The sequence below is a fragment of the Pseudophryne corroboree genome, chromosome 1, assembly GCF_028390025.1.
Source record: "Pseudophryne corroboree isolate aPseCor3 chromosome 1, aPseCor3.hap2, whole genome shotgun sequence".
Classification (NCBI taxonomy): domain Eukaryota; kingdom Metazoa; phylum Chordata; class Amphibia; order Anura; family Myobatrachidae; genus Pseudophryne; species Pseudophryne corroboree.
The window spans coordinates 403,067,542-403,355,899 of record NC_086444.1 but is presented as its reverse complement, the minus strand read 5'-3'; the positions used below and the strand labels follow the sequence as shown (position 1 = coordinate 403,355,899).

General features: G+C 46.3%; 1 protein-coding gene across 1 annotated transcript; it reads right to left on the bottom strand.

The window, feature by feature from the left end:
• Nucleotides 1-68,682: 68,682 nt before the first annotated feature.
• TRPV4 (transient receptor potential cation channel subfamily V member 4) lies at nt 68,683-214,136 on the bottom strand. The gene is made up of 15 exons (XM_063913232.1): nt 213,739-214,136; nt 183,798-183,970; nt 182,864-183,016; nt 175,624-175,764; nt 121,830-122,128; nt 119,068-119,247; nt 116,608-116,766; nt 114,630-114,722; nt 114,161-114,234; nt 113,847-114,012; nt 96,184-96,250; nt 93,938-94,254; nt 92,447-92,574; nt 74,482-74,603; nt 68,683-70,415 (listed from the first exon to the last, which is right to left on the bottom strand). The coding sequence occupies exons 1-15, from the start codon at nt 214,119-214,121 to the stop codon at nt 70,255-70,257; spliced, it is 2,616 nt and encodes an 871-aa protein (XP_063769302.1). The 5' UTR covers nt 214,122-214,136; the 3' UTR covers nt 68,683-70,254.
• Between the last annotated feature and the right edge of the window lie 74,222 nt (nt 214,137-288,358).

The window sequence follows — 288,358 nt, the reverse complement described above, 5'->3', positions numbered from 1 at the left end:
AAAAGGTTTGAATAGTAACCATTGTCCAGCATGTGAGGTGGTACTGGCACCACCTCAGCCTCTACCAGCTTTTGGACAGTGTCTTGTAGTACAGTGTTGTCCTCCAACAGAGTTGGCAAGCCTGACTTGAAAAAGCGATGAGGAGGAAGACTTTGAAATTCCTGCCTGTATCCCTGAGAAACAACAACTACCACCCAGGGATCCAGGCCGGACGATACCCAGACATGACTGAAGTGTCTGAGTCTCGCTCCCACTGGCCCCATCACCAGGGCGTGCAGTCCACCGTCATGCGGAGGACTTTGGCGTGCCCGAAGCAGGCTTTTGTTCCTGGGAACCTGCAGCGGCAGGTTTCTTGGACTTAACCCGACCTCCCCTAAAGAAGGTATTGGAAGTTCTGGCCTTTCTAGACTTGTTAGGCCGAAAGGACTGCGTTGCAGATGAAGAGAAGGATTTCTTTGGAGCAGGTGTTGCTGAAGGAAGAAACGGAGACTTACCCACTGTAACGGTGGATATCCACGCATCTAGAGCTTCCCCAAAGAGAGCCTGACCTGTACAGGGTAGGGACTCCACACTTCTTCTGGATTCCGCGTCGGCCGACCACTGGCGCAGCCACAGTCCCCGCCGAGCTGAAACAGACATCATCCCTATCCATCGTATCCAAATCCTCAAGTAAGGTAGCTGACCACTTTACTATTGCCTTTGCAATCCATGCAGTAGCAATAGTGGGACGTAATATGGCCCCTGAAGCAGTATACATTGATTTAAGCGTGTTATCAATTTTCCTATCAGCCAGCTCCTTCAAGGCGGTAGATCCTGGAACAGGTAAAACCACCTTCTTTGAGAGTCTGGACACAGAGGCGTCAACAATCGTTGGTTTTCCCATTTTTTCCTATCCTTCTCAGGGAAAGGAAATGTCACCTGGACCCTTTTAGGGATCTGGAATTTTTTCTCAGGGTTTACCCATGCTTTTTCAATTATAGCATTTAATTCCTTTGACGCAGGGAAGGTTAGCGAGGCTTTTTTAGTTTCAGTGAAAAAAGCCTCCTCAACCTGCTCAGGTGGTATCATTAACATTTAACACATCCCTGATAGCCTCTATCAACAATTGCACCCCCTTTGCAAGAGATGCGGTCCCCCGCAACACATCCCCATCACCATCTGTAGTGTCAGAATCGGTATTCGTGTCGTCTTGTGTGACATGCACAAGCGCACGTTTGTGGGGGTATATAACGGGGCGTCCTGAGGTACCAGAACCAGGCCATACTGCCATAGAGCTCTGTAATACCTGGGTTGCAGATTCATTACTTGCAACCCTGTCAGAAATCTGAGAAATCCAAGATTTGATAGAGGAAAACCACTCTGGTTGCCTTTATGGTATCTGTGCTAAACCAGTGCTATCCTGATTACATGGAATGGAATCATCCTGGGAGGATAAATCCTCTGCAGCATATGACACAGTGTCCCTGGACATAGCTAAAGGAGACCATCAAACACTCCACACACACACAGGTGGGAGCAGACAGAGTTTCCCCCCCAAGAACGGCAAAAGAGACACAGAGATCGAAGCCAACCCGCACACAGCGCTTTCAGCAAAGAGGGAGACCCCTTGTCAGCACAGACTGTGTCTCTTAATAGGAGACACAGTCGGTTTACAGCCTCCCCTCCCCCTTCTACTGCCCCTGGTACCGTGAGCTGACAGTTGGAGCTGACAGTTGGAGCTGCTGTGGAGGGACCTGTTCTTCCATCCAGTGCTGTGCAGGCAGGAAAATGGCGCTGGAACGCTGCTGGGTCCGCTCTGAGGAGAAGCGCCACCCCCTTAATGGTGCTGTCTTCCTGCTCTTTATAGATATACTGGCCTGAGGTAAAACTTGCTGGCTGAGATCCGTGGACCCCGACAGACTTGTGGACCAGTGTGGGGGTAAGCGCTGGCTCAGGACGCACCTCACAGCGCCGCACCATGTGCCTCTGAACCTTCACAGGAGCGCAGTTAATACTGCTCTCCCTCCCCGTTGCCACCATCTTCACACCGGCCCCCCACTTGCTAGGGGGGTCGGTTCTCACTCACCACTCTTCAGCACTGTAAGGGGTTGGCGGCATGCTGCTGGGGCGAGCGGTCCCCTGTGGCGGAGAACGATCCAACCCCTCTGGAGCTCAGTGTCCAGTCAGCGGAGACAGTGGCTTAGACCCCGCAGGGCGGACACTGCTCCCCCCCTTAGTCCCTCGTTGCAGGCAGGCTGTTGCCAACAGCCTCCTGTAAAAAAATAAACTCTAAAAATAACTTTAACTAGAAAAGCTCTAGAGAGCTCCTCTAGCTGTGACCGGCTCCTCTGGGCACATTTTCTAAACTGAGTCTGTTGGGCGGGGCATAGAGGGAAGAGCCAGCCCACACTCTCAAGCTCTTAAAGTGCCAATGGTTCCTGGTGGACCCGTCTATAACCCATGGTACTAATGTGGACTCCAGCATCCTTCAGGACGTAAGAGAAAGAATGTTTTTGGAGGCAGACATTAAGCCCCTTAATACCAATAGAGTATTGCCTTAATTTAACAGCCTACAAGCATGTTGTTCCAACTAGGTCAGTAACTAGGGCCGTGACCAGGGCCAACAGAGTCTTCTACCCTGCAGGCACGAGTGTGCCACCGCACATTGTGCTGCAGGGTAGGGGGTGGTGTTGGCAGCACTTGTAAATTATCTGTTTTAATTAATTTCACTTGCAGCTTCCCCCCATTGCAGCTGGACACATCTACATAGCGTGTGGCTGCAAAGGATTGGATGTGTGCTGCACACTACATAGATCTGCTCAGTTGCAATGCTGATAAATTTTTTTACAAAGTACAAGTAGCTTCATATAGTTCTCATAGTTTTTAAGTAGGATCAAATAGCTCAGTGAGTAAGGTGTTTGACTGGAATGCAACAGGTTATAGGTTTTAATCCTGCATATGGCAGTATATTGAAATGTGTTATTCAATAAAGGATATTGGGGGTAATTCTGAGTTGATCGCAGCAGTAAGTTTGTTAGCAATTGGGCAAAACCATGTGCACTGCAGGTGTGACAGATATAACATGTGCAGAGAGAGTTAGATTTGGGTGGGTTATTTTGTTTCTGTGCAGGGTAAATAATACTGGCTGCTTTATTTTTACACTGAAATTTAGATTTCAGTTTGAATGCACCCCACCCAAATCTAACTCTCTCTGCACATGTTATATCTGCCTCCCCTGCAGTGCACATGGTTTTGCCCAACTGCTAAAAAAAATTCCTGCTGCAATCAACTTGGAATTACCCCCTTTGTAATTGAATAACAATGAGCTCTCAAATTAAGTGCATGAATGTGGTATAAAGCGGATTTGTGTCCAACTCCGTTTTCTTGCAATGTTCTATAGATGTGATATTAAATGTGGGCAGGGGTATCATAGCAATGGCTTTCTGTTGGATCAAGCCCCTTCCTGACGAGCAGTGTCGGACTGGGGCATGAAGAGCCCACCGGGGGAATGCAGTTATAGGGGACCATACTTAGGGGTGTGTCCAGCCTACAGAGGGGGTGTGGTCAGCTCCACAGAGGCTTGAAATACATAATAGTTCAGTGCAGTGTAATGCAACATATCTACAATGTATAATACAAGTGCACAGTTTGGAACCTAATCCCTAGAGGAAGGAGTGGGGCCTACCGGTGGTTTCCCTGGTACCCCTGTGGGCCAGTCCGATCCTGCTCACGAGACATGCGCCTTATGTCCCTATAAAAATTCTCTCTGTCACAGGGCACCAAAAAGTCTAGTTAAGGCTCTGGTTCTGACCACTTGCATTCATTAATGGCCACAGTCTGCTCAGCTTCTAATATCTACTTCCAGCAGTATAACTTGTAACATCACAAAAAAGCACATCATCTCAAGTTGGTTCCATGAACTTTATAATGACTTCAGTGTATTCCAGTGACCTCCACAGTCACCAGTTCTCAATCTATTTCATCATATTTGGCAAGAATGTGCAGCCAACTGATAAAGCTAAATATTTATCTTATATAATACCCTTTATGAGGTCTAAGAACACTGTACGCTATCTACGTATGAAGTACCGTAAGGGTACGCACGTTGCGTAACAATCGCTTAGCCGTAGTCGAGACGCTCAAGCGTCACGTTCGCTCACGGCCAAGAGATCACAGGCAGGCACGCTATTGGCTGCTGACTAACGTAATGATTCGCTATAGCGTAGCGGACGCTCGGGACCACGAGGAGATCACCAGCGGCGCTGACGCTCGCAATGTTAAACCTTTGTATCTAAACCATAAACAGTGTATTGTGCAGTAAAACCTTAGTGTAATGATAGAGTGTAAATGCAACACAGTATAACCTTATTACCTTTAAAGCTGTTCTAGCGTCACCGACGCTCTGAGAATACTTAACACTATAAGAAATACACAGATACCGTGCTCAGGGTCCAACGCCTAATATATATATTATGAATGATATACTTGCAAAAGAATTAATACAAATACAAATCATACACTACAATATAACATAGACTACCTAACCAGATAACTACACAGGAAATACAATACAATTACTATTTAAGGGAAAATAAGAGAGAAAGAGGAGAAGAGAGAGAGAGAGAGAAATTGGCCCACAATAACAAGAAGATCAATATAGTTGCGGAGAAACACTTACGCACAAGGGGAAACGATCGCATGCGCCTCGATATCCAGCTCCCGATTATCAGCAATGAGAACCGTTGAAGAGAGTGAACTGGATATGGTCGGCCTGCCTATTTATGCCCCACACACAATACAATTCAATGGTCCCTACAATCTCATTGTTCATTGGACACAGGAATTCGGCTTCGCATTATAACAAAAGGTCATAGGTTGATTCATACAGGTGGGCTGTGACTGCTTCCAACTGTTCAGGTGGGTGGGATACTGGGTTTCCCGCCGCATGACTAAATAAGAACAAATAATAGTAAATGGACATAAACTTCTTATGTCCATAACTATTCGCACGAGCGATTAATCCGCTCCAAACCAACACCGGAATATTGCTATTTAAATACTCTTCCGATGGGTACCAAACACCACTGTATGACCCCTGTTAGACCCTTCGTACAATACAAAGAGGGATCTCTCTGTTCAGGAACATGCTATGTTAACTAAACTTTCAGAATCTATCAAAGGGACCATGATCTACAAAATACATTATATAGTGAAAATATGTAATGATTGAGTCGCACGCTACGATCACATAAACTCTACCGTAAATACACATACCGTGCGCCTGCGGGTGCCCGCGACTGTGAGTATGCGCACGTACGGGAGAGCGTACGCATGCGCAGCACGGACCTGTGTGAGGTGCAAATATGGTAGTGTGCATAGAGATATTTTTCTGACTTTGACAGTCCACCCTTTGGCAGTCAACAATAACTGCCACCTTCTAAAACATTTCAAAAAAGAGAAAAATATATGTCAGGGGTTAATACATTTACATGGTTGGGTAGGGGAGGAGAGGAGAAGGTAGGAAAAGGGTATGACCTAGTGAGATAGCAGAAGCATGTGTGTATGAGTCCATGTTTGGGGGGTCATGTATCATCGTGCCGTACGTGTTTTAAATCAAGCTTCGAGGTATTGCGAAGTATACATTTGAATTCCTTCTTATCCCGTGGTACGGGTCTGTGGATGGGCTGTCAAACTTTACCGAGCTCTTTTCGGCTTTGGTTGTAACAAAATGGGGGAGCACATTTTAGTTGATGATACATGAATGGGGGAGATATGTGATTGCTGATATCTGTGCCTGTATTCCCTATCGACTATGTGTGTCATTACCTGAGGGTTGTAGAAATGAAGAAAAGACATAATTACGGTAAATGCTGTGGTATTCTATGTCAGGTAAATGTACATTCGTCGATTGAGGTCTTGTTTGGTGTCTGTTGAATGCAGTCTTCTTTGTGCTTTTGCCCATAAGGTGCGAGCAAAAGCTGTCAATGTCCATAGATTTACAAAAGTGTTGGGCTAGCGTAATTTTAAAATTTCTAGGGAAACTGGGGATCCATGACATAGTTCATCAAAAATCTGTGTATCAGGTTGTCAAAACTTCTTCTTTAATCCCTCTGTTGTCTGTATATCGGCTCATCAAATTCCTCGTCCAAGTGGGTCTTTTTACCTTGGAGGAAACGGAAAAACAGGTGAAAGAAACGGACCGTAGAAATCGCATTTTCATCACATCATTGTTTCTACATTTGGGTCATAAATCAAGTCCATTGGAATTACAGTTTCCTCACTCCTTAAACTCATTACCCTAGTACGACGATTGCACCTCATTAAAGCCTGACCGCATCTAAATATCAAACCTATCGTTATGATAACACCTAAGATACATAGGAGAAACTTCCCAACATCCATTATGACTCCTTGAGCCCAGTCTCCTAAACCAGAGAACCAATTTCGCGGGTTCAACCATGACACCCAACCAGTCAGCTCATTACCTACAGCAGCAAGAGTGAGATTGTGTCTCCTGCGAAATTCCCACTTCAGTTGGAGAATATCGTCCATCTTTTGGTCTATGACCTCGACCGGGTCCTCGGTGCTATTCGTAATATATGTGCAACATTTCACGCCGTATTGTGTTGCCAGTGTGACACAATATCCGCCTGTCACTGCTGTGAGGTAATTAAGAACCATTCTATGCTGTACCAGTTCTGTTTTATAAGCCTGAAGTTCTCTTCCAGTATACCTAAACGTGTCATCATACATTTCAGTGATATTATCTAACAAATTGGCGAGCGCAGATATGTATTTATAATTCAACACTCCTCTAGCGGTGCGAGTGATATCTAACGTGATTAGAAACTGAATCCCGGTGGATTCATGGATCATGTCAGAGGCCGGATGCTCTGTTCTTTCTATCAGGTGCCGTTTAACTACGTGCTCGTAATGGGTGTGAGTATAAGGAGTTTGGGCAACACGGTGTATGTCTTTCATTTTGTCATGTGATACAGTCATTACTTCAGGCAGTACTTTTCCAATATAACACAATCCTTCAGAGTTTGGGGCAAGCCACTTATACGCCTTTCTCCCGCATATGAAATATGCATCATCGGGGAGAACATATGGGACGGAGTAGGACATAACCATATTACACACCTTCCATGTGAAATCTCCTAACCCTAATTCTTCCATCTGCTTAGTACACGTATCAGGTTGTACGATATGTGCACAGTATCCTGGTGATACCTCTCCAACTCTCGTAATCCTATTTCCTAAGGTATACCTATACCGGAAAGATTTTCCTCTACTGGCTATGTGGCGTATAAGCTCTGTATCTGTAGGCATTCTATCTGCTCTATGCGAAAAGGTCATGGTTTGATTACTCCATGACACTTCCCAATTTCCCGGCTTTCGGGGATTGGAGATGTTAAAACATAATAGGGACCTATCCACATGGTATTGGTGGAGCTTCAAACTAGGAGGGCTGGAGATATTAAACCTCCTGTCCACCGGTCTCCCACCACTTAACTCAAGTACCTCCCCTAACGTTAAAGGAAATGGTACTAGCCCTGATTTGCTATGACCTTGAGGTACTTGAGAGCATACCCAACAATCTGTTTTATTTAACACACTACCCACTAAGGAGTGATAGTCACTCAATGGATGCCGGTCCATATGGATATTAAAACTGGATTGGCATTTCTTTATGCACCCATCCTCAATGACATTGTTACAGAGCCGACAGATACAGTTTTCTTCAGCTAACAATCCTTCACAATTCCTTCTATGGTCAATGCTATCGGATCGTTTTCTGATACTCGCCTTTGCTTGTTGATTATGTTGTTCTTGGAAAACTACGCCTCCATCTCTGTCATCAGAACCCAGTCCAGAACCTCTCTCGACCTCCATGGTACTCTCGCCGGAACAGACTGCTCTGGTCAACATCATGGTCAACAGGAAAATCCGGATCACAGTCTCTTGGGGCAAGTCCATCTTGTAGGAGGAAACGGAGAAGAATGAGAAGGGGGAAAAACTAATTTGAGGGAGAGGAGATGGGAAGTTGGAGAAAAACAATAAAAGGGAACAGGGGATCGACAACTGCTTTTGGTCTTGTGATTTTCAATGCTCAGGTGCCGCCTCAGTCCTCCTGGAACAGACACTCCAGTGATACAACCTCTACCGTCTGTTCCTTATCACGGGGCCTCTCTGGATCAGCAACCTTTTTACAGTGGGACGAATGAACCCAAGTCTCTCTCTCAGCAACCTTCAATGCTGTAGTGCTAGTCAATAAGACCTGGTATGGTCCTTCCCATCTGTCAATAAGGCAACCTGAGCGTAGAAAATTCCGTATCATTACATAATCCCCAGGTTCAATGTCATGACAATTACTATCTGGTAAATCAGGAATCACTAACTTCAGATTATCATTTTGATTCCTTAACTGTTTACTCATGTTAATCAAGTATTTTACAGTCACTTCATTGTTACACTTCAAATCATCCTGAGGGCTAATCATAACATGCGGTTGTCGACCAAACAAGATTTCAAAGGGAGACAGATTAAGAGGGGACCTGGGAGTGGTTCTGATGCTGTACAGTACAATGGGTAAAGCTTCTGGCCATGTCAATCCTGTCTCTGCCATCACTTTACTCAGTTTATTTTTAATAGTGCTGTTCACTCTTTCCACTTTCGCACTCGCCTGTGGACGGTATGGAGTGTGCAGCTTGCTATCAATTCCCATCAATTTACACATTCCTTGAAAGACATCACCTGTAAAATGGGTACCCCTATCACTTTCGATAATTCTAGGGATACCATATCTACATACAAATTCCTGCACAATTTTCTTAGCAGTAAACATAGCGGTATTTGTGGCCGCTGGAAATGCTTCGACCCAATTTGAGAAAACATCTATACAAACAAGTACATATTTCAAATTTCGACAAGGGGGTAATTGAATAAAGTCAATCTGTATTACCTGGAAAGGGCCGCCAGCAGGTGGGATATGAGATGGTTCTGTAGGTATTGCCTTTCCGATGTTCTTTCTCAGACAGGTAAGGCATGACATTGCCCTTTTACTCGCATGAGATGAAAATCCTGGGGCACACCAATATGCTCTTACCAACTTGCACATCCCTTCCTTGCCCAGATGAGTCAGCCCGTGAGCTGCCTCAGCTAAACATGGAAGGTATGCTTTGGGGGCCACTGGTTTACCGTGTCCATCCGTCCAGAGTCCTGAGGACTCCTGACCATATCCTTTTGCCTTCCAGACTGCCTTTTCCTGTGTGGAACACAAATTTTGCATCTCACACAACTTCTGTGTGTTGATGGTATTAAATACCATCAGTTGTGTGGTGTCTGTCTGTCTGGGGGTAGCAGCTGCTAACTTAGCAGCTTCGTCTGCTCGGCTGTTACCAAGTGATACTGGGTCTTGGCTATATGTGTGTGCTTTACATTTGATAACAGCCACTCTGTCGGGTTCCTGTATCGCTGTTAGAAGCCTTTTTATGTGAGCTGCATGCGCTACCGGTGTACCAGCTGCCGTCATGAAATTTCTGAGGCGCCATAGGGCTCCGAAATCATGGACTACTCCGAATGCGTATCTAGAATCGGTGTAGATATTGGCTGATTTGCCCTTAGCCAATTCACATGCTCTGGTTAGGGCAACCAGTTCAGCAACCTGGGCTGAGTGAGGTGGGCCTAGCGGTTCCGCTTCTATGGTGCCTTGGTCATCTACGACTGCGTATCCAGTACACAAGTCTCCCGAGTCTGACTGTCTATGACAACTACCGTCCGTGTAGAACGTAAGTTCTACATCTTCCAGTGGGTTGTCACTGATGTCAGGCCTTGCGGTAAAATTTTGGGTCAAATATTCCATACAATCATGTGTGTCTTCCTTTGTATTAAATTCTCCTTCCCCACCACTCTCATCCTCCACACTTTGTGCCTGTCCAGGCACACCTGGGAGATATGTTGCAGGATTTAATGCACTGCATCTCCTTATGGTGATGTTTACGGGGGCCATTAGTGCCAATTCCCATCTTGTAAACCGCGCTGATGAGACGTGTCTGGTTTGGGCAGAATTTAACAAGGCTGACACTGCATGTGGTGTATGAATTGTGAGGTTGTGACCTAGCACGACGTCTTCGCTTTTCGTTACTAGCAATGCTATCGCAGCAACGCTTCGCAAGCATGTGGGGAGGGATCGCGCTACCGTATCTAGCTGAGCGCTGTAATATGCTACCGGCCTGCTGGCATCACCGTGCTTTTGGGTTAGTACGCCTGCCGCGCAACCAGCACTTTCTGTTCCGTATAGTTCAAAGGGTTTCCCATAGTCTGGCATACCTAATGCTGGTGCCTGCGTTAGGCACTGTTTAAGTCTCTCGAATGCTGTCTCGGACTCGCCTGTATGCGAAATCCGATCAGGTTTGTTTGAGGAGACCATCTCCTGCAAGGGTAACGCTAGAATGGAAAACCCTGGGATCCAGTTACGGCAATACCCACACATTCCTAAAAATGTTCTGATCTGTTGCTGGGTTTGTGGCAGAGTCATGTCTCTAATTGCTTGGATTCTATCAGCGGTCAGGTGTCTCAGTCCTTGTGTTAGACAGTGTCCCAAATATTTTACCTTAGTTTGGCATAATTGCAACTTGTCTTTGGAAACCTTGTGTCCTGTGTCTGAAAGATGAAACAGGAGCTGTTTCGTATCCTTCAGGGATGCTTCCAATGAATCAGAACACAGTAGTAGATCATCCACGTACTGTATTAATACTGATCCACTCACTGGTTGGAAAGACTGTAAACAATCATGCAAAGCCTGGGAAAATATACTTGGGCTATCTATGAATCCTTGTGGTAATCGAGTCCATGTGTATTGGACTCCTCTGTATGTAAATGCAAACAAATATTGACTGTCAGGGTGCAGAGGTACCGAAAAGAAAGCGGAGCAGAGGTCAATAACAGTGAAAAATTTCGCAGTGGGAGGGATTTGCTGGATTTGGCACTACGGGGAACTGACTCTCAACTATTTTGTTAATCCCCCTTAGATCCTGCACTAGCCGGTAACCCCTCCCCCCACTCTTTTTAACAGGGAAGATGGGACTATTGGCAGTGCTGGACGTTCTTACCAGAATGCCCTGTTGTAGCAAGCGCTCTATTACGGGATACACTCCTAACTCCACCTCTGGCTTCAGAGGGTACTGTGGGATTTGTGGAGCTATCCTACCATCTTTTACTTGTACAACTACCGGAGCTACGTTTGCCATTAATCCAGTGTCCTGTCCATCTTTAGTCCAAAGTGACTCTGGTATCTGAGATGTCATTTCTTCTACTTGGGAGGGAGTCCTATTTGTCATAATGGTATGTGACATTAATTTTGACGGGGAGTCTAACATGTCTCGCACTTCCTGAGCGTGATTCTCAGGTATGTCCAAGAATACACCTTCAGGAGTACAATAAATGACGCACCCCATTTTACACAGTAAGTCTCTTCCCAGGAGATTAGTCGGTGCCGATGCAGCCAGCAAAAAGGAATGCTTGGTATGTAAAGGCCCTATTGTAATCTCGGCTGGTTTGCTAACAGGGTAGTGCTGGACTACTCCCATTACCCCTATGGCTGGGATTGTCTTACCAGTGGTTCTCATGCCCACTGTCGAATTTATCACTGATTTGGCCGCCCCTGTGTCTACAAGAAAGTTTAATGATTTACCAGCTACATTGATTGCAATTTCTGGTTCACTTCCAAGGCTTGCAATCAATTTTACTGGCTGCAGATTACAGGTATGGCCACACCCCTATTGGGTATGGTGACCTCCCTGAATCCCGCTGGCAGCAACTACTTGTGATGGAGTTAATTGGGAGCTACCAGAGGCTTGCCAGTCTCTGTTCGGGGGGTATCTTTTTGTTTCCCCTGCATGTGGCTCATAACTCCGTTTCTGCGGACCCTGCTCCCAATGTCGTGTGTCGTGTCGTTGTCTAGGGGGTTGGTAGGAGTTTCGTGAATTCTTCACTCTACAATCTCGTGCCATGTGTCCCTGTTTATGACAAGAATAACAAGTAACCACATTTGACTTACCCACAGGGTTTGGTGATATAAACAAAGGCTGCCTTGTGGTCAGGGCCTGTATACTTACTGCCATTAACTTATCACCTTGTTGTTCCCTGTGTCTGGTGATGTTCCTATCGTGATCAATAGCAGCCTCTCTCAAAGTAGCCACAGACAGACCTCGCCAACATGGTTGTGTGGTCTGTACCCTAGTCTTCAATGACTCTTTTAAACCATCCATCAGTACCGATACTGCTACTTCTCGATGGTTTATGTTTGTTTTAATGTCCTCTATGCCTGTGTATTTTGCCATTTCTGATAATGCTCTGTGAAAATACTCTGCAGCTGTTTCTGACTCCTTCTGTTTAATGGAGAATATTTTGTTCCATTTAACTACGGCTGGGAAATACTCCTTTAACTGTAAACTTATTCTTTTTACATTGTCTTTGTTGTACACTTCTGTAAGAGGTACATCCTGATCTAATCCACAGTCAGCTAAAAATTGAGCTGCGTCGACATTGGAGGGTAAACATGCTCTCAGCAATATCTGCCAGTCTTTATTGTTGGGCTCTACCGTGTTACCTAGGTCTCTGATGTATTTTTGGCTGGCAACTAAGTCTTTTCTAGGGTCAGGGAATTCCGACACTATGGTCCTTAATTCCATTCGGGAAAATGGGCTGTACATGGCAATGTTCCTAACAGGAGTGACTCCTGAAGTGTCTGTTTTCCCATTTGGAACTACTATTACCTTAACAGGATTAACTCTAACAACCTCATTCTGTGTAGATTCTACAGGCTGTGGTGAAATAGTTTCAGCATAGTGTATGGTGCCGTACTTACCCGTTGATACGACCTCACCTATCCCTCCGCTAGGGGCCTTTGTTACTAATCTCGGGGGTGGAGCTGTGCCTACTGTGGTCTCTGCTATGGTGGCTGCTAGAGAGAGCGCTGAAATTGTTGCCGATTCGTCCTCTTGATCACACTCCTGAGGAAAGTTCAAAACAGGGTACAACTTGCACGGGTTAATACTTGCATTGGTTAATTGGTTAACATTATCTTTAACATTTACACAGTTGCTAAGTGTTTGTTTGTTACACCTTAGTGCGTCATTCTCCGCAACCAATTTCTCTCCTGATATGTATGGTGGCGGTGGGGCCGTGGCTATCAGTTTTCTGATCGAGCCAGATCCCGCCGCCTGAGCCAATCCTCTCTGTATGTCACCCTCCTGTTGCCACAACTGTAAATAATCATAATGCTTGATTCGTCTCTTGGCTGATTTAATGAGACATATCCTTCTCCTTAAATTCGTTAACACTTCTGTGCTGAAGCTACCTACTCTTGGGAATTTCTCCCCGTCATGTATTGTCATTCTCTCCCATTCACCACATAAAGCTTCTGTGTGACTTCCGTATTTCTCACACATTACGTACCTTGCCGACCCGACTGGTCGGTTCACTGAATCAACCCGAACCGAGGTTGATCGCCCCCTACCTGAACAAGTGGCCCCCATAGTTCGAAGGTGTTGCTTTATTCAGCCAACCCTTACGCAAACCAAAATGTTCAAAATAGGCTGACGGTGGCGGTTTACCGAGTACCCCACTCACTCGCCCACGCCGACCAATACGACCTGATCACACCGATATGGTGCTGGCGTACTCGACCCAGGGCCCCTGCGACCTGAACCTCTATTTACTGGAACCTGTGAGGGTGATCCGAAGAACACTTACTCTTTCCAGTAACTATTGGTTGTTGGATAGTTCCTGAGTGAGCAGCGAACCTCCCTTAAAATAAAAAAAATTACACAAATCACGTTAGAATGTACAAATAGCGTTTATGACCTTCGTACACAAATAGTACCGGTCAGGTTTACTAATGCACACAATTACGTGCGGTACAATCGTTCAGCACATAAGCAACTAATCTTATGTATGGAGCGACCAGTGGAATCGAAAATTACGGCTGCGAATTCCTTCAGCCAGAGCTTGTATGGCCTATATGGGTGTTGCACCAACCCTTTCTTGGTGTTGTGCCTGTGGACTGTATAGCGGACTTCCTTGTCTGCTGTACCTGAACCTGCTGGTCTGCTATGACCTCCTGGTCTGTTACAGTATGACCTCCTGGTCTGCTACACTCTAATGCTCAAATTGTATGTTTTAACCAGGGATGCCTCCCTAGCCACCATGTACGTCACTTACACGCATGTACCTCACGAGAACTCGACTTTTCTTGTGGTTCAACCTCAAAAATTGTAAAAACAAACACTCACTCACCACATATACACTTTTGTTTCTATTTCTATTTCTGCGCAGAAATTTTCTTTAGACCAGATGTGTTACCAATTAGGAGAAGGATCTGTTAATTTAAATTTCAAATGTTAAAATAGATTTGCGCGATTTATCGCCTTGCGTTATTTACCGCGTAGCGCTATTTATCGCGTTGAGAAAAGAAAAAAAAATTTAACACTTGTGATTTGAGTTACGTGGGCGTACCCGTACGCTCCGTTGCGTAATATACGCTGCGTGCGTCGGCCCTTGGATTGCGTACGCAAGTCTCAGTCCTTTGTTAGAGACACGTGTACGCAAAGCAAAGATCCACCGTAACACAATTTATACGTTTATCAATGTAGATGATCCTTTATCATCTACCGCGCACCACACTGACTTCGCCTTGTCTCTCAGGCACAGCTGTGTGTTTGTCTATACTTTAACTATATTACCTTTTTACTCTTAAACTATGAAATAGCGGCAAATCTCTCTTAGCACGTTTATCAACTATACAATGGCAAACAGGAGAGTGATATATGAAAATACACGAATGAAAAGAAATGCAGATATGCGTGCGTGTGTACGCAAGACAGAAAAATAAACAGTTTTAAAAGAGACTAGCGTGTTGTTCTTACCTCCGGTTCCCGGATTCCTTCAGCACCCTTTACTAAGAGAAGCAGACGCTTATCCAAACAGCACTACGAGGAATATGATCTCCCGCCCTTTGCTGCTGGATAATGTCTGCTGAAATTACCTAGTGCAGATATGTGAAGGACAGGACGAGCCCGCAATTGATAAAGCTAAATATTTATCTTATATAATACCCTTTATGAGGTCTAAGAACACTGTACGCTATCTACGTATGAAGTACCGTAAGGGTACGCACGTTGCGTAACAATCGCTTAGCCGTAGTCGAGACGCTCATGCGTCACGTTAGCTCACGGCCAAGAGATCACAGGCAGGCACGCTCTTGGCTGCTGACTAACGTAATGATTCGCTATAGCGTAGCGGACGCTCGGGACCACGAGGAGATCACCAGCGGCGCTGACGCTCGCAATGTTAAACCTTTGTATCTAAACCATAAACAGTGTATTGTGCAGTAAAACCTTAGTGTAATGATAGAGTGTAAATGCAACACAGTATAACCTTATTACCTTTAAAGCTGTTCTAGCGTCACCGACGCTCTGAGAATACTTAACACTATAAGAAATACACAGATACCGTGCTCAGGGTCCAACGCCTAATATATATATTATGAATGATATACTTGCAAAAGAATTAATACAAATACAAATCATACACTACAATATAACATAGACTACCTAACCAGATAACTACACAGGAAATACAATACAATTACTATTTAAGGGAAAATAAGAGAGAAAGAGGAGAAGAGAGAGAGAGAGAGAAATTGGCCCACAATAACAAGAAGATCAATATAGTTGCGGAGAAACACTTACGCACAAGGGGAAACGATCGCATGCGCCTCGATATCCAGCTCCCGATTATCAGCAATGAGAACCGTTGAAGAGAGTGAACTGGATATGGTCGGCCTGCCTATTTATGCCCCACACACAATACAATTCAATGGTCCCTACAATCTCATTGTTCATTGGACACAGGAATTCGGCTTCGCATTATAACAAAAGGTCATAGGTTGATTCATACAGGTGGGCTGTGACTGCTTCCAACTGTTCAGGTGGGTGGGATACTGGGTTTCCCGCCGCATGACTAAATAAGAACAAATAATAGTAAATGGACATAAACTTCTTATGTCCATAACTATTCGCACGAGCGATTAATCCGCTCCAAACCAACACCGGAATATTGCTATTTAAATACTCTTCCGATGGGTACCAAACACCACTGTATGACCCCTGTTAGACCCTTCGTACAATACAAAGAGGGATCTCTCTGTTCAGGAACATGCTATGTTAACTAAACTTTCAGAATCTATCAAAGGGACCATGATCTACAAAATACATTATATAGTGAAAATATGTAATGATTGAGTCGCACGCTACGATCACATAAACTCTACCGTAAATACACATACCGTGCGCCTGCGGGTGCCCGCGACTGTGAGTATGCGCACGTACGGGAGAGCGTACGCATGCGCAGCACGGACCTGTGTGAGGTGCAAATATGGTAGTGTGCATAGAGATATTTTTCTGACTTTGACACAACAAATCTAATACTCCTGCGTGATATCATGTTAATGTGGACCAGCACAGCAACAGCAATAATTCTAAAAAACAGTCCTCGGGAAATAGTGCATGTTTTCCAGGTCTCACAGAATGTCAGATCTGTAACTGTGTCTGTTCCCGGAGGGGGCACTAGTGGGCCAGTGGTGGTGCGGTGGAGAAAACGAGGAGGCTGTAGAAAAATCCTACGCATGTGCGCAATGATATTTATTTAGCACACAGAGGTATGACAGTCACTGAAGCACAATAATAACACTGATGGTTTGAGCGAGGAAGCTGACAGAGGTATAACAACAGTCACAGGTGATGATCTGTAAACCAGTGAGATTAACAACAGTGATGACTGGCCTGGAGGCCGATGGCAAACATCGATGGTCAACTTGGAAGTCGATGGTAACAGGATCAAATATGCAGATGATGGTAATGCAACTGATGACAGTGAACACAGGCAATAGTAACTCCGGAGATTGGTCTGGAAACCAACAGCAAGATTCACACAGTCTGTATATACGCACAAGTCCACAAAGCCAAGCAAGGCCAAAGCAGGAGACAGTTTGTAAATTGCAAGCTGGTTGTTTTAAGTGCCAGATGGAATAGCACAGTGCTGAACGCAGATAAACAACCCACAGGTGAGAATGGTAAGTAGCACCTGGAGAGAGTCTCTTACTGCATGCAGAGATGGAAGCTGACTGTGGAAGGAGTTATAGCAGAGCTGGATGGCTGGAGCCTGTAGTTCCACGGAGACACTGGAGCAAGGAAATAACTGGAGATAGAAGTCTGGAGCCAGGAGACACTGTACAGTGGATGTGACGCGTTGTTCAAGGCGATGACACTGATTGGGTGTTTACTGGTCAGCTGACCGCAAGTGTCAGCTCGGCGCCCATGCTGCACAGATGGTGGGAACACACTAGATGGACTTCAGGGGTACACAATGACAATGGGCACCGCGCCTGCGGACAGAGCATTCATGCAGCCGCAAACTGGGGCCGTGACCTCCGGAGGCCTGCACACCAGTGCGCTGGTAAGTGAGATGCCACTGAACGCCGATTCCTGACACAGAATCCGAGGTGAAATAATTAAAACCACTTGTGGATCTTTTCAAACATGTCATTGAGTAGTGAATACACCTGTGCTCCAGCAAGGAACTCTGGAAAACATGCACTGTTATGCTGGGTACACACTAGTAGATTTATCTGCAGATCAATTGATCTGCAAATATATCTATGGACGGACCGGGCAGTGCAGGGCCGTAACTATGTGTGTGCCAAGTGGGCTTGGCACACAGCGCAGTTGCCCTGAGGGCGCACGGCCAGCGGCATGTAATGAGTCAAATGGACTCATTACATGCCGCCTGTTCTGTGCTGTGCGCCGCCGCGCTGTGGAGGGAGAAGAGAGCAGCGCCGGGCAGGGGAGAAGGAGGAGGAGGGATGGGGACTGAAGCCGCAGCAGCGCTATTTCATTGGTAGTAAGCGCCGCTGCAGCAGCCCCCTCTCCTTCCGTATTGGCTGCCTGACGCTGCTGTGGATGCTGGGATGTGGTTCCCCCATCCCAGCATCCACAGCAGCGCCAGGCAGCCAATACGGAAGAAGAGGGGACTGCTGCAGCGGTGCTTGCTACCAATTAAATAGCGCTGCTGCGGCTCCAGTCCTTCTCCTTCTCACCTGCCTGCACCGAGGAAGCTGCATGAGGAGCCTGTCAGTGGGGAGATGGTAAGTATCTCTCTCTCGGACACCGTCTGCCATAATGTGTAAAAAGGGGGCCTGGCTGCCGCAATGTGCAAAAAGGGGGCCTGGCTGCCGCATTGTGTAAAAAGGGGGACTGGCTGCCGCAATGTGTAAAAAGGGGAACTGGCTGCCGCAATGTGTAAAAAGGAGGACCGGCTGCCGCAATGTGTAAAAAGGGGGACTGGCTGCCATAATGTGTAAAAAGGGGACTGGCTGCCGCAATGTGTAAAAAGGGGGACTGGTTGCCGCAATGTGTAAAAAGGGGACTGGCTGCCGCAATGTGTAAAAAGGGGGACTGGCTGCCGCAATGTTTAAAAAGGGGACTGGCTGCCGCAATGTGTAAAAAGGGGGACTGGCTGCCGCAATGTGTAAAAAGGGGGATTGGCAGCCGCAATGTGTAAAAAGGGGGACGCTGGCTGCTGCAATGTGTATAAAGGGGGACACCATCTGCCGTAATGTGTAAAAAGGGGGACTGTCTACTGTAATGTGTAAAAAGGGGGACGCTGTCTGCTGTAATGTATAAAAGGGTCTCTACCTGGTGTAGTGGCGCTACTGTGCAGCGTAATTTGAATAATGGAGACTACTGTGCACCGTAGTATGAATTGCTATTATTTTGTGGCCACGCCCCTTCCCCATAAAGCCACGCCCCTATATATTTTTCCACGTGCCTACGGCGCGCACTGCCCCTATCTTACATGGGGGGGGGGGGCGCCAATGTCGTTTCTTGCACACAGTGCTAAAATGCCTAGTTACGGCACTGGGGCAGTGTGTTGAGCATACACACTGCCTGATCCGTTGGGAATGACGTCACAAACTGGGCGGGCGTTTACATGCGTTTTACACACACAGCGATACACCAGTATATCGGTAGATATATTGGACATCTTTTACTATTCTATTTTGTCAATTCTATCTTTTGATAATGCTTTTGCCCTAGCTGATTTTAGAAGTTTAGCCGGGTAGCCTCTCTGCATGAATTTAGCTTCCATTATATCCAACTGTCTAACCCTCTCACTTCTGTCACTATTAACCCTGCATACTCTTAAAAATTGTGAGTAGGGTAGCCCCTTTATTGTGGGGGCAGGATGAAAGCTATCATGGTGAAGGAGGGTATTACGGTCAGTGGGTTTGGTGTATAAATTGGTAATAATCTGACCTGCTTGTAATCGGATATACTGTATATATCCAAGCAACAAATTTCTTGTTTCTTGGGGCTGGAAGACATGTTATATGTTAAAATTTAACTCTTCAAGCTGTTTTTCTATACCCTGCCACATAAGTATCAGATCGTCAATGTATCAAAAATACAAAAACAACAACTGCGCAACATCCTGCTTTTCAAAGAACAGAGTGCATTCAATGTCCTACATATATGTGTTGGCGAATGATGGGGCCACAGAGGACCCCATTGCACAACCTGTCAGTTGTCTATAGTATTTACCATCGAACATAAAATAATTGTGACTCAGAGTGAAAGTAAGCAATGATAGAATAAATTCAACATCTGGCCCCACATAATGCATATTACCAACTAGTAACCTTTTCCCCGCCTGTAACCCTGCCTCATGGGGTATACAGGTGTACAAACTGGCCACATCAAGTGTGGCCAGAATGGTGCTCTCTGGAACTGTTTCAATCAACAAAAATGTGTTTAACAGCATATTTGAATCTTTAAGATGCAAAAATGTATACTGTATACATGGCTGCAGGTAAGAGTCTAAATAAAATCGCTAAAGGTTCAAAAAGAGACCCCCGGGCAGACACAATGGGTCTGCCCGGAGGCCTCTGTGCATTTTTATGCACCTTTGGAATAATGTAAAAAATAGGGGTAACAGGGTACTCAGTGAACAATTTGTCATATATCACAGAGGAAATGATGTCATTATTTTTTGCCTTATCAAGCAACTGGATGAGTTCCTATTTATAAGCCTGTATAGGATCTCTTTCAAGTTGGCAATAGGTGTCATCATCATGCAATTGTCTCAGACATTCATCCCTGTAATCCTGTATACCCTGGACCACAATGGCCCCCCTTTGTCCGCATTGCGGATAACAATATCTTGTCTTTGTCCTAATCCCTTTAAGGCTTGGCGTTCATCCCATGACAAATTATGGCAGTCCTTACCAGCATTACATAAAAAAAGACTTATGCCCAGTTATACTAGAGGTCGCAACATCCGTGATACAGTGGTTAGAACGGACATCACAAACTTTAAAACGGCACCCACACATTTTCTGACGAGAAATAATGGTTGTCACAAATGTCTGGGATGTACCACATGTACTTACATGTCTCCAGGAGATTCCATCACACATCCATTTTTGGGCAAAAAATTCCCCATTAAATGGCCGGTAACTGGTAGCACCAAATTTGTTGTCTATGTGATAATGTGCCCATGTGGCACATATTACATAGGGAAGACCAAGTGCTAATTTAAAATACGTATGAAACAGGATAGACAAGCCTGATGACAGGTGTTGCAGAACAACCTGTGGCACAAAATTTTTTAGAGCAGAAACACAACATGGCTATGTTAAGGTATAGATTAATTGATCACGTCCCTGAATCCATCAGAGGGGGCAATAGAGGAAAGAAGCTCTTACAGTTAGAATCGCAATTGATATTGAGATTACAAACGTTACGACCTAGGGGCCTTAATGACTCATTGGGGTTGATCCATTTTCTTTGATTCCCTTCCCTATATAAAATACTTTGTATGTGCTAAGTGCCCCAGGTACATGAATGGATGTGGCTTGTTCTATAATGTATAATTTTTACTGGACATTTTTTTTTTTTTAAGCACAATTTTATTGGGTGGATCACAGATTTGCTACAGAAAACAAAACATACCAGGCAAGTTAGGTAGGCAGAGTACAGATATAACTGCAATGAATTGTGACATCAACAAGGTGGATCCAATTTTGGTAATTTAAAGTAACTTGAGGGCTTACTCTCGGCAACGGATGGGTAGTCCGTCAAAGAGAGCTGGTAGTAGAGATTAGAAGAAAGAACAGCAGTCAAAGAGAGAATAGAAAGAAGCAAGAAAACAGAGGAGAAAGAACAAGTCAAGTCAGCATAAGAGGAAAGGGAGAGAGAGAGAAGCGGAGGGGTGGCCTCCAGAGGCAAGAAGTTGGAAGGACATCAATGTAGGGTATCAGGTTACAAATGGGGAGGGAGCTTGTTGTGAGGTTAGCCAGGGAGACCATATTTTATCAAATTGTTTAGAGGAGTTACGAATAACAGCAGTCATGTATTCCATTTTATGTACATACCAAATTCGGGAGAGTATCACCGGCATGGGAGTGGAGGTCGGGCTTTTCCAGTCCAATGCTATTTGGCATGTCATAGCCAAAACTATATGCCGAAACAACTTATTTTGGTGTCGATTAAGAGTAGGGAAAGTCATGGGGAGCAGAAAGTATTGGGGGACAGGAGAAACAGAGGTTTCGAATAGATGCGCGAGTAGGACAATAAGCTCACTCCAGATTTTAAAAAGTTTTGGGCAGGTCCACCAGATGTACATAAACGAGCCTACATCTGTACAAACCCTCCAGCATCTATTTGAGGTGTCAGGGAACATAGTATGTAAGCGGGAAGGGACATAGTACCAGCGGTAGAGCAATTTATAAATATTTTCCTTAATTTTGACACAAATGGAACTGGAAGTTGCGTTATCGTAACATAGTAACTAAGGTTGAAAAAAAAACAATTGTCCATCGAGTTCAACATATTTTTGGTCTCCTATGCAGTCTTATTATAGGACTAGTTATTTTTATGTTAGGACTAGTTATATTGGGTTCACTACGGCTGGCCGGCGGTCGGGCTCCCGGCGACCAGCATCCCGGCGCCGGGAGCCCGACCGCCGGCTTACCGACAGCTTGTCGAGCGCAAATGAGCCCCTTGCGGGCTCGCTGCGCTCGCCACGCTACGGGCACGGTGGCGCGCTACGCGCGCCACACCATTTTATTCTCCCTCTATGGGGGTCGTGGACCCCCACGAGGGAAAATAATTGTCGGTATGCCGGCTGTCGGGCTCCCGGCGCCGGTATACTGAGCGCCGGGAGCCCGACCGCCGGCAAACAGAAGACCACCCGTTATATTAACTATAATGCGTGCCTACGCACCATAACCCTGAATATCTTTATCCAATAGGAATTTTTCTGCTGCGGGGTACACTGGGCTCCACAAGGATTGGACAGTGGGGCGTAGAGTAGGATCTTGGCACCAACAGGCTCAAAGCTTTGACTGTTCCCAGAATGCACAGTGCCGCCTCCTATATCACCCCGCCTCCCAGCACAGGAGCTCAGTTTTGTAAGTTGGTGCTGCAGTAAGCAGGCACTTAACAGAGGGGCTGCTCCAAGCAGCCCTAAGAAAAGCTTTTTATGAGGTAAAAAGTAAAGACTTCAAGGGCAGCAGCTGTGGTAAATGTCTTGTGACATTCACTGCTGCAGCTCCAGCTCTCCCCAGCGGCGCTGTACACTCCCGAGCCCTTGTTGCCGGGTACCTACAGCGGAGGCTCCGGTTTTCTTCACGTTAGACACACACGGCTGGGGCTCTCCAGGATCGCGTGGCCGCACTTCGGGAGGTGGTAAGTGGGTCCCGCTTGCGGGACCCGGTCTTTATCGCGATCCGGCGCGGTCAGTGGGAGGCGGGCCGCGCGTGCTGGCGGTGGACACTGTGGCAGTACAGGCGATCCCACTAGATCACCAGGGCATGGGCGCAGGTCAGGTTTTCTGTCTAAACCAATTCTTATATCGCCCACAGTACCCGGTGGTTTTGCCAGCAGAGGGAATAAGGCTTAGACCTGAAGCCTCTCCCCCAGCCCCAGGACGCCATTTCTAGCAAGTGTTCCCGCCCTAGAGCTGCATATCTGTCTTTTCCTCCCTCCCTGTCAGTGTCTGCGGCGCCATTATCCCTCAGCTCACTGTTCCTGGGACTGCTTGGGCAAATCCTCCTTTGTAAAGCCGCCTGGTTGTCAGCGATGTGCCTTTACATGACACTAAAGTATTCTACCTGCCTTTTTAGACAGTGATGGTTAAGAAAGAGTGCACTTAGTCAGGGTTTTATAGTACAATTACCCTGTGATATACATCCAGTTCTTACTGTGTACTGTTATATCTATTGTTATATAGCTGTGTAAGCTAGTCCAGTGCAGTATTATTGTCAGTAATAACAGGGCCGAAACTAGGGTTACTCTCACCCGGGGCAAGATAGTAAATTATATATATAAAATCCCACACGTTACACCACAGAGGAGCCTCTTGTACACGTTACACCACACTACAGCCGCTTATGCATGTTACACCACAGAGGAGCTGCGTATACACATTTTATAGATTATATAGGGGGCACACTATCACACATATGGTGCAGGTCCCAGGGGAACTCTGACACCCACACACAGACCAGGGGCACACTGACACAAAAACAGATTGTATATGACCACATTGACACACACACACACACACACACACACACACACACACACACACACGTGGTATAGGGACCAGCTGCACACTGACACACACACAAAATATATAGGGACCAGATGTACAGGCACACACACACACACACACACACACACACACACACACACACACACACTGTATAGGGACCAGGTGCACACTGACACACTGTATAGGGACCAGATGCACACTGACACACTGTATAGGGACAAGATGCACACTGACACACACACGCACTGTATAGGGACCAGATGCACACACACACTGTATAGGGATCAGATGCACACTGACACACACACACACACACACACACACACACACACACACACACACACTGTATAGGGACCACAGGAACACTGACACACACAAACACACACACACACACACACACACACACACACACACACACACACTGTATAGGGACCAGATGCACACACACACTGTATAGGGATCAGATGCACACTGACACACACACACACTGTATAGGGACCAGATGCACACACACACTGTATAGGGATCAGATGCACACTGACACACACACACACACACACACACACACACACACTGTATAGGGACCACAGGAACACTGACACACACAAACACACACACACACACACACACACACACTGTATAGGGACCAGAGGAACAATGACACACACACACACACACACACACACACACACACACACACACACATTGTAGAGGGGGAGCTGTCTGCCAGGTAGAGAAACATACCTCACAATAAATCTCTCTCTGTCACAGCTCCCCCTCGTTCAGATTCCACGCTGCTGCGTTGTGTCCCTCCCCCTGTTCCCAGGCATGGGGGAGGGCTGTGGGCTCAGGGCTGCTGGAGACATGCTGTCTCCGTGAAAGCTCCCCTGTTAGAGGAGCCTGCAGAGTCCAGTGCGGAATGCTGCAGCATCAGTGACAGTGACTCATTCAGTGTGAGTGACTGACTGCAGCCAGTGTGCTCTCATCAGTCCCAGGCTCGGCTCTGTTCAACCTCTCCAGCCAGACTACTGTACTCTCTCCCTCCCCTCCAGGCTCCCTCTACGCGGCAACCAGAGATTTTGGCTGCTGAAGTAGCCTCCCTAGCGCCCCCACATTCCAGCGCCCGTGGCGCGTGACCCCCTAGCCCCCCCTTAGTTACGGCCATGGTAATAACCTCTGCATTGTACAAACTGTGACTTTCTGTGTGTGCATTTGATAGCTGAGTGGTGTCCATTTCGTGTCTTTCACTCAACCTGCTATCCCTATATTCCATAACCTGAGGGGGCTTGGTGCGTCAGGTGTTATCTAATATAAGATTTTCACAAAGATATACTGTATTACGTATTTTTCTCTGTGATTTAGTCACCATATCTCTCCTTTATCTCTGCTAGTGCTGACTACACTGCGCAGGGGTTTGGGTTTAGAGGTATAGTGCTGCTGATAATTGTACTGTTTAAACCTCATACTGCAAGTTATATCATGTCTGCTTCTGAGGGTAACGGTTCTGGGGCTGAACACACTGCCGGTGTTGCTGACGCCACGGGGCCATATGAGGAGAATATAGCAGCTGTGGGCTCTGGTTCTGGGGGCTCCTTGCCCCCCAGTGGGACTGTGGCAACGGAGGCACATACTGACCCACCGTGGGCTGCTTTTTCCACGCTTCTGCATACGCTAGTTCATAAACTAACTCCCCCTATGGGACCCCCAATGCCGGTACAACCGTATGTGGTCCCTGCAGCTAACCCGCCATGGGCGGACGATTTATCTGCTCAATTAAAGAAGTTGAACCAGTCCTTGACTACTAAAAAGTCTGACCAACGCTCGCTTAAGTCCAAGGGGTCCTCTAAGCGAGCGCTTATCTCCTCACAATCCACTGCTGTCATTGACACCTCATCTGATGAAGACGGCACACATACTGACCCCTCAGGTTCTGACTGAGATATGGCTGATGGGGAGGGTAGTTCACATGCGGATGTTCCTGATCTTTTGAAGGCTATTAAGTTAATTCTGCAGATTACGGATGATCCCGCGCCATCCGTCCCTCCTAAGAAACCAGATAGGTTCAAGCGTCAGAAGGTGGTTAAGCAAGATTTACCTCACTCTGACCACCTAGTGGATAATATGTCAGGAACCCTGGAAAAACCCGGGTACGAAGTTTGTGCCTCAAAAGAAGATGCTGGCCCGCTATCCCCTCGCGCCAGAGCTGTATAAAAATTGGGAAACGCCTCCTCCAGTAGACTCACATGTGGCTAGGATGGTGGTTTCCTCAGCTCTACCTGTCACTACCGTCACGTCTCTAAAAGAGCCTACGGATAAACGTGTGGAGGGTTGTCTAAAAGTGATTTACACCCTCACGGGTGCTGCACAAAGGCCCACTATTGCAGCTACATGGGCTTCAGAGGCTATTGAAGCATGGGCCTTGGAGTTAGAAGCTGAAATCTCTTCTGACCATGCTAGACAATGCTTGTCATATATTGTCACAGCTTCTCGATATATTAAAGAGGCGGCTTCTGATGTCGGTGTCCTAGCAGCCAAGGCCTCTACTACGTCAGTCCTGGCTCGCCGGATATTGTGGCTGAGATCCTTGTCTGTGGATCTGGACTCTAGAAAAACCCTGGAGGTACTCCCTTTCAAGGGAGATATTCTGTTCGGGAAGGACTTAAATAAGATTGTGGCTGACTTGGCTACTGCCAAAACTGCCTGTCTGCCTAATACCGCTTCTTCTGTGTCGAAGGCTAAAGGTATGTCCTTTCGCCCCTTTCGTCCTTCAGGTAAAGCAAAAGGTCAGGCGAACCATAAGCAGGCCCGCACTTCCAAACCTGGTAAGCCGAAGCCCAAAAGAGCCTGGGCTGCCCGTCAGCCAGCTGCCAAGACCGATAAGCCTGCCGCATGATGGGGCGGGCCTCCCCCTGGGGGATCCCAGGGTGGGGGGCCGGCTTCTAGGGTATACCCAGGAATGGTGGAAGACCACTTCAGATGCCTGGGTACGGGAAGTCGTCACTCGAGGTTACGCCATAGCCTTCAAATACTGATCCCCTCATCAATTTTGCCAGACAGACGTCCCGTTGGACCTGACAAAGGCAAAAACTCTACACTCGGTGGTACAGACCCTCCTGGATACAGGAGTCGTAGTACAGGTGCCTCTTGCGCAGAGGGGCCGGGGGTACTATTCTCCGCTGTTTCTAGTCCCGAAACCGAATGGGTCCTCCCGGCCCATTCTGAACCTCAAGGCATTGAACGGGTTTGTGAAGGTTTCCAAGTTCCGTATGGAAACCCTTCACTCTATAGTTCTGGTCTTGGAACCTGGGGACTACATGGTCTCCCTGGACATACAGGATGATTACCTGCATATTCCTATAGCAGTGTCACATCAACAATACCTGAGGTTCGCTATTGGCAACCTACATTACCAGTTTCGGGCGTTACCTTTTGGTTTAACAACGGCTCTGCGAGTCTTCACCAAAGTTATGGCGGTGATGACGGTGGTACTCCGCCGTCAAGGGGTCAGCATACTGCCGTATCTGGACGACTTGTTAATCCTGGCACATTCCCCAGATCTTCTCCTGCGTCATCTGGATATGACGTTCCGGTTTCTACAAGCCCACGGGTGGCTCATCAACTGGAAGAAATCCTCCCTGGTCCCTGCTCAGAGCATGGTGCACCTGGGAGCGTTGTTGGACACTCACAACCAGAGGTTGTTCTTGTCTCAGGAGAAAGTCCTGAAGATTCAGGACAGGATTCTTTGCTTCCTTTCTCGTCCGCAAGTGTCGATACATTCGGCAATGCAGGTGCTGGGCCTAATGGTATCAGCATTCGACATGGTGGAGTATGCTCAATTCCATTCTCGCCCCCTCCAGAGGCTGATTCTAGCCAAGTGGGACGGCCTGCCTCAAGGGATCAGATCTCAAATTATCTTCTTGACTCCGGAGGTCCATCTGTCGCTACACTGGTGGCTCCGGGATCAACAATTGTGCAGGGGTCGTCCCTTCTGGATATCCAACTGGGTCCTGTTGACAGCAGATGCCAGTCTAAGAGGTTGGGGCGCAGTGCTGGAGCAACACTCCCTTCTGGGTCGGTGGACCAAGGAGGAATCTCTCCTCTCGATCAACATTCTGGAATTGCGGGCGGTCTTCAGTGCATTGAACCTGGCCCAGCATTTAATTCAGAACCATCCTGTTCAAGTACAGTCGGACAACACCACCACAGTGGCTTACATAAATCATCAAGGTAGCACTCGAAGCCGTTTGGCAATGAAGGAAGTCTCACGGATTCTACGTTGGGCAGAACGCCATCTACCGGCCATATCGGCAATATTCTTTCCGGGGAGTCCTGTATTTGGGAAGCGGACTTTCTCAGTCGTCAGGACGTGCATGCCGGCGAGTGGGGCCTCCATCCAGAAGTGTTTCAACTCCTCGTGGAAAAGTGGGGTCTTCCAGACGTGGATCTGATGGCGTCTCGACACAATCACAAGGTTCCGGTCTTCGGAGCAAGGACAAGGGATCCTCAAGCAGCATTCGTGGATGCGCTGGCGGTGCCGTGGAGGTTTCGGCTGCCGTATGTGTTCCCTCCGGTGTCACTCCTGCCCAGGGTAATTCGGAAGTTCAAGCAAGAAAAAGGAAATCTGCTTCTCATAGCTCCAGCGTGGCCCAGACGGCACTGGTTCTCAGACCTGCAGGGCCTATCATCAGAGCGTCCAATTCTACTTCCACAACTCCCAGACCTCCTCGTTCAGGGCCCCTGTGTCTACCAGGACCTAGCCCAGCTGTCTTTGACGGCGTGGCTCTTGAAGCTTCCGTCTAGAGGGCTAAAGGGTTTTCTGAAGGGGTCATTAAAACTATGGCCCTCATTCCGAGTCGTTCGCTCGGTAATTTTCTTCGCATTGCAGCGTTTTTCTGCTTAGTACGCATGCGCAATGTTCGCACTGCGACTGCGCCAAGTAATTTTGCTATGAAGATAGTTTGTTTACTCACGGCTTTTTCTTCGCTCCGGCGATCGTAGTGTGATTGACAGGAAATGGGTGTTACTGGGCGGAAACACGGCGTTTTATGGGCGTGTGGATAAAAACGCTACCGTTTCCGGAAAAAACGCGGGAGTGGCTGGAGAAACGGAGGAGTGTCTGGGTGAACGCTGGGTGTGTTTATGACGTCAAACCAGGAACGACAAGCAGTAAACTGATCGCAGATGCCGAGTAAGTCTGAAGCTACTCTGAAACTGCTAAGTAGTTTGTAATCGCAATATTGCGAATACATCGTTCGCAATTTTAAGAAGCTAAGATTCACTCCCAGTAGGCGGCGGCTTAGCGTGTGTAACTCTGCTAAAATCGCCTTGCGAGCGAACAACTCGGAATGAGGGCCCATGTTGTGGGCCCGGAAACCGGCTTCTGCTTGGATTTATCATAGGGTCTGGCATTCCTACTTTGTTTGGTGCGCATCTAACAATTATGACGCTTCCAAGTTTAGTACAGCCAAACTTTTGGCTTTTCTGCAGCAAGGCCTAGATTTAGGCCTGCGTCTGGCCTCCCTCAAGGTTCATATTCCTGCCTTGTCGGTGTGGTTACAGAGAAAAATTGCAACTTTACCTGATGTTCATACTTTCACTCAGGGTGTGTTGCGTATCCAACCTCCCTATGTCCCGCATGTGGCTCCTTGGGACTTGTCGGTGGTTTTGGAGGCGTTGCAGGAGCCTCCATTTGAACATCTTGGTTCAGCTGACCTTAAGTGGCTTTCCCTTAAGGTGGTGTTCTTGCTGGCTATTGCCTCTGCTAGAAGAGTGTCGGATCTGGGTGCCTTGTCTTGTAGTTCCCCATATCTGATTTTTCACCGTGACAGGGCGGTTCTTAGGACTCGTGTCGGATATTTACCTAAGGTGGTTTCTTCATTCCACCTTAATCAGGAGATTGTGGTTCCGCCCTTTGTCTCTCCTGATTTGTCTCCCAAAGAGCGGTCTTTGGATGTGGTATGGGCTCTCTGTATCTATGTGAAGAGAACTGCTTCTATTCGAAAATCTGTTTCTCTCTTTGTTTTGTTTGGATTTCACAAACGTGGCTGGACTGCTCACAAGCAAACTCTGGCCAGATGGATAAGAATGGTGATTGCACCTGCTTATGTGAAGGCTGGTCTCTCTGCTCCTGATCACATTAAGGCCCATTCTACTCGGTCTGTTGGACCTTCTTGGGCGGCCCAATGTGGTGCGACCCTTGATCAGTTGTGCAAGGCGGCTACGTGGTCCTCAGGGAACACGTTCATTAGGTTCTATGCCTTCAATACTGCCGCTTCCCAGGATGCTTCCTTTGGACGCCGGGTTCTTGTGCCCGCTACAGTGCGTCCCCTCCCATAAGGAACTGCTTTAGGACATCCCCATTGTCCAATCCTTGTGGAGCCCAGTGTACCCCACAGCAGAAAACGAGTTTTATGGTAAGAACTTACCTTTGTTAAAACTGTTTCTGCGAGGTACACTGGGCTCCACAAGGCGCCCACCCTGACGCATTTAGCTTCTTTGGGTTGGTATGGCATTAGCCGCTGACACTTCTGTCGGGAGAGTGTGGTGTATGTGGCTACTAACCGTTGTCGTCTCTTTTCCTGCTACTGCATTGGGCTGGTTAACTAAAGACTGAACTTCTGTGCTGGGAGGCGGGGTGATATAGGAGGCGGACCTGTGCATTCTGGGAACAGTCAAAACTTTGAGCCTGTTGGTGCCTCGGAACAAGATCCTACTCTACACCCCATTGTCCAATCCTTGTGGAGCCCAGTGTACCTCGCAGAAAAAGTTTTAACAAAGGTAAGTTCTTACCATAAAACTCGTTATCTAACCCATTCTTAAAGGTGTTGACTGAGTCCGCCATTACTACTCTCTCAGGCAGGGAATTCCAAACACGTTATCCCAGATATCTACCCAATCTTCATTGCCTATTATGAATCCCAGATCCTTTTCCCACGCCAGTTCGTGAGGAGCCCGGGATGGGGCAGAGTTTTCGTTAAGTAAAGCATAGATATCGGAAATGAGGCCTATAGTGTTGGTGCGTTTCCAGCTAATGTATTTGAAGGAGGATAGTTTTCTGTTGAGAAGAGTGGTGGTGATTGTGGAGTCTAATTTGTAGATAGCGAAAGAAGTCCGAAGCAGGAATTACTGTTCCATCCCGGATATCTGCAAATTGAGGGAAGGAAGCGTCAAGAGTAATGTCGTTAATATACAATATGTTGCTCAAGCGCCAGGTTGCGTAAGAGGATCTACACATACATGGGGGGAAGGTTGGATTATGGAACAATGGAATCAGAGGAGACGGGTGTGGGGCCAAAGTAAAGTCTGTTTGCCAAGTCCCACGTTGCTAGTGAACGAGAGACTACGGATGTGAAAGGACCGCAGGGGGAAGCTGGCTCCTACGCAGCCATAGTAGGGAGGATAGTGTGGCCAAACCCATCTCCTCTGCATCGATCCTCACCCAAATCTTCCCCGCTCCGCCCTCATTGCACCATTGTGCACATTGAGAGAGCTGCGCAGCATAAAAGTATTTTCTAAAGTCTGGAATACCCAGTCCTCCCCCTCTGGAGGGGCACTGGAGTAGTTTAAGTCTGATGCGAGGGCGTTTACGGTTCCAGATAAAAAAGGACGTTTGGCGTTGCAAGGTTTTAAAAACATAGGGGGGAATATAAATCGGGAGAGTCTGAAATAAATATAAAAGTCGGGTGAGCACACTGATCTTGACAGAGTTTATTCTGCCTATCCAGGAGATGAAATAGTTAGACCATTCCAATAAGTCATCTTTGATTTTCTTCAGTAAGCGGGGATAATTTGCCTGGAACAGTTGGTGGTGATGGTGGGTCAAGTATATACCGAGGTACTTGATATTCTTTTTATGCCAGTTACAGGGCAGCATAGTTTTCAAATCATGTTTGAGCATTGCCGGGATGTGAAAATCTAGGACCTCTGCCTTGTCAACATTAATTTTATAACCGGAGATTTGAGAATACGAACGGATCTCGGATAAAGAAAGGGGAGGGATCGGGCTGGATCCGTAGGAGAAATCAGGACATCATCAGCATATAACGCAATCTTGTGCTCAGATAAGCCCATAGACACGCCGCGAATAGCTGTGTTACAGCGAATTTTTGCCGCCAGAGGTTCCATTACTAGTACAAACATTAAAGCAGAGAGTGGGCAACCCTGCCTGGTGCCATTGGCAATCCCAAAACTAGCGGAAGAATCACCATTAAACCAAAACCTGGGCTGACGGGGAGCGGTAAAGTGCTTTGATCCCCTCTAAAAAGTACCAGCGAATCCCATTTTACCAAGGACTGCGAAGGCAAATGACCACGAAATGTGGTTGAAGGCCTTCTCAGCATCAAGAGCCAGAATAAGAGAAGGAGACTTCCTCTTTTGGATGGAGTAGATTAGGTCTATGGCTCTCCTAGTGTTATCTGACGCCTAGCGTCCAGGGATAACCCCGACCTGATCTGGGTGGACCAGACCCGGCAACAAAGGAGCCAGACTGTTGGCTAATATGTTCGCGTATATCAACATTCAGTAGCGAAATTGGTCTATAATTTGAGCATCTAGTTGGGTCTTATCAGGTTTTGGAATTGCCACGATATCGGCTCGGGTCGTCTCCGGCAGAAAGGAGGCTCCCTCAAGAATGTAATTGAATAAAGAGGAGAGATGCGGGGCCAGAATGGGGATGTTGGGGTCGCTAAGTATCACAGAGGCCATGGCGTTTTAAGGAAGCAGTGAGAGTACGGGAGGGTCGTCATGGAAGCGTGAGGAGGAGGGCCGGTTCTATCCAACAGCAGGTCGGTGATGGCATTAAAATCGCTGAACATAATAATGCATAATAATGCTACCCTGCGCTTCTTTTGATAGGCGTTTAGACAGAGACTCAAAGAACAGAGAATGGTCATGGTTGGGAGTATAAATGGAGACCAAAGTGAGAGTCAGAGAGTGGAGGGTACCCATTACCATAAGAAACCGTCTGTCTGGGTCCATCACAGTTCTGGAGTGGATAAAAGGGACATTACGGTGGAATAAAATGGCCACACCGCGTTTTTTACAGTCCGCCGAGGCAAAGTAAGACTGGGAAAACCATTTACCCCTAAGCCGGGTATGGGAACCAGTGAGATGTGTTTCTTGGAGAAAGGCTATATCGGCTTTTTCTCGCCTGCAGGCACTTGGAAACACAGTACGCTTCCTAGGAGAGTTCAAGCCATTAACAGTGATCGAAAATATTTTAAGGGACATGGCTATTCATAAAAGGGAGTGCTACATATTGCAGATATTGACCGAGTGAGGTACAGTATGAGCCCGTCGGGGGCCACCCCTTGAAAAGGAAAGAAGAAGAGAGCGAGAGGATCAGAAAGAAGCCACAAGAAAGAAGAGAAAGAGAAAAACATAAGAGAAGAAAGAACCCAAACGGGAAAAATTCCTGGAGTTGTGGGTCCCATTCAAGGACCGCAGGAGAAGAGAACTGCATAAACAACAATGTATACAACAAAAAGGGAGTATTGGGGGGTAACTGGGGTACCATGCAACATCTGGTGTAGTATGCCACGGTTATTCACAAATAATTTCCATCACCACGATGTCACACCCTAAGTAATGAAGGTGTACCATATATGGTGGTATAGAACCACTGAATGAATCACACGTATTGCATATTCCTTACTGCAATCTCCTACGCATAAGCTTCCACCGTCCTTCTTCCACAACAATGCCCTGGTATTCTCTCACATCTGAATATATGAGGAGATACAAGAAGTAGGCACAATAGTGTAATACAGTTTATACACATATTAACATAATAAGAATGCCCGTACATAAAAAAAAAGATAAAAATAGGCTTATCTGAAGAATCTTTCTGTCCAAGAGATATAGGCTAGAGGCCTCAGTCTATGTACCCTCAATGCATTCCGTCCCTTGTGCTTATAGCTGAATTTCCTCAGGAGTGTAAGCTCTGGCTCCTTCTATGCTGTAGCAGAATTCATAGAGGAATTAAGACCTACACTCGTTCGGGCACTCCATAATGCAATAATCAATAAAGATGAGTACCAGTTTTTAAATAAAAACAATCCCATTATCCCTGTTTTTTACTTCCTTCCAAAGATACATAAACGGTTGGCGGACGCACCCGGAAGACCTATCATAGCGGGAATAGATTCCCTGATGGCTAGCCTTTCAGAATATGTTCCTACGCTCACATCATATGTAAAAGATACGACTGCCATTCTCCAAATTTTGAAAGAAACAGAATGGAGAGAGGATCATTTCTGGGCAACTATTGATGTACAATCTTTGTACACATCCATTAATCACAAGAAAGGAGATTCTCCAGATAAGCCAATTTTTATCTTTGTTATGTACGGGCATTCTTATTATGCAATATCATCAGGGAGGCGCAGCCACGGACTGAGGCCTTGATTTGGCCCTGGCATTTGTGAACGGGGGGGGGGGGGGGGAGGGGGCGCGCACGTATGGGGGCGTGCCACGAGTCGTGGGGCATGGACTCGTGGAACGCCCCCATTACCATGGCGATGGTTGCTGGGGGGGCAGGACGCGCCACGAGTCCGGGGGAGTGGACTCGAGGCACACCCCCATTTCCATGGAGACCATGGAACCAGAGAGCCAACTCTCTGAGCGACCGGTTCGGCCCACCTGCCCATCGGCCCTTCTGGCATGTGCCAGAGGTGCCAGATGGCCAGTCCGGCCATGGGGAGGCGTCTGATTGGCTCCAAATTTATTCTGCAGCAGGAGAACAACCACAAACATCAGGGACGTAAATACGTGTGTGCCAGCGGTGCCTGGCACTCAGCGCATTCGCCCTGAGGGCACAACTGCCCGCTTCTGCGTTCAGGGGGCCCAATGTCTGCGGCATTGTAATGAGTCAGACCGGAGCGAACATTCGAAGGGGAGGTGATGTTTGCCGGCAGTGTGCCCCCTTCCTGCCCGGCTCCCGCTACCACACTCAGGCTGCCAGCTCCCGTATCTTGACCCCCTGCTGCCCGGAACCCCGTCCTAACACTTCGGCTGCCCGGCTCCCGCTTTATAACCCCCGGGTGCACGGATCCTGCACCCACTCTCTGGCTGCCCAGCTCCCGCCTTCTGACACGCTGGCTGCCCGGCTCCCACTTTATGACCCCTTGGGTGCACGGATTCTGCACCCACACTCCGGCACCCGCCTCCTGACACACCGATTGTCGCACGCAGGGGCAGGTCCAGCAGCGGCAACTGCATGAGGAGCAACTGGTGAGAAGAGACGGGACTGACAGGGGAGAGTGCCGGTGTGGGGATAAAGAGAGAGAGTATATATGTGGCTGATATACTGTATATCTACCTATTAGCGATGACTACTGACTCTCTGTCTCAACATAGTGTAGAGGCGTATCTAGGGTAGGGCTAGTGGGGCACGTGCCCCGGGCGCCTTTGCAGGCCCAGGAGAGGGGGGCGCCGCCGCCGGCCAGGGAATCATGCCCCACTCGCCCCCGTTAACCCTAAATGTGAGGGGAGGAGAGCGCACCGTCTCTCCCTCCGTCACCGCCGCTGAAGCCCTAGCAGCGCTGCTGTGTTCGGTCTCCGGCGTTAGCCAATCGGAGCTTGCGGACCGGCTCCTGATTGGCTGCCGGTCCGCAAGCTCTGATTGGCTAGCGAACCTGGAGCGGTGAGGGGACGGAGAGGCGCTGCGCTCTCCTCCCCTCAGATATCAACAACAAGGCGGCCGGTGAGTGATCGGGGGGGGGGGAGAGGGAGTCGTCGGCGGCGGCACAGTGGGGCATGTAACTGGCACTGAGTAGGGCCTGGCACTGTGGGGCATGTAACTGGCACTGTGGGGCATGTATCTGGCACTGTGGGGCATGTATCTGGCACTGTGGGGCAATGTAACTGGCACAGTGGGGCAATGTAACTGGCACTGTGGGGCAATGTAACTGGCACTGAGTGGGGCATGCATCTGGCACTGAGTGGGGCATGTATCTGGCACTGTGGGGCAATGTATCTGGCACTGTGGGGCAATGTAACTGGCACAGTGGGGCAATGTAACTGGCACTGTGGGGCAATGTAACTGGCACTGTGGGGCATGTATCTGGCACTGAGTGGGGCATGTATCTGGCACTGTGGGGCAATGTATCTGGCACTGTGGGGCAATGTAACTGGCACTGTGGGGCAATGTTACTGGCACTGTGGGGCATGTATCTGGCACTGAGTGGGGCATGTATCTGGCACTGTGGGGCAATGTAACTGGCACTGTGGGGCAATGTTACTGGCACTGTGGGGCATGTATCTGGCACTGAGTGGGGCATGTATCTGGCACTGTGGGGCAATGTATCTGGCACTGTGGGGCAATGTTACTGGCACTGTGGGGCATGTATACGGCACTGTGGGGCAATGTAACTGGCACTGTGGGGCAATGTATCTGGCACTGTGGGGCAATGTATCTGGCACTGTGGGGCATGTATACGGCACTGTGGGGCATGTATACGGCACTGTGGGGCAATGTAACTGGTACTGTGGGGCATGTATCCGGCACTGTGGGGCATTGTATGTGGCACTGTGGGGCAATGTAACTGGCACCGTGGGCCATTTTTAGTGGCCACACCCCTTCTGGAGCATGGCCACGCCCATTTTTTTTCAGCGCGCGCACATCCTTCTTTTTGTGTTTTTATTTTTGTTTCATTTTATTTTATTTTTATTTTTATTTATTTTTTTAAATTATTTTTTTTTGGGGGGGGGGGGGGGGGCGCCATTTTCCATCTTGCCCTGGGCTCTGAAAACCCCAGCTACGCCTCTGACATAGTGACTCGAATCATCAGGAAGTATGAATGATTCAAGTCACTCACAGTTTAGTGAGTCGAGACAGCTGCAGCAGTAGCCTCTCAGCCAGCGGGAGGAAACTCAGTGTGTCGTTGTGATTGGCCAGCGGCAATACCAGGTGACAAACAGTGGGAGGGGGGAGGGAGCAGTCACGACACACCAGTCAGTGAGTTCTGTGGTGCTGTGCCTGATTCATTCATCCTGATTCCTGAGTCTGCCTGTGAGTCGAGACAGTTGTACAAGGTAGACTCAAGTGTATGGATCTGATTCATGCAGCATTAGCCTGCAGGAGGTGGAGCCCCTGCGGTACAGTGCTCTCAGCTCAGTGCTCACTGTTCCTGCTCAATGTGATTGTGACTGAATGATATGAGTTTCATGGCTGTTAAGCTTTCTCTCCTCAGCCAGAAGTAATGTGCATATTCAGTAACTAGTGTGCAATAATTGGTTATTAATAATTAGAGATGAGCGGGTTCGGTTTCTTTGAATCCGAACCCGCACGAACTTCACTTTTTTTTCCACGGGTCCGAGCGACTCGGATCTTCCCGCCTTGCTCGGTTAACCCGAGCGCGCCCGAACGTCATCATGACGCTGTCGGATTCTCGCGAGGCTCGGATTCTATCGCGAGACTCGGATTCTATATAAGGAGCCGCGCGTCGCCGCCATTTTCACTCGTGCATTGAGATTGATAGGGAGAGGACGTGTCTGGCGTCCTCTCCATTAGAATAGAGATAGATAGATTAGATAGAGAGAGATTGTGCAGAGTCGCAGACAGAGTTAGTTTACCACAGTCAGTGACCAGTGCAGCAGCTAGTTAACTTTTATTTAATATAATATATCCGTTCACTTCTCTCTGCTATATCCGTTCTCTGCCTGAAAAAAAAAACGATACACAGCACAGTCAGTCACACAGTGTGACTCAGTCTGTGTGCACTCAGCTCAGCCCAGTGTGCTGCACAGTCATCAATGTATAAATTAAAAGCTTATAATTAATTGTGGGGGAGACTGGGGAGCACTGCAGGTTGTTAGCAGGAGCCAGGAGTACAATTATATTAATTAACAGTGCACACTTTTGCTGCAGGAGTGGTGACCAGTGCCTGACCACCAGTATAGTATTGTTGTATACTACTAATATCTCTTTAAATATCAACCAGTCTATATTAGCAGCAGACACAGTACAGTGCGGTAGTTCACGGCTGTGGCTACCTCTGTGTCGGCACACGGCAGGCAGTCCGTCCGACCAGAATTGTATTATTTATTATTATATACCTACCACCTAACCGTGGTTTTTTTTTCATTCTTTATACCGTCATAGTGTCATCCTAATTGTTACGAGTATACTACTATCTCTTTATCAACCAGTGTACAGTGCGGTAGTTCACGGCTGTGGCTACCTCTGTGTCGGCACACGGCAGGCAGTCCGTCCGACCAGAATTGTATTATTTATTATTATATACCTACCACCTAACCGTGGTTTTTTTTTCATTCTTTATACCGTCATAGTGTCATCCTAATTGTTACGAGTATACTACTATCTCTTTATCAACCAGTGTACAGTGCGGTAGTTCACGGCTGTGGCTACCTCTGTGTCGGCACACGGCAGGCAGTCCGTCCGACCAGAATTGTATTATTTATTATTATATACCTACCACCTAACCGTGGTTTTTTTTTCATTCTTTATACCGTCATAGTGTCATCCTAATTGTTACGAGTATACTACTATCTCTTTATCAACCAGTGTACAGTGCGGTAGTTCACGGCTGTGGCTACCTCTGTGTCGGCACACGGCAGGCAGTCCGTCCGACCAGAATTGTATTATTTATTATTATATACCTACCACCTAACCGTGGTTTTTTTTTCATTCTTTATACCGTCATAGTGTCATCCTAATTGTTACGAGTATACTACTATCTCTTTATCAACCAGTGTACAGTGCGGTAGTTCACGGCTGTGGCTACCTCTGTGTCGGCACACGGCAGGCAGTCCGTCCGACCAGAATTGTATTATTTATTATTATATACCTACCACCTAACCGTGGTTTTTTTTTCATTCTTTATACCGTCATAGTGTCATCCTAATTGTTACGAGTATACTACTATCTCTTTATCAACCAGTGTACAGTGCGGTAGTTCACGGCTGTGGCTACCTCTGTGTCGGCAGTCGGCAGGCAGTCCGTCCATCCATAATTGTATTATTATTATAATATATACCACCTAACCGTGGTTTTTTTTTCATTCTTTATACCGTCGTCATAGTGTCATACTAGTTGTTACGAGTATACTACTATCTCTTTATCAACCAGTGTACAGTGCGGTAGTTCACGGCTGTGGCTACCTCTGTGTCGGCAGTCGGCAGGCAGTCCGTCCATCCATAATTGTATTATTATTATAATATATACCACCTAACCGTGGTTTTTTTTTCATTCTTTATACCGTCGTCATAGTGTCATACTAGTTGTTACGAGTATACTACTATCTCTTTATCAACCAGTGTACAGTGCGGTAGTTCACGGCTGTGGCTACCTCTGTGTCGGCAGTCGGCAGGCAGTCCGTCCATCCATAATTGTATTATTATTATAATATATACCACCTAACCGTGGTTTTTTTTTCATTCTTTATACCGTCGTCATAGTGTCATACTAGTTGTTACGAGTATACTACTATCTCTTTATCAACCAGTGTACAGTGCGGTAGTTCACGGCTGTGGCTACCTCTGTGTCGGCAGTCGGCAGGCAGTCCGTCCATCCATAATTGTATTATTATTATAATATATACCACCTAACCGTGGTTTTTTTTTCATTCTTTATACCGTCGTCATAGTGTCATACTAGTTGTTACGAGTATACTACTATCTCTTTATCAACCAGTGTACAGTGCGGTAGTTCACGGCTGTGGCTACCTCTGTGTCGGCAGTCGGCAGGCAGTCCGTCCATCCATAATTGTATTATTATTATAATATATACCACCTAACCGTGGTTTTTTTTTCATTCTTTATACCGTCGTCATAGTGTCATACTAGTTGTTACGAGTATACTACTATCTCTTTATCAACCAGTGTACAGTGCGGTAGTTCACGGCTGTGGCTACCTCTGTGTCGGCAGTCGGCAGGCAGTCCGTCCATCCATAATTGTATTATTATTATAATATATACCACCTAACCGTGGTTTTTTTTTCATTCTTTATACCGTCGTCATAGTGTCATACTAGTTGTTACGAGTATACTACTATCTCTTTATCAACCAGTGTACAGTGCGGTAGTTCACGGCTGTGGCTACCTCTGTGTCGGCAGTCGGCAGGCAGTCCGTCCATCCATAATTGTATTATTATTATAATATATACCACCTAACCGTGGTTTTTTTATACCACCTAACCGTGGCAGTCCGTCCATAATTGTATACTAGTATCCAATCCATCCATCTCCATTGTTTACCTGAGGTGCCTTTTAGTTCTGCCTATAAAATATGGAGAACAAAAAAGTTGAGGTTCCAAAATTAGGGAAAGATCAAGATCCACTTCCACCTCGTGCTGAAGCTGCTGCCACTAGTCATGGCCGAGACGATGAAATGCCAGCAACGTCGTCTGCCAAGGCCGATGCCCAATGTCATAGTACAGAGCATGTCAAATCCAAAACACCAAATATCAGAAAAAAAAGGACTCCAAAACCTAAAATAAAATTGTCGGAGGAGAAGCGTAAACTTGCCAATATGCCATTTACCACACGGAGTGGCAAGGAACGGCTGAGGCCCTGGCCTATGTTCATGGCTAGTGGTTCAGCTTCACATGAGGATGGAAGCACTCAGCCTCTCGCTAGAAAACTGAAAAGACTCAAGCTGGCAAAAGCACCGCAAAGAACTGTGCGTTCTTTGAAATCCCAAATCCACAAGGAGAGTCCAATTGTGTCGTTTGCGATGCCTGACCTTCCCAACACTGGACGTGAAGAGCATGCGCCTTCCACTATTTGCATGCCCCCTGCAAGTGCTGGAAGGAGCACCCGCAGTCCAGTTCCTGATAGTCAGATTGAAGATGTCAGTGTTGAAGTACACCAGGATGAGGAGGATATGGGTGTTGCTGGCGCTGGGGAGGAAATTGACCAGGAGGATTCTGATGGTGAGGTGGTTTGTTTAAGTCAGGCACCCGGGGAGACACCTGTTGTCCGTGGGAGGAATATGGCCGTTGACATGCCAGGTGAAAATACCAAAAAAATCAGCTCTTCGGTGTGGAGGTATTTCACCAGAAATGCGGACAACAGGTGTCAAGCCGTGTGTTCCCTTTGTCAAGCTGTAATAAGTAGGGGTAAGGACGTTAACCACCTCGGAACATCCTCCCTTATACGTCACCTGCAGCGCATTCATAATAAGTCAGTGACAAGTTCAAAAACTTTGGGTGACAGCGGAAGCAGTCCACTGACCAGTAAATCCCTTCCTCTTGTAACCAAGCTCACGCAAACCACCCCACCAACTCCCTCAGTGTCAATTTCCTCCTTCCCCAGGAATGCCAATAGTCCTGCAGGCCATGTCACTGGCAAGTCTGACGAGTCCTCTCCTGCCTGGGATTCCTCCGATGCATCCTTGCGTGTAACGCCTACTGCTGCTGGCGCTGCTGTTGTTGCCGCTGGGAGTCGATGGTCATCCCAGAGGGGAAGTCGTAAGCCCACTTGTACTACTTCCAGTAAGCAATTGACTGTTCAACAGTCCTTTGCGAGGAAGATGAAATATCACAGCAGTCATCCTACTGCAAAGCGGATAACTGAGGCCTTGGCATCCTGGGTGGTGAGAAACGTGGTTCCGGTATCCATCATTACTGCAGAGCCAACTAGAGACTTGTTGGAGGTACTGTGTCCCCGGTACCAAATACCATCTAGGTTCCATTTCTCTAGGCAGGCGATACCGAAAATGTACACAGACCTCAGAAAAAGAGTCACCAGTGTCCTAAAAAATGCAGCTGTACCCAATGTCCACTTAACCACGGACATGTGGACAAGTGGAGCAGGGCAGGGTCAGGACTATATGACTGTGACAGCCCACTGGGTAGATGTATGGACTCCCGCCGCAAGAACAGCAGCGGCGGCACCAGTAGCAGCATCTCGCAAACGCCAACTCTTTCCTAGGCAGGCTACGCTTTGTATCACCGCTTTCCAGAATACGCACACAGCTGAAAACCTCTTACGGCAACTGAGGAAGATCATCGCGGAATGGCTTACCCCAATTGGACTCTCCTGTGGATTTGTGGCATCGGACAACGCCAGCAATATTGTGTGTGCATTAAATCTGGGCCAATTCCAGCACGTCCCATGTTTTGCACATACCTTGAATTTGGTGGTGCAGAATTTTTAAAAAAACGACAGGGGCGTGCAAGAGATGCTGTCGGTGGCCAGAAGAATTGCGGGACACTTTCGGCGTACAGGCACCACGTACAGAAAACTGGAGCACCACCAAAAACTACTGAACCTGCCCTGCCATCATCTGAAGCAAGAAGTGGTAACGAGGTGGAATTCAACCCTCTATATGCTTCAGAGGTTGGAGGAGCAGCAAAAGGCCATTCAAGCCTATACAATTGAGCACGATATAGTAGGTGGAATGCACCTGTCTCAAGTGCAGTGGAGAATGATTTCAACGTTGTGCAAGGTTCTGATGCCCTTTGAACTTGCCACACGTGAAGTCAGTTCAGACACTGCCAGCCTGAGTCAGGTCATTCCCCTCATCAGGCTTTTGCAGAAGAAGCTGGAGGCATTGAAGAAGGAGCTAACACGGAGCGATTCCGCTAGGCATGTGGGACTTGTGGATGCAGCCCTTAATTCGCTTAACAAGGATTCACGGGTGGTCAATCTGTTGAAATCAGAGCACTACATTTTGGCCACCGTGCTCGATCCTAGATTTAAAGCCTACCTTGGATCTCTCTTTCCGGCAGACACAGGTCTGCTGGGGTTGAAAGACCTGCTGGTGACAAAATTGTCAAGTCAAGCGGAACGCGACCTGTCAACATCTCCTCCTTCACATTCTCCCGCAACTGGGGGTGCGAGGAAAAGGCTCAGAATTCCGAGCCCACCCGCTGGCGGTGATGCAGGGCAGTCTGGAGCGACTGCTGATGCTGACATCTGGTCCGGACTGAAGGACCTGACAACGATTACGGACATGTCGTCTACTGTCACTGCATATGATTCTCTCAACATTGATAGAATGGTGGAGGATTATATGAGTGACCGCATCCAAGTAGGCACGTCACACAGTCCGTACTTATACTGGCAGGAAAAAGAGGCAATTTGGAGGCCCTTGCACAAACTGGCTTTATTCTACCTAAGTTGCCCTCCCACAAGTGTGTACTCCGAAAGAGTGTTTAGTGCCGCCGCTCACCTTGTCAGCAATCGGCGTACGAGGTTACATCCAGAAAATGTGGAGAAGATGATGTTCATTAAAATGAATTATAATCAATTCCTCCGCGGAGACATTGACCAGCAGCAATTGCCTCCACAAAGTACACAGGGAGCTGAGATGGTGGATTCCAGTGGGGACGAATTGATAATCTGTGAGGAGGGGGATGTACACGGTGATATATCGGAGGGTGAAGATGAGGTGGACATCTTGCCTCTGTAGAGCCAGTTTGTGCAAGGAGAGATTAATTGCTTCTTTTTTGGGGGGGGTCCAAACCAACCCGTCATATCAGTCACAGTCGTGTGGCAGACCCTGTCACTGAAATGATGGGTTGGTTAAAGTGTGCATGTCCTGTTTTGTTTATACAACATAAGGGTGGGTGGGAGGGCCCAAGGATAATTCCATCTTGCACCTCTTTTTTCTTTTCTTTTTCTTTGCATCATGTGCTGATTGGGGAGGGTTTTTTGGAAGGGACATCCTGCGTGACACTGCAGTGCCACTCCTAGATGGGCCCGGTGTTTGTGTCGGCCACTAGGGTCGCTAATCTTACTCACACAGCTACCTCATTGCGCCTCTTTTTTTCTTTGCGTCATGTGCTGTTTGGGGAGGGTTTTTTGGAAGGGACATCCTGCGTGACACTGCAGTGCCACTCCTAGATGTGCCCGGTGTTTGTGTCGGCCACTAGGGTCGCTAATCTTACTCACACAGTCAGCTACCTCATTGCGCCTCTTTTTTTCTTTGCGTCATGTGCTGTTTGGGGAGGGTTTTTTGGAAGGGCCATCCTGCGTGACACTGCAGTGCCACTCCTAGATGGGCCCGGTGTTTGTGTCGGCCACTAGGGTCGCTTATCTTACTCACACAGCGACCTCGGTGCAAATTTTAGGACTAAAAATAATATTGTGAGGTGTGATGTGTTCAGAATAGGCTGAAAATGAGTGTAAATTATGTTTTTTGAGGTTAATAATACTTTGGGATCAAAATTACCCCCAAATTCTATGATTTAAGCTGTTTTTTAGGGTTTTTTTAAAAAAACACCCGAATCCAAAACACACCCGAATCCGACAAAAAAAATTCGGTGAGGTTTTGCCAAAACGCGGTCGAACCCAAAACACGGCCGCGGAACCGAACCCAAAACCAAAACACAAAACCCGAAAAATTTCCGGCGCTCATCTCTATTAATAATACAGGTTGAGTATCCCTTATCCAAAATGCTTGGGACCAGAGGTATTTTGGATATGGGATTTTTCCGTATTTTGGAATAATTGCATACCATAATAAGATATCATGGCAATGGGACCTAAATCTAAGCACAGAATGCATTTATGTTACATATACACCTTATACACACAGCATGAAGGTAATTTTAGCCAATATTTTTAATAACTTTGTGCATTAAACAAAGTGTGTCTACATTCACACAATTTATTTATGTTTCATATACACCTTATATACACAGTCTGAAGGTCATTTAATACAATATTTTTAATAACTGTGTGTATTAAACAAAGTTTGTATACATTGAGCCATCAGAAAACAAAAGTTTCACTATCTCAGTCTCGCTCAAAAAAGTCCGTATTTCGGAATATTCCGTATTTCGGATATTTGGATATGGGATACTCAACCTGTATATAAATATAACACTGAATCTATGTTTATATATTATTAACAATCAGTGCATAAGCGGCTGCCCCCCCCAGATGCACTGCACAATCAGTACAGCTGAATAACTAGCTGAGCCAACTCCCAGAAGACTGAGTCACTCCCTCCATGAGTCACCAGCACTGGTCTGCCACCACTGAGTGCCTGGCAACTCACTGAATCATGTGCACTGTCTCTGCAATACATTCCAATGCAAAATGAGTCATGACTCATGTGCCGAGACACTGAATCGGGACACTCCACTGAACTGAGTCATGTGTCTCAACTCAGTTCAGTGAATCACCTTGCCCATGACCAGAGAATATATCCTCGCTTGGATATATATATATATATATATATATATATATATATTATATATATATATACATATATATCCAGCAATTCCTAGCAAGCAGCGGCACTCGGAGACTGACACGTAGATGATTAGAGAAAATAGGATTTTAATACCTACCGGTAAATCCTTTTCTCTTAGTCCGTAGAGGATGCTGGGGACTCCATGGGGTATAGACGGGATCCGCAGGAGACATGGGCACACTATAAGACTTTAAATGGGTGTGAACTGGCTCCTCCCTCTATGCCCCTCCTCCAGACCTCGGTTATAGGAACTGTGCCCAGAGGAGACGGACATTTCGAGGAAAAGGATTTTGTTAAACTAAGGGTGAGATACATACCAGCTCACACCACACCGTACAACATGGCATTCAACTAAACCCAGTTAACAGTGTGAACCAAAACCAATCAGCAACAGCCTGACCTTTACCAAACACAATCTTTGTGTAACTTAAACAATAACTATGTACAATTACTGCAGATAGAGTCCGCACTGGGACGGGCGCCCAGCATCCTCTATGGACTAAGAGAAAAGGATTTACCGGTAGGTATTAAAATCCTATTTTCTCCTTCGTCCTAGAGGATGCTGGGGACTCCATAAGGACCATGGGGTTTATACCAAAGCTCCAAACCGGGCGGGAGAGTGCGGATGACTCTGCAGCACCGATTGAGCAAACATGAGGTCCTCATCAGCCAGGGTATCAAACTTGTAGAACTTAGCAAAAGTGTTTGACTCCGACCAAGTAGCTGCTCGGCAAAGCTGTAATGCCGAGACGCCCCGGGCAGCCGCCCAGGATGAGCCCACCTTCCTAATGGTATGGGCCTTCACCGATTTCGGTAACGGCAATCCAGCCGTAGAATGAGCTTGCTTAATCGTATTACAGAGAAGCAGGAGCGCCAACCTTGTTGGCCGCATACAGGACAAACAGAGCCTCTGTTTTCCTCACCCGAGCCGTTCTGGCTACATAAATTTTCAAAGCTCTGACCACATCAAGGGACTTTGAATCAGCCAAGGCTTCAGTAGCCACAGGCACCACAATAGGTTGGTTCATGTGAAACGAAGAAACCACCCTCGGTAGAAATTGTTGACGAGTACTCAACTCCGCTCTATCCTCATGAAAAATCAGATAGGGGCTTTTGTGAGACAAAGCCGCCAATTCGGACACCCGCTTTGCGGATGCCAAGGCCAATAGCATGACCACTTTCCAAGTGAGAAATTTCAACTCAACCTTTTGTAAAGGTTCAAACCAATGTGACGTAAGGAACTGTAACACCACGTTAAGGTCCCACGGTGCCACTAGGGGCACAAACTGAGGTTGGATGTGCAGCACGCCTTTCACGAAGGTCTGTACTTCTGGAAGCGAAGCCAACTCCCTTTGAAAGAAAATTGATAATGCCGAAACCTGCACTTTAATGGAGCCTAACTTCAGGCCCACATCCACATCCGCTTGCAAAAAAATGGAGGAACCGACCCAGCTGAAATTCTTCCGTAGGAGCCTTCTTGGATTCACACCAAGACACATACAGTTGTGCTCATAAGTTTACATACCCTAGCAGAATTTGTGATTTTCTGGCCATTTGTCAGAGAATATGAATGATAACTCTCAAACTTTTCTTTCACTCATGGTTAATGGTTGGGTGATGCCATTTATTGTCAAACAACTGTGTTTACTCTTTTTAAATCATAATGACAACAGAAACTACCCAAATGACCCTGATCAAAAGTTTACATCCCTGGAGATTTTGGCCTGATAACATGCACACAAGTTGACACAAACGGGTTTAAATGGCTACTAAAGGTAACCATTCTCACCTGTGATCTGTTTGCAATCAGTGTGTGTGTGTGTATAAAAGGTCAGTGAGTTTCTGGACTCCTAAAAGACCCTTGCATCTTTCATCCAGTGCTGCACTGACGTGTCTGGATTCTGAGTCATGGGGAAAGCAAAAGAATTGTCAAAGGATCTGCGGGAAAAGGTAATTGAACTGTATAAAACAGGAAAGGGATATAAAAAGATATCCAAGCAATTGAGAATGCCAATCAGCAGTTTTCACACTCTAATTAAGAAGTGGAAAATGAGGGATTCTGTGGAAACCAAATCACGGTCAGGTAGACCAACAAAAATTTCAGTCACAACTGCCAGGAAAATTGTTCGGGATGCAAAGAAAAATCCACAAATAACTTCAGCTGAAATACAGGACTCTCTGAAAAAAAGTGGTGTGGTTGTTTCAAGATGCACAATAAGGAGGCATTTGAAGAAAAATGGGCTGCATGGTCGAGTCACCAGAAGAAAGCCATTACTACGCAAATGCCACAAAGCATCCCGCTTACAATATTCCAAACAGCACAGAGACAAACCTCAAAACTTCTGGAACTAAGTCATTTGGAGTGATGAGGCCAAAATTTTACTTTTTGGCCACAACCATAAACGTTACATTTGGAGAGGAGTCAACAAGGCCTATGATGAAAGGTACACCATTCCTACAGTGAAACACGGAGGTGGATCGCGGATGTTTTGCCGATGTGTGAGCTACAAAGGCACTGGAAACTTGGTAAAAATTGATGGCAAGATGAATGCAGCATGTTATCAGAAAATACTGGAGGAAAATTTGCACTCATCAGCCCGGAAGCTGCGCATGGGACGTACTTGGACGTTCCAACATGACAATGATCCAAAACACAAAGCCAAGTCGACCTGTCATTGGCTACAGCAGAATAAAGTGAAGGATCTGGAGTGGCAATCTCAGTCTCCTGACCTCAATATCATTGAGCCACTCTGGGGAGATCTCAAACGTGCAGTTCATGCAAGACAGCCCAAGAATTTACAGGAACTGGAGGCTTTTTGCCAAGAAGAATGGGCAGCTTTACCATCTGAGAAAATAAAGAGCCTCATCCACAACTACCACAAAAGACTTCAAGCTGTCATTGATGTTAAAGGGGGCAATACACGGTATTAAGAACTGGGGTATGTAAACTTTTGATCAGGGTCATTTGGGTAGTTTCTGTCATTATGATTTAAAAAGAGTAAACACAGTTGTTTGACAATAAATGGCTTCACCCAAGCACTAACCATGAGTGAAAGAAAAGTTTGTGAGTTATCATTCATATTCTCTGACAAATGGCCAGAAAATCACAAATTATGCTAGGGTATGTAAACTTATGAGCACAACTGTATTTTCTCCAAATACGGTGATAATGCTTCGCCGTTACCTCCTTTCTAGCCTTAAGTAGAGTGGGGATGACTTCCCCGGGAATACCCTTTCTGGCTAGGATTTGGCGTTCAACCGCCATGCCGTCAAACGCAACCACGGTAAGTTCTGGAACATGCACGGTCCCTGCGGTAACAGATCCTCTCTTAGAGGAAGAGGCCAGGGATCTCCTGTGAGTAATTCCTGAAGATCCGGACACCAGGACCTCCGTGGCCAATCTGGAACAACGAGTATCGCCTGGTGATATGATCCTTATCATCTTTGGGATGAGTGGAAGTGGAGGGAACACATACACTCACTGAAACACCCACGGTGTCACCAGAGCGTCTACCGCTACTGCTTGAGGGTCCCTCGACCTGGAACAATATGTCGTCAGCTTCTTGTTGAGGCACGACGCCATCATGTCTATTTGAGGAAGTCCCCAACAACTTGTCACTTCTGCAAAGACCTCTTGATGAAGACCCCACTCTCCTGGATGGAGATCGTGTCTGCTGAGGAAGTCTGCTTCCCAGTTGTCCACGCCTGGAATGAAGACCGCTGACAGAGCGCTTGCATGCTTTTCCGCCCAGCGAAGGATCCTGGTGGCCTCCGCCATCGCCGCTCTGCTTTTCGTCCCGCCCTGGCGGTTTATGTGCGCCACGGCTGTTATGTTGCCCGACTGAATCAGGATGGCCAGGTCGCAAAGAAGATGTTCCGCTTGTAGCAGGCCGTTGTAGATGGCCCTTAATTCCAGAATGTTTACGTGCAGACAAGCTTCCTGGCTTGACCATTTTCCCTGGAAATTTTTTCCCTGTGTGACTGCTCCCCAACCTCGGAGACTCGCGTCCGTGGTCACCAGAATCCAATCTTGGATACCGAACCTGCGACCTTCTAGAAGGTGAGAACTTTGGAGCCACCACAGGAGAGAAACCCTGGTCCTGGGGGACAGAGTTATTTTCCGGTGCATCTGTAGATGGGACCCTGACCACTAGTCCGGTAGGTCCCACTGAAACGTTCTTGCATGGAACCTGCCAAACGGAATGGCCTCGTAGGCCGCCACCATTTTCCCCAGCACTCGAGTGCATTGGTGAATCGACACTCTTGGCGGTTTCAGAAGGTGCTTGACCATGTTCTGGATTTCCTGAGCTTTTTCTAACGGGAGAAAAATCCTCTGCCGTTCCATGTCCAGGATCATGCCCAAAAACGACAGCCGAGTTATCGGAATCAACTGCGACTTTGGCAAATTTAGGAGCCAGCCATGCCGTTGCAGCACCTGCAGGGAGAGCGCAAGGCTTTTTAGCAACTACTCCTGTGATCTCGCCTTTATCAGGAGTTCATCCAAGTACAGGATAATTGTGACCCCTTGCTTGCGCAGGAGGACCATCATTTCCGCCATTACCTTGGTGGAAATCCTCGGGCCGTGGAAAGACCAAACGGCAACGTCTGAAATTGGTAGTGACAATCCTGAACAGCGAACCTCGGGTACACCTGATGAGGAGGATAAATGGGGACATGCAGATAAGCATCCTTTATGTCGACTGACACCATAAAATCACCCCCTCCAGACTGGAGATCACCGCTCGGAAAGACTCCCTCTTGAATTTGAAACTTTTCAAATACACATTGAGGGATTTTAAATTCAGAATTGGTCTGACCGAGCCATCCGGCTTCGGGACCACAAACAGGCTTGAATAAAACCCTTCTCCCCGCTGTGACGGGGGAACCTTGACAATGACCCGCTGCTGACACAGCTTTTGTATTGCCGCACACACTACCTCTCTTTCCGGAAGAGAAGCTGGCAAGGCCGATTTGAAAAATTGGCATGGGGGCACGTCTTGAAACTCCAGCTTGTAACCTTGGGTCACAATTTCCAGTACCCAAGGATCCAGGCCCGAGAGAACCCAGACCTGACTGAAGAGTTGAAGACGTGCTCCTACCGGTGCGGACTCCCGCAGGGGAGCCCCAGCGTCATGCGGTGGATTTGGCAGAAGCCGGGGAGGACTTCTGCTCCTGGGAGCTTGCCACAGCCGGCGATCTTTTTCCCCTTCCCTTACCTCTTGCCGGAAGTCGCAAGTCCTTTCCGGAATTTCTGCGACCGAAAGGACTGCATTTGATATGGAGGCGTTTTCTTTTGCTGTGGAGGAACAAAAGGCAGAAAAGAGGACTTACCCGCGGTAGCTGTAGAAACCAGGTCCGCGAGGCCTTCACCAAACAAAACCCCACCCTTGTAGGGCAGAGCTTCCATAGCCTTCTTAGAATCAGCATCACCATTCCATTGATGAGTCCACAACGCCCTTCTAGCCGAGACTGCCATGGCATTGGCCCTTGATCCTAAGAGGCCAATATCCCTCGCCATCTCTTTTAAATAGACTGCAGCGTCCCTGATATGACCCAGAGTCAACAGCACGCTATCTCGATCCAGGGTGTCTATGTCCGATGACAAGTTGTCCGCCCACTTTTCAATCGTGTTACTCACCCACGCCGAAGCGACAGACGGTCTGAGGAGTGTACCTGTCGTGACATAAATAGATTTCAAGGTAGCTTCCTGCATCCGATCAGCAGGATCTTTAAGGGACGCCATTTCAGGAGATGGTAGCGCCACTTTATTGGATAAGCGCGTTAGAGCTGTATCTACCGTGGGTGTTGCCTCCCACCCAACCCTATCCTGAGAAGGAAATGGGTATGCCATAGCAATTCTCCTGGGAATGTGCCACCTCTTGTCTGGTGTTTCCCAGGCTTTTTCAAAAAGGGCATTCAGTTCATGAGAGGGAGAAAACGTAACCTCGTGTTTCTTCCCCTTATACATACAGACCCTTGTCTCAGGGACAGCGGGGTCTTCCGTAATATGTAACACGTCTTTTATAGCCACAATCATGTACTGAATACTCTTAGCCACCTTAGGATGTAACTTCGCATCATTATAGTCGACAGTGGAATCAGAATCCGTGTCGGTATCAGTGTCTGCTATCTGGGTAAATGAACGTTTTTGGGACCCCGAGGGGGCCTGAGAGTGTGGTACCACGTCTCCCATGGATTGCCTCCATAGTTGGTTCTGAGACTCAGATTTGTCCAACCTCTTGTGCAACAAAGCCACACTGCTATTCAACACATTCCACATATCAACCCAATCAGCAGTCGGCGGTGCCGACAGAGTCACTCCTTCATTTTGTTCAGCTCTCACACTAACCTCCTCGGGATCGGTATGAAATACCTCCAATCAAAATCCCGACGTTCAAAATCCCGACACCAATTGACCGATGGTCAAAATCCCGACAAGGTCAAAATCCCGACATGGACAAAATACCGACATTTAAAATACCGACAAGGTCAAAATACCGACATGTAAAATGCCGACAGGTCAAAATACCGACATGCATTTTGATTTTTTTTTGTATGTATGTCGACATAAGTCAACATGGACACCATATAAAGTCTACCGCGTCCCCTCGCATGGCTCGCTGCGCTCGCCATGCTTCGGGCATGTTATATTCCCCCTCCAGGTCCACTGGGATGGTAAAGTATGAACAAGTCGGTTTCAATGAAAAAAATCATGAAAAACTCATGTCGGTATTTTGACCTGTCGGCATTTTACATGTCGGTATTTTGACCTTGTCGGTATTTTAAATGTCGGTATTTTGTCCATGTCGGGATTTTGACCATCGGTCAATTGGTGTCGGGATTTTGAACGTCGGGATTTTGATTGGAGGTAAACTGACTGCATCCCACCTCCTCCTGAGAAGAGCATTCAGTTTCTGCCATGTCGACACACACGTACCGACACCCACACACACACTGGGCTAAAGGGGACAGACCCACAATAAGGCCTTTCAGAGAGACAGAGGAGTTTGCCAGCTCACACCCAGCGCCACACCAGTCTGAAAACAAAATTCCCCAGACCTATAAGCGCTTGTAATATAATACAACCAATCACCAAATTATGCCCCCCCCCCCTTCGTATTTAGCACCCTGTTACTTGTGACAGCAGTGGAAGGGCCAGGAGCAGCATCTCTGCAGCAAGCTGTGGAGAGAAAATGGCGCTGGTCAGAGCTGAGAAGGAAGCCCCGCCCCCTACAAGGCGTGCTTCGGTCCCGCTATAATTATACTGGCGGGGGTCTCAAAACAGTGCCTATGCACTTTATTTTAGCCAGGTATTGTCCAAAAGAGGTTTATATTGCAGCCCAGGGCGCCCCCCCCCCTGCGCCCTGCACCCATACAGTGTCTGTGTTAGCGGGAGCAATGGCGCGCAGCACTACCGCTGCACGGTACCTCAGGAAGACTGAAGTCTTCTGCCGCCTTCCGATGTCTTCTTTGCTTCGGTTACTCACCTGTCTTCAATCTTCTGGCTCTGTGAGGGGGACGGCGGCGCGGCTCCGGGAACGAGCAGCTAGGTGACCCAAGTGATCGGACCGTCTGGAGCTAATGGTGTCCAGTAGCCTAGGAAGCAGAGCCTATCAGTCTCACAGAAGTAGGTCTGCTTCTCTCCCCTCAGTCCCACGATGCAGGGAGCCTGTTGCCAGCAGTGCTCCCTGAAAAAAATAAACCTAACAAAAGTCTTTTAGACTGTGACCAGTCTCCTCTGGGCACAGAATCTAATTGAGGTCTGGAGGAGGGGCATAGAGGGAGGAGCCAGTTCCCACCCATTCAAAGTCTTATAGTGTGCCCATGTCTCCTGCGGATCCCGTCTATACCCCATGGTCCTTTTGGAGTCCCCAGCATCCTCTAGGACGAAGGAGAAATACTGTGTTTTAATCCATAGTGGCAAACAAAACCATTCAACGTTTCGGGGTGCTAAACACCTGTTTTTTCACCTTGACAAAGTGGTGTTAGCACCCCGAAACGTTGGATGGTTTTGTTTGCCACTATGGATTAAAACACAGTGGCCCTCATTCCGCTAGCTGCTTTTAGCAGCATTGCATACGCTAAGCCGCCGCCCTCTGGGAGTGTATCTTAGCATAGCAGAATTGCGAACGAACGATTAGCAGAATTGCGAATAGAAATTTCTTAGCAGTTTCTGAGTAGCTCCAGACTTACTCCTACAATGCGATCAGTTCAGTCAGTTTCGTTCCTGGTTTGACGTCACAAACACACCCAGCGTTCGCCCAGACACTCCTCCGTTACTTCAGACACTTCCGCGTTTTCCCCCGAAACGCCAGCATTTTTTCGCACACTCCCAGAAAACTGACAGTTTCCGCCCAGAAACACCCACTTCCTGTCAATCACACTACGATCACCAGAACGATGAAAAAGCTTTGTTATGCCGTGAGTAAAATACCTAATTTTTGTGTAAAATAACTAAGCGCATGCGCTCTGCGAACCTTGCGCATGCACAGTAAGCGACTAATCGCAGTGTAGCGAAAATCGTCAACGAGCGAACAACTCGGAGTGACCCCTAGTATTTCTCTAATCATCTATGTGTCAGTCTCTGTGTGCCGCTGCTTGCTAGGAATTGCTGGATGTGTGACAAGTTTTCAGAAGGCACCAGAGCTCTATATACTGGGAAGGGTGAGTGCCAATCCGATGTTATATATATATATATATATATATATATATATACACACATATATACAGATACCAAATACCGAGGACGGGGCGTGAGCTCCGAAACGTCTGCCTATCAATACACCTTCTTTTTGCTATATACAAGCCTCCAGTGCCGTTTGTTGTGGATCTGCATGCTGTTTGGTATTCAGGCAAGGGGCGAAGTTGTGGACATTGATGGGAGTGCCGGCTGCTATGGACTGACGATCAGAAACAGACTCCATGAGGGTGGTATGAGGACCCGACGTCCACAGGTGGGGGTTGTGCTTACAGCCCAACACCGTGCAGGATGTTTGACATTTGCCAGAGAACACCAAGATTGGCAAATTCGCCACTGGCGCCTTGTGCTCTTCACAGATGAAAGCAGGTTCTCACTGAGCACATGTGACAGACGGGACAGAGTCTAGAGACACCAAGGAGAACGTTCTGCTGCCTGCAACATCCTCCAGCATGACCGGTTTGGCAGTGGGTCAGTAATGGTGTGGGGTGGCATTCTTTGGGGGGCCGCACAGCCCTCCATGTGCTCGCCAGAGGTAGCCTGACTGCCATTAGGTACCGAGATAAGATCCTCAGGTCCCTTGTGAGACTATATGCTGGTGCGGTTGGCCCTGGGTTCCTCCTAATGCAAGACAATGCTAGACCTCATGTGGCTGGAGTGTGTCAGCAGTTCCTGCAAGACGAAGGCATTGATGCTATGGACTGGTCCGCCCGTTCCCCAGACCTGAATCCAATTGAGCACATCTGGTACATCATGTCTCGCTCCATCCACCAACGCCACGTTGCACCACAGACTGTCCAGGAGTTGGCGGATGCTTTAGTCCAGGTCTGGGAGGAGATCCCTCAGGAGACCATCCGCCACCTCATCAGGAGCATGCCCAGGCATTGTAAGGAGGTCATACAGGCACGTGGAGGCCACACACACTACTGAGCCTCATTTTGACTTGTTTTAAGGACATTACATCAAAGTTGGATCAGCCTGTAATGTGTTTTTCCACTTTAATTTTGAGTGTGACTCCAAATCCAGACCTCCATGGGTTAATAAATTTGATTTCCATTGATACATTTTTGTGTGATTTTGTTGTCAGCACATTCAACTATGTAAAGAACAAAGTATTTAATAAGTATATTTCATTCATTCAGATCTAGGATGTGTTATTTTAGTGTTCCCTTTATTTTTTTGAGCAGTGTATATATTTAGATATATTAGGATTTTGGTACCTACCGGTAAATCCTTTTCTCGTAGTCCGTAGAAGATGCTGGGGTCCACATTAGTACCATGGGGTATAGACGGGTAGACAAGGAGCCATTGGCACTTTAAGAGTTTGAGATTGTGGGCTGGCTCCTCCCTCTATGCCCCTCCTACCAGACTCAGTTTAGAAACTGTGCCCGAGGAGATGACATACTTCGAGAGAAGGATTAAACACAGATAGTGGTGAGATTCATACCAGCTCACACATACAAGGCACGCCAAGCCAACATAGCTTGAACATTCAGCAACTGCTGAAATATTACTTACCAAGTAACAATGCAGTACTCAACTAAAACGAAGTTGTACTGAACCAAATAACATTTGCAGGAAAACGAAGCGCTGGGCGGGCGCCCAGCATCCTCTATGGACTACGAGAAAAGGATTTACCGGTTGGTACCAAAATCCTATTTTCTCTTACATCCTAGAGGATGCTGAGATCCACATTAGTACCATGGGGATGTACCAAAGCTCCCAGAATGGGAGGGAGAGCGCAGAGGCTCATGCAAAATGGATTGACTGAACTTCAGATCATCAGAGGCCAAAGTATCGAACTTGTAAAACTTTGCAAACGGGTTCGACCCAGACCAAGTTGCAGCTCGGCAAAGTTGCACTGCCGAGACACCCTGGGCAGCCGCCCAGGAAGACCCCACCTTACGAGTAGAGTGGGCCTTAACAGATTTTGGACACGGCAGTCCTGCCATAGAATAAGCGTGCTGGATAGTGAACCTGATCCAGCAAGAGATTGTCTGCTAACAAGCAGGACACCCAATTTTCTTGGGATCATAGAGGACAAACAGAGAGTCCGACTTTCTGTGACGAGAAGTTCTCTTCACATATATTTTCAGAGCCCTTACGACATCCAAGGACTTTGATGTGATTGAGGAGTCAGTAGCCACTGGCACCACAATAGGTTGGTTGATTTGAAATGCCGACACAACCTTCGGAAGAAACTGCTGACGTGTCCGGAGCTCAGCTCTATCTTCGTGGAAGATCAAGTAAGGGCTTTTACAGGATAAAGCCACCAGCTCGGACACATGTCTAGCAGAAGCTAAGGCCAACAACGTGACCGCCTTCCATGTAAGAAATTTGACCTCTACCTCCTGTAGAGGCTCAAACCAATTTCGACTGGAGGAACTGCAACACCACATTAAGGTCCCAAGGCACCGTACAAAGGGAGGTTGGATATGCAGAACTCCCTTCAAAAAGGTCTGAACCTCAGAGAGGGCAGCCAATTGTTTCTGAAAGAAAATGGATAGGGCCGAAATCTGGACCTTCACAGATCCCAACCTCAGGCCCATATCCACTCCTGCTTGCAGGAAGAGGAGGAAACGTCCCAGTTGAAACTCCACCGTAGGAAACTTCTTGGACTCACACCAAGAGACTTATTTCTTCCAAATACTATGGTAATGTTTAGACGTTACCCTTTTCCTAGCCTGTATGAGGGTAGGAATAACATTCTTCAGAACGCCTTTCTGAGCAAGAATCAGGCGCTCAACTTCCATGCCATCAAACGTAGCCGTGGTAAGTCTTGATAGGCGAACGGCCCCTGTTGCAGCCTTATAACCCCTTATGAGCGCTAGCTGTGTACCTTAATAAGTTACACAGCCGTTTTGCAGCCTCCCCCTCCTTCTACAACCCCCTGGTACAGTGAGATAGCTGGAGATTGTTGTGGAGGGACTTGGCTTTCCTGGACAGTGCTGTGCAGGCAGGAAAATGGCGCTAAACGCTGCTGGGTCCGCTCTGAGGAGAAGCTCCGCCCCCAAAATGGCGGTCTTCCTGCTCTTCATAGGATTATACTGGCCTGAGGATTGACGCCGGCTGAGATCCGGGGACCCCGACAGGCTGTGTGACCAGTGTAGGGTATAGGCGCTGGCTCAGGGCGCCGCTCACAGCGCTGCACAATGTACCGATGAGCCTCCTGGAGCGCAGTTAATACTGCGCTTCTACCCTGATGCCATCTTCACACCGGCCCCCTGCTTGTGAGGGGGGTCTGTGACTCACTCGCCACAATCTTCAGCTCTGTAAGGGGGTGACGGCATGCTGCTGGGGTGAGCGATCCCCTGCGGTGGGGAACAATCTATCCCCTCTGGAGCTCAGTGTCCAGTCAGCGGAGACAGTGGCTCAGACCCCGCAGGGCGGACACTGCTCCCCCCTCAGTCCCTTGCTGCAGAGAGGCTGTTGACAGCAGCCTCCCTGTAAAACAATAAACTCTAAAAATAGACTTAACTAAGGAAACTCTGGAGAGCTCCCCTAGCTGTGACCGGCTCCTCCAGGCACATTTTCTAAACTGTGTCTGGTAGGAGGGGCATAGAGGGAGGAGCCAGCCCACACTCTCAAACTCTTAAAGTGTCAATGGCTGCTGGTGGACCCCTCTATACCCATGGTACTAATGTGGACCCCAGCATCCTCTAGGATGTAAGAGAAATATTCGCTGCTTCAAAGGTCCCAATGAGCACAGTGGCCTCCATCATCCGTAAATGAAAGACATTCGGAACCACCAGGACTCTTCCTAGAGCTGGCCAGCCGACTAAACTGAGCGATCGGGTCAGAAGGGCCCTAGTCAGGGAGGTGACCAAGAACCCGATGGTCACTCTGTCAGAGCTACAGCATTTTCTGAGGACAGAGGAGGACCTTCCAGAAGGACAACCATCTCTGCAGCAATCTACCAATCAGGCCTGTATGGTAGAGTGGCCAGACGGAAGCACTCCTTAGTAAAAAGCACATGGCAGCCCACCTGGGCCAGTATTTACTAAAAAATCGAGTTTGTCCGATTTGTGTTTTTTTTTTTCAAAGTCCCAATCCGGGAATTCACTAAGCACAAATCTCGGCAGTGTCTGGTCTATTCGTAATGGATTTAACGGCAAAGTTCTGAAATACGAATGAATAGACCATCGGTCAAACGCGGCTGTTATTTCATACAATACGGGTATTCACTATTCATTCGTATGTGGGTGTTAGTCTCTGAGTGCTCAAGTGCGGGTCTATTTTTTGCGAATCGTTAAAAAAAGCAGCAAAAAAATAGACCTGCTTTTTCCAGTCGAGTTTGGATAACCATGCACGGATCAGTGAGATCTGTGCATGGTTATCTATGGGAAAGGGTGTGTTTAGTGTAAAAACAGAAAGAAAAAATGCGTGATGCCCCCCTCCTAAGCATAAACAGCCTCGGGCTCTTTGAGCCGGTCCTGGTTGAAAAAATATGGGGAAAAAAATGACAGGGGTTCCCCCATATTTCATCAACCAGCACCGGGCTCTGCGCCTGGTCCTGGTTCAAAAAATACGGGGGACAAAAAGCGTAGGGGTCCCCCGTATTTCTTAAACCAGCACCGGGCTCCACTAGCCAGGTACATAATGCCACAGCCGGGGGACACTTTTATTGTGGTCCCGGCGGCCCCGGCATTACATACCCAACTAGTCACCCCTGGCCGGGGTACCCTGGAGGAGTGGGAACCCCTTAAATCAAGGGGTCCCCCCCTCCAGCCACCCAAGGGCCAGGGGTGAAGCCCGAGGCTGTCCCCCCCATCCAAGGGCGGCGGATGATAGCCAAGTGTAAAAAATCAGAATATTGTTTTTAGTAGCAGCACTGCAAGTCCCAGCAAACTGGTACTTGGAGAACCACAAGTACCAGCATACGGTGGAAAACCGGGCCCGCTGGTACCTGTAGTACTACTACTAAAAAAATACCCAACAAAAAACAGGACACACACACCGTGACAGTATAAGTTTATTACATGCATGCACACCTCCAAACATACATACTTACCTATGTTCACACGAGGCTCGGTCCTCTTCTCCATGTAGAATCCTCGGGGTACCTGTGAAAAAAATGATACTCACATAATCCAGTGTTGCTTGTCTTCTTTGTATAATCCACTTACTTGGCAAAACAAAAAAACGGAAACCCGACCACGCACTGAAAGGGGTCCCATGTTTACACATGGGACCCCTTTCCCCGACTGCCAGGACCCCCCTGACTCCTGTCAAAGAGGGTCCCTTCAGCCAATCAGGGAGCGCCACGTTGTGGCACTCTCCTGATTGGATGTGTGCTCCTGTGTCTGTGAGGCTGCACACGGCAGAGATACAATGTAGCGCCTATGCGCTCTATTGTATCCAATGGTGGGAACTTTGCGGTCAGCGGTGAGGTTACTTTCGGTCGGTGGATTATACAAAGAAGACAAGCAACACTGGATTATGTGAGTATAATTTTTTTCACAGGTACCCCGAGGATTCGACATGGAGAAGAGGACCGAGCCTTGTGTGAACATGGGTAAGTATGTATGTTTGGAGGTGTGTATGCATGTAATTAACTTTTACTGTCACGGTGTGTGTGTGTCCTGTTTTTTGTTGGGTATTTTTTTAGTAGTAGTACTACTACAGGTACCAGCGGGCCCGGTTTTCCACCGCATGCTGGTACTTGTGGTTCTCCAAGTACCAGCTTGCGGGGGAGGCTTGCTGGGACTTGTAGTACTGCTACTAAAAACAATATTCTGATTATTTACACTTGGCTATCAGCCCCCCATCCGCCGCCCTTGGATGGGGGGGACAGCCTCGGGCTTCACCCCTGGCCCTTGGGTGGCTGGAGGGGGGGACCCCTTGATTTAAGGGGTTCCCACTCCTCCAGGGTACCCCGGCCAGGGGTGACTAGTTGAATATGTAATGCCAGGGCCGCCGGCACCACAATAAAAGTGTCCCCCGGCTGTGGCATTATGTACCTGGCTAGTGGAGCCCGGTGCTGGTTTAAGAAATACGGGGGACCCCTATGCTTTTTGTCCCCCGTATTTTTTGAACCAGGACCAGGCGCAGAGCCCGGTGCTGGTTGATGAAATATGGGGGAACCCCTGTCATTTTTCCCCCCATATTTTGTCAACCAGGACCGGCTCAAAGAGCCCGAGGCTGGTTGTGCTTAGGAGGGGGGACCCCACACAATTTTTTTCTGAATTTTTAACACTTTAAACACCTTCTTAAGGTACACAATGAAGCCCAGCACGGATCTCGCAGATCTGGCCGGGATTCCTTGTGTTTTGTCAGGCAGTGTTTTACTCATCACTCCCGTTAAACACAGCCTGACATTACGAATCACATCGACATCGGAAAATACGAATTTGGAAAAATCGGCAGCTTAGTGAATGATCGTATCAGGATTCAAAAAGTTGCAGTAAAATGCACCCGATACCATTCGAGTTCAAACACCCTTAAAAACGGCAAAAACACGAATCTTTGTAAATATACCCCCTGGAGTTTTCCAAAATGCACCTGAAGTACTCACAGACCACGAGAAACAAAATTCTCTGGTCTGATGAGACAAAGATTGAACTCTTTGGCGTGAATGCCAGGCGACATGTTTGGAGGAAACCAGGCACCACTCATCACCAGGCCAATACAATTCCTACAGGAAAGCATGGTGGTGGCAGCATCATGCTGTGGGGCTGTTTTTCAGTGGCAGGAACTGGGAGACTCAGGATAGAGGGAAAGATGAATGCAGCAATGTACAGAGACATCCTGGATGAAAACCTGCTCCAGAGTGCTCTTGACCTCAGATTGGGGCGACGGTTCATCTTTCAGCAGGACAACGACCCTAAGCACACAGCCAAGATATAAAGCATGGTCTCAGGAGGGCCGTCTGATAGCATGCTGGGCGGCCTTGCCCTGCGATGGGCAGCTCCCAGCATGCGATCCAAAGGATCTCAAATTATGCTACTTAGCAGAATTTGCAATTCTTACTGAATCAGGTCCTATGGGTGGAGCAATGTGAGCACCCACAACTATTATAAAAGTTGTCTATCATGGGCCTGCTCACCATGACTGTGACATAAGCATGCAATGCTGGATCTGTGAAAATGAAAAGTAAGTCAAAGCAGAGTTTCAAATTAAAGAGCCCTTGAGGATTTTAAAGAAAAAAGTTCTTTTTACTTCAGCTGTAAAAAGAGCAGTGACAAAAGACATGGGAAAATTAGCTGTTGGAGCCTTGATAAAAAATATCAAGCCTGAGCCTCTGTGTTACACATTCCACAGTTGGAAACTACAATAGAAATGATTTTAAACTTTACATGTTTTAGATTATGTATATCTAGGCCCATACACACACATACAGTATACAGATGTGTTATCCCTCATTGTTGTTGCAATCACATTAAACTGCACTTTTAGTCGTGCTTAGTCCCGAGCACGTTTACTAATGTTGAACATCATTTTGTGTGTCTTTTTCCCTGAAAATGTGTCTTATTCGCATCGCCATGTGAATTAAGACGCTGATGATATGCGGCATGTGTATATTCTATGTGCGACGGCAACTGTATCTGCATATGAAATGCTACTTTACAGTGTTTTCACTGACACTGTAACATAGCATTTTGTATGCAGATACAGTTGCAGTCACACACAGAATATACACATGCTGCATATCATTTTAATCAGTGTATACTGCTTGTGTGTCCTATACTCATAGCAACACATTTTTGGGGCAAAAAATGCTCAGTGCTGGCCGAGTCTTATGGGAGCTGGCAGCTCTCATGTGCCCTGTGTGCCGCAACTCATTACGTACGGAGGCTAGGTTAGGAAGGACAGATTTGTATATATATATCATATACATAGTATATGCTCACACACACGGGAAGTGGTTACAATATCACTAGTCGGGATCCCGGAGGTCACAACGCCATCACCACCGGCTATTCTCCCTCTGTGGGTGTCCATGACACCCATAGAGGGAGAATATAACCTGTAGCGAGCCACCGTGCCCGCAGCGCGGTGAGCCCACAAAGGGCTTTCTAGTGCTCACCCCGCTGCCGGCATACTGGTGGCCGGAATGTCACTGTCGGTATACTGTCCTACTGAATCAACACACACATATACATAAGAGATACAATATATGCATGCATGTACCTCAAAAAAAAATCATGTACCTCAGGTGTAGTTCACAATGTTTATTTAAAGCAAATACAACTTCTGGAGAGAATTGTATTATACAAACTGGTGCTACAAATTATACATGAGCAGCTGGAGGTTATTTATTAACTGAAGGCCTGATTCATAGTTATGCTGATGTTTTCATAATTGAGCGATTATCAGTAAACTTTGCATGTGTCACTGCCGCAATGCACAGCGATTAATTTGTGATTACGCTCATAGTGAGGAATCGTTCACAAGTGAGTGACAGGAAGTGCCCATTTTGTGTAAGGTAGGCCCTCATTCCGAGTTGTTCGCTCGGTATTTTTCATCGCATCGCAGTGAAAATCCGCTTAGTACGCATGCGCAATGTTCGCACTGCGACTGCGCCAAGTAACGTTACTATGATGAAAGTATATTTACTCACGGCTTTTTCTTCGCTCCGGCGATCGTAATGTGATTGACAGGAAATGGGTGTTACTGGGCGGAAACACGGCGTTTCAGGGGCGTGTGGCTGAAAACGCTACCGTTTCCGGAAAAAACGCAGGAGTGGCCGGGGAAACGGTGGGAGTGCCTGGGCGAACGCTGGGTGTGTTTGTGACGTCAACCAGGAACGACAAGCACTGAAATGATCGCACAGGCAGAGTAAGTCTGGAGCTACTCTGAAACTGCTAAGTAGTTAGTAATCGCAATATTGCGAATACATCGGTCGCAATTTTAAGAAGCTAAGATTCACTCCCAGTAGGCGGCGGCTTAGCGTGTGTAACTCTGCTAAAATCGCCTTGCGACCGATCAACTCGGAATGAGGGCCGTAATTGGGAGCGACGGCAAAAATGCAGGTGTGCCGGGACCATTTTCGGAAAGTATATCACCCTACATGCAGGAATCTGGCTCCAGCATCTCAGCTGTGGCGGGCATTCTGAGTGCCCGTAGACTGATTCAGGGTGACCATGTTTTCCAGATCTGCATCGATGCTGTGAATGTGTACGCAGTAGCGACAGCTGTGAAGGCTCCAGTGGGTGTCTCTATACAAATCCCAGCATATGTTCAATTAGCATATTTCGCACATCCACTGAGTCAGTAATCACATCTACAGCAGCATTAGTGTACTATGAATCAGGAGCAAAGTTGTGCAGCAGCAGATTTCTTTTTACTTTCTATCTCGCACCTAGCATGAGCAAAGCTGGTTGGCCATTGCTTGTTATGGGTTACTTGCCACACTCGTAAATAATCCCCAGTGTGACTAAGATGAGTAACTGGCACCCACAGCTAGAATACCAAATATTAAAGGACACGGAAACATTGTTGTCCATAACTCAGACACAAGCTTCATAATTAACAACGCTTTTTAAATCTTACTTTTTATTAGAGATGAGCGGGTTCAGTTTTACTCGGATTTACACAAATCTCCTTATTGGCTCACGGACGTCACGTGTTTTGGTTAGCCAATAAGAAAAATACAGAAAAAAATAAGATTTTACTCACCGGTAAATCTATTTCTCGTAGTCCGTATTGGATGCTGAGAACTCCGAAAGGACCATGGGGAATAGCGGGCTCCGAAGGAGGCTGGGCACTCTAGAAAGATTTATGACTACCTGGTGTGCACTGGCTCCTCCCACTATGACCCTCCTCCAAGCCTCAGTTAGGACACTGTGCCCGGACGAGCTGACATAATAAGGAAGGATTTTGAATCCCGGGTAAGACTCATACCAGCCACACCAATCACACCGTACAACTCGTGATACTATATCCAGTTTGACAGTATGAAAACAACTGAGCCTCTCAACAGATGGCTCAACAATAACCCTTTAGTTAGCAATAACTATTTACAAGTATTGCAGACAATCCGCACTTGGGATGGGCGCCCAGCATCCACTACGGACTACGAGAAATAGATTTACCGGTGAGTAAAATCTTATTTTCTCTGACGTCCTAGTGGATGCTGGGAACTCCGAAAGGACCATGGGGATTATACCAAAGCTCCCAAACGGGCGGGAGAGTGCGGATGACTCTGCAGCACAGAATGAGAGAACTCAAGGTCCTCCTCAGCCAGGGTATCAAATTTGTAGAATTTTGCAAACGTGTTTGCCCCTGACCAAGTAACAGCTCGGCAAAGTTGTAAAGCCGAGACCCCTCGGGCAGCCGCCCAAGATGAGCCCACCTTCCCTGTGGAATGGGCTTTCACTGATTTAGGATGCGGCAGTCCAGCCGCAGAATGCGCCTGCTGAATCGTGTCACAGATCCAGCGAGCGATAGTCTGCTTAGAAGCAGGAGCACCCAGCCTGTTGGGTGCATACAGGATAAATAGCGAGTCAATTTTCTTGACTCTAGCCGTCCTGGAAACATAATTTTTCAAGGCCCTGACTACGTCCAGTAACTTGGAATCCTCCAAGTCCCTAGTAGCCGCAGGCACCACAATAGGTTGGTTCAAGTGAAAAACTGATACCACCTTAGGGAGAAACTGGGGACGAGTCCTCAATTCTGCCCTATCCATATGGAAAATCAGATAAGGACTTCATATGACAAAGCCGCCAATTCTGATACACGCCTGGCCGAAACCAAGGCCAATAACATGACCACTTTCCGCGTGAGATATTTTAGATCCACGGTTTTTAGTGGTTCAAACCAATGTGATTTTAAGAAACTCAACACCACGTTGAGATCCCAAGGTGCCACTGGAGGCACAACCGGGGGCTGAATATGCAGCACTCCTTTTACAATGTCTGAACTTCAGGTACTGAAGCTAATTCTTTCTGGAAGAAAATCGACAGAGCCGAGATCTGTATCTTAATGGAGCCTAATTTTAGGCCCATAGACACTCCTACTTGTAGGAAATGCAGAAATCGACCTAGTTGAAATTCCTCTGTTGGGGCCTTTTGTGGCCTCACACCAAGCAACATATTTCCGCCATATGCGGTGATAATGTTTTGCAGTTACACCTTTCCTGGCTTGAATCAGCGTAGGAATGACTTCCTCCGGAATGCCCTTTTCCTTTAGGATTCGGCGTTCAACCGCCATGCCATCAAAACGTAGCCGCGGTAAGTCTTGGAACAGACAGGGCCCCTGCTGCAGCAGGTCCTGTCTGAGCGGCAGAGGCCATGGGTCCTCTGATATAATTTCTTGAAGTTCTGGGTACCAGGCTCTTCTTGGCCAATCCGGAACCACGAGTATCGTTCTTACTCCTCGCCTTCTTATTATTCTCAGTACCTTTGGTATGAGAGGCAGAGGGGGGAACACATAAACCGACTGGTACACCCACGGTGTTACCAGAGCGTCCACAGCTATCGCCTGAAGGTCCCTTGACCTGGCGCAATATCTTTTATAGCTTTTTGTTGAGGCGGGACGCCTTCATGTCCACCTGTGGCCTTTCCCAATGGTGTACAATCCTTTGGAAGACTTCTGGATGAAGTCTCCACTCTCTCGGGTGGAAGTCGTGTCTGCTGAGAAGATCTGCTTCCCAGTTGTCCACTCCGGGAATGCACACTGCTGACAGTGCTAACACATGATTTTCCTCCCATCAGAGAATCCTTGTGGCTTCTGCCATCGCCATCCTGCTTCTTGTGCCGCCCTGTTGGTTTACATGGGCGACTGCCGTGATGTTGTCTGATTGGATCAGGACCGGCCGGTTTTGAAGCAGAGGCCTTGGCTGACTCAGGGCATTGTAAATGGCCCTCAGTTCCAGAATATTTATGTAGGGAAGTCACCTGACTTGACCAAAGTCCCTGGAAGCTTCTTCCCTGTGTGACTGCCCCCCAGCCTCAAAGGCTGGCATCCATGGTCACTAGGACCTAGTCCTGTATGTCGAACCTGCGGCCCTCTTGAAGATGGGCACTCTGCAGCCACTACAGTAGAGATACCCTGGTCCTTGGAGACAGGGTTATCAGCCGATGCATCTGAAGATGTGATCCGTACCACTTGTCTAACAGGTCCCCCTGAAAAGTTCTTGCATGGAACCTGCCGAATGGGATTGCTTCGTAGGAAGCTATCATTTTTCCCAGGACTCGCGTGCAATGATGCACCGATAACTGTTTTGGCTTCAGGAGGTCTCTGACTAGAGATGACAGCTCCTTGGCTTTCTCCTCCGGGAGAAACACTTATTTCTGGTCTGTGTCCAGAACCATCCCCAGGAACAGTAGACGTGTCGTAGGAAACAGCTGTGTCTTTGGATTGTTTAGAATCCAACCGTGCTGTTGTAGCACTTTCCAAAATAGTGCTACCCCGACTAGCAACTGCTCCTTGGACCTCGCCCTTATAAGGAGATTGTCCAAGTACGGGAGCATTAAAAACTCCCCTTTTTCGAAGGAGTATCATCATTCCGGCCATTACCTTGGTAACACCCTCGGTGCCATGTACAGTCCAAACGGCAGAGTCTGGACTTGGTAATGGGAATCCTGTACCACAAATCTGAGGTACTCCTGGCGAGGATAGTAAATGGGGACATACAGGTAAGCATCCTTGATGTCCCGGGATACCATGTAATCCCCCTCGTCCAGGCTTGCAATAACCGCCCTGAGCGATTCCATCTTGAACTTGAATTTTTTTATGTATGTGTTCAAGGATTTTAAAGATAAAAAAAGGGTCACACCGAACCATGCGGTTTCGGTACCCCAAACCGTGTGGAATAGTAACCCCGTCCTTGTTGAAGTAGGGGCACCTTAAGTATTACCTGATGGGAATACAGCTTATTAATTGCCTCTAGCACAGCCTCCCTGCCTGAGGGAGTTGTCGGCAAGGCATATTTGAGGAAACGGCGGGGGGAAGACATCTCGAATTCCAGCTTGTACCCCTGAAATACTACTTGAATGAAACAGGGATCCACCTGTGAGCGAGCCCACTGATCGCTGAAATTTTTGAGACGGCCCCCCACCGTACCTGGCTACACCTGTGGAGCCCCCGCGTCATGCTGTGGACTCAGAGGAAGCGAGAGAAGAACTATGATTCTGGGAACAGGCTGACTGGTGCAGCTTTTTCCCTCTTCCCTTGTCTCTGTACAGAAAGGAAGCGCCTTTGACCCGCTTGCTTTTCTGAAGCCGAAAGGACTGTACCTGATAATACCGTGCTTTCTTAGTCTGTGAGGAAAACTGAGGTAAAAATATTTCTTCCCAGCTGTTGCTGCGGATACGAGGTCCCAGAGACCATCCCCAAATAATTCCTCACCCTTGTAAGGCAGAATCTCTATGCGCCTTTTAAAGTCAGCATCACCTGTCCAGTGACAGGTCTCTAATACCCTCCTGACAGAATGGACATTACATTCATTTTGGATGCCAGCCGGCAAAATATCCCTCTGTGCATCCCTCATATATAAGACGACGTCTTTAATATGTTCTCATGTTAGCAAACTGCAGGTTTCAGTCTAGTACCTGAGTGTGTAAATACAGACTTCAGGATAGCCTCCTGCTTTTTATCAACAGGTACCTTCAAAGTGGCCGTTCCTAAAACGGCAGTGCCACCTATTTTGACAACCGTGTGAGCGCCTTATCCACCCTAGGGGATATCTCCCAGCGTAACTTATCCTCTGGCGGGAAAAGGTACGCCATCAGTAACTTTTTAGAAATTACCAGTTTCTTATCAGGGGGAACCCACGCTTTTCACACACTTCATTCATTCATCTGATGGGGGAACAAAACACTGCCTGCTTTTTCTCCCCAAACATAAAAACCCATTTTTAGAGGTTAATGTCAGAAATGTGTAACACATTTTTTATTGCCGGGATCAAGTCACGGATGTTCCTAGTGGATTGTGTATATGTCTCAACCTTGTCGACACTGGAGTCAGACTCCGTGTCGATATCTGTGTCTGCCATCTGAATGAGCGGGCGTTTTTGAGCCCCTGATGGCCTTTGAGACGCCTGGGCAGGCGCGGGCTGAGAAGCCGGCCGTCCCACAGCTGTTACGTCATCCACCCTTTTATGTAAGGAGTTGACACTGTCGGTTAATACCTTTCACCTAACCATCCACTCTGGTGTCGGCCCCACAGGGGGCGACATCGCATTTATCGGCATCTGCTCCGTCACTATATAAGCCTCCTCCTCAAACATGTTGACACAGCCGTACCGACACACCGCACACACACAGGGAATGCTCTGACTGAGGACAGGACCCCACAAAGCCCTTTGGGGAGACAGAGAGAGAGTATGCCAGCACACACCAGAGCGCTATATAATGTGGGGATTAACACTATAACTGAGTGAATTTTCCCCCATAGCTGCTTGTATATACAATATTGCGCCTAAATTTAGTGCCCCCCCTCTCTTTTTAACCCTTTGAGCCTGAAAACTACAGGGGAGAGCCTGGGGAGCTTTCTTCCAGCTGCACTGTGAAGAGAAAATGGCGCCAGTGTGTCTGAGGGAGATAGCTCCGCCCCTTTTCCGCGGCCTATTCTCCCGCTTTTTTCTGGATTCTGGCAGGGGTATTTACCACATATATAGCCTCTGGGGCTATATATTGTGGTATTTTTGCCAGCCAAGGTGTTTTTATTGCTGCTCAGGGCGCCCCCCCCAAGCGCCCTGCACCCTCAGTGACCGGAGTGTGAAGTGTGTATGAGGAGCAATGGCGCACAGCTGCAGTGCTGTGCGCTACCTTGGTGAAGACTGATGTCTTCTGCCGCCGATTTTCCGGACCTCTTCTTGCTTCTGGCTCTGTCAGGGGGACGGCGGCGCGGCTCCGGGACCGAACACCAAGGACTGGGCCTGCGGTCGATCCCTCTGGAGCTAATGGTGTCCAGTAGCCTAAGAAGCCCAATCCGGCTGCAAGCAGGCGAGTTCGCTTCTTCTCCCCTTAGTCCCTCGCTGCAGTGAGTCTGTTGCCAGCAGGTCTCACTGAAAATAAAAAACCTAATTCTATACTTTCTTTCTAGAGGCTCAGGAGAGCCCCTAGTGTGCATCCAACCTTGGCCGGGCACAAGAGCTAACTAAGGCTTGGAGGAGGGTCATAGTGGGAGGAGCCAGTGCACACCAGGTAGTCATAAATCTTTCTAGAGTGCCCAGCCTCCTTCGGAGCCCGCTATTCCCCATGGTCCTTTCGGAGTTCCTAGCATCCACTAGGACGTCAGAGAAAAGAACTTGCGATAATTCTGGCACTAAGAATCGAACAAATCCGAACCCGCTCATCTTTTTATTGCCGGGGCTCCCATGTGACCTGTTATTATCATGTGAGTTTCTTATTTTCTCATTCAAATTCTCTATCTCACACAACTATTTTTCTATACCTCAGATGGCTGACATACCTACATTAACAAGATACGTGCACATGTTCATTTAACTGTTTAACAGAAAGATAAAAGTGGAATATGCAAAGAGTATCCTAGTTTTTAATATAACATGGGATGATTGGAGACCAATTTTTGATGTATCGGGGAGCTGGCGGATATGGTAATGTAAACAGCAAAGTACAATTAAACCGAATAAATACTTTAAATACATATTTTGCTCAAAGAGTTGGCTTTAGCATTTCATAGGGCAAATTTTACTGCCACACAACAGAAGAAGCAATGTGCCAGTCTATCAATACATTAAGAACCATTGGCTCATGATTACTGGTAACAAAGCATCTCAGTGTTGACACTGGTTCCTAGTGAATCTACAAGCTGCAAGCTAATGAGGCTTGGCAAACAAAATGGCTGCCTCCACAGTATGGAGATGAGTGATCTTTAATTTAAAAAACATTTTGCCACAAACTTAGATCCTATTCTGTCAGATGAAAACATTTTGTACATAAATTTTTTTAGATGAGGTATTTCAAGTGTGTACAAAAAAAACAAATTAAGTTATTAAAAACTCTCTAAGAAACCCATATAATTAATTTACGGATCTATTCATATATCAACAATGCCAAAGATTGCTGATAGAATTTTTTACTTCATGTTGTTGCCATTTATAGCTTTTGCAAAACTCAGGAAAAAAAGTTTCTTTTGTTTATAGCTTTGTAAGTCTAAATTCTGACAAACTGACAAATCCTTTTGCATGTGAGGAATTCCAGGAAGCAGTAACCTAAGTATAAGCAATGTCTTTGGCATTTAGGAGGACAATTTCATTATATTCTAAGTTACTTATTGCAGAGAGCTAAAATATTTATAAAAAAACATACAGAGAAGGATACCCAATCAAACGGTGTAACAACAAGAATCTTAATACTCTTAAATATTAAAGGTTAAGTTGGTATTTTGGTCGCTTTCTCTGTATAAATATTTATCAAAATTATTAGTTAAAAAACAAGAAATGTACACCAAACGGTAGTTAAAAACAATTGTGATATGTAAAATATGCAAAAAAAATGTCTCCAGTAGAAGAATTTGATATTACAATGCTGGTTTCTTTTCATAGTACAGTATATTAATTTTCAGACACTGTTACGTGTGTTTTTTTGTTTGTTTGTTTTTTAAAAACCTTTACAATTAAAAAAATAATTTTAACTTTTAAACAAAACATTGGTTTACAGTTCAGATCCGGAACTGTGGTATCTCATCCAGTCTTGTATAAAATAAGCATTTGTGCAAATGTGCAAAGTTCCAGACACTGGTTAGCAGCACAGATGGAGTAGGACCGGTCAGTCTCCTATATGTTGTGTCTTTGTACGCCAGGGGCTGTTTGATGAGCACCTGGTCAGATGTTGGTCTCATCTTTTTTCCAGTTCTCTGAGTAGCCTTGTCTTTGGCAGTTTGAATGCATATTCTGCATTTGATCAAGAGGAACTACAACATCATCAGGATTGTGAGGTGCTTTGTTTAGCTCCACCACTCGAGGGACCACTACAGACCACCGATCTACAAAGTACCAGAACAAAACAAATGAGATTCCAAGTTATGATAATAAATAAATAAAACACCCCATATTCATGTTTTTGTAAAGTTATATTGAGTTGAAACTGTTAACGCTACAACCTGTGTTACATCATATTAATAAATATTAATATATATGTTAAAGGTGATGAGACATTAGGGGCCGAATTCTGAGATGCAAAAAAAGCAAGTAACTCTGCTCTTGTCAAACCATATTGCAATGCAAGGGGAGCAAATATATTTATTATTTTTACATGCAGAGTAAATACTGGCTGCTTTTGCATGTTGCCCACAAAAACTGGCCAGGTTTATATTTACACAGCAAGTTAGATTTAAATTTGAACATTCCCCTCCCAAATCTAAACCTTTCTGCACATTTTATAACTGCCCCACCTGCAGTGCAATATGGCTTTATCATAGTGCAGCATTACTTGCACTTTTTTGCTTAGCTCCAAACTATGAAATACACCATAAGTGTAATGGCCTTATCTGATATAGGGATTCATCTTGATGGAGTTCACTTGTTCTTGTAAAGATATATATCCCCTTAACAGGGTAATCTATGATGTAAGAGCAACGGAATTTGCTGCGCTATATAAGAAACTGTTAATAAATAAATAAAATGAAATAATAGAAAACAGGAGAAAACATAAGGTGTTGTTCTATCTTAACCAAGACTATTACACTTTGTTTTTTATATACTAAAACCATTTGGGCTCCTCTAATTTCCTACTATCTACTCGCCATACTATTATGGACACCCTGCTAAAATTAGCAACCGCCATCAAGATTTAGGGGTCTATTTACTAAGCCTTGGATGGAGATAAAGTAGCTGGAGATAAAGTACCAGCCAATCTGCTCCTAACTGTCATTTTTCAAACACAGCTGTAACATGGCAGTTAGGAGCTGATTGGCAGGTGCCTTATCTCCAGCGACTTTATCTTCATCCAAGGCTTAGTAAATAGACCCCTTAATCCCTCTTTATTACACGTTTTATTTAATGTAACATGCCAGGTGTCAGTCAGAGCATTGACTGATGTTTACACATAACATACAATTTGTAATCTCTCCATTTATGTACTTGGTTGGATACATGTTGTGACTCTTTAGGTAAAGAACATCCTTGTATTTTAAATATTGGAGAGTAGGGGCCTATTCATGAAGCTGAATGGGTCCGTTACACGGGTGTGGATCATTAGGTAGACATGAGTTAGGTCAACATACATTGGGTTGACCACGTTTGGTCGCCATGCAGTAGGTCGACATGGTCATTAGGTCGACATGTGCTAGGTTTTTTTTTTTACTTTTTTTGGTGTTGTCTTCTCCGAAAAGTGATGGGGAACCACAATTAGTGCACCATGACCCCTCGCATAGCGAGCGAACTTCGGGCACAGGTTACCATTCCAAATTGTAGTCCACGTGGATCGTTAAGTATGAAAAAGGTCAAAAAATGAAAAATTGTGAAAAACTCATGTCAACCTTTTTCAATGTCGACCTAGTACATGTCGACCTAATAACCACGTCGACCAAAGTGGTCGACCCAACGTATGTCGACCTAACTCATGTCGACCTAATGATCACCATCCCCGTTACACATGCAGAATCACTAGCTCCCTCTTTGTGCGCATGCATGAATGGAGTTTACTCATGTGCCCTTATATTGCCCAGCATTGTAAACTTTCACAAGTGTAGGTGGTAGGGATCGTGGGGCATCTGCTTTTTGGAGCAGCTGTCCCACAAATGGAGCAATTCAGCATCACTTTATAATTCTCTCCCGCAGCTACCAGTGAGTTGGATACTTAATTATTAGTCCCTGGATAACAAACAGGTTCCTAGATGAGCTTGAGGCACTTGTCATTTTATATGTAGATTGTATGAAATTACTTTACTGGAGGACGATATGAATTAGCTGATGCAGCTTCGGACCAACTGTGCACTTTGATTTGCACAAGTGTGGACAGACTTTCCCACAGCAAGATACAGGCAGAGGGAAATGGCAACTGAAATAATGAGGAGCCAAGTGAAGGTTGGAGTAGGAGCAAAGCCGCCTCTTGACTTGTAGAGCAGAGCCAAAACAAGATTTCAGTTTATGAAGCAAAATGACTGAAATGAGAGAGAGGGGCATTTTCAGTGTCAATCATGGGAACATGTATATGTTTAGCTATCCAGGGAAGGGGTTTCCTAGGGACTCCAGGGTTTCATCATTTAGTTTCGGTCAGCTGTAGCACACCAGTAGATTATTCTTTTCTAAATATGTTTTAGAAGTTCTTTTAAAAAAAATTGTATAAAAAGAGGACACTGGGTTTTATTGGGTAGTGCCTCTCTTCCCCAAAGATGCTCTTGCCTTGCAGTGACCAGCCTCTGGGGGGCAGGGGATCCAGAACCTGTGGTCTCTTGTTACATTGAAAAACAGGCCACGCTTGGTGCTAGGGCTTTTGTAGGATCATTTACAGTATTTTTTACTGCACACAAATCTAGAGAAATCAGGACCAGCCCAGTGTCATTTTGTGGAATCTGTCAAACTGAGGAGACACAGTTGCATCTCTACGTTACACTTTAGTAAGACATACATTAGTTAAACTCTGCAATGTATTAAAAAACATCCCAGTGATAAAAACAGTAACAATATTAATTCACTTTCACTTTATTTAAGCCATAAAGAAGGCTAAACAGAGCAGTAAGTTAGGAGGAGAGTGTTAACGTTTAATCAGAAGAGGTAGAAGGTGGCACTTTGATGTGTATTTTATACTTGCACAGTACAGCCCTAAAGGTGTGCTCCGGCATAACTGCCTAGTGAGATAATTATACTCAGCGGAGGCATCTGCTGACAGTGGCGAGAGCAGGTCCTTAATACGGACTGGATGTTGCCGTATGCAATTGATAAAAACCTCCCATCAACCTCTTTGAGTATGTATCAGTATTTTTGGCGACTGTGTTATATTATTAAAATATGTATAAGTATCAATTTTAAAATGGTGTTTATAAGCAGTAAAACTATACGATAAATGAATATTCTCAACAATGTACATGTATCAGTATTCTTAACTATAAAATATGTCACTGCAAACAATTCTTTCTTGTCCCTGAAAGCATCCTTTATTAAACATTAGATTTTTAGCCAAGTTGCACTATTGTCAGTAGGATGTTTGGTGGATCATTTACTCCTATGATCAAAATATGCCGATAACACTACAACTAATCTATTAGACTTTATGCTACCACATTAGGCTAGCACACAGGTTCTCAAACTCGGTCCTCAGGACCCCACACGGTGCATGTTTTGCAGTTCTCCTCACAGAATCACAAGTGACATAATTAGCTCCACCTGTGGACCTTTTAAAATGTGTCATTGAGTAATTAATACACCTGTGCACCTGCTGGGTGCCCTGCAAAACATGCACTGTGTGGGGTAATGAGGACCGAGTTTGAGAACCACTGGGCTAGCACATACGGGCTAATTCAGACCTGATCGCTGCTGTGCGTTTTCGCACAGCGGACGATCAGGTCTGAACTGCGCATGCGCAGGCTACGCAGTGCGTCGGCGCATGCCAGAGATACGATCAGCAGAGGCGTTCGCCGGGTGGGAGGAGGAGGGCCGGCGGCATTGGGCCACCGTTTTGGGGGTGTGGTCCGGGCAATGCAGGTGTGCCTAGACCGTGCGGGTGGCAGGCCGCGATGTGTAGCTCCCTGTCAGCACGCAGGAGCTGTGCTGGTAGGGAGCTATGCTTCAGGTACAAAAGCATCCGCCCTGTGCAATGCCTTTGTACCTGTGCGCAGGGTGGGGGGGAGGGGGGGGGGGGCAGGGCGGAAGGGGAGGGGCAGAGCCAGACATGCGGGGCGGACTAGCCCTGTGCTGGGTGTCCCCCCGCATGTCAGGGTGGCTGATCGTAGCCGTGCAAAATTTTGCACGGCTGCGATCAGCTCTGAATTAGCCCCATAAAAGGCATTGAAGTGGTGAGAGGTAAAAAGTTAACGACTTAAAATCTGTTGCTTTTCTTAGATGATAAAAGCTCAAGATATCTAATTAATCTGCATAGTAACTCTGGCCTACCTCTCCGGAGACGCCCCACAGTTTGAGAGAAGCCATAGTATTGATAAGTATCATTCTTCCCAGGATCCTCATTAATGATACCAAGATTCTGATTCCAGTGCGACCAATTCACTTCGTCCACCCTAAAATAGTAAAAAAAATCAGCATGACTACAGGTCAGAGAATGAAAACTTCATGTCATAGTTCTTTGCTTTGAAATTCAGCTGTTTTTACATAATACAGAATCCTTTCAACTCCAAAAAAAGATGCAACTATATTAATTATGGATAAAATGTACGCAGCAAAGCATTATTTACCCCATTAATGTCAACAGCAGCTTGTTACATATACATAACACACACCTATATATTTGTATACTTTTGTATGTGTGTGTGTCATACACATACAGTATACACACACACCCACCCATAAATAGAATACACTCATATACACAAGTACATGGTTATTATAATAAATTGTAATATAATAAAGAAATGTCAATCAGATGGGAAGGAGGAAAGGCATGGTGGGTCAGGCGGTGTACTAAAATATTCAACAGCTGAAGCTTGTAGACTTATTTACTATTTGGGAGAGCACCTGTGTACGCAGGAGATAGGTCTACTCCTGATTACCATGAACAAGTACTGCCACTGTCCTTGCTGCAGAAACAGACTAGTTGGAGGAGTTACAGAATACCAAGGATCCCAGCTAAAATTGTTTTCATACAGTATTATCTACATACTGCATAGTTAAAGCAAGAAGTGGACTGGTAACCAAGTATAAGATGTATCCTGTTTACACACACACACACACACACACACACACACACACACACACACACACACAATTGACCATTGGTAAGTGATTTTCTTATTTGGCGATGGAGGGTAGTGTGGAGGAAAGGGGGGGGAGACAGCACAAATAAGCTTTATATCAATATATACTTGTAAGGAAGGACTGCGGCACTCAAGAGACTGGAAAAGATGGCAATACGTGTATTATACACACACAAATATGACACCATCTTTTCGGGTGCCAGTCGTGCCCATTTGTCAAGGTGAGTTAAAGTTGGTGTCATATTTGTGTGTGTATAATACACGTATTGTAACATTCACCAGTCTCTGAGTGCCGCTGTCCTTCCTTCCAATTGTGCAAATGTACGTTGAAGGGCACTAGAGCATTTAATGTGATCTAGTGGAGTGCCGGCCTATAACATACAGTGGGGCAAAAAAGTATTTGGACGGCCACCGATTGTGCAAGTTGACCCACTTAAAAAGATGAGAGAGGTCTGTAATTTCCATCATAGGTACACTTCAACTGTGAGAGACAGAGGGGTGGATTTATTAAACCTGGTGAAGTGATAAAGTGGAAGGTGATAATGCACCAGCCAATGAGCTCCTAACTGTCATTTTTCAAACCCAACCTGTGACATGGCAGTTTGGAGCTGATTGGCTGCTACTTTATCACTGTCCACTTTATCACTTCACCAGGCTTAATAAATGTGCCCCATTATCTGGAAAAAAAACCAGAGGAAATCACATTGTATGATTTTTAAACAATTTATTTGTATATTCTTGCAGAAAATAAGTATTTGGACAATCAAAAAGTTTAACTCAATACTTTGTAATATAACCTCAGTTGGCCATTACAGAGGTCAAACGTTTCCTGTAGTTCTTGACCAGGTTTGCACACACTGTAGCAGGTATTTTGGCCCACTCTTCCATGCAGATCTTCTCTAGATCTGTCATGTTTTGGGGATGTCGCCGGGCAACACAGACTTTCAACTCCCTCCACAGATTTTCTATTGGGTTGAGGTCTGGAGACTGGCTAGGCCACTCCAGGACCTTGAAATGCTTCTTACGGAGCCACTCCTTAGTTGCCCGGGCGGTGTGTTTGGGGTCATTGTCATGCTGGAAGACCCAGCCACGTTCCATCTTCTTCAATGCTCTTACTGATGGAAGGAGGTTTTTGCCCAAAATCTCACGATACATGGCCCCATTCATCCTCTGCTTAATATGGATCAGTCGTCCTGTCCCCTTTGTAGAAAAGCAGCCCCAATGCATGATGTTTCCACCCCCATGCTTCACAGTGGGTATGGTGTTCTTTGGATGCCATTCATCATCATTCTCCCTCCAAACATGGCAAGTGGAGTTTATACCAAAAAGTTTGATTTTGCTCTCATCCGGCCACATTACATTCTCCCACTCCTTCTCTGGATCATCCAGATGGTCATTGGCAAACTTTAGACTGGCCTGGACATGTGCTAGCTTAAGCAGGGGGACCTTTCGGACGCTGCAGGATTTCAATCAATGATGATGTAGTGTGTTACTAATGGTAACCTTTGTGACTGTGGTCTTAACTCTCTTGAGGTCATTGACCAGGTCCCCCCGTGTAGTTCTGGGCTGATTCCTCACCATTCTCAAGATCAATGATATCCCACGAGGTGAGATCTTGCATGGAGCCCCAGGTCGAGGGAGATTGCCAGTAATCTTGTATTTCTTCCATTTTTTAATAATTGTGCCAACAGTTGATCTCTTCTCACCAAGCTGCTTGCCTATTGTCGAGTAGCTCATCCCAGCCTTGTGCAGCTCTACAATTTTGTCCCTGGTGTCCTTAGACAGCTCTCTGGTCTTGGCCAAGGTGGAGAGGTAGCAGTCTGACTGTTTGAAGGTGTGGACAGGTGTCTTTTATACAGATAACCAGTTCAAACAAGTGCCATTAATGGGATCCAGTCTGAAGATTGACGCTGTCTAGGTCGACCACTACAGGTCGACAGTCACTAGGTCGACAGGTTTGGAAGGTCGACAGGGTTTCAAGGTCGACAGGGTTTTAAGGTCGACATGTGCTAGGTCAACAGGTCGATATGAGTTTTTCACTTTTTTTTTTTACTTTTTCATACTTAACGATCAACGTGTGCCAAGTGAAGCAAGGCACCTTGTCCGAAGCATGGCGAGGGGACATGGTGCACTAATTGGAGTTCCCGGTCACTCTACGAAGAAAACGACACCAAAGGAAAAAAAATCATGTCAAACTTTTGACCTGTCGACCTAGCATATGTCGACCTAGAAACCCTGTCGACCTTCCAACCCTGTCGACCTAGTAACTGTCGACCTATAGTGGTCGACCTAAACATTGTCGATCTAGACACTGTCGATCTAATGATCCACACCCGCCATTACTACAGGTAACGAGTGGAGGATAGAAGAGCTTCTTAAGGAAGAAGTAACAGGTCTGTAAGAGACAGAAATCTTGCTGCTTGGTTGATGTCCAAATATTTATTTTCCACAAGAATATACAAGTAAATTGTTTAAAAATCATACAATGTGATTTCCTGTTTTTGTTATTTTTCAGATTCTGTCTCTCACAGTTGAAGTGTACCTTAAGTATGATGGAAATTACAGATATCTCTCTCATCTTTTTAAGTGGGTCAACTTGTACAATCGGTGGCTGTCCAAATACTGTTTTGCCCCACTGTACATATACAGCTTTTATGTTACTTCTTTTACTCTATTTATGTTGGGCAATGTGTGGCTCTACAAACATACCTTCAAACAACATTCTATTTAAAATAATGGGGGAGATTTATCAAAGCTTGGAGAGAGACAAAGTGAAGTAAGATAAAGTACCAACCAATCAGCTTCTGACACTTTACAGGTTATGGCTGGGATGTAATGGGAGCAGAGATTGTAAGATGTCTGTTTTTTCCGCAGAAGTTGCATTTTTTGCAAACCCGGACAATGTAATAGCTCCCGAGTACATGCAAAGTCGGATGTTTATTACTCTTAAAGAGAGAGCCTGGTAAAAAGTTGGCTCCAAATGTTTTCCCCATGTTAAACATACAACTCGCCCAATGTAATAAGTCTGAGTTTGAAAACCTCACACGAAAGAGCTTTACAAAATCAGACATAAGTAGAGCTTTTTTGGGGGGTGAGTTGTATTTGTCAATGCTGAAAATCAATTACAAGTACACAATTACAGCACATTTACAACAAATAAATATTTTTACAATTATTTTTAACCTTAAAATCAAACAAAAACTTTGAACTCTCAAAATAGTCCATGTACTGTACATCGTATTTTGCACATTTTTCCCCGGAAAATGTGTCTCAGACGCAAAATGATGCAATAGGTCGAACAACCAGCTTATGCTGATATGCAGCATGACTATATATATAATATATATATAATTGTATAATTGCAGCTATATCTGCATACGAAATGTTATGCTACCATCTTTTCCAGCCAAACAATGTAAACATAATTTGTTATGCCAATACAGCTGCTATTACACACAGAATTTAGTCATGATGCATATCATTTTAATCAGCATAAGATGCTTGTGTGTCCTGGATTACTGTGGTTTATTTAGGGGATGTGTTGCTTCAATCATGGGACATTTGGGTGCCAATGGGTGACTTTCTATCACTGTACAATTATTAAAACAACAGATGCATTTCGATTGCTCTGAAAAAGTCGGACGCTTCCTAGTCTAAAAATCCTGTGAGAAGTCGGATCTGATTTGCATTGGGAGTGTAAAAGATGCACGCCATTACATTGGCCAATTATAACATCCAAGTTTGTCCAACTTTTTCCCAGACGCAAAACTCAGCTCTCATTACATCCTGGCCTATGTTTGAAAAATTACAGTTAGGAGCTGATTGGTTGGTATTTTGACCCAGATTTAGCGAGCCTTGGAGAGTGATAAATTGCACAGTAATAAAGTACCAACCAATCAGCTTCTGTCATTTTTCAAGCACAGCCTGTAACATGGCAGTATCGAGCTGGTTGGTTGGTTCTTCATCACAGTGAAATGTATCACTCTCCAAGGCTTGATAAACCGGGGCATTTATCTCGCTCCACTTTATCTCAGGGAACTGACCACTGACATTGTAATTTCTCTGTGGAGGGAAGCACCACATACAAATATATGAAATTGAACAGGAGCAGATTAAGCTTGCTTACATATACTTTCTTAGAAACAGTTTTGCATGAAAAAGATATATTTGATGGGATTTGCAGGTTTTGTTTTCTATTGCTCACTTAAACTCTATATCAGCGGTGGCCAACGCGTGGCTCTTGAGCCGCATGTGGCTCTTTCTTCTCACTGATGCGACTCCCGCTGCTTCTGACAGTCTGCACTCTGCACACTTTGACCTGCAGACGGCTCCCAACTCGCAGGGCTGCCAGTAGCAGAGGTGGGAGCGTGACCCTGGCACTACATCACGGCCCCGCTCCCTGCCCTTTCTAGGACTCCTGCCATTGCCATGAAAAGCGGCACCTGTCTGGCCTCACTGTCCACCGGATCACTGTCATACAGGTGATGGTGGCTACCAGTGACCGGATGGGGGGAGAGGGGAGAGATAGAGGGGGATGATGCTGAAAGACACAGTAAGAAAGGGGGACAGGCTGAGAGGCAGAATGAAGAGGGAGCAGGCAGCGAGTCACAGAGTGAAGGGGGATCAAGCTGAGAGACAGAGTGAAGGGGTAGCAGGCTGTGAGACACAGAGTGAAGGTGGAGCAGGCTGAGAGGCACAGAGTGAAGGTGAAGCAGGCTGAGAGACAAATAATAAATGGGGGGGAAGGCTGAGTAGCACAGAGTTAAGGGGGAGGTTGAGAGGCACAGAGTGAAGGGGGAGGCTGAGAGGCACAGAGTAAAGGATGGGAGGCTTAGAGGCACAGAGTGAAGGGGGGAGGCTGTGAGGCACAGAGTAAAGGGGGGAGGCTTTCTTGTTTCAGTGTATTTCATGTTGATTTTTCTTGTTTAAGTGTCTCTTGCCCCCAGTGTGACTAAAAACGGGGTGTGACACATAGTCATGCTCCTACAAACATCATACCGAAGGTAGGCACACAAAAATGGGGCATGGCCTTTTGGCCACTCCCCATTTTTTCACGCGCACCTTCTGCGTGCATTATAATGGCTCTTTGACTACAGATATTTTGGGCTCTTTCCCTCTGACTGGTTGGCCACCCCTGCTCTATATTATGCATCACTGCTGCAAAACATTTGATCTAATGTAAATATTTAGTCATCCGTCCTCATTACAGTCGACTAGCAACAATATTTTCAATGTCTTACACATTATATTTTGATATTGTTGATGAATGCCAGCACAATGCTGCATTTTTTAATATTCCGATTAACGGTTGTTAAAAGTAAAAGTTAACCATTTATGGTCAAGAGCTTTCAGAGCCTCACATTTCAATCAGAGTATTTGGTTTAACAGCCTGCCAAACCAAGACAACCTTTCATTGCATGGAAGAATTAGCACAAAATAGACAAAGGTCTAATGAGGTCTAATTATGAATCAATAACAGATATTCCATTAAATACTGTCATAATTGCTAGTCACTGCCTGTCTCTCATATTTACTAGAAGATTTAAATACCATCTGTTAATTCATGCTGTGCCTTGTGGTATAGCCGGAGACTTCATTAATATGCAAATTAGAATGTGGTTTTAGTACAGTATCCACCACAGCCCCCTCCCTAATGATCATGAGTGATGCCTTTGGGAGCCTATCTGGTCTAACCCCTTCCTTTGCCAGTGCAGTATAAATGCCAAGATGTAGACTAAACATAGGTGAATGTATAGATTGGAGCTAGGCATGTTTTAGAAAGGGCATTACAAACAAACCACCTGATTTGAATACTAACATTCTAATTTATAAGCAAAAGAACAAAAAATGCAAAAGTAGTCATGGATAAGTGAAATATATGCAGTCACAGCTCTCTCTGCCTTACGATATTACTGCACCTTTAGAGAGAGAAACGGCTGTGCCTTCCTCACATGCTATGCAGAGTGCAATCACATACAGTGAGGTGATCGCAAATGAGAAATTATTTACCGGTACTTCCTTTTGTGCTAAAATTGCTTGTAAATTGCTGTATAATCAGGGAGATGTGTTTGTGGACTGATAATGCACAATCTAGCAGTAAGTAAACTATTCTGTAAATGCAATGGATGTTCTCAATCATTCCATTCCCGTTTCTACAATAGTTTTCTGATTTGGCCAATTAAAAAAGAAAAACTGTTTACTGGAACCGCATATATCAAAAAGTAACTGCATTTATTTTACATACGTTTAAAAAAAAACATCCCAGGGCTTTCACTCTTAGTTAGAGAAGGCAGAGGAATATCTATGCCATCTGATTTTTTATTTAGTTAAATGTTTAATATTCAGTTAACAGAATATATATTTCAGATAATAGTGCTTTTACATGCTCTATAAGTTAATATGCTTTCTTTCTCTTTCCTATATTAAAGTAGTGTTGTAGTAATTCTAGCATAAAATAAGAATTTACTTACCGATAATTCTATTTCTCGTAGTCCGTAGTGGATGCTGGGAACTCCGTAAGGACCATGGGGAATAGCGGCTCCGCAGGAGACTGGGCACAAAAGTAAAGCTTTAGGACTACCTGGTGTGCACTGGCTCCTCCCCCTATGACCCTCCTCCAAGCCTCAGTTAGGATACTGTGCCCGGACGAGCGTACACAATAAGGAAGGATTTTGAATCCCGGGTAAGACTCATACCAGCCACACCAATCACACCGTACAACTTGTGATCTGAACCCAGTTAACAGCATGATAACAGAGGAGCCTCTGGAAAGATGGCTCACAACAACAATAACCCGATTTAGTTAACAATAACTATGTACAAGTATTGCAGACAATCCGCACTTGGGATGGGCGCCCAGCATCCACTACGGACTACGAGAAATAGAATTATCGGTAAGTAAATTCTTATTTTCTCTGACGTCCTAGTGGATGCTGGGAACTCCGTAAGGACCATGGGGATTATACCAAAGCTCCCAAACGGGCGGGAGAGTGCGGATGACTCTGCAGCACCGAATGAGAGAACTCCAGGTCCTCCTCAGCCAGAGTATCAAATTTGTAGAATTTAGCAAACGTGTTTGCCCCTGACCAAGTAGCTGCTCGGCAAAGTTGTAAAGCCGAGACCCCTCGGGCAGCCGCCCAAGATGAGCCCCCTTCCTTGTGGAATGGGCTTTTACAGATTTTGGCTGTGGCAGGCCTGCCACAGAATGTGCAAGCTGAATTGTACTACAAATCCAACGAGCAATAGTCTGCTTAGAAGCAGGAGCACCCAGCTTGTTGGGTGCATACAGGATAAACAGGGAGTCAGATTTTCTGACTCCAGCCGTCCTGGAAACATATATTTTCAGGGCCCTGACAACGTCCAGCAACTTGGAGTCCTCCAAGTCCCTAGTAGCCGCAGGTACCACAATAGGCTGGTTCAGGTGAAACGCTGAAACCACCTTAGGGAGAAATTGTGGACGAGTCCTCAATTCTGCCCTGTCCGTATGAAAAAACAGGTAAGGGCTTTTATAAGATAAAGCCGCCAATTCTGACAAGCGCCTGGCCGAAGCCAGGGCCAACAGCATGACCACTTTCCATGTGAGATATTTCAAATCCACAGATTTAAGCGGTTCAAACCAATGTGATTTTAGGAACCCCAAAACTACATTGAGATCCCAAGGTGCCACTGGAGGCACAAAAGGAGGCTGTATATGCAGCACCCCCTTGACAACGTCTGAAACTTCAGGAACTGAAGCCAGTTCTTTCTGGAAGAAAATCGACAGGGCCGAAATCTGAACCTTAATGGATCCTAATTTTAGGCCCATAGACACTCCTGTTTGCAGGAAATGCAGGAATCGACCCAGTTGAAATTCCTCCGTTGGGGCCTTCCTGGCCTCGCACCACGCAACATATTTCCGCCAAATGCGGTGATAATGCTTTGCGGTCACATCCTTCCTGGCTTTGATCAGGGTAGGAATGACTTCTTCCGGAATGCCTTTTTCCTTCAGGATCCGGCGTTCAAACGCCATGCCGTCAAACGCAGCCGCGGTAAGTCTTGGAACAGACAGGGTCCTTGCTGGAGCAGGTCCCTTCTTAGAGGTAGAGGCCACGGGTCCTCTGTGAGCATCTCTTGAAGTTCCGGGTACCAAGTCCTTCTTGGCCAATCCGGAGCCACGAGTATAGTTCTTACTCCTCTCCGTCTTATAATTCTCAGTACCTTGGGTATGAGAGGCAGAGGAGGGAAAACACATACACTGACTGGTACACCCATGGTGTTACCAGAGCGTCCACAGCTATTGCCTGAGGGTCCCTTGACCTGGCGCAATACCTGTCCAATTTTTTGTTGAGGCGGGACGCCATCATGTCCACCTTTGGTTTTTTCCAACGGTTTACAATCATGTGGAAGACTTCTGGGTGAAGTCCCCCCTCTCCCGGGTGGAGGTCGTGCCTGCTGAGCAAGTCTGCTTCCCAGTTGTCCACTCCCGGAATGAACACTGCTGACAGTGCTATCACATGATTTTCCGCCCAGCGAAGAATCCTTGCAGCTTCTGCCATTGCCCTCCTGCTTCTTGCGCCGCCCTGTCTGTTCACGTGGGCGACTGCCGTGATGTTGTCCGACTGGATCAGCACCGGCTGACCTTGAAGCAGAGGTCTTGCTTGGCTTAGGGCATTGTAAATGGCCCTCAGCTCCAGGATATTTATGTGAAGTGATCACAAGCCCTGGAAATTTCTTCCCTGTGTGACTGCTCCCCAGCCTCGCAGGCTGGCATCCGTGGTCACCAGGACCCAGTCCTGAATCCCGAATCTGCGGCCCTCTAGAAGATGAGCACTCTGCAACCACCACAGGAGAGACACCCTTGTCTTTGGTGACAGGGTTATCCGCTGATGCATCTGAAGATGCGATCTGGACCATTTGTCCAGCAGGTCCCACTGGAAAGTTCTTGCGTGGAATCTGCCGAAAGGGATTGCTTCGTAGGAAGCCACCATTTTTCCCAGGACCCTTGTGCATTGATGCACTGACACTTGGCCTGGTTTTAGGAGGTTTCTGACTAGTTCGGATAACTCCCTGGCTTTCTCCTCCGGGAGAAACACCTTTTTCTGGACTGTGTCCAGGATCATCCCTAGGAATAGAAGACGTGTCGTCGGGATCAGCTGCGATTTTGGAATATTGAGAATCCAACCGTGCTGCCGCAACACTACTTGAGATAGTGCTACCCCGACTACCAATTGTTCCCTGGATCTTGCCCTTATCAGGAGATCGTCCAAGTACGGGATAACTAAAACTCCCTTCCTTCGAAGGAGTATCATCATTTCGGCCATTACCTTGGTAAAGACCCGGGGTGCCGTGGACAAACCAAACGGCAGCGTCTGAAAACTGATAGTGACAGTTCTGTACCACAAACCTGAGGTATCCTTGGTGAGAAGGGTAAATTGGGACATGGAGGTAAGCCTCCTTGATGTCCAAAGACACCATATAATCCCCTTCTTCCAAGTTCGCAATCACCGCTCTGAGTGACTCCATCTTGAATTTGAACCTGTGTATGTAAGTGTTCAAGGATTTCAGATTTAAAATAGGTCTCACCGAGCCGTCCGGCTTCGGTACCACAAACAGCGTGGAATAATACCCCTGTCCCTGTTGCAGGAGGGGTATCTTGATTATCACCTGCTGGGAATACAGCTTGTGAATGGCTTCCAATACCGCCTCCCTGTCGGAGGGAGACGTCGGTAAAGCAGACTTTAGGGGAGTTCCCGAGTCCGCTTGTAAAGCCCCAGCGTCATGCTGAGGACTTGGCAGAAACGGGAGAGGGCTTCTGTTCCTGGGAACTGGCTGTTTGCTGCAGCCTTTTTCCTCTCCCTCTGCCACGGGGCTTCCAGGGTATCAATATTGTCAGTCAGGGAATCCGACCAAGCCACCCCAGCACTGCACATCCAGGCTGAGGCGATTGCTGGTCGCAGTATAACACCCGTGTGAGTGTATATACATTTTAGGATATTCTCCTGCTTTCTGTCAGCAGGTTCCTTAAGGGCGGCCCTATCAGGAGACGGTAGTGCCACCTGTTTTGACAAACGTGTGAGCGCTTTATCCACCTTAGGGGGTGTTTCCCAACGTGCCCTATCCTCTGGCGGGAAGGGGCATGATGCTAATAACCTTTTAGGAATTATCAGTTTTTTATCGGGGGAAACTCACGCTTCATCACACACTTCATTTAATTCCTCAGATGCAGGAAAAACTACAGGCAGTTTTTTCTCACCAACATAATACCCTTTTTAGTGGTACTTGTATTATCAGAAATATGTAAAACATTTTTTATAGCATCAATCATGTAACGTGTGGCCCTATTGGAAGTCACATTCGTCTCTTCATCGTCGACACTGGAGTCAGTATCCGTGTCGGCGTCTGTATCTGCCATCTGAGGTAACGGGCGTTTTAGAGCCCCTGATGGCTTTTGAGACGCCTAGACAGGCACGAGCTGAGTAGCCGGCTGTCTCATGTCATCAACCGTCTTTTGTAAAGAGCTGACACTTCCATAAGCTCAGCCACTCAGGTGTCGACTCCCTAGGGGGTGACATCTCCATTACAGGCAATTGCTCCGCCTCCACACCATTTTCCTCCTCATACATGTCGACACAATCGTACCGACACACAGCATACACACAGGGAATGCTCTGATAGATGACAGGACCCCACTAGCCCTTTGGGGAGACAGAGGGAGAGTATGCCAGCACACACCAGAGCGCTATATATATATACAGGGATAACCTTATAGAAGTGTTTTTCCCCTTATAGCTGCTGTTTTATTTATACTGCGCCTAATTAGTGCCCCCCTCTCTTGTTTTACCCTTTTCTGTAGTGCAGGACTGCAGGGGAGAGTCAGGGAGACGTCCTTCCAGCGAAGCTGTGAGGGAAAATGGCGCCCGTGTGCTGAGGAGATAGGCTCCGCCCCCTTCGCGGCGGACTTTTCTCCCGCTTTTTGCTGTATTCTGGCAGGGGTTAAAATACATCCATATAGCCCTGGGGGTTATATGTGATGTATTTTCGCCAGCCAAGGTGTTTCTATTGCTGCTCAGGGCGCCCCCCCCCCCAGCGCCCTGCACCCTCAGTGACCGGAGTGTGAAGTGTGCCTGAGGAGCAATGGCGCACAGCTGCAGTGCTGTGCGCTACCTTGGTGAAGACTGATGTCTTCTGCCGCCGATTTTCCGGACCTCTTCTTGCTTCTGGCTCTGTAAGGGGGCCGGCGGCGCGGCTCTGGAACCGGACTCCGAGGCTGGGCCTGTGTTCGGTCCCTCTGGAGCTAATGGTGTCCAGTAGCCAAGAAGCCCAAGCTGGCTGCAAGCAGGCAGGTTCGCTTCTTCTCCCCTTAGTCCCTCGATGCAGTGAGCCTGTTGCCAGCAGGTCTCACTGAAAATAAAAAACCTAAAACTAAACTTTTACTAAGAAACTCAGGAGAGCCTCCTAGAATGCACCCTTCTCGGCCGGGCACAAAAATCTAACTGAGGCTTGGAGGAGGGTCATAGGGGGAGGAGCCAGTGCACACCAGGTAGTCCTAAAGCTTTACTTTTGTGCCCAGTCTCCTGCGGAGCCGCTATTCCCCATGGTCCTTACGGAGTTCCCAGCATCCACTAGGACGTCAGAGAAAAGCTAAATAGATAAACAAAAAGGTAATTAATTATGTGTAATGTGTTTAAATGACTCATCTTTAGCAGAATTACCATTACGGGAACTTTGCGGTCAGCGGTGAGGTTACTTTCGGTCAACCGCTGACCGCAAAGTTCCCACCATTGGAAACAATGGAGCGCATAGGCGCTACATTGTATCTCTGCCGTGTGCAGCCTCACTGACACTACAGGAGCGCACAGCCAATCAGGAGAGTGCCACGACGTGGCGCTCCCTGATTGGCTGAAGGGACCCTCTTTGACAGGAGTCAGGGGGGGTCCTGGCAGTCGGGGAAAGGGGTCCCATGTGTAAACATGGGACCCCTTTCAGTGCGTAGTCGGGTTTCCGGTTTGTTTTTTTGCCAAGTACGTGGATTATACAAAGAACAGAAGATACACTGGATTATGTGAGTATAATTTTTTTCACAGGTACCCGGAGGATTCTACATGGAGAAGAGGACCGAGCCTCGTGGGAACATAGGTAAGTATGTATGTATGGAGGTGTGCATGTATTTAATAAACTTTTACTGTCACGGTGTGTGTGTCTTCTTTTTTGTTGGGTATTTTTTTAGTAGTACAGGTAGTACTACAGGTACCAGCGGGCCCGGTTTTCCACTGCATGCTGGTACTTGCGGTTCTTTAAGTACCAGCTAGCGGGGGAGGCTTGCTGGGACTTGTAGTACTGCTACTAAAAACAATATTCTGATTTTTTACACTTGGCTATCAGCCCCCCATCCGCCACCCTTGGATGGGGGGGACAGCCTCGGGCTTCACCCCTGGCCCTTGGGTGGCTGGAGGGGGGGGAACCCTTAATTTAAGGGGTTCCCACTCCTCCAGGGTACCCCGGCCAGGGGCAACTAGTTGGGGATGTAATGCCAGGGCCGCCAGGACCACAATAAAAGTGTCCCCCGGCTGTGGCATTATGTACCAGGCTAGTGGAGCCCGGTGCTGGTTAAAAAAATACGGGGGACCCCTACGCTTTTTGTCCCCCGGATTTTTTGCACCAGGACCAGGCGCAGAGCCCGGTGCTGGTTGATGAAATATGGGGGAACCCCTGTAATTTTTTTCCCCATATTTTGACAACCAGGACCGGCTCAAAGAGTCCAAGGCTGGTTTTGCTTAGGAGGGGGGACCCCACGCATTTTTTTTTCTTACATTTAACACTTTCCCACCCCTTACCACTGATAAACATGCACGGATCTCACGGATCCGTGCATGCCTATCAGAACATGGTAAAAAAAAGCAGGTCTATTTGAAAACTGCTTTTTTTTACGATATGTATTCATTCACGGCAGTGTTTGGCTATTGCCGGCAGTGTTTGTGAAATACAAATTTTAGTAAGTTACCGAGTTCTAGCAAATAACAGGTGTATTTGACCGATGGTGTATTCATTCGTAATTTTTTACTTTGACTTCAACAAAAATACGAATGCCCTCATCACTGCCGTGATTTGAGTTTAGTAAATTCCCGAGATGACACTTTGAAGAAAAAACACCATCTCGGTCAAAATCGGGAGCTTAGTAAATATACCCCATAGGCGGTAGCCATTTCAATTGAGTCTGCCCTGCTACAGAATTGTATGTGTACCGTATGGTGCATAGAACCTTAACAGTACAACCGCTCCTGCAGCTTTGCCCTGGTTTATGTGAATAACTCCCTCCCTGTCTACTGCATGACCTGTGCAGGCTCCCAGGGGGGAAGGGCGATGGGCTAGCGGGAGGCAGTGGAAAATACTGTGCTTTTGAAATGCAAGTACTGTATGAGTCCGAGTCCCCAGTATGTTCTTCTAGTGTACTAATTAGCACGAACAGCTTGTAACGTACAGTGGCAAGTTTAATCTTTCTATGTATAATGGAGAGATAAAAGCTCCTCCCTAAGTTCCTAGATGCCAAATCACCGTCCTTAGTATCTCTGTACAGTATGTTCTATTAGTGTACTAATTAGCACGAACAGCTTGTAACGTACAGTGGCAAGTTTAATCTTTCTATGTATAATGGAGAGAGATAAAAGCTCCTCAGTAAGTTCCTGGATGCCAAATCACCGTACTTAGTATCTCTGTACAGTATGTTCTATTAGGGTACTAATTAGCTGTTTGTGCTAATTAGTACCGTAATAGAAAATACTATACAGAGATACTAAGGATGGTGATTTGGCAACCAGGAACTTAGGGAAGAGCTTTTATCTCTCTATATTATAGATAGAAAGATTAAACTTGCCACTGTACGTTACAAGCTGTTCGTGCTAATTAGTACACTAGTAGAACATACTGTACAGAGATACTAAGTACAGTGATTTGGCATCCAGGAACTTAGGGAGGAGCTTTTATCTCTCTCCATTGTAAACTTTCTCAGTATAATGGAGAGAGATAAAAGCTCCTCCCTAAGTTCCTGGATGCCAAATCACTGTCCGTAGTATCTCTGTACAGTATGTTCTACTGTATCTCTGTATTGTATTTTCTATTAGGGTACTAATTAGCACGAACAGCTAATTAGTACCCTAATAGAACATACTGTACAGAGATACTAAGTACGGTCATTTGGCATCCAGGAACTTAGGGAGGAGCTTTTATCTCTCTCCATTATACATAGAAAGATTAAACTTGCCGCTGTACGTTACAAGCTATTCGTGCTAATTAGTACCCTAATAGAACATACCGTACAGAGATACTAAGTACGGTCATTTGGCATCCAGTTAAAAGCTGTTCGTGCTAATTAGTACACTAGCAGAACATACTGTACAGTGATACTAAGGACGGTGATTTGGCATCTAGGAACTTACAGATGAGCTTTTATCTCTCTCCACTATACTTAGAAAAATTACACTTGCCACTGTACGTTACAAGCTGTTCGTGCTAATTAGTACACTAGTAGAACATAGAGTACAGAGATACTAAGGACGGTAATTTGGCATCCAGGAACTTAGGGAGGAGCTTTTATCTCTCTCCATTATACTTAGAAAGATTACAATGGAGATTAAAGCTCCTCCCTATGTTCGTGGATGCCAAATCACTGTACTTAGTATCTCTGTACAGTATGTTCTACTAGTGTACTAATTAGCACGAACAGCTTGTAACGTACAGTGGTAAGTGTAATTTTTCTAAGTACAATGGAGAGAGATAAAAACTCCACCCTATGTTTCTGGATGTCAAATTACCATGCTTAGCATTTCTGTACAGTATTTCCTATCTAGCCAGAAACCCTGCATCCTGTACAAGCTAGGCAGGACAACTGGAGGGGACCCGATACACGGTTGCTTCCCGTTTCTCTTTCCAGTGTCACATGAACTAGTAGTTGGTCTGCCCCGAAAGCCAAGAGTCTCCTCTTTTGTATGGTACCAGTCCTGAGTCTCTGGGACACCCAGAACCAGAGATATCAGTACGTAAAGTGGACCCATTTTCCCATAGACTATAATGGGCCCGTTAATTCAGACCCACCATGGGTTCCGACACTTGCCATGAGCCTTGTGGGGGTCACAGAAACTTGGGGTTGGTACCCTCCGGTAGCTAATTGTCTCTCTTTCCATACCAACCTAGTGATGAAGGCTCACACCTCCCATGCTGAGAGTCCCAGGTTTGAGTCCCAAAGTGCCAACCTTTTTTTTTTTTTTTTTATGTTCCCGTGACATTCACTTTATTTTTTTTTTCTTTGTTATACATTCAATGGAAGGGGGCACACAGGTTTCACATAAATCAGAGTGGGCGGGGGATTTTCCTACATACAGTAGTATACTGTTGCACATGTCTTGTAACCTGATCGGAACTCCCTCCCTGTCTACTGCATGGGATTCTGACGCTCCTTCAGCATTACCCCGTAGCCTGCAAAACCTATGCCGTTGCTTGCTCCATAGCTGAGTGCTGCCACAAGGCAGGGGTTCACGTGCCTCGGACATTTTGTCACTTTGCGATGCGATGGGGTCCGGTGTATAGTTATGTGCATAGACCTCGCTTATCCCTATCGCCCCTGTGTATTTTAGCTAGGGGATTCTGACGCTCCTTCAGCATTGCCCCGTAGCCTGCAAAATCTGTGCTGTTACTTGCTCCATAGCCGAGTGCCTCCATGGAGCTAGGAGTCACAGGCAGTAGCCATTTCAATTGAGTCTGCCCTGCTATAGAATTTTATGTTTACCGTACGGTGCATAGAACCTTGACAGTAGAAACTCTCCTGCAGCTTTGCCCTGCTTTATGTAAAACTTGTGTTTTGTCAGTTTGCTATGCGATCGAGCCCGGTGTAAAGTAATGTGCATAGACCTCGCTTATCTCTATTGCCCATGTGTATTTTGGCTAGAGGATTGCGACGCTCCTTCAGCATTGCCCCGTAGCCTGCAAAACTTATGCCTTCTCTCACTCCATATCCGAGCGCTGCCTGCCACGTGGTGGGGATTCAGGAGTGGCGGCCATTTTGCCAGTGTGCTATGCGATCGAGCCCGGTGTACCGTAATGTGCATAGACCTCGCTTATTCCTATCACCCCTGTGTATTTTAGCTAGGGGATTGTGACGCTCCTTCAGCATGGCCCCATAGTCTGCAAAATCTGGACTGTTACTTTCTCTGTAGCCTAGGGCCTCCGTGGGGCAAGGAGTCATAGGTGGTTGCCATTTCTATTGAGTCTGCCCTGCTACAGAATTGTATGTGTACTGTACGGTGCATAGAACCTTAACAGTAGAACCGCTCCTGCAGCTTTGCCCTGGTTTATGTGAATAAAAAAAATAATAAAGTGTCTGTAAAAAACTAACATGCATTCGTACTTTAGGACTCGAACTCGGGACTCTGAGTATAGGAAGCGGAACACTTCACCACTTCGCCGCAGACAGATGAATAAATCCATTGGTTTTGATTATGCTGTAATGGCTACGGGATTAGGACGCTAACATACTGTACAAAATTCCTAATCTCAAGAGGCAATAGTGAACTTCTAACACGTCCATTTGCGACAGTGTACACTACTGGTTTTATGTTGTTTTGTCTGCGGGACTTGGACGCTCACATATTCATAAAGTACTGTAGATGGATTATATACTGTATGCTGTACTATTTGCGTCTGTACCGTATATACTGTATTAAATAATGCAACGTAATGAGTATTTACTGTATTAAATAATGCAGCGTAATGAGTATTTACTGTATGCAGCTTAATGAGACGCCTTAGTAACGTAGTACTTATTATATATTTCAGTATTTTATTTTACGGGACACCACACGCATGCGCAGTGGTGATTGTAAAAAGCGACATCTGGTGGATGATCGCAGGTATTACACGTAAATGTAACGCCAAACGCTCTGTCTGCCTCCGTGCGATTAGGTACGCCTCTCTGTGACTAGGCGAGCCTCCCTACGCCTCGGTACGCTGCATATGCTCGATCGAGACAAACGCCTCAGCCAGTAAAGATAAAGGTGGCTACATCTGTATATGGGAAAGTCAGATGGTTAAAATTACCCTTTAAAATCACTTAAAAATAAGTAAAGGTTACAGTTGCCACATGAAACAGACTCGGCTTAACCTTCCATAGCTATAAATGTTACCTAAAACACCATCGTCGATCAGGGGTTCCATCAGAATTCTTTCCCACTGTTACCATCTCTCCTGAACGAAAAGCTTTTCTTATGAACACAGGAAATGACCTCTCTATGTCCAAGATGGTTGTGGCCCACTAATAAAAAAAATTATATATTATTTGAGTGGTCTTGCATATCTTCGGAACAGGAACATTTTTAAAGGTCAGTTAAAAAAGCACCCATCACCATATAATATTCAATATATGTAAGCTGGGGAGTTAGGGAAAAAAATATAAATATGTCCAGTGGAATCAAAATATCTAAGGGGTGTATTCTGAGTCAGATGAAGCTCTTAGTATGGATGCAAATAGACAGTTTTAGTGTATAGCTCAGACACAAATTGATGCATGTTTGTGCATCTCTGAATCTCTCTTTGCGTGAAATGGCCGCCAAAAACACAATCGCACAGAACTTTGCGGTCTTGTGGGAGTGTCATGAGAGTGTTGGGAGCATGTACTGTAGCTGAGTTCTGTGCTTTCTGAGTGGTCCATATGGAGAAGGGAAGCCTGTTTCAGACGGATCTCTGGCACCTATCATGGGCTGGTGCAAGAGTGATACTCCTTCACCTTGTAGCCACACAGATCCTTACATTACCTCTACAGAACCCTGCACCAGTGTAAGGTAATTACAGCGTAAGGTGTGTATATCTCTTGCTCACCCACAGAAGCATATGAGGGGACATAAAACGGTATGCATTTAACATACCACCTGTTGGGACCCCGGAGGTCGCAATCCCGACGCCGGTATCCCGACGTAGCTACAATGCAGCAGCCGGAATACCGGCAAGGTAGGTGATTCTCTCTCTGAGAGTGTCCATGACACCCATAGAGGTAGAATAGAACCTGTGAGGAGTGAAGCGAGCCACCGTGCCAGCAGCGTGGCGAGCAAAGCGAGCCTGCAAGGGGCCTTGATGCGCTCGCCTCGCTGCCGGCATTCTGGCGGACGGGATGCCACTGTATAGTGACAGCCAGCATCCCGTGCGCCAGGAAACCATACTGATCCCCGTAAAACAACTGTAGTTATCCAATTTCCACACTGACATTCTGCCATGGCTTACCAATAAAGTAACACTTATTGTTGCTCTCTGGTCTATGCCATGTATCTTTTTCTATCATGATTGAGATGTCCGATTTCAGGCTTTCATTCTACTACTGACTGGATAAGTCTGTATAATATAAGTGTGTGTGTGACCAGGACTTTGGTAACAACTGTGGACCCTTGCAGCATTGTATAAGCAATCTATAAGCAGTTCTGTGCATTAAAAGTAATTATATATTATTGGCATGCTCACTGTTCAGATTCCCGTCAATAGTATGCTAGATAATTAAGACTGTGAATCAAAGGGCTACAAAATGGTCTTGGATGGAACCATCTGGCTGATGTACAACAACTATTTGTTCGTATTCTTAAAGCTTTTTCTCAAGACACAGTTTTTGATCACTTTGGACATATTTTTACCTGTAACTTCCAGATCTGTTTGCTCTCCTTTGACACCTGTCCAACTGTTTCCCCCATTAAAGCGATTAACATGTTAAGTAGGAGGACATAGGTGAGGATAATGTATGTAACCAGCAGGATGATGAAGACGACTGGGTACTTGGCACTGTTGACCATCTCCAGGTCCCCCATCCCTATGGTCAGCTTGAAAAGATCCAGAAGGAATTTGCTAAAGGTACTGCTGTCCCGACATGATGGATATTCAGGCATCGTACAGTTTGTCCCACTGTCATCGCAGGTCTCCTTTGTAGAGCAGGGATTCAGCAGGGACACCAGAGCTACGGAGAGAAGCCAGGATTTCAGTCTTTTACTCAGCACATCTTTACTGCACACTTAACATTTCAGTATAACACAACATCAAATCTGGTTAAATTACATACAACTGCTTTTCAATTTGTATACACAAGCCCTTTATTTTCATAGCTAAAACTAAAAATGTGTCTTTTATTTTTAACTTCAAGTGAACCACAACTGAGACTATGAAACCACTGCGGTGTCCTTAAAATACAAATGTCATTTTGTCCGCAGCCCTAAGTGGTTTATGTTTAGTATTGGTCTCACTACAACTATTGTTTGTATTTTTTACCTTTAAACTTATGGCCAGATTCAATTAGATGCAGTAACTTACCACATCGAGAAAAGGGTGGTAGCCTCGGGCTTGAATGCCGGAGGCTATACAATTACAGCCCCTTTTCCTCCTGCGGTAATTTACCCGCCAAATTCCCGGAGATATAAATTGCGGAACCTGCGATCAAGGAATTTAACGTGATTTTCTTTTTGAGCCTCTCAGAAATCCGCGTTAACTGCCCCCCTGTGGGCTGATTGCAGGCTATAATTTAATAGCCCCGGCAGATTAATTAGCCTGTGGTAATTAACTGCAGCTAAATGAATCCGGCCTTATTTTTTTATCAAAAGTATTTTCTATTGTACACTATGGGGTATATTCAATGAAAGTCTCATCCATTCCGACATGCATTTGTCGGAATGGATCCGACAGGACGTACTCAATGAACGGGCAAATCCAACAACATTTGGCCGTTCCCGACAATCTCAATCCGACTTTAAAAAAAGTCGGATTGAGGAGATGAGGGAGTTGAGAGGGGCAGAGCAGTGGGGAGACGGGGGATTGCAGCGGGGAGACGGAGAGAGCAGGAACCCAGAGGCTACAGCAGCCTAGCAGGAGGATGGGGCACAGTCGCCAGACCTCACGGCAGCGTCCACCCGGCTCCAGCAAGTTGCCCATTCAGTGCCACCTCTCATGTTTTGTTTTGTTCTCAGCCTTTGTAGTGTTTACAGCAGGAATACCAATGGTTTTAAAAAGCACACCATGCAAAACCATGTGCACTGCAGGGGGGGCAGATATAACATGTGCAGAGAGAGTAAGATTTGGGTGGGTTACATTGTTTCGGTGCATGGTAAATACTGGCTGCTTTATTTTTACACTGCAATTTAGATTTCAATTTGCACAACTCTGCACATGTTATATCTGCCTCACCTGCAGTGCAACATGGTTTTGCCCATTAGTGTGCTTTTTTGGTTTGCTAACAACCCTGAATAAGGTCCTTAGGACCCTATTCAGTAAGGATTGCAAATTCTGCTTTTTGCCAGAATTTGCAATCCCTTGACTCGCATGCTGGGGGCTGCCCATCGCAGGGCAAGGCCGCCCAGCATGCTAACCATCGAACCCCCCTCCCCCCCTGTGACCAAGCACTAATTGCGATCATGCCGCAATTAGTGTGCGGCCACAGAAATTAGGAAAGCCTCTGCTGGCGCAGGTGCCCCGCTAATGCCACGCCCCCATTCGGAAGCCCCCGCAATGCTTCATCTCTGCCTTGGAAACGGAGCGTTGCTGCCCCGCGAACACCTCTGCCTGTCAATCAGGCAGAAGCGTTCGCAACTACTGCAGGGCGCCTGCAGTAAATGCGGGCGGATGCGCAGGACGGGCCCTGCGTATGCGCCCCATCGTCTTTGTAATTATTGCGGTTGGTCCTTAATCCGGACTTCATAGGATTATTACACTTTCTGTAATTAGGGTTTTCTAGCAGTCTCCTGGTTTGAATTCTAATTCATTTTTCTGTTTCTGATTTCCCTCTTAGTACAGTATTTCCCTATTTAATATGTTGTCTAAAACCCATTTTCCTCCCAAATACATAGCAGTAACGATTAAGGTGGCGGGTTTCCTAGAATGGTATTTTTCTCTTACATACCTGAAGCATATCCAATCATAAAGAGGAGGTACACCAAAAGAAACCGGAATAAATCCTTAAACAGGATCTAGAAACCAGAAGACAAGAAGTCAGGGTAGGGAAATAATGGACACAAGTACTGGGATGCATGGAGTTATCTTATATCTTGCTTTCAATGTACAATAAATTTGGTGACAAGATTCAGATCTGTATTGGTATATCTAAACATTAAAATAAAGATGTATGCAGGTGTATATATAGTGAAGCTGAACATTCTGTATGTTTACACATGAGCAATACAACTAAATAGTGATCACAGTACTCAGAGACACACTTTTTGTTGAAGAGGAAAGTATACATTTGATAATGGTATGTCTATTATTTACTGTCTTGATAGGATAGTAAATTACATTATATTAATACTCTTGTTACGCATCTGTAGAGGCGTTTATATGTAGGTAATGGGAAGGTGAGCTGCAGAAAATCAGAAATTGCCTTTAAACTAATATAATAAGCGCACTGATGCCATCTACTGATCATCTGTCATATTAACAGGGTCTTATAGTCTTACATAGTAAGGATGGGCACTTCGATTAATAAGCGGTGTATAAAATATAGCAAAGTGATTAACGAAATGACAATACATTTTTGTGATTGACCAGATTTTTTAGATAGAAGTTTTCCATCTACTGTACCTTATTTACGAGATACAGTCGTTAGGTCGACACAACACAGCACAGCACCGATCAGGTCTGAATTAGCCCCTACTATAGATATTCACCCCTATCTGCATACTTGCTCAACTAGCCATCATACTTAGAAGCATTCACTTTCAGTTATGCCACAGCTGATCCTATGTAACAAATACATTACGTAAATAAGGGGTACAGGTCATTGGGTCGACTCAATTTAGGTCGACCACTGAAGGTCGACATGGTCATTAGGTCGACATGTACTAGGTCGACAGGGCAAAAGGTCGACATGAGTTTTTCACTTTTTTTCATATTTTAGACTTTTTTATACTTGACGATCCTCGTGGACTACAATTGGGAATGGTAACCTGTGCCGAGCGCAGCGAACACGGTGCACTAATTGGGGTTCCCCGTCACTTTACGAAGAAAACGACACCAAAAAAGTCCAAAAACTCATGTCGACCTTTTTGACATGTCGACCTAATGCATGTCGACCTAATGCCCATGTCGACCTAAATTGAGTTGACCCAACGACCCGTACCCCATATTTACGTAATGTATTTGCTGCATAGGATCAGCTGTGGCATATCCATTTATATAAGTCTCATTATTAAATCAACAACCACTGCATTTGTCATCCATGGATATTTCATAAATAATCCAGGCAAATAAAGATAATGATCCTTTGAACTGAATGTCTCAGCACAATAGGGCTGTGCTGTAGAGCCAATTCAGAATCGCACACAAGTAGACTGCAACTGCATTTGTACTTTGTGCACGGAACTAAGGGGGTGATTCAGAGTTGATCGTAGCTGTGCTAAATTTAGCACAGCTACGATCAGGCACACTGACATGCGGGGGAACGCCCAGCACCGCATGTCAGTCCCTGCCCCATCGCAGAAGTACAAAATCATCGCACAGCGCGATGCTTTTGTACTTCAGGAGTAGCTCCCGGCCAGCGCAGCTCCTGCACGCTGGCCTGGAGGTACTCGTTGCTGCCCGGGTCGCAGCGGCTGCATGTGACGTCACGCAGCCCCCGTGGCCCGCCCCAGCACCGTCCGGCCATGCCTGCACTGGCCAGACCGCGCTCCTTAACCTCCCGCATCTGCCTGTCAATCAGGCAGAGGCGATCGCTAGATAAAGACAGCCAATGGCTGTCTGGCATGCGTCGGCAAATGAACAGTTCAGGCCTGATCGCTGCTGTGCGAACACGCACAGCACCGATCAGGTCTGAATTACCCCCTACATATAGATATTCACCCCTATCTGCATGCTTGCTCAACTAGCCATCATACTTAGAAGCATGCACTTTCAGTTGAGCACAACCCCTAGTTACATCTATATGCCTTCAACAAGGCCTCACTAAACTTGGCTTACATGTGAAAGCCCAAGACAATAACAGAAGCTCAAATTAATAAAACGGATCTTCATTTAGTTATTCATTTTTGCTGAGTGGCTACTGCCTAAATCTAACACAACTGTTCATCACTGTGCACATTTCCTTCTCCTCTCTCAAACATAACAATGCCTTGTAAATATTAATTGTGCAATATTGGAAAATTATTTTCACAGTTTTTTTCCTATACATCATTTTTGCTCTATTAATAATACTATTGAGCCTGGTGATAACTGTGGTAAATGCATAGGAGCATATTTATCTTTTCTTGTTCTTCAATAATGCAAAAATCAATGTATTTGCATCATTTTTGTATTTAGTTTAAATTTGTATTTATATTGTGTATCACCAGTATGTAACATTTTTCAAAAATTTTCTCCATGATATAAAATTTACATCATCTCTACATTCTTACCGTATTTCCCATATCTGTAATAGGAAATGCAGTTATCTCAAATTCCTAATATTAGAAATGTGAAATTGTTTTGGAACAACCACTACATAGCAATCACCATGTCCAGTTGACGTTAGCATAAGCTTTCTTCCAGAACTGCAGTGAGAGAGGGATCTTTTCAAATCCCTTTCTTCTCACTCATCTGCTCCTCCCTTGACCTGCCTCCACCCAACCCTGCCAACATCAGGGACCTTTGACTTTTAGTGTACTGCACTTGATCCTTTACAAAAGACAAACCATCAGGCTTGTGGCGGGTACACACTAGCCCAGTGGTTCTCAAACTTTTTTGAATCATGGCGCCCTAGAGTATCAGAATTTTTTTTTCATGGCACCCCCTAGGCCAATAGTTTCTTATTGAGAAATTTAGAAAGAAATGTTAAATTAAGTAAATTATGTTTATACCTGTATGTCATCCTTATGTTTAATTGTGTGGTGAGGGACAGGACTCACTTCTGTTTGTCAACATTTTATGACTGACAGCCACCAGCACTGGTTTTGCCTATTACACTGACCATAAATAATTTTAATTGGTCACACAGTTTGAGAACCACTGCACTAGCCGATACAGGAATGCCAGCGATGAGCGACTATATCGTTGAATGATATAGCGTTCAACAATATAGCGCATACACACTGAACGTTACCATACAATGATAATGATCAGTGACGTCACCACCGGCATTCCCGGACATGCAGCTCAGCCCGACATAGGGGGTCATTCCAAGTTGATCGTAGCTTAGCACAGCTACGATTAGGCACTCAGACATGCGGGTGACGCCCAGCACAGGGCTAGTCCGCCCTGCATATCAGCCCGGCACCCCCCCTCCCCCCGCAGAAGTGCAAAAACATTGCACAGCGACAATGCTTTTGCATTTCAGGAGTACCTCCCGACCAGCGAATGCCGCCGTCCAGCGACCGCCTCTGCCTGTCAATCAGGCAGAGGCTATTGCTCGGCGTGTGTCACCGGCGCATGCGCAGTACTGACCCGATCGCACCGCTGCGATAAACAGCAGCGTGCGATCAGTTCAGAATGACCCCCATTGACGGGTTGAGCTGCATGTCAGCTCAATATTGTTGATCGCTGAACGTTGTGCAGGAGCGCGAATCGTTCATCGGTCACCAATATTACCCCCATACACACTGGATGATATAAGCCTAAAAAGAAACAATATTGTTTCTTTTTTAGGCTGATATCGCGTAGTGTATATCCCCCTTTAGAAATATATGTTATTTTTCTTTAATCAATGTCACATGTTATTTTGTAAATTACATACATATAAATATATTTAATACTTTTAGGGGTCTATTTACTAAACCTTGGATGGAAATAAAGTCGCTGGAGATAAAGTACCAGCCAATCAGCTCCTAACTGTCATTTTTCAAACACAGCCTGTGACATAACAGTTAGGAGCTGATTGGCTGGTACTTTATCTCTAGCGACTTTATCTCCATCCAAGGCTTAGTAAATAGACCCTTTAGTTCCTTAAGTGCAGTTTACTTAACTTATGCGCATGCCTGATGTTCATTGAGCAGGGCTGTCCCAGCACTCAGACATAAGTACATTCAAACAATATTTAGGTACGTCACAATGCGATAGAGTATTTACCCCATGCAAACCACATCACAATCACAAATTATGATAAATATGCCCCATAATTGACTTATATGTAATCAACCAAACATAAAAGAAATGCAGGTAATATAAAACATCATAGAAATAATCCAGCAAGCCATAATGAATTAGGAGGAAAATAATCTTGCAGAAACAATCAATACAAGTTTCTGGGAAAAAAAAGGGTGACAACAACTTGCCTGGCACTAACATATGTGATACGACCGCAGCCAGGAGAATGTTACCTGGCCAAGTCACATCACATGCATCCGGTAAGCCCTGCTGTGTCCCCATCTGTTAGGAAGGAAATCCATTCTGCACAAGTGTAGAACGGACTTCTTCCTCTGATGTCACAGGCCGTGAACGCCGACATCACTTCCAAAATCATGTCTTGCGAGTGGCATTCTGGGGTGCATGCTCCCCGAAACTGAACGTGTAAAGAGAGGAACACAGTTCCCCACAGAGAACAAATATGTTAATGCTTCTCTGCAATATCTGCAAATAGGTGAGGGCGAGAAAAAAAAAAAAGATTTCTGTGGGGCAGGGGATCGGGGGGGGGGGGGGGGGGGATATTAATAACAACATTTAAAAATCAAACCCATGGGTTGCGGGGTACCTATCTGTAGCCCACTAACACTGGGGGGTGAGTGTGGGGGCACTGCTGGGGGATCTGTTACTACCACTGGATGTGGGGGTTGATAATTCAGAAGATCTTATGCCAATAGAGGAAATATTTGTGAAGGGGGGGGAGTAAAATTACAAAAGGACCTAAGGACACAAGGTTGCGGGTGGGTTGCAAAACTCCCCCTAGGCATATATATATATATATATATATATATATATATATTTTTTTTTTTTTTTTAACATTCATTTTTTATTGGATTTTCAGTAAAGTTACAAACAAATAAGTAGATAGAAAATAATAAAACATACAGAATAAAAAGGAAAAAGGACATGCACAGAACAAATAAAGACAAGGGGAGGGAAGGGTGTACATCAGGGAAGTCATAATAATCATGATATAACAATGCAGGTATAATACCATAAAGGTAAAGGAAGGGAGTCTGCATCATTTAGTAGTTTAAGGTCTTGCGTGAGCCGGGGAACGTAGCACAGAAAGGTCAGGTAAGTCAGCCGAGACACCAGACACTCCAATTTGGCCTGATCTCTCCTTATAAAGGGACCATTTATACCATTTCTTACTAATAGAGAGAGCTCTTGAGGAGCAAATACCCTCCGCTGTTTCAAAAACGTAATGTTGATGGACTCTATTTTCTATCATCATTATATTGGGGACAGCCGCCGACTTCCACTTGTGAGCAATAGCGGCCTTAGAGGCTATAAGAATATGACCCAAAAGGTATCTATCACAACTAGACAACTCACCAGAGTAATGATGGAAAAGTGCCAAGAGGGGGTCAGCTATAATAACTATTCCCAGTATATTAGAGATAAGAAGAAACACCTCATGCCAGAGCAATTGGTTTGCGGGACATAACCAAAAAATGTGAAGGATATCTCCCACCATCCCACAGTTCCTCCAGCAACCAGAGGAGACATCAGGCCAAATTTTATGTAGTTGCTCCGGTGTAAAATATACTCTATGAACCAATTTGTAATACATTTCAGAATGATTCACACATTTAGAAATCCTGAAACAAGACTGAAAAATGTCTTTCCATATTTGTTCGGTGAAGACCTTAGGGAGGTCCCTTTCCCATTTAGTCTGTGAGGGGAATACTCCATGGCGGGATTCAGTTACAAGGTGTTGGTACCATCTAGAGATACCACCTCTAATACCTCTGGGCACTAGAAGAGACATCACCACTTTAGGGAGACCAGCGTTGGGACCTTGATTGGGGAGGCAGCTTTGAAGCCAGTGTCTCAGTTGCAGATACTTGTGGAAATCTTGTTTAGATATATGAAATTGTTCCTGGAGTAGGGAAAAGGGGACTAAGACACCCTCTTTAAGGACATCTTGTAGAGTGGAAAGGCCTAGGTCCTGCCAATGATGTAGGTGTAAATCCGGGATCAATGAGGCTATAGCACGGAGAGACAACTGGGGAGAGAGCAGAGTTCCCGCTGGGAGGGATCTAGTTACAGTTCGCCAAGCTGACAACGTTGCCTGGACCGCAGAACAATCAGCAACTTTAGAAGGGACTAAACTAGTGGGCAGCCAGAACAAGTCCGGCAGAGTAAAGGGAGATACAGTGTTCTGTTCTAAGGATACCCATGGTTTAAAAGTGTTCTGTGTGAACCAATCCCTGGCCTGAGTGAGTAAACAAGCAGTATGGTACCTCTCTAAATCTGGATAAGCGACTCCACCTGAACACTTTGAAGCAGTTAAGGTGGATTTCGCTATCCTCGGCTTCGAACCTCCCCATATATATTTGGATAACAAACGATTAAACTTATTACAAACAGTTTTAGGGAGGGGCCTGGGGATAGTACGTAAAAGGTACATTAATTTTGGTAAGAGAATCATTTTCACAGCCGCCACCCGTCCAACCCAGGAGACCTCCTGCATCATCCAATCTTTAATAAACAGTTCAAATGCCCGAAAGAGTGGATCGTAGTTACATCCCAATAGATCCCCTTCCCTGGAGATATGCACACCCAAATATTTAAGCGATTTGAGTTGCCATGCGTATTTATAGTCATTCTTTAAACGTCTAAGCACGCTATCAGAAATGTTCAGGGGGAGGGCCTCAGTCTTAGTAGTGTTCAGCTTATAGTAGGAGACCGCCGCATAGGAATCCAGGAGGGAATGTAAATGTGGTAAAGATGATTCAGGTTCTCTAAGGCATACTAAAATATCGTCCGCAAAAAGACAAACTTTATGCGGCACCCCTCCCACAACCGGGCCCACCACTGAGTCTAATGCCCTAATTCGCTCCGCCAAAGGCTCGACCGCCAGGACAAAAATCAGGGGTGACAAGGGACAGCCCTGACGAGTACCATTAGTAATATTAAATATCGGGGAGCTGAAACCATTGGTGAAAACTGAAGCCGACGGCGAGGAGTACAGAGCCAGGATGGAATCGAATATCCTGCCTGCCAACCCAAAACGGCACAAGGTGGCCCGTAGATAATCCCAATGAAGCCTGTCAAATGCTTTTTCGGCGTCTAAAGAAAGTACTAAGAGAGGTTCCACCTGGATCTGACAATGTTCAGTTAAATTAATAACCCTGCGTGTATTGTGCGATGCTTGCCTGCCCAAAACAAATCCCACCTGGTCGGGGTTAATCAAACTAGGTAAAAGGGGGGATATCCTATTCGCAACCATTTTAGCAAATAATTTAAGGTCGGTATTCAGCAACGCTATTGGACGGTAATTCTGAATCACTGTGGGTGATTTGCCTGGTTTAGGGATAGTAACTATCCGGGCCTCTAACATCTCCTTCGGAAAACTTGTGGAGTCGGAGGCTTCATTAAAGACTGACGTTAAAAGGGGGGCAAGGGTTGATTTAAACTTTTTATAAAAATTGGCGGGGTACCCTTCTGGGCCGGGGGCCTTATCCATGGGACAGGAATCTATGGCTGCCTCAACTTCTTCGAGTAACCAGGGAGAGCTAAGGGACTCGCAAGTCTTAGGATCAATGGCGGGGAGAGACAACCCTTCCAAAAACTCATTAATATCTGTCAGAGTAGGCTGAGGGGTACCAGGGTCATCTTTGAGGTTGTATAGCTGCGAATAATATTCGGCAAAGGTATTAGCTATCTCAACCGGGTCCGTAACCTTAATGCCAGTAGACGTATGAATAGCATGTATGCGTTCCTTAGCCCTACGTCCCCTAAGTTTACGCGCCAGCAGGCGCCCCGCTCTATTGCCAAGAATATAATATTTTTGATTAAGCCGCTGCAGATTGCGGTGAACCTCTGCCAAGGCAAACAAATTTACCTTATCACGGGCGGCTAGGAGTTGTTTAAAGAGGGATTTGTCAGTAGGGGTAGTTTTATGTGCAGATTCCAGTCGGGAGACCTCCCTTTCAGCTCAAGCATATCTCTCTCTATAATCACGTTTAAGCCTAGCCGCTATTTGAATTGCAGAGCCTCTAACCACGGCCTTCAGAGAACACCAATGGGTGAAAACGGATGTATCCTCGGGGCGATTAGTAGCCAGATATAAATCTAGGGATTGCAGGATGGCCTGGTGAGCCTCCGGGCGGGCAAGAAGGTGTGAACCCTGTCTCCAGGGACCATGGGGGACTACCCGTTTTTCTTTTTCATCCACTAGGGGTCACTGGAGTACTCTTGGGATATGGACGGTTCCACAGGAACTAGGCACTGAATAAATTAAAATTTGAGACTACTTCTCCCCTCCATATCCCAGAGTACCTCAGTGTTTTTTCGGTGCTCACCGAGCAACTAGGCCTGTGGAGTTTGTCCACAATTATTGGATTTATTTTTGATTTTTCAATGTTCCACATCCCTTCCCCCCTTCCAGAAAGGTGAGGGTCCGGGATAGTGGAAGCTGCTGAAGCAGCTGTGGGTGTCGGACCTCTCTAAAAGAGCTCCCTCACCACCACGTGCAGGACTAAAACCTGCAGTAAAGGCTGGACGGAACTTACAGAGAAGCCCCGTCATAGCCCTCACCACAGGGTCCAGGTATGTTGAACGGGGCGGTCAGCTCACGCTGCCGCCCCGCTGTGTGGGATACTGTGTGTGTGTGTGTGTGTGGCCGCCCGCCGCCGCTTCCAGCGCCGCTGTTTATGCTGTCTCCCCCGCCGCTCTGAGCCGCGCCGGTCACATTGATTTATGCATAGGCCGCTCCACGGCTCTATGCAGCGCGCTCCCCGGCCCTCGATGCCGCTGCCGGCTCCCTCTCCACCATAGCCCGGCTCCGTGTATAGAGAACGGTACACGGAGCACAGGGGGGGGGGGGGGGGGGGGCACACAAATGAGAAATTTTGTAAAAAGCAGGCTCCATAGCCTAGTGAGTAACTTTGCTGCCACAGTGATGTTCCCTGCACACAGAAATGTCAGGGTCACTGGATAAAATCTCATGTTCAACTCTTGTTGATAAAAGAAAGTATGTTTACTATGTTTACTAGAATACAGCAGCGCTGCATATGTATTACAATAGGCTATTAAGTCTTTGTTAAGCAGGATACAAGTTATATGTGCAGGTTTGAATGCAACATAAGATGTTTATTAAATCTGCTTACATAATTATGCTGTGAGCATGGGGACATATTTAACCATGCTTCCTGTTGTTTTTCCTGTTGTATTTCCAGAATTTCCGGTATTACATCTCTCCTCCATTGAAGGCGCAGGGGTGTTAAGGGGAATTTGGGAACAGGCATATTGCTGGCGTGCACTGCACTTGACCAGATATATATTTATAGAGACACATTAGTGCTATTTACTGAGTCGCGCAAGTTGTCTGTCTTTGTATTTTGTATTGTCTGTCTGCACTATTATTTTTTATCATAACTGTTTATAATGATATTATCCCAAAGACTGCAAATCTGTATCATGGCTGTGGTCAGCCAAATACTGGCTTTGTTCACTGTTGTAAAGTAAGATGTGTTATACAATTGGTCAGCACATGGTGATTATAAAACAGTATCTGTGGAGCACTGCAAGCATTGTGAGTTCAGGTCTCACCTGCAGCAGCTTTGCTTAATTCACTTAGCCACACCACATTGGATACGCCCGATCTCATCTGATCTTGGAAGCTAAGCAGTGTTGGGCCTGGTTAGCCACCTGGGAATACAAGGTGCTGTAGGTATTTTTAATCTACAGCCACACCACACTGGATACGGGACCCATTAACTAAGCTGCGGTTAAGCAGCAGACATCTCAGGTTTTTAAGCCTGTGAGTGGTCACATTTAGTTTCAGACTTATAAGAATTATTATACCTCTGAATCAGGATATATCTGGATATATGTATATGGGTATATAATATATGTGTATGTGTGTATGTATGCATATATGAAATATATATATATTTATAAAGGTCTGAGTATGTGTGAATATACATTGTTGTATATATGTGTGTGTATATATATATATATATATATATATATATATATATAATATGCTGACATCAAAAATCTATTTTGCAATAAGCAAGACTACAGTGGCGCAGTTGGTCAGCACACAGTGCTTATTAAACAGTATCTGTTGAGCACTGCAAACATTGTGAGTTCAGGCCTCACCTCCCCAGATCCCCAGTGGCTTAATGGATAGGACACTGCCCTCCTAAACCAGGGATTGTGGGTTCAGGTACCATCTGGATTGCAAGTCACTACAGCAACCATTTCATCACCAAAGTTGATGTTTAAACAGCAGCTTTGCTTATTATTTTTACAGGTGGCTCTGTAGCCAAGTGGTTAGGCTTCCTGCCCACAGTGAACATTGTGATTGCATGGACACTGGTTCAGATCCTGGTTTAACAGGTGTAAAAATAAATAAATAAATAAAAAAAACATGGTAGGACACCATTTTTAACATTACTTCCTGGTTCTTTGCAGGAGGTTGCTGCCCTACAACACTCAGCCTCTGGAGGAGCGGGGTGTTGTTAGGAATTTAATTTATTAATTGCTTTTGACAGCATGACTCTACAGGAAGATTCACTATTGCTGGTAACCACATGCACGGTAATGCAGGTTTATACACACGTTACTTCGGTGGTGTACTTACTGGTCGGGGTACATGATCACTAAGTCTAATGCATAATCAAACAAGCAGCTTCGCTGCAGAGTCGGTCACACAGTGTGTCGGACAAATACGACTGCACAGACAGACCCTTACCGGTCCTCTTTGGGGGGAAGGCGGGTGCATGTACTGCCTGAGAGAAAAATTTTTACAGTTTCAGCTAGATTGTTGCGGTCGATTCGCCGCCAGCCCTCATAGCACCAGGCCAGTACGTCAGGTTCTCAGCGAAGGCTGAACAATTTCCAATGAGAGACAATTGCAATTATTGGGCGTTTAACTACCTATCGGAGTGTACCCTACACAGCAGTAGGACAGTTGCTTCGCCCTGCTTTGGTAAGGGTTTGAGGTAACAAGGCTGAAGTGGCAGGGCACTCCAGTTCAGGTTTGCCCTAAATAAAGACCACCTTACACTTCTTGCTGCCTACAGCTTCTGTGGACGTTGGCAGTTGGTTCTTGCATTTTCAGCTTCGCTAGTGGCGCACAACGTCCACTTTGGCTACGTTCCAAACGAGAATAGATCGCAGACCAAGTGGGGGGGTAAAATCTGATTTCCTACCATTGTCTACGCGAATTCCTGAATGATTCCGTCTCAACGACTTCAATTCCTAAGTATGATTCTCGATACGGTAAATCAAAGAATTTACCTACCCGAACAGAAAGTACAGGTCATTCGTCATCTGGTACAATTAGTGCTCAAGCCACGCACAGTCTCGGTTCATGCATTCGCCTATTAAACACAATGGTGGCGGCTTTCGAACCGCTTCAGTTCGGAAGACTTCACTCACGTCCTTTTCAACTGGATGTGCTCGCACAGTGGTCAGGCTCGCTTCTGCAGATTCACCGCAGGGTGAGGTGGTCTCCAAGGGCCAGGGTGTCTCTACTCTGGTGGCTCAAAGTACAGAATCTAACCGCAGGGAAACGATTCGGCGCCTGGAATTGGATAATTCTCACGGCGGACGCGAGTCTCAGAGGTTGGGGAGCTGTAGTTCAAAATTTTCAGCTCCAGGGTCTCTGGGCGGATCACGAAGGATTGCTGTCTATAAATGTCCTGGAACTCCGGGCAATTTACAATGCGCTAAGACAAGCAGTGCACATGCTGCAGGCTCAGGCTGTTCGGGTGCAGTCAGACAATGCGACGGTGGTCGCATACATCAACAAACAAGGAGGAACGAAAAGCCGCATGGCAATGCGGGAAGTAGCTCGAGTCCTCAATTGGGCCGAGGTGATTTTGTCGGCAGCATTAATTCCGGGAGTGGACAACTGGGAGGCGGATTATCTCAGCTGTCGGGATTTTCATCCAGGATGTGCATTAAATCCAGAAGTGTTTCACATGCTGGTCCAGAAGTAGGGTTACCCGCAAGTGGACCTGATGGCATCTCGCCACAATTATCAAACGCCCCAGTACGTGTCCAGAACGAGAGATCCAAAGGCAGGGGCGGTGGATGCTCTCACAATCACGTGGCCATACAGTCTCGTGTATCTGTTTCCACCGTTTCCGCTGCTCCCTCTGTTGCTAAAACGGATCAAAAGAGAGTCAGTCACAGTCATACTAGTGGCGCCTCATTGGCCTCGGAGAGCTTGGTTTTCGGATCTCTGCGGTCTACTCGCGGACGTTCCTTGGCCGCTCCCACTGCGTCCGGACCTGTTACAACAGGGTCCGTTCTTTTTCTCCGATTTAGCGCGGCTGCGTTTGACGGAGTGGCTGTTGAGACAGCCCTCTTAAAAAGAGAGGGCATTCCAGAATAGGTTATACCAACCATGTTACGAGCTAGGAAGCCGGTTACGGCAGCTCATTATTACAGAATTTGGCGTGCCTATATATGTTGGTGGGAAGCTCGGAAGTTTCCGACATCATCTTTCAAGTTATCCCGTCTTTTGTTATGTCTTCAGACGGGGTTAGATGGAGGTCTGCGTTTATCCACACTAAAGGTGCAGATATCTGCGTTGTCAATTTATTTTCAAAGAAGATTGGCTCTATTGCCGTCGGTACACACCTTTATGCTGGGTGTCCTCAAAGTACAGCCTCCATTTCACTCCACTTACTGCGCCATGGGACTTGAATCTGGTTTTAGATTTCTTATAGTCTTTTTATTTTGAACCCTTACAACAAGTGGATATTAAGTTTCTCACTTGGAAAACAATTTCTCTCCTAGCCTTCGCTTCGGCAGGGCGGGTTTCAGATTTGGGTGCCTTGTCATGCAAGCCACCGTATTTAGTGTTTCATAATGACAGAGCGGAACTTTGGACGAATCCCGCTTTCCTACCAAAAGTAGTGTCCTCTTTTCACATCAATCAACCAATAGTAGTTCCTGTGTTAACAGGAGATTCTGGAATCTTGGTTGTGGTACGCGCATTACGCGTTTATGTATTCCGAACGTCTACAGTTCCTAGGACGGATACGTTGTTATCCTCTATGATGCGGCCAAGATGGGTTGGCCACCTTCTAAGCAGACCTTATCCAGATGGATAAAACTGACCATACGTCAGGCTTACCTTCATGCTAGGCTACAGCCGCCTACATCAGTAACAGCTCATTCCACACGTTCTCCGGGAATGTCATGGGCAGCTGGTCGTGGAGTTTCTACGACACAGCTTTGCAGTGCGGCTACATGGTCTTCAGTGCACACGTTTGTGCGCTTTTACAAGTTTGATACTTTTGCGGCATCAGCATCTAGCTTTGGCCGTCTAGTGTTACAGGTGCCAAACAGCTCTCCCGCCCACGGGGGGAAACTTTGGTACGTCCCAAGAGTACTCCAGTGACCCCTAGTGGATGTAAAAGAAAATAGGATTTTGGTACTTACCAGGTAAATCCTTTTCTTTGAATCCATAGGGGGCACTGGACGCCCACCCAGAGCAGTTTTACCTGGCTTGTGGTAAGTTCAGGGGATCTATGGTAACGCACTCTCACCGACTGGTTCAAATTAGCAAGTTTATCGGGTTGGTGTCAACTGTTAGTTGTCAGTAACGTTATGTGTCAACTTTATTGTTGTCCGTTTGTTATATGTAATTCTCCATTGTCAACCTCTATAGCTCCTGTTCGGCTCAGTAAAAAAACACTGAGGTACTCTGGGATATAGAGGGGAGAAGTAGTCTCAAATTTTAATTTATTCAGTGCCTAGTTCCTGTGGAACCGTCCATATCCCAAGAGTACTCCAGTGCCCCCTATGGATTCAAAGAAAAGGATTTACCTGGTAAGTACCAAAATCCTATTATTTATGTCCCAAACTACGACAAGTGGTGAATGGTCCGACCAAGACATTTGCAATATATCAACTTTACTTATAGATGCTAACGTCCATTTATCCACCAATGCTAAATCTATTCTAGAGTATGAGCTATGGACATGGGAATAGAAGGTGTAGTCTCGCACTGTAGGGTGCTTGGATCTCCATACATCATGTAAGGCATACTCAGCTAGCAGTTGACCGAATTTGCCGGAGGGATCCTGGGTTGGGCTTCTGCGAAGGGTTCAGGTTGGACGGGAGCGGTCAATATTTGGATCTAACACCATATTAAAGTCTCCAAGAATCAAAAGTGCACCCCTGGAATGTTCCTGGAGAATTTTACAAAAGGCTCTAAGAAATGAGATTTGTTTGGTATTTGGGGCATAGCAAGAAACCAGAGTGGTCTCAACATTGTCTAACCGACCCACTAAAATTAAATATCTTCCGTCAGGGTCCTCATATTTAGAGGACAAAACAAACGGGCAATGTTGCGCTATAAGAAGGGCTACTCCAGCTTTCTTGTCAGGGCCATTAGCCATATAACAATAGGGGTAACGTGAGTTAGTGAAGAGGGGGGGATTCTGACTCTGAAAGTGTGTTTCTTGCACCGCGACCACCTGTGCCCTAAGCTTATAAAAATAGTTTAAGGCCACTCTCCGCTTTTGGGGGGAGTTAAGCCCTTTAGCATTGATAGAGACTATGTGCACCATAATTAACTATAAATAGAGCTGTCGACTCTGCAGACCAGCTTCCTTGCGTAAACCGATGTACCTGATGTGGGGGGGAATACACACAACACAAAAAAAAAAAGAAGGGGTCAAAACTATATTGATCTCTCCTGAGATCATAACCAGTCGCCATAATATGGCGGCTGAGTGGGCTAAAGGGGGGGTTGGTGGCATATCTCCCGCCCGCCCCCGTACAATTATACTGTAAAATATTGAACATGAGAACATCCTAATAAGACAGAAACAGATGAATGCACAGATGTTTAAGCAAAACATTAAAAGTAAATAAGGCGGAGCGAAGCGCTCCGGCATGGTAACATAGCGTAGGAACCAAAACACTAGAATCAACCCAGCGACTCTCACAACATATCAGAATTCCCCATCAGGTCAACAGTAATCAAAAATTCTGATAGGGACACAATCAAAAATGAAACAGCAAGGCAACTATAACTGGAGAGTCTATAGAGTTTATAGAGAGTGGCTGCGGACAAATCTCCGAAGAGTTGAAATCCCTGAAGAGCAGAAGATGTGTCAGACGTTGGTCTAGATGCTTTGAGTAAGGCCTCTTTGACGTGGTAGTAATGCAGCTTCATTAGGACATCTCTGGGGGCATCATCTGGGGCCGCCCTGGCCTTTGGCAATCGATGTATCCGATCAATAAGGAAGTCCGTAGAGGGGGACTGAGGTAATGGGGCTTTAAATAAGGCCACTGCATAATCATGTAAACTGCTGTGTGACACAGTTTCGGGAATACCACGTAATTTAAGGTTTCTCCGTCGCGATCTATCCTCTAAATCCGTGACCTTGTCTCGTAAAAGTTTCACCTCCGCCTCTAGCGCATCGTGGGAGTCCAGTAGGCCATTATGTGACCCAACGACTTCCTCCATTTTAGTTTCCAAATGATCTGTGCGACCCCCCAGGTCATCTATAGATTGTTGACATGCCGTTAAGGTGGTACGAAATTCGTCCGCCACCTCATCTTTAAAACGAGACAAAAGTAGCTTCATAGTGCCCACAGTGAGGGCATCTCCATCTCCGACTGTGTCCAAACTTGAAGCAACTGTAGATGCGGAGGGGGACGCCACCATAGGGGGAGGAGTCTGAGGAACTTCTTCCATAGTGGGGGTCCCAGTGGTTTTAGGACGGGACGTTTTCGGAGATGACTTAAAAAATTAAAGCTGTGAGACCGGTTTTGAAGGTTTGCTGCGTCGAGAAGGCATAATAAGGCACAGAAGAAAGCAGCGCAACGCTACCAAACACGAGAGGTAGATAAATCAGAAGGCTCCACTGTTCCGAGGATTAGGAAGACATCTCGTAGAGAATGGGAAGGGCAGGAGACATCATTCGTATTACATTGGCATGGGTAGGACTGATATGGCTATGAGATTAGCCACCTTTATATGAATATAGAAAAAACACCAGGGGGAGCTCCCGTCCACCATTCCAGGTGTTCAGGCTACAATCAGGTTGGGATAGCAAGTTATGTATATTCAGCCAGGCTGCCACAATGTAAAAGTGCCAGGACTCCCAGTAGCCCCAGATGCCAATAGAGGGGTGGCAAATTCCCAGCTCCACTACAATATAGAGGTCTAGGTGGAGGGGGGAGGCTGCTGTGAGCCTGCAGTCCCAATATTCAGTATTCAATACTCAGGGCCCGCCGCTGTCGCCCCCACCGCCGGATCACAGCTGAACTGCAGCTCCTGGTTCCTGTGTGAGGCGGGTGCAGGCCGCAGCCGGTCAGCGACGGAGGGAGCCGCTCGATCTTCCCTCGCCGCCCAGTACGGCGTCCACAGCCGCGGACGGACTCTTGTAAGGGAGGGGATGTCGCAGGGCCTCCGGATGCTCAGGGGAAGCAGGCGGGGGGGTGCTCACCGGCCGCACGGGGCCGCCGCCGGGCACGTAGCTTCCGCACTGCAGCTGCCGGGTCCCGGGGGAGAGAGGGCCACGGGCGCTGCCGCTGTTGACTTCGAGGGGGTAAGCTTTTCAGCGCTCCACCGTTCCACCGTCCGAGGGGAGAGATCCACAGTCCGGGGGGAGAGATCTACTCCAGTCCCCGGCTTCACAGTGAGGGGAAGGCCACAACCCGCAGGGACCCTTAAAAGAGTCCCCCGGCTCCATGGCAACAGCCCCTCAATCACAAACGCTGGTGGATGATATCTGGGGACAATGGGGGTAGTGGGAGTCCCCAAAAGGGCAATAATTGAGCTCAAAGTGCAGGGTTTACAGGAGCTCCCAGGAATCACGTCCTCTCAGCTTGGTGTCTAGGCCACGCCCCCGGCATATATATTTTTTAAAGAAAATATTTTAATATATTTTAAAAATACTATTTAAACTTTATTAAATAAAAAACAAACAACAATTTCTGTGCAGGTTTGGGGGGGGAAAAAATGTCAGTAAAGTGGTTAAACATGCGTGGCATTAAAAGTTTGCATTGTAACCCTCCAGCTCCTTCTCTGTGACCAACAACAGCACCTGAACAGCAGAATGCTATAATGCCTGCAACAAATTTAGTAGCACCAACAGCTGCAGCATGTGGTCAAAAACGTAAGAAACTGATTTACTGATGTCACTAGTGTAGACAAACCACACAAGTGGAGGGTTAACCTACAACAAAGCTGGCAGATGAAAGTGTACATTTAGTCAAGACTGAACAGATAATTCAGTGTTCCTATTCTGAAAACAGTAATGATGCTGAGGAGGAGGAGGCAGAACCAGAGGCAAATATTTTACTCATCTATGTCCTAAGCCTTGTTTATGATCAAAATGATTTTCCTACCTAGACCAAACTAAAACGTTACACCACGGTGTAGAATAATAATAATAATAACAATAACAGCAACAACAACAACAACATCAATAATAATAATAATATTCCCATGCCAATCATATCATAGCTCCTAGAGGAAGACCTCACCTTCTGCAGCATAATGCTGTATGTTCCTGTGAGTTTCAAACCTCTGGTGAAGTACAATGCATTCATCCACCCCAAAACCAGGGCAAACACCATTACAGACAGGTAAGCTTCAATACCAGCTAAATACAGGGCAGCGGTAATGATGACCAGTACCGAATAGATAAAGCTGGAGATAAAGCAGACAGAACATTGTAATGATAAGATATAAAATATCAGAACCTACAAGTATTTTAATATAACATACAGTACAATGGCACATTTCTTGAGTATAAGTTACAATTACAAATTCCTTTTGGTGTAGAACAGGAACTTACTAAAGCAGTTGGAAAGATCCATCTATAAACAATGAATTCACTCCAGGACACTTCTTCAAGAATAGGTCTTTCATCTTATTTAAAAACAAACAAAAAAAACAATGCATGAAATTAGTTTACAGTTTAATTTTTACCCAATGACATTGGTTAAGAGTTTCATTTCTTTCCCTTTTTTATCAATTTGTAACTTTAAATTCATTTTTTCTGCATTAGACGTCAGTTTGGGAATATATATAACTGCTGCATTGCATATTCTGTCTCACCTAAGGTATGAACGAAATAAAAATATACACATATAACGACATGCAGTAAATGATCTAAAATGTTAGCATTAAAATCAGCTTACAGCGAGACTGTATGAAAATAATAGCATTTGGGAGTCAAATAAAGGAATGTTGCATTGAGTCACATTACTTGTTCAAATGAGTACATTCTGGATATCATAAAGCTTAGCATCATCAGCACTTACATTGGAAAGAAAGAAGAACACTCCAGTAACCAGAGTTATTAGCTCTCCTGCCAGTCTCAGGAAGTCCACCGTTGTCTTGTATGGGTAGGGTGGCTGGACAACAAGAACACACACTTTAACCCATAGCTTATTATTGTTCACTACTTACAAACCTGTCAAAATGATGGAACAACATAACAGTAATGTCAGCACTTGAATTCCCCCCATAGATGTGAGGAGCAGTGTTAGCCTTTTATTATCTAGGATTACTTATGCAGCGCCAGCATATTCCATTTACAATTGCCCCACCTGCAGAGCACATGGTTTTGCCCAACTGCTAACAAATTTGCTGCTACGATCAACTCTGAATAAGGCGCTATGTTAGCTTCTTGCCTGCAATGCCTTCAGACAGCCATGAAATATCTGCAAGGGTTTAGTGATTTCTTTAGCTTCCGAAATATAATGAATATTGGCCTAGCCAGCAAACTGGTTCCCTCCACTCTATTGGTGGAATGCTATTGAGGGCGAGAAACTAAAACAACCCCAGGGCACAGAGTTTTTCCCACAGCAGCAGGGTTTTGCTATTGTAAGTGAACTAAAAATTAGACATCACTGCATCTTTTTTCACACACCTCCAAAGCATGTTGGATTTTTCCTTAAATCGTTATTTTTAGAACAAATCACCAGGACTTGCTCTGGCACCTCGGCAGGAAGGTGGATGCAGACTTGGGCATTCTGTCACAAATTAGGAAACAAATCCCTGGTCGTAAACATTCCAGAAAGAAGATCGCATAACTTTTTTTATTTAATGCGTTCTGTGTAGGGTGGCCAATCCCGGGATCGGGATCGGCGGGATCCCGGGATTTTGGCCCAAAAATGCCGGGATTTGAATCCCGGGATTGGAGCCTCTAATCCCGGGATTCACGGGATTAAATTGAGCATGCTCAGTGTTGCCGGGCAGCACTGAGCACTTGGTTCAAACGCTGCCTGGCTGTGCGGCTCGGTGGCAGAGGGGTATATGGAGCTGCCATGGACACACTGCGGGCAGCAATGGACACACTGACCTGACGGCGCCGGTGGCATTTCAAATGTAGTGCCGGCCGCCAGCCAATCGGAGCTGGCGGACCGGCAGCCAATCAGGGAAACAGCTTCAGGTGCGGCTCTGATTGGCTGGCGGCTTAGTTTGAAATGTTGCCAGAACTGTCTGTGACGTGTATCTACGGCTGTCTATCCCGATACCATGGTGGTGACATGCACTGACTGTGACCCGAATAGGCTTCAGTTTGCGCTGCTTACGGAATGCCCACCCTTAACCTAATATAAGAAGGGCTGATACACATGAAAGAGAATGCTGACTTTAAAACGGAGAGCCATGATCCTGCAACCAAAACCTCTCCTTAATGGGACACACGTGGAAAGGGGACAGGAGACTCCAAAGCAGGTACACAATACGCTCCCTGCTCCTACCCTCCCCACTGCTCTCTACTTACATGCTCCCTCACTGCACTCTACTTACATCCTCCCTCTCTGCTCCCTACTCCCGTCCTCCGTCTCTGCTCCCTACTCCCGTCCTCCCTCTCTGCTCCCTACTCCCGTCCTCCCTCACTTCTCCCTACTCCCATCGTCCCTCACTGCTCCCTACACTCACCCTCACTTGCTGTTCCCTACACCCTTCCTCACTGCCCTCCACAACCACTCTCCTTGCTTCATACACCAATCCATACGCAATCCCGGGATCCCGGGAATCCCGGGATTGAGTGTTTTTCAATCCCGAATCCCGGGATTGAAAAAATGACCCGGGATTGGCCTCCCTAGTTCTGTGCAAATTTCCTGGTAATCTCTCATGGACAATTCATGGAGCTGTTAGACCAATTAAATCAAGGTATTAGCTCTAATAGGCCACCATCACAATCTATCCACTTTACCCTGGCACTTCATATCTCCACTGTTCTGATTAAAAGTCACAGCATCTCACAAATTATAATCCTATTGCACTCACTGTGCCTTCCATGGGTCTGTAGTACGCAGTTAAGGTGAAGATGATCATGGCAATGAGGTAGGAGATAACACTGATGTAGAATGAGACTGCGCCAAATTTCCTCCACTTATCTCTCAGCAATTCATTGATGGGTTCAACTGCCAACATTTCATGGCGGTTCTGCACAGAGAAAATACAAGAAATCTGAGTGTTGGAGTCAGTACTACAGTAGATAAAATAAACACCCACCGTTAACTGGAAACACAAAAAAACAACCTATATAATACAACTGTTAATAATAAGTTCCTTGTTCACTATGATACTCAAAGGGGGAGATTCAATTGTTTGAAAAGTCCAGTTGGGTGTCAGTTTTTTTCCTATCTAATAGACAGGGGGGGGGGGAAACACCCAACAGTCTTTTCAAACATTTTAATTCCCCCCAAAGGATTACACACTATTGGGTCTATTCAATGCCTATCGGATCCTGTCCGACGTAAACGATCTGATAGGGTCAGTATTCAATTAGCGGATCCACGTGTTTTGTCGAATTAGCGGCCAATTCTGACAGGTTTTGCCCGTTTTCGACACTGTTGATATAACTTTTTTTTAAGTCAGATCAGCATTGTCGAAAACGGACCAAAAACCTGTCGGAATTGTCCGCTAATTCAACATAAAACGTGGATACGCTGCTAATCCGCCGATCCACGTGTTTTCAGACAAGTCAGAATTGCCGACAAGTCGGAAAAACAGCAGCTCCACTGAATACGTTGATTCCTGATTCGATTGCAAATGCAATCCTTAGCAATGCAAATGCAGGAGGAGGTGCATAGCACCTTCTTCCTGCATTTGTGATAGCAATATTGCGATTGATGCGATCCGATGGCCGATGTTCATCTGCGATGGTAAGCTGAGTAAGCCTGAGCTTACTCAGGCTTGCCGTCGCACGGCGGCTTCCGAGGCCAAGGAAACTGTGTCTTGCAATGAAGTCCTTGGCCTCGTCACTCCCAAAAAACGTCCCCACCCCTCCACCTAAATGCCTCTGCCTGCCAATGGCTGTGGGGATTCCCCTCTTTAAGTTAATGTGGTCAACAAGAGAGGATTATATATATATATATGTGTATATGTATGTGTATATATATATATATATATATATATATTTATTTATTACGAGAAATACCAGAGTAAGAGACCCTTATATAGAAGTGTGGCTAAACCTTCTGACTGAATTCTCTAGTACATTTCTGTACTAGATGCTGATTGAGCCAAGTTGCAACTAACAAATAGTGTGCTGCATGATTAAAAACCAATGATTTTTTTGGCTGCCACTTTAACATATCTGACAGAATCCAGGAGTAAAATCGTTGTTAAATTGCTTTGCTTCCAGTAAGACTGACAATGGCTTATCTATGAGCTGTTTATATGCTGCTTGAATACTATATGGTTTTATGATAGACACAAATTTGTTGCCATGGTACCTTAAAATATGTTATTACAAGGTCCCATGTGGTAAATGTATTGTTTTTATGTTATTAAGTGTTGATAATTTTCTATTTCAATGCGAATATAATTATCTACATATTTGGGACAGCGCTCCTTTCTTTGTTTTTTGTTTCAGTGGAACGATCCTTTAAATCCAGACTAAATGGCATTTCTTCTCATTTTAGAATGTGAGCCTTTGCATTAACTTTTCTATTGTGAAATTTAAATCACTTAGGGCAGTGGTTCCCAAACTGGGTGCCCTGGAGTGTCCTGGGCTGCTGGATCAGGACCAATTAAAATTATTTATGTACAATGTATGGCTTATACATCATAAAATATGTGGCCAAACACAAGCAAAACCTGTCCCCCACCACATAACGGAACTGAAGGATAACATATAAACACAATTTACTTAATTTAATAAGTTTTTTGGTGTTTTACAATAAGAAACTTTTGGCTTAGGGGTACCATGAAAAAGATTCGGATATCAAACCTTGCACAGAGATAACGTGGCGAGAGATAAAGCAGGTGAGCATGACCAAAATTAGTGGGTGTATCCTTGCAGGTAGGGGCGTGGCCTCACAGGAAGTGCTGCAATCATGGGCCACACCCCCATTTTTGCTGGTGTCGGAGGCATGCCAAGTTCTTTGTGAGCTGCTAGCATGCTCCCAACTTCTATTCACCACTGTTCTGCAGTGAGAGGGGGTCTCCCAACTGTCCCCACCACTGCTAGACACTGCAACCGGCTGGTGAGACAGTGGGATAGTCCCAGAAAAATGGCAATGTCCAAAATCGGGACAGTTGGGAGGTGTGGATAAAGTACTGACCAATTAGCTTCTAACTGTCATTTTATAGGCTTTGTTTAAAAAATGGCAGAAGCTGATTGGTACTTTATCTCTTTACTTTATCTCTCTCCATGCTTTGACAGACCACCCCCTAAATTAGATACAACTGAAATTATACAATGCATTATATTCTGTTTGTGAATGATTGTATCCTCACCTCAACCTTACTGTTGTAAACTAGGATTTCCAGCACTGAGACCACTTCCCCACAGGTGTCCAGGGAAGATAGGTCATACAGAGATGAGTAAACTGGGCCGTACACCCAATCACGGAATTTACGAGACAAGTGCCTGGCATCTTCATCTTTTATCTCTAGCCGGATAATGTGCTGAAATATCTAAAACAGAATATAAATATGGATATATTTTTAGTCCAGCGACGTAAGCACAACATGATATTTTGAGAATGAGACAACCTAATTTGGTTTTGAATTCATTTTCTCTACCAGAAGCCAGTGAAAATATTTTTGGTGATTTGCTAAATATATTTACTATAATCAAACGTTTACAGATTCACCTGTTCAATGTTTATCACTTAGATGCCAGTGATTTCAGTAACTGTGAAAACTGGTGATTTATAGGTCGATTGCCCTTTAATAGATTAAATGGTTAGGAAATCAACCTGTAAATTTCTAAAAAAAAAATATATATATATTTTAAGTAGACGGTTAGATAGATGACAATGCAGTGTTTACACATAACAAATCCTATGTAAAAGTACTGCATGCTCTGCTTCAAATATTGCCAGAGCCTAGAGTGTTCATGTAATTATGTATACTATCACCAGAGGGCAGCATAATAAACAAACTGGAAAACATGTCTACTGTTTCCAAGGTTTCCTGAAGTATGCAACTTTGTATTTGGCGACACCAGGCTTCAAGCTTTTATTATAGTTTACCTTTATCTGAGTCTACAACAGCTAAAAATCTAATAGTACACAATTTTAAGAAACTACAATGAAACAATTTCAGTCCCGCAAAATATAATTTTAACTAAGGTTCATGGAAATGGTGTACAAAGTTAGTTGATCCATTATGATTACATACCTTCTTCTGTGAACAGGAGCATTTAGTGCATGCTTTATTGCAACTACCAACTTTGTATATGATGTGTATTACATTACTCGGTGTGTGCCACAAAGGCACTTCTTTGACAAACACAAACAAATAAAATTAGAGGACATATCCCGAACTACCAGAAGGACATTTCTAAGTGTACTCCCCGCAACTGAAGTTTCATGATGAACCCTGTCATGATTTATTTAAGCAATAAATGAGGATCATCCAAGCAATATTTTATTTCATTGAAAGTGATGGTACTAAGGGGGTATAAGTTCACCTTGTTGCACTTTGAATATGACCACCTGCTCCATCTATCTAAAGCTGGCCATACCATACATCGTAAGGTTATCTGTCCAACCATCCAACTAGTTGGCTGGTTGGAATGAAAATATGGTACAATATAAGAACAAATGACAATGGACAATTTGCTCCCAAACACTAGAAAATGGCCAAAAACGGTCATTCAGACAAATTAGTTAAATCAGTTTGATTTAACCAATTTCTCTAAACAGTTTTTGTCCATTTTCCGGTGTTTGAGAGGAAACGTGCAATTGTCATTTGCTCTCATACATTACCAGAATATTGTTCCATCCAGCCAACTAGCTTGATGATCGGACAGATAATCTTAAGGAGTATGGACAGCTTTACTCCAAGTTCATGACTTTCTGGTTGCCAATATCACACTGCCCCTGGACTACTTCCCACAAGACCGGCACCTTCTGCTGTGCGTGCTCTAGTAATCTGTTTGCTCTATCCCCGTCCTCTTCAAATTTAAGGACATCCTGCACAAGTAAGAGAGGTAGACTATAAACACAGCTGCTCAGGCTGATGCACCTAAAATATATTTACACCACAAAAAGCCTTCACAAAGCATGTGACTAATGATGGATTAAATTAAGTTTACTAATAATATATATAGGGCCTAATTCACGTTTGTACACAATGCTGATGTTTACGCAACTGATCGATTATCGGCAGACTGCACATGCACCGCAATCACATGCACAATCACCTGTGTGATGCCACTCGCTGTGAGATTTTTAACACAGTAATTGACAGGAAAGTACCTTTTAGTGATGAGCGAGGTTCGGTTTTACTCGGTTTTACTCGGTTCTCAAAACGGCATCTTATTGGCTATCCAAAACACGTGACATCCGTGAGCCAATAAGATGCCGTTTTGAGAACCGAGTAAAACCGAGTAAAACCGAGTAAAACCGAATCCGCTCATCACTAGTACCTTTGGGGGGGGGGGGGGGGGGGGCGAGGAGTGGTGACAAAAATGCAAGAGCATGTATCTGCCTTCACCTGCGATCATGTACATAGAGAAACATGAAGTCAGCATTGCTACTGCTGTGGCCAGTCTAAGTGACCATAGACTCACGAAAGGAGTCGCTGTTCCTCATTACTGTGTTGATTAATGAGGACTTTGCATAGGCTTCAAAGGGCGTCTATATCAGTTTCTGGGCGGCAGCTTCACTTGTACTGTTTAAAAAATCCGTAGCCTGTAAAATCGCAGCTGCGTAGGGGTGTGCGAACAAACATGAATTAGTCCCACAGTGTAATCACATTTTATTACCTATTTCACATGTGCAAGTACTGACATACATCACAATCTAGTGTCAGCTACACAGAAGTGTGGCCTGCAATACCGACATGAATTACAGACATTTAACTATAGGAACTCCAGGCACAAAGAGGCCAATGAATATTACAACATTTTTTCTAAACTATGTAACATTTAGTTTAATGAATGGTCCAGCAAGTTAGTTGCTTATTTGAGCTTAATGGATTTATTCTGACAAAGAGCTTGTGGTAACTCATAGAAATATTGAGCCTCTTATAACGCTGTAACTACTCACCCCTATTTTGCCAATTTTTGCTGCCATCATAAGGGGAGAAATACCATCATTGTTGAATATTGTCTCCAGGCTACTGCCTTCATGCAGTTTGGCACACTTGATAACCAGAAGATCATACATTTTGGTAACAAATTTGGTATTTTCTCGTGTGTTGTCCGCAATAGCAACCAACGCATGCAACACAGTATTGCCCCTTGAGTCCTGGCGACGTATGTCTGCTTTCTTGTGAGCATTCTCTGTCAGGTAGTGCACAATGTCAGGTTGGTTGGTGCAAGCTGCGAGAGATAGAGGGAGTTCACCTACGTGCAGCAAGAAGTTATTATTAGATCATGTTCAAAAACATAGAAACATATTTGCAAATTATTTGCAATACACCCAGATATAAATATTTACACTTTATGAGCATGCATATACTATAGTTTACAAAGTCTGTGGTAACGCAGAAGGTCATTTATATTGTGTATTGGAGTCAACATCACAGTCGTTTCCTCTGTATCTGCATAACATTTGCTAATTGCTTTTTCCTATCTACTACTGATTTTACATTCCTCACTGCTCCCTTGCACATTCCAATTTGGTTGTGTCTACAAATGCAACTAATTTGCAACCCTGGTATAATTACTCTTCTATATGCTGTACTACTGTCCAAATATAGAACCCTGTTGATGGTGTATGGTACAAGAAAAAAAAAGCTATTTTTGGCTGGCTGTCTATACATCCATCTATCTATCTATAAAGCATATTCCAAAATGTCCAGAAATAAGTAAACCAGCACACTGGGTGGATAATGTAATAGCCTTTGTGCGAGTTCTCCCGGTTTTGTTTTTTAAAGCGTAACGAAACAATCATTTACATTGCAAAACCAAACTCACAGACTATTACATTCCCCCCCAATATTTGCAAAAATAGGATGTGTATTAGTGTAATATTAATATCATGCAATCAGTCACAATAAAACGTGCAAAAATACTCTATAATCATCATGTCACAGAGTACTGTGGTCATAAGTCACATGGTTCAGCAGATGATCCGACAGCTGTTTTACTGCCCTTAGGCACCTACATCATGGAGCAGCAGTATTATACCCATAATGAAGGAGCTTAAAGCAGCGAAACGGTTGTCTGGTCATCTGCTGAACCGTGCGACTTAGGACCACTGTACCCTGTGACATGATGATTATACAGCATTTTTGTACATTTTATTGTGACATGATATTACATTAATAAACTTTTTCTATTTCTGCAAATTTGGTTTGCTGGTTTATTTATTTCTAGGATTTCAGGAATATGCTTGCTATTTCTCTTTTACAAGTAGGCACCCAGATATATCATGTCCGGCAGTGCATCACTCCTAGCGTCATAGGCATAGGTGGCCTAGAGTGTGCTGTATTATAGACGCTAGGAGTGCTGCACCACCGGACATGCTGTGAAATTTTATGTGCGGGCACTCAGCACAGAATGGGTTATACAAAGGGAGAGCTGTACACCACGATTTTGATTTTATATATATATATATATATATATATATATATATTTATATATATTTATATATATTTCTTTTCACTGATCAAAAATGTGGCACCCGATTCATAAATACAGTGCATAGTTTTGAATTGGCAAGTACCTAATTTCCCTAGATTTCTAAAATGTTGCATAACACTGCTTATTTATACTTATCCCTGGTGTATTGTAAAACGTATTCTGCCTGTTTAGGTGTCATCATACTGCTGCTGTGGTAACGCTGCAAGAAGCTTCACCCCCATACTTGCCCTGGGGACTGCATTGCCATTGTCTTAAATGACAGCATAATGTCAGGTCTAAGTAATTAGAACTGGATGTTGCATAATATTTGCACTTTTATGGAGGCATTTGTAAGCAAATAGAGAATAAGCATGGTGGCCAATAAAAGCCTTCTCCCACAAAATCTGATTCAGAATATATTTTTTAGAGAATATGACAGTCTTATATTATATTAAATATAAGGAGATCGTTGTTTAATGATTGGTTCCTTCCAGATCATCTATTCTTTTGCTTTGTACAGATTATCTAAATAATTATTAAGACTGGTTAAACAAACTCCCTTTGTGGATAAAGAAGGTAACAAGCCAGCCTAGGAGGTAATGGAGAAAGCTTTCTTGGGTAGCAGATTTACTTTGGAACTCACTCAGGTGTAAAAGCACACATAAACAATGCAATTCATACACAGGCGTTGCCAAGGGAACAGTACTAAATCCCGCTGGATGGGATCCCGACGGTCGAAATACCGACGCCAGAATTCCGACCACACAATCCCGACAGGGGTGGCGAGCGGAACGCAGCCCCTTTTGGGCTCCCTTCGCTCGCCACGCTCGGCACACTAATTTATTCTTCCGCTATGGGTGTCGTGGACACCCACAAAGGGAGAATATGTCGGGTTTGTGACAGTCGGGATTCCGTCGTCGGTATTTCGACCGCCGGGATTCCGGCCGGCGGGATCTTGACCACATCCCGTTGCCAAAATAGATGGTAACATAAAAATAAACTGCATGCAGCTGAAACAATAATGCAGAAATAACTAATTAGTTACAAATCATCATTAATAAAAAGGGAACATATCTAGTGTATATAAGTTGTTCTGGAAAATAACGTAAAATCATGGCTGTGGCAAAACGAACAACCTAATGGTAGCATTCAACTTTTCTTAGCTCACACTGATTTTTTTGGTAGCCTTAAGTCAACAACACTTAGTTCGACAGTCATTAGGTCGACCACTATTGGTCAACATGCATTAAGTCGACGTGGTCTTTAGGTCGACATGATCAGTAGGTCGGCATGGCAAAGTTCGACACATAAAAAAGGTAGACCTGAGTTGTTTTAAATTTTTTTTTTTTTTTTTACTTTTTCTTACTTTACGATCCACGTGTAAACGATTGGGAATAGTAACCTTTGCGAGCCATGCGAGAGGATATGGTGCACTAAATGGGGTTTATGGTCACTTTACGAAGAAAACAACACATAAAAAAATTGGAAAAACAAACAACCTCATGTCGACCTTTTTCCATGTCGACCTATTTAAGGTGTCAACCTACTCACTGTCGACCAATAGTGGCTGACTTAATGACTGTCGACCTAGTTAGGGTCGACCCAATGAACCACACCCGATTTTTTTTTATGCCTATAACCATTAGTAAACTGGAGAGTTACTGGGGGGTTCAGACATAAGAAAAGATTACATACACGTAATTATAATGCAACTTTCCTCAAGTATAGGGCCGGTACAGGTGAACACAGATGATGATGGTTAGGAAACAAAGCATACAGATGGGGGCATTCCAGCCACATAGATTCGCTTACATATGAGCAATTATATGTTCCCCACCAGGGGGATGCAATGAGAGGGTTCCATCAAATAATGGGCCTAATTCAGACCTGATCACTCCTCTGCATTTTTGCAGAGGGCTGCGATCAGATAGTCGCCGCCCTGAGAGAGTGAAAACCCGCCCTGTGCAAGTGTGAAATGCATGTGTACGCCGTGCGAAAACTGCGCCTGACAGTGGACAGCTGCAAATCCGTTCGCAACTCACTCACCATCGAATGTTTTTTCCAGTCTGTGCATAGCCCAGGACTTACTCCTACAGTGCGATACAAACAGGCTGATCGGGGCCGGAGGTGATGTCACACTCCCGCCCTGAAAACGCTTGGGAATGCCTGCATTTTTCCTGACACTCCCAGAAAGCAGACAGTTACCACCCCCAAACGTCTCTTGCCTGTTAATCACCTTGCAAACGCCTAGCGATATAATTTTTTGCATCATCCTGTTGCTGTTTGGCGATGCGCCTGCGCATTGTGGTGCATACACATGCGCAGTCATTCCATAATCATCCGCTGTGTGATTTTGCACAACAGAGAGCAAGTCTGAATTAGGCCCATTGTGTGCACAGTCACTAAGTTGTGACACTTGGCCTAACCACCTAACTAATGATTTTTCCCACACACACCTGGTCAGCAATTGTTGTTGTTTTTTTTGTACTACTTAATAAACATTAAAAAAACTTGAATATTATATAAAAATATTTTATTGAAAAATGTTTGTAAATATATACAGGTTGAGTGTCCCTTATCCAAAATTCAAAATCCCACATTTTTGGGTCCTCTACTGAGATAATAACATACATTATATATTATGTGTATATATAGATATATTCTATAGACATATAATATAATATATATGAATGTGTGACATTACCTCAGTAGGGGAACCAAAAATGTGGGATTTTAAATTATGGATAAGTGATACTCAACGTGTGTGTGTGTGTGTGTGTGTGTGTGTGTGTGTGTGTGTGTGTGTGTGTGTGTGTGTGTGTGTGTGTGTGTGTATATACAGCAAGGTGTATATGAAACATACATGAATTGTGTGAATGTACACACACTTTGTTTAATGTACAAAGTTATAAAAAATATTGGCTAAAATGACCTTCAGGCTGTGTGTATAAGGTGTATATGAAACATAAATGCATTCTGTGCTTAGATTTAGGTCCCATCACCATGATATCTCATTATGGTATGCACTTATTCCAAAATACGGAAAAATCCGATATCCAAAATACCTCTGGTCCCAAGCATTTTGGATAAGGGAGACTCAACCTGTATATATATATATATATACATATACTGGGAGAGAGGAACAAAGGTCCCCCTCCCCACACTGTGATCCTCGATCCTCGGTGCATGCGCTCCAGAATGCCGGTAGCACAGCATTCTGGGGAGCGATTCCAGCAGTGATGTCAGTGGTCAGAGACAGCCACGTCACTGCAATGCATCCAGGACCCAGAGGAGATCAGTTCTGCACTTGTAGAATGTCTCTCCTAATCTACCCAACGGGGTGTGTGATGTGACCTGGCCAGGTAATGTACTCTTGGCTCCGTTCGCATCACACGCGACGTAGCCAGGCAAGTGGTTAAGGGACTAGGACAGTTGCTAGTGGGGGCATGGCCAGCACTTAAACTGGTCTCTTGTTGTCCAGGGTCATAACGAAAAAAATAAGAGATAGAATTTATGTTTAGTTAGGAAGAAAAAATCAAGGCTTTATATACTGTAGTTATGTTGTAAGAAACTTGGGTAAAAAAGCATTAATAGGATATGCTCATCAGTCCGCATATTGTATATGTTCTTTGCTTCTTCTTTGCTGCTTATGTTGCTCTGAGAGTACCTTTGAGCATTGCAGATGTCAGCTAACTATTCTGTTAAGTGGTCAGTATAGAGTCTAAATATATATGACCTGGAGATATTATGTGCTATACTGGGTGCATACTACTACCGATGTCCAGGGGCGTCAGAACGTTTTTAGGTTGGGGGGGGCAAGATATAATCTCATTTTGGCGCCCCTAAAATGCTGAATCGCTAAAGGCCAGATCCACATAAAATACATTGAGAAGGCCAGATCCACACTAAATTCCCACACCCAGAAAAGCATACAATTTTTTGGCTGCCTCATGTACAGATGTAACCACGCTCATCATCACGACATGGATGGCGTGGCTAGTATTCCCGCATCTATGGCATGCACGCCATAGACTTCAATGGTGCAATCACCAGCTGTGACTAGTGGCAGCACGGCGAACGCTGCAGCTTGCCGCGATGCATATGCCCATGCATATGTATCGTGGCAACATCTGTAATTAGAGACCAGAATGTCTGATTGTATGATGTCACTTCAGCTCTCCCATGTCCCTCTAGTTTCCCACCATGTGCCCCATGTAGCAGGGAGAGTAGATCAAACATTAGCAGTGACCAGTGCAGTGCTGGTGCCGAGGTGACTGATAGTAGTGGCCGTGGGAGTTACAGGGAGGACGAGGGCAGGGATGCTGAGGGGGAGTTACAGGGAGGGTGAGGGCAGGGATGTTGAGGTGGAGTTACAGGGAGGGTGAGGGCAGGGATGCTGAGGGGGACTTACAGGGAGGGTGAGGGCAGGGATGCTGACAGGGAGCTAGATGGAGTGTGAGGAGCACTGAGGGGGGAATTACAGGGAGGGTGAGGGAAGGGGCACTGGGGGGGAGTTACAGGTAGGGTGAGGGTGAGGCCAGGAACGCTGACAGGGGAGTTAGAGGGAGGGAAAAATTGGTGGTTGCTCCCAGCGCACTACCCAACAGGAATAAAATAAGAATTTACTTACCGATAATTCTATTTCTCGGAGTCCGTAGTGGATGCTGGGGTTCCTGAAAGGACCATGGGGAATAGCGGCTCCGCAGGAGACAGGGCACAAAAAGTAAAGCTTTAGGATCAGGTGGTGTGCACTGGCTCCTCCCCCTATGACCCTCCTCCAAGCCTCAGTTAGGATACTGTGCCCGGACGAGCGTACACAATAAGGAAGGATTTATGAATCCCGGGTAAGACTCAAACCAGCCACACCAATCACACTGTACAACCTGTGATCTGAACCCAGTTAACAGTATGATAACAGCGGAGCCTCTGAAAGATGGCTCACAACAATAATAACCCGATTTTTGTAACTATGTACAAGCATTGCAGATAATCCGCACTTGGGATGGGCGCCCAGCATCCACTACGGACTCCGAGAAATAGAATTATCGGTAAGTAAATTCTTATTTTCTCTATCGTCCTAGTGGATGCTGGGGTTCCTGAAAGGACCATGGGGATTATACCAAAGCTCCCAAACGGGCGGGAGAGTGCGGATGACTCTGCAGCACCGAATGAGAGAACTCCAGGTCCTCCTTAGCCAGGTTATCAAATTTGTAGGATTTTACAAACGTGTTTGCCCCTGACTAAATAGCCGCTCGGCAAAGTTGTAAAGCCGAGACCCCTCGGGCAGCCGCCCAAGATGAGCCCACCTTCCTTGTGGAATGGGCATTTACATATTTTGGCTGTGGCAGGCCTGCCGCAGAATGTGCAAGCTGAATTGTATTACACATCCAACTAGCAAAAGTCTGCTTAGAAGCAAGAGCACCCAGTTTGTTGGGTGCATACAGGATAACAGCAAGTCAGTTTTCCTGACTCCAGCCGTCCTGGAACCTATATTTTCAGGGCCCTGACCACATCTAGCAACTTGGAGTCCTCCAAGTCCCTAGTAGGCGCAAGACACCACAATAAGCTGGTTCAGGTGAAACACTGACACCACCTTAGGGAGAGAACTGGGGACGAGTCCGCAGCTCTGCCCTGTCCGAATGGACAAACAGATATGGGCTTTTTTGAGAAAAAAACCACCAATTTGACACTCGCCTGGTCCAGGCCAGGTCCAAGAGCATGTTCACTTTTCATGTGAGATGCTTCAAATCCACAGATTTGACTGGTTTTAAACCAATGTGTTTTGAGGAATCCCAGAACTACGTTGAGATCCCACAGTGCCACTGGAGGCACAAAAGGGGGTTGTATATGCAATACTCCCTTGACAAACTTCTGGACTTCAGGAACTGAAGCCAATTCTTTCTGGAAGAAAAATCGACAGGGCCGAAATTTGAACCTTAATGGACCCCAATTTGAGGCCCATAGACACTCCTGTTTGCAGGAAATGCAGGAATCGACCGAGTTGAAATTTCTTCGTGGGGCCTTCCTGGCCTCACACCACGCAACATATTTTCGCCACATGTGGTGATAATGTTGTGCGGTCACCTCCTTTCTGGCTTTGACCAGGGTAGGAATGACCTCTTCCTGAATGCCTTTTCCCTTAGGATCCGGCGTTCCACCGCCATGCCGTCAAACGCAGCTGCGGTAAGTCTTGGAACAGACATGGTACTTGCTGAAACAAGTCCCTTCTTAGCGGCAGAGGCCATAAGTCCTCTGTGAGCATCTCTTGAAGTTCCGGGTACCAAGTCCTTCTTGGCCAATCCGGAGCCATGAGTATAGTTCTTACTCCTCTACGTCTTATAATTCTCAGTACCTTAGGTATGAAAAGCAGAGGATGGAACACATACACCGACTGGTACACCCACGGTGTTACCAGAACGTCCACAGCTATTGCCTGAGGGTCTCTTAACCTGGCGCAATACCTGTCCCGTTTTTTGTTCAGACGGGACGCCATCATGTCCACCTTTGGTAATTCCCAACGGTTTACAATCATGTGGAAAACTTCCCCATGAAGTTCCCACTCTGCCGGGTGGAGGTCGTGCCTACTGAGGAAGTCTGCTTCCCAGTTTCCATTCCCGGAATGAAACACTGCTGACAGTGCTATCACATGATTTTCCGCCCAGCGAAAAGTCCTTGCAGTTTTTTCCACTGCCCTCCTGCTTCTTGTGCCGCCCTGTCTATTTACGTGGGCGACTGCCGTGATGTTTTATCCCACTGGATCAATACCGGCTGACCTTGAAGCAGAGGTCTTGCTAAGCTTAGAGCATTATAAATTTACCCTTAGCTATATTTATGTGGAGAAAAGTCTCCAGACTTGATCACACTCCCTGGAAATTTTTTCCTTGTGTGACTGCTCCCCAGCCTCTCGGGCTGGCCTCCGTGGTCACCAACATCCAAAACTGAATGCCGAATCTGCGGCCCTCTAGAAGATGAGCACTCTGTAACCACCACAGGAGAGACACCCTTGTCCTTGGATATAGGGTTATCCGCTGATGCATCTGAAGATGCGATCCGGACCATTTGTCCAGCAGATCCCACTGAAAAGTTCTTGCATGAAATCTGCCGACTGGAATTGCTTCGAAGGAAGTCACCATTTTTTTACCATGGCCCTTGTGCAATGATGCACTGATTTTAGGAGGTTCCTGACTAGCTCGGATAACTCCCTGGCTTTCTCTTCCGGGAGAAACACCTTTTTCTGGACTGTGTCCAGAATCATCCCTAAGCACAGGAGACTTGTTGTCGGGATCAGCTGCGATTTTGGAATATTTAGAATCCATCCCTGCTGTTGTAACAGTATCCGAGATAGTGCTACTCCGACCTCCAACTGTTCCCTGGACTTTGCCCTTATCAGGAGATCGTCCAAGTAAGGGATAATTAAGACGCCTTTTCTTCGAAGAAGAACCATCATTTCGGCCATTACCTTGGTAAAGACCCGGGGTGCCGTGGACAATCCAAACGGCAGCGTCTGAAACTGATAGTGACAGTTCTGTACCACGAACCTGAGGTACCCTTAGTGATAAGGGCAAATTTGGGACATGGAGGTAAGCATCCCTGATGTCTCGGGACACCATATAGTCCCCTTCTTCCCGGTTCGTTATCACTGCTCTGAGTGACTCCATCTTGATTTGAACCTTAGTAAATGTTCAAATTTTTTTAGATTTAGAATAGGTCTCACCTAGCCTTCTGGCTTCAGTACCACAATATAGTGTGGAATAATACCCCTTTTCTTGTTGTAGGAGGGGTAATTTAATTATCACCTGCTGGGAATACAGCTCGTGAATTGTTTCCCATACTGCCTCCTTGTCGGAGGGAGACCTTGGTAAAGCAGACTTCAGGAGCCTGCGCAGGGGAAACGTCTCGACATTCCAATCTGTACCCCTGGGATACTACTTGTAGGATCCAGGGGTCCTGTACGGTCTCAGCGTCATGCTGAGAGCTTGTCAGAAGCGGTGGAACGCTTCTGTTCCTGGGAATGGGCTGCCTGCTGCAGTCTTCTTCCCTTTCCTCTATCCCTGGGCAGATATGACTCTTATAGGGACGAAAGGACTGAAGCTGAAAAGACGGTGTCTTTTTCTGCAGAGATGTGACTTAGGGTAAAAAACGGTGGATTTTCCAGCAGTTGCCGTGGCCACCAGGTCCGATGGACCGACCCCAAATAACTCCTCTTCCTTTATACGGCAATACACCTTTGTGCCGTTTGGAATCTGCATCACCTGACCACTGTCGTGTCCATAAACATCTTCTGGCAGATATGGACATCGCACTTACTCTTGATGCCAGAGTGCAAATATCCCTCTGTGCATCTCGCATATATAGAAATGCATCCTTTAAATGTTCTATAGTCAATAAAATACTGTCCCTGTCAAGGGTATCAATATTTTTAGTCAGGGAATCCGACCAAGCCACCCCAGCTCTGCACATCCAGGCTGAGGCGATCGCTGGACGCAGTATAACACCAGTATGTGTGTATATACTTTTTATGATATTTTCCAGCCTCCTGTCAGCTGGCTCCTTGAGGACGGCCCTATCTATAGACGGTACCGCCACTTGTTCTGATAAGCGTGTGAGCGCCTTATCCACCCTAAGGGGTGTTTCCCAACGCGCCCTAACTTCTGGCGGGAAAGGGTATACCGCCCATATTTTCTATCGGGGGGAACCCACGCATCATCACACACTTCATTTAATTTATCTGATTCAGGAAAAACTACGGTAGTTTTTTCACATCCCACATAATACCCTCTTTTGTGGTACTTGTAGTATCAGAAATATGTAACACCTCCTTCATTGCCCTTAACGTGTGGCCCTAATAAGGAATACGTTTGTTTATTCACCGTCGACACTGGATTCAGTGTCCCTGTCTGTGTCTGTGTCGACCGACTAAAGTAAACGGGCGTTTTAAAACCCCTGACGGTGTTTTTGAGACGTCTGGACCGGTACTAATTGTTTGTCGGCCGTCTCATGTCGTCAACCGACCTTGCCGCGTGTTGACATTATCACGTAATTCCCTAAATAAGCCATCCATTCCGGTGTCGACTCCCTAGAGAGTGACATCACCATTACAGGCAATTGCTCCGCCTCCTCACCAACATCGTCCTCATACATGTCGACACACACGTACCGACACACAGCACACACACAGGGAATGCTCTGATAGAGGACAGGACCTACTAGCCCTTTGGAGAGACAGAGGGAGAGTTTGCCAGCACACACCAAAAACGCTATAATTATATAGGGACAACCTTATATAAGTGTTTTCCCTTATAGCATCTTTTTTATATATTTCTAACGCCAAATTAGTGCCCCCCCTCTCTGTTTTAACCCTGTTTCTGTAGTGCAGTGCAGGGGAGAGCCTGGGAGCCTTCCCTCCAGCCTTTCTGTGAGGGAAAATGGCGCTGTGTGCTGAGGAGATAGGCCCCGCCCCTTTTTCGGCGGCCTCGTCTCCCGCTCTTAACGGATTCTGGCAGGGGTTAAATATCTCCATATAGCCCCCGGAGGCTATATGTGAGGTATTTTTAGCCAAAAATAGGTTTTCATTGCCTCCCAGGGCGCCCCCCTTCCAGCGCCCTGCACCCTCAGTGACTGCCGTGTGAAGTGTGCTGAGAGGAAATGTCGCACAGCTGCAGTGCTGTGCGCTACCTTAAGAAGACTGAGGAGTCTTCATGCCGCCGATTCTGGACCTTCTTCTTGTTTCAGCATCTGCAAGGGGGCTGGCGGCGAGGCTCCGGTGACCATCCAGGCTGTACCTGTGATCGTCCCTCTGGAGCTAATGTCCAGTAGCCAAAGAAGCCAATCCATCCTGCACGCAGGTGAGTTCACTTCTTCTCCCCTAAGTCCCTCGTTGCAGTGATCCTGTTGCCAGCAGGACTCACTGTAAAATAAAAAACCTAAGCTAAACTTTTCTAAGCAGCTCTTTAGGAGAGCCACCTAGATTGCACCCTTCTCGGCCGGGCACAAAAATCTAACTGAGGCATGGAGGAGGGTCATAGGGGGAGGAGCCAGTGCACACCACCTGATCCTAAAGCTTTACTTTTTGTGCCCTGTCTCCTGCGGAGCCGCTATTCCCCATGGTCCTTTCAGGAACCCCAGCATCCACTAGGACGATAGAGAAAATATAGTACTCAGTTTTGGTAAATTCAAAGAGGTTTATTACTTGACAAATATTACTTAAAAACAGCTGTGATGATATAGCATGTGCCCGTTCTACTGGAATGGCCATGGGGGTATATGGAAGTGATATATGAATGGGTGGTTCCTATATAAGTATATAGGGAATAGGAATTATAGTGTACAATCCTAGTACCGGTACACTTGACAAACAAACATATATTGTCAGAGACAAAGACAGAACACAAACATATACAAACAACCTACGTGAATGGCAGTGTGAAGCGCTATGCTGCGTCTTACTCTCATCTGCCGTAGTAATAGGTAAAGCTTTACTGAACCGCTTAGGTGATGTCCCTAGATTACCCAATGTGTGGGATTAGCCCATGTATAAACTGCGTCCTTAATTAGGCAAAAGTCCCGTGTGGCAATTGGTATGATGTGTGGGTATATTACTCGTATAGCTGCTCCGTATACAGTGAGGTGGGGATGAATTCCTTACCTCCTCCGTGGTGCGTGGTGCGTTCCGAATGCCCGGATGTCCCTTGATGGTGATCGTCCTTCTCTGGGGGAAATGGTGATGTCTGCCGGCAGACTTCCTCACAGCGCGCCGTGAACGTCTAGCGGAACGTCTGACCTGATCGCACGCTGCAACTTTTTGCTGCCCATGCGATCAAGTAGACACCGCCTATGAGGGAGTGGATTTTTGCATACAAGGCTGCGATCGCTTGAGCAGCCCTGCTATGCAAGAAAAGTTTTGTGCAGAACTAAACTAGGGTAAGACTTACTTACCCTGTGCGATCACTTCAGCGTTGCAGGTTCCGGAATTGACGTCAGACATCCGCCTACCAAACGTCTCGACACACCTGCGTTCAGATCTCCACGTCCCGAAAACGGTGAGTTGATGGATCCGCCTTCCTCCTGTCAATCTTCTTGTGGTCACCGCTGCAACAGCTTTCTTTGTTGGAGGCGTCGCTGCGCAGTTCCGACCCGATCGCACGGCTGCGAAGAAGCTCAGCGTGCGATTGGGACGGAATGACCCCCATCGTCTGGAAGTTCATAGGATATTGCTAATATAAAGAGATCCTTAAATGTCCATAAAATGAGTTTCGCAATTCATAAGGTGAATTCCCGTTTCCACAAGTTTCCACAACAGGAAAAGAAAGACCAGCAGTGCAGATAACTAAAAGGTAATTGGACAAATTTAATGTACATAGCACTCACATTTCATCTATTATACACAAGCATGTAAAAAACACCCGACTGGCGATGGTTCATCTCAGAACCCAACTGGACCTAATGGTAATCGGTAGGAAAAGAAAGTGCCCGGACACTCCAGCAACCCAAACGTGGTATCCAAGCTCAGGGTAGTATAACTCAGTTAGTCAGTGTTAGAAGCCACTCACGAAAAAGTTTTAACCAAGGTTAAAATCAGGCGCAAATTGGGATAATGTGCTAATTTAGCTGCTGCTATAAGAACAGGATTAGTCAGTCCTGTAAATATGGGAACAAAAAAAGAAGTAGAGGATAGCAGCGCTTCAATGAAGAATTTGATACAAATATGTATGGGAAATTTTCTAACAGAGCTAACGAAGATGAATGGATTGAGGGTAAAAAAGCTACTCACGCTTAATGCGTTTCAAACCTTGCGGTTCTTCCTCAGAAGCGTCTGGTGGCTAGTGACATTGATCGAGGTTTTATACCTTTTCTAATGAGGAGCAGGTGCTCACGCTTAAAACATTATAAAGTGTTAAGCAATGCAGAATGTCCGATCGCCTCTGGTGTCTGAATGCGCTTTGCGTTCCAGCATGCGTTCCACCTATGTGCGTATAACCGGAAGTCAAGTCTTTACATTGGTATGATAAGGAACCTGGAAAGACTTAACTTCCGGTTATGCGCACATAGGTGGAACGCACGCTGGAACACAAAGCACATTCAGACACTGGAGCCAATTACCTTGAGATATCTGCAATGCTGGTCTTTCTTTCTCTTTTATGAGAATCACTATATGTTGTGGAAATGTGAATTCACCTTATGAATTGCAGAACATAAGAGATTAAAGGATCTCTCTATGGGGGTCATTCCGAGTTGATCGCTCGCTAGCTGTTTTTAGCAGCCGTGCAAACGCATACTCGCTGCCCACGGGGGAGTGTATTTTCGCTATGCAAGTGTGCGATCGCATGTGCAGCCGAGCGCAGCAAAAACATTTTATGCAGTTTCTGAGTAGGTCTGAACTTACTCAGCTGCTGCGATCACTTCAACCTGTCTGGTGCCGGAATTGACGTCAGACACCCGCCCGGCAAACGCCTGTACACGGCTGCTTTTAACAACCACTCCCAGAAAACGGTCATTTGCCACCCACAAACGCCCTCTTCCTGTCAATCTCCTTGCAATCGGCTGTGCGAATGGATTCTTCGTTAAATCCATCGCTCAGCAACGATCCGCTTTGTACCCGTACAAAGCACCTATTCATTGCGGTGCATACGCATGTGCAGTAGTGACCTGAACGCTGCGCTGCGATCAGGTCGGAATGACCCCCTATATTGGCAACATCCTATGAACTTACAGACAATATGAGGAAATTACAACATATTTACAAGGGTGATTACATGTTTTTTCTATGCATTTTAATAAGTGAGAACGTGTGGTAAGAGATGATTGCGCTATTTTCTATTACTCCTTTTTTTCTATTGGTTAATTGTTGTTGGAACCAAGGTGAAGGTTCCGTGGAATAGAAAGATGCTGCATTAGATTTCTGTTACATATGCGCAGTGACCCAGTTTCTTTTGTTCATTAGCAATCCGTAATATGACCCCCCTCCCTCCCCAGCACACATTAATGTGATACTACCCCCCTCCCCAGCACACATTAATATAACACTACCCCCCTCCCCAGCACACATTAATATGACACTACCCCTTCCCCAACACGCATTAATATGACACTACCCCCTCCCAAACACAAATTTATATGACACTACCCCCCCTCCCTTGCACACATTAATATGACACTACCCCCCTCCCCAGCATGCATTAATATCACACTACCCCGCTTCCCAGCACACATTATTATGACACCCCCTCCCCTCCCCAGCACACATTATTATGACACCCCCTCCCCAGCACACATTATTATGATACCCCCCCTTCCCAGCACACATCAATATGACACCTCCTTTCCCAGCATGCATTAATATGACACTACCCCCCCAGCACGCATTATTAAAACACCCCCCCACTCCCCAGCACACATTATTATGACACCCCCCTTCCCAGCACACATTATTATGACACCCCCCTTCCCAGCACACATTATTATGACACCCCCTTTCCCCAGCACACATTATTATGACACCCCCTCCCCAGCACACATTATTATGACACCCCCTTTCCCCAGCACACATTATTATGACACCCCCTTTCCCCAACACACATTATTATGACCCCCCTCCCCAGCACACATTATTATGACACCCCCTTTCCCCAGCACACATTATTATGACACCCCCCTCCCCAGCACACATTATTATGACACCCCCTTTCCCCAGCACACATTATTATGACACCCCCTTTCCCCAGCACACATTATTATGACCCCCCTCCCCAGCACACATTATTATGACACCCCCTTTCCCCAGCACACATTATTATGACACCCCCTTTCCCCAGCACACATTATTATGACACCCCCTTTCCCCAGCACACATTATTATGACACCCCCCTCCCCAGCACACATTATTATGACACCACCTTTCCCCAGCACACATTATTATGACCCCCCCTTTCCCCAGCACACATTATTATGACCCCCCTTTCCCCAGCACACATTATTATGACACCCCCTTTCCCCAGCACACATTATGACACCCCCTTTCCCCAGCACACATTATTATGACCCCCCTCCCCAGCACACATTATTATGACACCCCCTTTCCCCAGCACACATTATTATGACACCCCCTTTCCCCAGCACACATTATTATGACACCCCCTTTCCCCAGCACACATTATTATGACACCCCCCTCCCCAGCACACATTATGACACCACCTTTCCCCAGCACACATTATTATGACCCCCCTTTCCCCAGCACACATTATTATGACCCCCCTTTCCCCAGCACACATTATTATGACACCCCCCTCCCCAGCACACATTATTATGACACCACCTTTCCCCAGCACACATTATTATGACCCCCCCTTTCCCCAGCACACATTATTATGACCCCCCTCCCCAGCACACATTATTATGACACCCCCTTTCCCCAGCACACATTATTATGACACCCCCCTCCCCAGCACACATTATTATGACGCCCCCCTCCCCAGCACACATTATTATGACCCCCCTCCCCAGCACACATTATTATGACACCCCCTTTCCCCAGCACACATTATTATGACACCCCCCTCCCCAGCACACATTATTGACACCCTCTTTCCCCAGCACACATTATTATGACACCCCCCTCCCCAGCACACATTATTATGACACCCCCTTTCCCCAGCACACATTATTATGACACCCCCCTCCCCAGCACACATTATTATGACACCCCCTTTCCCCAGCACACATTATTATGACACCCCCCTCCCCAGCACACATTATTGACACCCCCTTTCCCCAGCACACATTATTATGACACCCCCCTCCCCAGCACACATTATTATGACACCCCCTTTCCCCAGCACACATTATTATGACACCCCCTCCCCAGCACACATTATTATGACACCCCCTTTCCCCAACACACATTATTATGACCCCCCTCCCCAGCACACATTATTATGACACCCCCTTTCCCCAGCACACATTATTATGACACCCCCCTCCCCAGCACACATTATTATGACACCCCCTTTCCCCAGCACACATTATTATGACACCCCCTTTCCCCAGCACACATTATTATGACCCCCCTCCCCAGCACACATTATTATGACACCCCCTTTCCCCAGCACACATTATTATGACACCCCCTTTCCCCAGCACACATTATTATGACACCCCCTTTCCCCAGCACACATTATTATGACACCCCCCTCCCCAGCACACATTATTATGACACCACCTTTCCCCAGCACACATTATTATGACCCCCCCTTTCCCCAGCACACATTATTATGACCCTCCTTTCCCCAGCACACATTATTATGACACCTCCTTTCCCCAGCACACATTATTATGACACCCCCTTTCCCCAGCACACATTATTATGACCCCCCTCCCCAGCACACATTATTATGACACCCCCTTTCCCCAGCACACATTATTATGACACCCCCTTTCCCCAGCACACATTATTATGACACCCCCTTTCCCCAGCACACATTATTATGACACCCCCCTCCCCAGCACACATTATTATGACACCACCTTTCCCCAGCACACATTATTATGACCCCCCCTTTCCCCAGCACACATTATTATGACCCCCCTTTTCCCAGCACACATTATTATGACACCCCCCTCCCCAGCACACATTATTATGACACCACCTTTCCCCAGCACACATTATTATGACCCCCCCTTTCCCCAGCACACATTATTATGACCCCCCTCCCCAGCACACATTATTATGACACCCCCTTTCCCCAGCACACATTATTATGACACCCCCCTCCCCAGCACACATTATTATGACACCCCCCTCCCCAGCACACATTATGACACCCCCTTTCCCCAGCACACATTATTATGACACCCCCCTCCCCAGCACACATTATTATGACACCCCCCTCCCCAGCACACATTATTATGACACCCCCCTCCCCAGCACACATTATTATGACCCCCCTTCCCAGCACACATTATTATGACCCCCCTCCCCTCAGCACACAATATGACACCCCTCCCCCAGCACACATTATAACACCCCTCCCCCCAGCACACATTATTATGACACCCCCCTCCCCCCAACACACATTAATGTGATAGTTTCTCTCCTCCCCCCTCTCCCCTTAATTATATGAGGCAGCACTACAGTACCTGAGCCTCTGCAGAGTCTTCCTCCCTCTGTGTGGCTGGCTGCTCCTCTTCCTGTCGCTGCTGGCTCCTCCAGTCAGTGCACAGTCAGGTGTACATCACATGACTTCCTGTCTGTGCATTGCTGTCCCATACGTGAAGGAGGGGTGAGTGATGCTGAAGATGCTGTGTCTTCAGTGGGGAGGGAGGACTGGAGGGGCGACACTGCTGCCTGTTTTGACTAGTGCAGCGGGGAGGAGCGTGGGGGGAGACCATAGTGTGAAGAGCTTCTGCTCATGCTGCCTGTCAGTGTGACAGGCGGAGCTCCGGCAGCAACACTGCACAGTGCATATCAGCAAGGTAGCAGAGCAGGGAGAGCGCCTCCCTGCTTTGCAGACCTTGCGGGGCGGGTAGTGCTGGGACTGATTAGACGTTCACTGCACGGAGCGGAGGATGTAATGTGCGGTCTTTCACCTGACCGCACATCGCTCCTCCTGTAAATGATCGGCGCCTCTCTATGTTTGGGGGGGGCGAGCTGCCCCCTTGCCCCCCCAGTTCCGACGCCTCTGCCGATGTCCAATTTCCTATCTGCTGATGGCCGCTCTCCCCTCTGCTATTGCCTATGGCCACTCTCCTCTCTGCCGCTACCTATGGCCCCTCTACACTCGGCCACTACCTTTGGCCACTCTCCCCTCTATTGCTACCTATGGCCCCTCTCCCCTCTGTTGCTATTTATGGCCTCTCTGCCTCTACCTATGGCCACTCTCCCCTCTGCCGCTACCTATGGCCCCTCACTCCTCTGCCCCTACAAATGGCCCCTCTCCCCTCTGCCGCTATAAATGGCTCCTCTCCCCTCTGCCGCTTCCTATGGCCGCTCTCCCTTCTGCCGCTACCTATGGCCGCTCTCTTCTGCCACTACCTATGGCCATGCTCCCCTCTGCCAATACCTATAGCCGTTCTCTCCTCTGCCACTGCCTATGGTCTCTCTGCCACTACCTATGGATACTCTCCTGTGCCACTACCTTTGGCCACTCTCCTGTGCCACTACCTATGGCCGCTCTCCTCTGTTATTACATATGACCGCTCTCACCTCTACCACTCCCTATGGACCCTCTGCCACTACTTACGGTTGCTCTCCTCTGCTGCAACCTATGGCCTCTCTAACCTCTGCCGCTACCTATGGCCCCTCTGCTATTACCTACGGCCGCTCCCCTCTGCTGTTACCTATGGCCGTTCTCCTATCTGCCACTATATATGGCCACTTACTACTACTATGGCCACACTCCCCTCTGCCGCTACCTATGGCATCTCTCCCCTCTGCCGCTACCTATGGCCGCTCACCCCTATGCCACTACCTATGGCCGCTATCCTCTATGCCACCACCTATTTTCTGTTTTAAAAAGGTAATTTAAAGCAGCAAAGTGTCAAGAAGCCAGCAACAGTATTTTATAATAAGATTTGCAGTTTGTCTAGATTTGCAGTTTACCTTTGGATACACAGGGGTCTATTCATGAAGCAGTGAAAAGAGTGGAGAAGTGGGTCAGTGGAGAAGTTGCCCATGGCAACCAATCAGCTGCTCTGTATAATTTTATAGTATGCAAATTATAAATGTTACCTCAATGCTGATTGGTTGCCATGGGCAACTTCTCCACTGATTCACTTCTCTCTTTTCACTGCTTCATGAATCGACCCCACAGTATGAAGGGGTTTATGTGGTCATTCCGAGTTGATCGCTAGCTGCATTCGTTCGCTGTGCAGCGATGAGACAAAAAAAGGCACTTCTGCGCATGCGTATGTGGCGCAATGCGCACGCACAACGTACTATTACAACGAATGATGAAGTATCACATAGGGTCTAGCGAAGCTTTTCAGTCGCACTGCTGGCCGCAGAGTGATTGACATGAAACAACAAAACTAGGACTGCGCAATTCACTCTGATATGGATATTTCTCTGACGTCCTAGTGGATGCTGGGACTCCGTAAGGACCATGGGGATATAGCGGCTCCGCAGGAGACAGGGCACAAAATAAAAGCTTAAGGATCAGGTGGTGTGCACTGGCTCCTCCCCCTATGACCCTCCTCCAAGCCTCAGTTAGATTTTTGTGCCCGGCCGAGAAGGGTGCAATCTAGGTGGCTCTCCTGAGCTGCTTAGAATAAAAGTTTAGTTAGGTTTTTTTATTTTCAGTGAGTCCTGCTGGCAACAGGCTCACTGCATCGTGGGACTAAGGGGAGAAGAAACGGACTCACCTGAGTGCAGAGTGGATCGGGTTTCTTAGGCTACTGGACACTAGCTCCAGAGGGACGATCACAGGTTCAGCCTGGATGGGTCACCGGAGCCGCGCCGCCGTCCCCCTTACAGAGCCAGAAGAGACGAAGAGGTCCGGTGAAATCGGCGGCAGAAGACATCCTGTCTTCAGACTAAGGTAGCGCACAGCACCGCAGCTGTGCGCCATTGCTCTCAGCACACTTCACACTCCGGTCACTGAGGGTGCAGGGCGCTGGGGGGGGGAGCGCCCTGAGACGCAATATAACAGAATACCTTAGGTGGCAAAACAGAATACATCACATATAGCTCCTGGGCTATATGGATGTATTTTAATCCCCTGCCATTTTACACAAAAAAGCGGGAGATAAGGACGTCGTGAAGGGGCGGAGCCTATCTCCTCAGCACACAAGCGCCATTTTCCCTCACAGCTCCGCTGGAAGGACGGCTCCCTGACTCTCCCCTGCAGTCCTGCTTCAGAATCAGGGTAAAAAAGAGAAGGGGGGGCATTGTTGGCAGCAAATAACAATAGTTAACAGCAGCTATAAGGGAATAACACTTATATAAGGTTATCCCTGTATATATATATATAGCGCTGGGTGTGTGCTGGCAGACTCTCCCTCTGTCTCTCCAAAGGGCTAAGTGGGGTCCTGTCCTCTATCAGAGCATTCCCGGTGTGTGTGTGCTGTGTGTCGGTACGCGTGTGTCGACATGTATGAGGAGGAAAATTATGTGGAGGCGGAGCAGTTGCCTGCGTTGGTGATGTCACCCCCTAGGGAGTCGACACCTGACTGGATGATTGTATTTAAACAATTAAGTGATAATGTCAGCAATTTGCAAAAAACTGTTGACGACATGAGACAGCCGGCAAATCAGTTAGTGCCTGTCCAGGCGTCTCAGACAACGTCAGGGGCGCTAAAACGCCCGTTACCTCAGTGGGTCGACACAGACCCTGACACAGATACTGAGTCTAGTGTCGACGGTGACGAAACAAACGTAATGTCCAGTAGGGCCACACGTTACATGATCACGGCAATGAAAGAGGCATTGAACCTTTCTGACACTACAAGTACCACAAAGAAGGGTATTATGTGGGGTGAGAAAAAACTACCAATATTTTTTCCTGAGTCAGAGGAAATAAATGAGGTGTGTGAAAAAGAGAACCAGCTGATAGAAGGCTGGAAAATATCCTAAAAAGTATATACACACATACTGGTGTTATACTGCGACCAGCAATCGCCTCAGCCTGGATGTGCAGTGCTGGAGTCGCATGGTCGGATTCCCTGACTGAGAATATTGATACCCTGGATAGGGACAATATTTTGTTAACTATAGAACATTTAAAGGATGCATTATTATATATGCGTGATGCACAGAGGGATATTTGCACCCTGGCATCAAGAGTAAGTGCTATGTCCATCTCTGCCAGAAGAGCGTTGTGGACGCGACAGTGGTCAGGGGATGCGGATTCCAAACGGCACATGGAAGTATTGCCGTATAGAGGGGAGGAGTTATTTGGGGCTGGTCTATCGGACCTGGTGGCCACGGCAACGGCTGGAAAATCCACCTTTTTACCCCAGGTCACTCCACATCAGCAGAAAAAGACACCGTCTTTTCAATCTCAGTCCTTTCGTTCCCATAAGTACAAGCGAGCAAAAGGCCACTCCTTTCTGCCCCGGGGCAGAGGAAGAGGAAAAAGACTGCACCATGCAGCCGCTTCCCAAGAGCAGAAGCCCTCCCCTGCTTCTGCCAAGTCTTCAGCATGACGCTGGGGCTTTACAAGCAGACTCAGATATGGTGGGGGCCCGTCTCAAAAATTTCAACGCGCAGTGGGCTCACTCGCAAGTGGATCCCTGGATTCTACAGGTAGTATCGCAGGGGTACAAACTGGAATTCGAGGCGTTTCCCCCTCATCGTTTCCTGAAGTCTGCTTTACCAAAGTCTCCCTCCGACAGGGAGGCAGTTCTAGAAGCCATTCACAAGCTGTATTCCCAGCAGGTGATAATCAAGGTACCCCTCCTGCAACAAGGAAAGGGGTATTATTCCACGCTGTTTGTGGTACCGAAGCCGGACGGCTCGGTGAGACCAATTTTAAATCTGAAATCCTTGAACACTTACATAAAAAGGTTCAAATTCAAGATGGAGTCACTCAGAGCAGTGATAGCGAACCTGGAAGAAGGGGACTATATGGTGTCTCTGGACATCAAAGATGCTTATCTCCACGTCCCGATATACCCTTCTCACCAAGGGTACCTCAGGTTTGTAGTACTAAACTGTCATTATCAGTTTCAGACGCTGCCGTTTGGATTGTCCACGGCACCTCGGGTCTTTACCAAGGTAATGGCCGAAATGATGATTCTTCTACGAAGAAAAGGCATTTCAATTATCCCTTACTTGGACGATCTCCTGATAAGGGCAAGATCCAGGGAACAGTTAGAAGTCGGAGTAGCACTATCTCAGGTAGTGTTACGTCAGCACGGGTGGATTCTAAATATTCCAAAATCGCAGCTGATTCCAACGACACGTCTACTGTTCCTAGGAATGATTCTGGACACAGTCCAGAAGAAGGTGTTTCTCCCGGAGGAGAAGGCCAGGGAGTTATCCGAGCTAGTCAGGAACCTCCTAAAACCAGGACAGGTCTCAGTGCATCAGTGCACGAGGGTCCTGGGGAAAATGGTGGCTTCTTACGAAGCGATTCCATTCGGAAGATTCCATGCAAGAACATTTCAGTGGGATCTACTGGACAAATGGTCCGGATCGCATCTGCAGATGCATCAGCGGATAACCCTGTCGCCAAGGACAAGGGTGTCTCTCCTGTGGTGGCTGCAGAGTGCTCATCTACTAGAGGGCCGCAGATTTGGCATTCAGGATTGGATCCTGGTAACCACGGATGCCAGCCTGAGAGGCTGGGGAGCAGTCACACAGGGAAGGAATTTCCAGGGCCTGTGGTCAAGCTTGGAAACGTCTCTTCATATAAACATTCTGGAACTAAGGGCCATTTACAATGCCCTAAGTCAAGCAAAACCTCTGCTTCAGGGTCAGGCGGTGTTGATCCAATCGGACAACATCACGTCAGTCGCCCACGTAAACAGACAGGGCGGCACGAGAAGCAGGAGGGCAATGGCAGAAGCTGCAAGGATTCTTCGCTGGGCGGAAAATCATGTGATAGCACTGTCAGCAGTATTCATTCCGGGAGTGGACAACTGGGAAGCAGACTTCCTCAGCAGACACGACCTTCACCCGGGAGAGTGGGGACTTCACCCAGAAGTCTTCCACCTGATTGTAAACCGTTGGGAAAAACCAAAGGTGGACATGATGGCGTCACGTCTAAACAAAAAACTGGACAGATATTGCGCCAGGTCAAGGGACCCTCAGGCAATAGCAGTGGACGCTCTGGTAACGCCGTGGGTGTACCAGTCAGTGTATGTGTTCCCTCCTCTGCCTCTCATACCAAAAGTACTGAGAATCATAAGAAGGAGAGGAGTAAGAACTATACTCGTGGTTCCGGATTGGCCAAGACGGACTTGGTACCCCGAACTTCAAGAGATGCTCACGGACGAACCGTGGCCTCTACCTCTAAGAAAGGACCTGCTACTGCAGGGGCCTTGTCTGTTCCAAGACTTACCGCGGCTGCGTTTGACGGCATGGCGGTTGAACGCCGGATCCTGAGGGAAAAAGGCATTCCAGAAGAAGTCATCCCTACCCTGGTCAAGGCCAGGAAGGACGTAACCGCAAAACATTATCACCGCATTTGGCGAAAATATGTTGCGTGGTGTGAGGCCAAGAAGGCCCCTACAGAGGAATTTCAACTGGGTCGTTTCCTTCATTTCCTGCAAACAGGACTGTCTATGGGCCTAAAATTAGGGTCCATTAAGGTTCAAATTTCGGCCCTGTCGATTTTCTTCCAGAAAGAACTGGCTTCAGTACCTGAAGTTCAGACATTTGTAAAAGGGGTGCTGCACATACAGCCTCCTTTTGTGCCTCCAGTGGCACCTTGGGATCTCAATGTGGTGTTGAGTTTTCTAAAGTCACATTGGTTTGAACCACTTTCCACTGTGGACTTAAAATATCTCACATGGAAGGTGTCGATGCTGTTAGCCTTGGCTTCAGCCAGGCGTGTGTCCGAATTGGCGGCTTTATCATATAAAAGCCCTTACTTGATATTTCATTCTGACAGGGCGGAATTGAGGACTCGTCCTCAATTTCTACCTAAGGTGGTTTCTGCATTTCACATGAACCAACCTATTGTGGTACCTGCGGCTACCAGGGACTTAGAGGACTCTAAGTTGCTTGACGTTGTCAGGGCCTTGAAAATATATGTTTCCAGGACGGCTGGAGTCAGAAAATCTGACTCGCTGTTTATCCTGTATGCACCCAACAAGCTGGGTGCTCCTGCTTCTAAGCAGACGATTGCTCGTTGGATTTGTAGTACAATTCAGCTTGCACATTCTGTGGCAGGATTGCCACAGCCAAAATCAGTAAAAGCCCATTCCACAAGGAAGGTGGGCTCATCTTGGGCGGCTGCCCGAGGGGTCTCGGCTTTACAACTTTGCCGAGCAGCTACTTGGTCAGGGGCAAACACGTTTGCTAAATTCTACAAATTTGATACCCTGGCTGAGGAGGACCTGGAGTTCTCTCATTCGGTGCTGCAGAGTCATCCGCACTCTCCCGCCCGTTTGGGAGCTTTGGTATAATCCCCATGGTCCTTACGGAGTCCCAGCATCCACTAGGACGTCAGAGAAAATAAGATTTTACTTACCGATAAATCTATTTCTCGTAGTCCGTAGTGGATGCTGGACGCCCATCCCTAGTGCGGATTGTCTGCAATACTTGTATATAGTTATTGTTACAAAAATTCGGGTTATTATTGTTGTGAGCCATCTTTTCAGAGGCTCCTTTGCGTTTATCATACTGTTAACTGGGTTCAGATCACAAGTTGTACGGTGTGATTGGTGTGGCTGGTATGAGTCTTACCCGGGATTCAATATCCTTCCTTATTATGTACGCTCGTCCGGGCACAGTATCCTAACTGAGGCTTGGAGGAGGGTCATAGGGGGAGGAGCCAGTGCACACCACCTGATCCTTAAGCTTTTATTTTGTGCCCTGTCTCCTGCGGAGCCGCTATATCCCCATGGTCCTTACGGAGTCCCAGCATCCACTACGGACTACGAGAAATAGATTTATCGGTAAGTAAAATCTTATTTTAATCTCATAAAATTAAGCCTTAAAAACACATATAATAACATACAATACTAAATGCCGGCCAGCATTACATAAAAATTATAATATAAACCCCATAGATCTATTATTGATGGGTCTTAGTAATAGAGGATATATTACTTAATTCTATTAAAAATACCTCTTACACTTTATATCCAAATATATGCACTAAAAAATTCATTAACCATTAATCTCTTTCTCATGCTATATTATATCACTTCCAATAGATTTCAACCAAAATAGGTATGTCCAGCGCTTTTTTCACAGTTTTGTAACTGCAACCATGCCAGGTATTTTCTCCTTTTTGATAATGATATTTTATCCCAGCATATATTTAATTAGTAGCTCAGTCCGAACCAGAAAGTCTCTCTCCTCAATTAAGAGACATCCACATTCAGTTATACACTTATAACCGCCTCCACATAATGGGCTTCTGCCCATCAATAATAGATCTATGGGGTTTATATTATAATTTTTATGTAATGCTGGCCGGCATTTAGTATTGTATGTTATTATATGTGTTTTTAAGGATTCATTTTATGAGATTAAATATCCATATCAGAGTGAATTGCGCAGTCCTAGTTTTGTTGTTTTGTATGTAGTTCTGTAATAAGGGTTAAAACCAAAGACCTTTTTGGGATTGCTGCATTCATCTGAAATCAGTCACAGCGCCAGGTGTGTTTTTTGTTTTCGTTTTGATTGACATGAAGTGGGCGTTTCTGGGTGTCAACTGACCATTTTCAGGGAGTGTTCGGAAAAATGCAGGCGTGCCAGGAAAAACGCAGGGCTTGTTTGTGACGTCAAAACAGGAACTGAACAGTCTGAAGTGATCGCAAGCGCTGAGTAGGTTTTGAGCTACTCTGAAACTGCACAAAAAAACTTTGTAGCCGCTCTGCGATCCTTTTGTTCACACTTCTGCTAAGCTAAAATACACTCACAGTGGGCGGCGGCATAGCGTTTGCACGGCTGCTAAAAACTGCTAGCGAGCGATCAACTCGGAAAGACCACCTTAGTGCCATATTATCAAGATAACTTGAGTTTCATAACTAAATGGACCAAAGCGTTCAATGAAATAAAATGTAGCGGTGCTAACTCGACCTGTCCATATACTAACAGTTTTGCTCCACAGAAATAAACCATGACTCTTCATAACCGCCTTAAATACTATTGGAAAAAATCAGTATATAGGTACAGTAACTAAAATTATTTTTATTATTACTCGTAATGGCTTGTGATGTATGTAAGGCAGAGCGTGCACTATTAAAAAAAAGAAACTAGGCTATGCAGAGCTGATTCCTCTAAGCTCCAATAAATGTTTGATAATGGATAGAAAACAATCCTATCACATATAATTTACCATCTTACGTTACAGCATTCAATAGAGAGCTATAAGGAAAATGTGGATGGGCAAATGTGGTTGAATGAATGTCATATGGTAATTCCCATGTAATCATACAGTGTTGATGCATTTATATAGTGTTGCTGATTTGGGATCGGTATGAAATACCTCCAATCAAAATCCCGACGGCCGAAATCCCGACAGCAATTGACCGACGGTCAAAATCCCGACAAGGTCAAAATTCCGACATGGACAAAACACCGACATTTAAAATACCGACACGGTCAAAATACCGACATGTAAAATGCCGACAGGTCAAAATACTGACATGCTTTTTTTGAAAAAAAAATTGCGTGTATGTCGACATAGGTCGACCTGGACACCATATAAGTGTACCGCGTCCCCTCGCATGGCTCGCGGCTTCGGGCACGGTGCCTTGCGCACTGTTATATTCCCCCTCCAGGTCCACTGGGATGGTAAAGTGTGAACAAGTCGGTTTCAATGAAAAAATCATGTCGGCATTTTGACCTGTCGGCATTTTACATGTCTGTATTTTGACCTTGTCGGCATTTTAAATGTCGGTATTTTGTCCATGTCGGGATTTTGACCTTGTCGGGATTTTGACCGTCGGTCAATTGCTGTCGGGATTTCAAGCTTTAGGATTTTGATTGGAGGTAAATAAAATGCATCCCGCTGATTCAGATATGCAAATGTTTCATATAACAACATTTGTATTTATGCAAGATCACAGGGGATTCAGAGAACTCCACCTGGACACTATATATATATAGACCAGTGGCTATGCAAAATACAGCTTACTAGCCAATTATCTCTTCACAACTGACATCGCAATACACATGTTCTTTGATTGCTTCAAAGAAAAGAATAAAAAATATACAAATTTACTCACTTAATTACAATGGTACTTTTATTACCCAGGACATCTCACTATACAATGTAATTCAATATAACATTAACGTACACACACGCATTGGCATGTGCAGCACATTTCATTAGGATGTGCACTAAAGGAAATCTAGGGAGGGATACTCTGTTCCAAGGGGAGTGTCATTTCCATGTCCTCAATCTCCCCTATATGTCACACAATAGTGCCCCACCTAACTCTTCCAGCAATTAAATAGGGTGACTGCAATAGTAAATTAAGTGGGAATGTTTGATTGCCATCACCTGTGGTGAAACACCTTTCTTATCAATTAACTAGCTCTCCACAGGTGATGGCAATCATACATTACCAGGAAAGTCCAGGAACAGAGCATTTTCTCCCTCATGTAGAGGGTCAGGTAGGCAAGTATGGTATGATGTATGTTTATATGTGCTAAGCGGCACTCCCCTGCACTGTGTGGTCGGTGCTGCAGCCGCCGCTGGTGGCACTCATATCTGTTTTAGTCTAAAAACAAGTACAATGACACAGTGGTTGTAAATCTGTTGACAATATAAATATCATATAACCACAATGCAAAGTAATAATGCAGAATCTGCCAGCCAATGAGAAGTGGCTAAATATTTCTGCTGGTTGTTATCATCATCAGTGTGTATATTGCATCAGTTCTCCAGCATCATTTATACCCCTTTTACACCAAGCCAAAAACCTGGGTTATTTCCGGATCATCCCATATCAGCCATCAGTGTAAACGGCTCCCAAAAGAATAACCCTGGTCGATTTACCCGGCAATCCTAAGCGGGTCTCGACCAGGGACAAACACAGGTAGAATTCGTGTTCAGGGGCTATATTGCAGGTAACCTGGAGGATCCGATCCGATGCTCACGGGAACGCGCATCGGATCGGATCGGAAACACCTCCAAAATGCCCGATTTCACCCGATATATCGGTCCGAATGCCGGAAATTGGATGAAATCGGACATTATCGTCCTAGTGTGTGGAGCCCTTAACTGTTCTTCTGGCTACTCTATACAACATAAGGACACATGAGGTCGTGGAAAAGTGCATCCCTGTACAGTCCCTATATTTATACACCAAATCGTCAACTACGGGATAAGGTAGGCAAGAAAGGTTTTCTCACTCTAAAAGTAAGCTCTTTAAAACAGACTTCTGGGTTGTTCTTACTCAAAAAATTCAATTGTTGGAAAACTGTTTCTGAAACTTAAAAAATACTTTTATATCTGCTCATGGAATTTGATTGCATTTACTCAATATTTATGTATTTTGAGAATAACTTTATTTATGCTCTCCAGCCATATACTCTGCAATATAAGGGGCGATTAAACACTAGGCGATTTTAGCCTACAAAAAAAACAATAACGAAATAAATGTTGGTATCGTTTATTTTTAGGCTTATATCGTCCAGTGTGCATGGGGGTGATAATGCTGATCGATGGAACGATGCACGCTCCTGCACGTCATTCCGTGATTACTCATATTGAGCTGACTTGCAGCTCAACCCGTATATGTCGGGCTGAGCTGCATGTCCAGGAATGCTGGTGGTGACGTCACTGATCATTATCGTTGACCAATAACATTCCGTGTGTATGCGCTATATCGTCCATCGCCGGCATTCCACCATCGGCTAGTGTGTACCTGCCGATAGATAGATAGATAGATAGATAGATAGATAGATAGATAGATAGACAAATAGATAGATAAGCAAAGATGGCACTGAAGAGCAGCTGTTTCAGTGTGTGACTGGATTGATCCCCCCACACAAAGAAAAATGGTGTTAACACACCTAGAAGCTTCCATGTGGAGACAGTGAGACAGTCCAGGTGGAATTGTGCAGTCAGAGCTCAGTGTGCTTGGAAGCCAGAGGGGGGTTAGGAAGCCTGCGCTCTTACCTGCAGGTGCAAGGAGAACCAGATAACAGTGAGACTGTACTTGAAAAAGTTGTGGCAGCTAAGCCAGGCCGGAGCCTGGGGACACATCAGTTAAGAAGTAGGCAAGACTGAGAGACTTTGCAAGCAGACTAGCTGCCCAACAGAGTATGGGGTCAAGCAGTGACATGGGGGGGTCATTCCGAGTTGATCGCTCGCTAGCTATTTTTTGCAGCGCTGCGATCAGATAGTCGCCGCCTATGGGGGAGTGTATTTTTGCTTTGCAAGTGTGCGAATGCTTGTGCAGCCGAGCGGTACAAAAAAGTTTTGTGTAGTTTCTGAGTAGGTCTGAATTACTCAGCCGCTGCGATCACTTCAGCCTGTCCGGTCCCGGAATTGACGTCAGACACACGTCCCGCAAACGCTTGGACACGCCTGCATTTTTCCAACCACTCCCTAAAAACGGTCAGTTGACACCCATAAACGCCTTCTTCCTGTCACTCTCCTTGCGATCGGCTGTGCGAATGGATTCTTCGTTAAATCCATCGCCCAGCAATGATCCGCTTTGTACCCGTACGACATGCCTGCGCATTGCGGTGCATACGCAGTTTAGCAGAGTTTTGACCTGATCGCAGCGCTGCAAAAATAGCTAGCGAGCAATCAACTCGGAATGACCCCCATAGTGTCCTTAATATGGGCTAGGTTGCTTATTATATTTGGTCTCATTTGCCACTTATTTTACATCTAAGATTGACTCCCTATGTCAGGACATCACATCCCACCAGACCAGCAACCAGCCACAACCCATCCCTTGCCACCCCTCCCCTTCCCTCTTACCAACTCTGACATCTTTCTCCCATGTAGATGGTGCCCTCATCCATTCCTCCCCCCCCCCCCCCCACAACCTCCCCACTTGACCCTATCCCCTCCCACCTCCTCCGCTACCTCTCTCCTTTCTGCCTGTTCCCATCTTGCCCACCTTCTCAATCTCTCCCTCTCATCAGGCACTGTCCCCTCTGCCTTCAAGCATGCTCTTGTCTCCCCTATTCTTAAAAAACCTACCCTTGATCCAAACACTCTCTTCAACTATCGACCCATCTCTCTCCTCCCTTTTGCCTCCAAACTTCTTGAGCGTATTGTCTATAATCGCCTCACTGCCTTTCTTTTCTCTCACTCACTGCTTGACCAATTCCAGTCTGCTTTCCGTTCTCTCCACTCCACTGAAACTGCCCTCACAAAAGTCTGCAATGACCTCCATGCAGCCAAATCTAAGGGCCACTACTCTCTGCTTATTCTTCTTGACTTCTCTGCTTTTGACACTGTGGACCACCTTCTCCTTCTGCAAATCCTTCACTCTCTTGGTCTGCGTGATACTGCCCTCTCCTGGCTGTCCTCCTACCTCTCTGATCATTCCTTCTCTGTCTCCTCTAATGACGCTACCTCCCCCCCACTTCCACTAACTCTTGGTGTCCCCCAAGGCTCTGTTCTTGGTCCTCTCCTTTTCTCTCTCTATACATCCTCTTTAGGTGAACTCATTAGTTCTTTTAACTTCTAATACCACCTCTATGCTGATGACACTCAAATCTACCTTTACTCCCCTGATCTCTCCATGGCTCTCCTCACTCGTACCTCCAACTGTCTTTCTGCTATCTCTTCCTGGATGTCCCAGCGCGTTCTTAAACTCAACATGTCTAAGACTGAGCTGATCATCTTCCCACCCTCCCGCACAACCTCACCTCCCTCAATCTCACTATCCATTGATGGCACGACTATCTCCTCTAGCCCCCAAATACGCTGTTTTAGCGTAATCCTTGACTCCTCCCTCTCCTTCAAACCACACATTCAGCACCTCTCACAAACCTGTCATTTTCATCTCAAAAACATTTCCAGGATCAAACCTTTTCTTACCCAGGATGCCACTAAGATCATTATTCACTCACTGACTATTTCCAGACTGGACTACTGTAATCTCCTCCTAACTGGCCTCCCTGACAATTACCTCTCTCCCCTCCAATCTGTCCTCAATACTGCAGCCCGGCTCATCTTCCTCACCAAACGCACTACATCCACCTCCCCTCTCCTACAAGCCTTTCACTGGTTCCCCTTCCCTTTCAGAATCCAATTCAAACTTCTCACACTCACTTACAAAGCATTCAGCCACTCCTCTCGCATTTACGTCTCTGACCTTATTTCCCTTTACTCTCTTACCCGTCCTCTTCGCTCTGCTAATGCACGCCGACTCTCCTGTCTTCCGATTAATTCCTCCCACTCCTATCTCCAAGATTTTTCACGTGCTGCTCTCTTTCTCTGGAATTCTTTACCTCTCCTTCTCAGACTCTCCACCTCTCTACAGAACGTCAAACGGGCTCTTAAGACCCACTTCTTTACCAAACCCAGCCAAATCTCATCCTAACCCCCTGTCCCATGCTCGGTCTACCCCATCTGTATCACCCCTGTATATCTACCACTCCCCTTTAGAATGTAAGCTCTCACGAGCAGGGCCCTCTTCCGTCATGTGCTTATCCTTTTCTTACTTTAATAATCCTCAACTGCCCAAATCCCGCAGTTTTTTGGCCATCTTGAAACTTATCTCTGTCGGCTACTGGTGTAGTTATGCTTAGTTACCCTGTACTTGTCCTATATTGTCTTCAACTGTAAATCACTGTTTTCCTGTTTTGATAATATGCATATGTACTCTGTAATTGGGCGCTGCAGAACCCTTGTGGCGCCATATAAATAAAGGATAATAATAATTTGTGCTGACAACAGTAAAGGGCCCCATACACTAGAGCGATGATGCCCGATTTCATCCAATTTTGGGCATTCGGCCCGATATATCGGATGAACTCGGGCATTTTGGAGGTGCTTCCGATCCGATGCGCGTTCCTGTGTGCATCGGATCGGAGCCTCCAGATTAAATGTGCTGCACATTCAATCAGGTCCAACCTGGGACATGGCTGGGATCGCCCAAGATACATCGTATGCAAAAGGACAACATACGATGTATCTTGGGCGATCCTTCCCTCCGGGAGGCTGCCGGGGTGATCGCCTGCGACATGTGGTTGCATAAGTGTATGGGGCCCTTAAAGCATTACATTCATTAATTTCAATCTGGAAAGTTACATATGGACCCTTCTTAAGCACCACTCACCACTCTATTGAGTCAATTACCCCCAGATTGCCCATATATACATGTGTGTGTGTGTGTGTGTGTGTATATATATATATATATATAAAGAGACTGACGAAAAACCACAAACATTACATTTGTGTAGTACTTAGGTGCTGTAATTCCGTAAGCAAGTAATATCCAGCAATTCTTCACCATACAATACAGCAGCCAAAAAAGAGGAGACCAGCACACCACCTTAGTATTTCAAAAAGTGCTTCTTATTCATTGAATTCCAATAAATATCCAAACAACAGCAGTGTAGTAAGCATAAATTTAAACATGTCACTTATCATGTCCATAGGGGGATCTCAGCGTGATGCATACTTCCCCATTAGCCCGACAGCTGTTTCGGTGGTGTCCCACCTTTCTCAATAGCATCACAATACACACTGCACAATATGGGTCTATAAGTAGCAGAGCGCCTGTCATTAACAGCGTGACCCTAAACATCTGCGGTCCCAATAACTTACCCCTGTTACCACGTGTTTCAGCTCCAGGGTGATTAAGTCCACCGGCATTCCCGGCCGTGGACTGCACGCCGTATGCTGCTGGAACGCTCTTCCTGTTCCATAATGCAGCACGGCTCTAAGGGTATTTCCTATGTTTGAGCCACAAGCCTCTATCGCTGAACCGCATTTCCGGGTTACCACACCACGTGACACGGCAGCGGCTCTCCCCGTCCCCCCCTCGGCTCTCCCGTCTCCGGCGCTGCTCTCTCCATCTCACTTCGACGTTTTTTAAAGTCGAATTGAGATGGCCGAAAAGGGGGCCAATGTTTTCGACACAAGCACGTGGATCGGCAGCTATTCCGCCGATACACGTGCTTTTCGACAAGTCAAATTCCTCGACTTGTTGAAAAATTTGGGGTTATACTGAATAGGTCGGAACCCCTTCCGACCTTAAAAAGCCGAAAACTGACGTCTTTTCGACAGACGGCAGCTTTCGACTTCAATTGAATATACCCCACTGCCTTTAGCCAAAGTATTGTCTTGACAATATAAATTAATTGGCATGGACCAAGATCGAACCCAGCACACCACCTTGGCTATCCAAGCTATGGTCCGCTCCGGCTCCGTCCTCGCAAGGTATCGATACATCTCTGAATACGCTTGTTGGGCAGGATGGTAGCTAATATGTAAGTAGCTGCTTACAAGGCACTCCAATTCGGCAGATTTCATGCCCGGCTATTTCAGCTGGATCTGCTGGACAAATGGTCAGGGTCTCACCTTCACATGCATCAGGAAGTGACCTTATCTCCGAAAGACCGGATTTCTCTATTATGGTGGCTACAAGTTCCTCACCTGGTAGAAGGCAGGATTTTCAATATCCACTCGTGGATTCTACTGACAACGGATGCGAGCCTCCGGGGTTGGGACGCGGTGACCCAAGGGGCCCAGTTCCAGGGGATATGGTTAGTTCAGGAATCAGCTCTGCCAATAAACATCCTGGAACTCAGGGCGATTTACAATGCTCTTCTGCAAGCTTCCCACCTCCTGAAGGATCAGGCGATCCAGGTTCAATCGGTCAACACCACGGCGGTGGTGTACATAAATCGACAAGGGGGAACAAGAAGCAGTGCGGAGATGCGAGAAGTGTCAAGAATACTCGTCTGGCCGGAGGTCAACGTAAGGGCCATCTCAGCCATATTCATTACAGGAGTGGTCAACGGTGAAGCAGGCTTCCTCAGCAGGCACGACCTCCATCCGGGGGAAAGGGGCCTACATCCCCTGGGTTTTCAACAGTTAATTCACTGGTGGGGCTGTCTGCAGTTAGATCTGATGGCATCTCGTCTCAACAAGAAGCTATGCCGTTACTGTTCCAGGACGAGGGATCCGCAGGTTGCAGTTTGTGTACCTGTTCCCTCCTCTACCGCTAATCCCAAGGGTTCTAAAAAGACTAAGAAGGGAAAGCGTTCAAGCAATTCTAATTGCCACGGATTAGCCTCGACGGGCTTGGTACTCAGACCTCCTAACCATGGCTCTGGGGGATCCTTGGCCTCTGACACTTCGAAGGGATCTTCTTCAGAAAGGTCTGTTCATCTATCCACACTTACAACGGCCACGTTTGACGGCTTGGAAGTTGAGAGGGAGATTCTAGCCAGGAAAGGTCTTCCCTCCAGGGTTATCTCCACTATGGTCCAGGCCAGGAAGATGGTTACGTCAAAACATTATCATCGTATCTGGAAGAAGTATGTTTCCTGGTGTGAAAGTAGAAAGGTTTCTCCCGTGGAATTTAGAATTGGTCGTTTTCTACTTTTCCTGCAAACGGAAGTGGATTTTGGCCTACAGTTGGGCCCCATCAAAGTCCAGATTTCGGCGCTTTCTAATTTTTTCCAGAAACAGCTTGCCGCGTTGCCGGAAGTACAGACTTTCTTTAAAGGAGTTCTTCATATGCAGCCGCCCTTTGTGCCTCCCATGGCTCCGTGGGATCTCAATGTGGTTCTGTCTTTTCTTCAATCGGACTGGTTTGAACCCTTACATAGGGTGGAGTAAAAATTCCTCACTTGGAAGATGGTGATTTTGTTAGCATTGGCGTCTGCCAGGTGTGTATCTGAATTGGGGGCCTTATCCTGTAAGAGCCCTTGTTTGATTTTTCATGCTGACACGGAAGGAAGTCAGGACCCAACCTCAGTTTTTGCCAAAAGTGGTTTCAGCGTTCCATGTCAATCAGCCCATTGTGGTTCCGGTGTTGTCCGACGGTTCAATTGGGCCAGAGTCCTTGGATGTGGTAAGGGCTCTGAAGATTTATGTCAAGAGGACGGCTCGTCCTCGAAAATCTGATTCGCTGTTTGTCCTTTATGATGTCACTAAGATTGGTCATCCGTCTTCAAAGCAATCAATTGCTTGTTGGCTCAGGTTGACCAATCATCAGGCCTATATGTCGGCGGCCCTGCCTTTGCCGACGTCTATTCAGGCTGTGGGCTCTTCCTGGGCGGCTGCCCGGGGTGTCTCGTCTTTACAGTTGTGCCGAGCTGCTACTTGGTCTGGTTCGAACACCTTTGTGAACTTTAATCGGTTCGACACCTTGGCCAAAGATGACCTTCAGTTTGGTCAGGCGGTGTTACAGGGATCTCAGCATTCTCCCACCCGTTTGGGAGCTTTGGGACTTCCCCATAGTACTAAAGTACAGAACCCCAGTATCCACTAGGACGTAAGAGAAAACAGGAATTTGATACCTACCGGTAATTCCTTTTCTCCTAGTCCATAGTGGATACTGGGCGCCTGCCTCAGTACTTCAGTACTTCAATCCTGCTTACCTGGGTAAGTTTTGGTTGGCCCGCCATTGCGGTCCCAGTATGTTGTTGGGATAGCTTGCTATCCTGGTTTGGTTGGTGTTGCTATCCTTTGTTCTGGTTAGCACCCTCCTTTCGGTTATGGTTGTATGTTGGCTTGTTGCTTCACCACTGTTGTATTGTTTCTTCTCTCGTGGTATGTCCGTCTCCTCGGGCACAGTTTTCCTAGATTGAGTCTGATTGGAGGGGCATAGAGGGGAGGAGCCTGCACACACATACTCCCACTAAAGGTTTTAAAGTGCCAGGCTTCAATGGACCCAATCTATACCCCATGGTACTAAATATGCAGTGGCGGATCTACATTGAAACTAATGAAGCTTAAGCTTCAGGGTCCTGAAGCAACCTTTTTTTTAATTACATTTTCAACAAAATCAATACCATGACAATCATGCTTCTAGTACAGCATAGCTACTATTACAACTTGGAAGCGCGTCACTTAGTAATGCAGGAGCTGCTTGGAGTTGTAGTATAGCTTTGTGATTTGACCCACAATTCTCTTTATTGCCAAGTACATTTACACATACTGTATACGGAAATTAACTTGGTGACGTTGGAACATAAACAAGATATAGCTGAAAAGTAAAAAAAAAAAAAAAAAGAGACAATAAATATAAATACAATATAATAATTTGGCATGAGGTTTTGATCTTGATAGACCAAAACCTTTTTCCAGATGGCAATTTCTGAAAGAGGTGGTGACTGGGTTGGGAAGGGTCAGCAATGATCTTCCCTGCCTTCTGCCTGGTCCTGGAGTGGTAAAGGTCCAGGAGAGATGGCAGGTCACCAGCCAATAACCTTTTCAGCTCACCGTATAATCCGCTGCAGTCTGCCTATGTCCTTCACATTGGAAGCAGCATATAATATGGTGATCAATGAGGTGGTATGAACTCAATGATGGGCGTGTGGAACTGGACCATCATTTTCTACAGCAAGTTGAACTTCAGATGCCTCAGAAAGAACATCATCTGCTGCGCCTTCTTAATGATGGAGGTGATGTTCTCCTCCCAGTTACGGTCCTTATGAGATTATAGTCCCCAGGAATCTGAATGACTCCACAGAGTTATATTTATGCCCATGTCATTATCTTTATAACGGCATGCACGCATGAAGACTGTAGTGCCTCCTTTTTTCTCTAGTATTAAAGAACTACCAATGACAATGAAGTAGTTTAAACCTCTAGAATGGGGCCAGCTTGTGATCACATTTGGCGTGCAGTCCTATCATTGTAAGGGGCGGGTTTATCAGGTGATTGTATTAAATCTTTAGGTCAGTCTCCTTTATGATTATGGTTATGTTTTATTTATGGTAAGTGATGTACACACATGACACCTCAGTCAATAAAAGGTTTATGACTTTTATGTTTTGATAACATGCACTAGTAAGTGCAATCTTAGCATTTGGTCTATTCTTTGCGTGCACTGTCAGAATTTTATGTAATGGACCAGTCTACTTTAATGGGGCTGTTATTTTCTTAAGCAGACATGTAACACTCACTGAATAAGATTATGGATATAAATCAGATTAAGCAGTACACCAGCTGGCCTGGAGTACTCTACTGGGTAAATTTACTAAAGGTCGATTTTAAATCTAAATCGATGTTGAGTTTCAGGGCTAAATTGCGCATTTACTAACATCTAAAGTAGATGCAAATAATCTTCTGTTAGTAAATGTGCGTTTTAGCCCCTGAAACACAACATTTAGATAGACTTAAAATTGTTTAAATTCGGTCTTTAGTAAATGTAATCATAAGTATTTTTGCACTGTGCATGCCCAGAAAGCAAACACATGCAAATGTATGATTGGAGCATGGAGCGCATTATGGACACATCGAGCTTTATGATTGGAGAAGCAGAACAGACATCTTAAGGCACATTCTTACATAGGTCAAGAAAGGGTGTGTTCATGCAAATTATACAGACCTGCAAATATATGTATATACAACTCTGATCCCTTTTGTCTGCCTTCCCAGGGCACTGGCTTATTGAATGCTACTGATGTTGACCAATTTAGGGGCAAGTGTACTAAGCCTTGGAGAGTGAGAAAGCGGAGAGAGCTAAAGTACCAACCAAGCAGCTCCTGTCATTTTTCAAACCTGTAACATGGCAGGAGCTGATTGCCTGGTATTTTATCTCTCTCTACTTTAGCACTCTCCTAGTACATAGAGCCATTAGTACATATTCCCCTTAGTTTTATAGTTAACTCACAGTCTCATTTTTCCCCTTGTATTGTTTTTGCATTTTTTGCTCATACGTTTTGATTTTTTCCCACCAAAAGCTAAAAATAATAAATTAATAATAATGAGGAGTTGCAATCTAGGAGCATATACTTCTCATATATATCTGGATAAGGTGAATAGGACACTGAATTTGCTACAAACTCTAAATGTGTATATTGTGTGGGACTTCATTACCTCAATACACAAATTCTGTCTTTCTAGTCTTCACAATTTTTGCTTATGAAGAGATTAGACCAATTAAACAGTTATTTGCCTGGTTTTCGTGAATGAAAGGCCCCTTGGTATTCTCACAACAAGCCTCTGTCCTCTGCCGATGCTGTCATTAGTGAGAATATAATTTGCCTGTTCACATTCAAGGAACTCCCTTTTTGTAGGACACGTTGGCTCAGCTTGTATTTATGTTCTGGGCACTCACTTCCTGACCAGGAAACACTATAAAACAGCACTGTGCAAGCAAGGGAAAGTCTGACCAGCATAAATCATATCATCATAATATTAGCATACAGCAACACCGAGCACCTCATGGAAATGTGCATCAGACACAGCAGCTCTATAACACTGTAAATAAATAAATATATATATATATATATATATATATACACACACACACACACACACACACACTACTTTTATACTGCTAATGCCATTTTAGATTTTCTAGCTCTGGTTATTACAGCAAATGAAATATCCTCTCCACCTCATTACTGTCAGTAGTACAATCATACAGTATCTGGCATCTGTCTAGAATTTCCCGGGAACGCCTGGGATTTAGTCACTCTCAGGTACACCACGTCCAGACAGGTTTCCGGGTTGTTGATTGACCATTTTAAAAATAATTTACTTATATTACTGCATTCTATCCCCCAACCTGCCAGAATGCCTTCAGGGGGTTGAATAGAGATCTGAGGGATAACTCAATGTTGTCATCGCTGGACATAACATAAAGGTGTGCTTGCTGCCTTATAACCTGAGGTGACTAATAAGAAGAGGGCAGTGGATGTCTTAACAGTAAGTGTGACAATGACAACCACCAGCACAGAGCTGTAATCAGACACTTGTCCAGGAGAATGGAAGAGGAGATGTTGGCAAGGGTGATGAATAATATACTGTGGCTCATCATGCCTCTAATAATGAATATTACTATTACCTTACTGATTACGATCTTTCTGGGCATTATTACAGAGTTTACTAAGGGCTTATTAGTCTGTATTACTGGCAGTGGATGGGACCAAGGGGGGTTATTCAGAGATAAACGCAGATCTTGCTTCCACAGCAAGATCTGAGTCCCTCTACTCCCATGCTGGGGACCGTCCCGCACAGGGCAAGGCCGTCCAACATGCCTGAAAATGCATCGATTACAGGACGACACCTGCCGGCGCCATCTTTTGTCTTGGAGCAGTTGTGTGTGACTTCATGCAGCCACCCAAAAAAAGGTCCGGACATGTCTGCGTTGTCCGGACCACGTCCACCTAACGCTGCAGGGCCGCTCCCCCGACGCCCGCATCTGTCAATCACTATGCGATCGCATCCTTCCGGGGGTTTAGTGTTTTGGGCCAGGGAGGTTGGTAGGGTGGATCATGTGTGTCCCTTGGTTGGTGGGGGGGGGGGGGGGGGGGGGGGGGGGTGTTACTGTGACTAAGGGGCCAGGGGGTATGGTGGGGAGTGTATTCCAGGGGGGGGAGGCTGGGGAGTTTATGCCAGGTAGGGTGGGTTGGTAGGGTAAATAGTGCATATCCCTGGGTTGCGTGTGTGGGGTGGTTACTGTACCTAGTAGGCTGCGGGGTACAGTAGTGAGTTTATGCGTGGGGTGGGGTGGTAGGATAGATTTTTGTGTTGGGGTTACTGTATCTAGGGGGTAAGGTAGCTTACCCCCTACAGGGGGCTGTGGGTGGTAGGGCAGTTAATGTATGCTCCTGGGATGCGGGAGGGGGTTGGGAGTGTATGTCCCAGTGGAACTTGGGTAGAGTGGATAGTTTGTTCCTTGGGTCTGGGTGGTAGAGTGGGTAGTATATGTCTCTGTTTAGGAGGCTGGGGGGGGAGGATTGTGAGGTTATGGTGGGCACCGTATGTCCAGGGAGTTGGATAGCGCTGGTTAGCCCACTAGAGCAGTGATACAATATGGAAACTGGAAGTGCCCGCAAGCAGAAGCAGATGACAGCTTTTGGTTTGTGTTCCATAGTGGAACGCAAATACAGGAAGCGCAGCATCCCAGCACTGGCAAACACTTAATTGCCTAGAGCCAGCAGGCTGATAAGCAGGTGGTGCCAGCCGGCCCTAGAAGAGGGGAGCATGGGACTAACCCAGCAGGAACTTAGCTACTGTCCAGGTGGCCCAATCCATGGCTGTCTGCTACTAATAAGTATTTAACTGGACAATACTTTAACTGAAAGGTTCTAACTGTCCATTACTAGTTCCAAGGAACATCTTTCTGGGTATTACAGATGTGACCTTATTGTATATTTCTGATACTAAATGGCGACCTACTAGGGCACATTGTTGCTCCTAAAAGACAACTGGGCACTGCTTTTACCAATGACCATTTTTGCTTATTAACTGGCATCAAACTACTTTCTCCTCATGTTGGGCATCACTGCCTGTATACAAAATCTTTCTTCCATTGATTCGGCTACACATAAGAGGTGTCCTTGGAATTTTTTCCCAATGTTAACAAATAGGATTAGAAGTATATGCTTATATACATTCAATGTAGAGTGTAAGCTTTCATGAGCAGGGCCCTCTTCCCTCATATGCCTTTCCTTCTCTTACTTAAACCATCTTCTACCCCATACTCCCTTCGACAGCACCAAATCCCTCGGTTTTCTGCTACCCTAATACTTATTTCAGTGTTGTCAGCTGATGCAGCTATGTTTATATACCCCGTACTTGTCCTATACTGTCTTGAACTGTATAGGTGGGTACACACTAGGCGATGTGCTCTACTAGCGAAGTCGCCTAGTAATCCCTACCGGGCCAGGACGGTCGGCAGCAGCGCGCACACACTGAGCGATATGCAAACGATATCGCTCAGTGATGCAGTGGCCGGGCCATGCATGCAGCGTTTGGTCAACGGTCCAAATTGAGCTGCATGCACGGCCGACAGTGAGGGTTGTTAACGACTCGCGAGGCCGCGCATCACTCAGCAGCATACACACTGGCCAATATAGTAAACGACGTTGCTCAAGAAGGGTGAAATTGGGTGCTGCGGATCCCTTGTGGCGCCATATAAATAAAGGTTAATAATAATGTACGAGTGGTTACAGATAATAGGGAGACATTTATTGGTGACTATAAACCACTGCATAATATGTGACTGCGATATCTGCATAGTGATAGTACTTTTTCCTTATTAGGAGCATGTTTTATTGTATGAGGATCCTATTTAATTTAAGCCCAGAGATCATACAATCCTGTTTTGTTTAACAAAAATTATGGGTAAATTCAGAAGAAATGAAAAAAAAAAAAAAAAAGTAACACAGGATACATTTACAGTTTGCCTATAGAGATAATTATATAGCATGGCATCATACACACAGATATTCATAGCACGCCATATATTGACAGTCACTAAACATGTCTAAATAAAACCAAACATTACAATTTCTTGTTAAATATGAAGTACTAAACAGACAGGCAGGGGAATGGTCCTTATGCAGATTAGTAAAACGAAGCAGCGCAAAGCTATGTTTATGAAGCAGCTCGTTTCCGTTGAAAATTGAAATCAGCACTCAACTAATTGTAAAGCACTGTCTGAAGTGGAGTGGAGTCTAGAGTGGGTTTGGCGTATTGGAAGCATAGCCTAATGCATCCCGATTTTCCTATCAGCTATGTGCAGGAAGGGAAGACGGAATGATTATCCTTTTATCACCAAACAAACCTCTCTGTTCTAAGATCTGTGCAATGATAGTACTGTGTGCACCTGAAGACCAGGCCAGCATGCCACAAACCAACAGAGTAAGAAACTGAATTGCTTTTCAGTTTGTTCATAATATGGTTAAAAAGTAACTCCCCAAAACTGCCCACGGTCTTATTGCACTGGTTATCACACCAAAACAAGAAAAACAGGTTTAGTTTTTAAATAATTTAAAATGGAAAAACAATTACGTTAGAGCAATATATAAACAAAACATTCAAGACATCTGCGGGTGACCTATTATCTCTCACAAATCCGCTCAGCTCACTCCCACCCACCCTTTTTGAACTTGAACAATATGATCATTTCTCATGGTATAAGATCAATCTAGATAAAATAGAAGTCCTTAACTTTTACATTTCATAGGAGGACAAGGCCTCCATTGAACATCTTTTCCCATTAATTTGGCGACTCCAGTTAATCTTGAGGCTGAAGATGTGCGGCTGCTTTCTTCTGCTTCCCTTCTCTGGCCTGATGCCCAAAAAAAGCTCACGATCACCTCAAAATCTCCCATTCCCTGTCAATATGGGACTCTGCTGCCCGAACATTTGGCTTGTCCCACCACCATCATTCCGCTGTTCAAATCTCTGGAATTCCCCCCTGGCCTGGCCCCATCTGCACTCATTCCTTGGTCGAAGAGTGGTATTCAATACCTAAATGATGTGTCTAGGGGCTCCTCTTTTCCTCTCTTCCCTGACATTCAATCTACATTTCATATTCCTACTATACACTTGTATAATACTTACAATTACTAAATTTTCATGTCAAAGTTGAGGACCGTATTACACTCCCCCCCCCCCCCCCCCCCCCCTGGATTCTACTGAACTAATTTGTTTGTGTTAGACTTCCACTGCTGGGCTGGTTTCTACATTATATACTGAGCAGACACCTGCCACCACAACTATGTGAAGCCCACAAAAATTGGCGGGCTTCACAGAATTTAGAGTCCGATGACTGGGCCAAAATTCAGGAGGGTGCTGCTTTCAGCTCAACATGTGTAAGGATAAAAGAGATTGTATATAAAATTCTATACAAATGGTATCATGTTCCCCCCACCATGGCTCATACTTCCTGATGCCTCCGATAGATGCTGGTGTGGCTGTTCTTTAGAAGGAATGTTTCTCCATATTTGGTGGAGCTGTCCAAAGCTTACTTGTTTCTGGACATATATTAAGAATCTGATTTTCATGATTCTCCAAATCATGCCCCAATTAGAACCTACATATTTTTTATCTCTGGCCATCCCTGCAGCCATACACCACCAAAATAAACCAGTGTCTCTCTGAGGCCAGCTGTCAGATTGCTCTTACTGGAACCCCGCCCCCTTTCATTCAATTATTAGTAGGGTCTGGTAAGTTCACCACTTGGAATTGATAACAGCATTCTTAAGAATTCATCCAAATCTTTCAACAAGGTTTGTGGCCCCAGGCAGTCCTTCTGTCATGCTAGTTCCCCCTTAACTTTATTCTCCCTTTCCACCTTTCCCCCTCACTCACTAAAGACTCTAGTCATGACATCTTTCCTACATTCCCTTTCCACCTTATTCTATTTTCGCAATAATGTTGCATTGTGTTTCTGTTATTGTACTGTATACTGTTCTGACCTTTAATAAATATACTTAAAAACAAAAAACATTCAAGATGTCATTTAAAGTCAATATTACAAAGAATAAAATGATACAATGCAGATTATAGTGAAGAAAACAATTACCGTATATACTCGAGTATAAGCTGACTTTTTCCACACTTTTTTTTGTGTGAAAAAGCCCCCTCGGTTTATACGAGTCAGTGGGAAGGAGGGACACGGAGGGCACAGCGCGCGCCTCTCCTGTGTCCCTCCTGCGTCTCCGGCGGCCACGGCGGGTCTATTAAATGACTTACCCGTTCGTGAGCTCTGATTGGCTCACGAACCGGCACTTCATTTAACAGACCCGCCGCGGCCGCCGGAGACGCAGGAGGGACACAGGAGAGGCGCGTGCAGTGCCCTCCGTGTCCCTCCTTCACAAGACAGTGCGGGAGCGGCGGAGGGTAAATTATACCTGGCACTGGGGGAGCATATTTGGCATTGGGGGGGGGGGGCATATCTGGCACTATGAGGGCATACCTGGCACTGTGGGGGCATATCTGGCAGTGTGAGGGCATATCTGGTACTGTGGGGGCATATCTGGCACTATGAGGGAATATCTGGCACTGTGGGGGCATATCTGGCACTATGAGGGCATATCTGGCACTGTGGGGGAATATCTGGCAGTATGAGGGCATATCTGGCACTGTTGGGGCATATCTGGCAGTGTGAGGGCATATCTGGCACTGTGGGAGCATATCTGGCAGTGTGAGGGCATATCTGGCACTGTGGGGGCATATCTGGCAGTAGGAGGACATATCTGGCAGTATGAGGGCATATCTGGCACTGTGGGGGCATATCAGGCACTATGAGGGCATATCTGGCACTGTGGGGGAATATCTGACAGTGTGAGGGCATATCTGGCACTGTGGGGCATATCTGGCACTATGAGGGCATATCTGGCACTGTTGGAGCATATCTGGCACTATGAGGGCATATCTGGCACTGTGGGGGCATATCTGGCAGTGTGAGGGCATATCTGGCAGTATGAGGGCATATCTGGTACTGTGGGGACATATCTGGCACTATGAGGGCATATCTGGCACTGTGGGAGCATATCTGGCACTATGAGGGCATATCTGGCACTGTGGGGGCATATCTGGCAGTGTGAGGGCATATCTGGCAGTATGAGGGCATATCTGGTACTGTGGGGGCATATCTGGCACTATGAGGGCATATCTGGCACTGTGGGGGCATATCTGGCAGTGTGAGGGTATATCTGGCACTGTGGGGGCATATCTGGCACAATGAGGGAATATCTGGCACTATGAGGGCATATCTGGCACTGTGGGGGCATATCTGGCACTATGAGGGCATATCTGGCACTGTGGGGGCATATCTGGCAGTGTGAGGGCATATCTGGCAGTATGAGGGCATATCTGGCACTGTGGGGGCATACCTGGCACTATGAGGGCATATCTGGCACTGTGGGGGCATATCTGGCAGTGTGAGGGCATATCGGCTCTGTTGGGACATATCTGGCAGTGTGAAGACATATCTGGCAGTGTGAGGGCATATCTGGCAGTGTGAGGGCATATCTGGCACTGTGGGGCATATCTGGCAGTATGGGGGCATATCTGGCACTTTGGGGGCATATCTGGCACTATGAGGGCATATCTGGCACTGTGGGGGCATATCTGGCAGTATGAGGGCATATCTGGCACTGTGGGGGCATATCTAGAACTATGAGTGCATATCTGGCACTGTGGGGGCATATCTCGCAGTGTGAGGGCATATCTGGCACTGTGGGGGCATATCTGGCACTATGAGGGCATATCTGGCAGTGTGAGGGCATGTCTGGCAGTATGAGGGAATATCTGGTACTGTGGGGGCATATCTGGCACTATGAGGGCATATCTGGCACTGTGGGGGCATATCTGGCAGTGTAAGGGCATATCTGGCACTGTGGGGGCATATCTGACACTATGAGGGCATATCTGGCACTGTGGGGGCATATCTGGCAGTATGAGGGCTGTGTACGGCTAGAGCTGCATTTCCCACCCTAGGCTTATACTCGAGTCAATAAGTTTCCCAGGTTTTTGTGGTAAAATGAGGTGCCTCGGCTTATATTCGGGTCGACTTATACTCGAGTATATACGGTAATGGAAGTCAGCAAACCCTGTTCCAAAATACTGATGTACTGGTTATAAAAAGCTCAATAGCAATATGATGTTATGGATTTATTTTCTCACATAAACCCACATGAAAGTTACCAGCCTCTATGTGGACCAGGGCACTGAGGATACTGGAGATGGGACGTACAAGCCACATATTACTATTACATTGTGACCTACATTCGGAGTCACACTCTAATTACTGTACACAATCTCTACACCCCCCGTGTTAAACTCCGTTGACATAATTATATATTTTAATTTAGTAAATAAAACTCATGGAAATCTGGCAATGTCATATAGAGGGCAGACCAGATTTCTTTAGGGGTTCACATAACTCTTACTATTGGGGGAATTTAATTCCTAGCAATGATTGTTAGCATGCTGATAGAACTGCAGACCATGGGGTAAATTTACTAAGGTGTGAGATTTTTAGAACTGGTGATGTTGCCCATAGCAACCAATCAGATTATATTTATTATCTGCTAGAAGCAGCTAGATAAATGGTAAGTAGAAATTTGATTGGTTGCCATGGGCAACATCACCAGTTCTAAAAATCTCCCACCTTAGTAAATTTACCCCCATAATGGGTTGTGTGTACTCAGAAATATTCCTGATTTCAGAAAGAACATTTCCACCAAAGATAGAGCACTGATAATGGTAACGGCTATGAAAGCAAGCGTTTGGATATGGGTGTTCAGGGGGAATACATATGTATTCCCAGTACACGGGGTGCCGGCTGTCAGTATCCCGAAACCAGAATGCCGGCAGCGGGGCGAGCGCTACTAGGCCGCTTTGCGGGCTCACTGTGCTCGCCACGCTACGGGCACGGTGGCTCGCCATGCTGCGAGCACGGTGGCTTGCTGCTCTCGCCACAGGATCTATTCCCACTCTATGGGTATCGTGGACACCCACAAGTGGGAGTAGCCCCTGTGAGCCGGTATTACGACTGGCGGTATTGCTGGCTGTCGAGATTCCGGTGTCGGTATCTTGACCGCCGGGATTAGGACAACCGGCAAATTGATTGCATCTCAATCAGGATAAGGGGTGTGTATAAGTAAGAATACAGGGGAAAAACCATATCCAGTTCTTTGCACATAATGTTTGAGCTATTACCCCAGCTTGCGTTCAACTCGGCAGATGTAGCAAAGTGTAAAGATAAAGCAAAAATAAAGTAGCAACCAATCAACTGTCATTTTAAAACACAGCCTGTAACATGATAGAAGCTTATTAGTCAATACTTTATCTCTCTCCACTTTCTCTCAAGCAAGCCTTGATACATCTCCCCCTATATGTTTAGTTTAACTCTATTAGTGGAAAAACAAGTGGAGTGGGAATAGTTCCTAAATAATGAGGTATTCTTCTGCTTGTCATACGGCCACTGATGGACGGTGTGTCAGTGTTCAGTCATCAGTCCATATTATTCTCCATGGTGATTAACCTCAGGAAAAACCAAATTGAAACAACAATGTGTAGTATGTCCACATAAATAGGATAACACCCGTGTGGAAGTGTGAATGAAATGAGAGAGTTTGCGTACCAAACTTACACTCGCTAAAAGTGAATGACTCCCATAAAGGTATCTTTAACCACCAGTGATGAAGGCGTAAATGTATGTACCGAAGGACGTACCACACTCACATGACACAAAGATGATATAATCTCATAAAGGTATCTTTAAGCCACCAGTCCTCAAAACGTGTAAAAGAAGCCAACCGAAACACACCTTAATCTGTTTATTCCTTTACAACGGGACGTACCGTACTCACATCACACAGAATAATCGTCCTCATATAACGGTTTCTTTATCCGTGTCCTCCAGATTCTTAATGGGGACAGTATTGGGTAAACTGACCCTCAATAGGCATGTGGTAACCCAAAAAAAAAACCAAAAGGGTACGTTTAAAAATCCATAAAAATTTATTCCAAAATGTATAAAAACATGGGGGAATGACAGAGGGTAGATGGAACAAAATAGATGTACCTGAAAGGCGATCCCGGCCGCGAATGGCCCAACAAGCAATTCCCAATCTGTCTATTCCCACTGCAAAGATGGTCAACAGCACTCCTAGACCAACATGTTTCGACTTTATGTCTTTTTCAAGGTGGACTCTTGTTGGAACAGGACTGAGCGCTGAGTTGCATTCATTTTTTCTCTGTCATATTGTTTACCTATAGGGAATGGGTGGTCCCTAGTTTGTGGCCAGCTGCATAAGTTTTGTTTGCGCCTTGGGACAGTTCAATTTTCCAGTTTTTGGGAATAGTTCCTGCTAGTCAGCATGCCAACTGTAGGGATTCTCAGTGGGCTGGATGTAGAGGGAGGTGTTGTGACTGCCAATCTCCTGCCCTCCGGTCACATAACTACAACCCAGCCCTGGATAATCAGGTTAAAGGCTCTGAAGCCACAGTAGCCTTAAGATGTAAAAACTGGGTGTTTGCAGAGCTACAGTGCAACCGCTCCTTGCCAAATCTTGCCATCTGTAAGTTGGGAGCCATCTGTAAGTTGATGTTGCTGGCCTCAGGAATAGATTCTACTAGCCAACACAAAACTGTGATGTAAAGTGTACCTACTGTGCCCCCCAAATTAACTGATCTACCCTCTGCCAACAGCAAGGCTTGCTCTCTGAGCTACAGCCCCCACCATCACAACAACCTAAAACAATCCAGCTAACTCCATAAACACCCCCAAAAAAAAAGCCATGCTGTCACCCACCACTGCACCCTGCCAGGATGGGAAAGAATTGATGTCCAAATAGCAGAAGTCACGACACAACCACCACAGAGCAACCTAAAATCTGTCAAATCCTAAACTCATACTAAATGGCAACGGATGGCAGCAGCCTCAGATCGCAATGCAGTCCAAGTTCCAAAGATACCTAAGAGTAATGCAGAGAGTCGCTCTCTGCATATGTGGAAATAACCTCACAATCGTGAAATAAAAGGACAAATGTGCAGAAAACAGCAAAAAAAGTAACAAAACTAATAGTGTGTGTGTAATGGGGAAGACCAACCTGGAACACACATATTAAAGCCTCCACTAGACACCACACAAAGGTCAATGCAGTCAAGGACATCAGCTATATCTGAATGCCACGAAATCCAGGCAGTGTCACAGCCCCCAAAAAGGGGCCAAGGACCCAATGTGATTGGCCAGATGCAGAGCACTGAAAATTACAAAAGGAATCGTGGTCAATGACAGATGGCAGAAATGCAGCAGCCATAGATGGTGTCACCAATCCATGCACACAAGTAGAGCCAGCAAGATGCAGACACAATGCCAGCAGTAAACACCACTCAGGGCCCTTCACAAGAAAGGTGAAGGGAAAGACACCAGGCAAATCCAGATGCCAATATATGCCATGCCTATGGGTCAAGCTGCCTAAAAAAAACAGGTATGGCAAATTCAAAAATTACTAGCCTGGAAAGCGAATACACAGACTGGAGACTGCATTCAAGCAGCACACGTTGCAAGTCAGTATGGAAACATCAACAAATAAATGCGTCCAGGAAGAGACTTCAATCCAACCAGAGGAACTAAAGCAGATCCACCCCAATATCTTATCAAGGGTCAGAACAAGCAGCAGGCCAATAAGTGACAAATCCACTTACAACAAACCCACCCAGGACAGCAGTATGCTAATGAGTGCAGTAAAACAACAGCAAAGCATCAAAACCCACAGAATGCTGCAATTATCCATCAGACAGCGCAGCCAAACTAGGTACCAATAGGGCCAGAACAGGCAGATGCCAAGCTAAGGGGAAGCAAATAATGCGAAGCCCACCACTGGGTACAGCAGCACCAAAGGGAGGTCCCTACCAAGGCAAAATAGTCACCATGAACAATAATGGAATTGCAGTCATAGGGACATGCGGATACACAATCGTACATACAGGAACACACAGGTACCCATAAACATCAGGCCACAGGGAATTAAGTACTCCAGTAGAAAACTGCTGAAGTACTGAAAGGGGCCTGCAGGAGGGAACATGTGTCCGCAAGGGATTGGGTGCTGAAAACACTGGCAGGATGGACAATGATCCTGCAGCTGTAACCGTGGACTCATAATGACAAGGTACAAGAAAAAAGTCCCTGCCACAAAAGGTAAATAATCGGAAAATGCAGATTTGCCTGCCGTAACAGAGCAATTAATTAGGGTGGTGTATCCCATCAATGAACACGTGAGAGCACAAAGTAACATCATGCAACACGCTCAAGCCAGACAAGTACGAAGCTTGCACATGGGGAACAGACGTGGGTAAGAAAAGTACTAGTAGAGCGGGCAAAAGCGCAGACTGCCATGATATGTACCCCCTGCACCGTGGCTGGCCAGTATTGACGTATCACTTGGTCATAACAAATTGCTAGGGCAAAGTAATATGCCGGCATCAGGCAGGAAGAGGGCCCTAAATAAACAAAACACAAATGCATAATGCAACGTGGAGACTAAAAGCATGGCACCAGGTGCTACGTACCACAACTAGAGCATGGAGGTATAGTAAAGCGCGACACACATGAAAATGCCTTCCACCCAAAAGTACAAACCAAGATGAACCACAGGATGTAAACTCTGCAAGGAGAGACCCGCAAAGCCAGGGCTAGCCCAGGGAAAATGGGGAGGGGACAGAATGATAGCCACAGACACAAGAAACACAAAAGATGGGGAAGCAGCAGAAAGAAAAGCCACACTCACAGAGTGGAGGAAAAGAGAAAGGACAGTGAAAGGGAGGACTGAAAGGAGGAATGGAAAAACAGGGCACTGGGACCAGCGAAGAGCGATACAGCCCCGGCCAACAGAACCAGAGTCCACCCACCACAGTAAGACTATGATGCTAACCAGCATGTTCCCCCTACAGTGAAAGGGAGCCCAGAAATGAAACTTTAACCAGCTGTGCACATAGGCAACTGCAATAAGCAGCTGGAAATGCAGAACACTGCAACAACAGCAGCAACCAACAGATGTACCCGAGGAAAAAAGACAATAGCCCACAGGGGCACCCAAAAGTGACACTGCAAAGCAAATGATAATCATTCCCCCAAGGCATGCAGCAAAAAACTGGGGGATATTACGCCATAGGGTGGTATTCAGTTTATCAGCTGTTGGGGTCCCGGTGCACAGTATACCATATTCTGACTAGTCAGCAAGCCACTGGTTATGTATTGAGCAAATTACACAATTATTTATTTAGTTATGTCATCATGTCAATGTGTTGTTGTTTTTTTTATAATTTCAAAGTCAGTCATACCCATAACACAACTGTGAGGCTGCAGGGGTGTGGGTGCAAAAAGGAGAGTTGGCAGAAGTAAAAAGGTCCAGAGTAGGTACATGTAAAGATAACTCAACGCCTTAGAAATAAAGCCAGAAGAGACGCAGGGGCATCAGCAAGCTGAGAAGCCCCATAAGTGGGAAGCAAATAGGGCATAGAGCCCCCTGGTGTGTGTGTGTGTGTGTGTGTGTGTGTGTGTGTGTGTGTGTGTGTGTGTGTGTGTGTGTGTGTGTGTGTGTGTGTGTGTGTGTGTGTGTGTGTGTGTGTGTGTGTGTGTGTGTGTGTGTGTGTGTGTGTGTTTTTTTTTGGGGGGGTCTTGTGCAGGGACAGCAGTGGGAAGTGGCCTGGTAGTAGCAATTACTGGAAGGGTATTGACTGTCTGCATCAGGAGCTGGTTAACTAAAGCCCCTGGCTGCATCCTTCTTTGGGATATTTATATATTTAATGTTTTGTTTTTTGTTTTTTATTACAGCTATATATGTGTACTTGTGATAATGCAGTCCGTGCATAAACCTATCGACCAGCCCCAGGGTCACTTGTGCGCCTAGGAGTTGGGAAGAACCCCAAGGGAGCTGCAGAGTAGATATCAGAGCCAGGCTGGAGCAATGCAGAAGAAGCAGAGAGCACTGGGTAGAACTCAGGGGAGCTGCAGAGTAGACATCAGAGTCAGGACGGAACACTGCAGAAATAGCAGGGAGCATGGGTGGCAGGGGCCAGAGAATCAGCAAGCTGGGCAATCAGAGGCAGTGGCACAGCCAAGTTGTCTTTGGCCGAGTCAGTGAGAACAAGGGACGTAGGCCCAGCGTGACTTGTGACTGCGCGCCTGAGCCTGCACCATGTAGAAAAGCTCCAACCGAGACCACAGAAAAAAACTTTTTTATCAGGCGCTAATATCAAATGCTATAAAAAACCCTTTTGGATACAATAACAATCAGCTGCAAAAAGTTAATGACCTGGGGTTAGCAGGTCAATCAAATTGCACTGGGCCACCCAAGTGCAATTAACCACAAAACTCCAATTGTTAGAAACTTTTGCGCTATATTATAAATTTATATGATATGGCTGACAAAAATAACAGACTCCTATTGAATTAAAAATATTTAATAATATATGAATAATCACAAATCATAAAACAAGACCGGTCTTAGTAGTTTAAACATCTAAGATGACAAGTATGTATACTTTCCAATAAAAGGAGGTGGACTTAAGCATATTTTGTGCACAGAGGTGTAAAAACTAGCTTTATAGCTAAATGACTTGATTTACAAAGTCAAAAAAATATAAATCAAGTGTAGCTGCTGGTAGAACCCGTATAATAGAAGTTTCCAATAGACAGTCACTTTGTATCAAAGTTCCTTTGAATGTAATAATCCAACATAGGTCAGTAAAATGAAATGAGAGCCGTTTTCAACCGGAATCTTACGTGAGGTGTGAGCAAGTAGTATCAGCAGGAGTACATCCCGACGTCCACCACACTGGCTTCTAGCCGCGGGGACAACGGCACCTGCACTGGTGCCTGCTACAACCTGTCCTGCTCGGTCTGAATGCTCCACAGGTCTCCACCTCTACGTGCCGTTTGCGGGCACCGGTGAGCGGCTCCTCTCCACTCAAGAATAAACAACCAGCAGATGAATGCTGCGGCCGGTATGTACTACTGGTCTAACTCCAGCTGGGGTCCAACAGTTCAGCTTCTGACGCGTTTCGCTCCTCCCACAGGGGCTTCCTCAAAGAAAAGTGTGTGTGTGTTTTTTTTTGGGGGGGGGTCTTGTGCAGGGACAGCAGTGGGAAGTGGCCTGGTAGTAGCAATTACTGGAAGGGTATTGACTGTCTGCAACAGGAGCTGGTTAACTAAAGCCCCTGGCTGCATCCTTCTTTGGGATATTTATATATTTAATGTTTTGTTTTTTATTACAGCTATATATGTGTACTTGTGATAATGCAGTCCGTGCATAAACCTATCGACCAGCCCCAGGGTCACTTGTGCGCCTAGGAGTTGGGAAGAATCCCAATGGAGCTGCAGAGTAGATATCAGAGCCAGGCTGGAGCAATGCAGAAGAAGCAGAGAGCACTGGGAAGAAATCAGGGGAGCTGCAGAGTAGACATCAGAGTCAGGACGGAACACTGCAGAAATAGCAGGGAGCATGGGTGGCAGGGGCCAGAGAATCAGCAAGCTGGGCAATCAGAGGCAGTGGCACAGCCAAGTTGTCTTTGGCCGAGTCAGTGAGAACAAGGGACGTAGGCCCAGCGTGACTTGTGACTGCGCGCCTGATCCTGCACCATGTAGAAAAGCTCCAACCGAGACCACAGGCACAACAACCCTGGCCAGTTACTGGAATGGGGTGATTCTTGAATCCATGGATGTGGCATCCCATGCGGGGACTGAAGGCTTGGGGTGGGGTGGGGAGTGGGATGGACTACATGTGCTGGCTTGGTGCACATGGCCACAGCAGAAATGGAACTGGCGGGGAAAAGGGAATGCAGTGCAGGAAGAAAGAAAGGAAGAGCAAGGAGAAATAAAGAAGAGAGACAAATGGAGAGAAGAGAATAAGAAAACATAGAGAAAAGGTACAATAAACACCATGCACACCAACAGCAGACAGTAGGCAAGCAAAGAGGCCTGAGTCCCTGCACATTAAGACTTCCAGGATCAGACGTACTAAGCCTTGGAGAGTGATAAAGTAGAGTAAGATAAACTACCAACCAATCAGCTTCTAATCATCATTTTTCAAACACAGCCTGTAACATAACAGTTAGGAGCTGATTGGCTGATACTTTATCACTCTCCTACGCTAAGTACATCTCCCCCATAAAGACTCCTAAGGCCCAGCTCCACCGCTTTTGTCTAATGCAACATTGGGTGTGTGATGTTAATTAATGTAGGGAAATAGCAGTAATAGCATAGCAATAGCATTTACAATTAGGCGTCAAGCAAGGTGGGACTCACCAAAGTAGAAGTATCCACCTTCATCTTTGGGTTGAAAGAAACGCCCTCTGGCCTGCGCATGGACATCAGCTCCCTTCTCCACCAGCAGCTCCACATAATGCTTACAGCGTCTCTCTATGGCAATGTGTAGAGCGGTCTGTCCTGTTTCAACAAAATATATTGCTTAGTTTTTCCAAACAGTTAAAACGTATCCCTCTGCCCATCACTTTAATATGGACCATACCTGTAAGTATTTCTTTATCTACACCAAAGTTATATATATACACAGGTATTTTTTAAAGCAAATCTTTATAAAAAGGAAAAAAAAAATAGGAATTTACTTGCCGATAATTCTATTTCTCATAGTCCGTAGTGGATGCTGGGAACTCCGTAAGGACCATGGGGGATAGCGGCTCCGCAGGAGACTGGGCACAAAAAGTAAAAGCTTTAGACTAGCTGGTGTGCACTGGCTCCTCCCCCTATGACCCTCCTCCAAGCCTCAGTTAAGATACTGTGCCCGGACGAGCGTACATAATAAGGAAGGATCTTGAATCCCGGGTAAGACTCATACCAGCCACACCAATCACACCGTACAACTCGTGATCTGAACCCAGTTAACAGTATGATAACCGTAGGAGCCTCTGAAAAGATGGCTTCCAACAATAAACAACCCGATTTGTTTGTAACAATAACTATATACAAGTATTGCAGACAATCCGCACTTGGGATGGGCGCCCAGCATCCACTACGGACTATGAGAAATAGAATTATCGGCAAGTAAATTCCTATTTTCTCTGACGTCCTAGTGGATGCTGGGAACTCCGTAAGGACCATGGGGATTATACCAAAGCTCCCAAACGGGCGGGAGAGTGCGGATGACTCTGCAGCACCGAATGAGAGAACTCCAGGTCCTCCTCAGCCAGGGTATCAAATTTGTAGAATTTAGCAAACGTGTTTGCCCCTGACCAAGTAGCTGCTCGGCAAAGTTGTAAAGCCGAGACCCATCGGGCAGCCGCCCAAGATGAGCCCACCTTCCTTGTGGAATGGGCTTTTACAGATTTTGGCTGTGGCAGGCCTGCCACAGAATGTGCAAGTTGAATTGTACTACAAATCCAACGAGCAATCGTCTGCTTAGAAGCAGGAGCACCCAGCTTGTTGGGTGCATACAGTATAAACAGCGAGTCAGATTTTCTGACTCCAGCCGTCCTGGAAACATATATTTTCAGGGCCCTGACTACGTCCAGCAACTTGGAGTCCTCCAAGTCCCTAGTAGCCACAGGTACCACAATAGGTTGATTCATGTGAAACGCTGAAACCACCTTAGGGAGAAATTGAGGACGAGTCCTCAATTCCGCCCTATCCGAATGAAATATCAGGTAAGGGCTTTTATAGGATAAAGCCGCCAATTCTGATACGCGCCTGGCTGAAGCCAGGGCCAACAGCATTACCACTTTCCATGTGAGATATTTCAAATCCACTGTGGCAAGTGGTTCAAACCAATGTGATTTTAGGAACCCTAAAACTACATTGAGATCCCAAGGTGCCACTGGAGGCACAAAAGGAGGCTGTATATGCAGTACCCCTTTGACAAACGTCTGAACTTCAGGCACTGAAGCCAGTTCTTTCTGGAAGAAGATCGACAGGGCCGAAATTTGAACCTTAATGGATCCTAATTTTAGGCCCATAGACAATCCTGCTTGCAGGAAATGTAGGAAACAACCCAGTTGAAATTCCTCCGTAGGGGCCTGCTTGGCCTCACACCACGCAACATATTTTCGCCAAATGCGATGATAATGTTTTGCAGTTACATCCTTCCTGGCCTTGATCAGGGTAGGGATGACTTCATCAGGAATGCCTTTTTCCTTCAGGATCCGGCGTTCAACCGCCATGCCGTCAAACGCAGCCGCGGTAAGTCTTGGAACAGACAAGGTCCCTGCTGGAGCAGGTCCTTCCTTAGAGGTAGAGGCCACGGGTCCTCCGTGAGCATCTCTTGCAGCTCCGGGTACCAAGTTCTTCTTGGCCAATCCGGAGCCACGAGTATCGTTCTTACTCCTCTCCTTCTTATGATTCTCAGTACTTTTGGTATGAGAGGAAGAGGAGGGAACACATATACCGACTGGAACACCCACGGAGTTACCAGAGCGTCCACCGCTATTGCCTGAGGGTCCCTTGACCTGGCGCAATATCTGTCCAGTTTCTTGTTGAGACGGGACGCCATCATGTCCACCTTTGGTTTTTCCCAACGGTTTACAATCACTTGGAAGACTTCTGGATGAAGTCCCCACTCCCCCGGGTGGAGGTCGTGTCTGCTGAGGAAGTCTGCTTCCCAGTTGTCCACTCCCGGAATGAACACTGCTGACAGTGCTATCACATGATTTTCCGCCCAGCGGAGAATCCTTGCAGCTTCTGCCATTGCCCTCCTGCTTCTTGTGCCGCCCTGTCTGTTTACGTGGGCGACAGCCGTGATGTTGTCCGACTGGATCAATACCGGTTGACCCTGAAGCAGAGGCCTTGCTTGACTTAGGGCATTGTAAATGGCCCTTAGCTCTAGGATATTTATGTGAAGAGACGTTTCCATGCTTGACCACAAGCTCTGGAAATTTCTTCCCTGTGTGACTGCTCCCCAGCCTCTCAGGCTGGCATCCGTGGTTACCAGCATCCAATCCTGAATGCCGAATCTGCGGCCCTCTAGAAGATGAGCCTTCTGTAACCACCACAGGAGAGATAGGGTTATCCGCTGATGCATCTGAAGATGCGATCCGGACCATTTGTCCAGCAGATCCCACTGAAAAGTTCTTGCATGGAATCTTCCGAATGGAATCGCTTCGTAAGAAGCCACCATTTTTCCCAGGACTCTCGTGCACTGATGCACTGACACTTGTCCTGGTTTTAGGAGGTTCCTGACTAGCTCGGATAACTCCCTGGCCTTCTCCTCCGGGAGAAACACCTTTTTCTGGACTGTGTCCAGAATCATCCCTAGGAACAGTAGACGTGTTGTTGGAATCAGCTGTGATTTTGGGATATTTAGAATCCACCCGTGCTGACGTAGCACTACCTGAGGTAGTGCTACTCCGACCTCTAACTGTTCCCTGGACCTTGCCCTTATCAGGAGATCGTCCAAGTAAGGGATAATTAATACGCCTTTTCTTCGAAGAAGAATCATCATTTCGGCCATTACCTTGGTAAAGACCCGTGGTGCCGTGGACAATCCAAACGGCAGAGTCTGAAACTGATAATGACAGTTTTGTATCACAAACCTGAGGTACCCTTGGTGAGAAGGGTAGATTGGGACATGGAGATAAGCATCCTTGATGTCTAGAGATACCATATAGTCCCCTTCTTCCAGGTTCGCTATCACTTCCATATGTCGTTTGGAATCCGCATCACCTGACCACTGTCGCGTCCATAACGTTCTTCTGGCAGAAATGGACATCGCACTTACTCTAGATGCCAGGGTGCAAATATCCCTCTGTGCATCTCGCATATATAGTAATGCATCCTTTAAATGCTCTATAGTTAATAATATACTGTCCCTATCCAGGGTATCAATATTTTCAGTCAGGGAATCCGACCAAGCCACTCCAGCGCTGCACATCCAGGCTGAGGCGATCGCTGGTCGCAGTATAACACCGGTATGTGTGTATATACCTTTTAAGATATTTTCCAGCCTTCTATCAGCTGGTTCCTTGAGAGCGGCCGTATCAGGAGACGGTAACGCCACTTGTTTTGATAAGCGTGTGAGCGCCTTATCTACCCTAGGGGGTGTTTCCCAACGTGCCCTAACCTCTGGCGGGAAAGGGTATAGTGCCAATAATTTATTAGAAATCAGCAGTTTTTTATCGGGGGAAACCCACGCTTTATCACACACCTAATTTAATTCATCTGACTCAGGAAAAACCACTGGTAGTTTTTTCACACCCCACATAATACCCTTTTTTTGTGGTACTTGTAGTGTCAGAAATGTTCAATGCCTCCTTCATTGCCGTGATCATGTAACGTGTGGCCCTACTGGACATTACGTTTGTCTCGTCACCGTCGACACTGGATTCAGTATCCGTGTCAGGGTCTGTGTCGACCATCTGAGGTAACGGGCGTTTTAGCGCCCCTGACGGTGTCTGAGACGCCTGAACAGGCACTAATTGATTTGTCGGCTGTCTCATGTCGTCAACAGTTTTTTGCAAAGTGCTGACATTGTCACGTAATTCTTTAATTACTACCATCCAGTCAGGTGTCGACTCCCTAGGGGGTGACATCACTAACACAGGCAATTGCTCTGCTTCCACATCATTTTCCTCCTCATACATGTCGACACAATCGTACCGACACCCAGCACACACACAGGGAATGCTCTGATAGAGGACAGGACCCCACTAGCCCTTTGGGGAGACAGAGGGAGAGTTTGCCAGCACACACCAGAGCGCTATATATATACAGGGATAACCTTATATAAGTGTTACTCCCTGTTATAGCTGCTGTATTTATATATTAGCTGCCAATAGTGCCCCCCTCTCTGTTTTACCCTGTTTCTGTAGTGCAGGGGAGAGTCAGGGAGCCGTCCTTCCAGCGGAGCTGTGAAAGAAAATGGCGCTTGTGTGCTGAGGAGAAAGGCTCCGCCCCCTTCACGGCGGCCTTTTCTCTCGCTTTTTTCAGGAAACTGGCAGGGGATAAATGCATCCATATAGCCCAGGAGCTATATGTGATGCATTTTTTTTAGCCATATAAGGTTTTTATATCGTTTTTATTGCGTCTCAGGGCGCTCCCCCCCAGCGCCCTGCACCCTCAGTGACCGGAGTGTGAAGTGTGCTGAGAGCAATGGCGCACAGCTGCAGTGCTGTGCGCTACCTTATTTGAAGACAGGAACGTCTTCTGCCGCCGCTTTCTCCGGACCTCTTCGCTCTTCTGGCTCTGTAAGGGGGCCGGCGGCGCGGCTCCGGGACCCATCCAGGCTGAACCTGTGATCGTCCCTCTGGAGCTAATGTCCAGTAGCCAAGAAGCCCAATCCACTCTGCAGTCAGGTGAGTTCGCTTCTTCTCCCCTTAGTCCCACGATGCAGTGAGCCTGTTGCCAGCAGGACTCACTGAAAATAAAAAACCTATTTAAACTTTTACTTCTAAGCAGCTCAGGAGAGCCACCTAGCTTGCACCCTTCTCGTTCGGGCACAAAAATCTAACTGAGGCTTGGAGGAGGGTCATAGGGGGAGGAGCCAGTGCACACCAGCTAGTCTAAAGCTTTTACTTTTTGTGCCCAGTCTCCTGCGGAGCCGCTATCCCCCATGGTCCTTACGGAGTTCCCAGCATCCACTAGGACGTCAGAGAAAACACTTTTCCAGGTTTTTTTTGTTACTGCTGTTGCTTTGCTTTTTTTTAGAATTAACAGATACAGGCATAGAATACAGTATAGGTGCATACACACTTGCCGACAAATGAACGTCGTCGCTCATCTTCAGCCTTCCTGAGTGACGTTGTTCAGTTTCTCGGCAAGTGTGTATGCCGGTGACGACGAGCAATGCGCGGCCGTGCGCGCAGCTCAATTTGGACAGTTGTCCAAGTGCTGCATGCTCAACCTGGCCACGGCGTGAAGTCACTGAGTGATATTGTCGTCATATGTATGTATGTGTGTATGCCCTGCTTCGCTCATCGAACACGTCGCCTATTGTGTGCCCACCTTAAATCTAACAGCATTTTACAAACAAAGAAAAAGGTCTGAAGCCACATACTACAACTGGGGATGCCTGACTTAGCAGTTACATTTGTTGTGCAGCAGATCACATGCTGCATTTTCTATTATTAACAGAAAGTAGCATAACAAAATGCATACACTATAGTGCTTGTCACAGCAAATATGAATAATAAATATTTTACCAGCTTTGCTAGATTTCACTGTAATGTGGCATTACAAATCGCACAATCAGGGGAAACGCTAACATTACACGAACCGCAACAATTTTTAGCTGACATTTGAAACACTGAGTGAATTATCATCATTCAACATTTGCAGGATATCAACTGAAAAGAGCGGTTTTTGCTTGGAAGGAGGGGGATTAAGGATCTACCAGATGCATTAGTGAAGGATTGCAGCAGATATCTCAAAATACCATACTTCCAGTCAGAGAGAGGGGCAAAAGAAGGGTGGCATGGCTCCACTGGCCTAAATACATTGTGAGGGGATGGTATCGGGTTCCTGGCACTTGGAATGCCGATGGTCAGAATACCGACATCGGTATCCCAACATGCAGGATCCCTACACCTGTTGGATAAGTACTCTATCCTTAATGCCCAAATCCCCCCTAACCGCAGCCTAACCCTCCCTGGTGGTGTATAACCCTAACATCCCCTCCCCGCAGCCTAAACCTAACCCTCCACGGGGGTGCCTAAACCTAATCTCGCCTTCCCCCTCCCCCTAGGCCTGACCCTCAGTAGCCCCGGCATACTTACATTCAGGATCTCGGTGTTCGGGATTCCGGCGCCAGCATTGCAATCCATGTCAGTATTCCGGCGTTGGTATTCCAACTGCCGAGATCCCGAATGCCAGGATCCTCGCTGGATCCAGGCAGGAGAGCTGCATATGAAAACGTGACCCATTAAGCCTTTAACACATGCAGGCTGCAGGGAAGCTGAGAAGCTTGCACAACCTGCAAACTGCTTAAACAGCACTGGACCATGGAAGAAAGATAATTATTATGGGGGATAGGACTCTTTGGACGAGATTCAAATATTGCCGCCCCCTCCTGCTCGCGATCACGCCCCGCCGGCAGCTATTCAAATGTTGCTGCTGGCGGGCACAACATCAGCATTTTAGCTCGCTACTCCCAGGGTTGGCGAGCTAAAGTGTGTGAAAAGTGACATGTGTGGGCGCCCAAACAGGACTTTTTGTGTCGCACCCAATAGTTTAGTTGGGTGCAATCAGCGCAAAAACGGGTGACATTTGTATATCACCCCCTGCGATCTCCTGTCACTTTAGACGGGAGATAGGTAGCGATAACATTTGAATCTCGCCCTTTATCTTATAAGAGAATCCCACTACTTGCATAGTTACTGTACAGATCCAGATACAATTTCACACACGGGTAGTTTCCATCTTATTAAGGGGGAGATGTTTCACACCTTGTAAAGAGATAACGTGGAGAAGAGGCCTAAAGCAACCAATCAGCTTGTAGCTATCATTTACCTAGCACATTCTCTTTACAAGATTTGATACATCTTGCCCTAAATCTCCTTAGAGCATTGTGTTGTGATGCGAGTTTGGTGAATCCTGGACTAACCTCTATAATAAACATCGCGGAAAGGAGAGTTGAGAAATTCACGGAGATTCCCTGTTTTCTCCGCAATATCCACCAACATCGGTATTGTGTCATTTTTCCCACCATTTAAATTCAGCAGGGCTTTAGGTAAACATGTTTTCCCTGTTGATGGCTCTGAATGAAACAAAATAAAAAAAGTAGTTTGATTAAATATATGCTGCAAAATACTAAAGCTAAAAATGGAGCAATAAGAATAGACAGATCATAAATTCTCCATTACAGGCTTTCAGAGTTTTGGCAACTAAAAACCATACCAGAACTATTTGGCCTAGTACTGAGCTAAAGTACTGTTTTCCAATTGCACGTGCTGATGGCCAGATTAACTAGACAGATGAGCCATTTTTGTCCATTCCCAAAATCAGCGTATCGCAACAAACTGTCTGCTCAATCAATGTACCAAGCAGGATTTAATCTCCCTTCTCATTTTATTGCACCCCAATACGAACAACTCAATCCCCACTAGTCCACATTCATCAATCTATTATTTGGATAGTCAATTTTGTAGAGAGGAGACACTTCCTAAATCAATGTAATCAAGGGTGTATACGATACATAAATAGAGCAATATTCACTCAACTTCAAACACTGTATTAAACCACATATAACAGAAGGATTATCATCACTGAACTTCTGTGGTTTATACTATAATTGCTTCCTGAGTGTATTCTGGAATTTGCCTATATTAGATTAAAATTCCTGCAGATTAAGGTCTATTTACTAAGCCTTGGAGATAGATAAAGCACCAACCAGCTCCTAGCTGTCATATTTCCAACACAGTCTGTATCATGATAGTTAGGAGTGGATTGACTTAGGCTTAGTAAATAGACGCCTAAACTCCATGGGATGCTTAAAAAGTTAAAGATACACAGGACAATGTTTAGTGTCTGCACCTAACCTCGAAATTCCTCATCAGTCAGTCTCTTCTTTTGCGCCAACAAGAAAGGCAGGAATCCCTCCAGCTCTGATGTGGAGCCCCTTGACACAATGTCAAAGAGAATGTGTCTATTAAACATTCTGATGACAGGAGGAGGGTCAGGGCTCGGAATCTGGGAAGTGTGATTGTCCTTCCTGTAAGGGAGCAATAATCATGAAACGTTTGTACAGAGTAGTTAGAGTAACACACACACGCAATACACACATGGCAGTTGGCTGTTCTCCTCCCATGCCGACCTCGCATGCATCCAATACATTCATATTTCAGAATCTACAGTTAATGGAGACTATTGTTGCTGTGAGGCATTGGGCAAATGGAGACGGTTCTTACCAACTATAGATGAGGATTATGAGGGTGCCTATATTTGAATCAGCATGCAAAAATTACAGTTTGATTTTTTTAGGCAAAAGATCATTTAAATGAGATACAGAGGGGGAATTACAGTAACACAGAGGGCATCCTTGCCTTGTGGGATGGTCACAGCAAAGTTCTCCTTGCAAACATTTATATTTTTCGGGCATGTCTAGATCCGGTCTTGTCCCTACATTTTTATCTGGGCTTCAGGAATACGTATTTCCAAAGAAAACCATACAATAGCATCACCTGTAAGGAAGAAAATATTAAAGCGAGATGTACTGTAACAGCTTCGGAGATTGCGGGAGGTGCGGGATTTCCAATACTATTGGTTAGATTAGAAACAAAATAAAAATAGAATAGGAAATCACTGGCTTACTCCAAAGCCACCTCTAGTAGTGAGAGGTCCATCCACACCCTTACAGTATATCATATTCTTAGCACTTCTCGTCTAGCCTCAGACAACACAATGAAAAGGGTGTACACAGTCTACTGACCTACAAAAGCAGTGAACACAAAACACTGGCAGTGTATGGTGCATAGAGCTCTGGAAAAGAACTAGTCAGTGGAGTAACCTGGTAAGGAACACATAAACATCGAGAACATTAACATTTTCTTCAACTAGTGGAAATGTTCACACACAGAAGGCTAGAGATCATACTGTATACACAGAAACTGCCCGGCTAAAGGCATTTCCCGAGAGGCAGCCGCAGGGAGGATCCAGCAGGTATGTGTAGGAAGGGAAAGGAAAATACCAGCCATTTCTCTTATACACTGTAGCCTTCATAAATCCAAAGTTACAGCAGCTGGTATACTGTAACCCAGGGCCTGATACATACAGGATTTTAAAAAAAACCAACAACTTACAAATATGTTATAGCACATTAAGGGCAATATGATGGGGGCTGTAATCCAGAACTAAAATCCATCATTTTAGTTTTGTGTGTGACCAATTTACATGCACCTGCTAAACCCTGGACCTGTTGATCAGACCTGAAAATTAGTTTCAAATCTGGCAATTACAGCATAGCCCTGTCCATAAGCAAATATACAAAGAACTATTTGTGATGACTTCTACATTTATAAGTAGATAGTTATGAAGACTCATATTTTAAAATAGGCTCAGTAGAGCAACCTCTGAGCTTAATAACATGTTCCATCCAGCCTATTTCACTTTTGCCATTACTGAACCTTTCTCTGTAAGCTGAATAGTAAGAAGTCACCTTAGCTACGATGTAGAGATCTGATGTTTCAAGTCTGTCCAACAATAAATACACTGAGGAACATGTAAAAAAATCCTTGCACTTGGCTATATGAGACCATTTCTATCCCTACAAAGAAGAATTTATATGACAAAAAAAAAAAACGAGGCACCTTACATGGGTTGGGTAGGAAATTTCAGCAGTCAGGATCTCGATGGTCAGAATACCAATAGTGGGATCCCGAGGATCAGAATCTTGACGGATCAAGGTATTTTTATCCTACCCTAATACTACCCTTAACCTACTGCTCCTGCAGCCTAAACCTAACCTCCCCCTCCCACAGCCCAACCCTAACCTCCCCCTCCCGCAGTCTAACCCTAACCTCCCCTCTTGCAGCCAAACCCTAACCTCCCCAACCTCCACAGCCTAACCCTAGTGCCTAACCTTAACCCCAAGGACATTACATACCTTCGGGATCCATCGGGAGTCTGACCATCGGGATCTTGCTATTGGTATCTGACTTTTCGGGATTCCGACTGCCAGGATCCTGACCACACACCCCTTCCACAACTGCACTGTAGTTACAGCAAAATCCCCAAACTTAACCTATGTGCAAACATCTCATTACCGCCCAGTTGGAAACACAGCACTCAAACATTACGTACAACAGAAAGTGGCTATTTGCAATATTTAGCCTTGGCCGAAGTCTGAGATTAATGAAGAAGGGGGACAGCATTGAGGCACCATACTGACAGTCACTGTGAAAGAATGAATTGTAATTGGAAGAACAGAGATCTAGCGGCCCATTCATTATCACTAATGGGCCCATTCATTATCAGGGGCTGAATGTAGCTGCCTAATATTCAGCAAACTACAAATAATAAAAGTTTTTTGAGTTTGCTTGCAGGAATCAATGCCATCCTATGGGAGGGATCCACATGGACATGCATGACCCAGCATAGATGTGGGTGGTAACATTTACAGCTGTTCTTCGGAGCAGCTGTACCTGCACAGGAGAAACGCTGAATTGCTATGGTAATGGAGAATCCAAGCCGCAACTCGCTGCCACCCCCGACGATGAATAGGCCCTTCGTTACACTGCAGATGATAGGTAAAGCACAGAATATATTGTTCTATGGTTGGATTGGTCCAGTCATTAGGCAAAGGATGGAAAGACTAATTGATGTGACTTCACCCACACTGTGACGCCACTATAGATGTTCAACCATTAGAAGATATCAGCGCATGCAGACCTCCCCTCATTCTGCTCTTCACTAGGTCTTCCTCCGATAGACATTCCGGATTGGGAGTTCCCTCTCCCTGATATCCCTCTCCCTAAAAGGGCCCCTAGCCTACAACCATGGCTTGAGGTTCGAGGCACCAAGAAGAGAATCCAGTCGACCACCTCCCCTTCCAAGTCTGCTTTGATATGAGGACTCTTTTGCTTGGTGTTGTTGTCTTTGCAGTTATCAAAGAACTCCTACTGTTCCCTCTGTGTTGAAGGGTATTTCTTCTTCTACAAGAGTTCTTACATATGCTGTTTGATGAATCCCTGATTGCTGACGGATGTTGTTACTAACTTGCTAACTTTTATTTTATTTTAATTAAAAAAACATTTTTTTTTTGGCTGGACTGGCCGGATGGTGGTGGATGTTGTGGATTATTCTGCGGCCCCTGCTGCCCTCCGTCTAGTCCGCATATTACGGGACTTCTTCCTCCCTTTTTGTGTCAGTTTCTGGCATATTTTTCACCATGGTTCCTGATGCGGTTCGCTCCCGCTCCCCCATTGAACCCGCCTTTGGCTCAATGCCGGTAGGGAGACTGAAAGTAATTTGGTTCAGTCTCTCTCCTGCGGGTCTTTTTCTGATGTTCTTACATTGTTGTTGTATTTCCTTTCTCTTTGTCTCTTTTTCCATGTCTGCTCTTCTTTCTCCCCCCTTTTTCTCCCTCCACTTTCAGGTTTATGGAAATTCGCTCTATTTCACTCCACCATGAGCTCCCCGGGGAAGATTAAAGTATTGTCCCTTAATGCGCGCGGTCTCAACACGCCGGAGAAGAGATCTAGCCTATTGCGCCTACTGAAGTCGGAAAGGGCCGATGTTGCGTTAATTCAGGAGACCCATTTTAAAGTTGGAAATCGTAATCCCTCTCTTACCAGCCGCTATTTCCCTACAGCATACTACAGCAACACCCCAGGTAGCAAATCCAAGGGAGTGGCTATCATTTTCTCCAAGGACTTACGCATTTCTGACGTATCTACACATAGGGTGGTGCCGGGTAGGCTCCTCCTCTTGACCTGTAAACTCTTTGAACATCCGTTCACTTTTGCAGTAATGTATGCTCCAAACCAGGCCCAATTATCTTTTTTCAATTCCCATCTCCCGAAATTAGACTCTCTATACCACGGTATTACTGTTTTGGGTGGGGACTTCAATTGGACATTAGACCCCCATGCTGACACATCATCCCAAACCTCTAGATTTGTTGCATCTAAATATCGCCAGGTCAAACGCTTGCTTCATACACAACAACTAGCCGACTCCTGGAGGACCCTCAACCCCTCGGGACTTGACTACTCCTTTTACTCACACCCCCACCGGGTTTATTCCCGTATTGATTACTTGTTCCTTAGCCATAGACACCTCCCGCTTCTCATGGATGCCACTATTGGCTCTATCACCTGGTCAGACCACGCTCCGGTGTCATTGACTTTGGATCTCCCTCACGGTCCCCATAGACAGTGGACCTGGAGACTCAATGAGTCTCTTCTCTACGACACACTCTGTAAAGATTCCTTGGCTAAGACTATAGATGATTATATTGCCACAAATATCACCGGCGACGTCTCCCACCTCACTGTGTGGGAAGCACATAAGTGTGTACTCCGGGGCAAGCTGATCCAGCTAGGCACCTTTAAAAAGAAACAGAGGCAATCTCTGATCTCAGGTCTTCTACTTAGGATTCAATCCCTCGAGACCTCTCACAAGGCATCATTGTCGGACGGGACCCTCGTAGAATTGATGGAAGCCCGCACACAGCTGAATAAACTCCTGTCTGGCAATATAGTTCTCTCTATCCGTAAATGTAAAAATAAATACTATCAGTGGGGCAATAAACCTGGCCGAGTCCTAGCTCAGGCTATACGTGCTCAACACTCGGATTCGTTTATTAGCTCTGTAAAAGATGCCACTGGAATCCCCAAATTTAAATCGCCTGAGAACGGCGCTTGCTTTGCACGGTTTTACGCCTTGCTTTACAACCTAGAGAGCGCCCCCTCCGATGTAGACTCCCACCTTTCACTCCAAAAAATAAGGGACTATCTGCGGTCCATAGATTATCCTGTGCTCCCACCCTCGTCACTTAGCTTACTGGAAGCCCCTTTCACTGCCCAAGAACTAGATCAGGCTATCTCCTCTATGCCGTCGGGGGAAAAGCCCAGGCCCTGACGGTTTCACTATTGCATACTACAAGGTGTTTAAAGATAGATTGATCCCCTTACTCCTTAGAGCATTTAACTCAATCTCTTCTGGCTCTCATTTTTCCCGTGACTCTCTGGAGGCCCATGTTTCGGTGATACCGAAACAGGGCAAAGACCCTTCGGTTTGCTCCAGCTATAGGCCCATTTCCCTCCTGAATGTGGATCTTAAGATTTACGCGAAGATTCTGGCCAATAGATTAAAGACGCTGATCCCTCTCTTGGTTCACAATGACCAAGTTGGGTTTGTCATGGGCCGAGAGGCTAAAGACAATACAACCAAAATCCTTAATCTTATCCACTTAGCTTCCCATAGTTCTACTCCCACTATTCTACTCTCTACTGATGCCAAGAAGGCATTTGATAGGGTCAGTTGGAAATTTATGAAATCAATTTTGGAGCACATAGGCCTAGGTCCCAACGCACTTACTTGGATACTTGCCCTCTATGAATCCCCGACTGCAAAAGTTCGCGTAAATGGCACCCTATCTGATTCATTCACCATAAGTAACGGCACTAGGCAAGGCTGTCCCTTATCTCCGCTGATCTTTGTGCTCTGTATTGAAGCGCTGGCTAGGGCTATACGAGCTAATCATGACATCAAGGGTTTTGCCGTGGGAGATGGAGAGTACAAATTAGCACTGTTCGCCGACGACCTTTTAGCCATAGTATCCCACCCCACCGACTCCTTGCCACACCTAATGAAAGAACTCAACCTCTATGGGCAACTTTCCAACTTTAAAATTAACTACTCTAAATCTAGCGCTCTTAATATTTCCACCCCTGCAGAGTCCGTAGTGAACCTTAAACGCTCTTTCCCCTTCTCATGGCAATCCTCTCACATAACATACCTCGGTGTTAATCTGTCGGCCAACGAATCCCAATTGTTCCTATTAAATTATTTGCCCCTTTTGCATATGATTCGGAATGACTATTCTAGATGGCATATGAAATATCTGTCCTGGTTTGGGAGGATAAATATAGTTAAGATGAACACTCTCCCCAAATTATTGTATGTAATGCAGACCCTCCCGATACGCATCCCAGAGTCCTGGTTCCAATCTATCTCACGATTGATCCAGCAGTTTATACACAAAAGATTGGCGCTCTACAATACACACACTATATGTGGTTGGATTCAGACGGCTGCTCACCAGTTGTGGGCGGGCTGCCCCAACAATGGATCAAAGTAAGTGTGAAAAAAGAAAGAGTGGGAGCGCAGAATGAATCCAATATATTATTTTATTTAAAATATTAATATTAATTATGTGGATGACATATTAATATTTTAAATAAAATAATATATTGGATTCATTCTGCGCTCCCACTCTTTCTTTTTTCACACTTACTTTGATCCAGCAGTTTATCTGGCAACGGAGGAGAACTAGATTGAAACGCTCCCAACTGACTGAATCAATCGAGAATGGCGGCCTCAAACTTCCTGATATAAAACATTATTACCATGCCGTTCTTCTATGTAGAATTATAGATTGGACGAGAAGTCGCAAGCTCAAACAATGGGTGGTACTGGAGGGTCTGTACGTGCAGCAATTCCCAGAAATATTCCCTTGGCTCCCCTCCTTCCCTAGGTTACTCCTTCCCCATCCCACTATTACCCCCACGCTGGCCGCCTGGAAAACACTACGAAGCCTTCCCTACATTTCATCTAAATTCGGCCCCTTGACATCTTTTCTGGCCAACCCTGATTTTGCTCCGGGTCTTAACCCTGCCCACTTTTCACAGTGGGCTATTACAGGATTGTTCAGGGTCGGCCAGATGGTGTCGGCGACTGGAGTCAAACAATTTGAAGACTTGAGAGCAAGGTGGGACATCCCCCAACAGGACTTTTGGAAGTTCCTACAAATAAGGCATTTCTTGATAACTGACGCTAGATTTCGCAGCGCTGCCAGGGAGTTGACCCTCTTTGAGAAGCTTTGCGTTGCTACCCTTCACCCGACCCACACTGTTTCCACGCTATACAAAATTGTCTGCCATTCCCAACCTGTCGATACACCGCCCTTTGTTGTGGCCTGGGAGAGAGACTTGGGCTTCTCTCTATCGCCTAGAGACTGGGAAAAAAATTTCTTAAAAGCTCATTTGAGCTCTGTTTGTGTTCAAATCCGGGAGACTCAATACAAAGTTGTGACAAGATGGTATAGACACCCTTCCCTCCTTCATGCCATGTACCCCTCCTCGCCAGCTCACTGCTGGCGTTGCTCTTCCACAACTGGCTCCCTCTTACATATTTGGTGGACTTGCCCTCTGATCCAACCATTTTGGCGGGAGGTTTTGCTCATTTCCCAGGCCATTCTTAAGATTCAGATCCCCTCTGACCCTGCATTTTGGCTTATCAACCACTCCAACATTCCGGTGTCCCAATACAAACACTCATTATTGCGTCACTTAGGTAACGCAGCACGTGCTGTGATCCCAACCATGTGGAGGTCCCACCCCCCCCCCCCCCCGACCCGTCGTGCATGGTTCGCTAGACTGGACTACTTTATGGGAATGGAAGATTTGTTCCTCTCATCGATAGGCAAGTCTGGTGAATTCAATTCTACTTGGCTCCCTTGGTTAGAATACAAGGCCTCTCGGGCCTACTTAGCCACTCCCTTGGATGGATAGTAGTTATTTTCCCTGTATCACTGTTTATATATCTCAATAAGTGGTACCTCTTACTGTCTCTTGTTCCCCTCCCTCTGCTTCCTTCTTCCCACTTTCCTATGTTTCCTTTTTTAATGCCTAATGGCTACCCTATTCTAGTTCTCTTTTAGTTTTTATATATTCTTGTTGAAGAACACATTTCTTTTTTTTTTTTTTTTGATGTACATTGCAGCCCTCTAGCAAGCACAACGCGATTTTACTACGATATTGCATTTTAGTATCCCCTGTTTTTTAGAGGTTGTGTTCTACCGGCCAGCCCATTTGGCTGCTGCCGCCTTTGAGGGTTCTTTAGTCTCTGCTGGCTGTTACTCTTACATTATGCAATTGTACTTCCAGATTTGTGCCTACAAACTTTTATCTGTATCAGTGTTTCTATATTTGAATGTGTATGTGTTCTTCCTTCTGTTCATGTCTTTGAAAATCTTTAATAAAAACCGATTGTACAAAAAAAAGAAGATGTCAGCGACCCACAGAGCGCAGAGAAGTAGCTAACTAAGCAGTTCAACATTATTAGCGCAGCAGGTTAGATGGGTTGTGGGTGGCAGACAGATCAGCCTAACTTGATCAGGCACTGGTTGGTTGGCCAGAGTGAACATGCCCCCCTCTCCCCTTAATCTGGCTCTGCAGTGTCCACTTGGCCCCAGGCATGAGCCCAGATTGTATAATGAATGATCTGGCTCTGGGATCGACATATGATGATGATTGCCCATAAGGGGAACTCTGTCACAGGAGATGGGGGAAAAATAAGAATTTACTTACCGATAATTCTATTTCTCGGAGTCCGTAGTGGATGCTGGGGTTCCTGAAAGGACCATGGGGAATAGCGGCTCCGCAGGAGACAGGGCACAAAAGTAAAGCTTTTACAGGTCAGGTGGTGTGTACTGGCTCCTCCCCCTATGACCCTCCTCCAGACTCCAGTTAGGTACTGTGCCCGGACGAGCGTACACAATAAGGGAGGATTTTGAATCCCGGGTAAGACTCATACCAGCCACACCAATCACACCGTACAACTTGTGATCTAAACCCAGTTAACAGTATGATAACAGAGGAGCCTCTGAAAGATGGCTTCCTAAACAATAACCCGAATTAGTTAACAATAACTATGTACAAGTATTGCAGATAATCCGCACTTGGGATGGGCGCCCAGCATCCACTACGGACTCCGAGAAATAGAATTATCGGTAAGTAAATTCTTATTTTCTCTATCGTCCTAAGTGGATGCTGGGGTTCCTGAAAGGACCATGGGGATTATACCAAAGCTCCCAAACGGGCGGGAGAGTGCGGATGACTCTGCAGCACCGAATGAGAGAACTCCAGGTCCTCCTTTGCCAGGGTATCAAATTTGTAAAAATTTACAAACGTGTTCTCCCCTGACCACGTAGCTGCTCGGCAGAGTTGTAATGCCGAGACCCCTCGGGCAGCCGCCCAAGATGAGCCCACCTTCCTTGCGGAATGGGCCTTAACAGATTTAGGCTGTGGCAGGCCTGCCACAGAATGTACAAGTTGAATTTTGTTACAAATCCAACGAGCAATCGACTGCTTAGAAGCAGGTGCACCCAACTTGTTGGGTGCATACAGTATAAACAGCGAGTCAGATTTTCTGACTCCAGCCGTCCTTTAAATGTATATTTTTAAGGCTCTGACAACGTCCAACAACTTGGAGTCCTTCAAGTCGTCTGTAGCCGCAGGCACTACAATAGGCTGGTTCAGGTGAAACGCTGATACCACCTTAGGGAGAAAATGCGGACGCGTCCGCAGCTCTGCCCTATGTCGAATGGAAAATTAAATAAGGGCTTTTATAAAACAAAGCCGCCAGTTCAGATACTCTCCCGGCCGAAGCCAGGGCCAGTAACATAGTCACTTTCCATGTGAGATATTTCAAATCCACATTCTTTAGTGGATCAAACCAATTGGATTTGAGGAAATCTAAAACTACATTTAGATCCCACGGTGCCACCTTAGGCACCACAGGAGGCTGTATATGCAGTACTCCTTTGATAAAAATCTGGACCTCAGGGACTGAGGCCAATTCTTTTTGGAAGAATATTGATAGGGCCGAAATTTGAACCTTAATAGATCCCAATTTGAGACCCATAGACAATCCTGATTGCAGGAAATGTAGGAAAACGACCCAGTTGAAATTCCTCCATCGGAGCACTCCGCTGCTCGCACCACGCAACATATTTTCGCCAAATACGGCGATAATGCTTCGCGGTGACTTCCTTCCTTGCCTTTATCAAGGTAGGAATGACTTCTTCTGGAATGCCTTTTCCTTTTAGGATCTGGCATTCAAACGCCATGCCGTCAAACGCAGCCGCGGTAAGTCTTGAAAAAGACAAGGACCCTGCTGAAGCAGGTCCCTTCTCAGAAGTAGAGGCCACGGATCGTCCGTGACCATCTCTTGAAGTTCCGGGTACCAAGTCCTTCTTGGCCAATCCGGAGCCACTAGTCTTACTCCTCTTTGCCGTATAATCCTCAATACCTTTGGTATGAGAGGCAGAGGAGGAAACACATATACCGACTGGTACACCCAAGGTGTTACCAGCGCGTCCACAGCTATTGCCTGCGGATCTCTTGACCTGGCGCAATACCTGTCCAGTGTTTTGTTGAGGCGAGACGCCATCATGTCCACCATTGGTTTTACCCAACGGTTTAATAGCATGTGGAAAACTTCTGGATGAAGTCCCCACTCTCCCGGGTGAAGGTCGTGTCTGCTGAGGAAGTCTGCTTCCCAGTTGTCCACGCCCGGGATGAATACTGCTGACAGTGCTATCACGTGATTCTCCGCCCAGCGAAGGATCCTGGCAGCTTCTGCCATTGCCCTCCTGCTTCTTGTGCCGCCCTGTCTGTTTACATGGGCGATTGCCGTGATGTTGTCCGACTGGATCAACACCGGTCTTCCTTGAAGCAGAGGTTCCGCCTGGCTTAGAGCATTGTAGATTGCTCTTAGTTCCAGAATGCTTATGTGAAGAGACTTTTTCAGGCTCGACCACACTCCCTGGAAATTTCTTCCCTGTGTGACTGCTCCCCAGCCTCTCAGGCTGGCATCCGTGGTCACCAGGATCCAATCCTGCATGCCGAATCTGCGGCCCTCCAATAGATGAGCCTCCTGCAACCACCACAGACGGGATACCCTTGTCCTCGGCGACAGGGTTATCCGCAGGTGCATCTGAAGATGCGACCCTGACCATTTGTCCAACAGATCCCTTTGCATGGAATCTGCCGAAAGGGATTGCTTCGTAAGAAGCTACCATTTTTTTTTTTATTTTTTTTTTCAGGACTCTTGTGCATTGATGTACAGACACCTTTCCTGGTTTTAGGAGGTTCCTGACCAGGTCAGATAACTCCTTGGCTTTTTCTTCGGGAAGAAAAACCTTTTTCTGAACTGTGTCCAGAATCATCCCCAGGAACAGCAGACGAGTTGTCGGCATTAATTGGGATTTTGGAATATTCAGAATCCATCCGTGCTGCTTTAGCACCTCTTGAGATAGTGCTAAACCCATCTCTAGCTGTTCTCTGGACCTTGCCCTTATTAGGAGATCGTCCAAGTATGGGATAATTAATACGCCTTTTCTTCGAAGAAGAAATATTATCTCGGCCATTACCTTTGTAAAGACCCGAGGTGCCGTGGACAAACCAAACGGCAGCGTCTGAAACTGATAGTGACAGTTTTGTACAACGAACCTGAGGTACCCCTGGTGTGAGGGGTAATTGGAACGTGGAGATACGCATCCTTGATGTCCAAGGATACCATAAAGTCCCCTTCTTCCAGGTTCGCTATCACTGCTCTGAGTGACTCCATCTTGAACTTGAACTTCTTTATGTACAGGTTCAAGGACTTCAGATTTAGAATAGGCCTTACCGAGCCATCCGGCTTCGGTACCACAAAAAGAGTGGAATAATACCCCTTCCCTTGTTGTAGAAGAGGTACCTTGACTATCACCTGCTGAGAATACAGCTTGTGAATGGCTTCCAAAACCGTCTCCCTTTCTGAGGGGGACGTTGGTAAAGCAGACTTCAGGAAACGGCGAGGTGGCTCTGTCTCTAATTTCAACCTGTACCCCTGAGATATTATCTGCAGGATCCAGGGATTTACCTGCGAGTGAGCCCACTGCGCGCTGTAATTCTTGAGACGACCGCCTACCGCCCCCGAGTCCGCTTGCGAAGCCCCAGCGTCATGCTGAGGCTTTTGTAGAAGCCGGGGAGGGCTTCTGTTCCTGGGAAGGAGCTGCCTGTTGCTGTCTCTTCCCTCGTCCTCTGCCTCGTGGCAGATATGAATAGCCCTTTGCTCTCTTATTTTTAAAGGAACGAAAGGGCTGCGGTTGAAAGGTCGGTGCCTTTTTCTGTTGGGGAGTGACTTGAGGTAGAAAGGTGGATTTCCCGGCCGTAGCCGTGGCCACCAAATCCGATAGACCGACCCCAAATAACTCCTCTACGCATCGCCTGTCCACTGTCGTGTCCATAAAGCTCTTCTGGACGAAATGGACATAGCACTTACCCGTGATGCCAGTGTGCAGATATCTCTCTGTGCATCACGCATATAAAGAAATGCATCCTTTATTTGTTCTAACGACAGTAAAATATTGTCCCTGTCCAGGGTATCAATATTTTCGATCAGGGACTCTGACCAAACTACCCCAGCACTGCACATCCAGGCAGTCGCAATAGCTGGTCGTAGTATAACACCTGCATGTGTGTATATACCTTTTTGGATATTTTCCATCCTCCTATCTGATGGATCTTTAAGTGCGGCCGTCTCAGGAGAGGGTAACGCCACTTGTTTTGATAAGCGTGTTAGCGCTTTGTCCACCCTAGGAGGTGTTTCCCAGCGCTCCCTAACCTCTGGCGGGAAAGGGTATAAAGCCAATAACTTCTTTGAAATTAGCAGTTTTTTATCGGGGCACCCCACGCTTCATCACACACGTCATTTAATTCTTCTGATTCGGTAAAAACTACTGGTAGTTTTTTCACACCCCACATAATACCCTGTTTAGTGGTACCTGTAGTATCAGCTAAATGTAACATCTCCTTTATTGCCAAAATCATATAACGTGTGGCCCTACTGGAAAATACGGTTGATTCGTCACCTTCACCACCGGAATCAGTGCCTGTGTCTGGGTCTGTGTCGACCGACTGAGGCAAGGGGCGTTTTACAGCCCCTGACGGTGTTTGAGGCGCCTGGACAGGCACTAATTGAGTGTCCGGCCGCCTCATGTCGGCAAACGACTGCTTAAGCGAGTTGACGCTATCCCGTAATTCCACAAATAAAGGCATCCATTCTGGTGTCGACCCCCTAGGAGGTGACATCCTCATATTTGGCAATTGCTCCGCCTCCACACCAATAACGTCCTCATACATGTCGACACACACGTACCGACACACAGCAGACACACAGGGAATGCTCTATACGAAGACAGGACCCACTAGCCCTTTGGGGAGACAGAGGGAGAGTCTGCCAGCACACACCAAAAAGCGCTATATATGACAGGGATAGCCTTATGATTAAGTGCTCCCTTATAGCTGCTTTTATATTAATATATTGCCATTTATTTTGCCCCCCCTCTCTGTTATACCCTGTTTCTGTAGTGCAGTGCAGGGGAGAGACCTGGGAGCCTTCCTGACCAGCGGAGCTGTGACAGAAAATGGCGCCGTGTGCTGAGGAGATAGGCCCCGCCCCTTTTTCGGCGGGCTCGTCTCCCGCTATTTAGTACATTTAGGCAGGGGTAAATATCTCCATATAGCCTCTGGGGCTATATGTGAGGTATTTTTAGCCTTTTTAAAGGTTTTCATTTGCCTCCCAGGGCGCCCCCCCCCAGCGCCCTGCACCCTCAGTGACTGCCGTGTGAAGTGTGCTGAGAGGAAAATGGCGCACAGCTGCAGTGCTGTGCGCTACCTTAAGAAGACTGCAGGAGTCTTCAGCCGCCGATTCTGGACCTCTTCTTGCTTCAGCATCTGTGAGGGGGCCGGCGGCGTGGCTCCGGTGACCATCCAGGCTGTACCTGTGATCGTCCCTCTGGAGCTTCATGTCCAGTAGCCAAGAAGCCAATCCATCCTGCACGCAGGTGAGTTCACTTCTTCTCCCCTCTGTCCCTCGTTGCAGTGATCCTGTTGCCAGCAGGAATCACTGTAAAATAAAAAAACCTAAGCTAAACTCTCTAAGCAGCTCTTTATGAGAGCCACCTAGAATTGCACCCTTCTCGGCCGGGCACAAAAATCTAACTGGAGTCTGGAGGAGGGTCATAGGGGGAGGAGCCAGTACACACCACCTGACCTGTAAAAGCTTTACTTTTGTGCCCTGTCTCCTGCGGAGCCGCTATTCCCCATGGTCCTTTCAGGAACCCCAGCATCCACTTGGACGATAGAGAAACATGAATTATGATTTAAAGTAAGTAGTCCAGCAGATCGTAATGAGGGGCAAGTTGTTTCATGGGGGGAGAATGAAATGAGGTTTAGAGATATAAAACTTAATTCCATTACAGACTTTTAGCACAACAACTTAAAACAAATGTTACAGAAGGGCAGGGGCATGCCAATATACTCACCACAGGCTCCTCTCTTCAAAATCAAATATCTAAACTTAATTCATTAAATGAAGATTAGAGTATCCCTTAAACTTCATGTCTTTACCAGAGTTAGATACACCAAGTAGCAACAAGCCTATATGTACCCCACACAGGCGCCAGGGTACTCGCACCTCAGTGATAGTTATATCCTTACCATAGACCAGTGGTTCCCAAACGTTTTCACTTCACAACATCCTTAGGGGTACATTTACTAAAGCTTCTAAAAATAAGATTTTACTTACCGGTAAATCTATTTCTCGTAGTCCGTAGTGGATGCTGGGGACTCCGTAAGGACCATAGGGAATAGACGGGCTCCGCGGGAGACATGGGCACTTTAAGAAAGAATTTGGATTCTGGTGTGCTCTGGCTCCTCCCTCTATGTCCCTCCTCCAGACCTCAGTTAGAGAAACTGTGCCCGGAAGAGCTGACTGTACAAGGAAAGGATTTTGGGAATCCAGGGTAAGACTCATACCAGCCACACCAATCACACCGTATAACTTGTGATAACTTTACCCAGTTAACAGTATGAACAACAACAGAGCATCAGATCAACCCTGATGCAACTATACATAACCCTTATTTAAGCAATAACTATATACAAGCATCACAGAAGAAGTCCGCACTTGGGACGGGCGCCCAGCATCCACTACGGACTACGAGAAATAGATTTACCGGTAAGTAAAATCTTATTTTCTCTAACGTCCTAGTGGATGCTGGGTACTCCGTAAGGACCATGAGGATTATACCAAAGCTCCCAAACGGGCGGGAGAGTGCGGATGACTCTGCAGCACCGAATGAGCAAACACAAGGTCCTCCTCAGCCAGGGTATCAAACTTGTAGAACTTTGCAATGGTGTTTGAACCTGACCAAGTAGCTGCTCGGCAAAGCTGTAATGCCGAGACCCCTCAAGCAGCCGCCCAAGAAGAGCCCACCTTCCTTGTGGAATGGGCCTTAACTGATTTAGGCAGCGGCAACCCTGCCGCAGAATGAGCCTGCTGAATCGTGTTACAGATCCAGCGAGCAATAGTTTGCTTTGAAGCAGGCGCCCCAAGCTTGTTGGAAGCATACAGGAGAAACAAAGATTCTGTTTTCCTGACCTTAGCCGTTCTGGCTACATAAACCTTCAAAGCCCTGACCACATCCAGTGACTCGGAATCCTCCAAGTCAGTAGTAGCCACAGGCACCACAATAGGTTGGTTTATATAAAAGGATGAAACCACTTTCGGCAGAAATTGTGGGCGGGTCCGCAATTCTGCTCTATCCGCATGGAAAACCAGATAAGGGCTTTAATGTGACAAAGCCGCCAAATACCCTAGCCGAAGCCAAGGCTAATAGCATGACCACCTTCCACGTGAGATATTTCAATTCCACCCTTTTGAGTGGTTCAAACCAGTGTGATTTCAGGAAACTCAACACCACGTTAAGATCCCAAGGTGCCACCGGAGGCACAAAAGGGGGCTGAATATGCAGCACTCCCTTTACAAACGTCTGAACTTCAGGCAGAGAAGCCAGTTCTTTTGAAAGAAAATGGATAAGGCCGAAATCTGAACCTTAATGGAACCCAATTTAAGGCCCAAAGTCACTCCCGCCTGTAGGAAGTGAAGGAAACGGCCCAGCTGGAATTCCTCCGTAGGGGCATTCCTGGCCTCACACCAAGCCACATATTTTCACCATATACGGTGATAATGTTGAGCTGTCACATCCTTCCTAGCCTTTATCAGCGTAGGAATAACTTCATCCGGAATGCCTTTTTCTGCTAGGATCCGGCGTTCAACCGCCATGCCGTCAAACGCAGCCGCGGTAAGTCTTGGAACAGACAGGGCCCCTGTTGCAACAAGTCCTGTCTTAGAGGCAGAGGCCACAGGTCCTCTGTGAGCATTTCTTGCAGATCTGGATACCAAGTCCTTCTTGGCCAATCCGGAACAATGAGTATTGTTCTCACTCCTCTTTTTCTTATGATTCTCAGCACCTTGGGTATGAGAGGAAGAGGAGGAAATACATAGACTGACTGGAACACCACCGGTGTCACCAGTGCGTCCACAGCTATCGCCTGAGGGTCCCTTGACCTGGCGCAATATCTCTGTAGCTTTTTGTTGAGGCGGGGTGCCATCATGTCCACCTGTGGCAGTTTCCACCGACTTGCAATCTGCGTGAAGACTTCTTGATGAAGTCCCCACTCTCCCGGGTGGAGGTCATGCCTGCTGAGGAAGTCTGCTTCCCAGTTGTCCACTCCCGGAAATGAACACTGCTGACAGTGCGCTTACGTGATTCTCCGCCCAGCGAAGAATTCTGGTGGCTTCTACCATCGCCACCCTGCTCCGTGTGCCGCCTTGGCGGTTTACATGAGCCACTGCGGTGATGTTGTCTGACTGAATCAGAACCGGTTGGTCGCGAAGCAGGGACTCCGCTTGACGTAGGGCGTTGTATACGGCCCTTAGTTCCAGGATGTTGATGTGAAGGCAAGTCTCCTGACTTGACCACAGCCCTTGGACATTTCTTCCCTGTGTGACTGCCCCCCACTCTCGGAGGCTTGCATCCGTGGTCACCAGGACCCAGTCCTGAATGCCGAATCTGCGACCTTCGAGAAGGTGAGCACTCTGCAGCCACCACAGGAGAGACACCCTGGCCCTGGGGGATAGGGTGATCAACCGATGCATCTGAAGATGTGATCCGGACCACTTGTCCAACAGATCCCATTGAAAGGTCCTCGCATGGAACCTGCCGAAGGGAATGGCCTCGTATGATGCCACCATCTTTCCCAGGACTCGCGTGCAGTGATGCACCGACACCTGTTTTGGTTTAATAGGTCTCTGACCAGTGTCATGAGCTCCTGAGCCTTTTTTATCGGGAAATAAACCCTCTTCTGGTCTGTGTCCAGAATTATGCCCAGGAAAGGCAGACGCGTCGTAGGAATCAACTGCGACTTTGGGATATTTAGAATCCAGCCGTGCTGTTGTAACACTTCCCGAGAGCGTGCTACGCTGATCAGCAACTGCTCTCTGGACCTCGCCTTTATGAGGAGATCGTCCAAGTATGGGATAATTGTGACCCCTTGCTTCCGCAGGAGCACCATCATTTCCGCCATTACCTTGGTAAATATTCTCGGTGCCGTGGAGAGACCAAACGACAACGTCTGAAATTGGTAATGACAATCCTGTACCACAAATCTGAGGTACGCCTGATGAGGTGGATAAATGGGGACATGAAGGTATGCATCCTTTATGTCCAGAGACACCATAAAATCCCCCCCTTCCAGGCTTGCGATGACCGCTCTGAGCGATTCCATCTTGAACTTGAACCTTTTCAGGTATATGTTCAGGGATTTTAAATTCAATATGGGTCTGACCGAACCGTCCGGTTTCGGTACCACAAACATGATCGAATAATAACCCTTTCCTTGTTGAAGGAGGGGAACCTTGACCACCACCTGCTGAAGATACAATTTGTGAATTGCAGCTAACACTATTTCCCTCTCTAAGGGGGAAGCTGGCAGGGCCGATTTGAGGTATCGGTGAGGGGGCATCTCTTCGAATTCCAGCTTGTATCCCTGAGACACAATCTCTATCGCCCAGGGATCCACCTGGGAGTGAACCCACTTGTGGCTGAAATTTCGGAGACGGGCCCCCACCGGGCCTAGCTCCGCCTGTGGAGCCCCAGCGTCATGCGGTGGATTTAGTGGAAGCCGGGGAGGACTTCTGTTCCTGGGAATTAGCTGTGTTGTGCAGCTTCCTTCCTCTGCCCCTGCCTCTGGCAAGAAAGGACGCACCTCGGACTTTCTTGCCTTTTTGTGATCGAAAGGACTGCATTTGGTAATACGGTGCTTTCTTAGGTTGTGAGGGAACATATGGCAAAAAATTTGACTTTCCAGCAGTAGCTGTGGAGACCAGGTCCGAGAGACCCTCCCCAAACAATTCCTCACCCTTGTAAGGTAAAACCTCCATGTGCCTTTTTGAGTCGGCATCACCTGTCCATTGCCAAGTCCACAGGACCCTTCTGGCAGAAATCGACATTGCATTTATTCTAGAGCCCAGTAGGCTAATGTCTCTTTGAGCATCTCTCATATATAGGACAGTGTCTTTTATATGCCCCAGGGTCATTAATATAGTATCCTTGTCTAAGGTATCAAGTTCCTCAGATAAGGTATCCGTCCATGCTGCTACAGCACTACACACCCAGGCCGACGCAATTGCCGGCCTTAGTAAGGTACCTGAATGTGTATAAATGGACTTCAGGGTACCCTCTTGCTTTCTATCCGCAGCATCTTTTAGGGTGGCCGTATCCTGTGACGGCAGGGCTACCCTCTTGGATAAGCGTGTTAAAGCTTTGTCCACCCTAGGGGAGGATTCCCAGCGTAACCTGTCCGTTGCCGGGAAAGGATACGCCATAAGCATCCTTTTGGAAATCTGCAGTTTTTTATCTGGAGATTCCCAAGCCTTTTCACATAACTCATTTAGCTCATGTGAAGGGGGAAAGGTCACCACCTGCCTTTTTTCCCCATACATATGAACCCTCTTGTCAGGGACTGGGGTTTCCTCTGTGATGTGAAACACATCCTTAATTGCTATAATCATATAATGGATGGATTTAGCCAATTTATGCTGTAACTTTGCATCATCGTAATCGACACTGGAGTCAGAATCCATGTCGGTATCTGTATCAACAATTTGGGATAGTGGGCGCTTCTGAGACCCTGACGGCCTCTGCGACATAGGATCAGGCATGGGCTGAGACCCCGACTGTCCTAAGGTTTCAGCTTTATCCAACCTTTTATGCAAGGAATTAACATTATCATTTAAAACCTTCCACATATCCATCCAATCAGGGGCCGGCGCCGTCGGCGGAGACACCACATTCATTTGCTCCCGCCCTGCTTCCACATAGCCTTCCTCGTCAAACATGTCGACACAAGCGTACCGACACACCACACACACAGGGGATGCTCTTTTTGAAGACAGTTCCCCCACAAGGCCCTTTGGAGAGACAGAGAGAGAGTATGCCAGCACACACCCCAGCGCTATATGTCCCAGGAATCACACAGTAACTTAGTGTTAACCCAGTAGCAGCTGTATATTATGTTTTTGCGCCTAATTTATGTGCCCCCCCCTCTCTTTTTACCCTCTTCTACCGTGAATCTGCAGGGGAGAGCCTGGGGAGCTTCCTCTCAGCGGAGCTGTGGAGAAAAAATGGCGCTGGTGAGTGCTGAGGAAGAAGCCCCGCCCCCTCAGCGGCGGGCTTCTGTCCCGCGTTTATGTACAATATTATGGCGGGGGCTCATACATATATACAGTGCCCAACTGTATATATGTCCAACTTTTGCCAAGAGGTCCTAATTGCTGCCCAGGGCGCCCCCCCCCCCCCCTGCGCCCTGCACCCTACAGTGACCGGAGTATGTGGGTGTAGTGTGGGAGCAATGGCGCACAGCTGCAGTGCTGTGCGCTACCTCAGTGAAGACTGGAGTCTTCTGCCGCCGATTTCGAAGTCTTCTTGCTTCTTTCACCCGGCTTCTGTCTTCCGGCTCTGCGAGGGGGGCGGCGGCGCGGCTCCGGGATCGGACGACAAAGGGTGAGATCCTGTGTACGATCCCTCTGGAGCTAATGGTGTCCAGTAGCCTAAGAAGCAGGACCTATCTGCAGAGAGTAGGGCTGCTTCTCTTCCCTCAGTCCCACGATGCAGGGAGTCTGTTGCCAGCAGAGCTCCATGAAAATAAAAAACCTAACAAAATACTTTCTTATAGCAAGCTCAGGAGAGCTCACTAAACAGCACCCAGCTCGTCCGGGCACAGATTCAAAACTGAGGTCTGGAGGAGGGACATAGAGGGAGGAGCCAGAGCACACCAGAATCCAAATTCTTTCTTAAAGTGCCCATGTCTCCTGCGGAGCCCGTCTATTCCCTATGGTCCTTACGGAGTCCCCAGCATCCACTAGGACGTTAGAGAAACAGAGAATTGGTGATGTTGCCCATAGCAACCAATCAGATGTTGTTTATCATTTTTCTATTGCCTTTTAGAAAATGATAGACAGCATCTGATCGGTTGCTATGGGCAACATCACCAATTCTCTGTTTTAGAAGCTTTAGTAACTTTACCCCTTAGAGGGAGATTACATTTTTTTTTACAACTGGCAGCCACTAGATGGCGTTGAATGGAGCTATTCCAATTTAGCTCCGTTCGGGTGCGATCGGCTGCCGGTGTCTACATTTCAGCTCACTACCCCTGGGGGTAGTGAGCTGAAATGCGGTGTAAAGGACCCGTTTGGGCTCCCAAATGGGTCTTTTTACGCTCACGCCCATTACTTTAGTTGAGTTTAGGGCTTTGCAAGCCTAAACCCGTGTGTAATGGAAGAGAGGTGAGGGCAACTGAATATCGCACCATGATCTCCCGTCACTTTAAACGGGAGATTTGGAGTGCGATAACAATAGAATTCCCCACATAGTGTCTCATCAGTTTTTTCGCAGCACCCCAGGCCAAAAGAAAATACCAAACTTTAGCAGAAATACATCTGCACATGTGCAGTGTGGCTCCTGTATATACGCAGATCCAAAAACATTACATTTATGTACATCTCTGAATTATCTCCACTGTCCCTGACTATATTTAACAGTGGTGTGTGGTGGTAATGACATTATTACATTGTTACAGATATTATAAAGATAACGTGCATAAGACATTACTAAAAAAATGTAGAACACTTATGCACTCTCTATTTAAAATATCTCTAAACATGTAATAATAACTTTACCATGGTCTGCAATATTCCCTTACACCCTACCCAGTATTAAATATGGGTGTAGTATGGTATGCCGGCGGCCAGGCTCCCGGCGGCCAGCATACCAGTGCCGGAATCCCGACCGCCGGCATACCGACAGTTGGGCGAGCGTAAATGAGCCCCTTGCGGGCTCACTGTGCTCGCCACACTGCGGGCACAGTGGCGCGCTACGCACGCCATGCTATCTATTCTCCTTCCAGGGGGGTCGTGGACCCCCAAGAGGGAGAAATTTTGTCGGTATGCCGGCGGTCTGGATTCCGGCGCCAGTATGGTGGTCGTCGGGAGCCTGGCCGCCGGCAACCTGAAGACCACCCTTAAAATAAGAATTTACTTACCGATAATTCTATTTCTCGTAGTCCGTAGTGGATGCTGGGGACTCCGTCAGGACCATGGGGAATAGCGGCTCCGCAGGAGACAGGGCACAAAAGCAAGCTTTTAGGATCACATGGTGTGTACTGGCTCCTCCCCCTATGACCCTCCTCCAAGCCTCAGTTAGGTACTGTGCCCGGACGAGCGTACACAATAAGGAAGGATCTTGAATCCCGGGTAAGACTCATACCAGCCACACCAATCACACCGTACAACTTGTGATCTGAACCCAGTTAACAGTATGATAACAAAGAAGTAGCCTCTTAACAAAGATGGCTCACAACAATAATAACCCGATTTTTGTAACAATAACTATGTACAAGTAATGCAGACAATCCGCACTTGGGATGGGCGCCCAGCATCCACTACGGACTACGAGAAATAGAATTATCGGTAAGTAAATTCTTATTTTCTCTAACGTCCTAGTGGATGCTGGGGACTCCGTCAGGACCATGGGGATTATACCAAAGCTCCCAAACGGGCGGGAGAGTGCGGATGACTCTGCAGCACCGAATGAGAGAACTCCAAGTCCTCTTTAGCCAGAGTATCAAATTTGTAAAATTTTACAAACGTGTTCTCCCCTGACCACGTAGCTGCTCGGCAAAGTTGTAATGCCGAGACCCCTCGGGCAGCCGCCCAAGATGAGCCCACCTTCCTTGTGGAGTGGGCTTTTACAGTTTTAGGCTGTGGCAGGCCTGCCACAGAATGTGCAAGTTGAATTGTGCTACAGATCCAACGAGCAATCGTCTGCTTAGACGCAGGAGCACCCATCTTGTTGGGTGCATACAAGATAAACAACGAGTCAGATTTTCTGACTCCAGCTGTCCTTGAAATATATATTTTCAATGCTCTGACAACGTCCAGTAACTTGGAGTCCTCCAAGTCGCTAGTAGCCGCAGGCACCACAATAGGCTGGTTCAAGTGAAAAGCCGAAACCACCTTAGGGAGAAAATGAGGACGTGTCCGCAGTTCTGCCCTGTCCGAATGGAAAATCAGATATGGGCTTTTGTACGATAAACCCGCCAACTCTGAAACTCTCCTGGCTGAAGCCAGGGCCAATAGCATGGTTACTTTCCATGTAAGATACTTCAAATCTACCGATTTGAGAGGCTCAAACCAATGAGATTTGAGAAATTCCAAAACTACGTTTAGATCCCACGGTGCCACTGGAGGCACAATTGGGGGTTGTATATGTAGTACACCCTTGACAAAAGTTTGTACTTCAGGCACTGAAGCCAATTCTTTCTGGAAGAAGATTGATAAGGCCGAAATTTGAACTTTAATAGACCCCAATTTTAGGCCCATAGACAATCCTGCCTGCAGGAAATGTAGGAATCGACCCAATTGAAATTCTTCCGTTGGGGCCTTCTTGGCCTCACACCACGCAACATATTTTCTCCAAATGCGGTGATAATGTTGTGCGGTCACTTCCTTCCTAGCTTTAATCAAGGTAGGAATAACTTCCTCTGGAATGCCCTTTTCTTTTAGAATCCGGCGTTCAACCGCCATGCCGTCAAACGCAGTCGCGGTAAGTCTTGGAACATACAAGGTCCCTGCTGAAGCAGATCCCTTCTTAGAGGTAGAGGCCACGGATCTTCCGTGAGCATCTCTTGAAGTTCCGGATACCAAGTTCTTCTTGGCCAATCCGGAGCCACTAGTATTGTTCTTACTCCCCTTTTCCGTATAATTCTCAGTACCTTTGGTATGAGAGGCAGAGGAGGAAACACATACACTGACTGGTACACCCACGGTGTTACCAGAGCGTCCACAGCTATTGCCTGAGGGTCTCTTGACCTGGCGCAATATCTGTCCAGTTTTTTGTTGAGGCGAGACGCCATCATGTCCACCTTTGGTTTTTCCCAATGGTTCACAATCATGTGGAAAACTTCCGGATGAAGTCCCCACTCTCCCGGGTGAAGGTCGTGTCTGCTGAGGAAGTCTGCTTCCCAGTTGTCCACTCCCGGGATGAACACTGCTGACAGTGCTATGACATGATTTTCCGCCCAGCGAAGAATCCTTGCAGCTTCTGTCATTGCTCTTCTGCTTCTCGTGCCGCCTTGTCTGTTTACGTGGGCGACTGCCGTGATGTTGTCCGACTGGATCAACACCGGCTGACCCTGAAGCAGCGGTTTCGCCAAGCTTAGAGCATTGTAGATTGCTCTTAGCTCTAGTATATTTATGTGAAGAGACGTCTCCAGGTTTGACCATACACCCTGGAAGTTTCATCCCTGTGTGACTGCTCCCCAGCCCCGTAGGCTGGCATCCGTAGTCACCAGGACCCAGTCCTGTATGCCGAACCTGCGGCCCTCTAACAGATGGGCACTCTGCAACCACCACAGGAGAGACAACCTTGTCCTTGGTGACAGTGTTATCCGCTGATGCATGTGCAGATGCGATCCGGACCATTTGTCCAGCAGATCCCACTGAAATATTCGTGCATGGAATCTGCCGAATGGAATTGCTTCGTAAGAAGCCACCATCTTTCCCAGGACTCTTGTGCATTGATGTACTGACACATCTCCTGGTTTTAGGAGGTTCCTGACAAGTTCGGATAACTCCCTTGCTTTCTCCTCCGGGAGAAACACCTTTTTCTGAACCGTGTCCAGAATCATTCCCAGGAACAGCAGACGTGTTGTCGGGGACAATTGAGATTTTGGAAGATTCAGAATCCACCCGTGTTGTTGAAGCACTACTTGGGTTAGTGCTACACCGACTTCCAGCTGTTCTCTGGACTTTGCCCTTATCAGGAGATCGTCCAAGTAAGGGATAATTAATACGCCTTTTCTTCGTAGAAGAACCATCATTTCGGTCATTACCTTGGTAAAGACCCGAGGTGCCGTGGACAACCCAAACGGCAGCGTTTGAAACTGATAATGACAGTCTTGTATCACGAACCTGAGATACCCTTGGTGTGAGGGGTAAATTGGGACATGCAGATAAGCATCTTTTATGTCCAGGGACACCATGAAGTCCCCTTCTTCCAGATTCGCTATCACTGCTCTTAGTGACTCCATCTTGAACTTGAATTTCTGTATGTACAGGTTCAAGGATTTCAGATTTAGAATAGGTCTTACCGAACCGTCCGGCTTCGGTACCACAAATAGTGTGGAATAATACCCCTTTCCCTGTTGTAGGAGGGGTACCTTGACTATCACCTGCTGAGAATACAGCTTGTGAATGGCTTCCAATACCGTCGCCCTTTCTGAGGGAGACGTTGGTAAAGCAGACTTTAGGAAACGGCGAGGGGGAGATCTTTCGAATTCCAACATGTAACCCTGAGATACTATCTGCAGGATCCACGGGTCCACCTGTGAGCGAGCCCACTGATTGCTGAAAATCTTTAGTCGACCCCCCACCGCTCCTGAGTCCGCTTGTAAAGCCCCAGCGTCATGCTGATGGCTTTGTAGAACCCGGGGCGGGCTTCTGGTCCTGGGCAGGGGCTGCTTGCTGCCCTCTCTTACCCTTTCCTCTGCCTCGTGGCAGATAAGACTGTCCTTTTGCCCGCTTGTTTTTATAGGAGCGAAAGGACTGCGGCTGAAAAGACGGTGTCTTTTTCTGTTGGGAGGGGGTCTGAGGTAAAAAAGTGGATTTGCCGGCAGTTGCCGTGGCCACCAGATCCGATAGACCAACCCCAAATAATTCCTCTCCTTTATATGGCAATACTTCCATATGCCTTTTGGAATCCGCATCACCTGACCACTGTCGCGTCCATAAACTTCTTCTGGCAGATATGGACATCGCACTTACTCTCGATGCCAGAGTGCAAACATCCCTCTGAGCATCTCGCATATAAAGAAACGCATCCTTTAATTGCTCTAGAGTCAATAAAATATTGTCCCTATCCAGGGTATCAATATTTTCAGTCAGGGAATCCAACCACACTACCCCAGCACTGCACATCCAGGCTGAGGCTATTGCTGGTCGGAGTATAACACCAGTATGCGTGTATATACTCTTCAGGGTAGTTTCCAGCCTCCTATCTGCTGGATCCTTGAGGGCGGCCGTATCTGGAGACGGCAACGCCACTTGTTTTGATAAACGTGTGAGCGCTTTATCCACCCTAGGGGGTGTTTCCCAGCGCGCCCTAACCTCTGGTGGGAAAGGGTATAATGCCAATAACTTCTTAGAAATTAGCAGTTTTCTATCTGGGTTAACCCACGCTTCATCACACACGTCATTCAATTCCTCTGATTCTGGAAAAGCTACAGGTAGTTTTTTCACCCCCCACATAATACCCCTTTTTGAGGTACCTGCAGTATCAGAGATCTGCAAAGCCTCCTTCATTGCCGTGATCATATAACGTGTGGCCCTACTGGAAAATACGTTTGTTTCTTCACCGTCGACACTAGATTCATCTGTGTCGGTACCTGTGTCGACTGACTGAGGTAAAGGACGTTTTACAGCCCCTGACGGTGTCTGAGACGCCTGAGCAGGTACTAACTGGTTTTCCGGCCGTCTCATTTCGTCAACTGACTTTTGTAATGTACTAACATTATCACGTAATTCCATAATTAAAGCCATCCATTCCGGTGTCGACTCCCTAGGGGGTGACATCACCATTACCGGCAATTGCTCCGCCTCCACACCAACATCGTCCTCATACATGTCGACACACACGTACCGACACACAGCAGACACACAGGGAATGCTCTTATCGAAGACAGGCCCCCACTAGCCCTTTGGGGAGACAGAGGGAGAGTTTGCCAGCACACACCAAAAGCGCTATAAAATGTATATAAACAACCCTAAAAGGTGTTGTTTTTGTTATATGCGCTTTAAATATATAAATATCGCCAAAATATGCCCCCCTTCTCTTTGTTACCCTGTTTCTGTAGTGCAGTGCAGGGGAGAGTCCTGGGAGCCTTCCTCACAGCGGAGCTGAGCAGGAAAATGGCGCTGTGTGCTGAGGAGAATAAGCCCCGCCCCCTTTTCGGCGGGCTTTTCTCCCGGGTTTTGAGATATCTGGCCTGGGTTAAATACATACATATAGCATCAATGGCTATATGTGATGTATTCTTTGCCATCAAAGGTATTAAATATTGCTGCCCAGGGCGCCCCCAGCAGCGCCCTGCACCCTCCGTGACCGTTCAGTGTGAAGTGTGTAGCAACAATGGCGCACAGCTGCAGTGCTGTGCGCTACCTTCATGAAGGCTGAAGAGCCTTCTGCCGCCTGTTTCCGGACCCTCGATCTTCAGCATCTGTAAGGGGGATCGGCGGCGCGGCTCCGGGACGAACCCCAGGGTGACCTGTGTTCCGACTCCCTCTGAAGCTATGTCCAGTAGCCTAAGACTCCAATCCATCCTGCACGCAGGTGAGTTGAAAATCTCTCCCCTAAGTCCCTCGATGCAGTGAGCCTGTTACCAGCAGGACTCACTGAAAATAATAAACCTAAAAACTTTTTCTAAGCAGCTCTTTAGGAGAGCCACCTAGATTGCACCCTGCTCGGACGGGCACAAAAACCTAACTGAGGCTTGGAGGAGGGTCATAGGGGGAGGAGCCAGTACACACCATGTGATCCTAAAAGCTTGCTTTTGTGCCCTGTCTCCTGCGGAGCCGCTATTCCCCATGGTCCTGACGGAGTCCCCAGCATCCACTAGGACGTTAGAGAAATATACATAGCTGATTATTTGACATTCAAAAACAGAATGCTAATAAAATAAATAGGGATTAAATAAATGTAACAATTCATATATTCATTTTAATTTATATTAGCACTACCTTAGACCTTGTTGAGACTGTCCATAGCGGGTATGGTATAGGAGATCTACATTCAGTAGGTCTACAGTAATTAGGTTGACCACACATGGTCAACAGGCAAAAGGTCGACATGGACAGAAGGTCAACACGTGAAAGGTCGACAGGTAATAAAGGTCAACATAACAATGGTCGACACAAAGATGGATGTTTGTTTTTTATGCATGTTTGGGGTTAGTGTGGATAGACCACCATCTGTAGAAACGCATCCCCTTACTTTGGCCACAGTGTCTCGCTCCGCCGTGATCACCACAAGGTTACTGAAGGTTATGATTTGTGACATGGATACTAAGGAAGGAAAAAGTCCAAAAACATGAAAAAACAAAAAACATGTGTCGACCATTGTCATGTTGACATTTTGAACATGTCGACCCTTTCCAGGGTCGACTTTTCACATGTCAACATTCAGCCCATGTCGACCACGTGATTGTCAACCATATGGGGTCGATCTAATGTATGTTGCCACCCCATAGCATTAACAAAGGAGAATAAAGCTGTGTAGCTCTATTAGGGGTCCTCTTGGAGTCACTGTGTGTGTCTGTGAGGTGTAGAGGAGAAATGCCGGGAAGTGGAGGAGGAGGGGGCAAGGGCTGCATGGCTCAGACAATCAGACAGAGCGTTAGGCTCTCTGCAGCACAACATGGAGCCAGCTGTGCTACAGTACATAAATGGCCACAGGGTGCTTAGAGGGGCAGCATGCAGCTATCCAGATGATTTGCTGTCAGACCAAGGGGTACATTTACTAAGATGGGAGTTCTATTTATGATGGGATGTTGCCCATAGCAACCAATCAGATTCCAGGTATTATCTTCCAGAAGGTGCTAGATAAATGAAAAGTAGAATCTGATTGGTTGCTATGGGCAACATCCCATCTTTAACAGAACTCCCATCTTAGTAAATTTACCCCCATGCACCCGACCCGTAGCGGCACACCTGCCATAGACAATGATGAGCTACGATCATCGTTACTGTTCCATGCCGCAGCTCATACACGAAGCAACCACCAATCTCAGTATCATGAAGCCACCTCTTCCCTCTGTGACTTTAATATGCTGAGTGGTGTGTCCTCAGTGCATTAAAAATCACAGGGGCTGCGCTTTATATAGATGCTGCCCAGAGAAGTGGCATTGGGCTGTGCGTGGCCCCACTGACCTGCTGGGCCCCCAGACACGTGTCCGACTGTATGAGTAGCCCTGCACTACTGTGAGGTCTTACTTCTTCCACCATGCACAATTATAGTTCAGGCTGCAGTTCTGAATTGTCTGCATAGGCTGGGCCTTATTCAGGTCCTGAAACTAGTTAGATGTTTTTGGTATTTTGTGCATGCGCCGGACCTGTACTGCTCATGTACAGTACGGGTCTGTGATGTAGCTTGATGGTCGACAGCAGGCTGCAATTGATTGACAGTCTGCTGCTGTTTGGGGGTGGGAGGGGGCCGTGACAGCCTCCATTTCTCAAAACGGAGGCGTGTTGAGGCCGTTCTGGAGGAGGGATGGGTCACGCAGCCAGCCGTTGTTGCAGATGATCTGATTCCGTGATCACTAATGCAAGAGGAGGCGTGACGCCTCCTGCAGCATTAACATGTTAGTGCTATAGCTGCTGCTTCCATGTAAGCAGCAGTGATAGCTCCTCAAACCACATCTGAATCAGGCTCCTGTCTGCATAGGAACATTAACAATACAGGAAAGTGAGTGGAAAAAATTATAATGTACAAAATGGAGAAAAAAATGGCATATTTGTGCAAAGTTAAATGTGCCACAGACAGAAAGCAATATTTCAAGTACATTATATTAGACACTGTTGTCACACATTGGGGCTGATTTAGAGGTGGACACTAAGAACAGCTGTGCTAAAATATCTGAAAGCCGCAGGAGGTGTCTTAACTAAAAGGACGCCGAAGATGCAGCATCAGATCAACTAGGTGAGCATGTCCGGTGAAATCATGCTGCCAGGGCCAGGAAGCTGCATCCAAGAACGCAGTCACTGGCCTCAGCAAGCCCAGGAAACAGGGGCATTATACCTCTACTTTCTGGAAAGCTGCCTGTTGCGTACACCTCTGAATCAGCCCCAGTATTCCTTAGTACTAGACCCAGTTCACAAGCACTGCAGTGCTAATAGAATAGCCCAGTGGTTCTCAAACTGTGTGCCGTGGCACCCTGGAGTGCCTCGGGACACTTGCTGGGGTGCCTTGGATTGGTGGGTCCAGGACTAATTCAAATTATTTATGGTTAATGTAATAGTCAAAACCAGTGCTAGTGGCTGCCAATCATAAAATATGTGAACAGAGTGAATCCTGTTCCTCATCGCGAACCTAATGTTTTTTTCTAAATTTTTCAATAAGAAACTTTGGGCCTAGGGGTGCCGTGAAAACAATTCTGATACTTGAGGGCGCTGTGATTCAAAAAAGTTTGTGAACCACTGGTATAGCCTTTGATATATCTCAGGAGCATTTAATACAACAATTTATGACTGCACGTCGTGATTGAGGCACAGCTGGTTCTGTTAGGGTTTTAGAGACATTGTAAGAAGTTTTTTTTGTTTTATTTTTAAGTAAAGCAATAAATGCGTAAAGTTGAAATTATGCCAGAGAAAAAACATGTAGAGAAAGCTGTAATAATGTTATTTTTAATATAATTATCTGCTCTCTAACATGTGGAAGGTGTGAGCTATAGTTCCAGTGTCTAATCATTTAATCACAGACAATCAAATGGATAAACTGACTCAAGTTGCAAAGTGTACATTCAATACATTACTTACTCTACAAGTATCTTCTTTCGCCTGCGCCTGTTTTCTGTAGGATGATGATGGTAAGTTCCATAATCAAACAGAGAGTCCATAGGTGCCTTCTTTGGTGCTGGTACCACGGATGACTCATAGATGGTGGACTCCAGTATGTCCATTGGAGTAGAAATGCCCTTTTTGAAAGCACCTTGAAACCTTATCCTAAGGTTTTGCTTGCCGTCTGAATGAACTTGAGGAGTTCGATTCACCTCAGCGGGTACTGTCCCTTCCTCATTCTCAAACAGGTTGGCCAAGGAAGATAGGGGGAAAGTGTCATTATGTGTTGAGCCATCATCTCCTTGGCTGTCATCAATATCTAGAGATGCGCTTTGCTTTGGGAGCTGCGAGGAATCTGTCATACTTTACTTTGATTTCCTGGAGGAAAATAAAATAGGAGTAAAATAACAAAATATCATTAGACTAACTGTAGTCTGTTCATCACAACCAATGAAAACTATATTTGCACAATTAGAATGACATCCTATACAGTCATGTCCAGAAACATTGCCTGAGAACGTCAACATCAGCCTAATCATCATCAGTGTCAGTAACTAACAGGAATGACTCACCTGCTTGTACATCTACATTTACAAAATACCCAGTTTCTATGCAGCTAGATTACAGAGGTATTTCTTCCTCATTGAAAGAAATTGCCCACTTTTGTGGCCCTTATTTCCAAGCATAGCTTTAGATTTGATTATAGAATGATTATAACATATCCGGATTTGCTGCAAATAATTCTCAGTATCTTCTATCATAGGTTTAGACTACAGTAATTTAAGGCATTCATTAAAAGCAGAATAGCGCAATAATATGAAAATGTAGGATAGTTATGTCATTGGGTGAATGCCATCTCTCAAGACGGGATGTAAGACAGGATCCCAGCCGCTCAGGATCCCGACAGCGGAATCCCCATGGATCCCAACGGTAAGTAAGGTTAGGGTTACTTTTAAGGTAAGGCACTAGAGGGATGGTTAGGGTTAGGCTGCAGGAGGGGACGCTAAGGGATAGCCTGCGGGAGGGCTGGGTTAGGGCAATGGTTCTCAAACTTGGTCCTGAGGACCCCAAACAGATCACGGTTTCCATGTCACTGTCGGAATTCCGCTGTCAGGATCCTGATCGTCTGCATTTTATACCCAACCCCTAAAGCAGGTCCGGCTTAAGGAGGGGACCCGTGAGCAGGCTCCTCTCTGTGGGCCCCCTCCTTTCTGTGGTGCCATAGACTCTGTGCATGCACAAGTCTCTGGAAACATGGCGCCTGCTGTATTCTCGGAGACTAATCACTAGTGTGCATGTGCAGATCTCCAAAAACATGGCGTATGTCATGTTATCAGAGTCAAATCTGTACTGCGCATGCGCGAATCACCAGGAAAATGGCAGCCACACCATTTTTAGAGTGAGGCTGTCAGAGAGGAAATTCATTAAGTATGGCTGCATGGTGTGCAAGGTGGGCACAAACTGCACCCATTATAGAAACACCTATGCCCTCAAAACTATGTAAAAAGGATGTGTTGTCTGTTCTCTACTTTTATTTATATAGTGCCACTAATTATGTGATGTACAGTACAAAGAATATTTGTCAGTCATATCAGTCCCTGCCTCATTTGGACTTAATAATTTCCTAACACAGTAACCTTCTGTTATGTTTCTGGAGTGTGGGAGAAAAGCTGAGAACCTTGAGGAAACGAATGCAAACACCAGGAGAACATAGAAACGCCACACATATACATACCTCCCAACATGACCTTCTCCAGGAGGGACAAAATTATCTGCTCCTGGACTTTTTTCTTCATTTATGATTGGTGATGCCTGTTTTGAACAGGTTAATGGATAAGAAAGGTGTTTCAGCACAGGTGATTGCAATCATACAGTGAGAGTCAAGTCCAGGAGCAGAGCACTGTGTCCCTCCTGGAGACAGGGCCGTCTTTTCGTATGGGCTCAATGGGCTCTTGCCCAAGGGCCCCAGGGGTAAAAGGGCCCTAGGCTGATGGTTGAGGGTCCCCTCTTTCCAGGGGTACCACATTTTTGAAAATCGGCCCTGAGGAACCAGAGATATTCGACTTCAAAACAGTGGTCCCCATCCAAGACTGTTAATTGCTCTTCCCAGCCAAATATCTTGAGTTCTGTCTGACTTAGAGTTTTTCTGAGGGTATACTCCAAAAGCTGGGACTCTCCTCTTTTGGTGACCCCGCGCAGCTTGTCTCTACTTTGCCCAAAACCAGAAACATCAGCTTTTAAGCAGCTGGTCCCTGCTCCAGCTCCACATGCCCAAAATGTAGTTTTTATATTTTCGTTGGTGGATTGCCCTCTGGCTCCTAAACTCTGATCCCCAAGTCCCCAGTACCTCCTGAAAGGTGGGACTCTCTAGTTTTTTTTTATCCCATTAAAGCTAATAAATATATTTCCAGGAATTCGAGATATCTGCAGTAAAGCAAGCTGCCCTCCCACCAGAAAATGATGAATATTAAGCCCACTCCCCTATTGACCCCTCCCCTGTGTATTAATTAAACACCCCCTACCACCCTTGAAGTCACGTACCCTGGCCCCTTCATTCAGCACAATGTCCCCTTCTACAGTTTAATGTTCTCCTTCCTGCCCCATCTGTGCAGTAAAGGAGTAATTAGCAGAAATTAATTCTCCAGGTCTTACATGCTGAGCGAAAGATAGAACCCCCCTTCTGCCCGCGGGACATCAAAGCTGCCGCTGATAGAACCCCCCACCCCTATCGCTGATGGGTGGGTAGGGGGCCCAGTGCATTGCTGTGCCCAGGGGCCTACACTGCTGTTAAGACGGCTCTGCCTGGAGCGGGTCATGTTGGGAGGTATGCATATTGAGTCCTGGTCAGGAACTGAACTCATAAACCCAGTGCTGTGATACAGTAATGTGTAATACTATGCTACAGTACAGCCCTTAGATACAAGTAAGTATCTTTAAAGCAGACATTTTAAAGTAATGAGAATATTGCTTTCAGTTTTAAGCACTAGTGATGTTACAATTATTTTGAGCTTAAAAAGAAACAAAACACTGAAACAAAAAAAAAATGTGGTATGTTACACTGCACCTTATCATCTGGATGAAAAGAAGAAAGTTTATCCTACAACCCACAAATTCTTTGCATATGAACACTCAAGTGCACTGTAATACCCCTTTTCCACTAACTCAAAAAACACGGGTAAATGCACGGGGGCGCGCATTTACCCGTGTTTTTTGCTAGTGGAAAAGGGTCGTCGTCCCCCCCACGCAAAACCCCGGATCAAGTGACCCGTGAATCCTACGCAGGTAACTACCTGGGTAGGACACGGGAATGATCCGGGTAGGGTTGTAGTGTAAACGGAAGCAGTGTTGATGCGACACAGCTCCCGTTTACACTGTATGGAAGGGCGGCGCTGGAAGATCATGTAATCTACCAGCGCCACCCCTGCCGCGTCACTAGCAGCATCACCAACCCGGCAATATGCCGGGTTGGTGAGCGCAGTGGGACAGGGGGCTGAGCACGGGCAGCGGGTAGCACCCGTGTCAGGCTCCCAACTGCGACCCGTGCTCAGTAGTGGTAAAGGGGTATTAGAGAGCTCTCTACAAGGATCAGAAATCTAAAACAATTTGCTATTTCGGTGCCCAGTGCTAGCAACTTCTTCTACCAAGTTTGCTGTGTGTGTGAATCGGAGTCCTCAATCAGTGCACTGGACCAGAGAGTAGTGTCAAAGTCAGAAAAATGTCTCAATGCACGTTGCCATATTTGCACCGCACACTGGTCCGTGCTGCGCATGCGTACGCTCTCCCGTGGAAGCGCATACCCGCAATAGCGTGCACTCGCACGCGCAGTATGCGCATTTACGGTAGAGTTTATGTGATCGTAGCGTGCGACTCATTAGTTACAAATGTTCACAATTAATGTAGTTTATAGATCATGATCCCTTTGATAGTTTCTGTAAGTTTGGTTAAAGTACAATGTCCCAGAGCTGAGGAATCCCTCTTTGCATCGTACGAAGGGTCTAACAGGAATCATACTGCAGTGTTTGGTACCCATCGGAAGAGTATTTAATTAGCAATATTCCGGTGTTGGTTTGGAGCGTATTAATCGCTCGTGCGAATAGTTATGGACATAAGAAGTTTATGTCCATTTCTATGATTTACACATACTCAGGTATGCGGCGGGAAACCCAGTTTCCCACCCACCTGAGCTGTTGGAAATCGTCACAGCCCACCTGTATGAATCACCCTATGACCTTTTGTTATGATGCAGGGCCGAATTCCTTCGGCCAATGGACAATGGGATTGTAGGGACTAGGAGATTGCATTGTGTGTGGGGCATAAATAGGCAGGCCGACCATATCCAAACTCACTCTCTCATCAACGGTTATCTGCTGATAATCGGGAGCTGGATATCGAGGCGCTGGCGATCATACCCTTTGTGCGTAAGTTCTCTCCATAATCATTGTCTTTCTGCGAGCCAATCTCTCTCTCTCTCTCTCTCTCTCTCTCTCTCTATCTCTCTCTCTCCTCTTTTCTCTTAAATACCTTATAGTATTATAGTATTGTATTGTATTTCATTTAGGTCAGCGTAGTATTGTCTTATTGTATTTATTGTTTAGTTCTGTGGTTAGGAGGTCTCTGTTATATTGTAGCGTATCATATGTACTGTTATCCCCTTTTACAAGTATATTAGATATAATACAGTTAATAGGCTTTGGAAACCTAAACCAATATCTGTGTATTTACTATAGTGTTAAGTGTTCACTTGAGCGTCGGTGACGCTCAAGCAGCTTTGTAGATAGTCAGGTTACACAAGGTTGCACTTACACCCTGTACTCACATTAAGGTATTCAGTGTATTTCATTGGTATAAGGTTTTAACATAAAGGTATAGTGTTGTAAGCGTCTGCATCGCTGGTGGCCTCCTCGTGGTCTCGAGCGTATGCTACGCTACAGCGAATCATTACCCTAGACATAACCAATAACGTGTCCTGTGATCCCTGGGCCGTGAGCGAACGTGACGCCTGAGCGTCTCGCCTACGGCTGAGCGATCGTTACGCAACTAGCGTACCATTACGGTACTTCTTAAGTAAACAGCGTACAGTGTTCTTAGCTTCATAAAGGGTTGTTTATACGACAAAGGAATTTAGCATTGTCAATTGCGGGCTCGTCCGGTCCTTTTCACATCTGCACTAGGTAGATCAGCAGACATTATCCCCCAGCAAAAGGGTGGGAGGTTGTCTCGCAGTTGCTGACGGGATAAGCGTCTGCTTCGCTTAGATAAAGAGTGCTGAAGGAACCCGGTAACCGGAAGTAAGAACAAAACGCTTGTGTCTTTTTAAAACTGTTTATTTTTCTTTTGTCTTGCGTACGCATACATACCTGCATTTCTTTTCACTTGTGTATTTCATTTTTTCGTATATCACTATTCCTGTTTGCCAAATTTTATAGTTGATAGAAAGTGCTAAAAAGAGATTTGCTGTTATTTAATAGTAGAGGTGATAGTTAAAGTATAGAACAAACACACGGTTTGTCTGAGATACAAGGCAGTCAGTGTGGATTGCGGTAGATGATCAGGGATCACCTACATTGATAAATAAATATATTGTGTTACGGTGGATCCTTTGCATTGCGTACACGTGTCGCTAACAAAGACTAGCGTACGCAATCCAAAGGCAGACGCACGCAGCGTTCATTACGCAACGTAGCGTCCGGTTACGCTCACGTAGCTCAAGTCACGAAAAAGTTGAATTAGCGCAAAGCGATAATTAGCGCAAGGCGATAAGTAACGCACAGCGGTAGATAACGCGAAGCGGTAAATAACGCAAATCTATTTTTAGAAAATCTGAAATTTAGTTTAACAGATCCTGCTCCTAATTGGTAACACTCTTGGCCTGAAGACAATTTCTGCGCAGAAATAGATATAGAAACAAAGTGTACATGTGTTGAGTGAGTGTGTTTTGTATACAAAAGTTTATATAACTTTAAGGTGGAACCAAAAGGAAAGCCGGGTACTCGTCAAGGGACATACGTGTAAGTGACATATACGGTGGCCAGGGAGGCATCCCTGGTTAAATAATATTTGAGCATTAGAGTATAGCGGACCATAAGGTAACAAGACCAGGAGGTCATAAGGTAACAAGACCAGGAGGTCGTAAGGTAAAAGGTCCGCTATAAAAGTCCAGTGGCACAACGCCTGGGGTGTTGGTGCAGAACCCATATAGGCCATAAGCTCTTGCTGAAGGAATCGCGGCCGGAAACATCGATTCCATTGGTCTTTCAGTACATGACAAGTAGTGCTCGTGTACTGAACGATTGGACCGCACGTAATTGTGTGCAGTAGTTAGTAATCTGACCTAATACCATTAGAGTAAAGTGGTCACAAACGCTATTTGTACATTCTGACGTGATTTGTGTAATTTTTTATTTTTGGAAGGGAAGTTCGCTGGTCACTCAGGAACTATCTAACAACCCCACCTTTACTGGAAAGAGTAAGTGTCCTGCGGGTAACCCTCATATGTTCCAGTAAACTGAAGGTTCCATAGGGGCCCTGTATCGAGTACGCCAGCACCACGTCGGTGTGATCAGGTCGTATTGGTCGAGGTGGGCGAGTGAGTGGGGTACTCGGTAAACCGCCACCGCCGGCCTACTGTGGAGTAATTTGGTTGTCTGTAAAGGCTTGCTGAAAACCTTGATACAGAGATCCAAGGAGGACTAAGCAACACCTGCAGACTATGGGGGCCAGTTGCTCAGGTAGGGGGCGATCAACCCTGGTTCAGGTTGATTCTGTGAACCGACCAGTTGGGTCGGCACGATATGTAATGTGTGAAAAATATGGAATTCACACCGAATCTTTATGTGATGAATGGGAGAGAATGACTGTACAAGACAGGGACAAATTCCCAAGAATAGGTAGCTTCAGTCCAGAAGTGTTACAAAATTTAAGGAGGAGGATATGTCTCGTAAAATCAACAAAGAGACGAATTCAACATCATGATTGTTTACAGTTATGGCACCAGGAAGGTGAGATACAGAGAGGTTTGGCTCTGGCGGCAGGATCTGGGGCAGTCAGGAAGTTGATTGCCACAGCTCCTCCCCCACCATACATTGCAGGAGAAAAGTTGATTGCGGAGAGAAACGCACTGGGTTGTAAAACACAAACTCTTAGTAACACTGTAAATGTTAATGATGTTAACCAAATAACTCATGCAAGTATTAACCCGTGCAAGATGTACCCTGTTTTGAACCTTCCTCAGGAGTGTGATCAAGAAGACGATTCAGCAACAATTTCAGCTCTCTCTCTTGCAGCCACCATAGCAGAGACCACAGTAGGCACAGCGACACCCACGAGATTAGTGAAAGCCCCTAGCGGAGGGATAGGTGAGGTCGTGTCAACGGGTAAGTACGGCACCATGCACTACACTGAAACAATTGTACCACAACAAGCTGTAGAATCTACACAGGAAGAGGCTGTTAGAATTGCTCCTGTAAGGGTAATAGCAGTCCCCAATGGAAAAACAGATGTCTCTGGAGCCACTCCCATAAGGAACATTGCCATGTACACTCCATTTTCCAGAATGGAATTAAGAACAATAGTGTCCGAATTTCCTGACCCCAGGAAGGATTTAGTTGCTAGCCAAAAATACATCAGGGATTTAGGTAACACGGTAGAACCCAACAACAAGGATTGGCAGATACTGCTAAGAGCTTGTTTACCTTCCAATGTTGATGCAACTCAGTTTTTAGCTGATTGTGCATTGGATAAAGATGTACCGCTTACAGACGTGTACAACAAGGATAATGTAAAAAGGATAAATTTACAGCTAAAAGAGTATTTCCCAGCCGTTGTTAAATGGAATAAAATATTTTCCATTAAGCAAAAGGAGTCCGAAACGGCAACAGAATATTTTCACCGGGCACTATTAGAAATGGCAAAGTACACTGGTATAGAAGACATTAAGACCAACCCAAACCATCGAGAAGTAGCAGTATCTGTACTGATGGATGGTTTGAAAGAAACATTAAAAGCTAGGGTACAGACCACGCAGCCATGTTGGCGAGGTCTGTCAGTGTCCACCTTGAGAGAGGCTGCTATTGATCACGACAGAAATATCACTAGGCACAGGGAGTCGCAAAGTGATAAGTTGATGTCCGTAAGTATACAGGCGCTGACCACAAGGCAGCCTGCGTATGTACCACCGAATCCTGTGGGTAAGGCAAGTGTAATAACATGTTTTTCTTGTAACAGACCGGGACACTTTGCACGAGAATGTAGAACAAAGAATGTACAAAGATCTTTTCAACCCCCTAGACAACAACACAACACACGACATTGGGAGCAGGGTCCACAGAGGCGGAGTTTTGAGCCACATACAGGGGAAACAAAAAGATATCCCCCAAACAGAGACTGGCATGCCTCTGGTAGTTCCCAGCTAACTCCCTCACAAGTAGTTGCTGCCAGCGGGATTCAGGGAGGTCAGCATACCCAATAGGGGTGTGGCCATACCTGTAATCTGCAGCCAGTTAAGTTGATTGCTAGTCTTGGAAACGAACCAGAAATTGCAATCAATGTAGCTGGTAAAACTTTAAACTTTCTTGTAGACACAGGGGCGGCCAAGTCAGTGATAAATTCGACAGTGGGCATGAGAACCACTGGTAGGACAATTCCAGCCATGGGAGTAACAGGAGTAGTCCAGCACTACCCTGTTAGCAAACCAGCCGAGATTACAATAGGGCCTTTGCATACCAAGCATTCCTTTTTGCTGGCTGCATCTGCACCAACTAATCTCCTGGGAAGAGACTTACTATGTAAAATGGGTTGCGTCATTTATTGTACTCCTGAAGGTGTATTCTTGGACATCCCTGAGAATCACGCTCAGGAAGTACGAGACATGTTAGACTCCCCATCAAAATTAATGTCACACACCATTATGACAAATAGGAACCCATCCCAGGTAGAAGAGATGACATCTCAGATACCAGAGTCACTTTGGACAAAAGATGGACAGGACACTGGATTAATGGCAAACGCAGCTCCAGTAGTAGTACAAGTAAAAGAAGGTAGGATAGCTCCAAAAATCCCACAGTATCCTCTGAAGCCAGAGGTGGAGTTAGGAGTTTTTCCCGTAATAGAGCGCTTGCTACAACAGGGCATTCTAGTAAGAACGTCCAGCACAGCAAATAGTCCCATCTTCCCTGTTAAAAAGAGTGGGGGGAGGGGTTACAGGCTAGTGCAGGATCTAAGGGGGATTAACAAAATAGTTGAGAGTCAGTTCCCAGTAGTGCCTAATCCAGCTGTCATCCTAATGCAAATTCCTCCCACTGCCAAATTTTTCACTGTTATTGACCTCTGCTCCGCTTTCTTTTCGGTACCTCTGCACCCTGACAGCCAATATTTGTTTGCATTCACATACAGAGGAGTCCAATACACGTGGACTCGGTTACCCCAAGGTTTCATAGATAGTCCAAGTATATTTTCTCAGGCTTTGCATGATTGTTTACAGTCTTTCCAACCGGAAAGTGGATCAGTGTTGATACAGTACGTGGATGATTTATTACTGTGTTCAGATTCACTGGAAGCATCTCTGAAGGATACGAAACAGCTCCTGTTTCATCTTTCAGACACAGGTCACAAGGTCTCCAAAGACAAGTTGCAATTATGCCAAGCTAAGGTAAAATACTTGGGACACTGTCTAACACAAGGACTGAGACACCTGACCGCTGATAGAATCCAAGCCATAAGAGACATGACACTGCCACAAACCCAGCAACAGATCAGGACGTTTTTAGGAATGTGTGGGTATTGCCGTAATTGGATCCCAGGGTTTTCCATATTGGCACTACCTTTGCAGGAAATGGTCTCCTCAAACAAACCTGATCGGATTTCGCATACAGACGAATCTGAAACAGCATTTGAGAGACTCAAACAGTGTCTAACGCAGGCACCTGCACTAGGTATGCCAGACTATGGGAAACCCTTTGAACTATACGGAACAGAAAGTGCTGGGTGCGCAGCAGGTGTACTAACACAAAAACACGGTGATGCCAGCAGGCCAGTTGCATACTACAGCGCTCAGCTAGATACGGTAGCGCGGTCCCTCCCCACATGCTTGCGTAGCGTTGCAGCGATAGCATTGCTAGTGACAAAAAGCGAAGATGTCGTGCTAGGCCACAACCTCACAATCCATACACCGCATGCGGTATCTGCCTTATTGAATTCTGCCCAAACCAGACACGTCTCATCAGCAAGGTTTACGAGATGGGAATTGGCATTAATGGCCCCCGTAAACATCACCATAAGGAGATGCAGTGCATTAAACCCTGCAACATTTCTCCCAGTTGTGCCTGGACAGGCACAAAGGGTGGGAGGTGAGAGTGATGGGGAAGGAGGATTTAATGCAAAGGAAGATACACATGATTGTATGGAATATTTGACCCAAAATTTTACCGCAAGGCCTGACATCAGTGACAATCCACTAGAAGATGCAGAACTCACGTTCTACACGGACGGTAGTTGTCACAGACAGTCAGACTCGGGAGACTTGTGTACTGGATACGCAGTGGTAGATGACCAAGACACCATAGAAGCGGAACCACTAGGCCCACCTCACTCAGCCCAGGTTGCTGAACTGGTCGCCCTAACCAGAGCATGTGAATTGGCTAAGGGAAAGCCAGCCAATATCTACACCGATTCCAGATACGCGTTCGGGGTAGTCCATGATTTCGGAGCCCTATGGCGGCTCAGAAATTTCATGACGGCAGCTGGCACACCGATAGCGCATGCAGCTCATATAAAAAGGCTTCTAACAGCGATACAGGAACCCAACAGAGTGGCTGTTATCAAATGTAAAGCACATACATATAGCCAAGACCCAGTATCCCTTGGTAACAGCCGAGCAGACGAAGCTGCAAAGCTTGCAGCTGCTACCCCCATACGGACAGACACCACACAACTGATGGTATTTAATACCATCAACACACGAAAGTTGTGTGAAATGCAGAATTTGTGTTCCACTCAGGAGAGAGCAGTCTGGAAGGCAAAGGGATATGGCCAGGAGTCCTCAGGGCTCTGGACGGATGGACATGGTAAACCAGTGGCCCCCAGGGCATACCTTCCGTGTCTGGCTGAAGCAGCTCACGGGCTGACTCATCTAGGCAAGGAGGGGATGTGCAAATTGGTAAGAGCATACTGGTGCGCCCCAGGATTCTCCTCTCATGCTAGTAAAAGAGCAATGTCATGCCTTACCTGTCTGAGAAAGAATATTGGAAAGGCAATACCTACAGAACCATCCCATATCCCACCTGCCGGCGGCCCTTTCCAAGTAATACAAATTGACTTCATTCAATTGCCCCCATGTAGAAATTTAAAGTATGTACTTGTCTGTATAGATGTTTTCTCAAATTGGGTCGAAGCTTTTCCAGCAGCTACAAATACCGCTATGTTTACAGCTAAGAAAATTGTGCAGGAATTTGTATGTAGATATGGTATCCCTAGAATCATTGAAAGCGATAGGGGTACCCATTTTACAGGTGATGTCTTCCAAGGAATGTGTAAGTTGATGGGAATTGATAGCAAGCTGCACACTCCGTACCGTCCACAGGCGAGTGCGAAGGTCGAAAGAGTGAACAGCACTATTAAAAATAAATTGAGTAAAGTAATGGCAGAGACAGGATTGACGTGGCCAGAAGCTTTACCCATTGTTTTGTATAGCATCAGAACCACTCCCAGGTCCCCTCTTAATCTGTCCCCTTTTGAAATCTTGTTTGGTCGACAACCGCATGTCATGATTAACCCTCAGGATGATTTGAAATGTAACAATGAAGTAACTGTAAAGTACTTGATTAATATGAGTAAGCAGTTGAGGAATCAAAATGATAATCTGAAGTTGGTGATTCCTGATTTACCAGATAGTAATTGTCATGACATTGAACCTGGGGATTATGTAATGATACGAAATTTTCTACGCTCAGGTTGTCTTATTGATAGATGGGAAGGACCATACCAGGTCTTATTGACTAGCACCACAGCATTGAAGGTTGCTGAGAGAGAGACTTGGGTCCATTCATCCCACTGCAAGAAGGTTGCTGATCCAGAGAAGTCCCGTGATAAGGAACAGACGGTAGAGGTTGTATCACTGGAGTGTCTGTTCCAGGAGGACTGAGGCGGCACCTGAGCCTTGAAGACCGGAAGCAGTTGTCGACTCCCCTCTCCCTTTTATTGTTTTTCTCCACTTCCCATCCCCTCTCCCTTAAAATTTCTGTTTCCCCCTTCTCAATCTTCTCCATTTCCTCCTCAAAGATGGACTTGCCCAAAGAGACTGTGATCCGGATTTTGATGTTGACCATGATGTTGACCAGAGCAGTCTATTCCGGCGAGAGTACCATAGAGGTCGAGAGAGGTTCTGGAATGGGTTCCGATTATGATGATGGAGGCGTAGTTTTCCAAGATCAACCAATCCAACAAGCAAAGGCGAGTATCAGAAAACGATCCGATAGAAGAAATTGTGATGGATTGTTAGCTGAGGAAAATTGTATCTGTAGGCTCTGTGATAATCTGGTTGAAGATGGATGCATAAAGAAATGCCAATCTAGTTTTAATATCCATATAGACCGGCATCCATTGAGTGACTATCACTCCTTAGTGGGTAACGTGTTAAACCAAACAGATTGTTGGGTATGCTCTCAAGTACCTCAGGGTCACAGTAAATCAGGGCTAGTACCATTTCCTTTAACGTTAGGGGAGGTACTTGAGCTAAGTGGTGGGAGACCGGTGGACCGGAGGTTTAACATCTCCAGCCCTCCTAGTTTGAAGCTCCACCAATACCATGTGGATAGGTCCCTCATATGTTTTAACATCTCCAATCCCAGAAAACCGGGAAATTGGGAAGTGTCATGGAGCAACCTTACCATGACCTTTTCACACAGAGCAGATAGAATGCCTACAGATACAGAGCTCGTACGCCACATAGCCAGTAGAGGAAAATCTTTCCGGTATCGATATACCTTAGGAAATAGGATTACTAAAGTTGGAGAGGTATCACCAGGATACTGTGCACATATCGTACAAACCGATACGTGCATTAGGCAGATGGAAGAATTAGGGTCAGGAGATTTCACCTGGAAGGTTTGTAACATGGTCCTGTCCTTCTCCGTCCCATATGTTCTCCCCGATGATGCATATTTCATATGCGGGAGAAAGGCGTACAAGTGGCTTGCCCCAAACTCTGAAGGATTGTGTTATATTGGAAAAGTATTGCCTGAAGTGATGACTGTAACACATGACAAAATGAAGGACATACACCGTGGTGCCCAAGCTCCTTATACTCACACTCATTACGAACACCGAGTTAAAAGACAACTGTCAGAAAGGTTAGAGCATCCGGCCTCTGATCTTATCCATGAATCCACCGGGATTCAGGTTCTGGTAGCGTTAGATTTCACTCGTACCGCTCGAGGAGTGATGAATTATAGATACATTTCCGCACTCGCCAATTTGTTAGATAATATCACTGAAATGTATGATGACACGTTTAGATACACTGGAAGAGAACTTCAAGCTTACAAAACAGAACTAGTTCAGCATAGGATGGTTCTTAATTATCTTACAGCAGTAACAGGCGGATATTGTGTTACATTGGCAACACAGTACGGCATAAAGTGTTGCACGTATATCACCAATAGCACCGAGGATCCGGTAGAGGTCATAGACCAAAAGATGGATGATATTCTGCAATTAAAGTGGGAATTTCGTCGAAAACACAATCTCACCCTTGCTGCTGTAGGTAATGAGCTGACTGGTTGGGTGTCATGGTTGAACCCGCGAAATTGGTTCTCCGGTTTGGGAGAGTGGGCTCAAGGAGTCATAATGGATGTTGGAAAGTTTCTACTGTGTATTTTGGGTGTCGTTATATCGTTTGGATTGATATTTAGATGCGGGCAGGCTTTGATGAGGTGTAAACAAAGTACGAAAGTGATGAGCTTGAGGAGTGAGGAAACTGTAATTAACCTGGATTTGATTTATGACCCAATGCTAGAAACCATGACGTAATGATGTAATGAGTATACGGTCCGTCTTTCACCCATTTCTATGTTTTCCTCCGAGGTACAAAGACCCACGTAGACGAAGGATTTGATGAGCCAAGGGGCCGACAACGGAAAGATGGAAAGAAGAAGAGCAGACGACCTGATATACAAGATTTTGATGGACAATGCCATGGGTACCCCAGTTTCCCTAGGAACTTTAAAATCACGCTAGCCCAACATTTTTTGTAAATCCATGGACGTTGTTTGCTTTACTCACGATTTATGAGCAAAAGCACAAAGAAGAAGACTCCAATCAACCGACACCAATCAAGACCTCAATCGACGAATGTACATTTCCCTGACATAGAATACCATTGCATTTTCCATAAGTGTTCTCTATCTTCATCTCTACAACCCTCAGGTAATGACACACATAGACGATAGGGAATTCAGGCACAGATATCAGCAACCACATACCTCCCCCATTCATGTATCATCAACTAAAATGTGCATCCCCATTTTGTTACAACTACAGCCGAAATGAGCTCGGTAAAGTTTGACAGCCCATCCACAGACCTGTACCACAGGATAAGAAGGAATTCAAATGTATACTTCGCAATACCTCGAAGCTTGATTTACCACACGTACGGCACGATGATACATGACCCTCCAAACATGGACTCATACACACATGCTTCTGCTTTCTCACTAGGTCATACCCTCTTCACACCTTCTCCTCTCTCCTCCCCTACCCAACCATGGAAATCAATTAACCCCTGACTTACATTTTTCTCCTTAAATGTTTTGTGGCAGTTATTATTGACTGCCAAAGGGTGGACTGTCAAAGTCAGAAAAATGTCTCAATGCACGTTGCCATATTTGCACCGCACACTGGTCCGTGCTGCGCATGCGTACGCTCTCCCGTGGAAGCGCATACCCGCAATAGCGTGCACTCGCACGCGCAGTATGCGCATTTACGGTAGAGTTTATGTGATCGTAGCGTGCGACTCATTAGTTACAAATGTTCACAATTAATGTAGTTTATAGATCATGATCCCTTTGATAGTTTCTGTAAGTTTGGTTAAAGTACAATGTCCCAGAGCTGAGGAATCCCTCTTTGCATCGTACGAAGGGTCTAACAGGAATCATACTGCAGTGTTTGGTACCCATCGGAAGAGTATTTAATTAGCAATATTCCGGTGTTGGTTTGGAGCGTATTAATCGCTCGTGCGAATAGTTATGGACATAAGAAGTTTATGTCCATTTCTATGATTTACACATACTCAGGTATGCGGCGGGAAACCCAGTTTCCCACCCACCTGAGCTGTTGGAAATCGTCACAGCCCACCTGTATGAATCACCCTATGACCTTTTGTTATGATGCAGGGCCGAATTCCTTCGGCCAATGGACAATGGGATTGTAGGGACTAGGAGATTGCATTGTGTGTGGGGCATAAATAGGCAGGCCGACCATATCCAAACTCACTCTCTCATCAACGGTTATCTGCTGATAATCGGGAGCTGGATATCGAGGCGCTGGCGATCATACCCTTTGTGCGTAAGTTCTCTCCATAATCATTGTCTTTCTGCGAGCCAATCTCTCTCTCTCTCTCTCTCTCTCTCTCTATCTCTCTCTCTCCTCTTTTCTCTTAAATACCTTATAGTATTATAGTATTGTATTGTATTTCATTTAGGTCAGCGTAGTATTGTCTTATTGTATTTATTGTTTAGTTCTGTGGTTAGGAGGTCTCTGTTATATTGTAGCGTATCATATGTACTGTTATCCCCTTTTACAAGTATATTAGATATAATACAGTTAATAGGCTTTGGAAACCTAAACCAATATCTGTGTATTTACTATAGTGTTAAGTGTTCACTTGAGCGTCGGTGACGCTCAAGCAGCTTTGTAGATAGTCAGGTTACACAAGGTTGCACTTACACCCTGTACTCACATTAAGGTATTCAGTGTATTTCATTGGTATAAGGTTTTAACATAAAGGTATAGTGTTGTAAGCGTCTGCATCGCTGGTGGCCTCCTCGTGGTCTCGAGCGTATGCTACGCTACAGCGAATCATTACCCTAGACATAACCAATAACGTGTCCTGTGATCCCTGGGCCGTGAGCGAACGTGACGCCTGAGCGTCTCGCCTACGGCTGAGCGATCGTTACGCAACTAGCGTACCATTACGGTACTTCTTAAGTAAACAGCGTACAGTGTTCTTAGCTTCATAAAGGGTTGTTTATACGACAAAGGAATTTAGCATTGTCAGTAGCTACCAAGAAGAAGAGACAGGAGCCTTACCATGAGGTGGGAGAATGTATGCTTAGAAAGTACAGTACTGATTCTGTTATGTTTGTGCATTTATTTATTATGGTATGTTTAACCTTTTCCTGACCACTTATCTTATTTAAATGTGTTTGATACAGCATATACAACAGACAATCTATAATGTTAAATATTAATACTGTATTCCATACAGTGTATATACAAAAAAACAATGTTTACATTGGTTGTTACTAGGTTCTTCTACTACTCCCCCAGACTCCTGTACTAGCTTCAATGTTACACAGAATGGGAGAGTGTGGACTGAATTTGGAAACCCCCCACTAGAAATCCTGCATTTTGCCACTGCAGAAGGTCTGTCAATAATACAGTCATGTATTGCAAGGTACAGTAAATGACTGCATTACATTGGCAGTGTGGCTGTACTGCAGAGATGGAATAACAGAATAAATGGGGACAATGCAGTATAGTGAGTGTGGTGGGCTGCCTGTCTTGGTGGGGTAACGCCACATGATACACACAAAACAGGTCCCGCAGACACGTCGGCTTACCAGGAATCTTCCTGGTGAGCCCTGTGGCCAATCCGCCCCTGGTGCAGGGTGTATTAAGCCTTGGGGGGCCCTGGGGCACTTAAGACAGGGTGGCCCTGAGAGAGGGGGAGGGTGTATATTAGATTGTGCATACCTCTCAACATGACCCATTCTGGGAGGGTCAAAATGCTCTCTATCTGGACTTCCCTTTTAATATATGATTGGCATCACATGTGTTGAACTATTTCATTGATAAAAAAAGGTATTTCAACAAAAATGAAGAGGGAAGTACAGGTAGAGAGCATTTTGTCCCTCCTGGAATGGGTCATGCTGGGACTTGGGAGGTCTGGATTGTCTATATCAGGGGTGGCCAACCAGTCAGATGCAAAGAGCCAGAAAAGATCCATAGGCAAGGGCAAGAGCCACTATCATGAGTGCGCCAAAGGCACGCGCGTGCACAAAAAATAAGAATTTACTTACCGATAATTCTATTTCTCGTAGTCCGTAGTGGATGCTGGGGACTCCGTAAGGACCATGGGGAATAGCGGCTCCGCAGGAGACTGGGCACATCTAAAGAAAGCTTTAGGACTATCTGGTGTGCACTGGCTCCTCCCCCTATGACCCTCCTCCAAGCCTCAGTTAGGATACTGTGCCCGGACGAGCGTACACAATAAGGAAGGATCTTGAATCCCGGGTAAGACTCATACCAGCCACACCAATCACACCGTACAACTTGTGATCTGAACCCAGTTAACAGCATGATAACAGAGGAGCCTCTAGAAAAGATGGCTCACTACAGCAATAACCCGATTTTTTGGTAACAATAACTATGTACCAGTATTGCAGACAATCCGCACTTGGGATGGGCGCCCAGCATCCACTACGGACTACGAGAAATAGAATTATCGGTAAGTAAATTCTTATTTTCTCTAACGTCCTAAGTGGATGCTGGGGACTCCGTAAGGACCATGGGGATTATACCAAAACTCCCAAACGGGCGGGAGAGTGTGGATGACTCTGCAGCACCAAATGAGAGAACTCCAGGTCCTCCTCAGCCAGGGTATCAATTTTGTAGAATTTTACAAACGTATTTGCTCCTGACCAAGTAGCTGCTCGGCAAAGTTGTAAAGCCGAGACCCCTCGGGCAGCCGCCCAAGATGAGCCCACCTTCCTTGTGGAGTGGGCATTTACAGATTTTTGGCTGTGGCAGGCCTGCCACAGAATGTGCAAGCTGAATTGTACTACAAATCCAACGAGCAATAGTCTGCTTAGAAGCAGGAGCACCCAGCTTGTTGGGTGCATACAGGATAAACAGCGAGTCAGTTTTCCTGACTCCAGCCGTCCTGGAAACATATATTTTCAGGGCCCTGACAACGTCTAGCAACTTGGAGTCCTCCAAGTCCCTAGTAGCCGCAGGCACCACAATAGGTTGGTTCAGGTGAAACGCTGAAACCACCTTAGGGAGAAACTGAGGACGAGTCCTCAATTCCGCCCTGTCCGAATGGAAAATCAGATAAGGGCTTTTACAGGATAAAGCCGCCAATTCTGACACGCGCCTGGCCCAGGCCAGGGCCAACAGCATGACCACTTTCCATGTGAGATATTTTAACTCCACAGATTTAAGTGGTTCAAACCAATGTGACTTTTGGAACCCAAAAAACTACATTGAGATCCCAAAGTGCCACTGGAGGCACAAAAGGAGGCTGTATATGCAGTACCCCTTTTACAAACGTCTGAACTTCAGGGACTGAAGCTAGTTCTTTTTGGAAGAAAATTGACAGGGCCGAAATTTGAACCTTAATGGACCCCAATTTCAGGCCCATAGACACTCCTGTTTGCAGGAAATGTAGGAATCGACCCAGTTGAATTTCCTCCGTCGGGCCTTACTGGCCTCGCACCACGCAACATATTTTCGCCAAATGCGGTGATAATGTTTTGCGGTTACATCCTTCCTGGCTTTGATCAGGATAGGGATGACTTCATCCGGAATGCCTTTTTTCCTTCAGGATCCGGCGTTCAACCGCCATGCCGTCAAACGCAGCCGCGGTAAGTCTTGGAACAGACAGGGTCCTTGCTGGAGCAGGTCCCTTCTTAGAGGTAGAGGCCACGGATCCTCCGTGAGCATCTCTTGAAGTTCCGGTTACCAAGTCCTTCTTGGCCAATCCGGAGCCACGAATATAGTGCTTACTCCTCTCCATCTTATCAATCTCAGTACCTTGGGTATGAGAGGCAGAGGAGGGAACACATACACTGACTGGTACACCCACGGTGTTACCAGAGCGTCTACAGCTATTGCCTGAGGGTCCCTTGACCTGGCGCAATACCTGTCGAGTTTTTCCCAACGGTTTATAATCATGTGGAAGACTTCTGGGTGAAGTCCCCACTCTCCCGGGTGGAGGTCGTGCTGAGGAAGTCTGCTTCCCAGTTGTCCACTCCCGGAATGAATACTGCTGACAGTGCTATCACATGATTTTCCGCCCAGCGAAGAATCCTTGCAGCTTCTGCCATTGCCCTCCTGCTTCTTGTGCCACCCTGTCTGTTTACGTGGGTGACTGCCGTGATGTTGTCCGACTGGATCAACACCGGCTGACCTTGAAGCAGAGGTCTTGCTAAGCTTAGAGCATTGTAAATGGCCCTTAGCTTCAGGATATTTATGTGAAGTGATGTCTCCAGGCTTGACCATAAGCCCTGGATATTCCTTCCCTGTGTGACTGCTCCCCAGCCTCGCAGGCTGGCATCCGTGGTCACCAGGACCCAGTCCTGAATGCCGAATCTGCGGCCCTCTAGACGATGAGCACTCTGCAACCACCACAGGAGGGACACCCTTGTCCTTGGTGACAGGGTTATCCGCTGATGCATCTGAAGATGCGACCCGGACCATTTGTCCAGCAGGTCCCACTGGAAAGTTCTTGCGTGGAATCTGCCGAATGGGATTGCTTCGTAGGAAGCCACCATTTTACCCAGAACCCTTGTGCATTGATGCACTGAGACTTGGCTCGGTTTTAGGAGGTTCCTGACTAGCTCGGATAACTCCCTGGCTTTCTCCTCCGGGAGAAACACCTTTTTCTGGACTGTGTCCAGGATCATCCCTAGGAACAGAAGACAAGTCGTCGGAACCAGCTGCGATTTTGGAATATTGAGAATCCAATCGTGCTGCCGCAACACTACCTGAGATAGTGCTACACCGACCTCCAACTGTACCCTGGATCTTACCCTTATCAGGGAATCGTCCAAGTAAGGGATAACTAAAATTCCCTTCCTTCGAAGGAATATCATCATTTCGGCCATTACCTTGGTAAAGACCCGGGGTGCCGTGGACCATCCATACGGCAGCGTCTGAACTGATAGTGACAGTTCTGTACCATAAACCTGAGGTACCCTTGATGAGAAGGGTAAATTTTGACATGAAGGTAAGCATCCTTGATGTCCCGAGACATCATGTAGTCCCCTTCTTCCAGGTTCGCAATCACTGCTCTGAGTGACTCCATCTTGAATTTGAACCTCTGTATGTAAGTGTTCAAAGATTTTAGATTTAGAATCGGTCTCACCGAGCCGTCCGACTTCGGTACCACAACAGTGTGGAATAATACCCCGTTCCCTGTTGCAGGAGGGGTACCTTGATTTTCACCTGCTGGGAATACAGCTTGTGAATGGCTTCCAAAACTGTCTCCCTGTCAGAAGGAGACATCGGTAAAGCCGACTTTAGGAAACGGCGAGGGGGAGACGTCTCGAATTCTAATTTGTACCCCTGAGATATCACCTGAAGGATCCAGGGGTCTACTTGCGAGTGAGCCCACTGCGCGCTGAAATTCATTGAGACGGGCCCCCCACCGTGCCTGATTCTGCTTGTAAAGCCCCAGCGTCATACTGAGGGCTTGGCAGAGGCGGGAGAGGGTTTCTGTTCCTGGGAACTGGCTGATTTCTGCAGCCTTTTTCCTCTCCCTCTGTCACGGGGCAGAAATGAGGAATCTTTTGCCCGCTTGTCCACGAAAAGACTGCGCCTGATAATACGGCGTCTTCTCATGTTGAGAGGCGACCTGGGGTACAAACGTGGATTTCCCAGCTGTTGCCGTGGCCACCAGGTCTGAAAGACCGACCCCAAATAACTCCTCCCTTTAATAAGGCAATACTTCCAAATGCCGTTTGGAATACGCATCACCTGACCACTGACGTGTCCATAACCTTCTACTGGTAGAAATGGACAACGCACTTAGACTTGATGCCAGTCGGCAAATATTACGCTGTGCATCACGCATATATAGAAATGCATCTTTTAAATGCTCTATAGGCAAAAATATACTGTCCCTATCTACGGTATCAATATTTTTAGTCAGGGAATCCGACCACGCCAACCCAGCACTGCACATCCAGGCTGAGGCGATTGCTGGTCGCAGTATAACACCAGTATGTGTGTAAATACATTTTAGGATACCCTCCTGCTTTCTATCAGCAGGATCCTTAAGGGCGGCCATCTCAGCAGAGGGTAGAGCCCTTACAAGCGTGTGAGCGCTTTATCCACCCTAGGGGGTGTTTCCCAACGCACCCTAACCTCTGGCGGGAAAGGATATAATGCCAATAACATTTTAGAAATTATCAGTTGTTATCGGGGGAAAACCACGCATCATCACACACCTCATTTAATTTCTCAGATTCAGGAAAACTACAGGTAGTTTTTCCTCACCGAACATAATACCCCTTTTTGGTGGTACTCGTATTATCAGAAATGTGTAAAACATTTTTCATTGCCTCAATCATGTAACTTGTGGCCCTACTGGAAGTCACATTTGTCTCTTCACCGTCGACACTGGAGTCAGTATCCGTGTCGGCGTCTATCCATCTGCCATCTGAGGTAACGGGCGCTTTAGAGCCCCTGACGGCCTATGAGACGTCTGGACAGGCCCAAGCTGAGTAGCCGGCTGTCTCATGTCAACCACTGTCTTTTATACAGAGCTGACACTGTCACGTAATTCCTTCCAACAGTTCATCCACTCAGGTGTCGACCCCCTAGGGGGTGACATCACTATTACAGGCAATCTGCTCCGTCTCCACATCATTTTTCTCCTCATACATGTCGACACAAACGTACCGACATACAGCATACACACAGGGAATGCTCTGATAGAGGACAGGACCCCACTAGCCCTTTGGGGAGACAGAGGGAGAGTTTGCCAGCACACACCAGAGCGCTATATATATACAGGGATAACCTTATATAAGTGTTTTTCCCCTTATAGCTGCTGTATCTTTAATACTGCGCGTAATTAGTGCCCCCCCCTCTCTTTTTTAACCCTTTCTGTAGTGTAGTGACTGCAGGGGAGAGACAGGGAGCTTCCCTCCAACGGAGCTGTGAGGGAAAATGGCGCCAGTGTGCTGAGGAGATAGGCTCCGCCCCCTTAACGGCGGCCTTATCTCCCGTTTTTCTATGTATTCTGGCAGGGGTTAAATGCATCCATATAGCCCAGGAGCTATATGTGATGCATTTTTTGCCATCCAAGGTGTTTTTTATTGCGTCTCAGGGCGCCCCCCCCCCCCCCCAGCGCCCTGCACCCTCAGTGACCGGAGTGTGAAGTGTGCTGAGAGCAATGGCGCACAGCTGCAGTGCTGTGCGCTACCTTGTTGAAGACAGGACGTCTTCTGCCGCCGATTTTCCGGACCTCTTCTGCCTTCTGGCTCTGTAAGGGGGCCGGCGGCGCGGCTCTGGGACCCATCCAGGCTGGGCCTGTGATCGTCCCTCTGGAGCTAATGTCCAGTAGCCTAAGAAGCCCAATCCACTCTGCACGCAGGTGAGTTCGCTTCTTCTCCCCTTAGTCCCTCGATGCAGTGAGCCTGTTGCCAGCAGGTCTCACTGAAAATAAAAAACCTAAACTAAAACTTTCACTAAGAAGCTCAGGAGAGCCCCTAGTGTGCACCCTTCTCGTTCGGGCACAAAGATCTAACTGAGGCTTGGAGGAGGGTCATAGGGGGAGGAGCCAGTGCACACCAGATAGTCCTAAAGCTTTCTTTAGATGTGCCCAGTCTCCTGCGGAGCCGCTATTCCCCATGGTCCTTACGGAGTCCCCAGCATCCACTTAGGACGTTAGAGAAATGGGGGCATGGCCTAGTTGTCACAAAGCCATGCCCCATTTTTGTGTGCCCACCTTTCGGTATGCAGGAGTGTGACCTTGTGTCATAACACCGTTTAGTCATGTTGTACAGTGCCACATACATATAAAAATGCCAAAAAATGGGTGCCCCCAAAGTGCCACATACATATATGCCCCCAGTGTCAGATACACATGCCCCCACAGTGCCAGATACATATATGCCCCCAGTACCAGATACAGATACACATGTCCCCACAGTGCAAGATACATATATGCCCCACAATGCCAAATACATGTATGCCCCCACAGTGCCAAATACATGTATGCCCCCACAGTGCCAAATACATGTATGCCCCCACAGTGCCAAATACATGTATGCCCCCACAGTGCCAAATACATGTATGCCCCCACATTGACAAATACATGTATGCCCCCACAGTGCCAAATACATATGACCCACAGTGCCAAATACACATGTCCCCACAGTGCCAGATACATATATGCCCCCAGTGCCAGATATACATGTCCTTACAGTGCCAGATATGCCCCCAATGCCAGATACACATGCCCCCACGGTGCCAGATATGCCCCCAGTGCAGACACACATGCCCCCACAGTGCCAGATATGCCCCCAGTGCCAGATACACGTCCCCACAGTGCCAGATATGCCTCCAGTGCAGATACACATCCTCACAGTGGCAGATATGCCCCCAGTGCAGATACACTTGCCCCCACAGTGACAGATATGTCCCCATTGCCAGATATACGTCCCCACAGTGCCAGATATGCCTCCAGTGCAGACACACATGCCCCCACAGTGCCAGATATGCCCCCAGTGCAGACACACATGCCCCCACAGTGCCTGATATGCCCCCAGTGCCAGATACACATCCCCCCAGTGCCAGATATGCCCCCAGTGCCAGATACACATCCCCACAGTGCCAGATATGCCCCAAGTGCAGATACACATGTCCCCACAGTGCCAGATATGCCCCCAGTGCAGATACACATGTCCCCACAGTGCCAGATATGCCCCCAGTGCAGATACACATGTCCCCACACAGTGCCAGATATGCCCCCAGTGCAGATACACATGTCCCCACACAGTGCCAGATATGCCCCCAGTGGAGATACACATGTCCCCACACAGTGCCAGATATGCCCCCAGTGCAGATACACATGTCCCCACAGTGCCAGATATGCCCCCACAGTGCCAGATATGCCCCCAGTGCTGATACACATGTCCCCACAGTGCCAGATATGTCCCCACAGTGCCAGATATGCCCCCAGTGCAGAAACACATGCCCCACAGTGCCAGATATGCCCCCAGTGCGCTCAGTCTCCGGCGGCGGTGTCCATCTTCAATTCGGCGCCGGCCCGTGAGCCAATCAGAGCTCGCAGTCCGCCAGCCAATCAGGAGCCTTAGCTGCCGGTGCGCAAGCTCTGATTGGCTCACGGCCAGCTGTGAATTGAAGATAGACACTGCCGCTGTATTACAGCTGTATTCAACTAGCTGTGCTGGGCCTGGTAAGCCTGTGTAAATTTGTTTAGTAACTACTCTGGGAAGTCTATAGTTACATTTTGCGAAATGAGGAATGATAACTGGGGCTCTCACTGCTTGTAATAAGCGACTGTGGGGGTCATTCAGACTGGATTGCACGCTACTTTTTTTTGCAGCGCTGCGATCAGGTCAGAACTGCGGATGTGTATGCTCCGCAATGCGCATGCGTGTTGCCCCTGCAACGGGGATCACCAGAGAGTGACGGACTTACCGAAGAAAGCGATCGCAAGAACATTGACAGGAAGAGGCAGTTTGTGGGTGTCAACTGACCATTTCCAGGGAGTGTCCTGAGAAACGCAGGTGTGTCCAGCCGTTTTGAGGAAGGGTTCCTGACGTCAGCTCCAGGCCGGATCATTGCAGCGGCTGAGTAGGTCCTGAGCTGTGCAGAGACTACACAAACTTTTGTTTGTACAGCTCTCTGCACATGCATTCGCACCCCTGCACAGCGATTACCCCTCCCCCTGTAGGGGGCGATTACCTGGTCGCAGCAGTGCAAAAAACACCTGCTTGCAAGGAGGTCTGAATTAGGCCCTGTGAGCGGTAATGCATGAATCTCTTTCTGTGGTCCCTGCCCCTTACCGGGTCCTCTGACTGCCACCCTCGCACTTCCCTCCTGTAACCGGAAACACCACTGAATTAGGTAAAGGACTCCACAGCAGTAAGGGGAGGCAGAGCCTCACTTGTCATACTCCAGTGAAAATGCCACATTATTCCGCTGATCAAAGTTATAATATACACAGATCAGTGTAAAAATAAGAATTTACTCACCGGTAATTCTATTTCTCGTAGTCCGTAGTGGATGCTGGGAACTCCGAAAGGACCATGGGGAATAGCGGGCTCCGAAGGAGGCTGGGCACTCTAGAAAGATTTAGGACTACCTGGTGTGCACTGGCTCCTCCCACTATGACCCTCCTCCAAGCCTCAGTTAGGACACTGTGCCCGGACGAGCGTACACAATAAGGAAGGATTTTGAATCCCGGGTAAGACTCATACCAGCCACACCAATCACACCGTACAACTCGTGATATGAAACCCAGTTAACAGTATGAAACAACTGAGCCTCTCAACAGATGGCTCAACAATAACCCGATTTAGTTAACATTAACTATGTACAAGTATTGCAGATTAACCGCACTTGGGATGGGCGCCCAGCATCCACTACGGACTACGAGAAATAGAATTACCGGTGAGTAAATTCTTATTTTCTCTGACGTCCTAGTGGATGCTGGGAACCCCGAAAGGACCATGGGGATTATACCAAAGCTCCCAAACGGGCGGGAGAGTGCGGATGACTCTGCAGCACCGAATGAGAGAACTCCAGGTCCTCCTCAGCCAGGGTATCAAATTTGTAGAATTTTGCAAACGTGTTTGCCCCTGACCAAGTAGCTGCTCGGCAAAGTTGTAAAGCCGAGACCCCTCGGGCAGCCGCCCAAGATGAGCCCACCTTCCTTGTGGAATGGGCATTTACAGATTTTGGCTGTGGCAGGCCTGCCACAGAATGTGCAAGCTGAATTGTACTACAAATCCAGCGAGCAATAGTCTGCTTAGAAGCAGGAGCACCCAGCTTGTTGGGTGCATACAGGATAAACAGCGAGTCGGATTTTCTGACTCCAGCCGTCCTGGAAACATATATTTTCAGGGCCCTGACAACGTCTAGCAACTTGGAGTCCTCCAAGTCCCTAGTAGCCGCAGGCACCACAATAGGCTGGTTCAGGTGAAACGCTGACACCACCTTAGGGAGAAACTGGGGACGAGTCCTCAATTCTGCCCTATCCATATGGAAAATCAGATAAGGGCTTTTACAAGACAAAGCCGCCAATTCTGATACTCGCATGGCAGAAGCCAAGGCCAATAACATGACCACCTTCCACGTGAGATATTTCAGATCCACGGTTTTTAGTGGCTCAAACCAATGTGATTTTAAGAAACTCAACACCACGTTGAGATCCCAAGGTGCCACAGGGGGCACAAACGGAGGCTGAATATGCAGCACTCCTTTAACAAATGTCTGAACTTCAGGTACTGAAGCTAGTTCTTTTTGAAAGAAAATCGACAGAGCCGAGATCTGTACCTTAATGGAGCCCAGTTTTAGGCCCATATTAACTCCTGCTTGCAGGAAATGCAGAAATCGACCTAGTTGAAATTCCTCTGTTGGGGCCTTTTCGGCCTCACACCATGCAACATACTTCCGCCATATGCGGTGATAATGATTTGCTGTAACCTCTTTCCTAGCTTTAATAAGCGTAGGAATGACTTCCTCCGGAATGCCCTTTTCCTTCAGGATCCGGCGTTCAACCGCCATGCCGTCAAACGCAGCCGCGGTAAGTCTTGGAACAGACAGGGCCCCTGCTGTAGCAGGTCTTGTCTGAGCGGCAGAGACCACGGGTCCTCTGAGATCATCTCTTGAAGTTCCGGGTACCACGCTCTTCTTGGCCAATCCGGAACCACGAGAATTGTGTTTACTCCTCGCTTTCTTATTATTCTCAATACCTTCGGTATGAGAGGTAGAGGAGGGAACACATAAACTGACTGGTACACCCACGGTGTCACTAGAGCGTCCACAGCTATCGCCTGAGGATCTCTTGACCTGGCGCAATACCTTTCTAGTTTTTTGTTTAGGCGGGACGCCATCATGTCCACCTGTGGACGACCCCACTGATTTACAATCATTTGGAAGACTTCTGGATGAAGTCCCCACTCTCCCGGGTGGAGGTCGTACCTGCTGAGAAAGTCTGCTTCCCAGTTGTCCACTCCCGGGATGAACACTGCTGACAGTGCTAGTACATGATTTTCCGCCCATCAGAGAATTCTTGTGGCTTCTGCCATTGCCATCCTGCTTCTTGTGCCGCCCTGTCGATTCACATGGGCGACTGCCGTGATGTTGTCTGACTGGATCAGCACCGGCTGGTGTAGGAGCAGGGATTTTGCTTGACTTAGGGCATTGTAAATGGCCCTTAGTTCCAGAATATTTATGTGAAGGGAAGTCTCCTGACTTGACCATAGTCCTTGGAAGTTTCTTCCCTTTGTGACTGCCCCCCAGCCTCGTAGGCTGGCATCCGTGGTCACCAGGACCCAGTCCTGTATGCCGAATCTGCGGCCCTCCAGAAGATGAGCACTCTGCAGCCACCACAGAAGAGACACCCTGGTTCTTGGGGACAGGGTTATCAAGCGATGCATCTGAAGATGCGATCCGGACCACTTGTCCAACAGGTCCCACTGAAAAATTCTGGCATGGAACCTGCCGAATGGAATTGCTTCGTAAGAAGCTACCATCTTTCCCAGGACCCGCGTGCAGTGATGCACCGATACCTGTTTTGGTTTTAGGAGGTCTCTGACTAGAGAAGACAACTCCCTGGCTTTCTCCTCCGGGAGAAACACTTTTTTCTGGACTGTGTCCAGAATCATTCCCAGGAACATTAGACGTGTCGTCGGGACCAGCTGTGACTTTGGGATATTCAGAATCCAGCCGTGCTGGCGCAGCACTTCCTGAGATAGTGCTACTCCCACTAACAACTGTTCCTTGGATCGTGCCTTTATTAGGAGATCGTCCAAGTATGGGATAATTAAAACTCCCTTTTTTCGAAGGAGTATCATCATTTCCGCCATAACCTTGGTAAATACCCTCGGTGCCGTGGAGAGTCCAAACGGCAGCGTCTGGAATTGGTAATGGCAATCCTGTACCACAAATCTGAGGTACTCCTGGTGAGGATGGTAAATGGGGACATGCAGGTAAGCATCCTTGATGTCCAGGGATACCATGTAATCCCCCTCCTCCAGGCTTGCAATAACCGCCCTGAGCGATTCCATCTTGAACTTGAATTTTTTTATGTATGTGTTCAAGGATTTCAAATTTAAAATGGGTCTCACCGAACCGTCCGGTTTCGGCACCACAAATAGTGTGGAATAGTAACCCCGGCCCTGTTGAAGTAGGGGTACCTTGATTATCACCTGCTGGGAATACAGCTTGTGAATCGCTGTTAGCACCGCCTCCCTGTCTGAGGGAGCAATCGGCAAGGCAGATTTTAGGAACCGGTGGGGTGGAGCCGCCTCGAATTCCAGCTTGTACCCCTGAGATACTATTTGAAGGATCCAGGGATCCACCTGTGAGCGAGCCCACTGATCGCTGAAATTCATGAGGCGGGCCCCCACCGTACCTGGCTCTGCCTGTGGAGCCCCACCGTCATGCGGCGGACTTGGAAGAGGAAGCGGGGAGGACTTTTGCTCCTGGGAACCTGCTGTTTGTTGCAGCCTTTTTCCCCTACCTCTGCCTCTAGACAGAAAAGACCCTCCTTTTCCCCGCTTGTTTTTCTGGGTTCGAAAGGACTGAACCTGATAAAATGGCGCCTTCTTAGGCTGTGAGGGGACATGGGGTAAAAATGCTGACTTCCCAGACGTTGCTGTGGAAACTAGGTCGGAGAGACCATCCCCAAATAATTCCTTCCCCTTATAAGGCAAAACTTCCATGTGCCTTTTGGAATCTGCATCTCCAGTCCACTGGCGAGTCCATAAGCATCTCCTAGCAGAGATGGACAATGCACTTACTTTAGATGCCAGCCGGCAGATTTCCCGCTGTGCATCTCTCATATATAAGACTGAGTCTTTGATATGGTCAATTGTTAGCAGAATCGTGTCTCTGTCTAGTGTGTCAATATTTTCTGACAGTTTATCCGACCCCGCAGCCGCAGCACTGCACATCCATGCTGACGCAATAGCTGGTCTAAGTATAATGCCTGAGTGTGTATATACAGACTTCAGGATCGCCTCCTGCTTTCTATCAGCAGGTTCCTTAAGGGCGGCCGTATCCTGAGACGGTAGTGCCACCTTTTTAGACAAACGTGTGAGCGCTTTATCCACCCTAGGAGGTGTTTCCCAACGTAACCTATCCTCTGGCGGGAAAGGGAACGCCATTAGTACCTTCTTAGGAATTACCAATTTCTTATCAGGGGAAGCCCACGCTTCTTCACACACTTCATTTAATTCATCTGACGGGGGAAAAACTACAGGTAGTTTTTTCTCCCCAAACATAATACCCTTTTTTGTGGTACCTGGATGTAAATCAGAAATATTTAACACCTCTTTCATTGCCTCAATCATGCAGTGAATGGCCTTAATGGGCATTAAATGTGACTCATCGTCGTCGACACTGGTGTCAGTATCCGTGTCGACATCTACTTGTGCCATCTGAGATAGCGGGCGTTTCAGAGCCCCTGATGACTTTTGAGACACCTGGACAGGCACGAGCTGAGAACTCGGCTGTCCCACAGTCGGCATGTCGTCAAATTTCTTATGTAATGAGTCTATACGTGCACTCATTTCTTTCCATAAGCTCATCCACTCAGGTGTCTGCCCCCCAGGGGGTGACATCCCTTCTAAAGGCATCTGCTCCGCCTCCACCTCATTATCCTCATCAAACATGTCGACACAGCCGTACCGACACACTCCACACACACAGGGAATGCTCTATATAGAGGACAGGACCCACAAAAGCCCTTTGGGGGGACAGAGTAAGAGTATGCCAGCACACACCAGAGCGCTATATAAGGCAGGGACTAACTGAGTTATGTCCCTTATAGCTGCTTTTTAATATAAACTATATACTGCGCCAAATTAAATGCCCCCCCTCTCTCTTTTTTACCCTTTTCTCTGCAGGGGAGAGCCAGGGAGCTTCCTTTCAGCGGAGCTGTGCGGGAAAAATGGCGCCAGTGTGCTGAGGGAGATAGCTCCGCCCCTTTTCCGCGGCCTATTCTCCCGCTTTTTTATGGAATCTGGCAGGGGTATTTACCTCATATATAGCCCCTGGGGCTATATATTGAGGTATTTTTGCCAGCCAAGGTGTTTTTATTGCTGCCTCAGGGCGCCCCCCCCCCAGCGCCCTTCACCCTCAGTGACCGGAGTGTGAAGTGTGAGAGGAGCAATTGCGCACAGCTGCAGTGCTGTGCGCTACCTTGGTGAAGACTGATGTCTTCATGCCGCCGATTTTCTGGACCATCTTCTTGCTTCTGGCTCTGTAAGGGGGACGGCGGCGCGGCTCCGGGACCGAACATCAAGGCTGGGCCTGCGGTCGATCCCTCTGGAGCTAATGGTGTCCAGTAGCCTAAGAAGCCCAATCCGGCTGCAAGCAGGCGAGTTCGCTTCTTCTCCCCTTAGTCCCTCGCTGCAGTGAGCCTGTTGCCAGCAGGTCTCACTGAAAATAAAAAACCTAAGACTATCTTTCTTCTAAGAGCTCAGGAGAGCCCCTAGTGTGCATCCAACCTCGGCCGGGCACAAAATCTAACTGAGGCTTGGAGGAGGGTCATAGTGGGAGGAGCCGGTGCACACCAGGTAGTCCTAAATCTTTCTAGAGTGCCCAGCCTCCTTCGGAACCCGCTATTCCCCATGGTCCTTTCGGAGTTCCCAGCATCCACTAGGACGTCAGAGAAAATCTGTTAGTTTTACTGGAGTATGACGTTGCTGCACTCTTCTGCACACAGAGACAGAAGAGGCAGCGAGAGCTCTACCTCCTTCTGGCAAACAGAAACTGCATGAAGCGGATGGTGGGGCCGCGCCTCAGGCAGTATCACTGCAGGGAAAGAAGTACCAGGTTGAGGCAACTCTGACAAGTGTGCCTTGCCATGGGCTCAAGGTACGCCCCCTCAGCGATGTAGATGTAGTAGATTCCTCCCCCTGGTGCTAGTAACCATCCCTAGTTCCTACTGGCTTGGGTTGGACGGGTGTCACAGGGTGGCCAAGGTATGTTCAACCACTCCCTGACACCCCCCCCCCCCCCCCCTCCCCACTATCACCTCTTCCAAACAAGTTCCTCTCTTCTCTCTCACACAGGTCTTCCCCATCCCCCATAATAGTCCCTCTCTCCCCACTCACACAGGTCTCTCCTCTCCCCTCACAGCTCCACCCCCCCCCCCCCCCCCCAATATATAGCCCCCCCAACCATTTCCTCTCACAGCTCTCAACTTCCCTCTCCCCTGATTTGTGACTAAATTGGGTGCACTGCTTGGTTACATTTCTGGGTGCCTCCCCAGCCACTGACCTCACCCAACGTCACTGCTCTTCTGCCCCCCGGCTCCAAGTTGCTGCTTTGTGTCCACTTGAGATGGCCGCTGACCAGCTATTAACTGTCCCGAAACAGGGCTGTAACTGCCACAGAGCAAACCATCTCTCTCTCCCTGGTATTCATATGTCTCTTGCTGACTGGTCAGTGTCCCTGTGCCAGACACAGCACTTACGGCACAGTTAACCCTTTCCCCGCTGCAAGTGTCCAGCCAGGGATGCATTTAGCAGGGGAAGGGGCACAAAAGTCACACTACAGTTTGTGTATAAGTATAGATAGTAAAATTCTTGCACACCAAATCACACCATATTCCTTACGAAGGAATCATTCTGACATCACTTTATTTATCCTCTCCCGTTCAATAGTTGATTTATAAATGAATAACCATTGTGTCAGGCCATTTCTACCCTCAAAAGGAGTTTGTTTATGGGATAATTTAAACAACCCCCCACAGAGGTTTAAATGCGTTGGTGTGTCCACTGGAATCGCTTCCATCTTGAACCTGACGGAGGAAGGTACAGTTTAGTAGAGGAAGCTCTAACTACCCCTATATGCCTATACTGTGCCTGTCTTAAAACGTAATTTCTGGTACGCAGTCCTATGTATTACCTGTGATTTTAAGTTAATAAACTAGTACTGTTTTACACCGTGATTTCCCCCATTTCTCTGACGTCCTAGTGGATGCTGGGAACTCCGTAAGGACCATGGGGAATAGACGGGCTCCGCAGGAAACTGGGCACTCTAAAAGAAAGATTAGGTACTATCTGGTGTGCACTGGCTCCTCCCTCTATGCCCCTCCTCCAGACCTCAGTTAGATTTCTGTGCCCGGCCCGAGCTGGATGCACACTAGGGGCTCTCCTGAGCTTCTAGAAAGAAAGTTTATTTTAGGTTTTTTATTTTACAGTGAGACCTGCTGGCAACAGGCTCACTGCAACGAGGGACTAAGGGGAGAAGAAGCAAACCTACCTGCTTGCAGCTAGCTTGGGCTTCTTAGGCTACTGGACACCATTAGCTCCAGAGGGATCGACCGCAGGACCCGTCCTTGGTGTTCGTTCCAGGAGCCGCGCCGCCGTCCCCCTTACAGAGCCAGAAGCATGAAGATGGTCCGGAAAATCGGCGGCAGAAGACTTCAGTCTTCACCAAGGTAGCGCACAGCACTGCAGCTGTGCGCCATTGCTCCTCATGCACACTTCACACTCCGGTCACTGAGGGTGCAGGGCGCTGGGGGGGGGGCGCCCTGAGCAGCAATAAAAACACCTTGGCTGGCAAAATAACTACAATATATAGCCCCAGAGGCTATATATGTGGTAATTACCCCTGCCAGAATACAGAAAAAAGCGGGAGAAAAATCAGCCAAAAAAGGGGCGGAGCTATCTCCCTCGGCACACTGGCGCCATTTTCTCTTCACAGTGTAGCTGGAAGACAGCTCCCCAGGCTCTCCCCTGTAGTTTTCAGGCTCAAGGGGTTAAAAATAGAGGGGGGGGCACTAAATTTAGGCGCAATATTGGTTATACAAGCAGCTATTGGGGAAAACTCACTCAGTGATAGTGTTTATCCCTACAGTATATAGCGCTCTGGTGTGTGCTGGCATACTCTCTCTCTGTCTCCCCAAAGGGCTGTGTGGGGTCCTGTCCTCAGTCAGAGCATTCCCTGTGTGTGTGCGGTGTGTCGGTACGGCTGTGTCGACATGTTTGATGAGGAGGCTTATGTGGAGGCGGAGCAGATGCTGAAAATGGGATGTCGCCCCCTGTGAGCCGACACCAGAGTGGATGGATAGGTGGAAGGTATTAACCGACAGTGTCAACTCCTTACATAAAAGGCTGGATGACGTAACAGCTATGGGACAGCCGGCTTCTCAGCCCGCGCCTGCCCAGGCGTCTCAAAGGCCATCAGGGGCTCAAAAACGCCCGCTCCCTCAGATGGCAGACACAGAGGTCGACACGGAGTCTGACTCCAGTGTCGACGAGGTTGAGACATATACACAATCCACTAGGAACATCCGTTACATGATCTCGGCAATAAAAAATGTGTTACACATTTCAGACATTAACCCAAGTACCACTAAAAAAGGGTTTTTATGTGTGGGGAGAAAAAGCAGGCAGTGTTTTGTTCCCCCATCAAATGAGTGAATGAAGTGTGAAAAAGCGTGGGTTCACCCGATAAGAAACTGGTAATTTCTAAAAAGTTACTGATGGCGTACCCTTTCCCGCCAGAGGATAAGTTACGCTGGGAGATATCCCCTAGGGTGGATAAAGCGCTCACACGTTTGTCAAAAAAGGTGACACTGCCGTCTTAGGAAACGGCCACTTTGAAGGTACCTGCTGATAAATAGCAGGAGGCTATCCTGAAGTCTGTATTTACACACTCAGGTTCTAGACTGAGACCTGCAGATAGTGCTGCTGCAGCGTGGTCTGTAACCCTTTCAAACAGGGATACTATTTTGCGAACATAAGACGTCGTCTTATATATGAGGGATGCACAGAGGGATATTTTGCCGGCTGGCATCCAGAATTATTGCAATGTCCATTCTGTCAGGAGGGTATTAGAGACCCGACACTGGACAGGTGATGCTGACTTTAAAAGGCACATAGAGCCTTATAAGGGTCAGGAATTGTTTGGGGATGGTCTCTGGGACCTCGTATCCACAGCAACAGCTGGGATGAAAATTTTTAACCTCAGGTTTCCTCACAGCCTCAGAAAAGCACTGTATTATCAGGTACAGTCCTTTCGGCTTCAGAAAAGCAAGCGGGTCAATGGAAAAAGCTGCACCAGTCAGCCAGTTCCCAGAATCAAAATTCTTCCCCCGCTTCCTCTGAGTCCACCGCATGACGCGGGGGCTCCACAGGCATAGCCAGGTACGGTGGGGGGCCGCCTCAAAAATTTCATCGATCAGTGGGCTCGCTCACAGGTGGATCCCTGGATCCTTCAAGTAGTATCTCAGGGGTACAAGCTGGAATTCGAGGCGTCTCCCCCCCGCCGTTTCCTCAAATCTGCCTTGCCGACAACTCCCTCAGGCAGGGAGGCTGTGCTAGAGGCAATTCACAAGCTGTATTCCCAGCAGGTGATAGTCAAGGTGCCCCTACTTCAACAAGGACGGGGTTACTATTCCACACTGGTTGTGGTACCGAAACCGGACGGTTCGGTGAGACCCATTTTAAATTTGAAATCCTTGAACACATACATTAAAAAATTCAAGTTCAAGATGGAATCGCTCAGGGCGGTTATTGCAAGCCTGGAGGAGGGGGATTACATGGTATCCCTGGACATCAAGGATGCTTACCTACATGTCCCCATTTACCATCCTCATCAGGAGTACCTCAGATTTGTGGTACAGGATTGCCATTACCAATTCCAAACACTGCCGTTTGGACTGTCCACGGCACCGAGGGTCTTTACCAAGGTAATGGCAGAAATGATGATACTCCTTCAACAAAAAAAAGGGCGTTTTAATTATCCCGTACTTGGACAATCTCCTTATAAAGGCGAGGTCCAAGGAGCAGTTGTTGGTCGGAGTAGCACTATCTCGGGAAGTGCTACATCAGCACGGATGGAGTCTATACGTTCCAAAGTCACAGCTGGTTCCTACCACACACCTACTGTTCCTGGGGATGGTTCTGGACACAGAACAGAAAAAAGTGTTTCTCCTGCAGGAGAAAGCCAAGGAGCTGTCATCTCTAGTCAGAGACCTCCTGAAACCAAAACAGGTATCGGTGCATCACTGCACACGAGTCCTGGAAAAAATGGTAGCTTCTTACGAAGCAAAATTCCATTCGGCAGGTTCCATACAAGAACCTTTTAGTGGGACCTCTTGAACAAGTGGTCGGGATCGCATCTTCAGATGCATCGGCTGATAACCCTGTCTCCAAGGACCAGGGTATCTCTACTGTGGTGGCTGCAGAGTGCTCATCTTCAAGAGGGCCGCAGATTCGGCATACAGGACTGGGTCCTGGTAACCACGGATGCCAGCCTTCGAGGCTGGGGCGGCAGTCACACAGGGAAGAAACTTCCAAGGACTTTGGTCAAGTCAGGAGTCGTCCCTACACATAAATATTCTGGAACTAAGGGCCATTTACAATGGCCTAAGTCAGGCAAAACCCCTGCTTCAAAACCAGCCGGTACTGATCCAGTCAGACAACATCACGGCAGTCGCCCATGTAAACCGACAGGGCGGCACAAGAAGCAGGATGGCGATGGCAGAAGCCACAAGGATTCTCCGATGGGCGGAAAATCACGTCTTAGCACTGTCAGCAGTGTTCATTCCGGGAGTGGACAACTGGGAAGCAGACTTCCTCAGCAGACACGACCGACACCCGGGAGAGTGGGGACTTCATCCAGAAGTCTTCCAACTGTTGGTAAACCGTTGGGAAAGGCCACAGGTGGACATGATGGCGTCCCGCCTAAACAAAAAACTAGATATTGCGCCAGGTCAAGGGACCCTCAGGCAATAGCTGTGGACGCTCTAGTGACACCGTGGGTGTACCAGTCGGTTATGTATTCCCTCCTCTGCCTCTCATACCAAAGGTACTGAGAATAATAAGAAAACGAGGAGGAAGAACGATACTCGTGGTTCCGGATGGGCCAAGAAGAGCTTGGTACCCAGAACTTACAGAAATAATATCAGAGGACCCATGGCTTCTACCGCTCAGACAGGATCTGCTACAGCAGGGGCCCTGTCTGTTCCAAGACTTACCGCGGCTGCGTTGGACGGCATGGCGGTTGAATTCCGGATCCTAAAGCAAAAGGGCATTCCGGAGGAAGTCATTCCTACGCTGATAAAAGCCAGGAAAGAAGTAACCGCAAACCATTATCACCGTATTTGACGAAAATATGTTGCGTGGTGTGAGGCCAGGAAGGCCCCAACAGAGGAATTTCAGCTGGGTCGTTTTCTGCACTTCCTACAGTCGGGAGTGACTGTGGGCCTAAAATTGGGTTCCATTAAGGTCCAGATTTCGGCTCTGTCGATTTTCTTCCAGAAAGAACTGGCTTCACTGCCTGAAGTTCAGACTTTTGTAAATGGAGTGCTACATATTCAGCCTCCTTTTGTGCCTCCTGTGGCACCGTGGGATCTTAACGTGGTGTTGAGTTTCCTGAAATCACATTGGTTTGAGCCACTTAAAACTGTGGATTTGAAATATCTCACGTGGAAAGTGGTCATGTTATTGGCCTTGGCTTCGGCCAGGCGTGTGTCAGAATTGGCGGCTTTGTCATGTAAAAGCCCTTATCTGATTTTCCATATGGATAGGGCAGAATTGAGGACTCGTCCCCAGTTTCTCCCTAAGGTGGTATCAGCTTTTCACTTGAACCAACCTATTGTAGTGCCTGCGGCTACTAGGGACTTGGAAGATTCCAAGTTACTGGATGTAGTCAGGGCCTTAAAAATTTATATTTCCAGGACGGCTGGAGTCAGGAAAACTGACTCGTTTTTTATCCTGTATGCACCCAACAAAATAGGTGCTCCTGCTTCTAAGCAGACTATTGCTCGCTGAATTTGTAGCACAATTCAGCTGGAGCATTCTGCGGCTGGATTGCCGCATCCTAAATCAGTAACAGCCCATTCCACGAGGAAAGTGGGCTCATCTTGGGCGGCTGCCCGAGGGGTCTCGGCTTTACAACTTTGCCGAGCTGCAACTTGGTCAGGGGCAAACACGTTTGCTAAATTCTAAAAATTTGATACCCTGGCTGAGGAGGACCTTGAGTTCTCTCATTCGGTGCTGCAGAGTCATCCGCCCTCTCCCGCCCGTTTGGGAGCTTTGGTATAGTCCCCATGGTCCTTACGGAGTTCCCAGCATCCACTAGGACGTCAGAGAAAATAAGATTTTATTCACCGGTAAATCTATTTCTCGTAGTCCGTAGTGGATGCTGGGCGCCCATCCCAAGTGCGGATTGTCTGCAATACTTGTATATAGTTATTGCCTAACTAAAGGGTTATTGTTGAGCCATCTGTTGAGAGGCTCAGTTATATTTCATACTGTTAACTGGGTATAGTATCACGAGTTATATAGTGTGATTGGTGTGGCTGGTATGAGTCTTACCCGGGATTCAAAATCCTTCCTTATTGTGTCAGCTCTTCCGGGCACAGTATCCTAACTGAGGTCTGGAGGAGGGGCATAGAGGGAGGAGCCAGTGCACACCAGATAGTACCTAATCTTTCTTTTAGAGTGCCCAGTCTCCTGCGGAGCCCGTCTATTCCCCATGGTCCTTACGGAGTTCCCAGCATCCACTACGAACTACGAGAAATAGATTTACCGGTGAGTAAAATCTTATTTTGTCTTTTATGTATCCGATCTGAGTTTCAGTAGACAAAATTGGAGGCGTCTAAATGTATTTGAAACAAAGTTGGAGGAACCAGGGTTATTTTATGATACTGTGTGGAAAAGTTTTTTCGTGAAGATTTATTGGATTTAAATTCATTGACAGGACTATTTACTACCAAGGATAAGTGACTATGGTGTTTTAATATGACCTAAACACATTATTCCATTGATCCATTTTATGTATAATTTTTAAATCCATGTATTGTTGTGCTATATACCTTTTGAAAAGTACACAGGAACTACTGTGTATTGTTGTCCACACTACAGTTAGTGGCAGCTCCAATGGGGTACCACATACCTACCTATTCAGAGTCTTACGTCGGCAGTGATGCACAATTCACCTGAGCACATGTGCAGTAGACTCTGGCCCAGTGTCAGAATCTACTCACCCGTGCAGTCGGTGATATACGAGGAGACCCGTATGGAGACTGCACGCAGGACCCCTTCTTCCCTTAAGCTTCCCATTTCCAACTTTTCCTGTTTTCTCCTAAAATACTATTTGAGCCTCATTTATATTGAAAATTTAAACTTCTGTCACCTCCCCTACAGAATATCCAGGAGTGAAAGTCCAAAAGGCAAGTGCTGGGGATGTGCTGATGTTTCATGGCATCTCTACAGCAAATCCACTGTCACAATTTGCGGTAAGTTGGATACTTAATCCAGCTCCTGATGATGACTAGGCCCCGTAGTGAGTAAAGTACCTGTCCTTTTCATCAAGTGTATCATAGACACATGCCCTGTAAATTGGGTTTGACATAGCCTACTCATTACAATCCTTCACAGTGCTATTGTGTATTTTTTTATTTCTAGTCTGGGGTTTTACTTCAGTGTTCAGGAAATACAACTGTTCACATTGGGTTGAAGTGGCTATCACAGTCCCTCCTTCATTTTGTGCGACACACTGCCCTTTTACAAATTGGACTTTGAATTTACTTTCCAATGTGTCTTATTGACTTTTTTGATTGTGTGACTAAAGTGATGGATAAAGGTGGAGCCATGGATATAGCTTATCTAGACTTTAGTAAGGCTTTTGACACAGTTCCACATCGCAGATTGCTAAATAAACTTGAAAGTTTGGGATTGGATATTAGGATTATTGAATGGATAAGATCTTGGTTGAAGGATAGAAAACAGAGAGTTGTGGTAAATGGAGTGCATTCACAGGAGGGAAATGTTACCAGTGGAGTACCCCAGGGATCTGTACTTGGACCAGTGCTTTTTAATATCTTTATTGGTGACATTGCAAATGGCATTAAAGGGAAAGTATGCCTTTTTGCAGATGACACAAAGGTATGCAACAGGGTAGACACACCAGGTGGGGTAAAACAAATGATTGAGGATCTAGGTAGACTAGAGGAATGGTCAAGAGTCTGGCAATTACAGTTTAATGCCAAAAAATGCAAAATCATGCACTTGGGTCTCAAAAATCCTAAAGCTAAATACAGTATTAATGGCACTATACTGGAAACTACTGAGGAGGAAAGGGATCTAGGAGTCACTATTTCAGATGACTTAAAAGCAGGTAAGCAATGTAACAAGGCAATGAGGAAGGCTAGTCAGATGCTTGGCTGCATTGGGAGGGGAATCAGCAGCAGAAAGAAAGAAGTAATAATGCCACTGTATAGGTCATTGGTACGGCCTCATCTAGAATACTGTATTCAGTTCTGGAGGCCATATCTTCAAAAGGATATTAATACATTAGAAACTGTACAAAGGAGGGCAACTAAAATGGTGCATGGCCTACATCACAAAACATACCCAGAAAGACTAAGAAATCTCAATATGTATAGTTTGGAGCAGAGAAGGGAAAGGGGGGACATGATAGAAACTTTCAAATATATGAAGGGTTTTAACAAAGTCCAGGAGGGAAACATTCTCCAAATTAAGAGAAGCAATAGGACACGAGGACATGCACTGAGACTGGAGGGGGGGAAGTTCAGGGGAAATTTGCGGAAAAATTATTTCACAGAAAGGGTAGTGGACAAGTGGAATAGCCTCCCATCAGAGGTGGTAGAGGCTAAGACAGTAGAGCAATTTAAACATGCATGGGATAGACATAAGGATATCCTTACAAAGAAATAAGGATCAAATAAGGTTAGTGTTAAAAAATAATATTAAAAAAAAAAAAAAAATAAGGGGCAGACTAGATGGGCCAAGTGGTTCTTATCTGCCGACAAATTCTATGTTTCTATGTTTCTATGTGTGTATGGCTATCAGATTAGTATCCAGATGTATAACATCTTCAATAACAATGATTACCGTCTCACATAGGATTTTTAAACAGACAGTTATTGCCTCAATTTATGTGGCACCATAGATCTTGTTTCATATTTCCCTGACAGTCACAAGATCACACATACTTAAAGACTTGAACCAGCTTTTTGCAGCTTAAGGGGTATATGCAATTGCGGTCGAATTCCGGCTGGAATTAGATCGTTTTTTAATTCGACACAATTCAACAGTCAGACACCCTCCCGCCGGGACCCGAATTCGACATATTCAATAAAAAACGTATTCGACAGTCCCGCTGTCGAAAAATGGACCAATTGACGATAGTGTGCGTCCTGGATTCGACTTCATGGACGGCACAAAAGTGTTTAAAAAACCCAGAAAAAAAAAATGACAGGGGATCCCCCGTATTTTAACAACCAGCACCGGGCTCTGCGTCCGGTCATGGTGCAAAAAATACAGGGGACAAAAGACGTAGGGGTCCCCCGTATTTTTCACACCGGCACTGGGCTCCACTAGCTGGAGAGATAATGCCTCAGTCGGGGGACACTTTTATACCGCTCCCTGCGGCCGTGGCATTAAATCCCCAACTAGTCACCCCTGGCCGGGGTACCCTGGAGGAGTGGGGACCCCTTAAATCAAGGGGTCACCCCCCCTCCAGCCACCCAAGGGCCAGGGGTGAAGCCCGAGGCTGTCCCCCCCATCCAAGGGCGGCGGATGGGAGGCTGATAGCCAAGTCTCAAAATAAAGAATATTGTTTTTTGTAGCAGAACTACAAGTCCCAGCAAGCCTCCCCGCAAGCTGGTACTCGGAGAACCACAAGTACCAGCATGCGGGGGGGAAATGGGCCCGCTGGTACCTGTAGTTCTACTGCAAAAAAAATACCCAAATAAAAACAGTACACACACACCGTGATAGTAAAACTTTATTACATACATGCACACCGACACACACATACTTACCTACGTTGACACGACGACTCGGTCCCCTTCACCAGTAGAATCCACAGGTTACCTGTACATAAAATTATACTCACAAAAATCCTGTGTAGATCTGTCCTCTTCTTAGTTTGTAATCCACGTACTTGGGGGGTAATTCTGAGTTGATCGCAGCAGGAATTTTGGTAGCAGTTGGGCAAAACCATGTGCACTGCAGGGGAGGCAGATAAAACATGTGCAGAGAGAGTTAGATTTGGGTGGGGTGTGTTCAATCTGCAATCTAATTTGCAGTGTAAAAATAAAGCAGCCAGTATTTACCCTGCACAGAAACAAAATAACCCACCAAAATCTAACAGTGCACATGGTTTTGCCCAATTGCTAAAAAAAAATCCTGCTGCGATCAACTTGGAATTACCCCCTTGGCAAAATAATATAACGCAAAACCCGATCCACGCACTGAAAGGAGTCCCATGTTTACACATGGGACCCCTTTCCCCGACTGCTGGGACCCCCCGTGACTGCTGTCAAAGAGGGTCCCCTCAGTCAATCAGGGAGCGCCACGTCATGGCACTCTCCTGATTGGCTGTGCGTGTCTGAGCTGTCAGGCGGCGCACTCGAGATACAATGTAGCGCATAGGCGCTCCATTGAATCCAATGGTGGGAACTTTGCAGTCAGCGGTTGACCGCGAGTAACCTCGAGGTCAACCGCTGACCGCAAAGTTCCCACCAGTGAATATAATGGAGCGCCTATGCGCTATGCGCCGCCTGACAGCTCAGACGCGCACAGCCAATCAGGAGAGTGCCACGACGTGGCGCTCCCTGATTGCCTGAAGGGACCCTCTTTGACAGCAGTCACGGGCGGTCCCAGCAGTCGGGGAAAGGGGTCCCAAGTGTAAACATGGGACCCCTTTCAGTGCGTGGATCGGGTTTTGCGTTTTATTATTTTGCCAAGTACGTGGATTACAAACTAAGAAGAGGACCGATCTCTACACAGGATTTTTGTGAGTATAATTTTATGTACAGGTAACCCGTGGATTCTACTGGTGAAGGGGACCGAGTCGTCGTGTCAACATAGGTAAGTATGTGTGTGTCGGTGTGCATGTATGTAAATAAGATTTTACTCACCGGTAAATCTATTTCTCGTAGTCCGTAGTGGATGCTGGGGACTTCGTAAGGACCATGGGGAATAGACGGGCTCCGCAGGAGACTGGGCACTCTAAGAAAGATTTAGTAATACTGGTGTGCACTGGCTCCTCCCTCTATGCCCCTCCTCCAGACCTCAGTTAAGGAAACTGTGCCCGGAAGAGCTGACATTACAAGGAAAGGATTTTGGAATCCAGGGTAAGACTCATACCAGCCACACCAATCACACCGTATAACTTGTGATAACTTTACCCAGTTAACAGTATGAACAACAACAAAGCATCAACCACGGATGCCAACATAACATAACCCTTTATTAAGCAATAACTATATACACGTATTGCAGAAAGTCCGCACTTGGGACGGGCGCCCAGCATCCACTACAGACTACGAGAAATAGATTTACCGGTGAGTAAAATCTTATTTTCTCTAACGTCCTAGTGGATGCTGGGGACTTTGTAAGGACCATAGGGATTATACCAAAGCTCCCAAACGGGCGGGAGAGTGCGGATGACTCTGCAGCACCGATTGAGCAAACACAAGGTCCTCCTCAGCCAGGGTATCAAACTTGTAGAACTTTGCAAAAGTGTTTGAACCAGAGCAAGTAGCTGCTCGGCAAAGCTGTAATGCCGAGACCCCTCGGGCAGCCGCCCAAGAAGAGCCCACCTTCCTTGTGGAAAGGGCTTTTACTGATTTTGGAGGCGGCAATCCAGCCGCAGAATGAGCCTGCTGAATCGTGTTACAGATCCAGCGAGCAATAGTTTGCTTTGAAGCAGGAGCACCCAGCTTGTTGGATGCATACAGGATAAACAGCGACTCAGTTTTCCTGACTCCAGCATTTCTGGCTACATAAACCTTCAAAGCCCTGACTACATCTAGTAACTTGAAATCCTCCAAGTCACGAGTAGCCGCAGGCACCTCAATAGGTTGGTTCAAATGAAAAGAGGACACCACTCTTGGCAGAAATTGCGGACGAGTCCGTAATTCTGCCCTGTCCATATGGAAAACCAGATAGGGGCTTTTATGTGACAAAGCCGCCAATTCTGACACACGCCTAGCCGAAGCTAAGGCCAATAGCATGACCACCTTCCACGTGAGATATTTTAACTCCACAGTTTTAAGTGGCTCAAACCAGTGTGATTTAAGGAAACTCAACACCACGTTAAGATCCCAAGGTACCACTGGTGGCACAAAAGGGGGCTGAATATGCAGCACTCCCTTTACAAACGTCTGAACTTCAGGAAGAGAAGCCAGTTCCTTTTGAAAGAAAATGGAAAGGGCTGAAATCTGGACCTTAATGGACCCCAATTTTAAGCCAAAGTCACTCCCGACTGTAGGAAGTGAAGGAAAACGGCCCAGCTGGAATTCCTCTGTAGGGGCATTCCTGGCCTCACACCAAGCAACATATTTTCGCCATATACGGTGATAATGTTTAGCCGTCACGTCCTTCCTAGCCTTTATTAGCATAGGAATAACCTCATCCGGAATGCCTTTTTTCTGCTAGGATCCGGCGTTCAACCGCCATGCCGTCAAACGCAGCCGCGGTAAGTCTTGGAACAGACAGGGCCCCTGATGCAACAGATCCTGTCTGAGAGGCAGAGGCCATGGGTCTTCTGTGATCATTTCTTGCAGTTCCGGATACCAAGTCCTTCTTTGCCAATCCGGAACAATGAGTATTGTTCTCACTCCTCTTTTTCTTACGATTCTCAGCACCATGGGTAATAGAGGAAGAGGAGGAAACACATAAACCGACTTGAACACCCACGGTGTCACTAGTGCGTCCACAGCTATCGCCTGAGGGTCTCTTGACCTGGCGCAATACATTTGTAGCTTTTTGTTGAGGCGGGATGCCATCATGTCCACCTGTGGCAGTTCCCATCGATTTGCAATCTGCGTAAAGACTTCTTGATGAAGTCCCCACTCTCCCGGGTGGAGGTCGTGCCTACTGAGGAAGTCTGCTTCCCAGTTGTCCACTCGCGGAATGAACACTGCTGACAGTGCTTGCATGTGATTCTCCACCCAACGAAGAATCCTGGTGGCTTCCGCCATCGCCACCCTGCTTCTTGTGCCGCCTTGGCGGTTTACATGAGCCACTGCGGTGATGTTGTCTGACTGAATCAGCACCGGTTGGTTGCGAAGCAGAGGCTCCGCTTGACTCAGGGCGTTGTATATGGCCCTTAGTTCCAGGATATTGATGTGCAGACAAGCCTCCTGACTTGACCACAGCCCTTGGAAGTTTCTTCCCTGAGTGACTGCCCCCCATCCTCGGAGGCTTGCATCCGTGGTCACCAGGACCCAGTCCTGTATGCCGAACCTGCGGCCCTCGAGAAGGTGAGCACTCTGCAGCCACCACAAAAGAGACACCCTGGCCCTGGGGGACAGGGTGATCAGCCGATGCATCTGAAGATGCGATCCGGACCACTTGTCCAACAGATCCCACTGAAAGATCCTCGCATGGAACCTGCCGAAGGGAATGGCTTCGTATGATGCCACCATCTTTCCCAGGACTCGCGTGCAGTGATGCACCGACACCTGTTTCGGTTTTAAGAGGTCTCTGACTAGAGTCACGAGCTCCTGAGCCTTCTCCGCCGGGAGAAACACCTTCTTCTGGTCTGTGTCCAGAATCATGCCCAGAAAGGGCAGACGCGTCGTAGGAATCAGCTGCGACTTTGGGATATTCCGAATCCAGTCGTGCTGTTGCAACACTTCCTGAGAGTGTGCTACGCTGACCAGCAACTGCTCTCTGGACCTCGCCTTTATGAGGAGATCGTCCAAGTATGGGATAATTGTGACTCCTTGCTTTCTCAGGAGCACCATCATTTCCGCCATTACCTTGGTAAATATTCTCGGTGCCGTGGAGAGCCCAAACGGCAACGTCTGGAATTGGTAATGACAGTCCTGTACCACAAATCTGAGGTACTCCTGATGAGGTGGATAAATGGGGACATGCAAGTTAGCATCCTTGATGTCCAGAGACACCATAAAATTCCCCTCTTCCAGGCTTGCAATGACCGCTCTGAGCGATTCCATTTTGAACGTGAATCTTTTCAGATAAATGTTCAGGGACTTTAAATTTAATATGGGTCTGACCGAACCGTCCGGTTTCGGTACCACAAACATTGTGGAATAGTATCCCCTTCCCTGTTGAAGGAGGGGAATCTTTACCAACACCTGCTGGAGATATAACTTGTGAACTGCCGCTAACACTACCTCCCTTTCCATGGGGGAAGCTGGCAGGGCCGATTTGAGGTAACGGTGAGGAGGCATCACTTCGAATTCCAGCTTGTATCCCTGAGACACAATCTGTATAGCCCAGGGATCCACCTGTGAGCGAACCCACTGGTGGCTGAAATTTCGGAGACGCGCCCCCACCGCTCCTGGCTCCACCTGTGGAGCCCCAGCGTCATGCGGTGGATTTAGTGGAAGCCGGGGAGGACTTCTGTTCCTGGGAACTAGCTGTATGGTGCAGCTTCTTTCTTCTACCCCTGCCTCTGGCAAGAAAGGATGCACCTCTGACTTTCTTGCCTTTTTGTGACCGAAAGGACTGCATTTGGTAATACGGTGCTTTCTTAGGCTGTGAGGGAATATATGGCAAAAAATTTGACCTCCCAGCCGTAGCTGTGGAAACTAGGTCTGAGAGACCGTCCCCAAACAATTCCTCACCCTTGTAAGGTAAAACCTCCATGTGCTTTTTGGAGTCGGCATCACCTGTCCATTGCCGAGTCCACAGGACCCTTCTGGCAGAAATTGACATTGCATTTATTCTAGAGCCCAGTAGGCAAATGTCCCACTTGGCATCCCTCATATATAGGACAGCGTCTTTTATATGCCCCAGGGTCAGTAAAATAGTATCCTTGTCCAAGGTATCCAGTTCCTCAGACAGATTATCTGTCCATGCTGCTACAGCACTACACATCCAGGCCGACGCAATAGCCGGCCTCAGTAGAGTACCTGAATGTGTATAAACAGACTTCAGGATACTTTCCTGCTTCCTATCCGCAGGATCCTTTAGGGAGGCCGTATCCTGTGACGGCAGGGCCACCTTCTTAGATAAGCGTGTCAGAGCTTTGTCTACCCTAGGGGAGGATTCCCAGCGCATCCTGTCAGTTGGCGGGAAAGGGTACGCCATAAGTAACCTTTTGGAAATCAGCACTTTCCTATCGGGGGAATCCCACGCTTTTTCACATAACTCATTTAACTCATGTGAAGGGGGAAAAGTCACCTCTTGCTTTTTCTCCCCAAACATATAAACCCTCTTGTCAGGGACAGGGTTTACCGTTGATATGTGCAATACATCCTTCATTGCTATAATCATATAGCGGATGGCTTTAGCCATTTTAGGCTGCAATTTTGCATCATCGCCATCGACACTGGAGTCAGAATCCGTGTCGATATCTGTGTCAACGATTTGGGATAGTGGGCGCTTCTGAGACCCTGACGGCCTCTGCGCTGTAGGATCAGGCATGGGCTGAGACCCCGACTGTCCCAAGGTTTCAGCTTTATCCAACCTTTTATGCAAGGAGCTTACATTATCATTTAACACCTTCCACATATCCATCCAATCAGGTGTCGGCGCCGTCGGCGGAGACACGTCATTCATCTGCACATGTTCTACCTCCACATAGCCCTCCTCGTCAAACATGTCGACACAAGCGTACCGACACACCACACACACAGGGGATGCTCTATATGAGGACAGGACCCCCACAAGGCCTTTTGGAGAGACAGAGAGAGAGTATGCCAGCACACACCCCAGCGCTATATGACCCAGGAATCACACAGTAACTTAGTGTTTACCCAGTAGCTGATGTATATATGATTAATGCGCTAAATTTATGTGCCCCCCCTCTCTTTTTACCCTCTTTCTACCGTGAGTCTGCAGGGGAGAGCCTGGGGAGCTTCCTCTCAGCGGAGCTGTGGAGAGAAAATGGCGCTGGTGAGTGCTGAGGAAGAAGCCCCGCCCCCTCAGCGGCGGGCTTCTGTCCCGCGATTTTGTGTAAAAATAATGGCGGGGGCTCATGCATATTACAGTGCCCAGCTGTATATATGCTGCTTTTTGCCAGGAGGTACTCAATTGCTGCCCAGGGCGCCCCCCCCTGCGCCCTGCACCCTACAGTGACCGGAGTGTGTGGGTTAGTGTGGGAGCAATGGCGCACAGCTGCAGTGCTGTGCGCTACCTCATATGAAGACAGGAGTCTTCTGCCGCCGATTTTGACGTCTTCTTGCCGGCTTCTGTCTTCTGGCTCTGCGAGGGGGACGGCGGCGCGGCTCCGGGAACGGACGACCAAGGTTAAGTTCCTGTGTTCGATTCCTCTGGAGCTAATGGTGTCCAGTAGCCTAAGAAGCGCAACCTAGCCGCAGTTAGTAGGTTTGCTTCTCTCCCCTCAGTCCCACGTAGCAGAGAGTCTGTTGCCAGCAGAAGCTCTCTGAAAATAAAAAACCTAACTAAAATACTTTCTTATTAGCAAGCTCAGGAGAGCTCACTAAAATGCACCCAGCTCCTTCCGGGCACAGATTCTAACTGAGGTCTGGAGGAGGGGCATAGAGGGAGGAGCCAGTGCACACTAGTAGTACTAAATCTTTCTTAGAGTGCCAAGTCTCCTGCGGAGCCCGTCTATTCCCCATGGTCCTTACGGAGTCCCCAGCATCCACTAGGACGTTAGAGAAATAAAGTTTTACTATCACGGTGTGTGTGTACTGTTTTTATTTGGGTATTTTTTTTGCAGTAGAACTACAGGTACCAGCGGGCCCGTCCCCCCCCCCCCGCATGCTGGAACTTGTGGTTCTCCAAGTACCAGCTTGCGGGAAGCTTGTTGGGACTTGTAGTTCTGCTACAAAATACAATATTCTTTCTTTTGAGACTTGGCTATCAGCCTCCCATCCGACACCCTTGGATGGGGGGGACAGCCTCGGGCTTCACCCCTAGCCCTTGGGTGGCTGGAGGGGGGGTGACCCCTTGATTTAAGGGGTCCCCACTCCTCCAGGGTACCCCGGCCAGGGGTTACTAGTTGGGGATTTAATGCCATGGCCGCAGGGACTGGTATAAAAGTGTCCCCCGGCTGTGGCATTATCTCTCCAGCTAGTGGAGCCCGGTGCTGGTGTGAAAAATACGGGGGACCCCTACGTCTTTTGTCCCCCGTATTTTTTGCACCAGGACCGGACGCAGAGCCCGGTGCTGGTTGTTAAAACACGGGGGATCCACTGTCATTTTTCCCCCCGTATTTTTACAACCAGGATCGGCTCAAAGAGCACAAGGCTGGTTATGCTTAGGAGGGGGGACCCCACGCATTTTTTTCTGGGTTTTTAACCCATTCCCACCCCTTCCCACTGAAAAACATGCTCTGATCTCTCCATATTATTTTAGTCAGTAAAAAAATAAAATATATTCTTTTAAAAAATATATTAAATAATATTTGTGGCTCCTAATAGACAAACCAAAGTAGATAATCCCTTCTAATATAAATAGATATGCTATTAGCAATTAAAAAAACACAAAAAAAACATGTTTTTAAAAAAATTTATTAGATCACGACAGCAAAATGAGGCGGACTGAAATTGACGAAATGACTGTCGAAAAGCACTGTTGTCGAATCGACATTCTTCAATTGAATATACTTTTGTCGAAAAGCCGCATTTTTTAAATTGCAGACATGTCGAATTTGACAACTGTCGAATTGCAAAAAGTCGAATCTGAAACGGACGTTTTTTTGTCGAAAAGTACTGTATTGCATTGTCGAATTATTTTTTTGTGTCGAAAATGCCCCGTATTTCGACATTTGCAGCAATTCGACCGCAATTGCATATGGCCCGAAGTGTCTAGTGGCTCCTGAGTCCATGTACCACAGTCTTTGCTGTGACTGTCGCCTACTTTAAGGACTGACTCGTTCTTTTTGTAACAGTTCCATGAATCACTACTGCATTCTAAGGCTGTGTCCCCAAATTATTGACATTTGAAGCACTTGAATTTCGGTGTCTTTGGCTTTGTACCTTTCATTAAAGCAGAACTTTCAGCAGTTGTCTCCACAGATATGCACTCCTAGAACTTGGACAATTTCTGTTGTGAGTTTGACAGTACAAAACTCCAATGCAACTACCAGAAAGTAAAACTCTGATGTCAGGTTCTACAGCATTGCCATCGCAACCTCATCATTCACTGGGACTCCTATGGATGTCAACTGCTCTGCTATTGACAGCATTCTGTCTATATTCTTCCTCATATCCTATCATTCACTCAACTTTGATCCATATAATGTGCACCTCAATACGATCCTTCCTATTAGAACTTTAGCCTCATAAGACGTTATCCACATTTCGTGTGCTGATTTCCATGGATTATAGAGTGTACTCACTGCCAAACCATTGGTTCCCATAGCTCTATCCACATCATCTGCATTTGGGTTGTTGCCAGGATAGTTTGTAACTTTCCATAGCTTTTCCCTCCTAAATTGTATTTTCACAGCAAACTTTCATGTGGCACAATACCCTAAGCCTGCCAGCTTAGAAAAGCTAAAGCTTGTCTCTGTGCTACAGTATATACAGTATTTTGCAGTATGTGAATAAAATAAGAATTTACTTACCGATAATTCTATTTCTCATAGTCCGTAGTGGATGCTGGGACTCCGTCAGGACCATGGGGAATAGCGGGCTCCGCAGGAGACAGGGCACATCTAAAAAAGCTTTTAGGTCACATGGTGCGTACTGGCTCCTCCCCCTATGACCCTCCTCCAAGCCTCAGTTAGGTACTGTGCCCGGACGAGCGTACACAATAAGGAAGGATCTTGAATCCCGGGTAAGACTCATACCAGCCACACCAATCACACCGTACAACTTGTGATCTGAACCCAGTTAACAGTATGATAACACAAACGAAGTAGCCTCTGAACAGATGGCTCACAACAACAGTAATAACCCGATTTTTGTAACAATAACTATGTACAAGCATTGCAGACAATCCGCACTTGGGATGGGCGCCCAGCATCCACTACGGACTATGAGAAATAGAATTATCGGTAAGTAAATTCTTATTTTCTCTAACGTCCTAGTGGATGCTGGGACTCCGTCAGGACCATGGGGATTATACCAAAGCTCCCAAACGGGCGGGAGAGTGCGGATGACTCTGCAGCACCGAATGAGAGAACTCCAGGTCCTCTTTAGCCAGAGTATCAAATTTGTAAAATTTTACAAACGTGTTCTCCCCTGACCACGTAGCTGCTCGGCAAAGTTGTAATGCAGAGACTCCAAGGGGCAGCCGCCCAGGATGAGCCCACTTTCCTTGTGGAATGGGCCTTTACAGATTTAGGCTGTGGCAGGCCTGCCACAGAATGTGCAAGTTGGATTGTACTACATATCCAACGTGCAATCGTCTGTTTAGACGCAGGAGCACCCAACTTGTTGGGTGCATACAATGTAAACAACGAGTCAGATTTTCTGACTCCAGCTGTCCTTGAAATATATATTTTTAATGCTCTGACAACGTCCAGTAACTTGGAGTCCTCCAAGTCGCTAGTAGCCGCAGGCACCACAATAGGCTGGTTCAAGTGAAATGCCGAAACCACCTTAGGGAGAAATTGAGGACGTGTCCTCAATTCTGCCCTGTCCGAATGGAATATCAGATATGGGCTTTTGTATGACAAAGCTGCCAACTCCGAAACTCTCCTGGCTGAAGCCAGGGCCAACAGCATGGTTACCTTCCATGTAAGGTATTTTAAATCTACCGATTTTAAAGGCTCAAACCAATGAGATTTGAGAAAATTTAGAACCACGTTCAAATCCCACGGTGCCACTGGAGGCACTATTGGGGGTTGTATATGTAGTACACCTTTGACAAAAGTTTGTACTTCAGGCACTGACGCCAATTCCTTCTGGAAGAAAATTGATAAGGCCGAAATTTGAACTTTAATGGACCCCAATTTGAGGCCCATAGACAATCCTGCTTGCAGGAAATGTAAGAATCGACCCAATTGAAATTCTTCCGTTGGAGCCTTCTTGGCCTCACACCACGCAACATATTTTCTCCAAATGCGGTGATAATGTTGTGCGGTCACTTCTTTCCTGGCTTTAATTAAAGTAGGAATAACTTCCTCAGGAATGCCCTTCTCTTTTAGAATCCGGCGTTCAACCGCCATGCCGTCAAACGCAGCCGCGGTAAGTCTTGGAACATACAAGGTCCCTGCTGAAGCAGATCCCTTCTTAGAGGTAGAGGCCACGGATCCTCCGTGAGCATCTCTTGAAGTTCCGGATACCAAGTTCTTCTTGGCCAGTCCGGAGCTACCAGTATTGTTCTTACTCCTCTTTTCCGTATAATTCTCAGTACCTTTGGTATGAGAGGCAGAGGAGGGAACACATACACTGACTGGTACACCCACGGTGTTACCAGAGCGTCCACAGCTATTGCCTGAGGGTCTCTTGACCTGGCGCAATACCTGTCCAATTTTTTGTTGAGGCGAGACGCCATCATGTCCACCTTTGGTTTTTCCCAACGGTTCACAGTCATGTGGAAAACTTCTGGATGAAGTCCCCACTCTCCCGGGTGAAGGTCGTGTCTGCTGAGGAAATCTGCTTCCCAGTTGTCCACTCCCGGGATGAACACTGCTGACAGTGCTACGACATGATTCTCCGCCCAGCGCAGAATCCTTGCAGCTTCTGCCATTGCACTCCTGCTTCTCGTGCCGCCTTGTCGGTTTACGTGGGCGACTGCCGTGATGTTGTCGGACTGGATCAACACCGGCTGACCCTGAAGCAGCGATTTTGCCAGGCTTAGAGCATTGTAGATCGCTCTTAGCTCCAGTATATTTATGTGAAGAGACGTCTCCAGGTTTGACCACACGCCCTGGAAGTTTCTTCCCTTTGTGACTGCTCCCCAACCTCGTAGGCTGGCATCCGTAGTCACCAGGACCCAGTCCTGTATGCCGAATCTGCGGCCCACTAACAGATGGGCAGTCTGCAACCACCACAGGAGAGACAACCTTGTTCTCGGTGACAGTGTTATCCGCTGATGCATGTGCAGATGCGATCCGGACCATTTGTCCAGCAGATCCCACTGAAATGTTCGTGCATGGAATCTGCCGAATGGAATCGCTTCGTACGAAGCCACCATCTTTCCCAGGACTCTTGTGCATTGATGTACTGACACAGTTCCTGGTTTTAGGAGGTTCTTGACAAGTTCGGATAACTCCCTTGCTTTCTCTTCCGGGAGAAATACCTTTTTCTGAACCGTGTCCAGAATCATGCCCAGGAACAGCAGATGTGTTGTCGGGGTCAATTGAGATTTTGGAAGATTTAGAATCCACCCGTGTTGCTGAAGCACTACTTGTGTTAGCGCTACACCGACTTCCAGCTGTTCTCTGGACTTTGCCCTTATCAGGAGATCGTCCAAGTAAGGGATAATTAATACGCCTTTTCTTCGTAGAAGAACCATCATTTCGGTCATTACCTTGGTAAAGACCCGAGGGGCCGTGGACAACCCAAACGGCAGCGTTTGAAACTGATAATGACAGTCTTGTATCACGAACCTGAGATACCCTTGGTGTGAGGGGTAAATCGGGACATGTAGATAAGCATCTTTTATGTCCAAGGACACCATGAAGTCGCCTTCTTCCAGATTCGCTATCACTGCTCTGAGTGACTCCATCTTGAACTTGAATTTCTTTATGTACAGGTTCAAGGATTTCAGATTTAGAATAGGCCTTACCGAACCGTCCGGTTTCGCTACCACAAATAGTGTGGAATAATACCCCTTTCCCTGTTGTAGGAGGGGTACCTTGACTATCACCTGCTGAGAATACAGCTTGTGAATGGCTTCCAAAACCGACGTCCTTTCTGAGGGAGACGTTGGTAAAGCAGACTTTAGGAACCGGCGAGGGGGAGACCTTTCGAACTCCAGCATGTAACCCTGAGATACTATCTGCAGGACCCACGGGTCCACTTGTGAGTGAACCCATTGATTGCTGAAAATCTTGAGTCGACCCCCCACCGTTCCTGAGTCCGCTTGTAAAGCCCCAGCGTCATGCTGATGGCTTTGTAGAAGCCGGGGCGGGCTTCTGTTCCTGGGCAGGGGCTGCTTGCTGCCCTTTCTTACCCTTTCCTCTGCCTCGCGGCAGATAAGACTGTCCTTTTGGTCGCTTTTTATGGAGCGAAAGGACTGCGGCTGAAAAGACGGTGTCTTTTTCTGTTGGGAGGGGGTCTGAGGTAAAAAGGTGGATTTGCCGGCAGTTGCCGTGGCCACCAGGTCCGAAAGACCGACCCCAAACAATTCCTCTCCTTTATATGGCAATACTTCCATATGCCTCTTGGAATCCGCATCACCTGACCACCGTCGCGTCCATAAACTTCTTCTGGCAGATATGGACATCGCGCTTACTCTTGATGCTAGAGTACAAACATCTCTCTGAGCATCTCGCATATAAAGGAAAGCATCCTTTAATTGCTCTAGAGTCAATAAAATACTGTCCCTATCCAGGGTATCAATATTTTCAGTCAGAGAATCCAACCACACTACCCCAGCACTGCACATCCAGGCTGAGGCTATTGCCGGTCGCAGTATAACACCAGTATGTGTGTATATACTCTTCAGTGTAGTTTCCAGCCTCCTATCTGCTGGATCCTTGAGGGCGGCCGTATCAGGAGACGGCAACGCCACTTGCTTTGATAAACGTGTGAGCGCCTTATCCACCCTAGGGGGTGTTTCCCAGCGCGCCCTAACCTCTGGTGGGAAAGGGTATAATGCCAATAACTTCTTGGAAATTAGCAGTTTTCTATCGGGGTTAACCCACGCTTCATCACACACGTCATTCAATTCCTCTGATTCTGGAAAAAATACAGGTAGTTTTTTCACCCCCCACATAATACCCCTTTTTGAGGTACCAGCAGTATCAGAGATCTGCAAAGCCTCCTTCATTGCCGTGATCATATAACGTGTGGCCCTATTGGAAAATACGTTTGTTTCTTCACCGTCGACACTAGATTCATCTGTGTCGGTACCCGTGTCGACTGACTGAGGTAAAGGACGTTTTACAGCCCCTGACGGTGTCTGAGACGCCTGAACCGGTACTAACTGGTTTGCCGGGCGTCTTATTTCGTCAACTGACTTTTGTAATGTGCTGACATTATCACGTAATTCCATAACTAAAGCCATCCATTCCGGTGTCGACTCCCTAGGGGGTGACATTACCATCATCGGCAATTGCTCTGCCTCCACACCAACATCGTCCTCATACATGTCGACACACACGTACCGACACACAGCAGCCACACAGGGAATGCTCTAATCGAAGACAGGACCCCCTAGCCCTTTGGGGAGACAGAGGGAGAGTTTGCCAGCACACACCAAAAGCGCTATAAATGTATATAAACAACCCTAGAAGGTGTTGTTTACTATATATGCGCTCTTAATATATAAATATCGCCAATTTATGCCCCCCTTCTCTTTGTTACCCTGTTTCTGTAGTGCAGTGCAGGGGAGAGACCTGGGAGCCTTCCTCACCAGCGGAGCTGAGCAGGAAAATGGCGCTGAGTGCTGAGGAGAATAAGCTCCGCCCCTTTTTCGGCGGGCTTTTCCCCGGTTTTTAAGAAACTGGCCTGGGTTAAAATACATACATATAGCCTTAATGGCTATATGTGATGTATTTATTTTGCCACTAAAGGTAATTATATTGCTGCCCAGGGCGCCCCCAGCAGCGCCCTGCACCCTCCGTGACTGAGTCAGTGAGCCGTGTGACAACAATGGCGCACAGCTGCCGTGCTGTGCGCTACCTTCAAGAAGACTGAGGAGTCTTCTGCCGCCTGCTTTCCGGACCTCCGTTCTGCCGTCTCTTCAGCGTCTGTAAGGGGGATCGGCGGCGCGGCTCCGGGACGAACCCCAGGCTGACCTGTGTTCCGACTCCCTCTGGAGCTAAGTGTCCAGTAGCCTAAGACTCCAATCCATCCTGCACGCAGGTGAGTTGGAAATCTCTCCCCTAAGTCCCTCGATGCAGTGATCCTGTTGCCAGCAGGAATCACTGAGATTGAAACCTAAAAAAAAACTTTTCTAAACAGCTCTTTAGGAGAGCCACCTAGATTGCACCCTCTCGGACGGGCACAAAAACCTAACTGAGGCTTGGAGGAGGGTCATAGGGGGAGGAGCCAGTACGCACCATGTGACCTAAAAGCTTTTTTAGATGTGCCCTGTCTCCTGCGGAGCCCGCTATTCCCCATGGTCCTGACGGAGTCCCAGCATCCACTAGGACGTTAGAGAAATAATATTTCTGTACTCACAGTTTCCATTTTCGCTGTGTTTGGTGTATTTCTAATTATGCACATATCCTATTGAGATCAGAGATGTGCAGATGTACAATGGGCGTTATTAAGATGTTTTTTAACCAGGATTGTAGGTTTATTAAGGATACAGTAGACAGAACATATACAGATTAGTAGATGTATATATCAGTCACATACACAGCACATCTGCATAGCTCAGTGTCTTAGTCACAAGAACGTTCCCAGCATCGTGAATTTGCCGCACATGCATGCAAACTGGACTGATAGAGCAGGACATGGTGATGATGTCAGTACTTTATGTATAATGCACTGGGACAGCGTGTCAGAGCGCAATGCCAACAAATAATACTCACTGTATGCTATACTTATGTGTATGTTTTTTCAGTGGTACAAGTAGAAATATTTTCTTATGGGTACTGAGTGACAAAAAATGGGCGTGGTCATGTGTTGTGATGGGGCGTGGCCACATGCTGCTAGAGGGAGTGGCTACATGACACTAGCAACGTGGCCACATGACACAGCCCCATTTAATAACAATATATAGTAATGCCTCCATTATAACAGGAAAATACAGCCACTGTCGCACTCCCAGTAACTCTGACAAAGTGGGAGGAGCCGTCATGCTGCCAAGCACCATGGTCTTTTTGCCTTGTGGCACATTATAATTGTGGTAATGGCAAAGTGTGTGACAGGTGGTACCCGCTGCCAAATTCTTAAGGGTACTCTGTACCCAAGCGTACCCGCATACTTGCAGCACTGATGTTTATGTAGCCCAACTCTGCCCAGGTGTCCTAGATTGTGTGCACACAGGCATTCTGCCTGCACTGCTCATCTACTTATGCTATGTGTAGTACAAGTGCTCACATGGAACTTTAAAAAGGGAAGACTGATTTATATGAAGATTGCAATGGGCCTTTACAATGCATATTGAATTCTTGGAAGAGCATAAATGCAGGTGACAATAAAACTTTCCATCTATGCAAACATACAAGCGCTATTATCCAGTATGTAAGAAGCATGTTCTAGACTAACATCACATCACAGCAGGTTAGATAAATGTTTAATTCTGGGTGTAATGTGGCTCAGTATCCACGTAGGGATATAAAGGATCCCATTTTCTCCTAAATGTTAACCCATATAAGGGTATAGACATAGGTGTTCAGCCTGTGTTGCTTATTTGCTTAACCTACATTCCGTAATGCTGCTCAAACAGAGTTTAATGAAGGGATCATGTTCTGTAGTCATTCGGAACAATGCTGTGTGAACACTAGACGACACACAGAGACAGTATTTTTTATCTGTTTATGGTCCAAGCATTCGCTCTGTGTTACTCTGAATGATGAAGCTGAAGTTCTGGAGCCGAATATGAAGTGAATAAGAAGCTAACTTCAGCCCCTCTGAATGGCCCTTGAGATACTCATAGGGATCAATCATGTATTTTTTATAGATTAAGCTGAGGTGCACTGTGTTTCATTTTATGGCAGCTCAAGCAGAGGGGAAAGCAAGCTTAACACCCATGGACACAATCACGATAGACATTTTAGGCAGGTGCACCTCGGGCAGAATTCTCCTTTCTAAAGTGATCCTTGTTATCGTGCATATCGCACCCATAGTAATCAGAGATTAGCTGCGTAAAGGGGTGGTCACCCTCGCTACCCCAGGGGTAGTGAGGTGAAGTGATTATACCACGCCCGTCAGCAGAAACAGAACGGGTGTGGACAGAGCCGGCCCTAACCAATATGATGCCCTAGGCAAGATTTTGGCTGGTGCCCCCTAGCACCGCAGCTAGTTCTGCAAGAGATGCCTGGCATGAGTCAGCTGGCAGCTCTGCTAACGTCGGGCGCCTTTTGTTTATGAAAATGCATCTTATTTGCATTACTATGTGGCTAGGATGCACAAGCAGCTTCTGCTGATTAAAATGATATGCAGCATGCCTATATTCTGTGTGTGACTGCGGCTGTATCTGCATACGAAATGCTACATTACAGTGATTTCCAGGAATACACACAGAATATAGGCATGTCGCATATCATTTTAATCAGCAGAAACTGCTGGTGCCCCTAAGCATACCAAATGCCCTAGGCTTTTGCCTAGTTTGCCTATGCCTAAGGCCGGCTCTGGGTGTGGAAGGGGTTAAAAATAATTGAATACCACCCCTAGTCTCCACTACATTTACCGCTTGGTGACCACAGTTCTGCTGGCACTGCAAGTGGGGTTCACTGACATGCCAACACAACATGATAGAATAAACACTGTAGGTACCAGCAATATGGCATGCCACATTCAGGATTTATTCAGCACTCACTATGAATGCATATGTGTATTGCAGAAGCATTTTTCGTTCGGTTTAATGAACTAGACAGCACTGATTTAGCTGCGTCCTTAGATGTGTAGCGTGAGTAGACTTTAAAAGCTCTTGTGTGCACAAGCCCTAACCATGCTGAGATCAATCCCATAGATATCAACACCAAAAATTTATGGTTTGGGCCACAGGCAAGGTTTCAGTGTCATGCTGCCTCTCAGAGATCTTCTCATTACAGACCATACAATAAGCCACCGGCCAAGTCTTTCCCAGATGTGGTTAGGAGCAGAGCCTAAATGCAGCTCAAAACAACCCCTTCTTTTATATTCACTATAAATACTCACAAACATGTCATTTTGTAAGAACATACAACTACAGTTAAAACATTTTAAAAGTCATTTGACTAAGTGATAGGCATTCTATACTGGGGTCTATTATTGTACAGATTGTTACATAGGAATGAGCACAAATTATATATTCTGAATTATTGCTTACTGCCTGCTCCTTTAACCATGCCATACCAGCAGAAAGTTATAAACAAATTGCTTGTTAATAATTAGAAGTAATGTTCCATAGAAAAACACATTAGGTCTCATGTAGTGTTCATATTTGCACTCTAAATGTAAGCAGTAAAATTGCAGTTACGTGCATAGGCTCGATCTAGGGTTACCACCTTTTTTCTTTTTTTCTATTTTTAACAAGTGTTTTATTAAAGACTTTAAACAGAATATAACATAGAAAAAGGAAAGCAATAGTAAAGTTTCCCAACAAAATTAGGTAGGCTGGAGGTACAAGTCAACAATAAACAGAAAACATTGAACATTAAGGCATCTTAAACAGTGCATTATATATAAAATAAAGAAGAATAGAAGAGGCAGAAAGCCGAGGAAGGACATTGGGTCCATGGAGACCAAATTTTAACAAAGCGACCAGGAGTGTCAAGAAGAGTGTCTGTGATGTGCTCCATACTGTAAACAGACCAAATAGCATCAATGGTGGTTGGAAAAGACGGGAAGGAGGGGGGGGGGGGGGGGGGGGATTTTTCAAATGTGAAGCAGTCTGATAAGTTTTGATGTAGGCTTATACCATTTTCTGACAGAAAGTAAAATTACCGGGTGAAGCAGTTCTACCTGGTAATATGCCGATTAACACGGGTCCTTTTTCTGTGTGAAAGGGTCAAGCTGGGTTGAAATTCCTGGGACTTAGACCCAGGAATTTGCCAGGGTCGGAGACCCAGGCATTTCGACCCGGGTTGACCCTTTGACACAGACGAAATACATGTGTTGATCCGCATATTAACGGGTAGAAATTCTTGACCCGGTACTTTGCTTGTCTGTGTGAAAGGGAGGTCAGGCAGGGACCGGAAAAACTACCTGGCACTCAAATACCGGGTAAATGCTGGTATTTTCAGACATTTCTGTCTGAAAAGGGTATCAGGGACCTGTTGGATGGGTCGAATGTGGAAAGAGTAGAGCGTGGAAGCTGGCATGTGGATTCCCGATACAGACATTTGGGCCTTATTCAGCTCCCAAGCAGAAGCAGCGCATGCTGCAAAGTATCGATGTTCGCAGTTGGTGATAGTGTTGCAGATGATCCACTGTTGCATCCTAGGAAGCAGCTTGGATCAGAAATGCATGCAAGAGGCGGGACTAGCAGCAGGGGAAGGCCAATCTTGTGAGAATGCGGTTGTTTTGAAAATAGAAATAAAATGGCATTTGTGATTTCCAGATGCTGCCCGTCTGGATTTACAAAGAGTAATCAACCCTAACTCAGTCAGATGCCTCTCAAGGTGTATCCAGGTGTACATCACTAGTACCAGGTTCGAGGCAGAACTAACAAGTGTTACACACTACAACTGCATCATGAATGAATAGGGATAATATGGAAATACGGACATGAATATTGTATCCAGAACTCCAGGCGTAATTCCATCTCTACTGAGAATGATCCATGCTTCCATCAGTGCGATTTTAGTTCAAAGAACAGTGGAGTGAAATTTTAAAACATCACATCCCTATTAGCTGTACAATGGGCCTATTTCAGACCTGATTATAGCAGCAAATTTGTTAGCAGTTGGGCAAAACCATGTGCACTGCAGGGGGTGGGGGGGGGGCAGATATAACATGTGCAGAGAGAGTTAGATTTACATAGAAACATAGAAACATAGAATTTGTCGGCAGATAAGAACCACTTGGCCCATCTAGTCTGCCCCTTTTTTTTTTATATATTATTTTTTTTTTTTATCACTAACCTTATTTGTTCCTTATTTCTTTGTAAGGATATCCTTATGTCTATCCCATGCATGTTTAAATTGCTCTACTGTCTTAGCCTCTACCACCTCTGATGGGAGGCTATTCCACTTGTCCACTACCCTTTCTGTGAAATAATTTTTCCGCAAATTTCCCCTGAACCTCCCCCCCTCCAGTCTCAGTGCATGTCCTCGTGTCCTATTGCTTCTCTTCATTTGGAGAATGTTTCCCTCCTGGACTTTGTTAAAACCCTTCATATATTTGAAAGTTTCTATCATGTCCCCCCTTTCTCTTCTCTGCTCCAAACTATACATATTGAGATTTCTTAGTCTTTCTGGGTATGTTTTGTGATGTAGGCCATGCACCATTTTAGTTGCCCTCCTTTGTACAGTTTCTAATGTATTAATATCCTTTTGAAGATATGGCCTCCAGAACTGAATACAGTATTCTAGATGAGGCCGTACCAATGACCTATACAGTGGCATTATTACTTCTTTCTTTCTGCTGCTGATTCCTCTCCCAATGCAGCCAAGCATCTGACTAGCCTTCCTCATTGCCTTGTTACATTGCTTACCTGCCTTTAAGTCATCTGAAATAGTGACTCCTAGATCCCTTTCCTCCTCAGTAGTTTCCAGTATAGTGCCATTAATACTGTATTTAGCTTTAGGATTTTTGAGACCCAAGTGCATGATTTTGCATTTTTTGGCATTAAACTGTAATTGCCAGACTCTTGACCATTCCTCTAGTCTACCTAGATCCTCAATCATTTGTTTTACCCCACCTGGTGTGTCTACCCTGTTGCATACCTTTGTGTCATCTGCAAAAAGGCATACTTTCCCTTTAATCCCATTTGCAATGTCACCAATAAAGATATTGAAAAGCACTGGTCCAAGTACAGATCCCTGGGGTACTCCACTGGTAACATTTCCCTCCTGTGAATGCACTCCATTTACCACAACTCTCTGTTTTCTATCCTTCAACCAAGATCTTATCCATTCAATAATCCTAATATCCAATCCCAAACTTTCAAGTTTATTTAGCAGTCTGCGATATGGAACTGTGTCAAAAGCCTTACTAAAGTCAAGATAAGCTATATCCATGGCTCCACCTTTATCCATCACTTTAGTCACACAATCAAAAAAGTCAATAAGATTTGTTTGACATGATCTTCCCCCAGTGAATCCATGCTGTTTGGGATCCAGTAAATTGCCGGATTTGAGATGATCTACAACTCTTTCTTTTAAGAGTGTTTCCATCAATTTCCCTACTACTGATGTAAGACTCACTGGTCTGTAGTTGTTTGCCTCTTCCTTGCTTCCACTTTTGTGCAGTGGGACTACGTTTGCTCTTTTCCAGTCCCCTGGAATTTCTCCTGTAGCTAATGACTGGTTGAATAATTCTGTCAATGGTGCTACCAGCACCTCTTTAAGTTCTTTTAGTATCCTTGGATGTATCCCATCTGGCCCCATAGATTTGTCCACTTTCAGCTTTGAGAGTTCTGTTAGGACCTTCTCCTCTGTAAATGTACTTGTTTCATTTTCCTGAATATCCCTGCAACTTAACTGTGGCCCCTTCCCCTCTCTTTCAGTAGTAAATACTGAGCAAAAATAATCATTAAGATGATCTGCTATTAAATTGTCTCCCTCAACAAGATTCCCAGTGTCCGTCTTTAGTTTTATAATTCCGCCTTTTGTTTTTCTTTTTTCGCTTATATACCTAAAAAAAGTTTTGCCTCCTTTACCCACTGACTGGGCCATTTTCTCCTCAGCTTGTGCCTTTGCACATCTGATTACCTTCTTTGTCTCCTTCTGTCTAACAAGATATATCTTTTTGTCTTCATTATTTTGTGTCTGCTTATATTTCCTAAAAGCCATCTTTTTTGCTCTCACAATATTTGCTACTTCTTTTGCAAACCACACTGGCTTCCTTTTCCTTGTGTTTTTCCTAACAGTTTTGATACAAAGGTCTGTTGCCTTCAATATTGCACATTTGAATGTTTTCCACCTCTCCTGCACTGTTTCCAAGTTCCTCCACTCTGCCAAAGAATCGCTTACACATTTTCCCATCCCTACAAAATCAGCCTTCCTAAAATCCAACACCTTTGTTTTTGTATGGGACGAGTCAGTCTCTGTCTTAATGCTGAACCATACTGCTTGATGATCACTGGATCCGAGGTTTTCACCCACTTTTACGTCTGATAATCTGTCTCCATTTGTAAGTATTAAGTCTAATATTGCGTCTTTCCGAGTGGGCTCCCTCACCAATTGGTGGAGGGATGCTCCCTGAAGGGAATTTAAAATGTTCCTACTTCTAGTGGAACTAGCAACAGACACCTCCCAGTTTACATCAGGAAGATTAAAGTCTCCCATGATTATTACCTCTCCTTTTAATGCCATTTTAGTTATGTCCTGCAATAGGTTCTTGTCAAGTTCCTCTTCCTGACCTGGTGGCCTGTATATCACGCCAATACGAATAATCAACTTTTCCCCTGTTTCTATGGTCACCCAAAGGGCCTCAGTTTTTTCTTCAATACTTTGTATTAATGTAGTCTTTATGGCATTTTTTACATACATTGCTACCCCTCCCCCGATTTTTCCAATTCTGTCCTTCCTAAACAAAGTATATCCCGGTATAGCTATGTCCCAGTCATGATTTTCATTGTACCATGACTCTGTAATTGCCACAATGTCTAGATCATCCCTTGTCATTATTGCAGTTAGTTCTGGGATTTTATTTCCTAAGCTCCTAGCATTTGCACACATAGCTTTTAGAGTTTTGTTTGTGCTTTTTCTGTTCCTAGCTATGTTCTTCTCTCTGCCTATTTTTATTTGGTTTTGATCTGAATTATCTTCTGTTGCTGTGGATATGCTTCCTATTCCCACCCATTTGGGTGGGGTGTGTTCAAACTGAAATCTAAATTGCAGTGTAATAATAAAGCAGCCAGTATTTACCCTGCACAGAAACAAAATAACCCGCCCAAATCTAACTCTCTCTGCAAATGTTATGTCTGCCACACCTGCAGTGCACATGGTTTTGCCCAACTGATAACAAATTTGCTGCTGCGATCAACTCTGAATTACCCCCAATGTGTTTAACTTAAACTAAATGTAATGTACTCCTGCAATAAGTTAAGCACAAGTAACATTATATTGGGTTAGCTTTTGGCGACAACAGCCACGCAACAGTATGACTTCCCATTCTACAGAATGAGAAAACAAATACGAAAAAAACAATAACAAAATAACCCCAAAACCTTTTTTTTCTTTATCTTATTTTGAACATACCACATACTTTGATTATACTGTTCTCCACCAGTTTAGTATTGCAAGGTATATTTATTTATTTTATATATTTATTTATTAACAGTTTCTTATGTAGCGCAGCATATTCCGTTGCGCTTTACCATTAGAACAACAGTAATACAACAAAACTGGGTAAAAACAGACAGACATAGAGCTAGGATGGCCCTGCTCGCAAGCTTACAATCTATAGGGAAATAGGCATTGATACAAAATGATAGATGCTACCTATTGCATAATGATCCACCAGATTGCTAGGTTCTTAATCGGTTGTATGATATGATCACCCCGCAATGTTGGCCAAGTGTCAGGATGGTGTGAGAGTAAAGAAAGATAAGATATGTGATGTTATGTGTACTGTACAGAGAGGATGTAATTAGATAGGGAAGCACTGAAGGTTATGTGGGTGGGTCTGGAATTTGATAGGCTTGTCTGAAGAGGTTTGGAGACTAGTGGCGAGTCTTATCGTGCATGGGAAGGCATTCCACAGAGTGGGTGAAGCCCGGATAAAGTCCTGTAATTTTGAGTGTGAACAAGTAATGCGTGTGGATGAGAGGTCAGGTAGGGAGATATTTTGAGATGAGTGAAGAGATGTATGTTGGTGCAGTTTGGTTAATAGCTTTGTATGTCAGTAAAAATATTTTATATTTAATATGGTAGAATACCGGTAACCAATGGAGGGACTGACAGAGCGGATCTGTAGACGATGAACATCTAGAGAGGAAGATTAGCCTCGCAGCTACATTCAAAATGGATTGTAGTGGTGAGAGCCTATGTTTGGGAAGACCGGTCAGGAGACTATTACAATAATCAATGCGGGAGATAATGAGAGCGTGGATTAAGAGTTTTTGCTGTGTCTTGTGTTAGATATTGTCGTATTTTGGATATGTTTCATGATCTTGAGACAGATTGAATGTGGAGAACAAAGGGCAGTTCATAGTCAAGAATGACACCTAGGCAGCGAGCTTGTGGGGTGGGGATGATTGCTGAGTTCACAACAGTGATAGAGATATCAAGTTGGTAACTACTATTGGCCGGTGGAAATATAATTAATTCTGTTTTGGAAATAATAAGTTTAAGGTGGTGAGATGAAATGGCAGAAAGGCATTCAGTGACACAGCCCAATACAGAAGGTGACAAATCTGGGGAGGATAGGTAGATTTGAGTATCATCCGCATACAGATGGTACTGAAATCCGAAAGAGTTGATTAGTTTGCCAAGAGATGTGGTATAGATAAAGAAAAGCAGAGGACCTAGGACTGAGCATTGCGGTACTCCAACTGAGAAAGGTAGCGAAGAGGAGGTGGAATCAGAGAAACAAACAGTGAAGAAGCAATTAGATAGGTAGGATCAGAACCAAGAAAGGGCTGTGTCCTGAATCCCTAGGGATTGTAGTGTTTGTATGAGAAGAGAGTGGTCAACAGTGTCAAAAGCAGCAGAGAGATCAAGGAGAATAAGTAGTGAGTAATGGCCTTTAGATTTAGCAGTGACCAAATCACTCACTACCTTAGTCAGTGCTCTCTGTGGAGTGTTGGGTACGAAATCCTGACTGAAGTGGGTCCAGTAGGAGTTAAGAAAGTGTGAAAATATTGTAGGCAAAGATAAATGTAACTCTAGGAACACACCAAGTGCAGTCTGACATGGTTATGGGGTGCTCGGCTGCCTGCAGATGCGCAAAGTGGGTCTGCCCAGCTTCTTGCTCTTAACTTTTCCTTTGTGGCGCATGTGATATCATGTGTGTGTGTGTGTGTGTGTGTGTGTGTGTGTGTGTGTGTGTGTGTGTGTGTGTGTGTGTATTGGGAGTCTACCCATGGAGCTGAAGTACCGTGCTACAACACTGCACTAGGGGATACTATCTACTATTTCTGTGTTGGTTTTCTCATGGTCTCATAATACGGATTTCTGCTAAACTGGGTATGTCCTGGCATGGGGTCTATTTAGCATTGGTGGTTCAGTGCCTGGGGTAACTATCATTATTTATCACTGCAGTTTACCATGCTGGAGCTTCTCTGGGAGCTTCAGCAAAAACCCTCGCTCGTGAGCAAAGGTGTCACCTCTCTCACCAACAGTCAACTTATGCCAAGCCAAGGGTCAAAGTGATACGCTCATACACAGCTAATACTGTATATGCACATGTGGATAATGATTGACCAGAAGCGGATCCAGTGAAGCTGGAGAGGTCCCCATTGCTGGGAATAACCAATGACCTCCTCAGATGTCGTCAGCTACTAGTGAAAAGCATTTTCACCACTTCTTTTTGACTATGGCCGCTGTCCCCATAGAGCTGCCCAGCACATATAAACATACTTGTCAAGTTGTATGTAACATATGTGCTGGCTTTCTTACACAGGGATCAGCAGCCGCCGCAACACGGGACACAGACACACTGTGCTCAGTCTATCTTTAATAAGCCTGATGCCAGACTCCCATTGGCTGGTTTCACAGGAGTCTGAAGGAGGGCTTATTGACGATAGCCAGACTGAGCACAGTGTGCCTGTGTTCCGTGCTGCAGCAGCTGCTGATCCCTGGGTAAGGAAACCAGCACATATGTTACATACAACTTGACATGTATGTTTATATGTACTGTCCGGCTCCCCACTGCAGTCATTGGTCGGCGCTGCAGCCCATGCTGCTGGTGGGATTTGTTTAAACTTACATCTAAATTGCAGTGTAAAATAAAGCTAACATTTGTGGGCTACATGCAGAAGCAGACATTTTTTACCCTGCACAGAAAAAATACATAAATGCATTCACTCCCCTTGCATGGCAACATGGTTTGTTCCAGACACAAAGATACCTGCTTGTTTTTTGCTTTATGTACAAAAAAAACACGAATCAGACTCACAGTGTATTTCATAATAACAGACACACATATTATTCTCTTTGTGTAATTGACAATTTGCTGCTGTTTTCTAACTTGATGGGAAGAAAAAAAAATAGCTCACATATTTCAGCCACTCCCTTCCATACTATACAATTACAGGATATACATTGCAATCCGACCTGGTCACTGTACTGCCGGTAATAAGCAGCATGTGTAATTCATACCAGGGGATAATAAGCACATGATACAGAAAGCTAAGACAACTCACTGGCAGGAAAGAAGTTGAACATATTCCATTAACAGGTTTTCAGTTCCTCAGACATCACATGGTCTATCAGACAGAACAAATGGTTAACCATACATAACCCTGTACTTTGCTTGGTGTAGTATTGCTTTACCTTATCGTTTTTCACATTTCACATGCTATATGGTCAGGAGATGCTCTGAGCTGGACCAGTCCTGTCTCTTGGTTCCTGATATGAAGGCAAAGGGTTGCTAGAGATTTTCAGTAGTAAAGTAGTAGTGGGTATGTGGTAGTAGCTAAGGGTATGCAGTAGTAGATATGTAGTGGGTAGTAAAGATGGCAGAGTCTACTGGAATATAAATTATTGTTTATTCCTAGGTATAAGGGGCACAATGCTCTCAGTAATAAAAATTAAAAGTCCTGTCAGACAATAGGTGGCGAGTCTGTAGTCTGATAAATGAGCACACGCATTACATTAGTCAGGCACTCTCCAGCATCCATCTAGGTCAGTGACAGGTAACAGGCGGATGATAGGGCCACTGCTATTACTTGCCACCTTCAGCTCAAATCCCCACTCTAATCAATCATATTAGATCTGGATGAATTCTGCACCACATGGTCCTTCTGTGGGCTCTGGATTAGAGCTAGCCCTACACTAGGATGATGTCAGGTGCGAATACACGATTTCGACACCTCGATCACTGCATTGTGTGTACATCGTGCATTATTTGGGTATGATCACGATGCACGGTCCCTCGGGTTGAATGTCGCATTCATGATTATACGTGCAGCCCATATTATCTGTTGTTATTGTATGCACATCATACCATGTTTTATGCACATATAATGCATCGTTCCATGGATCGGTCGATCAGCATCATTTGAGTGTATGTTTTTTGTGAGGCATATGATGGATCAGGGCCGGATTACGGTCTGTGGAGACCCCTGGGCAACAAACCTATCAATAAAATTATCAATATACTAGCAATGTAATATATATATATATATATATATCTCCATATATGTATATCAATATAGATCTATCTATATATACTGTAACACTGTAGGGGTGCAAGGTACCTTTTCCTGGGGAATATGGCAGCACGCAGCAGCTGAGGAACAACACAAGTCCAGTTTCTGGTACAACTGACCCCGGCCAGTTTTATTGAAACAGAAAATAAAACAAACCCCAAAATAAAAATACCTTGCCTGTCCGGCACTAACTAAACATAAGATGTTCCTAACTGTCACTAAACAAAACACAGAGTTCTTCAGTACATACTGTATAGCTTACTTGCATCAGAAAGCGTGTCTCTCACACACAGATCCTGCAGCCTTCCCAGGCAGTCTGCCCCTACTAATCAGGTTAGAAGCACTATATCACTCTTACACAGCTGAAACCCTGATTAGCCCTCTGTGAGGCCAAAGACCCGAACTGGGCCCAATGTCTAGAACTCGCCTTATCTCTCTCTCAGAGCCTTTACCCAGCTTTTACAGCAAACTGAAAAGGTTCAGACAAAACAAAAAGCATTTTTCCTAGAAGTTAACATTTTCTAAAACATGTAAGACAAGAACCTGGGACAAATATACCTGCCCTCAAACACTATCCCAGTGTTCTTGTCACATATCCCCCTCCCCTGTTTCGACCTAGGGGCCGGAACACTTGTAGCCCCCAAACAGAAGATGCGAGACAATGCATCTGCGTTGGCCAATTGTGTTCCCGGTCTATGTTCGACAGTAAACTTAAAGTCCTGCAACGCTAGAAACCATCTAGTTACACGAGCATTCTTGCCTCTATTTACATACATCCATTTTAAAGGGGCATGGTCTGTCACTAGTCTGAATTGTCTACCCAAGAGGTAATATCTCAAGGTATCTAGTGCCCACTTAATGGCCAAAGCCTCCTTTTCCACAATGGCATACCTTTTTTCATGCTCATTGAGTTTCCTACTCAAATAAATGATAGGGTGTTCGTCCCCATCTCTGGTTTGGGACAGCACAGCACCTATCCCTACCTCTGAGGCATCTGTCTGTACCACAAATTCTTTTGAAAAATCTGGTGTTATCAACACCGGTTGTGAACACAAAGCCACTTTTAACGCTTGGAACGCCTTTTCTGCATCAGGGTTCCATTTCACCACATTTGACTGCTTCCCTTTGGTAAGGTCTGACAACGGCACCGCTGTGGTCGCAAAATTAGGAATAAACCGTCTATAGTACCCAGTAATTCCCAAAAAAGCCCTTACCTGTTTTCTATTCACTGGACGAGGCCAGTTTTGAATAGCATCAACTTTATTCAATTGGGGCCTAATCAGACCTCTGCCTATGGTGAAGCCCAAGTATTTGACCTCCTCCATTGCGAGGCAGCACTTCTTTGGGTTAGCAGTTAACCCTGCCTCTCTGATTGAGTCCAGTACTGCTTGTACTTTAACCAAATGTGACCCCCAGTCTGTACTGTGAATTACCACATCATCCAAATAGGCAGCTGCATATTTTCTATGGGGCCTCAAAATTTTATCCATCGCCCGTTGAAAGGTTGCTGGAGCCCCATGCAACCCAAAGGGTAACATCTTATACTGGTACAGCCCCTCCGGAACCGAAAAGGCTGTTTTTTCTTTGGCGCTATCAGATAAAGGTATTTGCCAGTAACCTTTGGTCAGGTCCAATGTGGTGAGAAACCTGGCTGTTCCCAGCCTTTCTACAAGCTCATCCACACGGGGCATGGGGTATGCGTCAAACTTGGACACCTCATTTAACTTACGAAAGTCATTACAGAAGCGTATGCTACCGTCGGGCTTCGGGATGAGCACTATGGGACTGGACCACTCACTGTTAGACTCCTCTATGACTCCAAGTTCTAACATGGTTTTAACTTCCTTAGAAATAGCTTCTCGCTGAGCTTCAGGAATCCTATATGGCTTTAAATGAACCCTGACCCCTGGTTCTGTGACAATGTCATGTTTTATTATGGTCGTTCGGCCAGGCAGCTCTGAAAATACCTCCCTATTTTGGATGAGAAATTCTTTAACCTGATTGTTCTGATCAGCTGATAATGTCTCTGACACCTTCACTGCGGGAAGCAACCGGGGTGAAGACACCGAAGGGCAAGGCTCCGCTGACAGAGACAACCTATCTTTCCAGGGTTTGATTAAGTTAACATGGTAGATCTGTTCGGGTTTTCTCTTTCCCGGCTGGTATACTTTGTAATTAACCTCATTCACTTTTTCCCTAATCTCAAATGGACCCTGCCATTTAGCTAGGAATTTGCTTTCCACAGTGGGTACCAAAACAAGAACTCTATCTCCAGGAGCAAATTCCCGTATCTTGGCACTCCGGTTATAGACCCTCTGTTGAGCACTTTGGGCCTGTTCCATGTGCTCTCTGACAACAGGTACCACGGCTGCAATCCTATCCTGCATTTGTGTTACATGCTCAATAACGCTTCTATAAGGAGTGGGCTGTCCTTCCCACGTCTCTTTGGCAACATCCAACAGCCCTCTGGGGTGTCTACCATACAACAAATCAAATGGAGAAAACCCCGTAGAGGACTGAGGAACTTCTCTGATGGCCATTAACAAGTAGGGCAACAAACAATCCCAGTTTTTCCCATCTCTCTCAACAACCTTTTTTAACATACTTTTTAATGTTTTATTAAACCTTTCCACCAACCCGTCAGTTTGGGGATGGTAGATGGACGTCCTGAGGTGAGTGACCTTAAATAACTTGCACAATTCTTTCATGATCCTTGACATAAATGGAGTACCTTGGTCAGTCAAAATTTCTTTTGGTATTCCCACTCTACTAAATACCTGCATCAGCTCCCTAGCTATCGCCTTGGTTGTGATAGTGCGTAAAGGGACAGCCTCAGGATATCGAGTGGCATAGTCCATAATTACCAGGATATACTGATGGCCCCGAGCAGACTTTAACAAGGGCCCCACGAGATCCATGGCTATTCTGTCAAACGGGACCTCTATAATAGGCATGGGAACTAGTGGGCTCCTGAAATGGGGTCTAGGGGCATGATACTGGCATTCAGGACAGGAAGAACAATATTCAGACACTTCTTTATAAACCCCTGGCCAAAAGAACCTTTGTAAAACTCTTTCAGTGGTTTTTTCTGCCCCTAAATGTCCTGCGGTAACGTGACTATGAGCTAAATCTAGTACCGTTCTCCGATAAGGCTGGGGAACTACCAGCTGTTCCACCACATCCTCACCCCTTTTGACAATGTGGTACAAGAGCTCATTACAGATGGCCATGTGGGGATACGTAACCCTGTCACCTGGTACCACAGGTTCCCCATTACCAATCTTAACATTCTCTCTAGCCTTTATTAAGGTAGGATCCTTTAACTGTTCAGACGCAAACAGATCCTTCTTTACCTCCAGGTCAGGCACGCTTTCAGTTCCAACTACTATGTCTCTGTTCCCGGCAAGAGGGTCCTCACTGGACTCCCCATCTGTCACTTCCCCAGCCAAACTAGCAAAAGGCAAAGGGCCAGAAAGTTCCGAAGACCCGCGTACATCCAAAAAATCACCGGTATTATCAACTGGCTTTTTACTTCTCACATCTGTTGATAACCGTGATTCCCACAGTTTCCAAAAATGAGGAAAATCCCTCCCTATTATGGCCTCATGCACCAAGGTAGGGACCAGTCCCACTTTAACCATTGCTGACCCACAACAAGTTTCTATATTCACCTCAGCAGTGGCATAATATTGGGTATCCCCATGTATGCAAGTTACCCCAATAGGTATTTGCTGGACCTTTAAGGGGTTCACTAACCCAGCTTTCACGAGGGTAACTAAACTTCCTGAATCTAGCAAGGCCTCTACCCGGTTACCTTCTAAGAACACATCACACATTTGTTTTTCCAGCTCAGGTGAAGGTACCACAGTACAGGCTAACCTAGCAAAGAAAGACATTCTGCGACATTCAAAGGCAGCATCACATTGCATGGGTTCTTGCGTGACTGGGCAATTGGCAATAACATGACCTGGCATACCACACCTAAAACATTTAACCACACGATTATCAACCCATTTGGGAAGCATAGACCGTTCTAGCCCCATTGGCCTGTTTCCAGGGCCAGTGTTTACAGTCTCTCCAGCCTTGCGTTCTCTTAACCGCCCAGCAACGTTTTCCCACGGAACAGTCTTACCAGTCTTTACTGAAGGGCGCTGTCGAGGATCTATGGGTTGCTGGGTGGTCATCAGTAGTTCCTCTGCTGCCAAATACCTCTCTACCATGTCCACTAATTGGTCAGCAGTACCCGGGTTTCCATGGCTCACCCACTTGCGCAGGACCATGGGCAAAGATCTCAAGTAGCGGTCCATGACGACTCTTTCCACCATCTGGGGACCAGTTAATGTCTCTGGCTGCAGCCATTTTTTTGTTAGCTGAATAAGGTCGTGCATCTGGGAGCGCGGAGGCTTCTCCATGGCGTACAGCCAACGGTGCACCCGTTGCGCTCGTACTGACAGCGTGACTCCCAGGCGGGTCAGGATCTCAGTCTTTAGTTTATCATAGTCCCGAGCCTCAGCAGGGCTTAAATCAAAGTAAGCTTTTTGGGGCTCACCTGACAGGAAAGGTGCCAGCAGACTGGCCCACTGTGCTTTCGGCCAGTTCTCACGCTCGGCAGTCCTTTCAAACGTGGTCAGATAGGCCTCCACATCATCAGCCTCTGTCATTTTCTGCAGGAAGTGACTGGCTCGTATAGAACTAGAGCTGGTTGGAGCACTGACGGCCACATCTCCAACCCGAGCTGCAAGTCTCTGCTCCACTTCTGCTAAGGCCTCTCTATCCTGACGCTGTAGTCTCCAATTTTCCTCCATTGCCACCTGCTGCTGTCGGTTGGCCTCCTGCTGAGCCGCTGTAGCTTGCAGCAAGGCTTTAAGCAGATCCTCCATGTCAACAGATTTTTCAGGCGGCTTTGCAGCTGCTTTCACCCAGGACATATATCAAACCCTCAGGGGTGAGTCTCAGTAACTTCACACTGGGCTGTATCTGCATAAACCACCGTTTTCTGCAGGCCTCACAAAGCTGCTGCTTTCACTTATGCGCAGAACGGCCTGCTCGCATTCTCCACCAAGTTGTAACACTGTAGGGGTGCAAGGTACCTTTTCCTGGGGAATATGGCAGCACGCAGCAGCTGAGGAACAACACAAGTCCAGTTTCTGGTACAACTGACCCCGGACAGTTTTATTGAAACAGAAAATAAAACAAACCCCAAAATAAAAATACCTTGCCTGTCCGGCACTAACTAAACATAAGATGTTCCTAACTGTCACTAAACAAAACACAGAGTTCTTCAGTACATACTGTATAGCTTACTTGCATCAGAAAGCGTGTCTCTCACACACAGATCCTGCAGCCTTCCCAGGCAGTCTGCCCCTACTAATCAGGTTAGAAGCACTATATCACTCTTACACAGCTGAAACCCTGATTAGCCCTCTGTGAGGCCAAAGACCCGAACTGGGCCCAATGTCTAGAACTCGCCTTATCTCTCTCTCAGAGCCTTTACCCAGCTTTTACAGCAAACTGAAAAGGTTCAGACAAAACAAAAAGCATTTTTCCTAGAAATTAACATTTTCTAAAACATGTAAGACAAGAACCTGGGACAAATATACCTGCCCTCAAACACTATCCCAGTGTTCTTGTCACAATACATATACAAATATATTCTCCATTCAATAGCGGCACTCAGGACTTCATAAGTAAATGTAGCGCAACAACATCTTGTCTCAAATCAATATTTAAGCGCCTTTCTTGCACTTTTTTTAAGATCAGTACACAAACAACACATCTATAAATATCTATATATATATATTTATATATCTACATATAGATATACCGTATACAGTATATAGTGACAGATATATATATATATATATATATATATATATCTGTATCTATCTGTGGATCTATGGGTAAATATATATATATATATATATATATCTATAAAGGCAACCTTATTTGGACATTGGTGACAGTGTAGGAGTTGGATTGCGGGATACCTTCAGTGTGAGGGCCCCGGGACAGCTGCCCATGTCGCCCCTCCAATAATCCGTCCCTGCGATGTATCGTGAGACAATCCATCGTATGGGTCTTAAGATCGTATGCACATTGTGTGTCAAAAAAAGACCAAATCATGCGTCCAGGACTGCCAGTGAGCTCCCAGGGAGTTCAAGGGAAATCGTGAGATGACTTGCATCGGATGCTGGACCTCCTAATGTATGGCCAGCATAAGAGTAAGTCATTTTTAGGCTGTAACTGGATGAATAATGCAGCCTAAAGGGATGTGGGAAGGTCTGAGTGGAAAGTGAGATAAGTGGAGAAATGTGGGATCTGAGGGTATATGTGGACATTTTGTGGCAAATGGGGGTTACTGAACATTTGGGGGGATTTTGAAGCAGCACGGCTTGGCATCTAAGATAAGAGATGCATGCATAACTCCCAACATAATGTATGACTGGACTGAACTGAACGTAGGGGTGTAGAATAAATATACTTGGGATAAACAGGAGTTGGACATGTCACATCGAAATGTCTGAGGTATTGCAAGATGCATACAGCATTGCACCAGTAGTATTTGCGCTGGGTATACTGCTCTACCTATATAGATGACGCCAGCATCTTAAGGTGACACAGGATGAAAACAAAAGGCTTTGCTCCTCACAATAAGAGTGAAATGACAGCTACTGTACTTAGTAACCAATTGCTGAGGTGAGGCAAACACTGCATGGCTTCCGAATACCCACTAGTAAGTACAGAGAATAGCTCCGGTAATGACTTAGACTCTAAACATCATCTGCATACGAGGGTATAAATATAAATATTACCATAAAGAAAGAACACGTAAGACATTTCATATGACTGGAGTGTCATAAAACGCCAGGACTTGGGGCTGCTGGCAGTTGGCACACAGTGGGTTAAGTATGGATGCTATGGGCTGGTGTCAGCCAATGGTGTAAAGCTGCCCATACACCTACAGATTTATTGTCAGATCTGGCTGGTTGGAATGAAAATCTGGTAATGGATGAGAGCAAATGACAATTGGCCATTTGCTCCCAAACACTGGAAAACAGACAAAAATGGTCAATCAGACAAATTGTTTAAATCCACGTTAATTTTTGTCAGTTTTACAGCATTTAGGAGCAAATGGCCAACTGTGAATTGCACTCATCCATTACCAGGTTTTCATTCCAACCATCCAGATCTGACAATAAATCTTTAGGTGTATGGGCAGCTTTAGTTGTTAGTTTTTAGCGATCGGTGGGAGTAGGTAGATTTTTATA

Coding starts and splice junctions, on each gene's coding strand:
- TRPV4 (XM_063913232.1), bottom strand. CDS start 214,121: ATGACAGATTCCTCGCAGCTCCCAAAGCAAAGCGCATCTCTAGATATT. Junction 175,765..182,863: donor CCGCGATGTTTATTATAGAG/GTTAGTCCAGGA, acceptor TTGTTGAAACAG/GACAGACCGCTCTACACATT. Junction 96,251..113,846: donor ACAGCATTATGCTGCAGAAG/GTGAGGTCTTCC, acceptor TCTGGTTTCTAG/ATCCTGTTTAAGGATTTATT.